Source organism: Equus caballus, chromosome 16, assembly GCF_041296265.1.
Source record: "Equus caballus isolate H_3958 breed thoroughbred chromosome 16, TB-T2T, whole genome shotgun sequence".
In the NCBI taxonomy this organism is placed as follows: domain Eukaryota; kingdom Metazoa; phylum Chordata; class Mammalia; order Perissodactyla; family Equidae; genus Equus; species Equus caballus.
Window position 1 is genome coordinate 76087593 of NC_091699.1, and position 288358 is coordinate 76375950.

Sequence of the window (288358 nt, forward strand, 5' to 3'; positions counted from 1 at the left end):
TTCTTCGTTGTGGATTCTTCCAGTTGTGGTATGTGGGACGCTGCCTCAGCGTGGTTTTGATGAGCAGTGCCATGTCCGTGCCCAGGATTCGAACCAACGAAACACTGGGCCGCCTGCAGTGGAGCGCGCGAACTTAACCACTCGGCCACGGGGCCAGCCCCCATTATGTTTTCTTTTATCTATTGTCCTTTATCCATGATTTTTATTATATTGTTTGCTTTATAACTATTGAGTTGGATGAGTTCTTTATATATTCTGGAAACAAGTCCTTTGTCAAATATAGTGTTGCAAATATTTTATCCCAGTCTGTGGCTTGACTTTTAATTCTCTTAACAGTGTCTTTTGAAGAGCAAAAGTTTATTTTAAACTCAAATTTATGGAATTTTTGTATTTATCTTGCCAGTTGTTTTCTATTTGCCCATCTATTTATTCTTTGTTCCTTTTCCCCTATTTTTCTTCTTTCTTCTGAGCATGTTTTATTGTTGTATTTCACCTCATTTATTGGCTTATTAGCTTTAACTCTTTGTTTTCTTATTCTAGTGGTTTCCTACTGCCTATATTTACATCAATAACTTATAACAGCCTACTTTTAAATGCTATTATACCCCTTCACATAAAGCATAAGAACCTCATAATAATATGCTTCCATTTCTCACTTCTAGGATTTTATGCTATTGTTGTCATACATTTTACTTTTACTTAGGCTATAAACCCCACACCGGATTATTATTTTTGAAACAACTATTTTCTTAAAGAGATTTAAATAAGAAAAAATCCTATATATTTATATACATAGTTATCATTTCCAGGACTCTTCATTCCTTGGTGCAGATCCATATTTCTATCTGGTATTATTTTCTTCTTCCTAAGGACTTCTTAAAAAACTGTGTCTTGTAGGGTGGGCCTGTTGGTAATGAATTGTTTTAGCATTGGTACGTATGAAAACTTTTTTTTTTTTTAAAGATTTTATTTTTTCCTTTTTCTCCCCAAAGCCCCCCGGTACATAGTTGTGTATTCTTCGTTGTGGGTCCTTCTAGTTGTGGCGTGTGGGACGCTGCCTCATCATGGTTTGATGAGCAGTGCCATGTCCGCGCCCAGGATTCGAACTAACGAAACACTGGGCCGCCTGCAGCGGAGCGCGCGAACTCAACCACTCGGCCACGGGGCCAGCCCCTGAAAACATTTTTTATTTTGGCCTTTTTGAAATATATTTTTGCTGGGTACAGAAATCTAGGGAGACTGTTTTTCTTCTAGTCAGTACCCTAAAGATGTTGCTCCACTGACTTCTCACTTGCATTGCTGTCCTCTGCAAAATCCGCTCTCAGCCTTTTATTTGTTCTTCTGTATAAAATGTCTTTTTCTTTCTCTCTGCTTTTAAGAGTTTTCTCTTTCTCACTGTCGTTTTTGAGCAGTCTGATCACGATGTACCATGGCATAGTTTTCTTCATGTGTCTCATGCTTCGGATTTGTTGAGATTCCTGGATCTGTGGGTTTATAGTGCTCATCACCTGTGAAAAATGCTTGAATCTTACTTTTCCAAATATTTCTTCTGTCCCTCCCACTCTCTCCTCTCCTTTGGGTGCTCCAATTATGCGTGTATTAGACCGTTTGAAGCTGTCAGATAGCTCACCCTTTTCTCTCTGTGTTTTATTTTGGAGAGTTTCTGTTATTGCTGTATCTTCAAGTGCACTAATTTTTTCTTCTGCAAAGTCTAATCTGCCATGAAATCACATTCCTTGTATTTTTCATTTTGCTCTAGAAACTCAATTTTGGCCTTTTGTATGTCATCTGTGTAACTACTTAACTTTTTGAACATAAGGAATAGAGTTTTGTAGTAAGCAGTGTAATACTCTTGTCTGCTAATTCTAACATCTGTGTCAGTTCTGGGTTGATTTTGATTCATGGATTTTTTCTCCTCATTATTGGTCATATTTTTCTGCTTCTTTGTATGACAGGTGATTCTTTTTTTGGATACCAGATGTTGTAAATTTTACCTTTTTTGGGCCCTGGATCTTTTTATATTCTATAAACATTCTGGAGCTTTGTTCCGGGATGCAGTTCAGTTACTGGAAAAATTTGATCTTTTCAGGTCTTGCTTTTAATATTTTTAGGTGGGACCAGAGCAGCGTACAGCCTGGGGCTAATTCCTCCCCAGGGTCCTTCTGAGTACTCTCACCAACGTCCTGTGAATTAAGTGGATTTCCGGCCTGGCTGGTGGCAAGCAGCACTATTGCTGGCCCTGTGAACACCACACACTGTTCTCTCTAACCCACACATTCTCAGTGGGGGGATGGTGCCCCCAAAGGGGCAACATTTAGCTTTGGGAGAATACTTTTTATGTTTACCTGTTTTTAGAGAAAGCAGAGATAGACATAAATTTATATATACATATGTATACATACAGACAATACAAAGCTATACAAATGTACATTAGTACCTGTGGTATTAAAATTTCATGAGAGCACGTGATCATGAAAAAAAAGGCTCACCTGACTCCATAGGGGGCTGACAATCTTAAAAAGGTTGAGAAATGCAGTTCTAATGATTCTGAGTGGTTTTTTTCCCCCGCCTCAGGCAGTTTCCTCACACAGCTGATCGGTACTCTGCTGAATGATGGAGGGTGACCCTCTGCAGATCTCTGTTCTTTCTCCGTGTAGCGCTCTCCCCTCCGGTACCCCATCCTGCAGTCTGTTGCCACCTTGGTCTTCCAGGTCTCAGCTCCGTTTCCTTGACTCAGAGTGTCTGAGCTCTGCCTGACTTTTCTGTCCTTGCACCACGGCCTGGAAACTCTCAAGGCAATCAGCTGACGCAATCACAGGGCTCGCCTCGTTTGTTTCCCTTCTCTATGGCTGATGTCCAGGGTCTTGAAAACCATTGTTTCATACATATTTTCTGGCTTTGGGTTGTTTTATGCAGGAAGGCAAATCTGTTCCCCATTAGTGTATCTTGGCTGGAAGTGGAAGTTAGCGATATTCACCTTTGAATGACACAAGTTTGGTGGCACAGGATCACACGTCTCCTGCTAAGCAGGTTTAGTCACACTATTTCTGTAACGAATTTAATTCTTATGCAACTATAGTATTATAAAGGCTGGTTACTACTTTTTAATTTTAGAACTATCTTAGCCAAAGCATGGGAAATTTATAGTTACAGGACAGAATATCAATGCTATCCAGAGACCTTGCCAAAGCGACAAGTAGTGGTGTGGAGGTTGGGAGTGGCAAGTGGAGAAGTTGTGGAGGGCAACAATGGAGAGCGTTAATTTTCTAATCTAACGTGGTGGATCGAAGTAGCATAGTCAACAATTGATGTATCAAGAAACAGTTTAAATGTTTTACTAACAGCTATAAAGGTAAACTAACAGAACTAACATTAAAATGTTCCTAGTGGGGCTTACAAATGGAGGGAGGGCAAAGAGAAGGAGCAGTGAAACGAGCCGTGTTCTTCATCTTTCCCAGTGTGCAGTCACAGACCTTTTTAAATTTGATAAAGCAGAAGCAGAGGGATCAGCATATTCTCTCTAGCTGCACTGTCCTTTCTGGTAGCCACTAGCCACATGTGGCAACTCAGATATTGAAATGTGGCTGGTGTGACTGAGGAACCCCAATTTTTACTTTATTAAATTTTTATTAATTAAAATTTAAGTTTATAGCCACTTGTAGCTGGTGGCTATCACATTATATAGTACATATATAGCTGTTTCTATCGTTCATAGAAAGTTCTGCTGGACAGCACTGGTCTTGAGTTTGGAAGACAACTATCAGAAGATTCAAAACCAGAAATGATTAAGCATGCTAAGTTCTTGGTCGTGAGGCTGGGGGAAAGGGGAGGAGGGCCTTACTTCTCATATCATACCTCCTCTTGCCTTGGATATTTATCTATATCCTATTTTCTTGTATGTCCAGAATGCTCACCTCAACCTGTCATCTCAATGGCCATAACACTTCATTCCCAAAGAATTTTTATGATTTTTGGCTTAGAGTAAAAAATATTTTTAGAGGAGAAATATTTGTTCTTATGAATTCTAATAGTCATATTGAAACATATGTTGTTAAGTTGTTAATCTCTATTTTCTACTTAACATCTGTGGCTTTGAGAAAACATAAAATTACTCTTTTTCATAGAATGGAATGGGTATTCATCACCTTCCAGGCCACAGAGCTTTACTTCTTGAATACTCAGTTCTTGGATTTCTGCGATCCTTAAAGAGAGTCACACCTCTTCTTGGCAGTAAGTCAGAACTTCTCAGAGAGTGGCGAAGGGCATTTGTTGGTGGCATCTGAGCATCTCACGTAAGGAGGAGCTGCCGCACCGTCTCCCACTGGGAGCAGGAGACGGGCAGTGAGTGGCACATGCACTTTTTAATTGACATTCTTTAGTATCTTACCTTTTTGGTAACAACGAGCATGTATTTCTTTTGGTTAAGTAAAACCCATTCAAGGTGGATTAAAAACAATAAAACCAAATGTTTGGCACTAAGGTTTAGGAAAACACACCAAAATCCTTGACGAGGTGTACAGAAGCCTTCACAATGGGCTCCACACCCTCTCCCTTCATTCTCTGCATTCTGCTCTCACTGTCCTTCTTTGAGGTCCTCAGGTATGCCACCCTCCCTCCCACCACTGGCTTTTGCAACATGCTAGGTTCTCTGACTAAATTGCCTGCATCGCTTCACTCTCCCCTGCCCATTTTTGCCTTTGGGTCTTAGCTCAAATACTAGTTTCTCAGGGAAACTTCTGTGGAAGCTTGTAGTTTCCAAAGACAGTCTTAGCAATATCTCCTATCCCATCTCCTCTTCTGCAATGTGACCTTGCTACTCCCCCACCAAGAGGAGGAGTTGATTTCCCCATCCCCCTGAATCTGGACAGACTTTGCGTCTTGCTGGGATAATAGAATGCAGCAAAAGCGACGTTATGGGACTCCAAGGATAAGCTCAAGAAGCCTCAAGCAGACTTGCAGCTTCCATATGGGGCTTCTGGAATGCTCACACTTGGGATGACCCCTCTTGGAACCCAGTGCCCTGCTATAAGAAGTCCAAGCCACATGGAGAGACCAGGTGCAGACGCTCTGGTCAACAGCCCAACTGAGCCCGCTGCCAACAGCAATGTGACTGAGCCATCTTACATGTCCAGCCCAGCCAGATGACCGCAGCAGCCTCAGCCGACATCTGCCAGTAACTGCACAATAGACCCCAAGCAAGAACGATGAAGTGAGCCCAACCGACCCATAGAACCACGAGAGATAACAGATAACCGTTTCAAGTTCTGGGGGTTGTATTTCAGAGCAGTAGATGCTTAGTCCATCTTCCCAGGAGGGTGAGGCCCCCATTACACTCTCACAGCCCCACCTTTCAAGAACTAATGGTAGTAATACAATAAGTCCCCTGTAAGCCAGGCTCTGGTCCTAGTGCCTTACAAACACCATCTTATCCAGTCTTCACAAGAATCCTGTGAGGGGAAGCACCTTCACTTTTTTAATCCTCCTTAAGTTCCAGAGGCAAGGTAGGTTAAGAACACCTCCCGTCTTCCCATGGTTTGTACCCATGCCTGTATCGTTGTAATTGTGTGGATTAACATCTCCCCCTTTCCCCCAACTAGGCTGTGAGCTCCATGGGGGTTGGGACCATGTCTGTTTTTGTTTGTGGTAAATCCCGGAGCCTAAAATGTGCTCAATAAAATTAGAGTGAGTAAATCTCAGTGGCTTCTAGGGAGCTCACATTCAGCATGAAAGAATAAAATGCCAATTACCTCATTATTCTTTACGCCACGTAGTTTAGAGATGAAACGTGTATTTGGAATTCAGAAGAGTATCTAGATACAGAGTTTGGGCACACAGGCTTTGGAGGAAAGATCTGGGTTCAAATCCTGGCTTGAGTGCTCTGTGACCTTGGCTAAAGTCATCATTTCTTCACCTGTAATAGTGGATAAATATCTTGCTGGCTGTTGACAGGATGAAATGACATATGCAAAGTACCTTGAACAGAGTCCTCAGCATGCATCCCCGACAAAGAGTTCCACAGTCAAGCATAACGAGTAGAAAATTCTTCCAACTTATGGCAAATGTCTGCTCACATCAAACATTAGCTCAGACACGAGCACCCACTGAAAATCGTGGAGAGACATGTCCAGCTTGGGCATTCTCACTCACTGGGTGCAGCAGAGCTACGCTGTGACCGCACTAAAATTTGCATTTATCAATTTTTTTAACCCTTGATTAAAGATTCAACAAAGTCAAAAGATTCCATATGCTAAATGAGGCCACATGATGAAGACCACAAGCTGGAGGAGTTCCCCCTTCCACTGCTTGACAAGCCCTACTCCATGCAGGTGGATAGCATCCTCCCCAGCGTGTGGGACACCCAGCCTGAGAGGAACCCTACCCCCAGCCCTGGCTCCAGGGCCACCGCCTCCCCAAGATGGAGGAGATAGGCATTGCGGGTTTAGAGGCGTGCCTCCCCTCTTCAGAAGCCATAGCTGCTAAAAGCATAGACCAACACCTGCAACGGCTTAAGTAGCTGAGAGGATCGATATAACAAGCAGGTGCAAAGAGGAGGCAGAAGGTCCTTAGTGTGTCAGAGATGCCTGGGGTCTACTCCGTGGACAGGACAACACTTGTCAGGACATTAACACGAGTGCTGGAAAGCTGACACACTGACCAGCTGTCTGCCATAGTCACTGTGCACTTTTCTCCAGCTTTTGATTGTCCTCCGCTGAGCTTTAGCAGCCGTTAGCATATACTTCATATACAGACATGTCCCCTAATTAGAAGTGATGCACAGTGTGACTAACAGACACGTTAATCAAGTTAGCAAGGCATTTTTTATATTTACAATGAGTACGTTAACTGGATGCTGCCCCCATTTGAGGAATGTAGGCGACGGCAGGAAGCCAGCATGTTGCCCTCACTGTCACCACGCCCTATGAACCCAGGAGCAGCTCTCTCACTTTGATGTGGTAGCAGGGGTTATAACGAGGCCTTCACAGGTTCGATCCAGGGTGGGCCAGTTAGTCCTTTGCAAGAGAAAACTGTTCACAAAGGTCATAAATCATAATCCTGGCCCCAGCCTGTTTGATAAATGTTTTCCGTTTCCATTTGAATGTGGAAAAGCGAAGAGAATAGCTCAACCAGCCGCGAAGGTGTGCTGTGCTGATCTGGGTCCTCACCTTAATCGAAGGAAGGGGCGCCCACTGAAGGGTGATTTTTTAGCAAGGAAATGTGGAGCGAACCCTGGGCTGGGCCAGTGCCAACACTACCCCTGACAGACTTTGTGACATCGGACAACGCATGTTATTGTTCGTGTCTGCAACTTCTGCCTCTAGAAAAGAAGGTGTCAGACAGAATGATGTCACAGACTCCTCCAGTTCTAACGTCGCCGATGCCAACCCACTGTGAACAACAACAAATTACATGCACCTTGCTCTCATCATTCAAGTCACATATTAGATGACGCCTGCCATTATTATAAATGTAGCAATTTTTTCAATTTCATTATATTCTAAAAGTTATTTTTCATGATTTCTGGATTCTCACTTTAAACTGAATATGGCTATTTACTTGCCAGCTAAGTTCAAAGAACGCTAACAGTAATCTAAATTACACATCACTTTATTTCTCGTTCTACAAATCTACTTTTAATTCTTTGCTATTTTCTATTCTTTTTCTTTTCCACGTAGAGTTCATTTCAGAGCTAAGAGCCTAAGCTACGGGCTGGCTGTTCGGGGCTGTGTGTTAGGGAACCGTACTGTGTTCAAGTAAGAGATGGGTTTCATCTTCTAACTGGAATCACACCCAGCAAACAGCCAGGGGAGATGCATACCTTAACTCAAGCACACTATCAGAATGCAAACGACAAGAAATGAACAAAGGAATTGTTTTTTAAGAGGATATTTAGGAGTCTGACCAGAGATAACTATATCAACTATGAGCACTCTTTAACTGTAAGGAAATAATTAATGAGATACCAAGTTGAAGATTAAATGCTGTCAAGTCAATTCCGACTCCCAGCACCCTGTGTCCCGCAGAGTGAACCCTGCCCGGGCTTATTTCGCCATCCTCTTATTTATTGGCCCTATATCAGACATATGCTCCGCTGCGATTCACAGGGTTTTATGGCCAATGTTTTCAGAAGTGGGTGGCCAAGTCCTTCTTCCTGGTCTATCTTAGTCTGGAAGCTCCACTGAAACCTGTCCACCATCGGTGAGCCTACTGGTATTTGAAATACCAGTGGCACAGCTTTCCACATCACAGCAATTCGAAGCTGCCATAGTATGACGACCAACAGATGGGTGATGTGGTTCCCTAACTGGGAGAAGAACCCCGGCCACGGCAGTGAGAGCTGGACTACCAGGGCAGGCTAAGTTGAAGATTACGCATATTTATCTGGCTCACATACCTGGATCAATGGGAAGAAAATGGACAAATCAAAAAGAGGTTGTTGAAGATTTAGACAGCTTTCACTCTTCCAAAATTTGAAAGTGATTTTGGTTTGGGAGAAGCAGTAATTAGGCTGCAGTGTCCGGTATCTTTTCAAAAATACCATGAGGTTACGCTGATTTGGAAAATGAAAGCCTGGATTAAAAATGCAGCTGGCAATAGAAAGCTACATCTGCTTCAGCCCCTCCAGCTGCCTCTGACTCAGCGTGTGCCCTGTCTGAAGGCGCACCGCCACAGGGCGAGCCGAGAAGCAGAAAGGCGTGTCTGGGTTCGCGTTACCATCAGCTGCCATTATGTAAAGGTGTGGACACTTACCAAAAGCAAAACTGTAAAGCTGGACAAGCAACTTAATTTTGACTAAGCTGTTCAACAAATAATTGGCTATTCTTAAGGGTAGAATATTTTGAAGTAGAAATTTTAAGTTAAACTTTCATTAAATGCATGTACTGCTATTGGAGAAATATCATAAAACATCTTTTTAATGTGAACACTACTTCATACAATGAAAAATTATTTACAATGTGTTGCTTCCAGATTGGCTGCTTTTACATCGTGTGTAGACCCAGTGTATGTCCTCGGCTGGGCGCTTCAGTCCAATTGCACGTTCCTCTTGTATGCGATGGCTCTCCAAGGTCCCTGGGGATTCAGGGAGTCTGTCCACGCACATTCTCCTTAGAAATTATGGCTCAGCAGGCATGCCACCAAAATCATCTATAACCCAGAGACTCTGGCAATCACACATTAAGTAAAATGCGTAGATTAGGTTTTTCTCCAATAAATACTAATTTGACAATACAATCCATTTCCATCTTAACAAGTTGTTTTCAGCCAGGAAAACGTTTGTTTTTCAATGGAACTAGAGTGAATAGTCTCTTGTTCACGCTGGAACTGAGTTATGATGTCTTTGTATACAAATATAGCATATTTTGGCCAGGAATATAATTTCTTGTTAAAGAGTTTATTTGCCTTCACACGTAGGATTGCTACATACATTCACAGTTTTAATAGACTGTAATTAGCTATTCCAGTTGTGCTTTAAAATCCCAAATATTATTTTCAATAGTGAGTGCAAAGCAAATGTCCCATTTGACTACAATTGGTCCTAGAGTTATAAACTCCATAATGATTTCTAGAAAGTTCCCTCATTCTCCAGTTTCGTCGTTTGCTTTTTCGGGGATGACTTCCAGGCTCCGGCGTGGCTTCTGACCGTCGGCATTTTCTGTGCCTGGTTTATTCAGCCCGCATGAAACAGCAGCAAAGTGGATTTGTTTCAAGTTCTCCAAAGTCTCGTTCTTAGCATATTTCAAAAGATCCGCTTGTCCCTGTAACAAAACATGCAATTAAACAGTGTTAGATTCGACATGACTTATTGTGACAGTTTGACAATATAGGTCTTCCACTGAAATGGAAATATTTTGATGCTGCAAGAGGGCATATGTATTTCTTATTGGCACTGCATCCAAATAGGTCAATTTTAATAAAAACCGTGTTTGGCTTCCCAGTTTTCAACCCCATACTGCAAGAGTGTGTTGCCTTTTCAGTTCTTTCCATTTATAAATCTGAATAGAGTTCTGCGTGTGTGGACCATTCCTGTCAATCCTGTTTAAAATTACACCTTTCGCTAATTGTTTGCCCAATCTTGTTTTTTTCTTTTAAGATTTGCTTTTTTTTAAACTTTTTATTCTGAAATAAGTATAAATTCACAGAAGGATGCGACTATAGTGCAGAGAGGTCTCGTGTGCCCTTTCCCAAATGTTCCCCAGCAGTTATATCTTACACAACTCTAGTACAATATCCGAACCAGGAAACCGATGGTGGGACTGTGTGTGTACAGCTCTGTCACTTCACCCCATGTGGAGATTCCTGTAACCACCACTGCAATCCTCACAAAGGGCTAGTCTACCATCACAAAGATCTCTGGTACTGACTCCAAAGTCACACACATCCCTTACCCCTCCACCACCATGAGCCCCTGACAACCCCGATTTGTTCTCTGTCTCTAATGAAGCAAGGTTTGGCATCACAGGCACACAGCAGGTCCTCACTGAGCACCTGCTAAAAGAAGGAATAAAGGAAAGGATTCTCTACTCTGGATGAACTCTCTTAGCCAAATTCTAATTTCTTTTATGGGGTGTGACCATCAACTTGACATGTATGCAACCTAACACGTATAAAGCGTCAGACAACAGTGGGACGGACTGCAGCACAGTCATCGGGAGTCTGGAATTTGAGCTGATGATGGGCCAATGCAGAGTGTGTCAACCTCATCATTCTTGACACTTTGTCCAGAGAACTCTTTTGGTGGGGGGTGGGCAGTCTGTCTTGTGCATCTTAGGGTATATAGGAGTATCCCTGGCCTTTACCCACTAGATACCAGTACCACCCTGAGTTGTAACAACCAAAGTCTGCAGACATTGCCAAACATGCCCTGGGGGTGAAACCGGCCCTGCTTGAGAAGCACGGGGCTAACAGATCAGCCAACGATTTCAAGCTTACTGGGTAGATGAGGTGCCGTGCCGCTTCACTGTCACAAATTCCAACATCCCTACTTTGCTTTTTGTTCTATTTTTCCTTCCAATAATTAACCTGCTTTCTACTGATGGATCGGTCTACTTAGACTTCTTCTGGCTACTTAAGACCTTTCTTTCTTTCTTATTCTCCTATTATTTTTTTTCCTTCCCTCAGGCTCTCAATTTACTCTCTTATTCTCTTTAAGTCTCCTTCATGGTTTGGCTTTTCCTTGCCATATTTACATTCTTTTTTTTATTTTTTGAAGTGCCTCCCAATGTGCATCCCCTTTAAGTACACCTGCACAACAAAAGCTTGGGGCCAGCTGCAGAGGCTAACGGGCAGGGACTTACCTCAGCAGGCGACTGGACTATAATCCAAGCCCAGCAGCTGCTGAGACCAAATTGTAATGCAATTTTAAGCCACCACGAGGCCTGAATCCACAGAATGGTCTGCAGCTTACCACTTACCGCTTATGATTTTCCTTCTGTACAGAGACCTTGAATTAGTAAGTATAAATAGATATCCCACTGCTTAGTTTAACTGCAGGAGTTTCATTTTTATTCATTCTTACTAGTCACTGAACTCATATATTGAAATTTTACAAGTTGTGAGGTCTTTGTATATAAATACAGCATATTGTGCCAGGAATATAATTTCTTGTTAAAGAGTTTATTTGCCCTCGCATGTAAAATGACTACATACATTCATGGTTAATACACTGTAACTAGATATTCCATGTGAGCTTTAAAATTCCAAATAGTATTTTTTTAATTAATCAAATTTATTTTTTAGAGCAGTTTTAGGTTCACAGCAAAAGTGTGCAAAAAAATACAGCAAGTTCCCCATAACCTGTTCTCACACAGGCACAAGCTCCTCCACTGTTGACATCCTGACCCGTGGTGGTACATTTGTTACAACTGATGAACTTACACGGACACATCATTATCACCCAAAGTCCACAGTTCACATTAGGGTTTACTCTTGGTTTAGTACATTCTATGGGTTTGGACAAATGTATAGTGACAAGCATCCACCATTATAGTATCATATAGAATAGTTACACTGCCCTAAAAATCCTCTGTGCTCCACCATTTCCTCCTTTCCTTCCTTCTAATCTCTGACAACTACTGATCTTTTTATTGACTCCATAGTTTCGCCCTTTCCAGAATGTCATATCACTGGAATTATACAGTATGCGGCCTTTTCAGATTGGCTTCTTTCATTAGCATTTAAGGTTTCTCCACGTCTTCTATGACTTGATAGCTTATTTCCTTTTAGCACTGAATAATCATTGTGTGGATGCACCACAGTTCATTTATCCATCACCTACTGAAGGACGTCTTGGTTACTTCCAAGTTTGGGCAATTGTGAATAAAGCTGCTATAAACACCCATATGCAGGATTTTGTGTGGACGTGAGTTTTCGATTCATTTAGTAGATTCAGTTCAGTTCATTTGGTAGGAGCACGATTGGCATATCATATGATTTAAGAGCATGTTTAGTTTTGTAAGAAACTGCTAAACTGTCTTCTGAAGTGACTACCATTTTGCATTCCCACCAGCAATGAATGAGAGTTCCTATTGTTCCACATTCTCAGTGTCGACAGTGTTCCAGGTTTTGGACGTTTCAACAGGTGCGTACTGGTATCTACTTGTTGTTGTAATTTGCACTTCTCTAATGACATTTGATGTTGAACGTCTTTTCATGTTTACTTGAAATCTGCATAACTTCTTTGGTGAAATGTCTGCTCAGATCTTTTGTCCCTTTTCTTGGGGTGGGGGGGGGGGTGAGGAAGGGTGGCCCTGAGCTAACATCTTCCTCTACTTTGTATCTGGGACACTGTCACAGCTTGGCCTGATGCGTGGTGTGTAGGTCCACGCCCAGGATCTGAACTTGCGAACCCCGGGCTGAAGAAGGAGAGCACATGAACTTAACCACTACACCTCTGGGCTGGCCCCTCTTTAATCAGGTTGTTCATGTTCTTATTGTTGAGTTTTAAGAGTTCTTTGTATATTTGAGATAACAGCCCATTATCAGATGTGCCTTTTGCAGAAATTTCCTCTCAGTGTGTGGCTTGTCTTCTTATTCTCTTGCTTTGTCCTTTGCAGAGCAAAAGTTTTTAATTGTATTGAAGTCCAACTTATGAATTCTTTCTTTCATGAATCATGTGCCTTTGGTGCTGTATCTAAAAAGTCACTGCCATACCCAAGGTCATCTAGGTTTTCTCCTATGTCATCTTCTAGGAGTTCCATGGTTTTGCATTTTACATTTAGGTCTATGATCTGTTTTTTGTTTGTTTTTTCGTTTTTAAAGATTGGCACCCAAGCTAACAACTGTGGCCAATCTTTTTTTTTTTTCTTTCTGATTTTTCTCCGCAAATCCCCTCAGTACATAGTTGTATATTTTAGTTGTAGCATGTGGGACACTGCCTCGGCATGGCCTAATGAACAGTGCCATGTCTGCACCCAGGATCTGAACCAGCCTAACCCTGGGCGCCAAAGTGGAGCACGTGAACTTAACCAGTGGGCCACGGGGCTGGCCCCTATGATCTGTTTTGAGTTAATTTTTACGAAGGGTGGAGGTTCTGTGTCTAGATTCATTTTTTTGCATGTAGAGGTCCAGTTGTTCCAGCTCAGTTTGTTGAAAAAGCTCCATTGTATTTGCTCCATTGTATTGGTTTTGCTCCTTTGTCGAAGATCAGTTGACCTGTGGATGTATTTCTGGGCTCTCGATTCTGTTCCGTTGATCTATTTACCTGTTCTTTCCTCAATACCACACTGTCTTGATTGCTGTAGCTTTACAGTAAATCTTGAAGGCAGGTGGTGTCAGTTCTCTGACTTTGCTCTCCTTCAATCTTGCGGTGGCTGTTCCGGGTCTTTTGCATCTCCCTCGGAGCTTTAGAATCAGTTTGTCAATATGACTTGCTGGGATTTTGATTGGGGTTTCATCAAATCTACATATCAAATTGGAAAGAAATGATATTTTGAAAATATTGAGTTTTCCTATTCATGAACATGAAATATTCCCCCATTTATTTAGTTCTTTGGCATCTTTCCTCACAGTTTCATAGTTTTCCTCATATAGATCTTGTACACATTTTGTTGGATTCATATCTAAGTACTTCATTTTTGGGAGTGCTAACATAAATGGTATTGTGTTGTTAATTTCAAATTCCACTTGTTCATTGCTGGTGTATAGGAAAGCAATTGACTTTTGTATATTAACCTTGTATCCTGCAAACTGGCTATGATTGCATATTAGCTCTGGGAGTTTTTTGCTAATTCTTTTGGAATTTCTATATAGTTGATCATGTCCATCTGTGAACAAAGACAGTTTTATTTCTTTCTTCCCATCTGTAAACTTTTTATTTCCTTTTCCTCTCCTATTGCATTAGCGAGGACTTCCAGTACAGTTTGAAAAGCGTGTTGACAGGAGACATCCTTGCCTTCTTCCAGATCCTAGCAGGAAAGCTTTGAGTTTTTCACCACAAGTCTGATGTTAGCTGTAGTTTTCTGTAGATGTTCTCTATCAAGTTGAAGAAGTTCTTCTCTATTCCTAGTTTGCTGAGAGTTTTCATCATGAATGGTTGTTGGATTTTGTCAAGTGCTTTTTCTACGTCCACTGAGATGACAGATAACAGAGTTCTTTACCTGATTGAATCTCACGTTTCCCAAGTCAGACAAGTCATATGGCATCTTGCACAGACCAGGCCTTCAGCCATCATGCAGGTGACACACAAAGAACCAAACTTTGGGGAGCGGCCACACTTTGTCCACGTCACTTTAATTTTGTTTTATGTATTTAAAACTACATGTCTGCCACGTCTTGGAGTTCTGGCATTTAGCGTGAGTGAAGAACAATTCTGAAAGGGGTGATGGTGTTGGCTGTAGCAGTGTTCACATCTCATTGCTTCAAAAGACTTCAAAAGAGCAAAGGCTATTTAAGATGCTGCCGCCCACTGACACAGGGTGTCTGGTTTTGAAGACTCCCACGAAATGGGCTTTGCAACGTTCAGTTGAGAAACTCAAACCCTATTTGGTTTCACATATTTTGTTTTGAATTTCATAACTTAGCCTATTTGATTTTTATCTTGAAAGATTTATAACAATCTTAGGTCAAAATATTTAAGGTTCTTACTTAGACTCAGAAAATAATCTTTAAAAGATGTCGCTCCGGGCCGGGCTGGATGCCAGTGGCTCTTGCTGAGAGTCTGGCAGGATGTACTCCTCTGGCTCTGCCTGCGGCTTACCTGGGATTGGATCAGAGGCTGGAGCAGCTGGGAACGGAGTGATGGCAGGGCCAAATGCAGAGCCAGAACCCCAGCCACACTCAACACTTGGCTAATCACTGAACTTTCTGTCTGACCACAAAAGACATCCTAGTTTTTAATATATTAAAAATATTTCAAGGCACACCTGTTAGTGCTACATAGTTTTTGAAACCAAAATTAGCAGTCACAATTCACTGCTTTTATTTAGACCTACAGCTAAAACAATAGGGATTCTATACTTTAGTTAATCTTTTCAAAGCTTTCTCATCAAAGTGAAAAACAGAGAAAAACAGAGTTGCCTTACTTCTGAGGTGAGTGACCCAGTGTGGCCACAAAGACTGCCCCGACCTTTGCCACCAACCTGTGCAGTGGCTGCATGGCTGAGAGCCAGAGAGCAAATACAGCCACCTGCTGTTCCCTGGGGGCCAGCAGACACTTTTCTTCCAAGTTACATGCAGTGGGAAGGAGAAGAAAGAGGAGGATACTCACACCATTTTGAGATTCTGAAGGAGGCACAGAAGTAGTCAAATACTTTTTGTTTTAGTGCAAACAGGAATGTAAATTACCTGTTTGTGGTTTGACGTCAGCATGTCTGGGGCCCATACTGACTTTTGGGTTTTTCTGGGGCCAAAGATCCCAACTCGAAAAGGTTCACTTGGAGGGGTGTGGACTAGGCTGCCTCCTTCCTGGCTTCCTTATCTACTCGGGACAATAGAGAGGAACACAGCAGACTTTAGGCACCTTTCTGATACCTTCTGCTCCCCCAGGAGATGAGACTGACTCTGGGATACAGGAAAGGTAGCAGATGCCTGGAGAGCACCCAGGCCCAGCAGGAAGATAAACTGTTGCCCTGAGTGAGCCTAACACCAACCCACAAGCATGTGTCCTCATCTTTCCTGTCACCTGCAAGTCTCCAAGAGGCCTCAGGTACCCTCAGTGTCACTCTGAGATGACGGCACTGGGTCTAGGGTTCCTCTGCTATCTGAGCGTTTTCTGCAATGAAAACCAGAGACTTGAACCTGTAAAACCCTAACATAATCTCATGACTACGAAACAAAAGCCAAGTAGACAGGAAGTTAGTTTCTTCACTGGTTATTTATCAGGCATATTAATAGTATGTGGTCATAAACATGGTACCTTTAAGTAAATATTTTGTGGTTAGTCACTGTTTTGGGTGATGCGAGACTCATATAGAAACTAAATATATTTCAACCTAATATTCCGTAAGTACTCAGAATCACAGGCCAAATGCACAAACCTCCTTTAAGACTGCTATGGAAACTACTTAATATGTCCTATTTCTTACAATCACAATTCAAATTGGCACAGAAGGACTGCAAATGTAATTATAGTCCTAAATTTGAAAACACAGAGCCTACAATATGTCCAAAATTAGATGTGTAAGAAGGTGAACCAGCAAAGACTTCTGGGAACAGTGGTCACCATTTACTGAGTGACTAGTATGTGTCGTGCTGCATTAAGCCCTTTACAAAGATGGTCTCTTGAGAGTCTCTCAAGTTTGTGAGAAAGGTGAGATTACTATCCCCATTTTATAGACGAGGAAACTGAGTCTAGAGGACTAAGGGCCTCTCCCGAGGCAGAGGCTGCACAGGAAATTAGCCTTAATCCCCACGGCTTGCTTTCTGTGTGTGGGTTTTGTTTTCTTCTTGGATCAACTAAACCATAGGGCCCACACTATAGAGAGTGGAGCCCCACATGTTACATGAAACACTTTAAAGCAAAGTGCCCTCAGCATATTACCAATGTGCGTTCACAGGTTTGAAGGGAGTGGAGTGTGAGGTGCAAACATGCTCGTCTCCTGGCAGCAGGAGGACTGCTCCCCTCTCCTCCGCCTCCCCCGCAGTGGGTTCAGGGGCGCTGACCAGGTGGCTTCTGGGGTCTGTGAGAGTGGGAAGAGCACTGTGAACACGGCTCCTAACCCTTGATTCTTCTCTTAATCCAAAGAGACATCTCAGTTGTACCATGTGGTGTCTTTGTTAGGCAAGGACGGTGGACTGACCTGAGGACTACCCTCGAGTCTTGATCCCCCCAACTTTTTGCCTCTATTTTGGCTATTGCATCACATTTACAGTTATTCTCCAATTTAACAATGGTTTTACTTAAAGGTTTGTACAAAAGTTAATAATTTAAAAATTTAAACATAAGATTCAATTTAATTTAAATTCAGAACGAATGTCTTTCATCTCAGAAATAATTTTATGCTTCATTCAACAAAGATGGAGAGGGTGGGGGACTCCTGGGCAGCCCCATGGAGGAGCTGGTTTCTGAGCTGGGCCTTGACCAGAAGATCAGGGACGGATGTCAGCCGGCCCAGGGGCTGTGGAGGACGCCGCCTTCCACACATGACGCCACGGCGCCAACAGATGACACCTTAGGGTCCTCACCACGGGTTAGTAGTGTAGTTTCTACATCACAAACACTTCTAAGTTCTGACTGTGACTACATCTTCCTCCGTTACAGACCTGGCCGTGAGAAGGGCTAAATTTCACCCTGGGGGTGAGAGCCGGCCCCTGCAGTGGGAGAGAGGGCTCACCAGAGGTGCGGTGAGGGTTTTAGGAGCAGCCATCAGCATCCCCAGCCTGGAAGTGAGCCAGACCTAAGCACAGATGGTAGGAGGTCAAGAGAGGGAGAGGGAGCAGGGCCTGAGGGGAGGAGAGTGTGGCCCCACTGCACGGAGAGGAAGTGGAGAGCTGGGGGCTGCTGAGAGACAGGCAGGCCAAGATCACGATTTGAAAGCTCCTGAAAACAGTACATGCATCAGCACTTCCTTCATATTACTGATCTTTTAAGCACGCCTTTTGCATAACTATATGTTAGCTGAGTAATCACAAATTCCACGTTAGTGGGACCCAAATGTCTGAAGTTTTACTGTGTTTTAAATGGATCAGAAAGCACAGCCAGCCTAATGACAAACACTATTGCAGTTTGATTTTCTGAGCCATTCTGAGTTTTCACACACAAAACGGAGAAATGGCTTTCAGTCAATTACAGCTTTTCAGGAAAACAGGCAAAATAATACATTCATCTATAATAAATAAAATAACTAAAGGATATTAGCATCAACAAAGAAACTGAGCTACACATAGACTACTATAGCAATTCTTGGAAGGAAACAAATGCTAGCCTTCAGGTCTTCCAGACAAGCACTTCACCTCAGGCGAAAACAAAGAAAATCAAGATTAATATCTTACGAGGTGCAAAAACTATCTGGCTTAATTATTTACTTTTGGCAGAAGTCTTATGTTCCTAAAGAGAACAAATCTCTAATTCCTTTCAGGTTTTAGCTTTTAGCCTTATTTCTGAGGGAGGAGTGGCACAGAAGGGGAGAGCTGGTTGGGCAGCAATTCATCTGGAAAACATCTTGGGTTGTAATAAGCTTCATTTAAGTCTATGATATGACACAGGTGCTATAAAATCCAACATAATTTTGGTCTATTAACAGGAAGATAAATTCAAGTCTATGAGCAAAGTCAGACCAACAGGTCTCACTCTGCGTCTGAAGTGTGGGATAATTCTGGTCATTCCATCTTATGAAGGACACTGTCAAACTAGAGCCTTCAGAAGAGCGAGGGACCAGATGGGGAGGTGGCCAGGAGCCATCTCATCCTAGAGTCTGCAGAAGGGGCTGAGTGAGCCTGATCTGAATCGGGGATGTCTGGGAGAAGATACAATGGTGCCCAAGCATAGGAACGGCTGTTGACAGAGATGGAACAGAACGATTCTGCGCTGCTTTGAGGGCATTACTGTAACCAGAGGGTAGAAGTGAAGGTACAGAGAGGTCAAACAATATGTGTTGTACGACAGAACATAACACAACTGCATGACAATGGAGTGGGCTGGCAACCCAGCAGAAGCAGCAGGAAGTTGGACTTGATGACTTTGCTGACTTGTGAAGCCAAGCCTCACAATGCCCCACATCCCTCTGGGGGAAACTGCTTCATTCACAGATTCTGCCACTGTGGTAGATTATCTGCAAAGATGGCCACCAACAATTCCTTCATCCCTGTCCAGACACGCTGCCCCATCCATTAAGAGGTGGGGTCCATTTTCCCTTCCCTGGAATCTGGACTGGCCTTGATTTGCTTTGATCAACTAAACTTGGAGGAAGTGACGCTGTGCTAATTCTAGCTCTAGGCCTTAAGAAACCTGGCAGCTTCTGCTTTTGCTTTCTTAGGATCCAGCAGCCATATAAAGAAGCTTGGACTGGACTACTGAATGATGATGCACTATGTTGGGGGAGGGAGGGAGGAAGAGAAAGGAGAGAGAGGGGGGAGAGAGAGAGAAAGAGAGAGAGAGAAGAGAGAGTCCCAGCCATTCCAGCCGCCCCAGATGAGATGCTAGTCATGTGAGTGAAGCCTTCTTGGATGTTACAGGCCAAGCTGAGCTCCCAGCTGAACTGAGCCTTAGGAATGATCCTAGTCAACACCACATGGAGTGGAAAACCATCTGGCCAAGCCCAGCTAGCCCACAGTATTATAAGAAATAAGAAGTCATTGTTTCAAGCCACTAGTTTTGGCGCAGTTTCTTATACAGCACTAGATAACTGAAACAGCCAGTTAAGCTGGCAATATTTTGTGCTGTGTGACAGTACCTTCCTGGACACAGTGGACTGAAGCAGGGAGAGAATCCAACCCAAGGAGACTCAACACAAGAGAAGGCTTATAACGTCACGATCGCTGGTCTGAGCTAACAGGAACGGCTGAGCCAATCAGATTTCCCCTCTTTGGAATTTGAACTAGGAAATACGAATAGATTGAGCACTGGTGATAAAACCTTTAAGATACAGCCAGGGTCAGACCAAGGTAAGACCAGGTTAAAAAGCAGCAGAAACTATGGGTGAGCGGGAGGAGCCACTGGCAGAGGGTGAAGAATGGAGCCAATGACCACGGGCCCACAGAGAGAAGAGCTACCTGGGGTGCTGCTGGGCTCCTGCCGGCTTCCCAATCTGTGAGACTGGATTGCAGTTCCTAGTCTCTGAGTTCCCCAAGACCCCTGCCCCCCGACAATCCCTGTGTAAGCTGGCATCTCTCGCCCCCCAGCCTGTCAGCTAGCCTGAGTTCGTGTTCCGTATAACCAAAACAGACCAATTAAAACAGGACTCTGCTACTATGAAATTCTACCATTTTAGGAATGGTAATAAAGAGAAACAGTGAAAATTATCAGCAGCACAGTGAATATTTTAGCAAATGGAAAACAAAGGGAGAGTAACTTCTTGATTAAGCTGGTGGGTTGAAAATGCGTTACAGAATGTCCTTCCCACATTCCTGACGAAATGAGCAAAAAGAGTAAAATTGGCAAAAACAAAAACAAAAACCCACAAACAGCAGCCAAACAAAGAAAAGAGTACAACATAATTTAACAAACTTCTAAAACACACAGAATTCATACTAGCAATTCATACAAATCCTGAAAATGCTAAGAGCCAACCCAACTGAAGAGATGCAAACTAAGTGAGCGCCTTTCTCTCTTTCCCTGTTTGATGGAGCAGAGAGGTTATGGGAGAGAGTGTGGGAAGAGAGAGGTAACACAGGAAAGGTAGGAATGGGGCTGACACACAACTAGAAAACCAGACACAATATGTAAAACAATGACCTTCAGACAGGGCAAGACAGATCCCTGAGAGAAGGGAGGCACCACGAGGTCCAACTCACTGCCTGGAGAGACTGCAGGCTGCAGTGCAGGGCGGTGGAACCCAAGCAGAGCCCAAGGGCCCCACCGAGCTGAGGAGACAAGAGTTTGGAGTTGAGGGAGGCCAGGGTGGCTAGAATGTGAGGGGTGGAGTGGTGGGGCAGGGAGCTCTGAAACAGCTATTGTAAATGTGTTAGGTATGTTCAAGAAGGGAAAGGATATGATGAGCACAAAGAGGAGAAGAGTGGGAAATTGGAAATAAAAAATACACTGCATAGGATTAATGGTAGATTAGATGCTGTGGAAGATATAGCAACATTGCTTGAAGACACAACAATGGAAAGTATGAAAAATTTTAAAAATGACATAGAAAAAGGACCTAAAAACAAAGGAGTAGTGCATCTGTGACTTGTGGAATAATATCCAGCAGTATGTATGTATAATTGGAGTTGCAGAAGGGGAGGAGAGAAAGGGTAAGACAGAGAATTGCTTAACAGAAATAATGGCAGAAAATTTTGCAAATTTGATGAAAACTATAAACCTACATATCCAAGAATTTCAACAAATGGTAAGCAGAAGAAACATGAAGAAAACTACACCAAGGCCCATCGTAATTTTTTTAAAAAGCCAAACAAAAAGAAAAAACAAAAAAACTCCAAAACAAAAAGATACTCAACCTCTATACACTTACTACACTTGCTAAACGGACAATAGCAAATGTTGACAAGGTTGTGGAATAACTGGAACTCTTATAATGCCACTGGGGGCGGGGGGATGTGAAATAGTTTGTAAAGCAGTTCAGCAATTTCTTATCAAGGCTGACACTCTTACCCTATGACCCAGCAATTCCACTCATAGGTATTTACCCAAGAAAAAGACACACGTATGTTCACACAAAGACTCACATGTATGTGATGGTTCACTGCAGTGTTACTCATAATTTCTAAAAACTGGAAACAATCCAAATGTCCATCAACTGGTGAATGTACCAACAAAGTGTGGTACATCCATGAAATAGAGTACTATTCATCACAAAAAGGAATGGATCACTGAAACACATCGACCAGATGAATCTCAAAAGCAGTATGGTAAAGGAAAGAGGCCAGGCACAAAGACCATGTACTATACATACAGTCCATTTATATGACATTCTGGAACACGTGAAACTGCAGAGATAGAAACCACCTCAGTGGTCGGCAAGGTGGGGGAGTTCACTACAAAGGGGCACGAGGGAACTTCTGGGGTGAGGGAAATGCTCTATCAGCATTGTGGAGGGGTTGCATGACTGTATACATTTGTCAAATTTCATTGAATTGTGCAGTTAAAACTGGTGAATTTTATTTTATGTAAATTATACCTCAATAAAGTTGACCAAAAGAAAAGAGAGAATGATGCTGTCTAATGGGAATGAGGTCTTGAGGGTTGGCTTCTGAATTAAAGCAGCAATCAGAAGCCTGCGGGAAAGGGTTACACTCTCTCCCCAGTTACGCAACAGAAACCCTAGAATAGGTCATTGACAGATGCTGAGAAAGCTGGGTCCAAGTATCCAAACAAAGGCTCCTACAACCCCAGTGGATATTTCTCTTCTCTCTGCCATTCCCTCAGCCTACAGAAAAGTGTGGGTGACTTCTTGGACTGGTAGTAACAGTGAACCAATTTAAATATTGAACTTATACCAAGCAATATGGGAATTATAGTCTTGGGACCAAATGGGACTATTTAAGACAATGGAAAAAATAACAATATGCCTAACTCCCCATCCAGCAATATTAGAGAGTGCTAACATTCTCAACTTTCATAGCATAAGGGCAACCAACAAAGCTTCTAATTGAAATGTGTAGCTTTAAAAACAAAACCCAACAAAATGACTCCTACTAACATTTTCCATAATCTCTTTTCTTAACCTCAGAGAGATTTTATAGGAAATACTGCTTACAGTAAAAATTGTTCAGCAATTTAAATGAATTGCTAAATAGCTTCTTTATGGTTTACTTTTCTTCTGTTAAGTAAAGTGAAATTGAGTACTTTTTAAAAAATTAAAAAGAACAATTATAGTAGGATTCTATCTATTGACATACGTTATTTCATATCTGAGACACTAAAGCTTGTGAGATGTACCACTATTTTATATACAACTAAGAGAGAAAAATCACTGCCAATTTAACCAGGATACTATGCAAAGATGCCATTAATTATAAGATAGATACCAATTTCAAAAATACGAAAAAACGGAATGACTCAGAATCAATAAAATGTACCTCCATCCATCCATCCATCCATCCATCCATCCATCCATCCATATGCATATAGAAGGTTTCTGGAATAAGGTCACCTACATTTATTAACAGTAATTTCTCAGAGGGAGGATCCAAGGTCATTTACAAACTTTTATCTTTTCTACATTAAAAAAGTTCTTTATAATGAAGATGCATTTACAAAAACAAATGAATGGTTTTTATTCACAGAAAAAAAAAGACTGGAAGCAAATATGCCAAGATGTTAGCAGTGAATCATTCTGGGTGTGGTGATCACGGATGACATTTCTTCTTTGTTCAGTTCTGCATTTTACAGCAAGTCTTAAAAATTGAAAAACCAAACAAAGCAAGAAAAGACTCAGAAAAACTGGATGCACATCCTTAGATTAAAGGAGTTTATGGCAGGGTCCCTCCTCTGGGGATGGCCAGTCATCCCTGGTTTGCTTGGGACTGTCCCAGTTCTCACACTGAAAGCCCCACGTCCTGGGGTGACTGGTCACCCTGCCTCCTTTCTCGTTCACATGAGTGGGGTGATACATAAGGAATGATATCTTTGATTTGATTCCAGAGCGGTGGTACTCGATTTTTTAGGGTGCCTCAGAATCCCCTGAGGAACGAGTTAAGCAGATTCTCGTGTTCCACCCCTGGAGCAGGAGGTCTGGGGTGGGGCTCAGGAGACTGTATTTTAAGCACCTGGGGTGCTCCAGAAGCTCAGCTCCAGGGCTCCCTCGGCACGCATTCCTGTCCTCTGCCTCCTCTCTCCATACCAAGCGTCGTCTGAAACCTCCCCAAGCCTCTGTGCCCACTAGCAGGGCACCTGCTGCCTGCCCCACACCACACACAGCCTTGCCCCGCTCCAAGCTCCACAAAGAAGCAGTGGTGAGAAGACTCAAGGATCCCATGCCGTCAGGAAAAGGCTGGGGGCTCGACTCAGACCCACGCTCACGTCCAAGACTCGGGGGGCACTGATTCTTCTAAAGGAAGTTTAAACCTGTGAAATACACAGTAGTGAAAAAAGCCCTTCTTGTATACAGAAGTGGCACACACATCTCTCCAACTCTTCCCTGTTCCTCGCTCAGGTTCTACCATACTCAAACACCATCTGAGGCAAATGTTACCCTGGAAATTTTAAAAAGATCGATTATCCTGTCCTATACATTTGTTTCCATATGGACATAAGTCTGAGGTGTTAATTCTCTCTCCTGGACGTAATTCAAAAGAAAATAGGTCTCCTAAGTGTAGCTATTTGGTTCAATTACTTATTTCTAAAATCTGGTCCATCACTTTATGTCAGCTGGTTTTCATCAATACGTGCGCCAGGCTCCCATTTTCATGGCTTTTGGCCCAGTGCTTCTCAAACTTCCATGTGCATAAGAATCCCCTGGGATCTTGTAAAAAATGCAGGTTCTGATTCAGCAGGTCTGGGGTGGGGCCTGGGAGTCTGCATTTCAAACAAGCTTCCAGGTGATGTCCAGGCTGCTGGTTCCCAGACCACAATGAGTAGCAAGGAGAGCTGACAGATCAAAGTTTGGTCCCTAAGTCCATTTTTGTCTATAATAAAATAAAAGCCAAACGAACATTTGTTCCTATCACAGGGACAAAAACTATAGCACTATTCTTTCCTGAGGTTTGCAGGAAATTTGTAGCGTCCCTTCCACCTCTGGTCGGGAGGGAGTCAGCAAGTTGTAAAGCCAAATTCTTCTTTCATTGTAAATTCTTATATCTGCTGTTTAGTGAACTGCAAACAATCTGAGCTAAATACCAAGCAGGAGATCTAGAGATTACAAAAAGTACATGTGTAGGAAGGGAAGTGTTTGAAGAAGTTAAGAAAATGATTTTAATTCTAAAAATGAGTAGGGGTTTAACATGAGAAAACACAAGCTGGCTAGCTTTGGAAGGGTGACTTTTATTAAATCGAATCAGAAAACTGTTGTCAGCTGTGGGGATGGGACTCTGAACTTGAAGGGGAACAGAGAAATTAAAAGAGGCAGCTGTGATTTTGTCTTCACAGTTTTGAACTCACCCGAGGAGAAAGTCTGGAGGGTGAATACGAGAGAGCAATTTTACATTTTGCTGTCCAAGATCCGGAGTGAAATAATGTTTCTCTGTTATTATTATTCAACTTCCCAAACACCGAGATGAAGAAAAGTAAGGATCATTGAGACGCAACTCAAGACAGTTTCAAAGTACATATGTAGCACTATTTTAAAACCCAGCATAGGGGCCGGCTCTGTGGCCAAGTGGTTAAGTTCGCGCGCTCCGCTGCGGCGGCCCAGGGTTCGGATCCTGGGTGCGGACATGGCACTGCTCGTCAGGCCACGTTGAGGTGGCGTCCCACATCCCACACTAGAAGGACCTGCAACTAAGATATACAACTATGTACGGGGTGGGGGTTTGGGGAGATAAAGCAGGAAAAAAAAAAAAAACAAAGATTGGCAACAGTTGTTAGCCTAGGTGGCAATCTTTAAAGAGAAAAAAATAAAATAAAAAAAACCAAAACCCAGCATAGAGAAGAAGACAGGGAGAAAGCACAGCAAAAGGTCAACAGTGGTTGTCTCTGGAGGGTGGGACTAGGGTTACCTTTAGTTATGCTATTTTGACATTTTCCACAAGGAAAATATTACTTTTATAATAAAAGTTAATTTTTTTAAGTGGTCATGCTGAGATAGATAGATAGATGGAAAGAAAGGAGAGAAGACGGGAAGGAGGGAGGCGGCGGGGCGGTAGTGGGAGAGAGAGAGAGCGCGCACAAGCAAGCGCGAGAGCAACAGAGAAACAAAGAAACAGATAGGTACAGATGACTTTTCCCTTGAAGGAAAATTTCTTTCAAATGGGAATTCCTTTACCTATTTCTTTTGATTATGTCCCACACAATTCTTTCCTATTTTATCCTGGGATCCTATTAATCATTCTACTTTAAAGTGTTAAATGAAATCTGAGTAACTAGAATCTTTAAATTCCCAATCATTCCCCTGTAATCAATATTTTCTATTTCACTTATAGCAGCCGGCATTTATGAACTCTACAATGCTTCAAGGAGGGAATGCAAGGTCGTTTCCCATCCCACCAGAATCTACCATGTGCCAACCATCAGAGTCCCCTGTTCTCCCTCCAAGCCCCCCACCCAGCTATCCCCACCCCCTGCCACCCAGTTATCCCCCCACCCAGCTATTGTGCCTGCAGACTCTGGAGGGCAGAGTTCTCACAGATTTCTGTGACCACTCTCTAACCTCAAGAGCTGATGATGTACACTGCAGGATATGTTATCCCGACAGGAAGAAACAGGCTGAAAAAGACGGCAAAATCGCTAGCACGGGAAGCAGTTCGGCAGGATACCTTTAGGATGGTGATATTCCAGGTAAAGCTCTCCACTGCTTTCTGTAGCTTCCGCTCCTTCAGACCTTCTTTGGTGCCTATGCTGTGCAAGTGTTCATGGAATTCCATGGCTGAAAGAAACAGAAAGACAAAGCCTTTTACTTCCCCATCCAATCTGTGGTAATGAACTGGCAATATTTATTTTTCTAGGTATAGCTAAAACGATTCCAATCTCCAATGGAATTTTGTAAACATGCCTATTTAAGAATGTATTAATGGGGGAAACACTGAAAATCCACTGTCTCAACAGGCAGAAGTCATCTCAGAGGCCAGCGATGGTTCGTCATGGTTTTGAAGGGCGAACAGGGATCGTTCTCCTCGTTTGAGAGCTGAGGAATATGAGGCACAGAGAGCAACAGAGACTGAAGGCTGTGGAGAGAGCAGGAGGAAGAGCTCAGACTAGAACCCGGGTCTTTGGACTCCCAGCAGGCAGATTTCAGCTCTGCTGAGGACATGATGCTGGTAAATAGGGATGAAAAGAATGCATTTCGTGTCACAGTAAGAGTCAATCTGAGGTCAGACTCCAGGCCATTGTAAAGGCGAGAGGATGGGGAGAAAGACCATGAACTCTAAATGGCATTTGTATCCTGACTCTTTGCTATAATTTACATAATCAAATGAATATTCTCTACTGTGATTCAAAATAGTCTTTAATACGTTCCTCTGGCAGCAACACAGCAACAAAGCAGGAGTGAGATGATGGCCCTTTTACTGGTTTAATATCATTATAACTCATGGATTTCTTGCATATTCATTGTAGTCAATTATCTCGTCTCTGGCCAACGGGAACCCTTAAGCCAGGTTCCTACGTCCTTTTGAAATGACCAGATAGCCTTTGATATGTCCCTGGCTTTCCGGCACGAGATCCTCTAGACTCACCAAGTACGTTTCCCATCCCAGACATGGAACCAGGCATTTCTCCAAGGACCTCTGGATTCTGTGAGTGGGAACGACGTTTAAAGGCCAATATCCGGGTGCTAGGAGTGCTCACTATTACTGAGTTTTCACTGGACAGACCTCGGACACATGTATTTTTTTTAAAAAGGGAAGAATAAGATCTTGTTAATACTTCTAATTCAAATTTAAGTGTACAGGGTTTTTACATAATTCGAAAAAATTTTATGCTTATTTCTTATCTCTTAGGTAGAAAATCTTAATTCCTAACCATATCAACATCACTATCAATAGTAAGACTGCTGAATCCAACTTAAACTCTTTGCATTTTTTTTTTGGCCTTAGAGTATATCTCATTGAGAATATACAGTAAAAATACTGTGTTCTAAGGTCAGTGAGAAGAACTCTTTTCTCTGCTTGGTTATGTCACTAACAAAGTACAATCAGGTTCATTTGCTTCTTTCAATTTTTCATGCGGTGTGTGGGGTGAGGGGAGTGACTTCTGGATGTAATTTGTTTTATGATTATGACAAAACTTTACATGATTCCCAAGTCAAACCACATCTCAAGGTGCAGTCAGGTAAGTCTTGCTTCCTTCCTCTACCCTGATCCCTCCCTCCCCCTACAGATTTTTATCAGTTTTTAATTTATCTTTTTCTTTCTTTTTTATTGAGGAAGACTAGCCCTGAGCTAACATCTGCTGCCAATCCTCCTCTTTTTGCTGAGGAAGACTGGCCCTTAGCTAACACCCATGCCCATCTTCCTTTACTTTATATGTGGGAGGTCTGCCACAGCATGCCTTCACAAGCAGTGTGTAGGTCCCCACCTGGGATCCAGGCCGGGGAACCCTGGGCCGCCGAAGCAGAACATGTGAACTTAACTGCTGCACCACCAGGCTGGCCCCTTCTTTCTTTCCATTGTATTGTTTCCCCTTGAAAATATAAGCAAATGTATACACACATCCAGAATCCTCCTCTCCTCGCACAAAAAGTAGCACACTGTGGACACTGTTTTGTACCTTGGTTTTTATTTTTTTCCTCTTGTAACTACAACATCACTCCACGTCAGTGTGTAGAGCTCTTCCTGACTCTTTTTTTGACAGCCACACAGACTCCACTGTGTGGATGAACCAGCGTTCATTTAACCAGTCCCCAGCTGAGGGACATCGGGTTGTTTCAAATCTTTTGCTATTACAAAGAAGGTGGAACAGTTGTAACTTTTACAAGACATTTCTTGTGTTCTTCTGTACACTTCTACTGTTCAGTTGGGCATTCCAGTTTCCAACTCCACTTCTGTGCAACACCATTTCAAAGCAACTCTTTACACAGTGATTGACAGCAACTTCATTCCATCGTGTCTTTAAACAGTAAGCAAAAGCTGACACACATATGATAAATATAGCAAGCTGCCAACTTAGTCTTTTTTCTTTTCTCTGTATTTTTTTCCTCACTGAATAGAACTATGGTCCTAATTCCTGTCACACTAATAAGGCTTAAGAACCTCACTGGTTTCAAGGAAGAACAGTAATTAGTAAAATTCATTACATTGTCTAGGAAACTACTACACCGACCACTCTACTTTTCTCCAACCTCTCTTTTGCCAGTGATGGTACCTAGAACATCTCAACTTGATTAACGAACCCCTCCCCTCCAGTGCTGGTGACCTGCCTCTAACAGTGAGCTGCATCCCCTGTTTCTAGTTCTGACTTTCACTGAATGTGCTAGAGCATTAAACCACACCCACACCCACACCCACACCCACCCACACACACAGTGCCCCTGCTCATATCTGGGAAACTCTGCAGCGTGACGCGATTACTCAGACCCACTTCCTAGAAGATGGCCCAGTGAGGCCCCAGTGGTAAGACCCTGATGTGCTGCCCTTTCTGTTAGGATTTAATACTGGACTTCAACAAGATCTGATTTCAGGACATGAATCATTAACACTCAGACTGTTTATACCTCTGGCAGTCAGGAGGTGCTATAGTCTTAGAAGTATCACCAAGGCTTGGGAGATGGAATTCATGACTGGAAAATGGGAAAGAAAAGAGACACAAGAGAAGTGGTAGGGGAGCAGCTCTCTGTCAACAAGAAGGTATACAACGATATGGTCTTCCAGGTGCATAGGAAAAGAAATTGGGAAGGGAAATGGAAGCAATATTAACGTGGGACCACACACTCCAACTGCTTGAGCAGACGCAGGCTATTCATGATGCTTTTTTTATTACAAATTTAAAAACTGACACAACACTGCTGGGGGGATTTTTCACCACCCAGGCGTCAGCTTGGAAGCCTCACTCCACTAGAGGCAGACTGTTTCTCCTGCCTTGCTGAACGTTTGATCACCTTACTAGCTGATTACCTTACTAGGTAATGAGGCAATGACAGGATCTGCTTGCCTGGGCTTCATTCCAACTCACAAGTAAGAACCTTCAGGTCAGACAAGCATGCAAGAGCAGAAGAAGGGAGTGCTGAGCTTGGATGAATATCTATCCCAGATTTTAAGAAAGGAGCTTTCAGAAAGTTCAGAAGCCAGGGCCAGAGCCGGTGAAAGATAGGCTGCCTTGAGAAAGATTGAGGACTCGAGGGAAAAACAGTCAAGATGATAAAAAATGACATTGGTAAGGATGAATCAGGGAAACATTTAAAGAAACAAGTATAGCTGTCTAAAAAGATCATATTTTACATGTCTATTAAAAAGTGAGACTAGACAATTCTCTCTTATCTTCCCCCTCTTAAAATATCTGTAGTCCAATAAAAGTCCAAGGGGAAGTACAAAATGTATTATTAACGAAGTGCTTTAAAAAATGAGTACAAAAACGGTGGTAAGTTGAAAACTGGAAAAATTATGTTAAAAATATAAAACTCAAAATTTTAAAAAGTGACTAAGACTATCAGCCCCATTGTTATTGATTTCACTATATGGTTTGCTGCATAACACATCTGTTTCTTTAAAAAGATTTTTATATTATTAACTTACAGACTAATCTTTGCAAACATTCTGCTAATCCACTGATTCAAAGCATATGTTGATATTATTTTTCTGTGGTTTTCTTTGGTGAGGAACATTGGCCCTGAGCTAACATCTGCACCAATCTTCCTTTATTTTCTATGTGGGATGCTGTCACAGCATGGCTTGGTGAGTGGTGTGTAGGTCCATGCCCAGGATCTGAAACCGTGAAACCCAGGCCGACAAAGCAGAGTGCACAAACTTAACCACTACACCACTGGGCCAGCCACTGTTGATTTTGCATTTAAGGAAATAAAAGGATTTCCACCTTGGCCTGTACAGCATGGCTGTACTGTTCACTGCTCCCCTGTGACATGCAAAGTCCAGGGCAAGGACTAGGCGCACACAACCAAGAGGAGCACAGGCAACCTGCTAGACACTTTATGTTATTACACAAGAAACTTGGAGAGGCTACATAACTTTCCCACAGAAATGTTAAAGAAGGACTTGAATATTGGTTTGCCTGAGCCCCATGTCCCAAGGTTTCCCAACTACCATGCATTAGTCCCAGCCCCTAACACGAGCTCATGACAGGATTCTGTGTATCAAACAGTTATGCTGTGAGGTCGAACACTGTAAGGTCTCTGGGATAGGCCCTGAGCCAGTCCTAAGGGAAGACAGAGGAGAGAGAAGACTACGCATTTGAACTGGGTCAGTCCATACATAACAAGGAAATCTAATTATATATCTAAGATGCAAATTGCATTATTCTCTTGCTATTACATTACCAGGAAATCTACTGAAACGTGTCACAGAAGGTCTTTTCAGTTCTTTACATGAACAGTCAGTATAAAGAATTTGTCTGGGTTAGATGTTAAGTAACTTTCTCCCTATTTTCCAAATTATTTCAGTAAAGAAATATTAGCCCAAGGAAAAGGTCCTTATCTTATTAAGAAACTTAAAAACAGTATCTCTGTAAGTCATACCATTCTGTCTAAAGAGCAGAATGAGTTTTAAAGTAGCTGGTGAAAATTAGATAAGCAAAAATTTTAAGACTAAGTCACTACCTCCATTCACCCTCTACGAAGAAGTCAAGTTGTTTTTGTTTTAAAACCTCTTGTTCTTTCATTTCTGTTGGGGGGGGGGGGCGTTTAGGAGCTAGAGGAAGGTGAAAAGATTGGGAGCTCCCACTGTGGGGGTGAGGATGGGGCGTTAGCCGGTGCTGGGAAGAGCCCTGGGTGGGCAAGGTGTGAATCTGTGACTGCGGAGGAACAGGCAGATGTGGTGGAGCCCGGGAGACCAGTCAGGAGTCTAGGAGGCTGTTACAGTACTCAAGAGAATTTTAAGAGCACGTGGTCTTGACTGTTAGAGAGTGTGTTAGAATGGTAACGTGACAAGGGATTTGGGGGAGCTTGTAAGAGGATCATGGGGACAGGTTCACAGAGAAGTCAAGAGGAGACAGGAGCGTGGATCTCGAACCTGTGTGCAACAGAATCACTGGAGGTGCACGTTTAAAATGCAGATTCCCTGCCTCTCCCCTGGGACTCTGATCCACAAGGTCTGGCACGGTCCCAGACATGGATATTTTTAGCAAGCACTCCAGAAGATTTCCATGCAAGAGGGCTACTAGGGGTCACTCAGGAACGCCAGACTCGGAGGATGGGGAGACAGCACCGAGAGACCGAAAGTCATGATGTCGAGCAGTGCTAGAGGGCATTTCAGAAAATCTAAGAATTATGATACTGCCAACTCTGTCTAACCTAAAAAAAGGCAGGATGAAAGGAGGGGAGCAGGCGAGAGAGACAGAGAGAGCAAGAGAAAGGCAGGGAGGCAAGAAAGTCAAGACTCTACTTTTTTTTTTGACAACTGGCCTAGCTCACATATACAAATATTTATTTATTTTGTTCATCTTGGACAAGATTTTTTTCCCATGTTTTCTAGTTTCACTTTCATTTAAAAGGATCTAACATGAAACTTAGCCAGGAATATTTACTTGAAGAAGTAATACTGAACTATTACCGAAGATTTCTTTAACATGCGGATTTTTCAGAATAATTTTATTTCTGTAATTAATAGTCAATATACATAATATTGAGATACCAAAAGTCTCATCATTTTGGATAATGAAAGTAATTCCTGATTCTTGAAGTTAACAACACTGATTAGTCAGTCAATAACATTTATTGACCACACATAGATAGCTGTGTTGAGACCCATTAAAACCCATTACTTAACTATGCTGAACATTCTGTAAAAAGCTACAGATTTCTAGAAGCATGGGGAGCTAAGTATGGGAACTAGTGCTTATATTATCAGCTCACTGACAACTCTTTCATAAAAAAATCTTTATAATTTTGTTCTGGAACACAATGGCTGAGTGGAGAGCTGTTAGTATAGAAAACAGGGCAACAGTATTAAAATGATGATGTGAGAATACACAGCAGATGCTGCTTTTTAAAATTTGATGTCAAAACAAATTCTGTAGGTGCAATATCAAATTAGGACTTTTGTTCCAGCAAACGCATTATATATGGGAGAATTAGTAAGCACAGAAGGACTTATATTCTAATGTAAAACTTGACAGAATAAATTACGAACAACTGGTAATTTAAGATTAGATTATTTAATCTTACAAAATAAACTAAAAATAATAAATCAGACAAGTTTAAATTTCTGAAAACCTGAGGAAACCCATCCTGTGTTTTCACTTAAGTGACTAGATAGAAAATGAGAAGACAGTAAACGCCTCCTATGATGGAGTTGATTGCCCCTGCACCTACTGTAAAATTGAAAGCAATTATATTAGAAAGTTACATAACAGGAAGACAGGAGTCCTCTACCGCTTCCTGTGATTGACCTTTGCCGTCCTCGGTGTCCTCACTGGAGTGACAGGAAAGCTGAACTCTATTAAAGAAAGGCTGTGTGCTTAGCTCCCGTCCTCAGCAGACGTGGACCACACAGAGCCTGGGATGCAGGGCAGCTGAGCAGCCAGCACGGCCCATCGTGACCTTGGGATGCAGGCGGGGCTCAGGACGCCTGCGCCCCCTACCACTGGGTTCAGAAACAAAACCTGGCCGCTTCTGGTGGCTATTGTTCTGGTCAGCTTACAGAGGGTAGTTCTAGCTCCCACCTTCTTATTAACTACACACCATTAACCCCGCTGACATGCGATTATCCCTTTGTAAATATTACACAAAGTATCTGACTTTTTCGCATGTTCCTAGTTTACTAATTATCAATGTGTCTTTTATCTCCCTATCTTGCCAATATATCCACTGGGAAGGGGACTGTTCATTTACAGGGGTGCAGTGCCTAGAAGCAGCCCTCACAACAGGCTTTTAATAATGCCTGTTAAGGGGAGGCTTTATATTCTCAAAAGAACAAGAAGATGCAGGAGAACTACGGAAATCAGCATCTCCTGGGCAGGTAAACAGAACAGAACACTGCTGCTCTTACCCCTCAGCGAGCGGACACCAGTGAGGGCGGCCCCACGCAGGGCGCTTGGGCACTGTGGGAAGATGCGTACCGCTGCAGCTTGCTGTGGAACCTCCGTTTCTTCAGCTGTGGCATTAGGGGCTGACACGGAGGGTTTCCCAGCTCTAAAATACAACTATTTTTTGTTGATGAATTAAAGGTAAGAAAAACCTACATACTTCTGAAAATAATTAGAATTTTGCTGATCCTGAGAAAATTTCCTTTGGAGGACCATCTGCAGAATCAATATTCAGAAGTTTCTGAATTACAGATTTGAGCTAAGAGAACACGGCTCACGTGGCCCGGGCACTGCCTAGTGGACTCAGGGAGCGGCACCAGGCAGATGCTGGGAGATGCGAGAGGGAGGGGGGTTCTTGATTGTGTTGCTGCTGCTGCTGCTGCTGCTGCTTAGTGACAGAACCCCCACTGCGAAACAATCCTCAGGTTCAGAAATAGAAACCGGGCCGATAACAATGAGGGACTAGAAGCAGGATTGTTTTTCTTTCAAGAACAAGTTCCATTTCCCTGTATGTTTCCAGTATCTTCCAAACACTATGCTAACACACATTCATCATAAATTTGCATATTTTAGAGCCACATGTAGTTTTTTTACATCTTATTGAAGTTAGTTGTTTAACAAAAATAATTGTATTTTTTCTATTAGTCAGTGTCCCTGATACTAGTCTGATCTAAAGTAAACGGCATTTAACAGCCTCACATACAGCGTGGCCTTGCCCGTGTTTTCTCTAAAGGCGAAATGTCACATTTTGGGGCCACTACTAATGAGGCAGCGGAAGAAAGTAGGATTCCTTGATTGTACTATGACATTGCCACTCAAGTAAGATGAGGTGACAGTTAATTCTGGCCAACGAAATTGAAATCTTTCTAAGTTTTGGTAAATTTCATTTGAAAACCAATACTTAATAGTCCTCTGAGAAGTGTGACATGCTATATAACTGCAAAGCGCTGTAATATTTAACAGTCAAAATACAAAGTGTTTAAAGGCATGCAAGTTTGCAGTCTGTGAACATATTACACGAATCCAATGAAATGCACAGGAAGATGGATTAGAGCTCGGGGTGAATGGTGTCCAGAAGGCGGTGCACGGCCACGTCTCTTACTAGAGCTGGCTGGGCCTGCTGTGGTTGCTCTTTTGCCAAAAGGACTGTCTTTGAGCCTTGGCTGCTCTGGGCCAAAGAACTACAATTAGGTTCCTCCAACTCCATGGTCTCGAGTTCTGTTACCAGGGAAAAGCTGCGGCTTATTTTTCTCTTGGAACATTCACTAAGGAAAAAATTTGCTCAAATTCCTTTGCGGTAATGAACTTGAGAACTAAGGAAATAAATAGCAGGTCATCAAACAGTACAGAAAGGACAAATGGAAAACCTCTCCTAGGTGATTTCTACAAGAGTTTGGTTCTGTTCTGGTCTAAAGGGAATGGAAGACACAGGCCATGGGTCCATGGTGGGGACAGCACAAATCATTTAGCCTTTCAATTTACAGCTATAATGTTAAATTTTAAAAGTTGGTATGGCCACACAAAAGCGTATTATTTTATTTTTATGTCAAGAACTGTATTTTAAGAAGTTATTGCTTCTTTTGATGTCATCTCTCAAAAATCTAAACAGCTCAGATTTTTTATATTGGTAGGCGTTGGTTTCACATAATTTTCCAATTATTATTTCAAAATACTTTATAACAAATATTTTAAAGGTTTTTTTTTGAGAGGATTAAAGCTTTATAACAAAACAATGAAACGTAATGCTAATAGATTAAGTATCATGTTTTATTAAATTAACATAGGAGTGTACATTTTCCAAGATGCTATAACTCAATTAACTAAGGACATTAGTAAAACGGCATATAATGGAGTGTAGTGAAGAGAAATTTCTAATTCTATCAAGTTTCCTGCTTCCCATCACAGATAAGCTTAGAGGAAAACCAAACAGTCATAAAAATTAAATAAAAATTTAAAAATATGTGATACATACAATACTAAGATATGAAAATGAGGCTTTTGCTTCGAAGGAAAGGAGGGCTCAGTCAGAAACATGGCACCATTGCCTCTTCGATTAAAATGAATGCCATTTATTCTTGCCAAACGTAAAGCAGATGACTTTTCAAACATTCTGGTTGAGATTTTCTCTACCAATCTAAACGATATGAATCTAAAATATACCATGCAGTGCACGGCCAAAACTTTTTAGAAGCAAAAATAATTTTAAAAAGTACTCATAAGAGAGACATATTGATCTTAAACTGATATACTTAAAGATTAGGTTTTCAAATGAAAATTTACTTTGCTGTCTAAAAAGTTCTTTTACCACAAACACATCCAGTGCAAAAATATTTTTGTGTTCGCTGAAAACAGAAAACAAAAGCACAGGGTAAAATCTTTCAAATGGTGACAAAACAAATATATATTTATAATTTTAATTTATTTCAAATTTCCCAAATTAGGTGCAGTGAGTATTTCCTGAAAGACGGAATTCCATATAACACAGGTCTATGTGGGACCTCATTCAAGAGGTCAGTTTATCATTAGTATGAAAAGTACCTCAATACAACATGGCCTGTGTGTATCTTGTGGCATAACCTCAAAGTACCCTGAGAACAAAATATGGATATTTGATCATTTTTACAACTAATTTACCTATAGCACCTGTTAAAACATACAGTCTTTGTAAACTATACACTCTGCCCCAAAACTCCAAGGGTCTGAAGTTTGGGTTTGCCGCTGACACGTGGGTGTTGACACCATAATCCCCATGGAGACATGGAAATGCCTAATTACTTCCATAAAGTTCCAGTTGGTAGTCTCTTTTTCTTGGCCTTCTTCCCAAATAGTCTTGGCATTAACAAGAGCCAAATTATTTTAAGATGGATTTTGAGCTGTTAAGTCCCATTCCACATGAGGTGGAACAGATAAACCAGGTCTCTTAAATATATCCATGAAAGCCAGATGGATGACAAGATCCCTGAGATGCCAAATCCACAGCAGCATGGTTTGTGAATGAATGATATGAAGGAGGTTTTCCCTCCTCTGCCAACATGCTCCATCTGGGTGAATCCAGGTGAGCTGAAGTTGCATAACTCAAAGTCTTCTGTGGAATCTAATTACCATGCCACCATTCTAAACACTGGCCACGGGACTCACTTGGGGTGGGATCCTATGGGGAATAATGCATTTAGCAAGACCCTCCTTACTTCATTTCACTAAAAAATAAAGAGGCCTTCTTCACCTGACTATACTCAAAGATTAGTTTTTATACCCAGGACATCTTTGTTTGGATTGCTACTCTTCAGTCGGGTCTTTCCTCTCCACCTCAGTTTGGCATGATCACCGTAACACACCAGGCCCTCATGACCGGCCTGTCCACGTCTTTCTTCCTTTTTACAGCTCTTCTTATTTTCATTTTTGAATAGATAATACGTCATATGGCTTAACAATTTAAAAAGTAGAAATTGGTATAGAGAAATTATCTTTCCCTTCCCCATCTCCCCTCCCATCAGGCAACTGCTGTTACTCCCTCTTAGGCCTCCTTCCAGAGACAGTGCCCCGCTCACAAGCACACAGGGCTCTATTCTCCTGCTCCACCTTGTAAAATAAATATTAGCAAATAGCATACACTGTTTGCTTTGCCTTTTAAAACTATATACATATTTTTTTACCTATATCTATATATGAGATCTTCCTTATATATGTGTATATATGGTGTGTGTGTGTGCGCAGGTGAATATACATACACATATATACATTTCTTTATTCTTTTTTATGGCAGCATAATGTTCCATTATTTGGATCTACCATAATGTATTTATCAAGGGCCCTCCTATTGAACATTTAGGTCGTAACATTTAGGCTGTTCTCAATGGTACAAAGAGAATTCCATAAATACGCCTTTCCCCAAGTATGTGGTCATATCTGTAGAATAAACTCTGAAAAAACGGAATTGCAGGTCAAAGTGCATATAGTTTTAATTCTGAAATTTACTGCCATTTGGCCTTCCCTAGGTGTGGACCCAATTTACATCCCCCAATAGTGTGACAGTTACCAGTTTCCCCTATATGATCACCAATCTATCATGACCTGCGTGTGATAGAACTGTGGCGTCTTTGATACAAATGTTTGGATCTGATGGTTGAAAAATGGCCTCTCCTTGAAATACCTCATTCACTCAACTTCCAGAAGATGAGCGTTCTCCTTCCACCCGTCCGGCTGCATCTTCACCCCCGTGCTTGTTCTTTCCCATCTCCCTGACACCTAAACACGAGAGGGCAGGGCTCCGTCTCCTCTACACGGTCTCTTCTTAGATGATCTGTCTCCAACCTTAAGAGACCACCTCTGCGCCTATGGATTCCAAATTCATTACCTCCAGTCTGGACCTCTCTCCTCAACTTTAGACTTGGAAGTCAGCAAGGCACGTCAAACTGACCATGCCCCAAACCAAACCCCTGATCCTCCCTCTCAAAGCCTCTCCTTCGCAGTCCTCCCCACCTCGTAAACAGCAGCGTCACCTTTCCAGCCACAAATCCTGCAGTCATACTAACTCCCCTCTTCCTTCCCTCCGACCCTGCATCCAATCTGTCAATAAATCCCAATAGCATGACCTTCAGAATATCCAGACTGTAACCCTTTCACATCACTTCCACCCAACCAGGCCAGACCAAGACACAGCCATTGATTGGGCTGGACTGTCGCAAAAGCCTCCTTCTGAACGGTCTTCCAGCATCCGCTCCTGCCCCGTCCCTCTCCGCAGGCTCTCTGACGTAGCCACTCCAGCTCAGACCCCCAGAAAGACCTCCCATCTCACTGAGAGCAGAACTACATCCTCACCATGTCTGGCCGGCCCCTTGTTAACTCTGGCTCCCCTCCTGTTGCTCACGGCACGGCAGCCATCCTGGCCTGCCAGTTCCTCTTCTGACGCAGCAAAGGCTCTCACCTCAAGGCCTCTGCCTCGGTGGCCCTCGTCCTGGGAGAATCCTTTCCCAGATATCTGAAAAGCTTGCTCTCCATCTCCAAACACGTCTGCACAAAGGTCACCCGTTCACCGAGGTCTTTGCTGAGCACTTTATTTAAAAGTGCCACCCTCCACTCCCACCCGGGCGCCCCATCCCCTTCTCTGCCTCATTGTTTCCAAAACACTCATCACTGTCTGATGCACTGTTTTATTTATTTGTTCTTTTGTTCCTTTTCGGTCTCCCACAGCTAGATTTCAGCTTCATGAAGGCAGGGACGTTGACTTTGTGTTCGTAACTGTATTCCTTGTAACCGGAACAGGTTTGCATCTTTTATAATCCAGGCTGAACATCTTTTCATTTCACTGTAGACTCTTTTGAAGCTCCCTTATTGTGAACTGTGTTCATATTCTTTGTAAAGACTACAAACGTTGCAGTTGCTGGCCTTCTCCTTCCTGATTGTAGGAGTTCCTTACATGTTACGGATATTAGCCCTTTCTGATATGCATTGCTAACATTTTTTTTCAGTTTGTAGTGGTTTTCTTTTAAAGATTTTATTTTTTCCTTTTTCTCCTAAAGCCCCCCGGTACATAGTTGTATATTTTTAGTTGTGGGTCCTTCTAGTTGTGGCATGTGGGACGCCGCCTCAGCATGGCCTGATGAGTGGTGGTGCAGTGCCATGTCCCTGCCCAGGATTCAAACCGGCGAAACCCCCGGCCAGCAAAGTGGAGCATGCAAACTTAACCACTCAGCCACGGGGCCGGCCCCTCAGTTTGTAGTTTTTGTTGAGGCTTTGCTTCTGATAGTTTTTGCCACACAGAATTCTTTTCATGCAGTCTAATACGTCAAGGTTTTTGGTTTAAGGCTGTATGAAAGCACCTGGGTTTGTGCTGTTTCTGTGCCTGCCTCCCCAGCCCCATGTGCTGCTTCCCCCATCTCCGTCTGAACGTCTTTGTCATAGCCACGGTTAGCATCGACCTTACTGCCCTGTGTGGGCTCTTCTCTCTGCCCAGAATTCCGGTCCCCACTTGCCTTGCTCCCTGACAAACCACTTTCTTGACTCAGTTCCTGTTCTAAAATTTGGTTCAACCACCACCCCGGACAGAGTCCATCACAGGGTGTGCTGTCATGGCCACATGGCAGGGCCCTCTCGCTACTGGGTGGAGTACCCCGGGCAGGGGGATCTCCTCATCTGCCTGTCTCCAACCCTTGACCTGGAGCCCAACAGGGCAGAAAATGAAGTCCCCAGCTTCTGTCAAACTGAGAGTAAGGACCTAATCAACGTCTAGTGAATAAATGAACAAATAAACGCAGCACTCCACGTTCAGTTCAATTCAACACATATTTACTGGGTGCCAGCTTTGCGCCAGGCACTGCTCTTGGCGTTTGGATGTGTTGTGAATAAACAGAGATCCCTGTCCTCAAGGAGTTTGCATTCTAGTTGGGAGAAGACACACAACAAGTGGGAACACAGTAAACTATGTGGTAGGTTAGAAGATGATGACTGCCGTGGGAAAAAGAAAAAGCAGAGCAGGGCCGGGGATCGGGGGAGCCGGGGTGCTTTCACGCTTAGAGGTTGAAGTAAAACATTCAGTTCTGAACTACAGACTCATAATCACATCCCAGCATTTTCTGTATTTCCTCCCAACCCGTTCTCCTTAGAGAACTCATCCACCCAAGGGACTCTTCCATTTGGGTGACACCAGTTCCACCTGTAGGCCTGACTCCATCCCAGCTTGACTACAGTTGCTTCAACAACTCACCAGTTATTTCCCTTTGACCTTCTGCCATGGTCGGAATGTTTGCATCCTCCCCAAATTCCTGTGTTGCAATCCTAATGCTAATGTGATGGTATAAGGAGGGGGCCTTGGGAGGTACTTAGATCATGAGGGGGGGGACTTCACAAATGGGATTAGTGTTCTTGTAGAAGAGACCCCAGAGAGCTCCCCAGCCCCTTCCAGCATGTGAGGACACAGCGAGAAAGCGGTGTCTGTGAACCAGGAAGTGGGCCCTCAGCGGCCACCACACTGAATCTGCCGGCACCATAATCTCAGACTTCCCAGCCTCCAGAACAGTGAGTGATAAATTTTTGCTGTTTATAAGATGTCCAGTCTGTAGTATCTTGTTAAAGCAGCCTGAATGGACTAAGACAGCATCCTACTGTGATCTCACGCTTCCACACCTGAAACAGCCCTTCACGAAAATCAACTTCCTCCTATTCTAAGTGTCAGGCGTCCACATTCCGTTGCTGGGAGTAGTATGTGAACATGGAGGGCAAAGGAGAGAGATGAGTCAATCAGTGAGTCCCAGGCCTGTTCTGAACTATTTAGTGACCCCACTGCCTATAGTAGTTTCCTAAAGTGTTCACGACGTTGACAGATAAAACCTGAAACAGGGGCTTTCTAACCAAACATTTTTGGGAAATGCTGCCTTAAACTGGGGGATATTTAGCAAGCTAATGTGGACTGAGAATCTCTAAAGTGGAATAAATTGTGTCATAAAGATTTGGTGAAGAAATCCTTTGCCCCATGGAGCAGGACTAGCATTTCTTGACTCAGGCTTTGGGCAATGTTGGCCTAGAAAATCAACCCCAAATAGTTTACCCTTGAATTAAAAGGCTTCCATCATTTGACCCAACCTGTATTTCCAACCCTATCTTCTGCTGCTTCCTGAAACAGACATTTCCTTTTAGCAGGACAACATACCTCATGGGCATGGAAAGCACACCTTGAGAATGAGGCTTCTACGCCCGGCCCGCCTAAAAAGCCCTTCCCTTCTGCTCTGCTCACAGGGAGCCTGCCCGACCTGCAGCCCCAGCTCAGGGCCCACCTCCTTCCCTACAGGCAGAACCCTCCAGGCTTGCTCCTTTCTTCAAACTTCATTTGTACCTACTACCTGCACCACATGCTTGGTGGGGTTTTATAATTTTCAGTGACAGCAGAGATCTTTCATTATTTTTTTACATCTCCAATAAGCAATTAGTACAACATCTTGCCATTGAACACATTCCACAAACGCATGACTGTGTTTTTCCTCTAATATGTTAACATGTGTAATGACATGTTTTTGACATGCCACTGACTATAATGAAAGAAGGCAGGTTAAAGTTGTTTTAAATTCCTTATTCCTAGAAGAAGATTTATCTCTAAATATTGTTAAAACATTCTTAGAATGCATTTATTCACTTTACCCACTAGAATCCCTTATTCCTATTATATTACAGGATTCGTAGAGCACAGAATTTGAGAGCTGGAAAAGCCTTAGAGATCATCTAGGCTATTCACTTCATTTTAGGATATTTATTAGGTTATATATAGAGAGATATAAAAAACCTTCTGGTATTTGTCTGAGAAAGATGATTTAATTTATTTGAGGACTTGACTTGAATTGTAGTTCTTCTCAGCTTTAATAAACAAGTATAATAGATTAATAATCAGAAAAATTTTTATGGGCAAGCCAGAGTTGAAAGCAGCCCAATTCCTCCCCAGCAGAGCACCTGCCGAGAGGACCCTGAGAGTTGCTATTTAAGAGAAAAGTGATGCTTTCAGAGACTCTGTGGGTTTACAAAGGAAAGAGGGAGGAAGAAGGGACAAAAAAACACAGCTCTGGGACTTGCTCACAGGGTAAGTACCCCAGGAAGCTCAAGCATCCCCCCCGAATTTCCCTCCCCTTCATTCGCGGCCCTGGGGAAATTTCACCAGTGAAAGCTATATTAGGAAGAAGGAACACACTCCTTGAGAAAGACAACTTGGCTGCCCATTAATCCCTCAAGCCAGCACTCCCTGGAGTCTGAACGGGTCACCTGTCCCTCTGAGGGACAGAGGAAAGAGGCTCAGAGGTGAGCATGAACCCAGGAGGGGCCTTCTCTGCTCCACCCTCTAAAGAGAGGTTCACAAAACCTGACTGTGCTCACTCAAGTGCAAATTCCCGAGCCCCAGCCCCAAAGATGCAAGACTGGGGGTGAAGCAAAGAAAGTGCATTTTAAACAAGCGGCCGCAGGAGGTTCTGACCACACTTAGGAGAAACACTGTTAGGATGACAGTCGATGTGGGCATCTTAAAGCCAGAGGGGTGCCAGATACAGGAGATGTGGGTTGTGGTGAGACAGCGGGTTTCTGGAGACCTGCTGCTTGTTTTGAAGCTTTTGACCTGAGTTGGCCTAGTTGTCACCTTTGTGATCCTTCCCTCCAACCTCCCTTATCAGCCATGGATCCTCAGGGGGAATTAAAGGGAGGAGGGCAAGTTGCCGGCCATTGAAGACCTTGCTACTTCTTGGCTTCCCTTGGCTTCACTAACTGTTACTTAATTAAAGTGCGCAGGAGAGGATCTGGTGATTCAACACCCGTTCTTTAAGGAGAGGAAAGACGTCGAGGGTTCCAAAGGAGTTACGGGAGTGCAACTCAGGTTCGGAGGTCTCACCTTCAGCGGTCACTCTTCACCTTCAAAGTTAGGCATTCACTCTCCCCCTTGAAACCCATGCTGATGGGCTGCATTTTAGGTGTCCTGGACCACTCGATGGGATTACTCAGTTCATCTTGGAATCTTTTTAAGTAACTGCAATCAAGCCATTCCAAAATGGCTGCTTAGGCAACTGATCCTAGGTCACTGCATTTTAGAACCCATGGGGCCAGCAGAGAGTCATACCATCTAACGTGACTTACAAGAAGGAAGATGAGGCAGGGAGGGGTCAAGAGACTAACCTAACATCACACAGCAAGACATGGTACCGGTGGCACAGAATATGGGTCTCTGGATCCCCACGGAAGAACCTCTTACTGTTCTGTAAAACAGAGCCGAGAAAACATCTTGACACAAATAGACAAACGTCACAGGCTCCCAGGTTTCCTTTTGCAAATATTTTCACACAGCACACTTGGAAAGGAAGTGCTTTCAGGATGAATCCTACAGATGATTTAATGTTTAATGTGTTGGGTAAGACAAGGATGTGAGCAAACCAAGTGATGGATGGTGGCACATTACTTATCTGGTAACCTCGGCTCCTAAGAACGCACCGAGATGCGAGGAGTTTGTAAAATAAGAAAGGTCTCTGAGCAAGCAAATCCAGGCCTTGTAGGTCTGGCCTGGCATTCTGCTTCTTCTCCCCATATGGGAGTGCATCAGGCTCTCATCTGCTGTGAGGTAGCATACATCTACCAATCTCGGTTACAGGGGAGATGCCAACTGCCCAGCAGACTCAAAGCAGCATGTCAGAAAGGAAAAAAACAGAGTGGTGTACAAATAGATGGCCGGGAAATACAGCACAAATTAGCAGTAGGAAGTGAAGGAATGAGAGGAGATGGAATTAAACTATTAAGTCTGATCTGAACAGGCAAAGCAAGGCCATCGAGAGTGCAGGTCAAGGATCCTCCAAAACGTAAAGGCTCCTGGAGGAATTGCTGCATTAAACCACAGAATAATAATAATGCCTCTCAAGATGACCCTGAGTCATCAGAATTTCCATTTACTTTTGGCAAACTAAATTTAAGAAAGCAGGGATGTATAGAATCCATCATAGAAAGTTTTCCATTAGGCTGATTAAAATGAAGGGTAATTAAAGCTTTCATTATCTGGACAGTTACCTAATATCCCAGTGTCCTCAGTAACTATACAAGCCTGCCATGCGTGAGAATCCTCAGAGCTTTTAGAAAGAAGCTGCTATTTAAATAGGCCTGGGGTGGGCTGGGTTTTCTCTCATTTAGAGCTTGATCTTCCCTCGTCATTCTGAGACTGCAAAAGCAATTCTCCTGCCAGAAGAGGAACCAGGCTCTTGCCCACCCAGGCACAGACATCATCTCTGCACTGGGCCTGCCCGCAAAGCCAGGGAGGCCGGCAGGGGGCCCGGCAGACCTCAGCTAACTCACCTAACACTGTCCCCAACCTTGTGGGTATGGCTCACGTCTTCTCAGGAAACATCCACAGTCAGGGATTCCCCAAGCAGCTTCCCATCCTTGATTCCTTCCTTCCTTTTTTTTTTTTAATTTAGTAATTTAAATTAAATTTAGTAGTAATTTAACTTTTATCAGAATTATGTATGCACACAGTTGAAAGAGCCAAATAGTTGTCACCAATTCCCCCTCTCCAGAAGCAGCTACATTCAAACCCTTTAGCTGAGTTTGTTTCCTTTTTTAGTATTTATGTCCATATTTCTAAGTAACATGCTTATATTGTTTAGTTAGATTTTTTTTTCAAGCGTTATCTACTGAATTCCCCATATGGGATGAGAATATTGCTATTTTTAACCTCCCCACTGTCAGGACACAAGCAGGTTCTCGGCCATCTGGGGTCTAATTGCTTCTTAATCCAGGTTTCGGGCAGTTCTTCTCTTTTATCCCCACCTTTACGCCAACTTCCAGAGGCACCAGGTGCCACCATGTTCTGAGCTGGTCGGGGGTGGTCTGCAGCGCAAATCAGATGCCCGTCAGCCCCCCGCCCCCGCCGCCAGCTCCAGCTCTCCTCACTCAGCTAAGTCAATTAGCACTTATTCAGCTGGGTTTCAGTTTCCAAAATTTTGTTGCTCCCATTTTCTTTGTCCTTATGGGTTCATGCCTTAAAAAAACAACAGCAACCCTTACTGTCATTTCAATGAGGCTCAGAAGGGAGTGGAGATTAAGTGCAGGTGTTAATTCACCATCTTTGACAGGAAGTATGTCATTGATTTCTTTTTTCCTTTCCAGAGAACAAATTATTTTCCATTTAAAGTCCCCTGATGAAAACACCCAACTCACTGAAGCAGAGCAGCATGGTTTCCTTCCAGGTCCTCCTCCTCGCCTTTAGGAAGCAGATCAATTCAGTGACTAAAAAAGCAATTCAAATGCAAAGACAGGCTGCTGATTTTGGCCATTGAAAGAGAGAAAGAGATAGATATTAGAAAGTGGAAAAGACTGTTTTCCCCTGAAAGAATCTGGCTAATTTTTTATCAACTTTTTAAAAAAGAACTTCTATGAACTTTTATGATGCTTTTCCCTCTGCAGATTCCGTTTCAGCTCCCTTACAAGTACTCCTTACCAATCACCTCCTTCACTATATCTTGGAAGAACAAGCATTCGTTAGATTCAGGAGCATGTGTGCGTGTCAGCGTATTCGCCTGTGCTCAGCGATTTAACACACTCATTCGTGGATGGCCCTGCCATTTATCACTTATCTTTCTCATTCACATGGCAGCCCAGACCCACTCATCCCACATCACTCCTGCACCACCTCACATCCAATCAGTCCCTTCCGCTGGCACTACTGACCTCTGACTGCGAACAAACGCTCCCATACGCCGGCCGGTCCTTCGGCTCCTCTTCCACTTCCTCATCCCAAAGCTGCTGCTGTTCTCCTATGGCACTACTTCCTTGTCTAGCTTCTAATGGAAAACACTCCTTTCTTTCTCAGAATTTCTCTGAACGTCACAGTTTTCTGTATTAACTGGGAAGAAGAGGGGTCCTTCCCCCTTTCCAAGGTCAAGTGTTTCACAACTGTACTTGATTCCTGCCCTCCTCACTTCCTCCAGCCTCAGTCCCTGTCTTATCTGTTAAGGTCTCCTCTTCACCTCTTCACTGGATCTTTCATATTCCTAGGAACACGGTTTTCCTATTAAGATTTCCCTTTAACCCTTCAACCTTCTGTGCTGCCATATTCTCTTCTTAAGAGTGCGCTATGCAGGCTGCCCGAACTGCCCATCGCCTGGTTGTTCCCACTGGCCCCCAGATGCCTCTGGGTCATCTGCCGACTGGGTGGGGCCTCAGGTTCCCAGCCTACCTTGGCTGGCGGTCTTCACTTCTCAGCACTCCTCTCCTGCCTCACTCCCTCTTTCCAATAACAGTGGCATACACATTTCTACGGCAAAAAAATCAATTACATAGCCAGGAGTCCAAACCTGTCCGCACTGGGCGCACTTGTTAACGTGGGCCTGGAGGTGGGAGCATAACTCTTTATTTTCACTTGTTTACATTAAGGTTTATCTAAGAAGAATATAAATTTGTGTTTAAAAGCTTGAAATACATCTAAAATAGTGCTCTCTCGCAGCACTTTGGTGACCTATATCTTCATTTTGTCACTGCAAGATTAAAGTTCTACAAGCAGCATAACAATTACTTATCAAAGCTAAAATCTTATGCAAACGTTTTTGAGCCCAATACAAATTAGCAATTCTTCCTGTGACTAATGACTATATGCTCTTACGATAACTGTAAACATGAGAAACAAAAGATCAAAGGACTCTAAAATAAGCACTCAGGATAACAGAGAGCTGTGTAGGCGCTCAGCTAACTGTGAAACCAAAAGATGATCGTTACATGCTTTTAAAGGTCTTTAAAACCAGAGCAACACGAACCCGGGGTTATTCTTTTTCCTCCTCCCAGCAAAATCCTTTATAGACAAGGCTCTTCAGCTTTTTAAATACAAGCAAAAACATCCCTTATTGAAATCAAAACAGAACAAGATAAAGCTGCACTATGCTAGAAATTACCAAATTTCATAAACCAATGAAGTTGCAAAGAATTGACAGTAACTCAAATTGTTAAATTAATCAACAGTTCTTTTTTTCCTGATAAATGTAGTTTCAAATTCTAATAGTCCCTAATTCTCATAGCAATACATGCATTTAATAGAACCGAATACTTAAAGGTCAGATCACATTTAGTCAGGTAATATTTGAGTGACTGCTTTGTGCAGAGTGTTAGAACAGATGTCAGAGGTAAAATACAGAGAGTAACTCAATATGCAATCCTGGTGCCATAGGATGTTACTATCCTGTCTGGAAGATGGAATACATTAATAAAATACACAGTAACTGAAGAAGCTCTATCAGTTGACCAAACACACGTGCGAAGGGCTAAATAAAATGGTTAGGTAACACAAATCCTGGAATCATAAAGGTCTCCTGGAAGACTGTTGAGACAAAAAGAAGAAAAGTACAGATTGGCAGAGAGGAGCGAGAGAGACGAGAGCGACGGCTTGTGAAAATCTAAGTAGGAACACTCAGGAACTCCGGAAGGGCAGTCCAAGGCCAGGCTGCATGGACACCATCACTTCCTTTCCTTCCTCAGTGCTCTCAGCAGCCTCCCAATCCAGTTCAGCCCATGACAACCCTCTGTACACAGCTATTACGATCATCACCTTAAAGCTCAATCTCTTTGCCATTCTGCTCAAAAACCAATGGCTCCCCTCTGCCTCCCAGGTGAGTTCAGCCTCCTGAGTAACACTCAGTAAGGACTCAGTACATGTGATTGTGTGTGATTACTTTCACATCTCCTGTTTGACTGGAACGTTCTACGAGGCAAAAACCAATCTTGCTTACTTTTTAACATTTTGGTCTGTAACAGCTCTTAAAAGTACCTTATGCATAGTATAAGTTCAAAACGTATTTATTAAATGAACAGATGAGTTAATTAATAAATTTTATAAAGTACTGGCAAGATGAGGGGAGCAGTTGGTAGATGACCTTGCACGGGAATTTAGAAGGTTATCTTTGACTCCACAGACTCTAGTAAGCTACTGATGTTGTACAGGGTGGAGACATGATAAAATGGTGTTTGAAGTAACTTGTTTTAGTTGTGGTTGTAGGGAATATTAGCCCAGAGAGGACTAGACATAGAAAAATCACTTCGCTAATAATATTTTGCTAACAAGATGAGGACTTTTTTCTGATTAGTCACTAATGTGCACATTCCTGCAATAAACACCAAAAAAGAAAATTGTCGCACGTATCCTTGTCTTTAATCTATTTTAAACAAGTTCATTTCTGAGATAAGAGATGATTGTTTTTTCAGGCTAGGTAATAGTTATTAGTCTCTTGATTTTAAAGAACAGAAACCTAAGACTTAGAAATGAAGGACAGGTACTCTTATTTATGAATTACAAATATTCTCCATATTAGAATCTTCCAAATTGACACAAACGAAGTTTAAAAATTGAAAGAACTCCATTTCATCTATTCTAATTACAATGCAGAACACGTGATTTTGTGGTTTTATCACTGCTAACGTTAGTTAGATGGTTGTGTATGTAAGCAGAATTTCATAATCTAGTATAACAATTGGATGTTCAATTAATGAATTCATCAGCATTTGAAAATGCCAGTGCATTTTGAAGTGTCAAGAGGTTGTAACTGATGCCCATTTTCCTTTCTAAGAACTCATTCATTCTCGGCTCAAGCCTCCCTTTTCCTACCATGAGCTGAGAGTCACGGGCGACGAGGGGAGTTTGGCGGCACAGGAAACACCGAGGAAAGAGATGGGTGCAGAGGTTCTCAGTCTTGCTGCCCATCAGAAACACCTGGGACATCAATTCTTAGGCCACACCCCAGACCGATGTCAATATATTTTAAATGCTCCCCCGAGCTGAGTTTGTTATTCAGGCTTGAGAACCAGTGAACTGGCATTTTCTTTAGCCATGGAAAAATAATTTTTATATCTGATTTTCTTGATATAGTATCAAAAAGATGAAATATTTAGAGGCAAAATATATGATGCTACTAATTTTAAAGAAAAGAAACAAGCTCGCACTTACCTGCCTTCTGACAATGTACAATCTTTTCGTACACAGCATCTGCATTTTCAATCAACGCCTTGAGGGACTGGATCATCTGCAAAGGGAACATCCAGACACGAGATGACACCTGACAACTGGACACCAGCCTACACACGTGCACCGGGCTCTTCCCCTAAAAACAGGCTGAGGTGATGAGGCAAAACGCTCTTTTATCTGACTTTCCACTACTTAAGTTCAAAAGTATATGTGAAAAATGATAAAATCATGCATCTCCCTGTAATGGTTTACACAAGGCTGTGAGTATGCTGTTTCCAGTGGAGTCAGGCTTGTACAACACTGAATTTGAACCTTGAACCAGCACCGAACTGAGTTCGTTTCAGTGTGAAAACCTTCAAATAAATATGTGTACACATCTGGTCTGTGTTTTAAATCATAAACACATTATGACATTTCGGTCATTCATTTTAACAAAATCTTGAACTTCTTCCTCTGATAGAAAGCTCCAACATCTACACACCTTACCATTTCAGCCGAAATGCCTTCATGTGAAAATTGGTTTAAAACTTACAATGAGGATTAAAAAACAGCATTTATTTGATACATCACTAAGGATAACACTCAAACTAGCATTTTTAATGTTCCTATCAAGGATTTTAAAACATTCTATTTTGAGTTCTTGTTCTAAATTGCACGTGCTTGTTTTAAGAGCCAAGCTTGAACAAGAAAAAGGATCAGGGCACAGCTGATCAATTATTTTACTCACCAAAATGTCAGGAAAAGATCTATCTGAAGTAATATTTTTGGCTCTAAAATCACTATGAAAATGGGATAACCAGATTCAGCTCTCATGACTCATATGGTACATTATGATGCTTGTCCTAAATGTAGATTCTAACTTTCTGTATTTAAACATCCAAATATTTTGCATTATGATATTACTCATCTATTTTACATGACCCTTCTATTTTAAATAACACCAATCTATCATTCTCCATTCCTTTAAATTCCGCTTTGTTTTTCTTTACAGCATTTATCACTAACTGTCATGGTAATTATTTTATAAAAACTAAATATACGTAGGTTGAATTTTTTTATATAACTCAAAGAACACCATATTTTGATCAGTTATATTAACTAAAGCCTAATCAACATGCCTCTTAAGAAGTGCACCAGTCTTAAAGTGAGTCTCACAGCATTTATCACCTTCCACTGTTCTCAGAAGAGTATAGTAAACACCGAGAGGTTTGAAGGCCAAAGCAGGTGTTCACTGAAGTCTTCATTCATGATTCATGGCAGGTCTACCATAGGCAGACCCTGAGGAGGAACTGGGGACACAGTGACCTACAGAATACAGCCCTTCTCTTCAAGAAGTCCATAGCCTAGCGGCAGAGCTTGCACAACGAAATTCAGTATTTGCACATTCATTCTTCAAGATCTGAGTCATTCCTGTAGATTAAAATACTCTATTTTACAGCTTGACATATTGAACAGGCAGTGATAAAAATGAATCGTTAAGAACTCGATTATACTGATATAAAGTCATTTGTACCATTACATAATTTGCATACTAAAAAGGTTCATAGCGTCATCAGTAACCTTTTTCAGTTTTGATGTCAAGCCAAATGAGAGATATGAAGCAAGGACTTATTCAAGCAAGGATGGTGGTTGTCACAGCTCAGTATCAAAGAATTGGCCAACAGTGCCTCCATCATTCAAACAGCAAAAAGGAAAAAAAAAACCACACAGGCAATGAAATGAACCTGGTCACGAAGCAAATGGGCAGGACAGGGGCAATACCAGAAGGCATGTAGGAGAACAAAACAGTGGCATTGAGCACAAGCTCACACACATAGACAACCAGCAGGGGAGAGGAAAGGCGGTCAAACAGATTCACACTAGGGGTGGTGTGGGGGAGAAAAAGCACAGATTTCCATGGGTTCAAATCCTGGCTCTGCTGTTCATTAGCTTTCTCATCTAGGACAAGATATTAAATGTCATGGAGTCATAACTTCCTACCTGTACAATGAGTTTAATAAAAGACAGTACCCTCGTAATGTTGTGCAGATTAAATGAAAGGATACTTGTGACTGTCACAATGAAAACACTTGCAAATGGACGGTGTCACAGCTCACTCCCCAGTTATTCAGGGGGCCTGGCAGAGCATTTTCTGGTAGCCCAAAATAAGCTGAATGAGTATGGTTTCCTTTCATATGTTCACTGGCAATGTTTCAAACACCCAGTACTAATTTTAGTCTTACTTGGAAAGCCTGGTGTGATGAAGATCAGAGAAACAACAAAATGCATTGCTATTCTTAGAAGCATCTTCCAGCTTAAAAGTGTCAACAAAGGTTAGTTATGCACCTTCCAGCTGTAAAATACATGCAAGGCTTAAGAAATGCATATCCACCCCCAGGGTCTGGAGAGGGACACTCCCCTGCCTCCTGTGCTCTGTAATCCTGGGAGGATCAACCCTGTGTTCTTGGGACAATCATCTACTGAGAACCCCCTAATTGTGGGACCCTGAGCTAAGTGCTGAGAGGGAATAAAGAACAGTTGCTGACCCAGGACCATGAGTAAACAATAATCACAATAAAACATGGCTTTGCCATTATAGCCCACATGCTATCAGGTGTGACCAAGTTAAATACTCCTAAGCCATGGCAGGTTGGTGGGATATTTAATGGTGGGGTACTGGTGGTGTCACGGCATCCACGTCGATGCTCCATTTGTGGCTTGGGCTTTGATATGAAAGTTCTTCTCCCAACAATGGGAGTGAATACACACCCCCTCGCTTATGAGCAGTGGATAAAATATGAAGGTGGCTAATACACCAGGGTGGAGAACACAAACAGAGTGACAGCCATTCCCAGCAGGTGTGGAGGTACACAGCAGCAGGTATTTGCAGACTGTAGCAGAGGGGAGTTCGGAGGGCACCAGCCTAGGAGAAGGTAGGCACACAGTAAACAACCAGCAGAACAGAGACAAGGCAGGAAAAAAACACATCTAGACCTGAGTAGAGAGGATTCACTTCACCACACCTGTTACTAAATGTGTTCACCACCTCCTTTGGGAGGACCTGCCAGTTTATAGTTCATATCTTTTTATAGTTTTAGGGTATATATTTATAGTTTGGGTATGTATTTATAATTAAATTAATGTATGGTAAACAGTTTATAGTTCTTGTCCATAGCATGAGTTCATTAATCCTCAACTCTTGCAGTAATTACCTAAATCCTCCCTGAGTGAGAGAAGAGCCCCTCCCGGGGTTATTAAGGAAGCTCCCAGGAGAGCACTAGGTTAGGGGCCCAGCAACCTGAGACGCAGGGCCAGGCAATGCGCGTTCCATCTGCCTACCCAGCTGGCTGATGTCTTGCTTTCATTCATTCAGCTGACACCATGATTGAACGGAGAGAACACGGCACTGAGGATATAGCAGGGACAAAATGGGGGCGCCACTGGATCTAGTGGGAACCAATCTCTGTCTAGCTCTGCCACTTGATAACAAGCTGTGAGTATAAATAGTACAAGTGTTGGCTGAATGAATCAAAATGAAAGTAATTCAACGCCTCCTCTGCATCAGGTACGTACTTGGCGCTTTCTATTTCATTTAATGCTCAAAAAACCCACATAAGATGGGTACTTACGGTTTTAGCTTTACAGATGTGAACACTGAAGACCTGAGTTAAGCAACTTTCCCAAGGTCATCTGCTATTATGGACAAAGGAGGGGCTGTAACTAATAAAACAATGGAATTGGGGTTGTGTTTGAGCTCAAAGCCCCTGCTTTTTCCACAATACCACAATAGGTCTTGACATGAGTAGCAGTTGCCCAGACAAAGAACAAGAAAGGGCATTCCAACCAGAAAGATGTACAAGAGCAGAAGGGACTTAGGAACTCCCGGCAGGTACTACACACGGTACAGTAACATCACCTCAACTACTGACACTGAGCCAGAACTGTTTTTTAAATAATGTTTCTTTATAAAGCACTCGGGGAAAACATTTTTAAAAAATGACAACAAACAATTTACTTGGTTCCACTTAACAATTCATTATTATAAAAGATAAATCATTTATATTTAATAAGAAACTACTAGAATAAGCATCTCAGACTACGTGGGGCGCAAGTGCAAGAGATGAGTCAAAGGGAAAAACTGCCTTCAGTTATTTTCTCTGTATCTGTTACGTTAATATGTCAATATAATGCAAGGCCGGGTAGAGTGGTTGGTTTCATAAGCATTATTTGCATTAATGCAAATGCATTAATTTCATCGATCCCTTTTAAATGCATAGGTGTAAGTCTTGGCACAGCAATCAGACATCCTCCTGCCAGACCTAGTAACTTACCACGTGGACACCCATATTGTGTATGAAGTATAAGATGATTTTACATAGTTGTCGCTAATGGGTTTCATATTAGTGTCCAGTTACCAGTACCTCCTAAATTTCTGGAACCAATGCATTAGAAGAATCTCTGGATTTAACATAGCCCGGAAATCCATTTCATAAATTTGATCAACTCTAATAGAAGGTTTTAATACAGGGCTCAAGCAGATGTAAAGCAGGAAGCCTCAAATAAAGGCAAAATAAAAATTAAAATTCATATTTTATTAAGCTGGAAAGAAACCAGAAACGCCTTTCATAAGAATGCTCTGTTTTGAAAGTAACTCCTCATGTTAGTATAAGGCAAACTTCTCTGTTTATGGGTATGGTTATGAAGGACTATTACTATACTAATATATTTTATATTACTAGATTTCTATAGATTGCTTCTTTATTTTCTGCTCTGAAATTTGCATATCAAGTCAGAAAATTCTGTTTTCAGAATAAGCCAGTCTACGGTTTTATGTAAGGATCTCATGTCTGATTTCGAACAATACACTGAATCTCCTTTCATCCTAGGAGCACAGATTTTGATAATTATGAAAGTAATTTGCCAATAATCTTAAGTCCTTGGGTGAAAGAAGTTTAACCATAACAGTAATAACATCTTCCGAGTTCCAGATTTTTTCCCTTCATCTTGCTTTGGCCCTCAGTTTCAGATAGAAAATGCCCTGCTGTTAACTCCTTCCTTAAAACATGGCTGCTGCCTGTGCTTCATTGTAGCTGTTTCTAATGAAGGTATACAGTCTGAGAAGGGCTGAAGTTGTTAGAGAAGAGAATGGCTAGATAGCAAAAACGCCTTGTTCTTTTACATGGATTCTGTGACTATGTGATGCATACAAGCAAATACCTTCTCAAACTCAAACAATTGAGCATCATTCTCACACTTGCCAATGGACTTATAAAACTGATGCACCTGGCCCCCACCACTGAACACCCCCAGAGTTCTGAGGCCGTCTTGGAGATCCATGGCTGGCCTTGGTGGACAGTGAATGCCCAAGTGGCAGGTGTGGCTTCAGGTACCACCGGGCTCAGGAAAGACCCTGGGAGGATCGGACCAGAGCAGGACTTGCTCCTCAGGACTCCAGGATGAGTAATGAAACAGCAGACGTGAACCAAGGATCGAGGTCTTGAGAAGACAAACTAATTCAATCCAAAGGAGTCCTCTCCTCTAATCAGAATGATCTGTATGCAGCCTCTAAAGCTCAGCGTCAGTGGAGGACTGTCCCCCTCATGCTACACGGGCATACAGAGCAAGCTGATTCACTCTGCTGAGAATGAGACAGAAAATAAGAACGAAATTCCCTCAGGAAGCAGTAACCTTTGGTGCTTTTTTTCTGTGCTCTTGAAAGTGACAGCTCTCTGACTTGACAGCACTATCTTTCTTGTTAACACTTTACAATAAGCATTACTACTATGTGGGTGAAGAATTTTAGAATCAAATGCAGGATCCAGGACTTCTAAACTGAAATTCAGAGCTAACATTTTCTTTCACTAAAGCTTCCAAGTATAGCAAAATGTCACAAAGTTGAAAGAAGGGAAGAGAAACCATTTACAAGGTTATTGTTGGAAAATGCAACATGGCTTTTAATACTTTAAAATAATATAAAAATCACACATTTGAACTGGGGTGCATAAGTTACATCTCTGTGGGGGTCTTTGCCCAGCTGCATGCTACAATTAAACCTAGCCCTCCTCTCCATCTCCCACAGGTGAGGGCTGTGGCCACACTCTACTGCGTGGGGGAGGGCAGGGACCTGGTTACTATCCAGGGGCCGCAGTGTGCCATGTCATTAGTGGCTGCGCTCACCCTCCCTTCCAGCGAGGTCACTATGAAAACATTTTCTGAATAACAAATCGTTTCCAGAGTAACTTGTCCTCATTTCCTCACGAAACCTCGCTTCCACTTCCACATTTTCCACTATGAAAACTACAGAAAAACATATATAATGCAAAAATTAAAGAAAGAACCTAAAGCTCTGCCAGATAAAAAGCAATACTGAATTATTAACAAACACGTAGGGAGGGGCATATTTGGGTGCTAGTGCATGGGGGACCCCATTGCAGGCTTGATGGGGAGGGGACAGAATACAAATCAATGTGAAATATGGTTACACTCTCTAGGCATTTCCATTCACCTTAGAGGAAAGAGGGAAATGTGGTTAGAGGAGTGAGGGGCCAAATTGGATGGGGTACAGAATTAGGATTTTAAGGAGAGACGCACTGTGATCAAAGTGGAATTTCAGAATTACGGGCAAAGTGTGAAGGAAGAAATGGAGGTGGGGGGCGGTGCTGGGCGTGAAAGTGGGTCGGTAAGCAGGCAAGGAGCCACTGCTATAGCAGAGATAAGGGAGGCCGCAGAGGGGCTGAGAAAAAGAGGATGGAATTGAGAGATGATGTGGGGAAGGACAGGGCAAGACTGACTGATTTGCTGTGGGCACAGAAGCAAGGGCCAAAGACACAGCGGGTGAACTGGGTAGATAAATCTGGAACACACCCTACAGTTATAAAGCATGTCACAGTTTACAAAGTGACTTCAATATGTTCACTCATTCAGGACGCGGAGTCCCACCTCAGCTGAGCTGAATCGGTGCTTACAACAGGGCAGTCTTGAGCAAATCTGCAGCAGCAACCAGAAACTGTACGAAAACTTGGTTCTGGCATTGAAAATTGGAAACGTTCTGCACAGAGGTAGTAGCTGAGATGAAAGAATGTTCATATCTCCAAGGGAGGAATTTTAAAGTTAAATCAGACCAAAACATCATAGTGATGCTCCAGGATCACTCAAATTAATGAGCAGAGAGAGCTAGTCTGAAAGACACAGAAGGAGAGGTCAAGGGGAAGGAACAGACAAGGATATTAGACATTTACAGATGTGTGAGGAGAATTTCTGGAAGGACGGTGGGTCTATGGTACGAGGAGCCCCGGATTCGGTCACCTGGTCATTGTGGAGAATACAATCGCAGTACTGACAGTTCTGCTAGAACGCGACACACGTGTCCCTAAAATCACTGCACTGTACAAAACTGTGCAACAAAAACCACGAGGGCTGCGGGAAAAATAAGGCTAGGGGCACAACATTCAAAAATTTTGCAGTGACATATTTAAAAAAGACAGGAACCGAATAAAAGTGATTGCACAGTTCTGCATATGTTAAATAGCTAAGGAACGCCAAACACCACAGTGAATGCGGCACTGGACCTTGAGAAAGATCCGAAGTTTGCTTGTGGAGGTGGGTATCGGAAGGGGTGCAGCTTGTGTGTGACTGTGAAGGGGCGGAAGGAGAGGGATCTGAACTCTGAGGACAGGCCGTAACACACGATGAGGATGGGCAGAGCTCCTAGCACTCTCAGGGAAGCGAGGGGGCTGGCAGGTGCTGAGGTGTGCATGTGCGCGTTCAGTTCACAGGTGCAGTCTTCTGCGCTCACTAGTGTTTCTTGTGGTCAAAACTGTGCACAAGAAAACACAAAATTCCCATGAGGTTAAAATTATTCCCTAACACATCAATCACACTCAAAGAAATCAGCATTTTCAAAACAAGTGTTATAGCAGAACTGACTATAAAAGGGAGAGTATATCAAAATCTTTCTGAAATTCTTTTTCAAGGTCTCCTGTGCAATTTTATTGTGAAGTATAGTGAAACTCTCAGTTTCTATCATATTCAGCCTAAGTATGGTTTTGGCATCATATAAGCCTGACACTGTACTCAAACTATTTTAATAATCATTTCTGGCCAGAGAAAAGATGCCAAGTACTATAGAAATCTGGAGCGAATTATGAGTTACGAGTGACCCAGGGTCCACGTGCAGGAAGCCAAGAATTCTCTAGCTTTTCAGTATGCTCGAACTTTTCATAAAGTTCCCTTCAGAGCTCGGGTGGAATGGACCTAAGGATGAACGTGGCTCTCCTATTACATAACTTTTATCTAAACACTGGTACAATTGGCATCTCTTATGCACTGAATTTCAGATCAAATCCTGTAAAGTGACATGCCATCTCATCTGTAGGTAGCCGGCTGAATTTTCACAAGACAAAACGCCTCCTCTACCACAATCAACGTCTCCATCTATCGCTTCTCACTCTAAATTAATATATCATCAAATCTGCACACTTAGAAGGGCCTGCATTTCACAGACTAAACTTCAAGTTTAAATTAAACTGCAGTTTCTGACGTGAATCACCATGTAAACATAAGATAAAGACATTATGCTCATTATACACAGCATAATACGGGTTTCTCTTTTACTCACCTAAATACCATTTGGATTCAGTATAAAATTCATGAAAATAAATAGTGTCATGTAGTCAAAACAACCAATTTATTGCCCTAGGTTCTGTGGAGGGGTTTCCTCCTGTCAAAGCCAGGCCCCCCATGTTGTCATAGCAACAGCCCTTCTAAGCTGGGCAGCTCATGAGCCCGAGGAGCAGGGGACTGTCCCTTGTGCTGGGTGGCAGCTTGCCTCCAAAGCTTGCCATCGATCCCTGCCCTTTTTGAACGTGCCTATCATGGCCCTATGGAGATGGGGAGTCCATTCCTCCTCACTGTCTCCCAGGTGCTGTAGTGCTCAGTGCGCACGGCATGGACCAAATGTTTGCCCTCGTGGGTATTTCTGAGAGGCACTTCCAGCGTCAGCCACTAGAAGTCCTTAGTAACACACATTTCTTAGGCTGGAGGAGAGGAGAAAGGAGCAAAGACAAGAGAAAACACCACGAAGAGGAAATTGGGGGGCGGAGTGGGGAAGGAAGCACTATGTAGAGGAATAAAAGAAAGAAAAAGACAAAATCACAGAGGCAGAGCTTAGAGCAATTAAAACAGTATATGCACCGGGATGATGTATCTTATCGAAAACTGTATTTTTAAATCAGATAAGAAGTTTTTATTTTACGCAGACAACTGGATAAACTATAAAGCCACAACCAAACTTTCATTTGAAAGGAATTCACTCCTATTTCTCGATTGGGATTTAGCATTACCAGAAATCTCCCTATGTCTCCACACATATTTAAATAGACCAGGGGCTGGAGGAGCTCCACTGTGCAAAAGAGCTCAGGGGCAATAGCTGAGGGCTCTGGAAAAACAGCAGTTCCAACACACTAATGGGTTAGTTAGGAAGGCATTGTGCAGATTTTAAATGTTTATCCTACTACAAATTGTTGGCAAAGTTTTAAAACTTCTGAATAGTTTTAGTTTCAAGAAGTACACAGAATTTCAAAAAGTTGGAAAGATTTTGGTTTTCATCTTATACTGTTTCTGGTCCTGTACAACAAAATATTCGGAGAAAACAGAAATTGTTGAAAACTGAGTAATAAAACAGAACCTAAACTACCCTAAAAAGGAACGCCACTGCAATAATAAAACTATCCAGAAAAACTAAATACGAATTCCTGCCAGTTCCTGTGATGATGTATCATGCTGTGCTTCTGTGTGGAGAGCATGTATATAGTATGTTCACAGGCACTTACACTACAATAATCCTCTTACTTCTCCATTTATGATCAACCTTATGTGATCAGAAGCCTCGTTACGGAAGAACTCGGTGTGTTACACACCATCTTGTACATGATCACTGTGGGAAGACTTCTGCAACAGTCTCACACCAAACAGGCTCCTTACAGCACAAGATGAATCGCTGTGCACCACGGTGACCTCAAGGACACACCCCCCCCCCCCATCCTCTCCGGGGCCTTCGGTCATGCCAGCTTCTCAACACTGTCAAATGCTTCTCCGCTTTCCCAAACTATAACAACAATGTGCTTACACGACACTCTCACACCATCTCAGATGGCACGAAATTTAAGCACAGCTTGTGCTCAAGTGTCCTCTATGGTTACGAGAGTAGAAAGGGGTATGAGTAAGGGAGGGCCTCAGCAACCTGGAAAGGAACTTTTTACCAGGCCTGTGGTCAGCCAGACGCAGTCCAGCAGGGATGTAATCTACAGGCAACCACTCACTCCTGCCTCCAGTAAACGCCTGGAAAGAGGGAAAGAAGGGCCAAGGTACCCCGGGAGTGTCTCCAAAGAGCTGATGAGAATGGCCTCAAACCTGGCCTGAACCATCCCTGCAGGAGGAAAGGGGAACTTGAGCTCATTAAACCCAATTATTCAATGAGCGAGCTATTTCCAGAGAACAGATTAGGAACTTCCGGATGCTACATTAACTCTTTCAAGTCACCAAGGACCATTTAGAGTTCTGACATGCTCGTTTAAAACTATTATTACTAAATTAATTAAATTTCAAAAGATACAATTTGAATTAAACATAGTACCGCTTTTATTACTGCCTACTTATATCCAGCCTTTTCTCCAAGGGGAGCAAGGTGATTTAGAAACTCCTAATTAACAGAAGGTAATTCAATCATAAAGTATCATTAGTTTCTCTCAGGCCTGTGGTAACTAAGTATAGATGTTAGTTAAGAGAGAAAAGCAGTGGGAGACTTCTCCGTAATAAAAAGCAGTATTTTTGAGCACAGTGAAGTGTCCACAGTATTCCAGGAATGGCAGAGCTAGAAGGAAGATGAGGATGCATTCGACCAGCTCCAGTGTTCACTGTAAAACCCAGGCATTCTTCCTGCTGTCGACCGCAGAACTCACGTGTTCCTGTCTCTTCCCCTTTCAGAGTAAGAGACCACTCACCTAGCAAGGCAGTGGGAAACCTTACCTTCTCCTTTCACTCTGTAGTTTTGAACCTGCCTTTATGAAATGGAGGAAGCACGCTGCTGCTCTGAAGTTTGGGGTGAGGTTAAAGTATACTCATACCAAGGTCTTAAAGCTCCAAGAGCTGTGTGTCTCTAGCTTTTGAAAACTCATAATGACATGATAATGACCACTATTTATTGAGAACTTACTATATTCTGGGCTATTTACACGTAAAGTCATACCCTTTGAGGTGATGATACTATGCCCATTTTACAGACAAAGACATGGAGCTGCCCACAGTCACAGAGCAAGCGCCTGAGCAGGGACCACCTTGTCACCGAGGCTCATGTTCTTTGCTAGCACTGCCTCCTGAAAAAAATCTCATCTGCTTCCTAGGGTACAGCCAGGTTCCTCCTTCAGCCCCTGAATTCTAGTCACAGTGTCTCTGCATGAGAACAATTCTGCGCACATGTATTCACCTTTCCATGCATACCCGCATGCATCGTCTCTGGGAATTCACAACTGTACTTACTGAGATGTGCCCTTGGCAAGATACACCGTGACACAGTTCTGTTGGGCGCCTGTTGCCCTGGGAGTCAGTTCACGACGGCAGGTGAGATAAAGACAAAGACAAGGATTTCCCAAGGTGGGATCAGAGCTGGTGGATATTATGTGTGTGTGTGTGGGGGGGGGCTCCAGGTTTCTTCCCCCAGGAGCAGAGGAGTGTGGTACCGCTCACTTAACAGGGCCAGTGAATGTTGGAGATGAGATGGATGGGACAACTGAGAGAAGGTGGCTGTCTGGTCGGCCCACTAGGGCCCCTGCCCACCTACTAGTTCATAGACCATCCATCTATGAGCATGCTTAGGAAAATCATAAAGCACATATACAGTGATGCTTCCATCTCAGCGTGGCTTCAGTAAATCAAGCTGCTCTCCTGTCTGGCCACGTAAACAACTAGGAGCCCTTACTTCTTCCTTCTCTCCCCTCCACTCCTCAACTCTGCCATATTTTCTTCTTAGGGTCTACGAATCTAAGTAAGCAATTTCAGACAGAGCAAAGAATCCTTTGGCAAAGGATAAGGGAGACTTTGAGAGTCTGAACAAGAGGTAAATGATCTGGGGGAGCTGGGACTCTCATACCTTCCTCCAGCCTGTTCTAGTCCCAACCCCTCCTGCCTCGGGCCCCACCCTTCCCACAAGCATCTGGAGCTGTCCAAGTACCCCAGGCATCCTCCTCCTCCTGGACCAGCAAAGGCGCCATTCCCTGCCTTAGGACATGGGTGCTACCATCTAGTACTAATACTGGAGGGCAGCCGCTCCACCCTCCAGCCCCTCGCCAGCCCCCAAACCTAACCCTTTCAAGGAAGGCTACTTGTGATGAAATAAATCAGTCAAGTTTGGGGAATGTAGGCTCTGTTGTGAGAACACAGCGGTGAACAGGACATGCACTGTCCCTGGCATCCTGGAGCTCAGATTTGGGGCTGGGGGAGACATATACCTTAAGAAAAGGAATCAAACCAGTGAACGTATAATTACAAGCTGCAATGAGTGTAAGAAGGCAATGAACAGCATAAAGAGCAGCAGGGTGGGGGGATCCACATAGGGGCTTGGGAGCAGCTTCCCACTACCCCTGGTGGGGGGGGGGGGTGGGGGGGTGGGGCAGGGGGGAGAGAGTTCACAGGTTTGATCTCCGCCCCCAGTCCCCTTTATAATCCCTGCCCTTCTGAGCCAGCTTTAAATAGAATGTGGTAGAATGTGGTTAGCACAGGCCAGAGTTTATGATTTGAGAGAAGGCCCTCCTCCCTGCTAGGGGAGGGTGAAAGGAAACAAGGGGTTTTCAGAGAAGATGCAGAGCCTGCCTACTAACTCCACCCAATTCCCCTTTCTCCACCCAGCCCTTCCTCCTCCCTAACAAGAAATGCTCGAGCTGACTGAGAAAAGGAGAACAGCGGCATTAACTCAGTTCTTTGGCTCATTTTTAACGCCTTGTTACCAAGCAGCACAAGCATGATCTCACTGAATATGTGGGAAGTTAAGTTAGTTCTACACTTAATTGGATTATAACACAAAACTCTGGTTGATTGTCACCATCTTCTCCTGACATAGCACACCTGCCCAATGAGGACTATGAGAAATCAGAGTAAACTTCGATTTTCATTGCCTTTCCTCTGCTATTTCCGCCTCTTGTGTCTTTAGGTTCCTGACCGTGGATACTAACAAAATGCTAACAATTAACAAAATGTAACAGTTGGGGCCCACTGCTTTTTCCAAGACAGGAGGACTCAAGGATTACCGCACTGTCCTCCTACTGGGTTAACAAGTAGAATGATGTTCTTATGGATCAAAATACAAAAGGCACTGAGTACAATAGTTAAAGGAAGAAAGAAGAACCTTTAAGGTCATAATGTAAGCTGGCAAAAGTGAATTGCATCAAAATACTCTAAGGACTTTTTTTCCTGATCCTCTTTTCGAGGGTTGGCAAACCTTTCTGTAAAGGAGCAGGCCATTCCTAGTTTAAACTTTTAGGCTTAGTTTCTGTTGCAGCTGCTCAGCTCTGCCGCTGTAGCGGGAAAGCAGTCACAGAGAATATATAACGGATGGGGCTGTGCTCCACTAAAGCTTCGTTTATGGATGCTGAGATTTGGATTTCTTATGATTTGCACGTCATGAAATATTATAATTACTATAATTTTCAATTATTTAACCTGTAAATGACATTCTTAGCTTGCAGACCATACAAAAACAGGTGGTGCCAAATTGGCCCACGGGCCACTGTTTCTCTGCTCCTATCTAACATGTCACATGATGCACCATTTGGTAACATTGGATTAAAAGTATTCAAGAGAATATAGCCTGATATGCTGCATGCACATGTAGAAAAGAACATGAAAAATCAAGCGCAGTTATTAGTATTTTAAAATGATGAACATATGTTATGATATATGTAGGCAAAGGAAAAATTTGGTTATAGAGAATCCTAACATTAATCAAAGACTTTCACAGACTCACAACAAAAATGGGGCTGAGTTTTAGGAAAATCAACTAAAAATTAGTAAGTACCATCTCAATTACATTTAGCTAAATATTCAAACAGCCATTTCTATTCACAAAGATAGATTTTTCTTTTTTTTTGCTTTTGGCACCAGATAAGTGATTTAAAAGCTAAAATTATTTTGTGTCATATAATGACATAAATGATGGTATAACTGCATTTGGTGACTCTCCAGTGTAGGAGTGCAACAATCATAAAGAAGACTAGAATGATCAACACCAATCTCAAAGAAAACACTTGCACGAAAGATTTCTATAAGTAGATAAAGGATCTCCTATATAAAATCTTCATATAAAAATCTATAACATTTAGCCCTAAAGATTTGGCTAATACTAAACATAGTACGGAAACAAATATTTTAAACTACTTAACGTGTTTTTTTAAGTTAATTGGTAATTAAGCTTGCACAGTTAAACTTAACTCTTAACACATCAGATTGTCCACCCACTCAGTTTACTGTGAGCGTAGTTTTCTTATGGTTCAGAATTTAAAATGCCTTAATTAAGTTAGAAAAGACTTTAAAACCATTATTAAGTGCTATTTTCATTCCTGACAAATTCATGTGGTAGTAAAATCAGATTTCTTGTATTAAAGGTGGTTATTTTAGCGGGGTGAGTGACATTAATTATTTCTCAGCAATCTGGGGGAATATAAGAGAACAGAATGAAAAACAGGAGCTGTTAAGTGTTATTTATAGGAATACGTCTAGCTGTGGAGAAAAATCACTACCTCCTTATTCAAACGGCTGTGGAAAAACACCTTGAAAATTTTTTTTTCCAGCTCATGACTAAAGACATAACATACAGGAAAAAAGGTCAGAAACGAGTACATCCTACCGTCCAAGAAAAGACGCCAGTGGGCGGCTCAAGTAAGTGTATACAATTACATTTTCTCCAAAACATCTGAAATACATGATTTTTCATATAAGCTGGTTATTTCAATAGCTTCATTTTTATGGAGTTGATTCCATCCAAATTATCCCATTTCTTAGAGAGTTATCTTCTAGAATGTGATTGTACTTCCCAATAGTCCGTGTCCACAAAAACAGAGGAGCTCATCATTGCATTTACAAACAAATTTGTATATCACCACTAACAATTTTATACAAGTATCTGACGCAATTTCAATCTTTTCAACTCAACTCCAAATTGGACTTGCAACACTGCCGAATTTGTAAATGGAAAAGTACACGCTGTTCTAAACCACACAAGAATGGGCAGCCATACATCAAGCTAATCCATGACGGATGGGTCCTGCATTTACAAAGTCAGGGCGAGACATCCAGAACATCAAGATTCTAAACAATAACATTATTTCACTGTAACTTACATGCTTTCTACGCTCTAATCTGAACATAAACAAGGAGACATAACGAAATATTAAAGGATTCATCCTTTTGATGAATCTTTGACAAAAACTACTTCTGAAAAGAAATCCACATGTGTGAGTCTTACTGGTTAATTGCAGCCAGCACTTTGAAGCCAGCACTGTTAAAATGATCACTCAGGCCAAAAAGCTCCATTTAACTGTCTGGAGAACATTCTGAACCCTACGTGGAGCCAGACACCAGGGTGAACCGCAGGCTCAGATAGCAAAGGCAGCCATCTTCCCAGGTGGAATAAAGAACCACCACAGGCTTCACATCCCCAACTCCCCACCTGGTCAGAAATTGCCACTAACAGGAAAACTACGTTAAACAGTGCGGGTGCGTTTCCTGGGTCCTCCAGGGGGGTGTGGCCCGGAGAGTGCTGGTGTTTCAGCGTGAAGCCTATACTTGGGGAGCTGTGAGGTTTTTATCCCAGGTCTCAGCAAGCTTACAGTGATGAAGATGAACAGGTTCGTTTCTCTTTCAGAGTAGCCAGCACACGCTGGCACGGCCCCTCTACGGGTCAAGGAGACAGACAGCTCTCCTCTGGGTCCCAGGGAAGAGCGAAGCCAGAGGGCTCCCAACGCAAGAGGAGAAGCAGGCTGCATGCACTAGTGGCGATGAAGTGCACGTTCTAGGTCAGCCAATCTTCATTCTTGTGAATCTGGAAGGATTTGGCACTCACAAGCTGCATAAAGACAGACACATTATCATACACTGAAAGCCAATTAGGCTCTTTGTTTCTTTGATCATTGCTTTTCTGTTTGAAAAGGATTTCCACAAAAGAGGACAATTGCATCCACAAAACTAGATGTAGGGATGATACTACTTTGTGGACACTACAAAAATAATAACAAACTTGAAGATGTCAAACTGGTTCTGGATGCTGTAAAAAATCTTTTTGTAAAGGGCTGTGTAGTTTTGATAGTGTTTGATGCATGTTTCAACATCAAATAAAAAATTTCCATTCTGGAAAACTTCAATTACTAGAGGAACACATGGAGGAGGTACACGTCATTAAAGTTATTTCTCCCCCTTTTTTCTCTCTTAGCAATCATGAGGCTTAACATACATCCTTCATCACTGCAAACACACGAAAGGGATGCCCCTGTTCCAAGAGGCTCCAGGAAGAACGTTATTCACTTAGCAATAATAGTCAAGGTACCAGAGAGCAATTTGGCTCTATTTCTCTTGATGCTTCTCATATAATCACTTTAGCCAGTCTAGCTCTTAGAGCTGTCACATCATACTACTGACTCTACCTTCTCGCTCTTCTCTCAAACACGCAGGTCTTTCCCAAGGTAGTATTTCAGGAAGTCTGTCTTCACAGCAGTCCAGAGATGAATTGCGGTGGGGAAGGAATGCTGCAGGCTGAGTGGCTACAGCAGTAACAGAGGTGTAATGCGGATGGTGTAAGGCTATCTTTTTCCCACATATGTTGCCATGTTTTATAAACCATTTTGCCCTGGGGGCTTTCCACCTATTCAAACAGCAAGTTTCAGAGCCTGGGTGAAGAGCAGCTATCTTGTAAAAACAAAGACACTTCTCAGTTTTAAAGGTCAAATTAATTTTGGGGGGGGGGGGGGGTTCCCACTAAAACGAAAGGCTCGAAAGTCAGGATTTGTCAAGGAGAAACTATTTTTTTAAATTATTTTAACATATCAAGAAACAACCTGTAGATCAGAGAGCTCCGTCCCTTAGGGTGGAGGAGACTGCCCTTCCACCTACCAGGCTGGGCCAAGGTTTCCAGCTCTGGGACAGGAGGAGGGAGGGAGCAGGGGAGGAAACGTCGGAAGTCCACCTCTTGCCGTCCTGAGTGGCTGGAGACGGAGCTGGGAAATTCCTCCATGGCCCAGACCAACCTCAAGGTGAATGGGAAGTGAAGGGGGGAGAATGGTGAGGTTTAGAAAGACGTTCGTCAGCAGGGACACAGAAGGAAGACTTCTGCAACCACTCCCCTCTAGGCAACCAGTAGCCACTCTGCAGAGGAGCAGAAGGAAGGAGAGGAAGTCTGAGAGACCGAGCAATTTACCTAAAGAGCTGAGCATTTAAAGTCCAAAATGGATAACGTAAATTAAAGCGGTAGATCAAGTTTACCAAACTGAACTAAAATTTAGTACTACCCACCTCCCCCCAAGAGAGATAGGAAAGCTACATTTTCTTTACCATCTAAGTTGAGTGCGAAGTCTGAACTCAACTCTTTCACAGAGGCATAAAGTGAGGAGGGGCTGAACGCAAATGACAGCCATGGAAATGGAAAGACAGCCAGCACTGCCTCCTCCTCTCAATTAAAGTTTATTCATTCAAAGTCTACTGGAGACAAAAAGTTTACTGAAAAAACTAGGATAAGGAAGCTAAACACTTCCTCACAGCTTTGAAAAGCCGCCAGCACACATCGTGACTGACCAACAGAACTGCGTATGTTATTTATAGAACAAGTACAGAATTTCAAAGATGTATACAGTCCTTTTGTTTTTAATTTGCTGTAGAGGTCTTTGACAGAAAGAACTTAGCAAACGCCTTTTAGCCACTGCAGAAACATAAACAAAATACTTCCGGTAAGGAAGTGAATGTATCAAAAATAAACTTAGAAGGAATTTACAAAAGCAAAATCCAATATTCAATGTGGAATTTGGTGGGAACATAAGAAGTAATCCCTGTGCTCTTGCATAAGATGAAAAAAGACTATAATACTTCAATGATCTTAGTTTCATCAAAAATGCAATAGTGTTCTTTTGCATAAAGCACAGGTTTAGAAAGAAGTTCCCTAACTTTTCTGGAGCTTTAGGTTTCAGATATAGTTTAAACATATTTTCCATCAAATTCGGTGAAATCAAGGGTTTGAAAAATAAGCAATCTTGCTCTTCCCCTTTAAAAAGCAATAAAAAGGCTCTAAGCAGAGAGGTCAAACAGCTGAGACGCCACCAGATGCCTGGTCCCAACCACTGTACCATCAGTTCCCCGGGTGGTTTGGTTCAAGTGACATCTATCCAGGAATAGAAGAGATGCCCACAGCAGGCTCCCATTTCTCATTGACCAGTATGGTTGGACAGCATCCTAGTAATTGTTTCCTGGCTTACTTAGAAGTTTCAAATCTGACTGTTAGTCTATCAGATGATAGAGTGGCTTGCTTAATATCATCTTATCATTCTTTGTCTGAAGACACCACCTGACAACATGCTGAACTCCATTAAGGTTCTCATCTCTCTCCTCCCAGAGACTCTGGAGCTGGGTATGAAATTTAACTGATAAAAACCGCTGTATGATGAAGTCTCTTTCAAGGGGATTGCCAGCCACCAGAATGCTACTCTTTCCCCAAGTGTTCATTGCTTAGTATCTGGTATGTGTGTGTACGTGTGTAAGAAGACTTCCAAATATGTGTTCCTCGACGGTTTCTGTGGAGCATGTGAAACTAGAAAACTGGATTAGAAATAGTCTTATAACCACCACCATGTGCACACCCTGCAGCGCTATCTTCCAGAGTTTCCAAACCTCCCTGCATCTGATGGCTGAGTGGCAGCTGCTACATCTGATCTGATAATACACGTCACTCTGTCATGCGCTGTATCTTTTAAACATTTCTTTTCCCCTTCATTGGCAGCTTGAACCATTTTGGCTCCGCCGTATGGTTCTGATGACTCCAGAGAAATCGTTTTAGGGAACGTCACTGGCTGGACCTCCCCCATCACCGAATTAGCCACAGCCTTTGCGTTTCTGATCTTCCCTCTGCAGCAGGACGACACCCACCTTTCCCCAATCTTTTTTCTCTTTTTTTTAGCTCAGTCTTATCTCAAAGCATAATATTCTATCTGCCCTTTTTTTATAGTTATAAAAGTTGAGAAAGATGACACCTCCAATTAAAAGAAACTTTTAATGTCACGTTCTGAGGCAGTAGAGGGATAAAAGGAGCCACAAAGGAGAAGGGGATCAATAGTAACCTTATTACAGATCATCTCTGGCTCGGTCCAGACTGGCAGACTCCATTAATTACAAAGTGTGATTTATCTCTTCATGGCATTAAGCAGTGGCAAGACAAAGCACATGAAGCCATACCAACAACATACAGCAGAGCGCTCCTGATGCCATGCTGACTGCCCACCTGTCTGTGGGAGAAAAAAAACTTGATTTCACACATTTTATCTAAAGAAGCTTGTGTGGTTTTTTTGAGAAATATTTAAAGTAATGAGTTAGAAGGGACTACTCAGTAACTTATATAAAAACATTCACAGAGAGCAAATAACATCTTCTTAGACAAGCATCTTGTTCCTCCCTTTTAACACTAAAAAATACTTTTCTCTACTGGATAAGTGGATTCCCCAGAGTATGCTTTCTTAATTAAAAGGGAAGGCAATTAAAATCAAGATTTTTGCAAAGCTGTAAAAGATCAAAACAAATTAGTTTCAAATAGAAAGTAGAGTAAAGGAACTGCAATGCTAAGAATGAATCATGTGTCATCTCCTCTGAACAGACGGGGGCTGTCTGAGAGTCCACCGCTGTGCAGGTGAACAGCCAAACTGCCGGGAACAGAGTCGGGCATCATTCCTTTACTTTTACAAAACTCTTCTCTCCTTTCCCTTCCCTACGACTTCATCTTCAATTTAATTACAACTGAAGCATATTCCATAGAAGAGAAAAATTGTAGCAAAATCAAGGAAAAAACATTTGTTGCTTTTAAAAAATTTTTATCATGGGGCCAGCCTGGTGGCTTAGCGGTTAAGCTTGCATGCTCCGTTTTGGCGGCCCAAGGTTCGGCGGTTTGGATCCCAGGCGCGGACCTACGCACCGCTTATCAAGCCATGCTGTGGCAGGCGTCCCACATATAAAACAGAGGAGGATAGGCACAGATGTTAGCTCGGGGCCAGTCTTCCTCAGCAAAAAGAGAAGGATTGGAGGTGGATGTTGGCTCAGGGCCAACCTTCCTCAAAAACAAAATTTATTGTGATAAAAACACAACATGAGAGCTACCCTCTTAATGAATTTTAAGCATTGAATACATTCCTGTTGACTAACGGCACAATGCTGTACACAGATCTCTAGAGCTTACTCATCTTACTTAACAGAAACTTTATACCTGTTGATTAATAAACCCCATCTCCCCCTCCTCTAACCCTGTAACTACCATTCCAGTCTTTGATTTTATGAATTTGACTATTTTAGAACCTCATATAAGTGAAAGCATGTAGTACTTGTCTTTCTGTGTTTAGCTTATTTCACTTATAATACTGTCCTCTAAGTTCAATGAAAAAACGTTTAAAGAGAACTTTCTTTTTATGCAATACTACACAAAATAATAAAATTCCCAATGTTTTTTCTCAGAGGAAGAATGTTGACTCCTTGCTCTCCATATGTTAGCAGAGATTTCATAAAAATTTTAAAAATTCAATTCTAGAACAGATGGTCAATCTGAAACTAATAAAGATATCTAGAGAGCTGAATTATTACTTTTACCAACTCTAAAAGGATGGTGAAAATCAATTTAGTTTAAAAGGATGATGAATTAGTTTGCTTACACTGACAGGAGAGGGGGGATACAGTACTGAAATGCCAGCGCACTTAAGAGTGCTGCGTATTACAAAGAGCATCCAGTTAATCACTGGAATCTCGCAAACTCAGCTTACGTAATCCTTATTTTCTCCCGCCAGCCTTTAATTATATGAGAGAACAAGCTCAATTTTGATCTCTGATTGTGAACAGTGGATGCATTCAAGTTCACTTACGTAAATTTTAAGTAAAAACTTTAAATTTCCTGTTTTCTGAAGTAATAACATAAAAGATATGTTCAGATACTTATAATCAGATTTCGTTGAGTGGAATTTGATCTATGATTATAATCTCCCTTATTTTAAGATCATTGAAACTGCCTTTTAATAGACACCAAAGTATGCAAAATGAATTGTTTTCCACCTTCATGGGAAGCAAGAATCAGAAACAAGGTACCTATGATTTCAAGAGCCCCACACAAACAACTTTAGATTATCATTATTGAAGATATCCAGGCTTCAGCCGTATATCAACATCATTCATTATTCATCAGCATCATATCATTCATCAACATGAACCATATATTGATCATTCATCGACAACCACACACAGCTAATTTTCCTGATCTGGATTGCAGAAAAAAACTGCACAGAGAGTCTACTTGGGATCTAACCCTGGTTCTGCCATTAATCTGATGTACCACAGGGCTTCCATTTTCTTATCTGCAAAATGAAGGTGCTCCACAGGTGGTGCCCGAGCTCGCCTTCACTCCATCCCTCCCATGGCCCATAATGCCTAATTCTGAGCACGACCCTTTATCGCTCAAAAATGTGCAAGAACTCCCACAATCCAAACTTGGACTTCCCAGAATATGTGCTTCCCATTTCTGAGTGTGTTTCACACTGTGAATTCAGCCTGCAACAGCACCCTTCTTACCTTTACCTGTTGAAGTCTGACTCATTCTTAAAGGTCTAGCTCAAAGGCCAAAGATTCCTTGAAGTCTTCCTAATTTCTAAACCTGAAACTGACCATTCTCTCCCATGAACATCCAAATAGTTTGTTTACATGTTTTTAAAAATCTGTCTATCTATTAATAATCCAGTATCTTACTATCTATGGATACATTTCATCTCTTCTATTAAATTGTAAACTCCTCAATGGAAGAAAAGTCTTATTTGTCTGACAATATGTGGTCATTCCCACTCTCTATACCAGTCCCGTTCTCATTTTTAACAGCCCCCTGCCCCCAATCTGCCTAATCTAAGAAGATGTCTGTACTTCTCTTCTTCCTCTATTCCTGAACGGCTCTGATACCTACTTTCCTGAGTTAGGTCCCAGGCTCGAACCTCACCACTTTCAGGACCCAAGTGGGTACCACAAATAGCGTAAAACCACAAGTGGGCAGCTTTAAAGATGTGTTTGCTGGGTGGGAATCACAGGAGCCATCAGAACAACCTAGGGGCCATGGGCAGGGTGACCATATAACTAATTACCTGAACAGAGACACTTTTAAGGGTTAAAGGGAGAATTAATAATTACGCTGGGACAACAAGTGTATCAATAGGGTCTGTGCCAGGAAAGTTGGGATGTGCAGCCATCCCACGCATGAGCACCCTTTTCCAGCCTCCATACTAGATTAAGTGTTCGCATCCCCATCATCAATTCCTTCTCTGCACTCTCCCTTCTCACAAAGAAACTGGCATATTTCTGACATACCAGTTTATTAATAAGAACGTAGACACTGAAAAGTAATCACAATCTTGATAGCATAAGTATCTACCTGTAGACTTAGGAAATATCACGGTCCTGCCCTCACCGGAGGGAAAGCTTCAGCAGTGTGGACAGGCAGCGACACGGGAGTTCTGGAGGAGAGTTCTCAAACTACCCTTACTTCTCATTTGGAGTCTTCAAGTCATAAGTGGGAAGTCAACAAAGTGAAATAAGATCTTATTTCTAAGGTTAGTCTTGGGTTAAGCTCAACATAACATTACAAAAATAAAGAGCTATATTTAAAGTTACAGGCTGTCCAAGACCTCAGTACATTTCCCATAAATATTTAACCTACTCCTTTAGCTAGCTTTAGTAAATTAATTGTCACAGGTGAGAAACCATTAGGTCACTAAAAAAAGGACTGAAAATATTACAAGAGTTATAATATTGCTGTAGCAAAGGGATAACTTTAAAAATTCAAATTATAATAATTTAATTTTAAATATTTTATAGCTTAGTTTATCAGAAGGAATTAGAAACAGAACAAATCAATAAAGCTAGCAGTATAATGCAGCACAGTTATTTCAATTGAACATTAGTAAGAGTAATTTCACAATTTAAAAAATTTAAACAAGCTAATACATTCTGTCTTATGACTTCCACAACAACACACATTGTTAAGTTATATGCAAACAAGAGTTACATATAAAGTTATATACAAATAAGAGGTACGTAATAAGTGTCACCATCTACCAGTCCAGGAAGAGGAAGGGGCAGGGAACCAAGCAACACTGAGCGATTCCTGTGTCAAATACTGTGGCGGGTGACGTGGAGGCTGTTGGTATCCATGAGGCTCTCTAACGCAGACCCTGGGAACCTAGCCACGATCACACTCCTGCTCTGGATTGGCTCTCAGCCCCCGAGCTAGGTCCTGGGTACTAACCCTTGTCCAGACTATTCTGTTATCACCTACATGGGGCACCACCACCCCTCTCTCAGGAAGTTCTTGTTTCCATGAAGAAATGTCACTGAGTAAGTGCTACACAATCAGTGCAACACTGAAGAGGGTAGGTCATGTTAGATTTTGGTCAATAAAATAGGTCTGCAAAATGATTTTCTTTGTGGCTTAAGCTTAAAAAGCGTTTACAAATATCAGCTAGTTACTCTGGCTTCCCTCATAAAACTTAAAGAACTGGGAACTAACTAGGTGGCCTGGGTCACAGAACGCAAGAGCTCTTCAAACTTTTTTGTTTTTGCCTCCTTTTCCTATCTTTCCCTCTTTTTCCCCAAAGGAATCTCACTGTAAGCTTCCTGTTGATTTAACTCCCTAGCTGCCTCCAGTAACTTCTAGTCGACTGGACGGCTCCCTGAGGTCAGGGGCCATTCACGCTCATCTCTGCGGCCCCTCAGCACCCAGCACGGTGCTTCCCCCAGTGGGTATCAGATATATTTGCCCCTGCTCTTCCTTCTTTCTGCAGGTTGACTGTTGCTCTCTGTAGTCTGCCCACAGTGTCCTGATTAATTTTGTTCAAACCAGTATTTCCCCAAATTATTTCACCATGGAACCATGTGACATTTACCAACATCCTAAGAAACCAAGGTTCCTCAGAACAGACTGTGGGAGATGCTGACCTAAAGCGCCTCTTCTTTTCCTTGAATTGCACAAATCCTCTGAAGTGCAGCTTTCCGAGCAAGTTACAAAACAGCCAAAAATATTTCTAAGGCGTAGGATGCAATCCCATTTTGTCTTTGACCACGGCAGGCTACACCAGAAGAAGCCTAGTGTTTTGCGGTCTTAGCTCGTGCTGTTAGTGTGGAGGAGGTGGTGGGTGAGGCCTCTTACCCCTGAGCACCCGAGCGGTCACAGTCGATGGCCTGGCCCATCTGGGAGGGGTGTGCCCAACACCTCCCTTAACCCTGACAGGCTGGAGGGTAACCGCCAGCGCTCACACCGAGTTCTGACAGCTTTATCTACGTTGTGAGCTTGAAATGGGTGTTGTTCATCCACTAAACGCTCCCTTGCAGTTATAATAAATCAAAAGGTACAATAAGAGCAGGATGCGATTAAGAAAATGCAAGATACACCTTAAGTACAAATATGTAATATTCTAGGTGTCCTGAGGATACCTCATGATTGTTAAGATGATTACAAACTGAGGTGCCTCAAAGCAGCTGCCGTTAGGAAGGAAATCATGGCACAGTAGAGAATCACATGATGGAAGCATCTGCCCCTTATAGTACTTGAATTTATTTTTTTAAAAAAATCAAATTTCTCATCTTTACCAGTTTCAAAAATGAAAAAAAATAAAAATGAGTGAATCAATGGTTGGTTGCAGGGGAAGATAAAAACTCTTTGCTACATATATGTGGAAAGTAGTGTATCCTTTAGAAATCAATTCAGATATAGTTCTTGAAAAGCTAACTACTGTTTAATCCAGCTGAGGCACGCGTCTCTGAATCCTGGTTTCTAAAACAACAACAAACACTAAACTCTTTCAAATGCAGCAAGGTTGGGGGATAATTTCCCCAGCACAGGTGAATGAAGGATGAAGGGGGAAAGCACACTCTGCAAGAGCTCCTGAGGACGCCCAGTGGATGGTCCTCGGATGCCTCTCTCGCTCGCTACATCAAAGTACAAAGAACTACTCACCATGTCGTAAGTTGTCACAATCTTCTTCAGAACCTCAGGCACGATGCCCTGCAGCTCCATGGTGGGATACTGCTCGCTGAGATTCAGGACCACGAGGGGTGTGTTATCAGGCCCCAGAAAGCGGGGAGACACCGCCAACATGCACTGCATGAGATTGGCCACGGAGGAGAGGCCACACAGCTCCTTGAATGACACCACTGCATTCTGTTAAAGGGCAAGAAAGGAGACACTCTGTAATTAACTGGGGGCTCTAATTTCTCATGGGTGTGATATTTAATATACTCGGCTATACCTGAACCGCCTGGTACAACAGTTGTTAGCAATGTTATGACAGAACTGGCTAATGATTATTTCATCCTAGGAAAAACGGCTATTCTCCAAAGTCAATATAGTTATAGATATTTGTAATACCAATTTATCAAAAGTGCAGAAAATGCAAATAAGTTAAATTCTTCCAAAGGGCAAAGCCTCTTTTCAAAGTTCACAGCAAGTGCTAATGCTGATATGCAATTATGAGCAAACGGAAAAGAATGGCTTCTGTATTCAAGAAAGGTAAAGATGAAGAAAAAAAATCAAACCAGGTTTAAAATAAGTCTCAAATATGCCAGCCATCCAAAAGGGAAAAGAATATTTGTGAGGCAGAAACTTGAATCTCTCTCACCTGGATGCCTGCTGGTTCCAAATCTAGAGGAATTCTGAGGAGGCTGTGCGTTACCGGGGCCGTCTGCCCAGTGGAGACCAGGGTTCCCACGGTCTCCCTATGAGTGTCTCCACTGATTTCAACGTTTCTCCCCCTTTCTTTTTCCCTAGTCACCAGAGGTATGCCATCAAACATCCATTAAAGACAACACTTCACCCGGTGAACGGCCAGAGCTAGCATTCTTTCAGCACGGCCTGATGCTGAGCTCCGGCTGGCGTATGCATCAGACCTAACCTCATCTAACCTGCTCAGCCAGCCCGGCACAGGTGAGGAAACCGAGCCTCGCTACGACCTCTGTGTGTCACTCGTCTAAGGTCACACAGCTGCTAAGTGAAGGAGTCAAAATTTTACCTGAAATCTGTTGATGTTGAGACCTAGGCTTTTAACCATTATGCTATAATAACAGGTAAATTCTCGTTAAAATAGGAGCCAGGCGTATTATTCCAGGCACACAGGTCCAACCTGGGCTGAGCCAGGCGGCGAGAGTGGAGGGATTCAGGCCCTCCAAGCCCTGTGCCTTCTGCTGTCAGATACCCTGGTTGTGGGAAATGAGTAGCACTTTAGGTTTAAAGTTAAACATTTTCTTTTTATTAATATTGCTTTAAACATGGACATCAAACTGTAAGTCATTTTGCTCAAAATCACTTCGATGCTGACTGCTTATAAAAGTAAGTCACTGCCGTGATGTCTAAAGAGGGGTCTCGCATGCACTCCATCACACCTCCGTTTGATTTTCTTCACAGCACCTGCTTGCATCTGCAGTCGTCCTATTTGTTTATTCATCTGCTTAGGCTCTGTTTCTCCTCCCCACTGCTCACCCCCAACCAGAGTCATCTGTTGGTTCACTGCTGCATCCTCACAGCCCAGACCGCCTGTGCATGGCACGGCAGGTGCTCATTAACAGAGCCACCAACCCCTCTGTTGGGTTCAGCGCAGACACGAGGCTCTGGAAAGATGATGCTCAAGTTCCGGAGGATCCTCAAGGGAACTCTGTGTCACATGCACACAGCAGCCGCTGGGCACAGGACAACGTGGCCTGCTCAGAGCTGAGGGTTTACCAAACCATTCTCACCCTCAGAACAGGAAAAGCCCTTCCCGTTTCTGTTATGCATTTACTATGAGAGAAAGAGAATAAAATATCTCTGTTGTGGGAAGGTCTTCTTATTAACGGAGTATCCATCGAACCCGCAGAGGAATGAGCTATGTTGAATTCTCTGAGTCAGATTTTTACTCGCTGGTGGCAGTCCTCTCATAATATTTATGTGTTTTTACATATATAATCAGCTAACGTTATATGATTATATATATATATTTTTAATAAACTCACACTGAGCAGCTGTCACTCCGACAGCACTTCTCACACTGGGACAGGCTAGGGCCGGTATCTCTGGGGGGTGGGCCCTTGATGCCTAGGTCTGTATCACTTGTGGGCTGTCGAATACTGCTAGACATGTGGATGATGCTTAATTACACACATAATTCCTAACGGATTGCTTTAAGCCATTATACAGTTCAGAGGTAATTATTATCTTAGACCTCTAATAAATACTGACACCACATCTTTTACTTAAACAATTAAATAGCTGTCTTCTAAAGCCAAGAGGAGGCTCCATGTAAACACGCTGGCTCCTTTAAGGGCTTGCTATTTTCCCAGCATTGTAGCTCCCTGAGAAAGGACTAAAATATGCCCCTTTTATTTTGATAGGCCATTAATTTGTGTTCCAGCTGAGGAATATTCAGAAATACCAGAGATTCCCCTGTACATTATTAGAGAAAATGAGGAACTGTTAAGCAGTCATTAACAAGCACCAGGATGTGGCATGTGAGACAGCAGCAAGACTGGTTTAGTATAACACATTATCAGCATTTTTGTATTTATCAATACCAACTGTGGTTTTGGAAATTTAAATGATAAAAAAAAGAGAGACGACTAGTAAAATTCTAATAACCAATTGGAATGTACAAATTATTTAAAATCAAATATACTATTGTAAAAAAAAAAACCCCTCCAATATATTCATAAACTATGCACATGCACTAAGAAGGAAAACCGCTGAGTAAATACTTAACCACAAGAACGTACCTGCATGTTCTCTCTCAGATCTGTGGCATCGCGTATAGGGGGCTGGGCATTCTTGAACACCTCATCTACAGTTTTAATCCACAATGTTCTCAAAGATGCATATTCCCTGGATTTCTTCCCTTTTCTCACAGAGAGCCCCCTTTTATGAGGTTTCCCTCCTCCTCTTCGGTTAGTAATAGCCACATGGACAAACAGAGAAGCGTGTGCTAGGACCTCTCCAGTCAATGACTGGAGGGGGACGTGGCGGTAGCCCGTTTGTAAACACTCAAAGGGAATGGTGTACTGACCAATAAATTCGTCCCCAATGTAGTCATCATCTAGTACTACAAAGCGCACCATGGCCAGTTCAGGCAGGTTGATCTGAAATTCAAAGCTTTCATCAAAAATGGGAGCGTCTCCATTCTGGTGCACTGTTTTTGTCCTTTGTTCTGCACAGTCGGCAGGGATCCCGTGAATTTCAACATAGACATAAGGATCCACCACGTCCCCTTTGGCACCGGACCCTTTGGGTTTGGGAAAGTTCTGCCCGCTGATGATTTTAATGTGAAGAAGTTGAGGCGAGACTCCTGGGACAGAGTCCTTCGTATTGGCGCTGAAGAAAGAAACTTCCTCCCTCATGATAGCTGGCCGAAGGACATAGCCACAGTTTCCATTCTGCCTAAACCAGCCAATATTCAGGTCCATCATCAGGCCCGGGGTCTGAAAATTCATGGCTACGATCTGACAGCCACATTTCCAAAAATCTTGAGGGTTCATATTACTAGAGTCAATTCTCATTGGACTGGGAAAAACCCTAGCAAGAAAACGTTTGTTGTAATTCACAAAGTCCCCTGGATTTTCATTGGCGTATTTGCTGGCAAGCACTTCATTAAATGAACAGACTTCCCAGTACTTCTGAACCTGAAATGACACCTGAAATTCTTTGAACTGAACGGACTTGCAGATGCTCACCAGTTCAGACAGTTCTTTACAGAGCTGAAGCCGCTTCACAGGCACGTTGTTGGGCTGCTCCACGTTCTCTTTGCCCACCCTCTGAGACATTTCAGCTCCTTCGTCTTCATCAGTAACATCTCCTTCGACTCCAGAGCAATTTGAGGACAGCTTTTTTGCTTTAATTAGTATCTTCCCTTTCAGGACATCTGGGGATGGCAGATAAGATTCCTCAACATTAGGTGATGTTGTATAGAGCTTGTCACCTAAAATTTTCTTCATGTGTTGAACCATTACCTTTTGTTGTTTAATAGAACAGTGATTTTCTAAACACAAGATAAGAGGATACTCTGAAGCAAAGAATGCATACTTGTTAATAATATCAATGACACTGCGGAAGACTATCTGAGACGTCATGGTGTGGCCCGTGTAAATCACAGGTTCGTTATCTGGCCCATCCCATACATCTAATTCAACACTCCGGCAACCCATTTTAAGAGCTCGAATGTATCCTGTGATATCAGAGGGACCTCGGAACTGATCCTCTATTAAGTATGTATTATGAGATGAGTTTATAAAGTAATGAGACAAAGGTTGCTTCATATCCTGACAGACCTTCTTATGTTCCGGATCAAATATATAACAGTCAGGTGACATAAGGTAATTAGTGAACCCGTCTATGGAGAGCCAGCCCTTTTCCTGACCCTCTTTGGATGGCTCATATTTGTGAATAATTTCAAGGCTTATTTCCTCATTTATATGTGCCACACCCTGTTCTGCCTCAAGAAACATCATAAGGTCCTTGGTATCAAGGAATTCTTTATTGCTTGAAAACTGAACTAAAAGGAAATAAATTTCAGGTCTGGTACAAAGCTCATGGAAAACCTCGACAAATTCTTCCTTTGTGACTTCAGTACCAGCTTTGTCCTTGGATTTGTGCAATTCTTTGAACTTAAGCTCGATTTTGCTGGTTTTTAAGCCTGGATTGAGGTTTCTGATACACTGCACAGCATTACACAGAGTTATATGTCCAAGGTTATCTACATCAATTTCACTAAACATTTGTGAAACCCAAGAAGTCCTCATGTTGTCTTGGCTACTTTCTAACATATCAAGTGTATGTTTTCCATAAGAAATTAGGTACCGCAGTCCCGTAACCCAGATGTTCGCAACGTCTGCAGAGTTGGCAACCAAATCAAGTGACTCATAATTCTCTCCGTATATGACCGAAAACGCACAATCTTCAGATATCTGGTCAGAAATGCCATTGCTGCGGAAAATGTCTGTATTTTTTCCTGTTCTCACTTCCTTGATGGATTTAATATCAATCTTGGCTTTCTCAGAATCCTTTTTAGATGGTTCCCACCTCAGGCTCTGCATGTCGGCATCCAGTAAAAAATACCTATGGTAAATTCTAGAGTTGGAGCGAACCTTTTTGAGTTCTGAACCCTCAACCATTGAGTTGATGCAATCACTTGCACTGCTGATTTTCTTCTCCGTTGGCATGCTGCTGAAAGAGACTGTCTTCTTCCGTTCTCTTTTCTGTTTTGTACCATCCTAGGAGAAAAAAATTAGTGTATTAGAATAACATGAACATTGGTTTCTATGTTCAAGATGAGAAATCAAAATTTAACTTCCTTGAAAAAAAATCATACTATTAGGATTTCCTATTGTATGTCCTATAACGAATGATACTCATTCGCTTCTAAAGCTAAGTAGCTTAGAATTTATAGCTTAATACAAACAGGTAAAAAAATCATTATTGAATAACTGTAAGCCATGAGTGTCAGGAGACACAATTTCAGTAACATTCAATAAAATCTTGTATAGAGAACAGGCTACACAATTTGCAGGGCTCAGGGAAAAATGAAAATGCAGGACTCCTTGTTCAAAAGTTATTAAGAATTTCAAGGGGCCGGCCCGGTGGCCGAGTGGTTAAGTTCTCGCGCTCCGCTGCGGTGGCCCAGGGTTTCACTGGTTCGGATCCTGGGCGCGGACATGGCACTGCTCATCAGGTCATGTTGAGGCAGTGTCCCACATGCCACAACTAGAAGGACCCACAACTAAAAATATACAACTATCTACTGGCGGAATTTGGGGAGAAAAAGAAAAACAAAACAGATTGGCGAGTTGTTAGCTCAGGAGCCAATATTTAAAAAAAAAAAACACGGGAATTTCAAGAAGGTGACAGAAGAACCTTAAGCCAAGTGCGGGGCCCTTCTGAATGTTGGGCCTGTATAACCGCACAGGTCATACACCCACGAAGCAGGCCCTGCCTGCAAACACAGCTCCTACACAAGTGTTTCTCCAAGGATTGTCACTCAACCACTTGCCTCAGAATCACCTGGGTTACCTGGCTAAAGCACAGACTCCTGGGCTCATGGAATCAGAGCTTTAGTGGGTGGTGACCAGGAATTTGCATTCTAGGCAACACTCCAGGTGATGTGGATGTACAGTAGTTTGAAAACCACTTCCTGACCACTTGGACTCACTAAGATGCCTGGGCTATTTCTGGAAACTATATACATATACCAAATGACCAGAAACAGCTAAGTACGAACCATTAAATTGTGTGTTCAGTGAGTAGAGACTGGAATTCCAGCAGAAATTCCTGGCTCTTAGTCATGGTCCTAAATACTTCAGACAGATACCATTGTACTGTTGACCATTGCAGTTGTATGAAGTCTAGGTGGGAGGCCTAGATTCCAGCTGAAGGTGCTTCTAAAATCTCAGAGTTGGATTTCTTAAAGCCTGCTACCAGCCACCAAGTCCATGCTTAGAACAGTGTCACCAGGTCCTTCCAATATTGACAGATGACTAACACCAAGTGAAAACCTTCAGGCAGCATCTATTTCTAAAGAAGTCTGCATCACCAATAACGCAGTCCTCAACTTTGCTGCACAACATAGCAGGTGCCCACCTTAAGGAGCTGACGCCACATCTGTGCACGGATTTAGGTTCTTTCCCGGCACAGATGTCTTTATTATTACAAAAGAAACTGCTCAAATATCTCACAATATCTTTCACAATTTTAACCTAAAACATGATATTGCCTTTCGGGAGGAGTGTGAAATTTGTGATAAATTTTCAGTAAGTCATTATATTCATAAATTAGGGATAGAGATGGAGTTTGGGATTCTATAACTTTCATGGCAATAAAGAAAAGAGCATGCAAAATATTATACAAAGGTGATTCTAACTTTCCTGCTCTGGAGAGAATCTATTTTGAATAAAATCTCTATACTTTAAAAGGCGATTATGCTGCTCTCTATGTACGAAATTTAAAACCACTTTTACTTTTTGACTACCTATACTTCCAAAGCAATTTGCAGAAGGTAATTAAACTTAAACTTTAAATCATGTGGGTATCATTTCCCTGAAAGTTTCAAAATGAACCACAGAGACTTTCGTGATCTGAATGCCAAGATAAAACACAAAAGCCACCAGCCAGAGTATTTCTTTACAACCATATCCTCAAAACAATAAGATGCAAAAGATGTAAAAACTGTGGTAATTGTATCCATAAGATATACTGCATTGTAGCTGTCCCAAGTCCCTAAAGCATAGATCGTATTCCTTCTATCCAAGCGAGTCGGCATGAAATTAAACGTCAGCCATGCACAAGGGCACGAAACAAATGTATAAATTCCCTGTTTTTCAGAATGAAGGTTGTCTTTACCTTTAAAAACACATATTTACCTTTAATAATGACAACATACTAATTAAGGGAATTTTATAATCTTTATAAATTATATCTCAAAGTGCCCCTAGTGAAAATAAGTCACAAAGGTAAATGGACGTGCCTACCCATTAAAAAAATGTATAGCATTTTCTCAACACTGTAATCTTTTATTCTGTCACTTTTAACGTATTGATTAATATTCGACTACCACTTTCTAATTTATTATACCTGATATGTTTCAAATTCATAGATCTCTTTGTTATTGAGAGGGAAAAGCCGAATCGAAAGCAGGTTAATAACACACATATGTGCTCACACACCCACATCTGTGGGACAGGCGGCAGCTTAAATATCATACTTGTGGCTTTTTAAACATCGTTAAACATTGCCTTGCTTTTCACGAGCCAGTCCAGGCTTTGATTGGTGACTTCTGATCACTGACTGCAGACACATGAACATGACAGTCACCCAAGCACAGGCTGCTGTAAAGACAGCAGGGACTCTCCTTACCAGAGACTTCCCGTCTCTTCTTCCCCCTCTTCGGCTGTTGCCTAGAACCATCTGTCCTCTCATAGTACACCGAGGCCTGAATGAAAAGGTCTGTTTCTCCTTCCTCACTAGCAGATAAAGCTATTAGAAAACATTGATAGAGGAGTGTGCTTGCTTAGAGACCACAAAGGAGGACAGGTGTGAGCTTCCACTAATCCCTGGATGGACCAGAATCACTGGCTGGAAGCAACAGTGGATGTAAAGGCAAGCTGGTCCCCTGCAGCCAAGAGGCAAGGAACAGGAGGCCAGAAGCACTTGTGTGGAGGGAAGGAGAACTGAGGTTCAATAGCAGGAGCTCCAGGACCCCAACTTGCCTGACTCCCGGAATCTTTATCCCCCTCCTGTTCATTTCTACCTGTCTTTCTCTTTTTAGCCCAGTAGTGATCAAGTACTTGCATAAGCTAAGACGCTGGTCAGTAGCAGAGTTGGAATCTATTTAACTGTATTGCCCTTAGTGTCAATTACTTTAAATTTAATAACGAAAACTGTGATCAAACTATTTGTGTTATACATATAGTTTTTTTAACTAAAAGAAAACTAAATGCATATAACTTACATGCACCAATCACCTAAAACCAGAGGAAAAAACACAAGTTTCTGCTGAGATAGAGGTGCCTCAAAATATTTTTAAAAATAATATAAATTATGTTTCAGAGCTGGCTCTTAAACTGTAAGTACTCATCACCTAAAGCTTCTGAGTGGTGAAAACAACAAAATGCAAGCTTGCTCCACTGCGCATTTCTGCTACTCCCTTAGCTCTTATTAACATCCAAGCAGGAACACAAAACGAAAGTCCAGTCTGGAAGGAAACCAGCTTCCAAAAGAACCCACCTCCATATCAAGCCTGAAATTGTGAATTCTAGATAAAAAAAATTATAAAATTTTGAACTGGAAAAAAGCTTAAAGATTCATTTATACATTTAACCAAGATTTATTTACAGATGAACAATTTTGTACCAGGAATGATTTAAGAAAGCAATGAACTAGAAAGAGGCTAAGCAAACTTTTTTGCACCACAGCAAATTCAGGAAGAATAAAAATGTTTATAGAACTTACATGTAACATTAAAAATGGACATAGCCATATTGAGCCCCATGGAAAGACATACATATTTCTAACAGACTGCTTACTTTATTTAACAGAAGCTTGCCACTACCTTTTGGCTAACAAAATATCTGGGATATTTAAGAGGTAATAGCAATTTCATAAATGGGCGTGGGCAGTTTCATAAATGCTCATCCTGAAATGAGGTAACGAATAGGTGGCCTCATTTCTTCTGCTGGCAAAGTGCTTGGTATTGATCCACTCAATCGAGCTCACATGGAGAAGAGGAAGCCAATCTGAGGGGTTGGAGCCTCGTCTCAGGGCACACGGTTAGCATCCTGCTGGAGGAGAATGGCCTCCAGTGTCCTAATGCATTCCTCTCGTATTTCAAATTTGATTGGCTTCCATTTTATGTTAGATTATTTCTCAACAAAAACCAGGAGAAAATGATGACCCAGTATCCAGATTCCAGACACTGGCAACACTAGTGAAGGCGTCGAGGCAGTGATGCTGGGGCGGGGGGAGCATCGCAGATGGGGAAGAGGATGTGCTGTGAGAACAAAGCAGCTGTTTATCCTTCTGGATTATTTTGAGTCAAGTTATTTAATTTGACTTATAAATAACATTAAAGTAGGGTATGAGATCTTTATGTTTATTGAAGGGGGTCTATGATTAAAGAGAGCCGAGAAACACTGAGTTAAAGAAATTTCTATCCTTAACAAAACAACATCAAACAAAACACCCCCAGAAAGGACCTGAGGCCGTTGGAGCGAACACCGCAAGGCCTGCCCTTTCTTCAGCTTAGTGCCAACAACTCTGAATGGCAAGAAGTCATGCCGGGCACATCGGGGTCACCTTGCAAGAGCTGTCATACATCTTTACAACTTTGATGTGCTCTCCAAGATGAGCAAAAAGGAAAAAAAAATGGATCTGGAGCAAAAACGGTCACTGTGAAGGTCGTTTTATAAAATTAGATGAATAGAAAAAGAATCAAATAAGTTGGAGAAAATCGAGGTATGGTCAAATGCTGCCTCCCACTCACAAGGCACAGCCCTTTATTACAAGTAACAGAAAGCTCCTTGGCCCGTGGATGCCTCTCCTCATGCGCCTCCTCCTCCATGACGCCCACTACTGTATTCTAAAAGCTCGCCCAGCCCAAGTTTGGCAAGACTCTATGAGGGCACAGATCTGCTAACGGCTTCAGAACCTGTGGGTGACTTGAAAGTCACAAATGTGGGCCCGTACAGTTCAGATGATAGCTTAGAACGCAGAAATCCAAAAAAGAATGTCACTCCCACTCTAACAAGAAAAAGCCAGACTATAAAATCATATCTTTTCTTGTATCCATCAGAGAACTGTGGTCACAAGGTAACCAAGGGAACTGAATTCCAAGAGTGACAAGCCCTTCCAGGGAAAGACAGGACGTAGAAACTGTTCCATGTCTGGCAGACCATGGGAGGAAGAGGCCACCATGGAAGCAGGTAAGAAGAAATCAGCCAAAATTTTAAGGAGTTCTGGAAGCCGAGTGTGGGCTAGCACATCAGTTTAGAGTAACTGGGAGCCCCGGATGCAGGCAGAGTTTGTACTCACTTGTAGCCTTCTTCATGAGTGCGCCTGAGAAAGACTGGGGACAGAGCAGGAGAAAGGGTCCTTCTCCAGGGCACAGGCCTGCAGCAGGTGACAGCTGCCACTGGGGAGAGCATCAAACTCTGCCTACTTCCCCAACCACTCTCTCACATGAAGCAAACACCTTAAGCCACTGGGGGAAGGGTAGAAGCAAAATCCATCTACCTCTACAGCCAGGCAAAGATCTACTGCCCCAAGAGATGGAAGAACCTCTTAGACTCAGGAGCCTGCACCATGCAAAGCAGAACTGTGCTACCACCAGGAGAGAGGCAGAAAACTATCTCCTGCCCAAACTCACCACAGATCCAGGCAGAGTTTGGCTGCCTTGGGGAGCAGGGCAGAAATGCTGGGAAGGTCCCGCCCCCGAGACCCAGGTGCAGAGGGCTGCCTAAGATTGAAACTAGACCAGGAGGACTAAGAATTCCCCGACTCTACCAGAAGCCTAGCACCAAGTAGCAAGCCGTGTACCACGGAGGAGGGGCAAGACCATGGAAAGAGACCCATTTCTAACACAGGCATTCGCAGATGAAAGCTAAGGGTAGAACAGGAACAATGGGTAAACACTCCAGGACCCTAGCCCCCACCCAAACACAAGGTTATGGTGGCCCTCTGGTTGAGGAATCTGAAGTCAGTGGTATACTGAAAGTAACAATAGTAATTCAAAACACAAACCCAGCTCAGTTATTGACTAGACTGACTCAACTTCCTCAACACCAATGACTTGGAAGAAGAAGAGGCGTGTTCATGTCTGAGCATAAATATTACTTACCTTAGCCTCTATTAAATATGATGTCTAGCATTCAACGAAAATTACAGGACACACACACACACACACACACACACACACACACATGCACACAAACACACACAACATAAGGAAAAAAACCATCATCATGAGATAAAGCAATCAACAGAGCCAGACTCTGAAGTGACCTAGATGTTGGAACTATTGGACAGGGACTTTAAAACAACTATTATTGGGGGCTGGCTCAGTGGTGTAGTGCTTAAGTTCACACACTCTGCTTTGGTGGCCCAGAGTTTGTAGGTTCCAATCCTGGGCACAGACCTAGCACTGCTCATCAAGCCACACTGTGGCAGCATCCCACACAAACCAGAGGAAGAATTGGCACAGATATTAGCTCACTGACAATCTTCCTCAAGAAAAAGGAGGAAGGTTGGCAACAAATGTTAGCTCAGCAGCAATCTTCCTCAAGCAAGAAGAGGAAGATTGGCAACAGATGTTAGCTCAAGGGAAATCTTCCTCACAAAAAAACACACTACAAAAAACAAAAAAACAACTATTATTAATATATAAAAAAAGGTCTAGTGAGGAAAGTGGACAATATTCATGACCAAATGGCCTATTTCAGCAGACAGATGGAAAGTACAAAAAACAGTCCAGTGGAAATGCTATTTAAAAACCCCACATATCAGAGATAACGAATTCCTGTGATAGGCTTATAAGCAGACGGAACACAGCCAAAGAAAGACTCAGTGAACTTGAAGAGAGGTCAACAGAAATTATCTGAACTAAAACACAAAGAGATAAAAGAGTGAAAAAACACAAAACAGGGCATCCCACAGCTGTTGTGTAACATACAGGAAAATAGAGTCCCAGTAGGAAAAGAGGGAGAGAGAATATGGCAGAAGAAGTATTTAAAGAAATAATGTCCTAGAATTTTCCAAAATTAGACTCAAGAAACTCAAGCAGGATCACACACACACATACACCCCTACATGTATCATAGTCAAACTGCTGAAAAACAAACACAAGGAGAAAAGCTTTAAGGTAGCCAGACTAAAACAGAAAGTTACATGCAGAGGAACACGGATAAGAACTATAGTCCAGATGGATTATAGGTGATGCACCTACATCTAACCACCGGTTGTCTACTTGACCCAGCTTGCAAATGTACTACATATAATAAATAGTTTTATGGGAAAAGTTATTCCCTTTTTAACAGACGATTCCTTTTTCCCCTGTTCCTAAATTTCCCCATGCTTCCACAGACAAAGGTGCCCCTAATCTAGATGTAAGTCTTCAAGGGGTCACAGCTGGGTTTCAGAGGCCCCACAAGACTGTGATTGGATTCTGAAAGTAATTTGCAAACCCATCCCTCTTGCTTTAAAAGTCATGAATCATGGCCTTATTAACTCAACTTTAGAAGGCAAAGAAAAAGATTATCATTTCCTAAGAAAGAATGTCAGCCTTAAATGTTAAAGGCAAAGGATAAATGTTTTACAGGGTCATAAAGGAAATTTTAAGGCAATCCTAACGAGAAATGACAAAGTGACAGACAGGACAGAGAAAGGAAACTATATAATTTATGGATATAGGTAATAGAATTTTACTAATAAAAACAGCAAAATCAATCAATCATAGAAAGAGCTCTTATTTACAGCTGTGAAATGGTTTTCTTTATTCCAAGGTAGAACAAAATAATCCAATAGTTTATAAACTTTCTAGCTTAGAAATCACCCACAGAAATACTATGGGCCACAGGATGTGAGCTAGCACTGCATAACTATGCCTCAGTCTTTCCACCTGTAAAATACAGATCAAAAAAATTCCTACACCCTCCAGACGCTATGTACAGTTCCTACTTCATAGGGTTGTTATAATGATAAGTTGAGTTTGTATTTGGCAAGTGCTCTAAATGCTGCCTGAAATTTTGTACATTAGACCCTGTTCAGTAAACACATTTCAGGCTGAAATTATTTCTCCATGAACGAAAAGTAAAAGGAAATACTATTATAAAGGTCTAAGTGCAATACTCTGATCACTTAGGGTTTGTTGAAAGTCAGTCCCATCCCAGAAGAAACGGAATGAACGTCACTCTCTGTGGGTCTTGTTTAACTGCGGCCCTTACTTAATACTACCAGAGAACTCTGGAGCACAACCAAACAGATGTGACGCCCAAGATATACCGGGAAACTGTCAAAGATGGCCTGATGCCCTCTCAAAATAAAGCTTCATAAGGGTGTTTCCTCACATCTATAGGGAACAAGTAAGTAAAGCATTTCTTAAAGTCTTTGTTAATTTTATATCCCATCAATTTAGTTAAAATTACAATTTAACTCATGTATAAGTATCCATATATAAAAATAAAAATTTAAAGCAATGATCTCCATAGTATTTTTGTCTAAAAAATAACCAAATGACTTCACTCAAAGCACTTTCTGATCAGAATTATTCAGATGATTCCTTCTACTTCATACTACCATGCTATTTCTCACAGTGTTCAAAACAACTATACATAAGGAAAACAAATTTCCAATTCCTGTAAAATGAAGTTTTCAAGGCCAGGTTAAAGCTTCCAAATCATTTGATGTAATGGGTTACACCTGCTTTTAAAACAATGGGATCTTTAATTATGAAATTTGAGGACTGTAATGGAACATAATATATTCATGACAACACTCTTTTGGCGAAACATTTTCACTACTACTGAAATATGTACTCAGAGTAAATTTACAAAACCATAACGTACATCTGTGTCCAATGTCAAGTGCAATAAAATTCGTTGGTTTTCTTCAGTAATGAAAAACTTAATGGTGAGCACTGAGCTCCTATAAACTACACTAGCACTACTTTATATTCCAGTGAAAATATTGATGCTAATGAACTGTAATTTATGATCTATAATAATGGTACTTAAGTGGCCCACTTTGGTGTGAAAACTGTCAGTGTTTCTCACCTGTGTGTATGGTAACTCCTTATTCAGCACATTATAAAGCCTGTTGACTTCCTATACTACAGAGCTATTGCAAGATGTGGTTACATAACTTTAATTGTTAATAATTGTCTGGTAAATCATACTGAATTTTAAAAGCTATGCAAGTCACATCACATACTATGAATTCTTACCTATAAATATGAACAACTCTAAGAGTAACTTCTCAATCATAACTTTTCCCCCTAAATTGTGCTCTTTCTTCACTATTTCAGGATATCTTAGGAGGAAGAATTTACTTTTCTCGTTTTTTTAATCCTTAAATCTGTCATCGCATGGCATTGAGGGAAAAATGATGACAATCCAGGGGTAGTCAGAAGTCAGAATGAAGCTTCCATAGAGATCCAGATGCTGGCAAAGCCGCTGCCTTGGGCCACAGACACCAAAGAAAAGGAAGAATACTAGCTCTTTCAGTCAGAAATTTTAACATTTCCACAATTATTTTAAAATTAAAAATTTTTAAGGAAAAATGCTTCACTGACAATTTATTATGCAATCATATTATTATTATTGTCTTTCTATCTTGTCCTGCAGGGAAAACAACTTCTTCCTGGGGCATTTTTTAATGCAATGGTTTATTTGCATATGAAATTAGTATGCGTGTATAAGAACAATTAGACCAGGAAAACGAAAAAAAAAACCACAAAATAATGAATCATAAAAAAGGGAACAGCTTTATACAAAATATTCTTTTAAGTTTCAAGCCATTCATGAGGCTGTACTAGTCCAGCCCTCAATGTTGTCTCTTCTCCTACTAATACATATTTATAGTCTCTACCCTATAATTTAACACTTAATTATAGTCTTATTCAGTTCTTTAATTGTTTCATGTGGGTTAGCCTTATCTCCTCAAGTAGAAAGTGAACTTTCTGAGGAGATGGGCCATGTCTTACATTCTACAACCCCTGGCTGGACCGATGCTGGCAGTCAGAACAGTAACCCCTTTTGATGAAGTGATAATTTAAATGATAAAGGAGTCAATCCAACAGGAGAATATAACATTTGTAAATATTTATGTACCCAACATAGGAGCACCTAAATACATAAAGCACATATTAACAGACCTAAAGGGAGAAATAGCAATATAATAATTGTAGGGGACTTTAACACCCCACTTTCATCAATGGATTGATCATCCAGATAGAAAATCAGTAAGGAAACACTAGCCTTAAACAATGTTAGACCAGATGGACTTAACAGACATATATACAATATTCTGTCCAAAAGCCAACAGAATACACATTTTTCTGAAGTGCACATGGAACGTTCTCCAGGACAGATCATATGTTAGGCCACAGGACAAATCTTACTAAATTTAAGAAGACCGAAATCACATCAAGCACCATTTCCAACCACAGTAGTATGAACAAGAAGAAACCTGGAAATTCACAATTGTGTGGAGACTAAACAATGCAGTATTAAACAACCAATGGGTCAAAGAAGAAATAAAAAAATACCTTGAGACAAACGAAAATGGAAATACAACATACCAAAAGATATGGGATGCAGCAAAAGCAGTTTTAACAGTTCATAGCGATAAATGCCTACATGAAGAAATAAGAAAGACCTCAAATACACAACCTAATTTTACAGCTCAAGAAACTAGAAAAAGAACAAACTAAAGCCCAAAGTTAGAAGGAAGGAAACAGCAAAGATTAGAGTGGAAAGAAACGAAATAGAGACTAAAAAGACAATAGAAAAGATCAATGAAACTAAAAGCTAGCTTTTTGAAAAGATAAACAAAACAGACAACCCTTTAGCTAGACTCACCAAGAAAAAAAGAGAGAGGACTCTAATAAACAAAAGCAGAAATCAAAGAGGAGACATTACAACTGGTACTAGAGAAATACAAAGGAAGAGTCTGAGGAGGACTGATGTTAATTCTTCTTTAAGTGTTTGGTAGAATTCACCAGTGAAGCTGTCTGCTTCCAGGCTTTTCTTTGTTGAGAGGTTTTCACAACAATTTTAAAGCACTTACTTTTTAGCAAAGTGCTTTCCATACACATCACATGCTGCTATTATTGAGATGCCTCTAAAATGTGTTATTTACTTATTATACATTATATACATGTGCTAGCTACTAACAGATTGTGTACACAGGAAAACATCCACAAAACTAAACTGAAGGTCTAGTATTTTCTTCCAGCCTCATCCAGCACGGCAACTACAGCTCTCAACCATGAGCCCCACGCTCAATGCTATGGCCCAGAGGGCTTCACAGGCCCCTCCTTGGCTTGGAGCTCTCAGTCAAAAAAACCTTGCAGGTCTTCTCCACGGATCCTGAGTCTCCACCTCAGAGAGCTGGTCCCAGCTGGGGTGGATGCTCCATGCCATCCCTTTCTTCTTGTTCTTCACCCAAACAGCCCTCTGGCCAGGTCCCTCAGACCCCCTAACTCCTGGTGCACTCTACCACTCACTCTGCTCTGCCTTCCAGGAAGAAGGAATAACAAGAGCAAAGACCCCGAGGCTCAAGCGAACTTGAGTACTCCAGTGCTAAATGGAGACCAGGGTGGCTGAAGGGTAGTTAGCTGGGTGAGACTGGAAGGAGAGGAAACCACAGAGAGAGGCAGAGACCAGATCCTGCAGAATCTTATGGGAAGGCATTTGGATTTCATTCTAAGGGCAACTCCATGAAGGACAGTGTCGTGATCTGATTTACCCTTTTAATACAGTGCCAAGTGGAGAGTGGATTAGAAGGGGGTAAGAGTGGAGGCAGGGAGATAGTTAAGAGAAAACTACAGTACCCCAAACATGGGATGATGATAGTTGGGACCACAGTCGTGACAGCCAAGGTGATGAGAGGTGGATGGCTTCAACATAATTTAAATGATAGAGCTGACAATATTTGCTGATGGACTGGATGCAGCACATGAGAGAAATGGAGAAATTAAGATAATTGTCAAGTTTCTGGCTTGATTAAATGGTGCCAGTTATTTAGATGGGGAAGGTTAAGGAATAGATTTTTGGGGGGAAATCAGTACTTTTGTTTTGAATGCGGTAATTTGGAGATGCCTCTAGACATTCAATTGGGGATGTCAAGTAGGCAGTTAAATTTACGAATCTGGAAATCAGGAGAGAGGTCAAGTCTACAGATATAAATTTCGAAGCCATGGTACATTGGTGGCGACATGAGCTTACCTAGTGAAGGAGGAGAGAGGGAAAGAGAAGACGGGCTGGGCTTGAATCTGGTGCTTCCAATATTTTAGGCTGGGTAGAGAAAGAAAGACCAGCAAAAGAAGCAAGAAAGTAGAAGCCAGAGATGTAATAGTGACTCCAGAAGATTGTGGTGTTACAGCAGCCAAGAATAAAGTGTTTACATAATAATAGAGTAGTCAAGAATGCCTCTGAGAGGTCAGGTCAGAAAAGTGAAGTATGCTTAATATTAGCATAGTCTCTCCAGCCTTCTTATGGTTGCTGTTTGCATGATACATCTTTTCCCGTCCTTTTGCTCTCAACCTATTTGCATCTTTGAATCAAAGTGTAGACAGCATACAGTTGGATCTTTTAAAAAGAAATACAGTCTGACAATCTCTGTCTTCGATTGGATTATTTAATCCTTTCACATTTAATGTTATTGTTGATATAGCTGGATTCACATCTGCTACTTTACTTTTTCTTTTCTATATGTCTCACGTCTTTTCGTTCCCTTATTCCTTCTTTAATGTATCCTTTGATGTTAAGTTAGTGAGGTATGTTTGAGATGTGGCAGGACAGAGTTCTTTGGTGACCCTGGCAGGAGCAGTCTCCGGGTAGTAAAAACTGCCAAAAGGCCTTCTGGAGCGAGCTGGAGACTAAAAGGGAAATGAGGAATGGAGACAGTGGGCGTAGTTAACTCTCTGGAGAAGGAGCCAGGGAAAGGAATTGGTAGGTAGTGGGAGAGAGAGAGTGTTTTTCTGTTTATTCAGATTAAAGATATCAGAGCAGGTTTCTACGCTGAAGGAATCTGTCCAGTAAAGAACGGGAAATTAATGATACAGGAGAAAAGGAACAGATCTCTGAAAGAACAAAATCCTTGGGAAAGCACGAGGAAATGGGATCGTCATTCGCTTTCCCCAAGGCGTGACTTTTGAGCTGGATCCTGATGGAAAATGAAAGGGAAGGGAAGGCTAATCAGAGGGAACAGCATATGCAAAGACATGAGAGAGGAAAGAGCCTACACTGTTTGAAGCAGCTCCTGGGGCCCAGGGGCAGGGAAAGGGGAGGCTGGATATGAACCCTGCGGGCCACACTGCGGAGTGAGGCCACCAGCCTCTGTGGGAGAGGAGTCAGTATCTCCTCTGAGAGTCCTCTGCAGCCTTGGGAGGGGATGTTCCTGAGCCATAGACAGAAAAAATCAAATATATACACAACTGATAATCATGTGCATTTTTCCTGTGTGCAAATACAACTCACCACTTGTTTTAAAAGGTCAACAAATGAAAAAGGCCTCATTTGTTTTACCACTTTAGGAATCACCAGCCCATTCATGTAGGTATTTATTTTGTTTCTGCCTTAACTGTCTAATGAAACTGAGCTATATAATGTTTAAATGTTATACAGTTTATCGACCCTCTGAATGAATGAATGAACTCAAAGATTACCACTTGAAGGATTACCATTTTAAACACTAGAGAGAAACCTGTATACTTTTTCTGTGTGTGCGTGTGTGTGAGGAAGATTGACCCTAAGCTAACATCCGTTACCAATCTTCCTCTTTTTGCTGAGGAAGATTAGCCTTGAGATAACATCTGTGTCAATATTCCTCTACTTTTTGTATGTGGGATGCCGCTACAGTATGGCTTGATGAGCGGTGCATAGGTCCACGCCCGGTATCCAAACCCATGAACCCCACGCTGCTGAAGCAGAGTGCATGAACTACACCACCAGGCTGGCCCCGAAACCTGTATATTTTTAAAATAACTTTTCAAAACAGTTACAATTATCTCAAAGCATTTAGCACACATTTTTACAATCCAATTTTTTTTAATTATTGAAAAATTTAAAAAATTATAGTCAGTTCCAAACCTACTGCTTTTCTACTTAGAAGTGTTATGTGCAAATAAAGATTTTCTAAAACAAACATCTGCTGAAGGGGCACAGATATTCACAATCTTTGTATCTACTCGACTTACAGCAACAACATACACACACTTTGTCACGCCCACAGTAAGCCCCTTTTTCTTTTTTAAAGCCACATTTGTGTTAAGAAATCAATAAAAAGGCCAATGCCTACGTGGCAGGAATCCGTAAAACCTGAGCAACTGATCTAGAGCCTTTGCAAAATAGAGCAATGCCAACTTGGATGCAGCAGGTCCGGTTGTGCCATTTTCCTGAATCATTGTATACCCTTTGAAAACCACAAGTCCCTTCCAAATTAATTAGCTCATCAAACTGAAATGAAAAGCAGTTTTAAAACCAGCGAAATCTCATCATTAATGCATTTTTAAACTGTCTATGCTGACGGTGACTAAAGCAATTTAACTGCTTCGATGAAATGTTGTGTCACCATTTCCAGCCCTCATTGCTCTAAGTCCTAACTATAGAGAGAAAACTACAAGCACCAAATGTGCAATTAATTCCATGCAGCAGGTACAAAACTCATTCTAAACACAGCTTCCTGAACCTAGCTCATGTTTGAAATAATACAACACAGAACACATTATTAATAGGGGTCTCTAGCCATTTGGTGTAGAATAAAAACCAAGCAGCTCAGGCAATCCTACAAAGTACACACTGTAAACTTCAGTTTTGAGAGTTGGAACTAGAAGTGCTTTTTATTAATATGCTTCAGGATCCTGGTGTGAGAATGAAATATAGGCACTTACAAGGCATGCTTAGATTTCATCTAAAGGTATTAAAATGTAAGCTTAAAATGCCACATTTAATTATACTGTATTTTATTTCATTAAGCTTATCCAGGAGTAAAAACAAGGACTAATTCTGAGTCTACTTGCCAACTAATCACCAAAAGCCCTTACTAAGCAGGATGCCGTCCTCATTCCAAGAATCAGGCTGCTATACCAACTACCACTTCTAACCAGCACTTTGATCTCTGAGAGTTTCGAAGCTGACCTTTCGGTCCATTATGCAACTCTGCAGTGACTCGCTAAGGCCCCAGCTTCTCGTGAAGGGCAGAGGAGCCCTTCGGAGAGAGAGAGCACTGGGGAATGAAGTGGTGCCCCAGCAGAAGGCTCTAAGGAGAGCAGGCAAGACACAAGGCCCCTGGCACCCAGAGACTACAGGGATGTCTGGAACTACCAGCAACTGGTGGACTGCATTCCCCCAATGTAGAGTGACATCTAAACTGGGACACTTCTGGAAATGAAAGTGGGAACTACTAACAAATACGCCACGATAACAGGGACTGTCCTGGGCAAACTGAAATGTATGGTCACCCTACTTGAAAGTGACCTTATTAATAACGTGTTAAGTCCTGGCAAGGGGAAGACACTGGAGATTCAGGTACAACCAAAGTCTAATCTCAGCTAATTCCCACTCTGACTGGCAGGCAGGCAGGCTGCCAGTTTGGTCTGTCCAGACACTTCCAAATTGCAGGCCTCACAGTGTCCAGTCTGAGAGCCCATGCTACCCAGGCTGGGAACCCATCTCTACCTGTTGGCGAGGTCTGGCTTAGTCTTGCTGCCTTGACCCAGGGGACAGGTGTACCTTGGAGCACAGTACCTTGGAGTACCTAGGGCCTAGTGCTTATGGTTGCTCCTTATTTATTTCCTGAAGCTGCTGTAGTTCTCCCCACCCTCTGTCCCTTTGCGGGGATAGACCCTTAGCCCAATCTCCAGCCTGCCTGGCTAGAACTGAGTCCTTGCCCAGCTCGCAGCTGGAGCTCCCCTTTCATCCACATGGACCTTCTTGGGATCCCAATGAGACCACTTGCTTGGCTGTGTAGAATCCTGCTCTCCCACAACTCCCATGAGGTGGAGCCCTGCAGGCACTGGCCTGGGCTCACCACACACCCTTGGACATTGCCATTCAGATTCCCATTCTCAACTCATGCCTCTCCCACAGTCTCGCCTTCCTGCAAATCTCGAGGCAATGCCTATGCAGCCCAGAAGAGGGGAAGTGATACCCAGATGGGGGTTATGATCTGCGGATGTGATTAACAGACATGTAGGTGAGCACCATGGAGAGCAGGCAATGGTAGGGAGCCCCTCACAAAGGGGATACAGTTGTCAGAAGGGATACTGGAGGCAGAGTGTGCATTCTCAGAGCTGGAGCAAGGAAGCGAGGTGCGAGGCAGGGCAAAGGTGTGATAGCTGGGCTATTCCAATTGACCATCTTAACAGCCCATGGACGACTTCTTCTGGGGATCAAATCATTTCCCCCTCCCTCCCAAAATATGCTTGTGTATTGTAGCTCTCATTTTATCAAAACATGAATGTATTACACACATATAACATTATCGCTGTCATATGAGTCACCTTTGACAATATAGGACTCTCTATCCCACAGTCACCTCAAAACTCAACTCTCCAAGTTCAGAAATCCTTTGTAAGGTTGCTGAGATGAGTCTGTGGCTCATGGCATTTAAGAAATGCATCTAAAAATTAGATTAGCAAAAAGTTTATCTTTTAATCTGATTTGATGCATCTCCCTTCCTCCCCTAACCCAAATATGATATAAAATTCACTTGGGTTTACTGGAAATCATAACGGCAACACAGAAATCACATTTTGTCCTTTGGAAAGAGCTGGAGTTTTAGCTGAACCATGTTTATTTCAATTATAAATTTGTTTTTCAAGTAATTTAGTTGTCTTTTTAAAAGCATTACTGTAGAGCAGTTTTTAATTTAATAAGACTAAAACTTGAGACCAAAGGCTTTTCAAAATTAGATGGGACTAGGAATATGGGAAAACCAACTGTCTACATGGCCTGCATCAGCTCCCTCTGAGCAGTCTTGGCTCCTGTGGTCCACTACCACGAGACAAAACAGGAAGTGCCCTTGATTTAGACAATGTAATGGATTTTCTCTATGAATTAATTTTATGAATTAAGGGAGAAAGAAGAAAACTTCAAAAAGAATGAAGAGAATGAAGTGTGGAGCATAACTAGAATAATCCACGATTGCTCGCAGTGCTCAGGAAGACTATCAGGATCTCATTCATTCTCACTTGTCACGTACCTAAGCTTTAGGCCACATGGTAACTACAACCCACCTCGCCTGAAGTGGTTCCCATGGAAAGGGGAGGTGGGCTGACCTTTCCTGAGCTACTCTTACACACAGGCACTTTATAAACGTTATGTCTGGATCCTCACCTCTGGGAGGCAGGACCTATCATCTCCACTTCAGAGGTTACACGGTTTGCCCAAGCATATCGGGTCCTTCTCCAAATCTGCTCTGCCCTGCATGGCCAGAGAGCTGGCCCTTGAGGCAGATTTCCTCAGATCCCAAGTCAGCTGGAGGCTCTGGCAGAGGACTGGCGGCTGGCCAGGAGGAAGGGCGAAGCCCGGTGGTGTTCCCTCCTCCCCTCTCTGCAGGGGCGAGGATGGCGAGGCTGCATCCCCTCTGAGGTTCCCATGGCCCCTGGGCTCTGGGACCAATCTGCTCCCCGTCTCTCCATCCTGCAGGTAGGGATGGTATTCCGCTGTTGCCAGTTTCTGGGCGGCTTTACCAATCCCCCGTTTGGCTCAGGGTTCTTTCAGCACCTGTAACAATTCCCTAGATTAAATTCTAAAAAAAAATACTGCTTTTCGGATTGGACCCTGAGTGATTCATGGCTTAAAGATGTAGCTGCTAAGTGCACAGCCAGGTCCTGAAGGTGGCTTGGCCTGGTCCTTGCACTGCCTTGGCTGGCCCACTCTGCCAGTCAGAGCTGAGTTCTCCCAGATCCCCCGTTACTGGCTGTGTGACCTTGGGAAAGTCAATAAACCTCCTGAAACCTCAGCTGCTAACTTTATAAAATGAGGAAAGTAATTACTTGCCCTTAATTACTTTCAAGGGCTTAGTAAGGCACGGATGAGGTAACAAACGTGAAAGCACTGTGGGCTGACTTAACCAAGACTTTGACGTTACAAGTCCTCAAGTCTTACTTACTGGGACTACTGGACAGTGAAAAAGGAGTTCACCTGAAATTAAGCCCCAAATTAACCTCATGGATCTAAATGGTTAAAAGTTACATAAAGCTGCCTTCTAAGTGCTCACTGCGAGCTTACAAACACTTCCCTCTCTTAGAACAAAAGGGAAGTCGGTTGGCCATGATCTCTAAGGCTTCCACAGGTACCTGTCTGAGCTCCACGGCTGAGGGCTGACTTCTGCACCACCGCTTCCGGCGTACCTAACCCCGGACTATGAGGACTGTGCCTGCTTCCTAGGATTGTTGCTGAGTGTTAAACAAGATAATGCAGAAATGCCTACTGAAGTTCTTGATGCTCTCAATAAACGTCAGATGCAGTTAATGTGGTTGATCTTATCACCACTATTAGTATTAGCTGCAGCATCATTCTCTCCTATAACGAGCATTTTACAAGGGTTTGATCAGAGCTTTCTCTTCTGCCTATATCATTCGCAGACAAGCGGCAACCTCAGTGACGCTCCCGGACATCTTTATGTACTTAAAGCAGTCATCACTACACGTTTATGGCTTCCCCCACCTTTCCTTTCTTTTATTTCTGTTCTAAGCACCTGGGAAGTTTGTTTTCAGTATTATAATTTTTTTTTATCATACTGTGAAAGAAGAAACTGTGCTATCTAGCCACGTATTTACATAACAATGGACCAATTAAAGGGCTAATAAGAAATCACATACTCAGATTTCCTATCCTGCTATAATTTGATTGCTATTGTTTGTTGCATTATAACCATGAGTATTTATGGGGAAAACACTGCATTATCTTTGGGTAGATGGATACTTTCCCTTAGTGATAGCATTGGAGGGAAGCAGAGACAGTGTCTAGATCAGTGGTGCCCAAAAAGTAGGAGAGTCACATACGTAACTGAAAATTTTCTAGTAGCCACCTTGAAAAATGTAAAAAGAAACAGATGAAATGAACTTTAATAATTTATTTAACCCAAAATACTAGCATTTCAACATGCACTTAGTATAAAAATTAAGCTATTTTGCCTTCTTTTTTCATACTAAGTCTTTGAAATCCAGCATAGTGTACACTGACAGCACATCTCAATTCTGACAAACCACACCGTGGGGCTCAGTAACTACAGGGCTAACATATCAGACAGCGCAGGTCTAGACGACAAGCTCCGTAAGGGTAGCGACTTGTCATATTTTATTTCCAGATCCCCCCTGACATTTCTAGTGTGGCGCTTTGCCCAAAGCAAGAACTTAGCAAATTTCATCTTTGAACTTGGGAATGAAGGGCTGTCACTCAGAAATGTAAGCACGGCCAATATAAGTTTTTTGGAAGAAACAACATTTTGTGGGTCTTATACTTTAAAAATTACAAAGGAACACCATTGCTAAAAAATCCCACAACGTTCACTCACCCTCATATCACCCCAAAAGTCACACTATATATAAAAAGAAAGAAAGGTTAACTGTCCTCCAAAAAACAAAAAAAAAGGAAGGAAGAGAGAGAGAAATCAAAAAGGGCCCCAATTAGATCCCCGTAATAAATGACCATAATGAATCATCCAATACTATTTAAATGACCTCATATGTCTGATATCATGTTAGAAGCTGGAATGTATGCTAGGACACAGGCATAACTTGAAAAAGAATTAAAAACTAATATTGCAACCAGGTAATCTATGAAAATGATGAGTATCTTTTTTTTTTCTCAGTATTACCAAAAGCATATTTTACTTGAAAGTTTAGAGGCTGAATAAATGTAAACTACAGCTGGCTTCCACCTAGTTGATACAAATCAACTTGCTCAGTGAGGATAACCACTGAAAAATAATCTGTAGTTCCTGAAGGCCGCAAAATTAGACTGTTTATAGAACAATATATAGACATAGTCAAAGGAAAGATGAAGTTCCTTTCAACCTGTGGTAGAGAAATTATCAATGTCAAGTTCCTTTTGACTCCCAATGCTGTTGTCTGCTGAAAGACGACCCAGGCTGCGGCCACTCGTGGTCAGCAACGGCTCTTCACAAAACTCAAGAGGCATGCTGTTCCCCTCAAGAAAGGAAAAGGTCAGTCTCGACAAAAGTTGTATGAAATTGCAAAATACTTGGTGTACCTTCACTAAGACTGTGAAACGAATTTCTAAGGAAAAGTCAACTCGCACAAGGCACTTACTTGGAAGGGCGCTTTCTCCCTTACGGTGATAGAGTTGGTTTGTGCTAGTTCTGAATACACTTGAACCAAATGGATTCAAAGGAAAAGGCATCTCAATGTATCTGGCTCTCTGTTAATGGTCCTGTCTACCGGGGAAGGCGGAACTGAGGTGAGTTGACCAAAGGCAATACAACCATGTGGAGGAGAAGCTCCATGGCTGCAGGAGTTGCCTTTTTTACCATTAGCGAAAAATCCTCCTTTAACTAAAACTTGATTTATTCAACTTAGTAGAATTTCTATCAGGTTCCAGGCTTGACAAATCCATGGTTCTATGGTTTCTAGTAAAATATCCATGTTCAGCTAGTCCTTTCCACTTTCATCACCAAAGTTCTTACAAAACATACAGCTAATAGCTTCATTTATTTGGCTAAGAACTGGTATAGCATATTTACTTCTTAAATTATTACATTTACTTTTAATTTTCAATCTGATTGAAAGTTATTTGTGCTGTCCTTACTTGAAAATAAACAGTGTTTTTTAAAATTTTCATAATGGCAACTTTGGAACATTTAAACTTTAAGGGAAAAGAAGTGGAGAACACACCAATAAAAATTTATATCATTACTTTTTAAAAGATATTTTTAGGCTTATCAGTTTACTTTCTTCCAGAGGCAGCATGTGCCTTTTTAGTCATTTAAAAAATTGCTGACATCTTTGAATGCTATTTTGCGTCAATTTTTCACATATTGTCCAATTATAAACACAGATCTTTAAATTGCTGGATGGCCACTTGAGTGGAGCCTGTGTTAATAAATGTCACATATTTTTCAGTTATTTGATAATGTTGATGACAAATTTCATATTGCTGACAACCTGTTACTTGCTGAAATAATTAGTTTTCTACCTTAACTTCTGACTTCCACTCACTCAGTAAATATTTACTGACGGTCTGCCATGTGCCAGACATTGCTGGGCCCTGGGTTTACCAGGCAGACACAGCAGTCCTGGCCTTCCAGGGGCTCACAGAGCGGAGGGGCTGCTGTGTCTGTCTTTGAAACCTTTCCTGCCAGCTGGCCTTTCTAGATTTCAGCAAATGTGGGAGGATGAAGAACACTGGCATTAACACCTGACAGACCTGGGTCTGAATTTTGGCTCTGCCTGCTAGTCGCTGATGACCTTAGGCTACTAAATTCGTCCTCTCTTAGCCTCAATTTTCTCACCCATTACAGAAGGATAATAATTTATTCTATAGGGTTGTGAGAGTCATATGAAATAATGGAGGTAAAGGGAAAGAATCTGGCACTCAGAGGCCCCATAAATGTCAGACTCCCTCCTCTCATTCCCCTTAAAAACACACAGCTTTCATACTAAATGGGCACTCTATTTTTAAAGCAAAGAGACAGATGAACTGTAAATCTTAAACATGTATTGGTATATCAAACATTCGGGAGTTACACGTAATAAGGGCTCTTGGTAACCTGAGGGTCTCTCACCAGCTTGATCCCCAATCCGGAGCTGCTCTGACAGGTGACCCCTTTTTGCTCAATTGATAGGTTATCATTTGCTCTTCCTCCATTAGAGCTTTAAAAACAGTTCTATCATGTCCATAATGGGAGCTAAAGAAGCCCCAGGGGTGTGCTCCTTCCATCTGTGGGGTGATTCACACTAGAAGAAGAACTGTAGGGTCAGGAAGGAACTGAACAATTACCGTGTGCCAGGCCCAGTGCTAGGTGAATCACATGCATTATCTCATATAAACCTCACAACCCCTCCAAGATGCAGACATTATTATCTTCTACCTTCCATGAAGAAACCCAGTACTCAAGGAGGCTAACAAAGCTGTCCACAGTGACACAGATACAAGTAGCCCAACACCATTTCTCATAACCTCTGGTGTGCAGGGTCATTACACTCCTCGGCTTGGTGGAATGGCTGGCTGCTCCCTACAGCCTCCTCTGCTTGTTCCTGTTGGCTGGACAAGATCTCCATCCTGCAGATTGGAATTCCCTATGTCTGGGCTCCACTGGCTGCTCCTATCAAATCTCCAAGGTCATTCAGACTCATGGACAGCTCATGATGTCATGGTTCCATGGATCATCTCATTTTTTTGTTCTCCTTCTCCTGGTACCTCCTTGGGGCTGCCAGGAATGTTGAACTGTCCCTCAATGTGGATGACCAACTTTGTCTCTTTTGCAAAGCCCTCAGAAGTTGCCACTGGAAACAAGCATACACTCCCCATGCCTAAGTCTCATCTCTTCCTACTAGGAGTCAGGGTAGCCCAGCTACGCCCCCCGACTCAGCGTGAGTCAACAGAAAGCGAGAGGTGGCCTTCCAGGGCTCTGTAGAACAGCTGTTATCACTCCTCTGGGCAGTGCCCAAGCACAGGTAACCGAGAGGCAACAACCTAAATCCTTTCATATATCCCCTTTGTGGAGCCAGAAGCACATGGAGGACACAAATGAAGCGCAGACAAAGCCATATGACTCTCAGTTCCCTAAGAAAATAAACTAAAAGTGACACTGGATTAGAGTAATAAGCCAAAAGTCTCCCTTACCTTTACCCTTTGATATTTCGATGTGTGTAATAATGGAATATTACACTCATTAAGTATATTAACTTCAGGCATAAGACAGCCCATTTTTATGCTTTCTATTTTGGCTTCTAGTTTAGCTCAATTCAATAACCAATTATTGAGCATCATCAGCCAGGTACTGTGGAAGTGCTAAAAAGGCTTACAGTCGAGAGGAGATGGCAGAAATAACCATTTCAAAAGTACGTGATTAGAAGCTAATATAGAAGCATGCTCAGGGAGCCACCATTCCCAGCCAAAAGGTTCAGAGAAGGCTTCCTAGGGACTCCTGAGCCTTAAAATAACTGAGACACACAAAGATCAAGTTACTGCATCCTCCACTGAAGAGAAAAAGTAATTAAAGGAATTCCATGAAAAGTTCTTTGCAAATGATACAATCCTACAACCAAAAATCAGGAATGAACCTACTTAAATTTGTACTTCCCCAAAGCAATCAATTTTAGTTTCTTTAAATATTCTATTTATGCCTGAAATTGCTAGGGATGGGTCTGATTCTTAAACCACAACCCTTAACTCATAACCCTTTTTTTTTTTTCCCTACTGGTGACATCCTCTTCTGACTTCCCATGTCAGTTATGAGTTATCATTACTCTCATTTTCTAACTTATGGAGATCAGAAGTTGAAAAGATTATCCAAAGAGGTGAACCCTAAAAAGATTCACACAGAAACCACAAACTCTAACACTCCTGTTCACAGAGAAATCCTAATGGTCAAAGAACTAGGAAAATAATTTATTATTTAATAAAACTTTATTTTCCTCAAATTTCAGAACTTTACAACCAATTACAAGTCTACTAAACAAAATCAATAGGTGGAATAGAAAGGAAGCACCAGCGAAAACAACTTGTGGTAAGTTACTTTTATTCTTAGAATTATTTGGCCCTTATTTCTTCTTTAAAAAAAATCGTAATCTTAAAAAACAAATTCGCTCTGTTTATATAATTTCCCATTTCTTTTAAAAATAAATATCAACACCTGTCAACGGGGGCTTACTATTTAAACTTTTGCATATTAGAAAAGAAATACCCTTCATACATTCAAGAATGAAAAGACATAATAACATGTCTTTTGGTAGAAACCGTAGAATTATCCCATTTCCTGTCTTGGTTGTAAATAACAATTTACCTAAATGGCTGAAAGTAAATAGCTTTCATATTTTGACTAAGTGTCTTCGCAATACGTAGTTTGCTACTGACCTACAATGAGGTATAAAATCATTACATTTGACAATAAGACTCTGAAGCACAATGGAAGCCTTAAACACATTCCACATTCATTAAGGAACAAGAATTTGCTCAAATGGTATCTTATATATGTTTTGGAATACTTTTCCAGATAAAGTAGAAAAAGTCTTTACAATGAGAATTTCTTTGCCCCTATTAAAATCACCTCAGTTTAAATTAGTCATTAGTAGCAGTACAAAACGAATGAGTCAGTGGGGGACAGTTCTGGCCACCTCGTGTGGGAGGAGCATACAGACACTGAAGCCCTTATCCCATATGCGCCATTTTATTCCCACAGGACTCGTTTAGCTCTGCTTTGAACCATGGCCACAAATCACAGACTTTTAAACTTGGTTGGGCATTTTATAAACCCAAAGGAGAGCGGATTAGAGACTGTGTCTGAATCGTGTCAAGTCAAACCCCGACCAAACCAAGAAGCATCCTTCAACAGCAGCTGTGCTAGATGTGTGCACCACTGGAAGGCAATACGCCCTCTCGAGATAGCTGTGTGGGAGGGAGGAGAGCTAAGGGACTTTTCCCCCCAAACATTCTCTAATATATGCTTTATGTCACCCTTAAATTAAGACAAAAAAATTAAAGACACTAAAAAATATGCCACTGCCATGGAAAAACAACTCAAAGCAAAGGCCCACTAATGGTAGATTAACAGATTAGTATTTACACAGAAGGCAAAAATGTATGTAGATATGGGTGAAGACAATTATACAGAAATAAAAATATGCGCAGGGATTAAAGTAAGTTTATTTTTGTCCTTAACTAGGGAGGAATAGATTTCATCTTTAGAAATCTCCTCTATGGCTTTCTTCTTTTTGCTTTTTAATGTTCTGGTAAGAAAACACACAGCTGTAGGACAGCTTCTGTCCTTTGAGTAAAGGAAAGAGAAGAAAACCTGGTAACGGAGCAGGGGTGGTCAACGCTGTTAATAAAGGGAGTCACTTCCCCTGCGCCAAGGGGCTCATGGGTAAGAGGGGGAAGAGAGGACACGATTGCTAGACCCTCAACACTGGATTAAACCAGGCAGGTCCAGGCAACATCCCGTCCCAGGCTCTGCTTCTGACACTTGCTTTTCAATTCAAAATGGCTGGAAAACCCTCTGCCCAGAAGTGTGCATTTCTGTCTTGGCTTTGGGCCACATTCCTGGGTTTTGATAAATGTGGTAGGTGCCAACTGCTGCATTTCTGATGATAAACAACATCCCCTCCACCCAGAAACACATACACTCCAAAGCAGGAAAAGAAAACAAAAGTGGTAAACCGTGCAAATACTGCAGCTCAGGAGCCCTCATGCAGTCCTCAGGGGGACAAACAATAGCTCCTAAAACTTGCAAACGCCTAAACAAACTGGTAAAACGAAAAAGAGGATAGAGGCCAGATGAAGAAAAAGAGGCACCAATGGAGAAGTGGTCTTAATTTTACAGTTAGGGGAATGATACACGTGGTAGATCCACTTCAATCTGACAGATTCAAGAAGCACCTCCCAGGGGCCGGGCACTTTTCTCGTGTACTCTAGGTTTTTGGACATGAAGCAAATGCATTCTCTGCCTCAGATGTCCCTCTTCATAGGGATGAAACTATTAACCAGAAAACATACTTTAAGAAGTGCAATCCTTGCCTACTTCACAGAATCTGAAAAGGCATGTGGTTATACCATAAGATAAAGGAGGATAACTTGGGGTGAAGAAAATAGAACATCTAAAGGAAGCTTTAAGATAAGATGTCACCACACACCTGAGGTGAATAAACTGCTTTAGTCAGCTATTAAATTTTTGTGACAGAAAAGTCACAAATGGCAAGACACAGGGTTACACATCTTTTACTGTCCAACAAAATTAAGCAAAGTCCCTGCTGAGACCAACTTTCAGAAACTAAATTCAAGATGCAGCTCACCACATGGTTCACGTACACAGAGCACTATGAGATACAGTGGACAGCAATTACTTCTCTACCTAGGAAAGAGAATCCCAAAGGAGTGAAAGCTAACATTAAATTCACCTTTAAGTACAGTCTCTGGACAGACTGCAAACAAAATATAAAGCTTTCAGAAGATGTACCTACATTTGAACCAAATGACCAAATCACAGAAAACTTCATTACTGTTTGGAACCTCATATAGTGCCCCAAAGATATATATATTTCAATATAATACAGAACCTACTCATTTCTCATAGACCATGAAAATGAAGATGGATTCACAATTTTAGTTACGAGATTACTACTGGCTTTCTTTTTCCAAACCCTCAATATAAAACTTTAAAGTATGTTATTATTTTTAAAAATCTGATACAAAATTTGCTTAAATTAAAATAGAAAGTGAACTGGAGGGGAAACATGCTTTTTTTTCACTTTGGCTACTTGATCAGTATATTATCAATATAATATATATTATTCAAATAAACATATTTCCAACAAATTATGACAATTATAGTTGAGTGGTTTGATAAATTCTACTTTTTCAAAGTTGTAGCTCAAATTAAACCAAATTGCAAACAGAGTTCACATATGCAAAACACCCTGGAGGGAAAGGGGAACATATCCATAGGAACTAACAGAACCAAGAGTTCACGGCTTAGACTTAATTGAGGCTTTTAATCACAAAAGAAACGTGGCTTGTGCCTCCTATAACATATAAGTCACATGATAAGGTGATTTTGAAATATTAGTCAAATTCAGAGATTCCTAGTTGGCTCATGATGGTCCAGAGGCAGTCCATCCCAAAGTAAACAAGGCAACCGCCAAAACAAATTGCTGATGCTGTGAAAGAGCAAACATTCCAAAAACACGACTGCACCATTCCCTAGAATTGTCTTTTCTGGACAATTACTCTCTTTGGGTGAGTATCTCTGCATCAGCTAAACATTCTAACAGAACAGCAACACTGACCAAAAGAAAATTACACACAAATTTTCCTCTGCTTTGGCAAAGGGCAAGATGTGCTTTCCTCTCTGCCAGCAAAACTTCCTAATGCGAAAAGAGTCATTTTCAATAAGTTTCCAACATTTAAAATTGTTGCTAGGATTCTGGGCTTGTTGCATTGACACAATGTCGTCTGGCATCTGAGCGTGCCAATGCCTCTATGGCGAGAAAACTAATGAGCTTGTAAGAATGTCCTTACATCATTACATCCCCAAGAACACTGGCTGCCAGTGCTTCTCCACAGTTAGAACATTTTCCTCCCTTTTAGTGGTGATATCTAGGCCAGATCCAAACTCACTGAACTGCAAAAGAAATGAAGGCAGGCTCCTGCCCACCCACTTTTCTACAACCCATTATACCATTTTCCTTTCTCTCTCCTCTCTCATCTTACTGGACTAAGAGTTCCTAAGTGGCAGCTAACTGTGAGTAATAAGAAAAACGACGTTTCAGGCTGCTGTCACTGGCCCCCAGAGCAAAGCAGCATTAACCAATCCGTGAGTGTTGATGAGATGAGGCTCACTGATAAAGAAGTCACAAATAATTTTCAATCTGTTTTGTGGCCATTCATTTTAAACCATCAAATGTTTGTAGCCTTTTTTTTGGTTAACTACCCTCTTATCAATAATAAAAGAGGTAGGAAGGATTTTCACTTATTTTTCTGTCCTCTAACCACATTCCAAATACAAAAAGAAAAGCAAAGTTTCAGACTGTCCAGAAACTGGATAATCAGCTCAAAACAATAATGTAGTGGCTGAATAGATTCCGAACATATATATCAAACATAGTGCAAGGACTGCTGGAGGCTCCAGTGAGTTCTACTCCATTAACACTGCAAAGTGCAGGGTACTGAGGGGGATACAATACAGAACATGACACAGGCCCTGTCCTCCAGAAGCTTTCAATACAGGGACTGGAAGAAAGATATAAGTGGTGAGTATCATAAGAGACGTTTATGAAAGGGCTGTGATGTTCTGAATACAGGGAGCATAGGGTCCTGGGGAGGCAACTGAGCTTGTTGTCTATTGGATAATGGATCTGAATGGGGAAAAATGGAAGGAATTGGCAAGAGAGGACATCTCAGGTGAAAGGAACATCCTAAGAGCGGAAATGCTCTCGGGGTGTCTGTGAAGGGCAGCTAGCTTGGAGTGGCCTGAGTGCAGGCTGTGGGAGGGGAACAGTGAGAGCTGAGGCTACAGAGGTGAGCTGAGGCAAACCACAGGAAACGTGGATGCCAGCCAAGGAGTAAGTACTTACAGCACTATGTTCTAGGATACACTAGTTTGAAGTCATTCCCCTCTAATCAGAGGGAAAAGGAAATACAAATCATAATGTAAAGTGATGTGAAATAAATCACTCAATAAATACATTCAATGGCTATTCCATTGCCCTAGCACAGTGCCTTGAACGTGGATGACTTCAATATTTTTTAAATGAATAATGGCCATTATGTATGAGGATCAGTACTAAGATACTAAACACTATGGGGCTACCAAGATGAACAAATGTGGATTCTGCCCTTAAGGTGTTTCCATATCTCTCTCTCTCTCTATATATATATGGGCCCCAGTTGAGGACCAGGAGTCTGGGACTCTGGCTGGTACCAAGGAGGGTAACCTTCTAGAAGGGAGTAATCTATGGTAAGCCCCCTCCCCCAAGTGCTACCCCAGTGTGGACCAATGGAAGACTCAAAGTTCAAGAAGTAGCTGAAGACTGAAAGAAATAAGCCCCACAAATAAGGACAACATTCTCCTCTCTCTCCCCTCTTCTTCCACTCTCTCTTGAGGGAGAAAGGCTTACCTAATGACTGTCCTTCCTTTAAGAGATGACAATGTTCCATGAGAATTGTGGTGATGGTTAATTTTATGTGGCAACTTCGGTAGACTATGGTGTACAGCTGTTTGGTCAGACACGAGTCTAGATGTGGTTGTAGAGGTATTTTTTAGATGTGATTAACATTTACAATCCATTGACTTTAAGTAAAGCGGATTAGCTTGCATCATGTGGCTAGGCCCCATCCAATCACTGAAAGCCTTAAGAGCAAAGACTGAGGTTTCTGGAGAAGAAAGGATTCTGCCTCCAGAAGGCAGCACAGAAAATCTGCCTGAGTCTCCAGCTTTCAGGCTCAAGGCTTCAACACCAGCTCGCCTGACTCTCCAGCCTGTTGTTGGCTTGCTCTATGGATTGAAAACATGCCAGCCCTGACAATCACTGGAATCAATTCCTTAAAATCAATCTCTCATTTTCTCTCTCTCTAAATACACACACACACATACATATACACATATACATATGCACACACACCCAAACCCTATTACACACTCATACTCTGTTGATTCTGTTTCTCTGACTCATACAATTGTGATCTGGACCATGGCCTCTTTTATAACCATCCCCCTTTTCCTCAATAGCTGTTTGAGATATCCACTGTGTTCCCTTGCCCATTTCTTTCTCAGAGCTAAGCACCAGGCTGAGCAAGCTTCAACTCTTTCTTCTCCTGTCAGTTCATTCTAAAATGGGACTTGAGGCACTGTCAGGTACTGTCTGTTCCAGCCAACCTAATACAGTCTCCCACCAGCAGCTCAGCTACACCAGACTTGAGCCAAGGAGAGCCAGGCCTCCTGAAAGACTGGCAGCAGCCTTCTGACTGGCAAGTGGGGTTTTGAAGAGGCTAGCTGCCTCAAGGCTAGAGAATGGTGCCCTGGACAAACTTTGCCCCAACCACTCAGAGCACCTCAGTTCAACAGCTTCCTTTTCCCAATTCAGCCATCCTGAACTTCTGCCCAACCAGTCTCTACCTGTTCAGTTAAGGGCACATCCTCCCAGCCTACTCCTACCCCCAGCCACCTGGAGGAACCTCCATGGTATGACTCCAGGGTGTGCCTGTGTCCGATCATCACATGGCCTAGAAGCCCTGTCAACAAGGCCTCCCAACCTGGGCCTCTCAGACGTTTCTGCCAGTGTGAATATTCAAGAGAGCTACATCCTCTGGACTGTATAATTTGGAAGTCTGGTCCTTCACAGGAGTCCAAAACTATTATAATGAAAGCTCCCGATAAGCTGCTATTGTGCTCCACACCAGGTATTTCAAAGCAGCCGAACCCACCACCTAGAAGAGCATGGGCCTGAACTCAGAGCGATTCTATGCTTCACTGAGCTCTGCCTTGAATAAGTGAGTGAGGAACAAAATCTTAGCCTCAATCTCTCCTGATTACTCAGGAAAGGCCGCTGGGACTTCGCTGGGGAGCTGGCCTCAAACAGGCCCTGTGAAAAGTCTGTGTTTATCCAGAGTCCGTCTTTCTACCTCTGCCCTAGTGTAATCTGAGGCTCGGGGGAAGGACAAGTCTTGTTCTTTGAGACCTTTCAGAGGAAGGCAGGACTCTAGGAGCCCAGGCTGGGACTCTCCATGCCTCACTGCCCATTCTGGATGAGCCAGACCTGAAGCAAGCACCTTTCTTCCACTGGAGCAGACCTCCTCACGTCAGAAATCTGTAATCGAGGAAAAAGGGCCAGCACCGGAAGTGGAACCAGATGGAAGCAGAAGCCTCTGGAGGAACTCTAAGTGCCTCAGCCTCAGACTTCAGCCCTTTCCCTCTCCAGACACTTAAGAGTTTCGTGAGGACAATTTTCGAGACTATTCAATAAGCACCTATTCTGCAAAGTGAGACATAACTGCATTTTCAGAGGTTATTAAACCTCTGGGCTATTGGGCCAAGACTCTAGACTTAGATTTCACTTAGCAGATGGTACAAGGCACAGAGAGATAACCGCGACCCAAAACAGGAACTCTTAATAGTAGCAGCAGGAGAGGAACAAAGTACTGTGGGAACTCAGGGGCAGGAGGGGTCAGGTCCATCCGGGTGACAACAGTCTGGAGCTCTCAAGAGCACCTGACCTGCATGTCCAGCTGCCTCCCAGACATTTCTTCTCGGTGATCTCAAAGGCACCTCAATCTCAGCATGCAGCAAACTGGACCAAGCTGGTCCTCTGGTGATGTTCCCACCTCAGCAAGGGTTTCACCATCCACAGGCCAGGAGCCCAGGAGCACCTGCGGCAAAACTCCCTTCTGTTCTTCCTGTTTACGTTCTCTCCTAAATCCGGATCAAACCCGTTGACTTGTTTCCTCTCCACCACCATTACTGTGTCTCCAGCTTCCCCCAATGGCCTCCTAGCATGCTACTGCACTGAGTCCTGCCCTCTAACCCATTGTCCACTGCAGCCATGGGATATGATCTAGATGCCCGCCTGCTTAAAACTCTTCCACGTTTTCCCTTCCCTGTCTGGATAGAGACAACACTGCTTAAGGTGGCCCACAAGGCCCTGCAAGGACTGGCCCCTACCTCCCAAGTCCCAGCTCATGTTGTGTCTCCCTCTCCCCACCACTCTCTGGGATACTTTCCGAGCTCCATCATTTACTGGGCCTCTGCCTATGCTGTTCCATTTGCCTAGAATGCTCTTTCCTCTTCTCCCTTCTTTGCTTAGTTTAACTTCTATTCAGTTTTCAGATTTCAGAACAATTGTTCTTCCTACATCTTAGTAATTATGTCTAATTCTCCTGTTAGAAGTTCCCTCATTTCCATGTACCTCTCCCATCCAACACTTGTCATTGACTCTCCCACCAGACTCCAAGCTCCTTGCAAGCAGAGACCTAACTGTTGCTACTCCCTAGTGGCTAGCACAGGGTTGGAATTTGGCAGACCCTAAAGAAAAATTTGCTGAATGAATGAGTATACAAAACTTACAAGCCCAACGTCACAAGAGAACAGTGACAGCAGCAGCAGCTGAGCTGAGACTCTTGTCACTCCCACGTGACTCTTCCTGACCACACAGTAGGGCTCTCAGTGTTTTCAGAAAGAATACCCTTTAAAACTCATGTTTTTCTTTTCACCATCTTAAGCATAATTTTAAAATGCTTAAGGGATACAGAAATTCCTGGTAATTTACATAGTTAAAAAAAATTCAGTAAATCTGGGTAACTTTCAATATTATAACTTTTTTGTTCTTTATTTCAAACATTTTCATTGACTAACTACAATGTTTGAGCACAGTGCTAGGTATTAAGAATATAAAAATGAACATAACACATTTCCTGCCCTTCGGAGCCCTGGTATCCAGGTTCAAATTCCTGACCAGCCACTTAGGAGCGTCACATTAAAAAAAACTGTTTAAACTTCTCAGGCTTCAGTTAACTCACTTGCAGCATGGGGATACAATAATACTACGCCATAGGTTATTGCAAGGCTTGATGTTCTGTGTGTCAATATTATTGTCAGAGGGCCTTCTGAGTACTTTTGTGGGCATCTGCTGGAGATGCAAAGTTAAATAAGACTGCTCTCTGCTTTCAAAGAATTCACAGTCAAAAGGGCAAGTAAATGATTAGTAAACTAATAATTTTAACATAGAGTCATAAATGCTGTACCCAGGGATGTACAAGTTGCTGGCATAGGCTCAGAACATGCAATTTTATTATCTGATTTTATTATCTATCCATGAATTAATTCAGGAATTACTAATACACAATTTACTCTTCTCTCAGGATGAGCTATTTTTTCATCTTCATGATTATGATGGTCTGTTACTTTTTCAAAGTTTGATAAGATACATTGCCTTGAACACTTATTTATGTGTATATGTATACACACGTATGTGTGCGTATAAAGACACATATTCTTTACTTTTTACGGCTGGATCCAATTATCTTTAGAAGTCAAGAAGAGGGAGATTTCTCTCATTCGCTAAATTTTTTTCCGTTTAGAAAGGCCCTAGTAATTCCTTTTCGTGTCAGTTGCTCTTGGTTTTATTTTTCAAAGCAATTTTAATTGCTCTTGTTCTCTTGATATTTGAGTTTCATTGCACAAAATTTTTACAATATCAAGTTTCATCAGTAGTAGGCACTGCCACAGTGCAGGGTAAGGATTATGAAAATATCAACGAGTATATCCATTCCTCTAATTCGCTTCACTAATTATTTATAGTTAGGTTATTAAAAATAATTGACTCTGAATTATTAGTATTGAAGAAATATAATAGCACAATAATCAAACATGAAAGGTCCTTGGGGAAACAAGAAGATCCAAGATGGGGCTCCTCCTGATGGCAGAGAATCCAGAGGACTTAACATTTGGGTCGTGAGGCACGCCAGTAGCTAAGGTCTACCATCAGTCAAGGATGGAGACGCCTCATGTGGGCCACACTGATCAGTGTGTCTATACTAGCTTAGCTCTCCATTTCAAGATGAAATGAACCTACCATAAAATTTTGAAACAAAAGTCTTTTAAAATAATCTCCTCTCTAACATCCCTTCCCCTTCTTCCTTCACTCGATGTTCTACTCCCTATACATCATCTGCTGCAAAAGCAAAGTGTCTACTTATCCCTGTGGTCAGAGCCACTCTTGCCTGTCCCTGGGCTTCCACGCTCCCTGAGCTGACCCATGAACACACAGATCTCGGACCCTTCCTGCAGAACTGCCACTCACCTCACTCATCAGTGCCAGATTCCTCCTGACAGGAGCTGAGACACTGGGCACCCTGGAGCACTACAAACATCAGAGGGCTTGGCTCCTGCCAAGCAGACCCCTTATTCACTTGGTGGTGGCCCTCTGCTGGGTCTCTACAAAGGCTGTCTCAGGCCTTTTCCCCTCACCTTTTCCCCTCACCATCTTTACCCATCTTGGGCAATGGATGACTCTGCTCCCTACATTCCTGAGAAGGTCAAGACTCTTGTATTTCCTACAGGGAGGTTTCAGACACTCTTTATTCTCCTCCTCCTCCCTCCATATTCCACTACCCTCAGTCTCATCCAATTTGTCCCCTACTTCATCTGGAAAACAGAAGGCATCAGATGGGAATGCTTCCTCAGCTTCTGGTGCTCCTTCTTCAGTTCCTTCTGGTTGGAAACTATCCCTCTCTGGGCTCAGGCTAATGCCCCCATCTGCACTCTGGACCCTCTTTCTTTCACACAGCCTTCAAAGGGACATCACTCCACCAGTTACCCTCCAGCCAAATCTTCAGCCTTTGCCCTGCTGTTGGCATTTTCCCTCAGCATTAAACTTCGTCAAATCCTTTTCATATTAAAACAAAGCAACATAGAACAAAAAACTTTTCCCCTACCTCATGTCCCACTACATTTCCACTTTACGTTGACTTGTCTATCTCCTCCAGTAGATGACGCTCTTTGAGGGCAGGGACCATGTCTTATTCTTCGTTATATTTCATTGCCCAGCATGGCCTGGCACATGGTAGGTGCTGGCACAAGTATGTGCTGAATGAAAACATGAGTGAATGGAATATAGGGACATACGCAGTGGAAAGGTCTTTGGATTTGATGCAAGAACACCAGCCTCTAGTCCCAGCCTCAGCATTTGCTAGTGCGTAACCAGTCCCTAAATTTCCAATGGCTTCAAGTGTGCAGAGAGAAAGTTCTGCCAAGACCATCTCTAAGGCCCCTTCTAGTATTAACCTTCTATGACTCTAGTACCTTAAAGCATGAGATGATTTCATGTTTTAAACGTTAGAAGGCTATCCTAAGGAAAGTGGCAGGCTTTCCATCTCCACTGAAACAAGAGGACATACACTTTAATAGCGAGTATTCCACTTAGAAAACATTGTTTTTTTAATTCCAAGAATGTTAGACCCTGGCATATGTTACTAACAGAAACTTTTGTATTTCACTGAATATAGATGATTGGACTGTTTGAAATCTTATTTAATTTTCTTAGCCTGTTAAGTACTCAAACTGTGATGTCCAACAATGAATCAGTAAGTAGTTACTGAAATTATCCTCCACATAATGATGGTCACCAGAGGAGACAGAGAAGGGGATGAGATAAGGAGCTTAAAGTGCAGTTAGGAAAATAAGACTAAAATATGTTTTGTTTTTTAAAGATTGGCACCTGAGCTAACATCTGTTGCCAATCTTCTTTTTCTTCTTCTTCTTCTCCACAAAGCCCCCCAGTACCTAGTTGTATGTTCTCGTTGTAGGTCCTTCTGGTTGTGCTATATGGGATGCTGCCTCAGCACAGCTTGATAAGCGGTGCTAGGTCCACGCCCAGGATCTGACTGGCGGAACCCTGGGCCACCAAAGTGGAGCATGTGAACTTAACCACTCGGCCACAGGGCTGGCCCCTAAAATATGTTTTAAGAAATGGTAGAATATGGAAATGCTTCAGCAAAGGTTTCTGAGAGAAGGTGAGGTTTATGCCCAGGGGACTGTTTATCTATCCATATTTAAGACATATATGAGTACTATTCGATTAAAGTATAGGGTACTGACTTTAGATGTTGTAGATTCAGAGAGATTTTGGTGGTCCTTGAAAGCAAGGTAGGACTTTGAATGGAGTGAAGCAGCCAGTTCCCATAAGGAGGACAATGCAACTAAAGGCGTGAATAAGAGAATGTAACTGAACAAATGTCAAGTGGGAGGAAGCAAGGAAGCGGAAGACAGAGGGGGAGGCAAATGCTGAGGGTCCTGAGAGTCAGGTTAAGGAGCCAAAACCAATGTCAAAGTAAATAAGGAATGGCTGGATGATTAGCACCTTGATTAAAGCAGAGTTTAGAAAGCGCCATCAGGCAGCGATGACCCGGAGGAGGAATTAACGGTCAGAAGGCCAGGCAAGGTGAGACAGAGCAGGTTGGTGGCACCGTGCTGGGAGAACTGACATAAATCAGCACATGACTCCAAAAAGGGTAATGGAGTGGGTTAACTTAAGAGAGACTTCCAGATTTTTCAGCTAAATCACTGGTAAAGGTGGTGCCATTTACAGAGATCTGAATAATGATGGTGATTTGTTGAAACAAAGAATTTTTATGAATTAACTAGTTTTATGGAGAAGATGACTTTCTTTTCATCCAAAGAATCACAGGTTCTCAAGTCGGAAAGGACATTATAGTGGGACATCTAATTGAAAAAGTTCTGAACACAGATGGGATACAGTACTGACGGTCAGGTAAGGGTTCAAGGAGAGGACTATGCTGAAGAAGCCGTTAGTATAGAGGTGATATCTACCGCTTATGAGAGCTCTCTGAGGGAGAAAATATTGCTAGCGGGGAGTATGGCCCTGAGGGCAGAGCCGTGATGAATGTCCACTGTCAGACAGCAGAAGGAAAAGGAACCAGCAAAGCAAGCTGAGAAGAACTGGCTATAAAGGTAGGAGAAGAATTGTGATGGATAATGTGAGAAAAATCAGGAGGGAAAAAAATCCTTGTGAAGAGCAGAGTCAGAAACATGAGTGCTGTGGAAAGGCCAAAGCGAGAAATAATGAACAAGAGATCTTTGGATTTTGCAATATAAAGATCAAGGGCAGCACTAAAGAAAGTTGTTCAGTAGATTGGTGGAAATGAAAATCAGTTTGGAGAGGCTAGGGGATAGTGGGTATGAACCACTTGTTCAATATGTTTCATAGTAAAAAGGAGCAAAAGAGAATAGGAGTCAAAAGGCACATAATACTACGATAGACAGGCTAGGCGTGTGGTTGAATTCAGAAGGATGGATGGAAGATCCTAGACAGACTGAGGATAAACGTGGGAGCAAGAGCTGAGGAAGGTAAGAGTGATGCCATCAGGCCCCAGGTGCAGGGGCTGGCCACGGAGCAGAGCTGGGGAGCCCCTTTCTCTGCATTTGGATGGGAAGCTGGAAGGACACATATAAAGCCAAAGATGGGCTGAGGTGCTGAGGAGGCCAAATGTAGAAGGTAAGCTTTGGTAGTGGAAAACAGACTGCAAAGACATCCAATGCCACTAAGGGGGAAGGGAGTGGGGGTGAAAGGCCTACAGTAGTCATAGTATCTACCCATGGGGGCAAAGCTAACAGGAACCAGAAGCCTCATCTGGCGGCGCCTTCAAAAACCTAGCTTTCATCACTGTCCCCAACAACACAGGTGTGCACTCTGAAGAGTTTATTGAACAAATACTTATTGGAAACAAATCACCAGCTTAGAGGTTAGAGGCGTGGAACAGAGTAAGACAAAAACTAATGCATTAGTTTAAAAGTAATTCAAAGGGGAAGTCTTGGCAAAGTTACCCACAGTGACCTTACTTTCATAATTACCTACAATTTTAATGGTTTATTGTTCACCCTTTTCTAAGGTTGGTTTTTAGTTCAAGTTTTATGGTCGCTGGGCATTTAAAGAAAGGATGACAGAACCACTCAATAAACATAAATGCCACTGAATGAAAATTATAGCTTAATATTATGTGAATTAAGAGGTATTTTAAAATTCATCAGGTACATTAAACGAAAATGAGAAGTCAACTCAAAACTCAAATACCTGCACTGGGCTTTTTAACTTTATATGATACATATGACCCATCATAAATGACAGATTCTCCTAAGCCTTACTTCTGTGTCTACTATTTAAGACACAATGGTGTAAACATTACAATTTGTATTATGTTTCCTAAGAACTCTTAAAGGTTTTTCTAAAGTTTGCACTAATGTTATTAATTTTACTCAACGAATTCCTTTCTTAGACAAGTTAAACATCCACCTTGGGATGATCTGACCTGCATAGGACAAACGTCTGTGGATTTAGCACTACCTCACTGAGGTAAAAAATGGCCAAATTCTAATTATTTGGACTTCTAGCAAATTAATTATCATGCTACCACCTATTAAAATAACAACATGAATGTTGTGTACCTGCAAAAAAGACAATTTCAGAGGACAAGCTCTTCAGGGGCAGCGAAGCTGTCTATTTTACATGCTTACTACACTGCGAGGCATACGACCACACACAGAAAGGAAATACATAAGTAGTATCTGATGACAGTGATATCATTTTCTACCTTTTAAATTTTATTTTTATTAAGATTTGTTTAAAGTAATTCATGTTTATTGAAAAAGTTCAAAATTATAGTAATACATTAAGCGAAGTCATCGTGTTCTGCCCCTCGCTCACAGACAGGCAATAACTATTTCATCTGTTATTTCTCCAAAGAATTTTTAATGCAGGTGTGTGTGTGTGTGTGTGAATGTGTACACACACATCCCATTTTTTTCCAAAAATGGGATCATGATATACATAGTATTTTGCAACTTGTTTCATTCACTTAACAATATATCTTGGAAATTTTTTCATGTCATTATACATAAAGTTCCCCTTTCTTATTTTTTATTTATTAATTTAATTTTTTTTTTGATGAGGAAGATTGGCCCTGGGCTAACATCTGCTGCCAATCTTACTCTTTTCGCTTAAGGAAGATTGTCCCTAAGCTAACGTCTGTGCCAATCTTCCCCTATTTTGTATGTGGGACACTGCCAGAGCATGGTTTGATGAGCAGTGCATAGGTCTGTGCTCAGGATGTGAACCCACGAACCCCAGGCCACCGAAGCAGAGTGCACAAACTTAATCACCACACCACTGGGCCAGCTCCATCCCTTTCTTTTTAAGGATTGTATAATATTCCCTTTTTTAGGTATTACACAATTTATTTGACCAATTCCATACTGATGGATATTAGGATTTTTTTTTCAACTTTTTTACTATTATAAACAATACTCACTAAAATCCTTCTGTACTTTTATAGGAATTGCCACAGGATTAATTCATAGCAGAGAACTTTTTGGGTCAAAGAACATTAAGACTCAAAATTTTTACACATAGCTAGATGGCTCATCACAAGTTGCCTAACACAACTGCCAGAGATAAGAATGCCTACCTCCCCCATGCACTCTCCAACACAAAATGCGTCTGTCTTTTTACTCTTTATCCATTGATACCAGTTTAAGTTAACCTTCATTGAGTATACTTTAGATTAAATCACCATAATCATTTAAAGTGCTTCTGCTTTTATAATTAGATACTATTCCAATATTAAATTTTAGCATTCACCTGATTTTAGGTTACATACATTCGAGAAAAAAGAAGTTATCTGGCTAAAGATGCTTCCAAAGACATACATTTTATTATTAAATAAATCATCATCATAAAAATTTAGAAAAAATAGCCAAATATAAAGAATAAAGTGAGATTATCTATACTATCATTCAAGAGATAACTGTTAAAAAATAACCTTTGGGGCCAGCCTGGTGGCGCAGCAGGTAAGTTCGTACGTTATGCTTTGGTGACTTGGGGTTCACTGGTTTGGATCCCAGGTGCGGACCTACACACCGCTCATCAAGCCATGCTGTGGCAGGCGTCCCACATATAAAATAGAGGAAGATGGGCACAGATGTTAGCTCAGGGCCAGTCTTCCTCAGCAAAAAGAGGAGGTTTGGCAGCAGATGTTAGCTCAGGGCTACTCTTGCTCAAAAAAAAAATAATAATAACCTTTTATTCTATGCATATATTTAAAGTACATATATTATTTTTCTCAAAGTGTAATCATACCATATGCTATTTTATATCCTGCTTTATTAAATAAAGATATCAGCAATAATTCTCCCCATAATCTTAGATATTCTTTTAACAACATGATTTTTAAAGCCCACATAATATCTCTTCATTTATTTAACTGTTACTACCGGAGATTTACTTCTGATTTTTCAATATTACAAATTATGCAGAAAAGCATTTTTGACTGCATCTCTGAGTATTCCACTAGCTTAGAAAGATTCCTAAAAGTGGTTAGACCAGGCTCTTTATTGTAAAATAATGAACACTATCTTTGCAATATCAAGTCCTTAGGTTTCTGTTATCTGTTAGTTACAGCCTCATCTGCATAGCTGACTCGTCACTTCCTAGGATATGACAGGTACCATGATTGGACTGAACTTTATATTTGTAAAACCAGAAATGTGTCCTTTCTTATTTTTTGCAAAATCGTTCATGACTTTGAGTAGCAGCATATTTGACTGACAAAGCAGTAATCATGGAAAGAGACTTTACCACACTTCTCAGAAATCATCAAATTAAGGACGTTATTAGCAAGGATGTCAAACACAAGATCAAAACCAGAAATTATTAGTTTTTATACACATCAGTAATAAGCAAATAGAAAAACTTAAATAGAAATAAATCCCATTCAAAATAATAATTAAGAATGCCTGTTATGCAAGACTGTTATAAAAAAATATAAAACTTTACTGAAGGATATAAATTAATTAAAGAAGAGACACATCTTGTCCCTGGATGGGAAGACTCCATATGACAACAATGTCATTTTTCCTTAAATTAGTTTATAAATTCAATTCTCTTACAAATATCAAATGGAATTTGCAAGGAATTTGACATGCTGATACAAAACACTAAAGCAAATGAATAAGCATACAAGAGAGTTGAGGCAATCCTAAAAAAAGAAAGAACAAAGGACTTGCCTCACCAGACATCAAAATAACACTGCGAAGAGACAGTAATTAAAACAGCAGGACACCAGCTCGGGAATAGATGGCCAGACTAACAGAACAGAACACAAGCTGCACAACAGTCCACCGAATATGAGGGAATTCAAAATATAACAAAAGTGGCGTTCCAAATCATGGGAAGAGGACTAACTGCTCAACAAACGGTGTTGAAACAACTGGCTGTTCATTTGCAAAAAAGCACAAAATAAAAAATAACAAAATCTCTTCTTCACACAAGTCACACACACACACACACACACACACACACATAAATGTTACAGAGTAATTAAAAACCTAAACCAAAAGTAACATATAAGCAGGATCGACTATGTAATTTACGGGGCCCAGCGCAAAATGAAAGTGCAGGACTTTCAAGATGGCAACAGCAGGGAGTTAAACAAGTGTAACTCTCCACTTTGGGGAGGGAGATGAAGGGGCTTCTGAGTACAAAGAGAGAGAAATTTGACTACATCTAAATTTAAAACTCCTGCTTCAGGGGCCGGCCCGGTGGCACAGTGGTGAAGTTTGGGCTCTCCGCTCCAGCGGCCCAGGGCTTGCAGGCCCAGATCCTGGGCACAGACCTAGCATTGCTCGTCAAGCCACACTGCGGCAGCGTCCCACATAAAGTAGAGGAAGATTGGCACAGATGTTAGCTCAGCAGCAATTTTCCTCAGGAAAACAAAAAACAAAATCTTCTGCTGGACAAAAGATACCATACACAAAGTTTAAAGACGCGCCACAGAGAAAGAAAACATTTACAACACATATGAGACAGAAGATTAATATCCAAAGTATTTAAAGAATGCCCACCAATCAGTAAGAAAAAGATAAATTAACCAATATTTTTAAAATGGAAAAAAGATATGCAAGAATTTGCAGAAGAGGAAATTAAAGTACAATAAAACATGAAAATCTGTTCAGCCTCTAGAATACTCACACAAATGCAAATTAAAACAAGGAGTTTGATTGAACCACAAATAAAGTTTGATGATATCAAGTGTTGGCCAGTGGACAAGGAACCTGCTGACAAGAGAGTTCACCGGCACCTTTGAGGCGCAATTTGCAGTAACAAAATGGCAAACAAGGGCCGGCCCGGTGGCGCAGCGTAAGTGTGTACGTTCCACTTCTCGGTGGCCCCGGGTTTGCCAGTTCGTCCCGGGTGCAGACGTGGCACCGCTTGGCACACCATGCTGTGGTAGGTGTCCCACATATAAAATATAGGAAGATGAGCATGGATGTTAGCTCAGGGCCAGTCTTCCTCAGCAAAAAGAGGAGGATTGGCACCAGATGTTAGCTCAGGGCTAATCTTCCTCAAAAAAAAAAGGCAAACAGGCGCACCTTCTACCTAGCAATCCTCTCTCTTGTTTACTACCCTAGAGGAGAGCTTCCCACATGTATGTTCACAAGATGTCATATCCTGGGATTTTACTGCTGAACCATTCATAACAGCAAAAATTAGGAAAAACTTAAATGACCATCAGAGGAATGGTTAAATAGACTATGATGTATATGTTATTTATTATACACGCATAGGATAAATGCTCTGCAGCAGTTCAAAAGAAAGGTGTAGAACCCTATGCATACAGACATAAAACGCGCTCCAACATAGATATTTTTTTAAGGGAAAAAAATTAAGTTACAGAAAAATAAACATAGTATGCTACTATTACGTTGCTAGATTTTTTTTTTTTTTAAGAAACCACACATCCAAACTATATATATATATATATATATACACACACACACTATATATATCCTTTTATTTCGAATAGGAACATACAAGAATATACAAAATACACAGAAGACCTAGAAAGCCCGGAACAATACCCACCCAATCAGTAACAGCAGCTTCCTCTCTAGGGTGGTGATCAAAGGAAATTTTAGCCAAACCTATAGTGTGTGAGGTATTTTTTTTACAATGACATATATTCACCAATTATTTAATAATTACCAATAACTTTTATAACATGTAAGGATAAATACTGCCTACTTTGAAGATGGGTTTTACCCTACAACGCTCCACTTGGACAGCACGAAACAGTTTCAAAGCTCCCATGCTAAGAAAGTTTCTTCCATCTTAGAGCAGAAGAAAGGAAACCCAAATATTTTCCTGAGACTTCTCTACAGCACACTGATTTCTCGTTTCCCCCTACATATTAGCAGAATTACTTATGAAGTGACTTTAACTTCCCAATTCCACACAACAATTTGCACTGCCTGAACTGCCTTTTATGGTTTATGGCAAACTATGATATTCCAATTGGCCTAAAGACACCACGGAGCAAGGCCATCTCTACAGCAAACACAGAAATTATTTATGTGTCTTCATGAAACAGTAGATTATTTCAAATAATCATTCAGACTTTAAATGAAAATTTCAGTATGTGCAAACTCTGAGATCTGCAACCCGGTACCTAAGCACGATGATATTTTCAAGTTCACGGAACAGGGAATTTGTTCTTTATTCATTCTCAACTGAATAGAGTTTCAAAGCGATGTTGAGAATTTTCCTCAGTAGATATCAAATTCATTGACTCACTATACATTACGTGTAACTCTAACTGAATGTGTCATGTCCCTCTAAAGTCCCTTCCATTACACCATATGAAATCAGTGAATGAATTACTAACAAGATCTTTTTTTAATAGTAGCCTTGTTGAGATATAATTCACATACCATACAATTTATCTATGCGAAGTGTATAATCCAATGACTTTTAGGACACTCAGAGTTATGCAACCATCACCATAATCAATTTCAGAACATTTTCATCATCCTAAAAATAAATCCTGCACCCATCAGCAGTCACTCTTCTTGCCCTCCAAGCCCCTAATCTTCTTTATGTCTCCATAGATTTGCCCCCTGGACATCTCATATAAATGGAATCATAAATACGTGGCCTTTTGAAACTGGCTGCTTTTACTTAGCATAATGTTTTCAAGGTTCATGCATGTTATAGCATATATCAGTACTTCATTTCTTTTTATTGCCAAACAATATTTCATGGTACAGATGTATCACATTTTATTTATGCATTCACCAGTTGATGGATATTTGGATTGTTTCCACTTTTTGGGTATTATGAATAATGCTGCTATGAACATTCATGTGTAAGTCAAAATACTCTTTTTAAAAAGCTGAACAATTCTAAGTAAATGTGTGCTGGATGATTTGGAAAGTAGAACAATTAAAATACATGTTTTTCTTTATTCATCCCTAATAAGTAATTTTTAATGAATCAAAAAGAGACATTTTATAAACAAATGGGACTTCATCAGACTAAAGAGCTTCTGCAGGGTAAAGGAAACAAGGAAGAAAAAATGACAACCCACCAACTGGGAGAAAATATTTGCAAATCATATATCAACAAGGGGTTAATTTCCAAAATATATAAAGAACTCATACAACTCAACAACAAAAAAATAAACCACCTGATCGAAAAATAGGCAGAGAATGTGAACAGACATTTTTCCAAAGAAGATATACAGATAGCCAATAGGCACATGAAAAGATGTTCAACATTACTAATCATCAGGGAAACACAAATCGAAACTACAATGAGATATCGTCTTACACCTGTTAGAACAGCTATAATCACCAAGACAAAAAACAACAAATGCTGGAGAAGATGTGGAGAAAAGGGAACCCTCATACACTGCTGGTGGGAATGCAAACTGGTGCAGCCACTATGGAAAACAGTATGGAGATTTCTCAAAAAATTAAAAATATAAGTACCATACGACCCAGCTATCCCACTAGTGGGTATTTACTGAAAGAAGTTGAAATCAACAATTCAAAGAGACTTTTGTACCCCTATGTTCATTGCAGCATTGTTCACTATAACCAAGACATGAAAGCAACCCAAGTGCCCACTGACTGATAAATGGATAAAGAAGATGTGGTATATATTAACAATGGAATACTACTCAGCCATAAAAAAGACAAAATCGTCCCATTTGCAACAACATGGATGGAACTTGAGGGTATTATGTTAAGTGAAATAAGCCAGACAGAGAAAGGCAAACACTGTATGATTTCACTCATATGTGGAAGATAAACAACACAAGGATAAAGAGAACAGACTAGTGGTTACCAGAGGGGAAGCAGATTGGGGGGTGGGCATAAGGGGTAAAGGGGCACATATATACGGTGACTGACAAATAATAATGTACAACTGAAATTTGACAATGTTATAAACCACTATGATCTCAATTTAAAAAAATACAAAAAAATTAGTAGCCATTTTAGGGCCAGCCCTGGTGGCCTTGGTTAAGTTTGGAGCACTCCACTTTGGCGGCCAGGGTTCAGTTCCTGGGCATGGACCTACACCACTCATCTGTCAGTGGCCATGCTGTGGCAGCGGCTCACATATAAAAAGAGGAAGATTGGCAGCAGATGTTAGCTTGGGGCAAATCTTCCTCAGCAAAAAAAAAAAAAAAGTCAGAGTCACTTTATAAAAATAATGAACAGGAAATAATTATTGATATCATACTAACTATAATTAACTTCCAAATTAACCTTCTCTTAAATGCTAAATTTTAAGAAATGAGTTTTTGTAACTGGAGAAATACTCTTGATCAGTAATTAATTTATTAATTAGAATTTCCTGAAGAGAAAGGAATGAAAGAGCTGTCTGGAAAGGCGTGGGGGGCAGGGGGAGGAGGCTTTAAATCTTGCCAGTCACTGGGGTAACTGAATATTTTCATGGCAAAGTATTTTGCACTCTGACTTGGAGTGAATTTTTATAATTACATAGCATGACAAAATAATTGAAGACAAAACTATTGAAAATCAGAGGATATTCTGGTTTTAAAACAGTTCTTCCCCATGGATGTAACGAATTGCCTTTCAAAAGTACAAAATACCAAACAGCTCAGACATATCCATCCAAAGGCTTTGCAGATGGGCCTTGATTTCTGACTGTCTCAATAAACATGGTTACTTCCTCAATCCCCTTTACTGAGTGTGGTTCTAGGCACGGAGGCACCCTCCCTTCTCCTGAGGAACTCACATCTTAATCCCACAAAGGTGAGAGTTTGAGAAAGTCTTTAATTTACGGCTCTTTTAGCAATTTTGTTTGCGCTCCCATACAAAATAATGATGACTCATAGGAATAAATCTTTACTCTTAAATTCATTCACTTACTCTTCTTACTTGGGAAAATTAATATAAAAGAAAGGCTCTACCTGATTATTATCTGATTCAAAGGCAAAAGAAAAAACTACTAATCACTTAAAAATATTTGAAATAAAATTGTTTATGACAGGACTTACACCTTGTTCTACATTTCTGACGAGCTGCATAGAGTCCCTACGGAAGCAGAGGGAAGAGCCACACTGGATCCCATGTACAGACCAGAGAGGCAAAACGCAACCCCAAAATCAAAACCAAAACCAGCGAAAATCAGTCCACCATTAAGTCTATTCCAGAAGTTTCTATGTAAGTCAGTTGTCTGCAACTCTAAATTCCTCCTCTCATAAAAATTATAATGTGAATATTGCTTATAATCTCAGATCTAGTCAGAAAAGCTCTTTGAATACATGTAGCTGAAATAATGTACACAGACAACATAAAAAGGGGAAATAACTGTTGAAATACTAGAAATTAAGCCAAACAGAAAATAATTTAAATTCAATAAGAAATAATTTTAAACCCTGATTTTGATCCTCTTACTCAATATCACACACAAAGAAAAGCAGTGTTAACTGAAGGAAAAGCTGGCGAACAGGAGGCGAGCTCCCTGCCTCCTCCTCTTTGCTTCTTATTCCCTCTACTTCAACCACCTTTCCCCTTCTTCTCTTCTCTCCAAATCCTGCCAGTTTTCAATCTCCAGGTTAATCTCCCTATTTCGACGAAGGCCATCTCAGTCTGAAAGGATCTTGACGGAGACGAGAAGCCTGCTGCTCCTACCCGTTTACTCCCTTCCTCTGGTGAATAACATTTACGGACCAGCACGGCTTCTGCTCTTGCTCATCAGTAAAAGCTATCTGTTGGCTAACAAAGGGATCCCACGTGAGGGGGGAAGAAAGGAAAGGACCTGAAGCTCTTCTGAGGTAACTGGAGAAGAGCTCTAAGAGAAAGAGAAAGGAGGGGAATGTAGAAAAGATGTGCATCGTCAGCCTGTAGGGGATGCAGGGAAGTGATGGGTAAACAGCGATGGGTCAGAAGATGCCCACTCCTTTCATGAAGTGGAACCGCAGGCTCAGGGTCTACCAGTTTGCTCTGGATGGGTGGCTATATGAATGCTGCTGATGTCAGTACCTATGCATACTCATTAACTGTTTACTGAGCATCTACTATACGGAGGGTACCACTGGATACCCTAATCCAAAATTGAGGAATTTTTCCTGCTCAGAGTTTACAGTCTATGGTGGGGAGAGAAAGGACACAAACTGTAGTAAATCCAGAATATATTAAGAACCACAGGAAACACGTTGCTATAGGAACACAAAGGAAGAGAGGGAGACTGGAAGAGAGCCAAAAAAAACATCCATTCATTCAAAAAACATTTATGGAGTGCCTAACATGCACCAGGCAATGTCCATAGTGCTCTAGATATATAGCGAATAAAAGAGACAAAAACTTTAGCCCTTGTGGCACTTATAATAAACAACAACACAATACTTAAAAATACAAGTAAAGTATATGACATGTAAGATGATGGTAAGTACTATGGAGAAAAATAAATAAAGCAAGAAAGAGGAAAACAAGTGCCAGTGTGTGTGTGTGTGTGTGTGTGTGTGTGTGTGAGAGAGACAGAGAGAGAGAGAGAGACAGAGACAGAGAGAGAGAGAGGCAGAGAGAGAGATTGGATAAAGCCTCACTGAGAATATGACATCTGAGAAAAGACCCTGAAGGAGGTGGGACCGAGCACACAAACATCTGCAAGAAGAGAGTCCCAGGCGAAAGGCATCTGTAAGCACAGCAACGCGCCTGGTACAGGAACAGCAAGAAGGCGGGGTGCTGAGCAGATGGCGATGAGGAGAACAGTGGTGGCCGATCACGTAATAACTCATGGGCCAGAGTATGGGCTTACGCTTTGATTCTACATGAGCTGGGTTTTAGGGAAAAGAGTAACATGATCTGACTTACACCACAACATCTGGCGCTGTAATAATCCAGGCTAAAGATGACGTTGGCTTGGACCAAGGTGACAGCAGTGGAGGGTGATAAGAAGTAGTCAGATGCCGGACATGTTCTGAGGGGGAGCTGATAGGACTTTCTAATGGACTAGACGCAAGATGCAGGCGGAAAAGAGGTGCTGTGCTAGTCTGCTAGGGCCGTAACAAATCCTACAGACTGGTGGCTTAACCGACAGAAATTCCTGTCTCACGGTTCCGGGAGCTGGAAGGCTGAGATCAAGGTGCTGACAGGGTTGTTTCTTCTCGGGCTTCCCTCCTTACCTTGTAGAGAGCCGTCTTCTCCGTCTGCCTTCACGTGGTCTTCTTAAATTTCCTCTTCTTATAAAGACACCAGTCCTACAGGATTAGGGCCCATCCCAATGACCCCATTTAACCTGAATTCCCTCTCTAAAGACCCTGTCCCCAAATACAGTCACAGGGTAGTCGAGACTTCAATAGATGAATTTTGAGCACACAATTCATCCCGTAACAGGTTTCAAGGATGACTACAAGGTTTTTGGCCTGACCAAGTAGAAAGATAGAGAGCCATCTGAGCTCACCGTTGAACGATGGGTAGGCTTCTGACGCTTGGAGAAGGGCATTAGAAGTACAAATTATTATGGTAAAAAGATCAACTGGCATGTATTGAGTGCTTATTACGTGTAAGGCACCACACCAAGCACATACTTCATCTAATCCTTACAACAACACTACACTGTCAGGATTACCATCGCCATTGACAAATCAGGAAGCCTAGGCTTAAGAAGGTTACACCGCATGCCCAAAGTCACACAGCTAGAAAGTGGAATAAAAGAGGTTTGGATCCAGGTACTCTGACTGCAGCAGTCACGCCCTTAACCACTGTCCACGGCTCCTCTGCCACAGAAGCCACGAGTTGAAGGCATGAAATCATAAACACAATCAAAACTAATCTTAAGCATGATACCCAAGTGATCATCAAGTTCAACTCTATCCTTTTACAGAAGTAAGCACGGATCCAAAAAGTGAGTAAATTATCTGTCCAATTCAAGCTACCTAGAACAGATCTTAATTAGAATATTCTTTATTTTATAATACTAAAAAGATAGAAACAACCTAAATGTAATTGGTTAGAAAATGACGGAATAACCTTACAATAAAACACCATGCAACCATTAAAACAATGATGTCGAGCTACCCTGATTACATGGATAGGGATCTGTGTTATAGCAAGTTTTTTTAAAGGCAAGTAATAAAATAATATTTTGGAATAATCTTTTTAAGATATATATATTATATGTATATGAAAAAGTCTAGATGAATATACACTAAAAAGGGGAGACAGTAAGAAAGTGGATAATTTTCACTTTCTTTTTTAAACCTTTATACTATGTCTGATTTTTTCTATAGTAAATATGCACTGTTTATAAAATCAGAAAAACAATAATGCTGTTGCCAATCTAGAAAGATTTTTTTTTTAAGCTATTTCCTTTATACTTTGCTGCCCAAACCCCTCCCCAGCTCCGGCCCTCAGGACAGGCTGCATTCGAGCTTCTGGGCGCTCCTTCCTGTGGGGGCTCTGACTGCACCCAAAGCTTCCAATTGGGCAACAGAAGCGCTGGGGAGCGGGGGCAGAGGGTGAGTGTCCTCACAGCTGATAACTCACTTAGACTCAGAGAATCCACTTTTCACAAATGAAGTGTCTCATCTCAAGAAGTGCAAGCATATTATTCAGCTGGTATTTTTAATAATACCAAATCTGTCAAGATTGTCATATATGTCAAGTCATTTATGTCAGGATTTTAAAATAAGGTGCTGATAATAATGTTGGAAAGGAGGAGGCAGACAAGGGCATGAAAGAGAGAGCAAGGGAAATGCTCACGGGCAAGCCAACCAAAAAGCAGCGGTAACATCATATTTACTCCTTATTAATTCAAGCTAGCTGGACAGCAAACTATTACTGAGCTCGTTGTCCTTTGCCTGGCACCATGCTCTGCCCTACAGTGATAAAGAGAAGGAAGCCATGGCCCCTCAAAGACCACTCCAGTTTTCTAACACGTGGTTGGCAACCCCATAACGAACTCCTGTCCCCTTCTAAGAGGAGGTGCCCAAATGAAGGTGAAGTCATCTGGGAACACTGCTCTTTTACCGGTTTTGTTTACAGTTTCTTTTATTCTTTGCTATTGAGGTGGTGGAGAGGAGGGATGGGATAAAATGAGGAAGAAAAAGGCACAGTGAGAAGACAGGTGGCAAAAAGATGCAAGGAAGCAGCAGAAGTACTGAGAAGAAATACTGAATTTAGAAGAAGAGTTGTCCGAAAAAGAGGATAGAATGACCCAGAAGAAGGGGAAAGTGGCATGTGTAATAGAGCCAGGTTGACTCGAAAGGCAAGGAGGGAAGACAAGGAGGGAAGCGCAAGCACTCCAGGAACAGCACCCCGAGGCTCGGCTGTGTCTGGGTCCTGAGAATGACGTCAGTGCGCCCCAGGGAGGGAAGGATGACTCCTCTCCCTCCGGGCGTGTTTTCTGGCCTGCCAGAGGGACAATGTGCGGGAAAGACCCTATGGAACCCTTCACCTGACCACCTTCCTTCCCTCCCTCCGCTACCCTGGCTGCAGGAAAGCTGGTTCAGCCTGACAGGGTAGGAGCTCAGCTTCTCTAAAGAAACCAAAGAGCTGCTTTCCCCTAAATACTCACAGAATCTGCTCACATGCATTTGCACAAGAGAACAAGGTACTCTGCCCGGCAGATTCTCACCTGAGATTCCTAGAGAGACTGAACTGGCCCACAGGACAAGCAGGCTTCCGTCCGGGGCCAAAGCTATTAACTCATCTAGACTCAGAGCAACTTCTCCACGATCGTTTCACGCAGTCACTTACTTCCTCCTCCAATCCATGTACTCCACTCTTTGCCCTGGCCTTCGCTTCTTTGAGAACGAGCAGATTCCATTTAACAAGCTTTTTACTTGACTACATACTTTGCTAAACATTAGGGCTAATAAGATAAGGACGGTCCTTGCTCTTAAGAGGTTTACAATCCATGGGGGACACACAAACAGATACTTTCAGTGGAGCACGGCAAATCTGTGTTTTTCAAACTTTTTTATTGGGACCCTGAATAAAATGTACAGTTTACCCTGCAACCCTATGTACACTTACACACAAACATGTGAAATAGTATTTTTCTCTTCTAGTCTATTCTCATCAGTTTTATTTAATTTTTTTAAAAAATGGGTCACAGTTATAGCTTGAGAAACAGAGAGGGTGCTGTGGGAGGACAGAGGGGCCCTCAGCCCAGCCAGGGTAGAGAAGCCCTTATGGAGATGAAGTCTGTGCTGGGGACAATCGAAGCGAGCTAAGCAAAGACAGGAAGATATTCTGGGCAGAGGAAACGTCCTGAAACGCGGAAGCAAAATATGCACAGTGAGTTCGTGGACTTCCTAGCATCAGATGTTGTCAGAGCATAGCCTGTGACGGGGGAGGGACAATGGACAGGGTGCTGAGCAGACAAGAGCCAGGAGAAGAGGGGTCTTGAGTGTCACGGTGAAGTGCTGTAGACCGTGCTGCCGGGGCCCGGGGCTTGGTTGAGGGGTTTTTAACAGGGAATAATCTGATTTGCCTTTTCCAGAAATCACTCTGCCTATGAGACAACTAAATTTAAGGAAGGTAAAAACAAAAGAAAAAGGAATAGTTAAGAGGCTAATGCAACAGTGGAATTGAGAGGTAATGGGGTTTTTAACAGGTTACGAGTGAAGGGGACGTAGCACATCCCAGTGATAAAGTCAGCAGGCAAGAGAGAGAAACACGCGACCACGAGCAGGCTGCAAGGAGCTACGACTATGAGTGTGGCCAGCACAGTGGAGAGAGGAGCAGGAGGTCGGGTGCAAAACCCTGGGCAGCCCCCTCCTCTCAGCCCTGGGAAAAGGCCGGGGAGGCCACAAAGGAGACTCAAAGCTGCAGGAAGGTCAGAAGCAAACCTACAGGGCACCCACACAGGAGCCAAGGGACAGGAGTGTGAAGAGGACTGTGGGCCCACAAAAGCAAAGGCAGCCGCAGTATTTGCACCAGCTCTGTTGCAGCGGCTATCTCTCACCAAGCATTGCCCGTGGGCTGGCACGGTGCGTTGCAGACTTTATTATATACATTATATTCTTTATCACATTTGATTTTATTTTTTTGAGGAAGATTAGCCCTGAGCTAACATCTGCCACCAATCCTCCTCTTTTTTTTTTATTGAGGAAAATTGGGCCTGAGCTAACATCTGTGCCCATCTTCCTCTACTTTATAAGTGGGACGCCTGCCACAGCATGGTTTAACAAGTGGTGCCATGTCTGCACCCAGGATCCGAACCGGCGAACCCTGGGCTGCTGAAGTGGAGTGAGCAAACTTGACCACTATGCCACGGGGCTGGCCCCTTGATCTTTGTAATAAAAGAAGCTATTATCATCCCATTTTATAACGTAAGGCTCAGAGGGGTTAAGTAACTTGTCTGATGTCACTCGATTAGTTTGTAGCAGAGCCAAGATTCAAATCCCCACCCACGTCATGCCAAAGCCTATTGTAAAAGGACTAAACTTTACAATATAGAACTTAGCTGTGGCCTTTGCAAAGGTAAACACAAGATTACATTGTTGTGGGAACACAGGGACAGACAGAGTAAGAAGAGACAGCTGGCTCCTCTTGCAATAAAATTGACAAGGAGAGAAACTAAACCGAGCATGTGGTCCCTAAAAGAGGACTGGATAGTTTAGGATGTGAGAGAGGCGACCATGTTCAGAAGCTGCAAGAAAAGCTACTTAAGAGAAAGCATTTGAAGATGAGGCAAGGGACCAGAGGGACAGTGGCACAGGAGGTGCTGGCCCACTGGAGGGACATCTCAACCCTGAGGCTGGAGGGAGGGCAGGGAAGGAGGGTTCAGCTGAGGTGCTTTGCATATGAAAGTAATCCAGAAGTTCCCTGTCTTCCTGTCATTTAATGAGTCCTTCCCTTATCCACTACAGTTTCCCTCAAGCACACTCATTTGGGTGGGGTTTTTTTGTTTTTGAGGGTTTTTTTGGTGAGGAAGATTGGCCCTCAACCGACATCTGTTGCCAATCCTCCTCTTTTTGCTTGAGGAAGATTACCACTGAGCTAACATATGTGTCAATCTTCCTCTATTTTATGTGGGACGCTGCCACAACATGGCTTGATGAACTGTGTGTAGGTCCACACCCGGGATCCGAACCTGTGAACCCTGGGCCACCAAAGCATAGCCCATGAACTTAATCACCTCACCACTGGGCTGGCCCCTCATTTTGGGTTTTGAATGCCACTCTCAATTATGGAATATTTTGTTTTTATAGTATGAATCTCTTTCTTTAGACCTGAAGGCCTCAGGTACCACCCACCACCCACATGCTTGGGTATTCCCCCCCTCTGCTCCCCGACTGTCCTGCAGAATGGGAACCACCTCTCAGTTTCTTCTCCTTCTATAATGTCTGGAAGCAAACATTTTTCTGAGGTTTTCTAAAATATGTTATTTGCAGGGAAACAGATGGGGTGAAAATAACAAAAGTATCACCCCAACCAAAGCTGCCCCCAATATTCTGTATAATATAAACAGAACAAGACCCTGGACTTTCATATTCAGAAACTCTACAATTCTATCACCATTTTTGTCCCACCAAGGTCTAATCCATCTTTATCTGTTTTATTCTAGAAATAACTAGGTTTTGATGATTTCACCCAGTTTTAATAATCTGCATGCACTTATCTGGTAATTTTCTCATTTATTTTTATTTATTTTTTTACTTCTTTTTTTTTTTTAAGGTATGCGTTTTTTTGGTGAGGAAGAATGGCCCTGAGCTAACATGGGTTGCCAATCTTCCTCTTTTGTTTTTTCTCCCCGAAGCCCCAGTATACAGTTGTATATCCTAGTTGTATGTCCTTCTACTTCCTCTATGTGGGATGCCACCACAGCATGGCTTGATAAGCGGTGCATAGGTCCACACCCAAGATCTGAACTGGCAAACCCCAGGCCGCCGAAGCAGAGCACGCAAACTTAACCACTTAGCCACAGGGCCAGCCCCTTTTCTCATTTTTGTGGTCTGCCTTGTTTACTGATGTGTGTCTAGCATAACAGACACCCACAAACATCTGTGGAATGAAAGGATGCTCTCGTTGGACCTAGTCTCTGAAGATCACCTCTTTAGAGGCAGGACAATATAATCGTGCACTCTGGCAAAGCTAAGTGCTAGAAACAGATCTCAAACCCATGATTTAGCCTCATTAGTTCCATGTCCCAATAAACTCAACCAACAGACTTTTCTAAAATAAGCATTTAAAAAAAAAATCCAGTCTAAAGACTTGTGTTTGTTTCTAAATCAACAGACCTAGAAACTCTGGAAGACTAAACACTAGTAGTTTGGATCTATCCAAATTCCAAGAGCTATTAGACTGTTGCTCTACAAGAAAGCGCGACAAGAAAGAGCACGTGGACCACTCTCTCTGGGTGCTATCTTCCGCGAAAACTTTATTTTCAACATTTGCACAAGCACGTGTGGGCCTTGGCTGATTTTCAGGAAGCCAAAACATAAAGCTTGGATTCACAGTATTCCTAGAAATGTCTATATTTAGACAGAGACACGGTTAGATGATTCAAACTATACAGCTAGCTGTTAGAAGCTTTTTAATTGGATAAAAGTTAGATACGGGACTGATATCCTCCCTCAAAGACTTGAATAAATTTTCCTCACATTTCTGAATTCTTTTGCTCTAATTTTTAGAGCGACAGTGGGCTGCCTCTCTTTGTTTCAGGCACAAATATGGAAGCAGTAAACTGCACGTAATTCCTTGATCTAAAGAACTCATGCCGGGGTGGGGTATTAACAAAAGGAGAAGAGGTACGGGGAGAAGAGGCCATGAAGACATCTTTTGTTTCAGGCGTTTCCAAGGAGGCATCCAGCTACTACCGTTCCTGGCATCAGTCTTGTTAAAATGCTTCTAAATGCTACCTTTGCACCACATATGCAACAAAAAATGGGTTACTATTTCCTGGTTTCACATAGAAATGTGCTCAGACAAGGGCCAATCAAAACCGGTGAGGATAAAGACCGTTACGGGCTCTTCCGCAAGTGGACAGCTTTCTCTGAGGCTGTGGCTCCCCCTTCTACCGGTCAGTCAACTCCGCCTGCAGATGAAACATTAGCTGGACAGAGTCTGAGGGTGGCTAGGCTTCTTGTATTTCTTTCCAAAAGCTTTTTTTGTTTTCTAGAATACCTCTTCTTCCCTCTATTAGCAATGATCATTTAAATGATCATTGAATGTTGACTCCAATTCTAAGGTCTAATTACTATTTTATAGTCCTTTAAAAACGCATTAAAGGGTATTTTATATAGTGCAGAAACAGTTCATCTAAGTCTAATTAACCAAAGCTTTATAAAATCATCAAACCTTTTTTAAAAAACAGATCCAAACATGATTAATTGCTTGCCCAGGATAAGCAAAACAATGTTTTTGGCAGGAGATTTATAATTCGCTCCAGTCAAGTAATTAATAAAAATTTATTTAACAGTGAATTAACACAACTACATTATATAGGCAGTTATGCTTGAAAGCAGTACTAAAAATGATGTAAGACAAGTAAATTTTAATATGGAACATCAAAGTACACATCAATTGCCACCTTTCAGGCCAATTTTTCACAAAGTAATTTCTATCGCATTATCAAAAAAATCCGATATAAAACTGAAACCTGTTACCCAAAGTTAATGCAAGTACAACATTCTCTGCTCCAGCCTGAGTCTGTGACATGGCTCTGTGGTCTTTTGCTTGATCCGTACTGTCAGTGTTAATAAAAAAGGAAGTAACTTTAAAAATCAGCAATGTGAGAGGGAAACTGAACCACACGGGAGGAAAACACACGCCACTAATTTCTAGCCGAGTGTATAACCTGTAGTCATTAAAACACGTAGTCAAGTAAGGGTTTTGCAACAGGCTTTGTCGATTTTCCACAGCAGGGGGGTGTTTCCTGTGAACAGGTCAACTGTCCACTGAAGGCCACAACCTGCAAATCTTGCATAGCCAGGCCAGCCTAGAGGGGCAGGTGGAGATTTTAGGAAAGAAACATCCTGTTCTTTGATTTACGCCATTAGCACTGCAAATAACTAAATTTAACAACCGTTACTGCTTCGCCATAGAAGTACTATATGATTCCTGCCATTCGCCGGGAACCAGTGGAGAGCCACTGCAGATCAGAAACACCCACCCAGATCCTCAAGCCTATCCTCAGGTCTCAGTTCACTGATTACGTTTTCAATATAACCAATCTAGTTAGTGACTTTCAGTGCTGTGAAATTTATGAAATTGTATTTCCACTGAAATTTACGTAAAGGGTTCCTTCCAGTAGCCTATTACTGCCCTGAAGACAACTATCTGAGCTGAAAGTAGACTATAGAAAAGTCACACATAAATCCTGATCTGACCAATCTTACCTTGTCTGCATTGATGACACCAGTGGTTCTCAACCAGCGACTATATATATGCCCCCGAGGGGACACTTTGCAGCGTCTGAGAGGACATTTTTTAATTGTCATGACTTGAGGGGACTGGGGGAGGGGTACAACTGTCATCTAGTCATTAGAGACCAGGGATGTTGCTGAACATCCTATAATACAAAGGCCAGCCCCTCACAACAAAGAATGATCCAGCCCAAAATGTCAGTAGTGCTGAGGCTGGAAACCCTGAACTATAAAGATAAGATTTAAGGGTTAATACCGACACCTGGACAACACCAGAAAATCTGTGCCATAATAAAAAACAGTATGTTTTCCAATGCTCATTCTTTTCCTGATCTCTGATATGCAAAGAGTAGTCAATTAAAGCCTTGCTTTTTGAAAAAACATTGCATAGTCTGCTGATAAAAATGCATTTACAAAGTCATATACTCAACATAATTAATATTCATAGCTTTTAAAAAGAAAGACCCAATCACCTCAAAAATAACTCTCCAGGGATCAACTTTCTGTTCTTTCAGAAATGCAATTACACTTATATTTTTCATAAATTCATGTAAAATGATAGACACAACATATGCTTGCCTGCTCACTTTTCTTTCTTTCTTTTTTGTTTAAACAAGTTGGCAAAAACACAGAGAACAGACAAACCACAGAGTTTATCAAACAGATACACATGGAACTCTGGGTGGCCTGAAAGCCACTGAACCCCACCTAAGTAACGCAAACAGCATTTACTGGGAAGCCAGGCGTCACTGGAGAGCCAATGGTACAGGCTGAAGTGGACAATACAGCCCCTGGGAGCCAAGCACACACAAGCAGTCCCGTCGCCAGACTCGACTCTACATTTCTCCTAAACATGCAGAACAGGGCAGCGCTTTCTCAGGAGAAATCAATCAAGCTCCAGAATGTAAATTAAAAAAATTTATACTTCCATTAAGAACCCAAATTATTTCTAAAAGTTTAGGAAATGTTTATCTTGCTGCCAAAACGATAAATGTCAGGGACTGTGGCATTTCATTTCCTAAGATTCCTTGAGTCATTGCTTTAGTGCTGTGTGTGGGTCAAGACTCTACAATCTTTCATCTTGCTCTGATTTTCCTCCACCATAGTCAAGAAAATGGGTTGTCTTGAACGTTCTGCGTATAAAGGAACCTAAGAACACACAAAAATTAGAGCCACCATCCACCTGAAAAGTCATTCTGATGTTAATTAGCATTTCAAAGAGGAAGGATAAATTTGAGCTTTAAGTGAAACGCAGGTTGCAACCATGTAAACCATGGGCAATATTTCATGACTTGAACTTTCTCAAACACTCCCAATTTCAAACATTCTATTCTTTTGACCATGTATAACATCAAAGGGCTCAGAAATCTCAATATTTCTACATCTAACCTCTGAGACTGCCTCCCCACACAAATTGCATGAACATTCTTTGTTAGACGAGGTGTCCCGATTTTTGGTTTCAGAAAAAAAATTTTCTTTAATTAGTGGGAACCAAAAAGGTAGATTTCTACAACACACCTTACACCAGAAAAATCCTGATTAATTAAACATTTAAGGTAGAAAATAAGTGTGAATATTTATACAAATCCCAATATTTATATAACCCAGGGTTGAAGGACTTTCTCAACACTAAAATAAAGGCAGACAGCACAAACAAAACATTCTTCAGGGCTCAGATGAGCAGCCGCTTCCTCCAGGAAAGCTCTCCCGCCTCTTCCCGCCTCTCTCCCTTGGACTGAGAGGGAGCTCCTGAGCACGCCCTGCCTCAGCAATCACAGCACCGCAGCACTCTACTGGAGTGATGGGGTTAACAGTGGGTCACCCGTTAGCAGGCATCTCAAGCCACCTTTATCACTGCTCCACCTTTTCAGAGGCCCAAAATTCTGTGCACACCCAACAGCTCCCTCCCTTATTCACACACCAGGTCCTTCGAGGTCCACAACACCAACACTTCTTTTACACACGCTCAGCTACTCCATGATACAAACACCTGGGGGCAGTTGCCTGGGAGCACAAGATACTGGGCAGATGCACCGAAGCTGCACATTTTATAGACAATTTTTGTGGTTCTTGGGTCTTTATTGTTTCTCTTCAAGCCTTATCAAATGGGGTTTTTGTTGTTGTTGTTTTGGAAATAGAGATCCTACTTAGTTCCTTCTATTCTTTTTTCTAGGACAAATTATTAATCATATCAACAGAACACATTATAATAGGACAGCTCTCACACACTGAGAAGAGAATTTAAAAAATCGTTCCTTCATTCTAGCACCTTTCATGGGTAATAATCAATAGATGAAAAGCAACCTAAACATCCCTTATGAAGAAACTGATTAAATAAATTATACATCAATACAATGGAGTACTGTGTGGCCGTAAGAACGAGAAAGTCTTTATATACCGACTTGGAAAAGGTCAGGAAATAGTGTAAAGTGAAAAGAAGCAAAGTGATGAACACTACGATAATGCTGTGTGTGTAACAGAAGCGGGCACATGCATCTGTGTGCTGGCTCATGCACCACGCGTCTCTGCGAGAAGACACTTAAGGGAGGGAAACTGAGTGGCCAGGGCCGGGGTGGAGAGAAGGAGTTTTCCCTGGATAAGCTTTTACCATTCAGCCTTGTAAGTATATGACATATTTCAATGACAGCTTAACTTCGGATTTTTATGTAACTAAGTAGTATGTTTGACGAAATTCTGCATATGAGATGCACAAAGCTAATTTTAATAGCTCCCTTTTCCCTCAGGAAAACCTTACGATTTCCAGTGCTCTTGAACAAGGCTGCCAAGTGGCAGGAGTAGCACCGCCGTCCTTGCCAGGCCATTTAAGGTCTGTCTCGGGGAGGGCTGCTGCCTTCTCTCTTCCGTCTGCTCCGCTCCTCTTCCTCAGTCCTTCACCCTAGAACGTCCTCAGCAGCAGCCACTGCAAAACGCGCCCGCTCTCTAACAATACTTAGATTAGATACTTTCAACCGCCATTTTCTCGGAGGCAGTGTGAAACGAGGATGGTTTCTTCCCAGCAAGCGGTGCTGAAATGAGCCTTAAAGGAAAAGCAAAACTAGGAATTTGTACAGCCAAACAGCATTAACTACAAATTCTGCTTTTGTGGCCCACACTACTATAAAAAATGAAAGACTAAACTAAAGAAAAGATAAATGGATAGACTAAAGAAAACAAGAAAAGGAAAAAAAAGAGAGGAAACACTTCACTCCAGTGGGTTTTTCCTTTCCCTCCGACTGGGCACGGCCCACGTGGCAGTATGAACTGAGTGGGCTGACTTCCTCTGGATGAGTACTGGCTTACAAACTCTGTCTACAGCTAAGAAGTTGTAACTCATGCCTTACATTTGTTTTTCCTACATCTTAAAGATATGTGCAAGAGAGTAATATGTCCTAGAGCTCCTCTATTTCCCAGTGCCGACCAGGAATCATGCTCTCCTCACATGACCCAGCATATGGTTATGCAGAGAAGGCCCTTTCCCAAAGGAGAATTGCAATGGAGAGAAAATTCAGTAGAAATTCCAAAGTAATGATAACCACTAGACATCTTACTTCCTGTCTTCATACCAATAAGAAAATAAGTACCTCCAAAACAAAGCTGCTAAATGTAATTACCAAGTTTTTAAAAAAGACACCATTAATTCAACATCATCCAAAATATGGGAGAGAAATAACAAATATTCCAAAAATTTTTAAATGAGAAGAAAAAGTTCAGTCCAGTTGTCTTATGAAACCATTAACTAAAATAATATTCATAAGTTGTTATTACCAAAAAAAGGATGCTACTAACATGACAGAAAGCTAGAGTTTGAAGACTTAGTCCTTGAGATATCACACACACTCACAGCTGATACTACACAAACCATAGAGGAGAAGGATTATCAAATCTAGACCTGACAAAGATATATATAAAAATCCAGATTCAACTAAAAATTAAGTGAGAGCTTATTCTATTTCAGAACTTACTCTATGTCTTGCACCTTACAAAGCTCTTTCATGTCCAATATCTCATCGAATCCTTAAAATAGCTTTGTCAGGTAGGTATTACCATTATTCTCATTTTGCAAAGGGAGAAACTGAACTTTAACACCAGAGACTTGCCTGGGGTCACTCAGGTAATCAGTGGCAGCAACAGGCCTGGAAGCTGGACTCTCAGACTCTGAGAGCAATGCCTTTCCTGTATAAATATCATTTGTGAGGTTTTCTTTTCTATTCCTGAATGTCAACAGATGCTAATTGAACTGCATTTTGACAGAACACTGATAATGCAATCAGGTTATTTTATCTGCTGATACAGAAAGCCTGTATTTAAATTGTTTTTATCGGAACAGACTTTTATGTGCTTTTTTCTAAGGGAGAGAAGCAAATGAGGAGGGAAGAGAAAGAAAAACTAAAAAGAGCTCAAGTAAGAAATAATAAGTATCGTTTAATGGTTCTTCTTCTATTTCATATATCTTTTTCTAAAGTCAAGTCAATTAAATTTAGCCACTAGTTTTTGCGATGACATAGCCAGGCATGGATCTAAGTACAAAGTAGGTCCCTATCCTCAAAAATTTCATAATCTAGTAGAAGACCCAGACCTGCACGTAAAAATTACCAAATAATTTCATGAGTATTAGAGTAAAAAAAAGAAAAGGCAATACAGAGGAAGATGGGAATGCATCCTCCTGGGGCTTGGGGAGCAAGCGCTCTGCTGAGGTCGTGACATCCTGTGGAGGAATGAGAACTGGCAGGATGGAGAGAATTTGAAGCTCAAGCATTAATGTCAAGATATGGGCCCTACCCTACCTCCTGCATTTATAGAGGAAAAAGTACAGACTGACTTGACTAGAATATACATCTCAGAAAATGGGGTAATCAACTGTTCAATGGAGGTGGGCAAAAAGGGGATAAAGATGACTCCAAGCTTTCATGGTCAGGTCATAAAAACACTGCCATTAATGACATAGGAGCTATTAGGGAAGAAGCAGACTTAGGGAGAAAATCATGAATAAATTTGGGACACGCTGGACTTCAGGCGCTATAAGACAGTTCCATGAGGCATAAGAAAGCAAGGGACTCAGGTTTAGGAGAAAGAATGGGGTTCAGAGACCTGAGAAGCGGCCCCTCAGGGAGTTTATGCAAGTATCACTTGCTTACTACTCTAGGCTCAATTTCTTAGAAATGTCCAGAAGCTGAAGAAGGCTGTGTCCAAAGGAAAAAAAACACTGAATTGTGGTAAAGGTTCTAGGAGTTTAAGAAAACACTACACTATAGCTCTTTTATTTATAGCAGCTCTGATCAAAACAAAGAGAGATGATGAGCAAAGGTCCTATTCATATGTTTGTTGGACTATAGATCCACAGATAGAATAAATAACAATTAGGGGACTTTCAAACACAGCTGTTCCCAACACTGGCTCTGCACGAGTGGAGGACGGGCTATTGTCTTCTCTCAGCCACAAGTATTCATGCACTTGGAGCGCTCCCTCAAATCTGGGTGTTGTTCCATCTACTCTTGAAATCTTGCCCGTCTTCAGAATGAGAGAAACAAAAATAGGAACCCATGAGGTTACTTCCTCAAGTTAAATGGAGAAATAATCAAAAGCATACTCTAACCCACATTACACATTTTTTAGACTAAAAGAAAAGGGAAGAAACTAGGCGCCTTTATCACAGAAGAGCACTGTTCTGGGTTCTGAGAGTGAAGGGACACCAGGCACATTCCGGCTGGAAGAAGACTCTAAACTAAGAGCCATGTGACTCTTCTGCATCCTTGAGCAAGTCACCTCCCACCATATTTCTCCATCTGTAGAGAGGGCCTCCGCCTTCCTGGGAGTTGCTGAGAGTCTGTGTGAGGTGCCGTGCAGGCCTTACTCAGGGAGTCTAGGGAAAAGCCTGGAACCAAAGCCCAGGACGTCGGGTTGCTTGTTAAGCATCACACAGCAGCCAACATGTGCAGGCGCGGTCCGCTTGCTCCTTTTGCATTCCAGCATGGTGGACTCGCCCTACACTCCAGTAGTTCCTATGTCAGCAAGTAGCCAGCATTCTCCTCTTTCAGTTTGGGGAGAACTAGGCTTCCCCAGTCCTCCAAGACTTGGGGACTTCCTCCTGCCTAGTACAGGAGACTGGTGGGGGGAGGAAGGGTTTGCTATCTTTGGTCAGAAAAACAACACATCAGTGGCCCCCAGAGAAGGAGAAAATGCTGGCAGATGTGTCTGAGCACAGAGAAATCAGAAGCACAAGAGCCAAGGCTGCAGGTCAATAGGGTGAGATTTGAGAGGCCTTTTTCAAAAGTTGAGACTGACTACAAAGTGAGTCTGCGTCCCAACGTGACTACCAGGGTGTCTGATGACTTTCCCAGGATGCTCCGATTCTTGCCTGTCTTCTCAGGAGCCTTTTCAGGATTTGAAAACATGGTATCTTTAGGGAGATAATGCCACAACAGTACAGGAGCCTTTTCAGGATTTGAAAACACGGTATCTTTAGGGAGATAACGCCACAACGGTACACTAAACCTTGATTTGCGGGAACCTACAAATCTCAATTCCAGCAGTATCTAGATGCCTCGAGGCAAGTCTTGGTGAAGGCAGTTTCTCTCCTGCTCCCGTGGTCCCATCCCCTCTGTCTTCTTAAGCTCCTTGCTTTCCTAGGTGTCCTCCCCCACGCCCTTGCTTAGCAGCACCATCTCCACCTCTCCTGGCTCCTTACCCTCGGCATTTAGTGCTCAAACCTCTCCCATCTTTTCATTTTAAACCTGTGCTCAAAATCCAACTCTCTCCAGCAACAATCCCCCCAAACCATTCACAGCTAACCTTGAGGCAACTTCTAAACTCCAGCCTCTACGTTTTCACCTTCTGCTCACTCCTCAAACTGTTACTCCACTGAAACGGATTTTTGCCCAGATCACCCACAACCTCCAAGATACAAAATGCGATGCTTGTTTCTGGGTCTTCACCTTATTTGGTGATAGTAATGACGATGTCACCCACTGTTTACTGAACATTTCTTATATGCCCGGTATGATACTCCCTCCTGTCGTACTTTATCTAGTCTTCACTACAAGTTGATGTAGTAGGTTTGACAATTGTACCCCTTTTATAAATTGCACCTTTGAGAAGTAAAGCAACATGAACCCAATGTCACACAACCTGAGAGCAAGGCAGTTAGGACTCCAACCAGACAAGCTTAGCTCCAGAGTCCAGCCCCTCAGCCACTACAGCTTGCTCCTTCCTCTCTGCAGCATCGGACTGCAGCCATTCGCCTAGCTCCAAGCTCTCTCCTACCTCCTTCTCGGTCTCCATTTTGGAGTTGCTCTTTGTCTACATACCCTGAAACACTGATGTCCCCAGGGTTCTTTCCTTGGCTCCTATCCCTGAGGTGCTCTCATCCAGTTCCCGGCCTCAGTTATTATGCACAGGAATCAAAATCTGTCTCTCCAGCCAATCTACGGACTGGTCACTCCAACTGGTCCATTGTCACCTCCACAGATGCCTCAGGTTTCAACGTGTCCAGCAGGACTTCAGCTCCTTTACCATATTTGAGTTAAACGCACTTCCTGTTGCTCTCTCAGCATCCCATACAGCCTCTCTCCTTGCACTAACCACCCTGTGTTGTAGTCACGGGGTCTCTGTCTACCTATCCCGTGTATTGTCCTTGTCTCCCCAGTGCCTAACACTGGGGCTAAGATGTTGTACGTGCTCATTCAGGAACTATGAAATTAATTAATGTAGAGTGTTTGGCTGGTCAGATGACCTCCCTAGACCTCAGTTTCCTCACCTGGAAAATGACGGAGTTGGATCAGAGGAAGGGAGGTGTGTTACATCCCGCAAGCTGCCCTTCGACAAAAGGTCTGCAGTCAAATAAGTGGAGACACACTGCATGTTCTCCTCTTGGCAATTCACATTAGATAGCATATTAAAAGCTCTCACAATCTTTTATTGTTGTTTAAATAAGGATCTCCCAAACTTATTTGACCACAGAATCTTCTCTCCTGGAGTTTCTCAGACCCTCCAGAGTGAATGGTGCTCCATGGGGTGCATGCTTTGGTGAACAGTAGCCAGTGACTCTCAATGGGGGACAATTTTTTCTTTGTTTTTAGGAAGATTGGCCCTGAGCTAACATCTGTTGCTAACATCTCTTTTTTTTTCCTCCCCAAAGCCCCAGTATATAGTTGTATATCCTAGTTGTAGGTCATTCTAGCTCTTGTATGTGAGATGCCACCATAGCATGGCTTGATGAGCAGTGTGTAGGTCCACGCCCAGAATCTGAACTGGTGAACCCTAGGTGGCTGAAGCAAAGAGTGCAAACTTAACCACTCACCCACGAGGCCAGCTTCAATGGGGGGCAATTTTGCTGCCAAAGGATATATGGCAAAATCTGGAGACATTTTTAGTTGTTACAAAGGGGCAGAAGGAAGGGGAGGAGGTGCTATTGACATCCAATGTGTAGAGATCAGGAATGCTGTTCAACATCCTGCAATGTACAAGACAGCCCCCACAACAAAGAATTATCATCCCAAAATGTCAATATGCCCCAAATGTGGCCAAGATGAGAAACTCTGAACTAGACTGATCTTTATTATCAAGGTCCCTTCCAGCTCCAAAACTGCTGATGCTAGCAAGCCACAAAAACTTATCAAGATGCTCCAGATGTAGATAATGGGATATCCCAGTGAGAACAGAGACTGAGAAAAGATGTATTCCTTTTAACTTCCAAAGAGGGTTTGACCAGAATGTTCACTAACCACTCTTGGCCGTTTTCATTTTGTCTTCAATTGTTTATTTTCTAAGTTTATTTTTAATTTTTTCATTTTATCAATATTTCATTTGTATTATATTTGTCATATTACATTATGGGGCAATAACTGGAAAAAATTCACTTTGTTTGATTACTACTAAACAAATAAAGCAAAATTAAAGGGAAATGTGATAGCTGACACCTTATTGCATAATCAAATGTCTTGCAAACATTCTGTGAAGGGTTTACGCCATTCTTTCTTAAAGAATAACTTTAAAGTGCTAAAAGGGATAATGACTTTAACATTTCATTTTAGCTAAAAAAAAAAAAAAATTGTGTCCAAATTTCATTTGTTTCAGAAAAGAAGGAAAAGAAAAATGAATTGCTTTAATTTTACATACCTCAAGAAATGTACAATAACTACCGAAGAGGAATTGCAAATTGATTTTCTTCAGCTGTTCTCCCCATTCTTCCCTCACCTTAAAAAGTTTTTGATTATAAATTATTTTATTTGCTAGTACGAAAATCTGATCACTATAGTAAAAATAGTTTCATCTCTAAGCAGTTTCAGAGAGCATTTTTTTAAAACATTCTTTAATTTGTTCTTCCAAAGAACATCTTTGCAGTTAAGTAATGATATCACAGTAATAATAAAGTTAACAACAGCTAACATTTGCTGAGCACTTGGGAAGTGCCAGGCAAGTGTTTTTCATACATGATCTCATTCGAACACTTAGAGGAACACCTAGAAGTAGATACTACTATTAATCCCATTTTACAGAGGAGGAAACTGGAGTCCAAGAAAGGGAATTATTCCCCAAAGTGCCACCGCTAGAAACCTAGTAGCAGAGAAGGCCCTCACATTTGGGTGATTCTGGAGTATCTGATATTATGAATAATGGGCCATTTTTTGTTTGTGAGCAATTTAAAGCTACTTAAACCGAAACGCCAGCTATCATGAAGAATTAGCAAAAGACTTAATTCTGATGAGCACGCCCCTCACATGGAGAAGTCCTCGGGAGGGTAATCTAAAGAAAATAACTTTCATTGTTTTCATGCAGACACTCTCCCTGCAAATCGTTAGCATTTGAGACATTTAGTTTATAGAAGTGTGAGTCAATGTGGCCCACTCCTTTGTTCTGTGAACAGTCCCCCAGGAAGCAGACTGGGCTGCTTTAGATAACATCTGGTGGTTCCTCAAAAAATTAAACACAGTTACCATATGACTTATCAATCCCCATCTAAGTATACGGCCAAAGAGAAATGAAAACATGCCCACACAAAAACTTGTACACAAATGTTCAAAGCAGTATTATTCATAATAGCCAAAAGGTGAAAAACCCACATGTCCACCAGCTGATGAGTGGACAAACAAAATGTGGGAGATCTATACAACGGAATATTATTCAGCCGTAAAAAAGAATGAAGTACTGATACTACATATTATAACATAGAGGAACCTTGAAAACATCCTGCTGAGTAAAATACAGCCAATTGCAAAAGAACACATACTGCATGATTTCATTTATATGAACTGTTCAGAATGGGCAATTCAAAGAGAGAGAAAGCAAATTAGTGGTGACCAGGGGCTGGGAGTGACTGCTAATGGGCATGCTGTCTCTTTCTGGGGAGATTAAAATGTTGTGGAATTAGATAGTGGTGATGGTTGGACAACTGTGAACATACTCATTTATATATACACTAATATATATGTACACTTTAAAAGGGTGAATTTTATGGTATGTGAATTACATCTCAATAAAAAAAGCACATTGGACAACTGCAATAAAAAAATGAACAATAAAGTTCATGTTTATAACTTGAATTGGCTAAGATAAATACGTGTGCCCATAGATTCCGGAACTTTAAGTAGACATGCTGATTAGTCATAATGACTTAGGTCACTCACATTAAAAAAAAAAACCTGTGTTCTGTAAATTTAAATTCCATATATACCTGAAGTAAAGCTAAATAAAATCTGAAATTCTGACCTGGAAGTATCTTCTAACACCTAGTATCATGGTTACTCCCAAGCACTGACTTACACTGAAAAACGCTGACAAACTACACTCCACCTGACTGCCGGAAACAGTGGCCCTTGAACAGGTGAGGAGGAAATCTATCGTCCTCCATTTTCCGGGCCAATGCGTCTGAACTGGCACAATCAGAGGTTGACTGTAGGCTGTGGAAAAGTGAGTTTGCTGACACAGCTGACAGTTCCAATGCCTAGAATGCGAAAATCCTAGACTTCTAATTTAGATCCTACTGTTTGTGTTAAAGATGATATAGCCATGTGCCACTTAATGACGGGCACACGTTCTGAGAAATGCGTTGCTAGGCAATTTCATGGCTGTGTGAACATCATAGAGTGCACTTACACAAACCTAGATGGTATAGCCTACTACACGCCTAGGCTATATGGTACTAATCTTATCGGACCACCATCATATATGCAGTCTGTGACTGACAGAAACATTGTTATGTGGCATGTGACTGTATATGACCTAAGAGCATTCTGTATTCATTTAAATACTAGGGAAAAAATTTGTTCTGACAGGTCCAACTGGAAGCCACTGAAAGAGGGTCCTAAAGGATACGGTTTTTAGTACTTGTGAAGTAAGCCAAAATAACTAAGGATAAAACCCAGAAAGCTTTCCTGTAACTCCATTATTTCACTTAACTCAATTTAAAGGTCTAGATAATTCAAGTCATATACTTCTTCACTCCATAGTCTTCTTCTAAAAGCCCCTGTGTTTATTCATTCATTCTACACATGTTTCTTGAGCACCTGGTGCTAGGGGTAGTCAATAAAAACAGAGATTTTCCCTGCATCAGAAAGTTCTCAGACCAGTGGGCAACACAATCATCAAGCAAAGGATAACACATATAAATGTGTGTAATGATTACTATTTATTTAGAAGTTAGATGAATTCTGGGAAAGTTGAATTTTATAGTAACTGTTAGGATTCTCCAAGCTTTATCTTATTTATTATCAGGCAAGGGATTCTTATTTTATTAAAATAAGATATTAGATTTTAAAGTTTTATTACATTAACTTGGGAAAATCAATAAAATTGCTCTAGATATGTCTACAGATTCTAGAAGGTTCTAGTATAGTATTAAGAAAGTATAGTATTAAGAAAAGCAAACGTTGGAGCCAGCCCTGATGGCCTAATAGTTAAAGTTTGGCACACTCCTCTTTGGCGGCCCAGGTCCAGTTCCCAGGTGTGGAACCACATCACGCATCTGTCAGTGGCCAAGCTGTGGCAGTGGCTCACATAGAAGAACTAGAAGGACCTACAACTAGAATATACAACTATGTACTGGGGCTTTGGGAGGAAAAAAAAGAAAGAGAGAGAGAGAGAGGAAGATTGGCAATAGATGTTAGCTCAGGGGGAATCTTTCCTTGCAAAGAAAAGAAAACATTGAAATATCAAATGCATAAGTAATAAAGAATTTATCTGTTTATATATTTCAGTAAAAAAAATTCATCAAGAAAGGCTGAGAGGGGCTGACCCAGTGGCATAGTGGTTAAAGTTCGCACACTCCTTTTGGCGGCCCAAGGTTCGCAGGTTTGGATTCCAGGTGTGGACCTACACACTGCTCATCAAGCCACGCTGTGGTGGTGTCCCACATACAAAATAGAGGAAGACTGGCACAGATATCAGCTCAGGGCTAATCTTCCTCAAGCAAAAAGAGCAAGATTGGCAATGGATGTTAGCTCAGGGCCAATCTTCCTCACCAAAAAAATAATTAATTAATTAATTAATTAATTAATAAAAGAAAAAGAAAGGTTGAGAGTTAGATGTTAAATTAACCAGTTACAGTTTGACATTAATGGCAGCCTATAAAGCCAAAGGCAGCTGGTTAAGTGACATTAGTGAAAATGGCAGAGTAGAGAACTCCAAAAGTACATTCTTCCACAAAAGCATTTTGTCAAAATCAACTTTTTTAGAATTATGGAAATAACCAAAAGGTTGCAGCAACCAGGGAACACATAATCAATAAAAAACAGCTGAATCTCAGTACAAACAGCCAACTTCACAGTATTATAACTCACCCTGATCCCATCCCCCACTCCCCAGCTCAGTGGGGGGCCTTGAAGACAATTTCCCACATTCCCAGATATCAATACAGATCCCATTACCAGAGGGAGCTAGAACACAGCTTATTCTGAAAGAAATGAGGTTGTTTGTTTTGATCTGTCTAGCAGCTCAGCTCAAAGGGCTTAGCTTAATCTCTCCTAACTTGGAACTCTACCTGCGTTGAGGTGGCTATCCAGGGGGCTTTTGTTAAAAACACTTAAAAGCAAATAAATTAGTTGCTGCTGCCTGGGGCAATGGATAACAGTTGAGGTAAATAATAAACTAACCAAAAGGCTTGGGAAGAAAGGCTGGGGAATGAGATGCTTTGGCAAATAAGGACTTTGAAAAGAGCAGATATATTCCTGGGGATCTAGACAATCACATGCATGCATGGGGCTAAGTACATGGTCAGGAAGGCCCTGAGAGAGCCCCACACTCTCACTTCTGGCTGACCTTCAGATTCTGAGCAAGCAGGAAGTGAAGGCTAAGGCAGAGTTGTAAATTTCTGTCCAATCACTAGTTGATCACTAAACTAACAGAGTAGAGACATCAGTGGCCACACATAACAAGAATACAGACTTGACAAAATTGGTACAGAAAAGTCACTAAACAAACAACAACTAGTAAAACAAGCAGCAGCAAACCCTGGGGAGTGGAAAGAACCTGATTTCCAGAGTTGCCACATTATAATATCAAAAATGTCCAGTTTTCTACAAAAAATTACACAGCATGTAAAGAAACAAGAAAGTATGGCCCATATACATGAAAAAAAAGCAATTAATAGAAACCGTCTCTGAGGAAGCCGTCCCACTGGACTTACTAGACAAAAACTTTAAAACAACTATTTTAAATACGCTCAAAGAGCTAAAGGGAACCAGGTACAAAGAACTAAAGGAAGTCATGAGAGTGATGTCTCATCAAGTAGAGATTATCAATAAATACATAGAAATGATTTCTTTTTTAAAAAGGAGCCAAATAGAAATTCTGGATTTCAGAGCTACGATAACCGAAATGAAATTTTCACCAGAGACGCTCAATGGCAGATTTAAGCAGGCAGAAGAAAGAATCAGCAAACTTGAAGATAGGTCAATGGATATTATCTAGTCTGAGGAGCAGAAAGGAAAAAAGAATGAAAAAAATTGAAGGTCTCAGAGACCTCTGGGTCACCATCAATCATACCAGCATATGCATAATGGGAATCCCAGAACAAGAGCAAAGAGAGGAAGGAGCAGAAAGAATATTTGATGAAATAATGGCTGAAAACTCTCCCAAATTTGATGATAAATAAGAACTGACATTTACTTAAGGGCAAAACTAACAGAAGTGGTTGAGTGAGGCAACTAAATTTAACCCCATGCCACTGGGTGCTTCTGACACAGGAAGAGAGACAGTTGAACAGAACAGAATTCCTTGTGAACTGTGGTGGGCTCTAACAGCACTATAGGCTTAAGAAATAAGAGGACGCAGGAGACACAAACCCAGGCCTCCATCCAGGCAGCCATGGGCACCCTCACCAGCCTTTAGACTTCTCTCTTGCTGTGCTCCCGTTCCTTTCACAGCTGTGAGATGCTAACTCCCTGGTTTTCCCCACTCCTCGCTGCCAGATCACCAGATGTGACACCCTCTCCTGCAGACCAGCTGCCTGCCTCTACCCCCAACTCCAAATCACCAGGTGGTGAGCAGCCACTGTGATGGACCGAGGTCTGCAAGGAGCAAGGGGCTGAGAGGCCCACCCGAGATATGCAGGGAGTCTGACTGCCCTGATGGTCAGAGAGTCCAACACAAATCACCTTTCAATCACTTGCTGGAGGAAGGGGATGGGAGCTGAGCTTATTTTGAGCACTTACAATATTTTATTATACTTAGTGATCTTTGAAATTCATTCTTAGAGATTGCTATATTTTAAATATTTATTATAGACAGGTTACTGTTTTCTTCAACGAATCCTTTTTCACTTTGTCCAACAGGTATCAATAGGGAAATTAGGGTTCCATTTTGCAAAATTTTGCCTCCAGAAGCTCTGTTTGTTGACAGTATTAATGGATGCCTTGACGGAGGGGGGATGCGGGAGAGGGTGTCTTAAATTAAACCCCATAACTTTGATGCTCCCTTCTGAGGCAGCACATTTAGCTGTCTCTAAAAGATTTTTTTTTTCTAAAATCTAATATTTTCATTTTAATTATTGTGAGCTAAGAAAGGATTCTGTGTCCGTTCACAGATGGAATGTTTCATTTGCCTGTTGCCAATTATGATTTTTCTATTGACAGAAATATACCTGCAGGATATATTTCAATAGCACCTAATATCATAGTTTCTAAACCCTCTGTTAAACATAATAGACTGTTAACAAATACGTGCATAGGAAGATTAATTTCTCAAATTTGGGCTCCTTCATAGCTATATTTGGTGGAATTATAAGATCTTAGGAAGTAGTATTTTATGAGAGTTAAGAGACAATGCATTATTAAAGAAAGTTCCAACCAGTTAGAAAAACACGAAGAAATTTCAAATCTTTGACGTTACCATTTTTAGACCTTCATAAAATTTCAGAATTATTTTAAAGTTTTGAAGGGGGTTATATGCTTAAAATAGGTTTGACTTAGCATTTCTATTACAAATTCTAAATCGCAGTGCTGAATTCTGAATAGTAAAATTCTGCCTAAGTTTTAATATAACAAAAACTGCAGAGCCAAATTCTTCTAGCAGAAAAGTTCTCCTTTGCAGGAATTAATTTTAAAAGTTCATAACTATTAAAAAGCATAAATTTTCCTCCACCCCACCACAGATTAAAAATAGTTTTTGTTGTATCACATTCTTTTTAAATAAGTGCAAGCAACTCTCCCTCTCTTTTTTTGTCCTGCTAAAAATACATATAATTCAACCAACCCACTAAAATCAAAAGCATCTTCAACTTTCTTTTTCCCATAGCTACCAAACAGCTTCTCAGATGAGGTTCTTCCACACAGCGACCTTAATATTTCCTGTGTCCTCACTAAAAACAACAATGCTTCTATTTGGATCTTTCTTAATCAAATTCTTTCTTGATGAATTCCTAATTCATAGAAAGGGGCAGTGGTAAAGATCATGCTAAAATGATTTGCACCTGTCTTTAGAAAACATTTTTGCACTTGCATATTAAAATGAATAGTGATGTTCTGGGAATTCAGAACCTTGTTCTCTCAAAGTCTGCCATATTTTTATTGCACATTTTTCTAAAACACAGCCTGCAACACATCTCCTGTTTTTCTCATCCACATCCTCACCCAGCCTTTGAAGAATCCTGAAAGGCTGGTGAAATTGGATCTCCTCTTAGGGAAATCCAGATGCCGTTTTCCTCAAAAGATTGTTCTCAGCTCATGCGTTCGATGATCTTACCACTCACTAGATATCTCATCAGCTTGCCAAGGATGGGTGTGAGAGTCACCAATTCGCACTTCTCCATCAAGCACGCAAATCACACTGCCAATATATAAGTCCCTTCACCCCTGTGGTCACTATATGTAAAGCTTTCTTATATGATAAAGACAGATGATTAAATTAAAACTAAGACAAACTACTTAGCACTAATTATTTAAAAGGGAGACTCTCTACAAAGGCAACTTTATTCTGGAATAGTCCATTTTAAAAGACATGATGAAAATAGCTGACTAGCATCTCTCTACCTACCAGGGAGCAGTTACCTGTTGCTATAGACACACACACTTAGAAGAAGCCGAGCTTCTGGTCCTCTGACCTTGGAAAAACTTAACCATACGGGCCAGATCCACAAATAGGATAAAACATGTAATGCTTAAAGACGCTTCTAAGTCAAAAGGTTAGGGACCTTTTTTTTATGGCTTTGATCTATTCTGTACTTCTGTATGAAATTCCTAATTCAAAGTTTAATTGAAGGTGAGATATAATTTTAATGGCAGTTACCATACTAAATTTCTTCCAAATGGAAGAACTATAAAAACTATAAATGTGGAATAACCAAAACATGTTTATAGATTATGATTTTGGCTGAGGAATTACTATTTAAAATGTTTTATTGTATTCTCATTTAGTAGCGGTTATAACACAGTGGTTATCAATACAGTAAACCTCTACTTATTCATAATATTTGAGGAACTGGGTGACCTCCAAATGAGAAGTAAATAAAAACACCACACAGGCACTTCCAGTCCTGCATTCTGTGAGCATGTGCTCCCTGGAAGGCTGGCCCTCTCTACCCCCACCGATGGCCAGGCCAGCATGCCAGAGCCACCTAAAGGGCTCAGAGCTTGCTTTCTTCCTTTCTCTCTCTCTAATTTACATATGGGCTTTCTAATTTTTTGGTAATCTTTTGAGTTGTTCAGACTCTCAAAAATTAGAAGTTTATCATACAATCATATGAAATAATAAAATTAACTTATATTTATGTGAACTACCCTAGGAATTAAAACAACGCTAGTTTCATATCCTCTATAAAAAAAAGAAAAGCATACAAGGATTAACTCTTTATCTAATAAATGCAGTTTTAAAAAGTTAAATGCTCTTATAAAGCCAAGCAGTAACCTCCTCACTAGCCTTCTAAACAATAAGCCTTTCTGCAATCTGGACTCCATAAGCAAGTGGCTCAAATATCTGTTGTCACATTTACGTGCTACAATATGGAAGATTTTTTACTGACAATAAAGTAACTAAACTACAAAGAGTACCAATAACAGAACAGTATGGACAAATTTCAATCTGCTGAAAAACACATAGGCTCTGTGTCTCCTTGATTTTTCACCCTCAGAGGCATTGAGGAAAAAAGCTGGGTTGACAAGAGCATCCACTGGTGATTAAGTTTTACATAGATGCTCTATATGTGGTACATAGCAGGGTACGAGCTATTTTATAATTTGCCTGAATGAATTTTCAATTGCGTTGCTCATTCTTATGCCACAGCTTCCAGAAACACTAGTTCGAAGTCCATGTTCGTAGCATCTTTGCGATGAGGATCCTCAGGAAAGTGCACTTATTCATGGGCTGCCACCTGAGGTGACCCTTCCTCACTCTGATGGAAGCACTTTCAGGAAAAGAGGTGCCCCCTCAAAGAGACTCCAAAAAAGGGCAGTCATAAGAAGTACGTATTTTCTGTAAGCCAACTACACAAACCACAGAACCAGTACCCTAAAGGAAGGCTAAATATTAAGAGCTAAGCATCTAACTCAAAAAGTCAGAAAAATAGCAAAAGAAACGCAAAGAAAGAATTACAAGGATACAGGAAATAATAAAGATAAAAGTAGAAATTAATGAAACAGAAAAGGGACACAACAGAGCAATAGAGAAGATCAACAAAACCACAAGTTGGTTTTTTAAGAAAGATCGCGAAACTGATAAACCACTGGCAAGCCTGATCAAGAAAAAAGAAAGAACAAACAAGCAATACTAGTGAGAAAGAGGATACAACTACACATGCAGTGGATGGTAAAAAGCCGAGAGGATATGATGCACATTATGTCAATAAATTTGAAAACTTAGGCAAAGTAGACAAAGTCCTAAAACTTACAACCAAACAGTGTAAAAATAATGCAGTGCCTGCACTCCAAACTTAGTATATAAAGGCACTGTGAAAGCTCAGGAAAACAAAACAGAAGAAAACACGCCACAGAACCTCGACTGCACTATTTCCTATTACATTGTTATTTAGTAACTTAAATCTGGCTCCAAATGAGTGAATTCAGGTTTTTTGTTCAAAGGAGTAAGACTAAAAATTTTAACTATTTCATATCTAAGTATCATGATTTGTAAGTGCTCTAAATTTAAGAATGATGTCCGTATCTTTTAAAATGATTTCCTTAATCCAGAGTTTTCCAATAGTATTGCTGTTTAACTTTGGGGATTAGTTAATACAAGTTTACATATGTTGCCAAGTGGGAAGTGATTAGGATTTAATAACTTTCTGAAAGTTAACTGAATGACCCTTGTACTTCTATATTTAATATTAACTTTGAGCTGCCATATAACTGCCTTCTTCCAGTACTGCATAAGAACAAGAACAATAAAGTCAAAGCATGGCATAGCTAGACAAGAGTTCAACCCCTCAGTTTACAGATGAGAAAACTGAGACCCAACGAGGGGAAGTAACTTGCCCAGGTTGTTAGCTTAGCTTAGTCTTTTTGCTCCAGCACAGAAAGTTGTGATAATTCTGTACTCTGTGGAACATAATTCCGCCCCATTCCTTCACCATAAGGATAATACAAAGCTATTGCTAAAAGCCCAATGTGCATTTCTCTGTGGAATACTGTTTAGAATCTGTATAGCTATTAGTGTTAAGGGGAGTTTTCATGCATTATCTAAAAAGACTATTTTCTGAACAAAAATATTCTATTGTTTTAACATTTCTCTCCTTTCATCTTCCTCGTTTAAATTCCTTGTTGACTGTGAAGTTCATGGTGACAATCTGCTCTTCCTTATAATAACCTAGCACAGTCTCATGGCCCTATTTTAGTTTCTCAGATTAGGAGTACAAACAAAGACTTGCAGAACAGTCCTCCTGAGATTGCGCAGCTATACAAAAGATATATGTCAGACAGCAACACATACAGGCACAAAAAGACTATTCAGGTAAGCATCCACATTTTTTTCTACATAATAGTCAATGTTCAAATTATGAGATACTGGAATGATTCACATAAGACAATAGAAATTTGGCATTATAGAATCAAATTATCAACATGCAATTTCCTCTTGTGCATAAATTCCCAAGATGACTACTACAGTGTCCCTCACAATACATTCTCTTCTTCAGTGTGACCCTGCCACTCTCCCACCAAGAAGTAGAGTCCCACTCCCCTCTCCTTGAACCTGGGCTGGCCTATGATTCGAGTGTAACACAAGAAAGCAGCAGAATTGACTCAGTGTGACGTCTGAGGCTAGGTTGGAAGAGGCCATGCAGCTTCCACCCGGTTCTTTTGAGAGGCTTGCTCTGGGGGACATTCAACTACCTGAGACCATCATGTTGGAATGGCCACATGTAGGCACTCAGCTGAGCCCAACCTTCCCATTATCCCTACAGAGGTGCTCAACATGGGAGTGAGGAAGCCATACAGGAAGTCGACTGTCCAGCCTCAGCCCCAGTTGTTTGAGTCGCCCAGTCATTCGAGTTTTCCCAGGTGAGGCCATGGACATGGGGAGCAAAGGCTAGCCAACTCTGATGTGTCCAGTCCAAACTACTAACCCAAAGAATCTATGATCATAATAAAATGCTTATTGTTCCATGCTGCTAAGTTTAAGTTTGTTATAAAGTCATAGATAACCAGAAGGGCATGTTTTGGCTACAAAAAAAGAAAAAAAACCTAAAAATGCTACATTAATGCTGAGCCTTGTTATAGGACCAATTCTTAATTTATTAGCTAGGTAGTCAGATAGACCAGAAGGCTAAAAAGACCCTTGAGACCTGACACTGCTGGAAGGAAGATCAATCCACTGGCACACAGAGGATGTATGTCCTTAACAAAATGGGACTGAGCCTGTGCACATCCGGATTGTGAAGGACAGAAAAGGGCTAAGTACCAGGAAAAGGCAGGCCAGGGAAGGAAAAGCCTTTTATAGCATAGCTATCTCATTCTCCAGTCACTGCCGGGCAACCTACTAAGGAAACTATGAGTCTCCAAGGGGCTCATAAGACAAAGAACACAGGCAAGGGGAGGGGAGAGAGAAAGAACACACAAGTTGTTACTTCACCCTTTGAGGTACAGGATGACACACAGCTAATCCACGACCACAAAAGAGAGAAGAGAGCCTAAATATAATTTACCAAATAGACTACAACACTAAAGAGGAAAAATCAAGTATTTGAATTATCTTTACCTTTTATTCTTCAAAAGTTTGTTGATAACATATTTATATTTTAAGTCTCTTTAAGTAATTTGTGTCAAAATAATTCCAAACCTTCGTCGTCAACTATTTGGATTTTTCCTCTAAATAAAAAGATTAGAGTTATCTGAGCACATTCATTTGATGCCACAATACCACTGACTCTCTATACGGATGGTATTAACTTTCTTCTTTTAGACTGTTCTCTTTAACGTACTGGATGCTCTTGGCAGTAAGTTATTCCTGGAGTTTTGGCAGGAACAAATTCGAATGCCAAGCTGCAGAATATAGTTTTCCATCAGAAATAGTTCCGGGAGAGACTACTTCCCTCTTGACCATTGCTCCACCCTATGGACCATTTTCTTATGTCAATGCTTCAGGAAAGACACTTTCAGTAGATGCATGAATTACTCACTACGGAAACCCATCAGCTGCAGCAAAACCGAGAACCCAACAAGGGATAGTACATTTTCTTGATCAAAACAAGTGAGAAACAACTAGCTTAAAAGCAAAACATTTGGTTATTCATTGTTTTTAAAAGCTGAGTAATCTTTTATTCTATATTCCTCATCCTTCCTCAAATTTGTCTTTTCCCTAGGATGGCAGGTTTGCTGGGTCAATTGAACCTCTGTTAATTGTGGTGCTATAATATTAAAGTGGGCTACAGTCAAAAAACAAACGAGCCAAAACTTTCAGTCAGATCAAAACATGGAATGCTTTTCAAGATTAGGCCCTTATGAAGCATGCTTTGATTTAATTAATTAAAAATAACAGAAACTTGAGCAGAGCATTTTAGACACTCATGAATCACTTCCTGAGGTATAAGCCAGTGGGGGCTGGATTTTCTTCACGATATTTACTCCATCCCATGCTTCTAAATGGAAACGGAATGGGGTGTCCCTCTTTTTCTCTCTGTTCCTCTTGCCTCTCCTCTCTCCCTTTTGCAAAGCTGTGAGTGGTAGATGGGTGGGCACAGGACAAGCATCACTCTTTCCCCTGAGTGAAACCTGGCTTGACCAAATAATGTCAAAATAACCTTTTCAGAAATAATCCGTTTTCCATAATTCAAATGATGAATTTAAAAGGAAACACTGCATAAACAGACTAAATCAATGAGAAGCAATTTCCTAATGACAGAGATGAAACACTATCTGAATAAAAAGAGGAAAATCATAAAATTAAAGGAAAAATATTAGTCAGTGAAGCAAAGAAATGTGCCTATACAACCAGAGAATAAATCTAAACCACAGGGAAGTAACTTTCCAGCGCCATAAAAACCCATGAATTGTGGAGCATGGATAATTCTAAGGAAGGAAATATGTACTAAAAAATTCAGAGATACAGGTTGACTTTCTCTATGTCAGGTTTGGGCTATCTATTAGCATAAAGCTAATGTGTGGACATTATTACTCCGAACGCTCACTTTAAAAATAAGAAAAACAAGGTGAGAATAAATGTGAAGATTTCAATGAAGTCTAACGCAAACCTCTAGGCCTAGAATCAAAAGCACTAACCTCTGCGAGGGAAGAATGCGCACTAACGTTATGCATTGTTTGGTTTATGTTAATTTCCTTCACCACAATGTAAAAGATGTGTTTTTGTTGATTTATTCTAAGATTCTCTACTGCAGCTTTATAAGCAGATAAAAACTTTTGTTCCCCTAAATTGAAAATACTGTTCTACAATTTTTTCTTAAAGATTTTATTTTTTTCCTGTTTCTCCCCAAAGCCCCCCAGTACATAGTTGCATATTCTTCGTTGTGGGTCCTTCTAGCTGCGGCATGTGGGACGCTGCCTCCGCGTGGTTTGACAAGCAGTGCCATGTCCGCGCCCAGGATTCGAACCAATGAAACACTGGGCCGCCTGCAGCGGAGCGCACGAACTTAACCACTCGGCCACAGGGCCGGTCCCTTGTTCTACAATTTTAAGTGATATTTTATTAATTTATCTTTACATCTTTAAACCTCACGTATCCTCTAAATCCTGTAACAGGAAGACTCTAACAAACTCCTTAAGAATTTTTAATCATTCATTTCTACTTTAGTGTAATTTCATGAAAAGTAAGAGTTATGAAACTCTATTCAAAAAAATAAAGATACATATTTTAATCCAGTAAAATTGGACCACCGAGGGAAAAATATTTGAAAATTCTAATTTAATTTATTGTGGAAGTACACTAATATTTTAATTAATAAGCTCATAATTAAATTCAACATATTAATTTTAATGATGGGGCAACTCAAGGAATATAGTTCTTGAAAACTCATCTTTCTCCTAGATATTAGTGTTTAAGAAAATTAAATTGAATTAGTATGCTTCTCCCTAACTCCACCTCTCACTGTTATATATATTTCTCCACGTACAATGCACTTTATTATCCTCATGAAAACTTGATAGACTATATTAAGATCTGTGTTATAAAGTTACCTTAATTTTCTCTCCAACAACTTCCTCCCCTCCTCAGAACTAAAACAATTTCTTAAAAGGAATGGCATATAGCAAAAGCTACACATTAAACAAGAAGAAAGAAAAAGATGAACATCGATGAAATACAGTTGAATTGCATTTTGTAGTTGCCAAACTTAAAAGATTATAACAATACATACCATGGTTGCTAAAGATTCCTAGTATCAGAGGAATCTGGTAAGTCATACATCATACAGTATCGAAGAAAATATTTTAAGAAGAAAAACACTATGGAGGGGTTAGGTTAACACTTTACTCTCTGTATTTGAATAATCTGAGACAAGAGTCTTCTTTTACTTTTTTTACAACAGGAACAAAATTTACAAGCAGATGTTTTCTACTTTCACAAAATCATGAATCTCTAAATCTAGCACCTCGAGCATCCTATTCAAAATGATTCTGAGTTTTGTTTGTTTCTTTAGCAACATGCTGTCATAAACATGACTTCATGAAAGCTAAGTTTTATATATAAATATATTTATATATTCAAACTCTATTAGGTAACTGGATTTAATTTCCTTTTCTCAAAACAAGGTCATTTCACATTTCACAAAGTCTCTGACTAAATTTAAACATTTGTTTTCCTTACAGCCAAATTTAAAATGATATTACTTCAAGTAAATGTATTAGAAAGCAGTAAACCATTAAAATATTAATTTATTTTTTTTACCAGTCATAACAGAATCCCAGCAATAATCTGACAACATAATTAAGAAAAGTTTTACACCACATCCCATACTAGGCAGTGATCCTACACTCTAAGTGGTAGACATTAGTAAGCCCCCAAGAAGAGTCTTAGAGGCTAAGGGATTTGCACACCCTACTACCAAAATTTCACCTAATGAGTAAGAAGTGCCTCAGTAGGGAGAGAAGGGCTGGGCTTTCTAATTAAAAGGAAGAGGAGGGGACTTCTGGAACAGAGCACAGAATACAAAACTAAAGGGATGGTAAAGTGACCGCAGTCCACGAAGCCCAGTCTGGCTAGAACACGGGCTGGTGAGAAGCAGGAAAGGATCCTGGAGAAACACCAAGGACAGATGGGGAGTGTCCTGGAAACCAAGATGAAGGTCAGGGCTCCTGCCTAAAAGCAAAGGCCATCACAGAACTGTTGAGCAAAAAATTTTACAAAGTAGTGTTAAAGGAGTATTAATCTGGAAACTATGTGGAAAAGGATTTGGAGAAAAAGGAGAGGAACAAGGAGGAAAGGAGGTTAAGTCTTGTAATGACCTAAGGACATGGAGACAAGAGCCTGGTACCAGCATCAGAAACGCTGGGACAGATGTGGGGGACGAGGAGAACATGCTCAGGTGGTAGGAGGAGGCCATCATCCAACACCAATGCCTCAAAAAGGGTTTGTTTGCTTGGACAGTTGATTTGGTTTGGTTAGGAAGCACATTTTTATAGCTCTAAGATTCATCCCACAGCATTAGTTATTTAGCATTATGTATTAATATTTTTTAAAGCAAAGAAAGCAGAATAACTCAAAGAAAGCTGAATAACTAAGAAAGCAGAATAACCCAGAGGAGAGCACCTGGTCTCACAGGCAGGAGCCCACAAAGCTATTTTTGGCTTTTTGAGCAACGTGGCTCATCACCTCATACAACCAAATAGGTCTCGGTTCCCTTCAAAGAAAAAGGGTCGAGCAAACTATACAACTCACGGAGTGTTCCGGGCGGGGGGAGACAAACTCAGTCTGTGAAATAAAGCGTTCAGAGTAAAACTACCATACAAATGTTAACTACTAACAAGTAATATTTTCTAAATGACACCAAGGGGACCTTCAATTTTACCAGACTGGAGGCATTTATTGTTTTGATGAGGGTGCCAATGTCCAAACACATCAATACCAAAATTCACCACTTTACCTACTTGCGATCATCCTCCTGTATCTGTTTTTAGCTTCTAAGGTTGAAGATCAGTTACAATTGTGATACGATGTTGAAACACTATATGGCTATTTAAAAAAATCGACAACCAAAATATCTCCATAAATTCAAATCCAAACCAAATATTTAAAACAAAAATAATTCAATAGTCACATTAAACCAGTGGGCTCATTTTGAGGTCATTTTGCATGAAAATTGATCAGAAGGAATACCTAACAGTTATGGAGACAGTTCAGGTTTCCTCTTGTCCACCCAAGTCGCGATCCCACAAACTCTGAGAGTCCAGCACTGACAAATAACAGAAGTGAAGTTTACAGGTTATTAGCTACTTGGGGAAGGAGGTTCTCAACTTGCGGTTCTTGAAGACCAGGGTTTGTTCAGAAGAAAACATAGTCTAATATATGAGTTAGAGTTAAATTTCCTAGAACTAGGGAGACAAATTAAGTGAATTCTGAAGATATTCTGGAATATTCTTTTTCTGCTCCGTAGTTCTGAATGGTCTCCCTACTCTCCCATTAAGCTATGACATTTTTAAAAATTATGTGAATATAAAATAAAAAATGTATTAATGCAAAATAATAGTGAAGACTTTGGAGCCTGACAGATGTGTGTTCAAATCAGAGTTGTGCCTATTCTAACTAATAATGGGGATAATACCTCCATCACCCTCTCGGATTCTTTATATATTTTGAAGATAGAGCCAAAAGGATTTGTTGCTAGATTGAATGTGGTGTATGAGAGAAAGAGAAGAGTCGGAGACTCCAAGGCCTGAACAGCAAGAAGGCTGCCCTCAAACTGAGACAGGGAAGGCCACAGATGGAAAGGGAAAAGGAGAGTTGTGTTTGAGACATGATGAGTAGAGAGATCTAGCAGGCAGTTGGATATTGGAGCCTGGATATAGAGAAGAGATACTGGGCTGGGTATATATTTGGGAGTGGTTGACATATAGATGGCACTTAAAGCCATGAGATAGGATGAGATCATCAAAGGAGTGTGAACAGACCAAAAAGAACAGATAGCAAAAGCCTGAGATCACATTTTGAGGTCAAAGAGAAGAGAAAGAATCAGCAAAGGGGACTGAAAAGATTGATTATTGAGGTAGGTAAACCAGGAGAGTAGGGAGCCCCGGAAACCAAGTGAAGTAAGTGTATCAAGATGAGGAATGATCAACCACGTCAAATGCTACTGATGGGTAAAGGCAAGCAAGGACTGAGAACTGACTGAGGGATTTAAGAACCTGCTGACCTTGACAAGAGGCAGCTCTGGTGAATAGTGATGGTAAGAACCTGAACGGTGTGGGTTTAAGAAAAAATGGGAGCAAGGAATTGGAAAGAGTGAACATAGACAATTCTTCAAGAAGTTTTGCAGCCAAGGGAGGGAAAGAAATTGGCCGGTAGCCAGCGGAGAAGTTCTCATAAAGAGAACACAGAAGAAATATCAGAACATTTGACGCTGATGGGAACGATCTGGCAGATAGTGAAACTGACTCTATAGGATGGGAGAAGAACTGCTGTGTGAATGAACTGAGTACGAAAGACGGGTTGAGATCTTCCGCCTCAACGAAGAGACAGGCTCTGAGTAGGACCCGGGCTAATTCATCTTGGTAACACTACGGAAAGCACAGTATGTGGGCACAAGGCTGATAAATGGGTAGATACCATAGTGGGCCGTGACCAAACAACAATAATGCTAATCAGTCAGACCAATCCTACTGTTTCCTAGGGATGGGGGGGAAGACCCCTCAAAGAGGAAAGAAAGCACCCTGAACTCTAAATTTCCTAATCATCTCGAAGAGACGGCGTTTAACCCAAGATAGGCTGTTTTAAACCAGAAAAAGGAGAGTTATTTTTGACATATTCCTGCTTTTTGCTGAACAGGAATGGGAACTCCAGAGCCATATTAAATCAGATAGAGAATATAAAGGAAGTTACAGAACATGACAGAAGCACATCTGAGTTGTAGTGTGCAAATTTCAACCCCAGGACACATAAAAGTTAATATCCTTCTTCCTAATCTTCCTCATAGTCATTTTCTGCCTAGTGCACCTTAACTCAACGATCCCAAAAGATATTTAATAAGAAAATAGTAGCAGTAAGAATAACAATAATGACATATAAAACCAAACTCTGTGCTAAACGCTGTAATGCACTCATTCTCATTAAATTAGGACAGCAGCCCTCTGAAGGAAGCACAACTATTATCATCCCTTTCACAGATGAGAAAGCTACACATAGAGCGGTTATGTTACTCGCCCAACAGAGTAAGTGGCAGAGTTAGAATTCAAACCCAGGTCCTTGCTATCAAGAAACAGCAAAAACCTATATCTTGATAGTATACATTTTAAGTTATCACATCAAGAACTCAGCCCAAGAACATCAACGTGGGTAACAATTGTTTAAATGTATTAAACAAAAACATAAAAATAATGATCTCTTCAGCTGGCAAAATACTTCGACTTTTACCCAAGTTCTTTTACCCAAGTTTTACCCAAGCAAGTAGATAACACAAGCCTTTCTAGATTGCTCCTGGGACTCAGTGATAAACATGGTCTGCCCTCTGGGATGTCATCATATACTAATGTTACTTTTACAATAAAAGGAAAGCTGCAGAGAAGGCTGAAGCATACTTTGTTCCAAAGACCTAGTTGACTTAGATGTGACAATGCTTATCACACATCACTATAATTTTCTAATTTAGGTATAATCAGAAAACAAACACTAAGTTGATATACTATATATTTCCCATAGTCTCTGCTACCATCACATTTTTATTAATTTCATTTTCATCTGAAAAAACAAGCGATTTTTAAGCCCAATATCAAAAATGCCTAATGGACCACAACCTAGGACGCAGCCTCAGTCCCCAATACCTCCTCCCTGAGGCTGCCCACTTCCGAGACAGCCGACGTTCATCACGCCACCAGACATGCTGTGCTGTGCCATTCACGGGTCTTTGCTCATGAGGTTCCAGGTTCCCTGGAAGTTCTCCACCAAGCAGTAGATACCACTGGTGTCCTGGCCAAATTCCCAACCGCTCTGAGTGTTGGTTGCTAACATCTCTCAGCTAACCCTGGGATGTTATGTCCCCCTGCCCACAGGCAACGACTAACTGACATGGGGAAGATTACAACAGACTTAAGAGACACATCAGCCAATTGCAATATGTGGGACCTGATCTGGACCCTAAATCAAACAAGCCATATTTCTTGAGAGCTATGAGTTTTAAAGGCAATTGCATAACTGAACACTGATTGGATATTTGATGATATTACAGAATTATTGTTAATTTTTAGGTATAATAAAGATATTATGGTTTGTATGAATATATTTATGGATAATATGGTATCTCAGACTTGCTTTAAAATAATACAGGATGGGGATAAGTGGGTAGGAGTACAGAGGAAACAAGACTGGCCATGAGCTGGTAACTGCTGAAGCTGGATGATGAGTATATGAGCGTTCACTATACCATTCGCTCTATTTGCGTCTACTTTCCATAGAAAATAGAGAGAACCCACGAAAAGGAGACGGGGAGTTAAATATACAATAGGAATGTCAACCTGATAGTGCCAAATCAGCCCACAAAACTAAGTTTTCACCTATATTTTGCTTAAACATTATTTGGAATAAAATATTGGAATTAATAGATATCATCAGAATAAAAAATGTAGTGAAGATTCACTAAATGTGTCATGAAATAAACTGAACTGAGATACACTGAAGGGAATTCATACTCATTTCTTTCACGTAGTCACTACGAAGGTAGGTAAAGAAAACAGCCAATTCCATCTGAAGGGCACGACTCCTGAAATGCTAAGTTTAGACTTCTGATATTCTGTAAGTCAGTACAAAAGCTGTCACTAATCCTTCCTCAACGCTGTGCTTTACATGTATGACCTCGATCAATTCTCACAAAAATCCAGTGACGTCGATCCCGTTATTACACCTATTTTAGAGATGAGGAAACTATGGCTAGTAGATGATCCCAGCCTGGATTCACACCCAAGCCAGCTGACCCCAAAGCCTAAGCAATAAGCTCCTCGTTCCCAAGCAGCTCTGGGGAACCAGCACCATCAACGCCCTAAGGCCTTGCTGTAGAGTTAACTAAGCAACAACACGTCGGCAAAAAGTCCCAATAGTGGTAGACGCTTCAAGCACCAGCCGAAAAAAATATATGGATGATGCACCACTGGCATCTCTGGGCTGGCTTTCTGGTAGTCACAGCTTTGCGGTAAGCTGTGCACTTCTTCTCCAGGGTTCTCATGACCCACAACACACATGACAGGCTTGTCTGGTTAACAGTCAGTCCTGTGAGGCTGTGTCTTTCCTAGGTGACAAGCCTACCCAAGAACTAAACTCATCATCTAGGCCCTTTTTAACATAATCACCAAATAAGTAGCCATCTTTTCAGACTATCATGAAAACCACATAAAAATTTAAAATTATAAACTGACAAGCTTTTAAAGTATAATCATTAGTAAAACCCACAATTTCAAAATTTCCTTTCAAGGGACAAGAGCTTAGATTAAATACAGAAATAGCAAGGAAGATAAGGAACCAAAAACTAAACTTGCGTGGTCAAACTCATTTTCAGACAACAGCATGTGAAAATAATTCATGTGAGTTGCCAAAGAAAGGAAACAGGATCCAGAAGTTAAAAGGATGGTCTCTTCCTTCAAGTCTGCAACAGAAGTAAGAAAGAAAAAAACACCCGCAGCTTTCTCCAAGCCTGCAACCACATGGCTGTGTTTTAGACTGGGTGGAGCAGGGAGTAAATAAACACAGTTTCTATTTTTACTTGCTTTTCCTGGCCACTCTGAAATTTCCAAGTCACAAATTATTGCCTGTTATCTTTTAAAGTAGATTGTTACTCAAAGAATTCATAGAAAACTTCTCAGAATCAGGAGGAGACATACAAGTTCCTATATAAAGCTAATTTATTTTAGAAAATAATTTACGTTAAAAGTATGATGTATTCATAAAATAAACTAGAAAGAATGCTTAAATATTTTCCATTGCATATACTCAAAATAGTAAATCTTCTCAAACTCTATAGAATGTTAATTACTGATGTTACTACAGTATATTGCTAATTTTAAAAATAAATTTTATTAAAATTTTGAAAATGAACTTCTTTGCAAAAATTAACAATACAATAAATCTAAATTGAAGATACAAGTTACATATTAACTAAGGCAGAATTCTCTCCAAAATTTAAATTCACAATATGCTCAATGACTTCTCTTAACTTTACTGGAGAATAATAGATTGGAAGAAAAAGAACATATTTCTTTGTAGATTCCACTTCTTTCTCATACATTTTAGAAAGAAAATCAGGGGATGGTCTGCACACCTCAGGGCCAACCTATCCACTGGACAGCAGGCACAATGCTTAAGGCCCACCGTATTTTTAAAGGCCCACAAAAATGTTTTAATTTCTCGTAAAATCAGAAAAAAATAAAAGAACTTTTAGGTTGAATAAAATGTTTTATATGTAATATTAACAGACTTGTCTTTATACCAATACAGTTGTAAAATACAATTTCTTGGTTTTTTTAAATAGAGGAAGGGGCCTATAAAGAGAAAAAGGCCCAGGTTCATGGAAGTCAATACGCAGCCCTGAGGCATCTCAGTGCTTCCTGTCCCAGAGGCCTCTCGGGAGATCCGGATCCTGCTTCTCAAAGCAGAAGATGGTTAGTGGAGCCTTGGCTGGGCCCTCGGAGTGATGGGCACCTGTCAGAAACTACTCCATCTGCAGAGGCTCCCTCCCGGCCCGCCTTCCTCCCTGCAGTCTCCCCTTGAGACAGGGGCACAGAACTAACAGGCCCCCTGTATGTTCCCAACATTCTAAGGAGCCTTTAAGAGTAAGCTGGAGCTCCTGCAACAGCACAGGATTGCTCTGAATCAACTGTTCAGTTGCTTTTTTTATTTTAGATGCCTCTGGAAATCTGACGAGACCGTCTCAGAAACATATGCACAACCCACAAAATTTTGCATACAATGAATTTCATCACTGGAAATTCACTTCCTTCACATAGAAGATTTTAAAATTTTGTAAATAATACTCCTCTCATTTTAAATGCAAAAATTAACTGGCTGCTTCCAAAAATTTTTAAAATAAACCTGAACAGTGTAGATAAAACAGAAAGTACACTACACACCAAAAGAAAATGTCAGTTAGAAGGCAGCAACTTTGGTTTGATACAGAAGTTGAAATTGGTCCTGGTCTTGGACAGTCAGTCAGCTTCGACTTCTGGCTTTTGTTTTAATGATAAAAGGCCTAGAGTGCCAAGTGAAATCACAGCCCACTTTGCCACCAGGCAAGGACAGGCATGTGCGAAGGAGTGTGAAAATCCCCCAAACCTCTTCCAGTTCCATTCACTTCAGATCACTCCCTGTGCCCACACACCCCGGGGCCTTCTGTGGCAAGGAGAGCACCACCGATGCTGTGCATGTCCTGAAGGAAAGCATTCAGCCCATTTCAATGTAAGGCTGTCAGGACGAAAATAACCTTCAAAAGCATTCTGTCGTTTTTGCTAGAGTCTATGGGCTTCCGCCTGCAGGAGACTGCCACAGCTGTGTCACTGACTCTGGCCAGCAGATGTACTTGGTTATCCGCTTCCAGGACAGCAACTGGGCAAAAGGGCTCCTGGTTTTTCAGCAGCATCCATCATAAGGATGGCAAAGCCTCGAGCTGAAAGACGGACTCACTCAAGGGGCCAGACAGCCACCAAATAAGCCAACCCATCAGTAAACTCCTCCCCTTGAAAACAGGGTTCTCCCTTCGTTAAAATGCACATGTGCGAGCCCACACACACACTTTGCTCACATTTGTCCTCGGTGTTAACCAAATGAATTCCACAGTCTGCTCCCATTTTTCTGTCAAGATCTCTGAAAAAGGTCAAGGAGTCACAGTCACAGCCCTGGCTCTGGCCAACCTGACAACTTCACAGGCAGTCAGTGTGTCAAATGTTCTTCAGAATTACTGGCCGGAAGGTTTGACAAAACTGAGCGGGGACACAGAAAGCTACAAGTCTCACGACATGTGGGCCTTTTATCACCAAAGCAGCAAAGCCAGACTAGCTGCCGCACATCCAGATGCTCCCTCTTTCACAGCATCAAGGTGTTCTTACCATCACAGTTCTACAATTCAAAGACATCTGTGGCCACTGCACTTTCCAAAAACAGATCACTAAAGACAAATTCTTTGAAATGCCACACACACATAACAGATGAAAACCATCAGCTGGTTGTAATGAAGAATGCCCACGGGCTCATCCAAGTGCAGACTGAAGGGACCTTTCCTGCCAAAATCTGCTTTCAAATATTAGAAGAAATGTCAGCAACCTTGAGTGTGTGGGGCCACGTTAAAGAAACTGCTTCAATTCCTTTCTTCTAGACTCAGCCACAAACCAACCTGAGCGCTTCCCAGAAATAAAGCTTCCCCAGGCCTCTCCCACCAGGTGTGGCTTCTCCCACCCGGCCACATGATACACAAGCTTGCTGAACTTCCCCAGCTCCGTCCTCTCACACGTGAGCGCCCACGGCCGGGCAAACCAGAACTCCTACCAATTCTACACTTGCATTGGCAAGGCCCTTGCTGGACAACCAGCAGAGGGGTTTCGTGTCTCACCATATTCGGGGATGAAAGTAAAATTAAAGGGTTGAAGCTCCAACGTACTGTGCTGTTTAGCATTTTCCAGTATAAGAAGAGACAGATGTCCACGATCATGTGGCAGGACAGGCCTGCTTTAGTGCCATCAAAGGGGGACTACACAAGTTCCATTACACTAAGGTCACTCCAATGGTGACTTCCAGACCACGCAGAGTATCATTCCAGCCCACCACATACTCACCTGTAGCAAATGCCTAAGTAATACCGTCAACACAACAAAAACTATCTTTTCAGAGAAACAAACTTTAAAGTAACAGGATAGAAATGGGGAAAAAACGGTAAATCCTGGATCTCAGAATAAGAACTACTGTCTTTGTTTAAAGATGATTAGACTCCAAACTGAAACCTTAAAAGAAAATGAATTCTTCACATGGATACTCCTTTTCAAAATGCTTAAAAATTGTCCCCTTTTGGCTCACGAATATGGCCATTCCTAATTTATAACACCTTTCCTCTAAGAAACGAATGTTTCTGAGCTAGATACCAATTAAATTTTGCTTTGCCATATTAAGTGAACCGAGGCATGGCAAAGAATGCTAGGAGACTCTCAAAGATTAATGGAGGCTGAGGGTAGAGGCAGATGAATACCTAGATACTTGTATGATTCCCTCCAGACCACTTCAGAATGAAAATTAGAGAGAAAGTTACACTTAAGAGTTGAATCATTTTTAATTCAATTCAGCCCATGTTCTTGCGATGGAAACTATGTACTTACTTAATTTTAATAGCAACATATATCTGAACTGATCATTACTTTTTTTTAAAAAAAAAGATAAATGCAAGCATTTTTCTTATGAAAGAGCTTGCTATAATTTCTTAAGTTTTCCAACTCCATTAAAAAAAAATAAATATTCTGTTTTTCATGCAGACTGATCTTAGACCATAAAGAAAGGAGAATGGATGGTGGTGCCATTTGCCAAACTAAATAGCTCCAGAAAAGGACCAGATAGGAGGCTGGGAGGAGGATAAGAAAGGGAAGGTTGGCTCTGAACATGCTGCAGTGAGACGTCTGGGTGACATGCTAGAGGGATGCTGAGTGGACATCAGAGAGCAAATCTGAGCTAGAGACATCTACTCGAGAGCCACCAGTGAATACCTAGTTGATTGCAACTATGGCTGTAGAAAAGCTGTCCAGGATGACGCCTGGAATAAGCGTGGTATGGTGAGTCCCAAAGACCCTCGCTAGTGAGAGAGGGAGGAGGAGTAATGGAAGAGAAGGAAATGGAGCCAGAGATCACAGACACGCTTTAAAGATACCGCCAAAGAGAGAAATAAAGAGGGAGGAGGGAAGGTTCGTGCTATCTTTCCTGTTTTCTAAGAACCTGAGCATATTTACATGCTGATCGGGGAGACATAAGCACAGAAGTTAAAGATACAGGAAAGAGAGGATGGGATCCGGAGCACAGGAACAATGGGAAAGAGAGACAGCCCCCTATGGTAACAGAAGGAGGACCAGTGTACAAGTCTCAAGGCAAAGGCTGAGAAGTTTCCCTAAGAAGCAGCAGATGAGATCATGTGCTAAGGATGGTGGGGAGGAGGTGACAGGATGGACATCCACTTATTTCCTTGCCAACAGTCACCCATCCGTGTGGGCACTGCCCCGAGTCAGGAATGCAGGCTTGGACCGTGGAAGGGACGCTTTCCCTCTGCGAAGGTCCCTGGCCCAGAGGTCAGCCTGTGACCCTGTCCTCATCAGCACCAGCTCCACCCTGGGTCGCATGACCATGGGAAAAGGACGGCCCCAGCACAGCTGGCATGACACAGCCTCCACATTCTGAAGGTCTTCAGTCCCCCAGGAGCAGCACCTTCCACGTAGCTCTTGAAAGCAACAGGTGGCCTCCAGAATGACCAGGCACGATGCTGTTGCTTTCTTGGAATGACAAATAGGTCTGATTTGCTAAATAAATTTAGTGCATAAGCATAGTAGGGTTTTTTTATCTTCAAGGACGTACAGATGCTCTGCCTTACCAGAACAAGCAGTGCAGCAGTTAATTTTCCTACATAATAGTGGCCCAGAGACACATGATCAAGGCGTTAAAACTTCAGTTCCTTTCACAGCAGCAAAACAACTCTTTGGTTTCTCAACCAGCCACACAGTGCACCACCTCAAATGCGAGCTGCCCTGAGATTACATTTTGATGATACTGGATTCCTATTTTTGTGTCTTGTTAATTAAGTGGGCGAGGAATGAAATGCCACTTTCCCAATTTACACGTATAAAATGTGTGAAGGTACCTGAGTAGCATGCAGAGTGAAAGGCGGACTGGACGACAGGGCAAGAGACGTGGGCCCAAAGCTCAATCTTGCTAACCTTTTGTGCGACCAGGTGTAATTTTGCATGCATGGGCCTCAACTTTTCTGCCTAGAAATGGGGGCTACCGATGATGTCTACGGCACAAGATAGTTGTGAGGGTAAACTGAGTTGATATTGTTAAAAGTGCTTGGTAGAGATTAAAGAACTACGCAAATATGAAGTGTTAGTGGCTTACGAATGAACTTTCCCAGATTTTCTGGAGTTACGAAGTATTATTACCACCATCATTTTATGTTTTCATAACATCTTGTTTTAAGAGTTTTAAACCTCTTTCAAATCATTAGGATAATCAGCCTAATAAAATAAGCAGATCAACCTATAGCTTTATTTCAATTTATAGAGAATACAGTGAGATAGAGAGTTTAACTGATTTTCCTAAAAGTGAATATACAAACTAGATATAAAGTTCAGATATTCTGTCTTCAATTGGACACTCTCAAAGAGAAAAAAAAAGTGTAATTCATAATTTCATTAATTAAAAATTTTATCATCTTTTCAACTCCACCGAAAAATATTAAAAATACAGAAAGAACTGTATTTAAATTATTATTATTATTGCTTTAATAATTCCTGAATTCTTCTCTGAATTTTTACCTTTGTCCAGAAAAAAATGAAGGTTTTTTTCTTTAGTATCAGAGTCACTGCTACCTCATAACAGCACCTTTCAAGACTCTGAGATTAAGACCTCACTGGCTCGGTTCTGGTAGTGACTAAAACAATCATCCAAACCACCAGTTCACGGTGCTGAAAAATAATAAAAATGATGAATTGAGGGAGAAGGCACAGGGCTGAGGTTGTTTCAGTTTGAAACGGTAAGTAAACCAAAGGCAGAGTGAACCAAATTAAAAATATGAAACCAAAACATGATATTCAAATAAGGTGGAGCAGGGAGTACTGAAAACAACATTTTAAAGTATGGACGATAAGAGAGGGGGAAAAGATTAAATGTGACCTTTAAGATAGGATAGAGTTGTTTGTCAGGGTTTTTTGGGGAGAAAAAGAGGTAGTTTAATAGATTTATTAGCAAGCTTTCAGGAACAGCACAGAAGTGACCCATGTAAAGGATCGAATCCACAGTAAAATAGCAAAAACTGAATCACTCAGACAAATTGATGCTCCCAAGGTTTTCCTTACCACATCAGTCACGCAAACAGACTTACCCAGGAGCCCAAAAGACATATACGAAGTCTGGCAGACAAGAATTCATGCACCTCTTACAGCAAAAAGAGGAGGAAGCAGAGTCCTCCCGATACACTTAACATTTCAACCAAGCAGAGGTACAAACCCTAAATCAGAGCCCGCAAGGCTCAACCTGCAGCTCCTGGTCTCCACGGGCCAGCTCCCGGACCGCTGGCTCTGGAGTCCAGGTCTCGGGTTTGAACTCTGCAGAGGACCCAGGGAACTCAGGGTCCCTGCCTGATTGAGGCTCTTTTGTTGTTGGTTTTAAACATGACCCCAATGGTCTGTTCTGTTCAGATACAGCAGAAAAGCCTAAGGCTAAATCAACAGTCCTCTCTACATATGAAATTGGTCCTCCCGTGAATGCAAATGATTGACTGCTCCTCTTCACTCTTGAGATGTCGCATCCAGTTCCGTTCTCACATCCATAAGCCAGGCTAACCTGTCTGCTGCTGCTATTGTTTGCAGAGTGGCCACAGCTCCACAGCATGTCTGGGGCCAAGCTCCAATCCACGACTGACGTGAATTAGCCCCTGGAGCCGTGTTATGGAGGGCATCCTTCGGAAAGTGACATCCACGGCTCACTACACCTTTCCTTATACCTCTGTTCTCCTCTCCACCACCTTTAAAGCCTGATAAATGTGCCCCAGTGTCCCTGGCACACTACAGTGTGCCCCCAGTGGATTACAGGCCTGCCAAGATATTGATCTCTGTAACCCCCTACCTTCCATCCCTACCCTGGCGAGAGTGGGGCTGGACCTCTAGCCACAAGCAATTTCTTCAAACTTAGCTGTACAACTGCATCATTTTCTATCTGGAGCTGGGTGTGGAAAAGGTTGAAAGCACTCTTTTGGAGCATAATTTATGGATCTAATGGCTCCTAGAGTGTTCCTAGGAATGGATGGTGGGCTGGAGAGTTGCCAAATCCTACCTGGGGACACGAGCTTCATCACGCCCTGTTATTCCGGTGACATCTTCTAAGCCACCTTCCTCCTTGTTTTACCTTGCTGTCTGGCAACCAGTAATGGAAAGAAGCACTGAGGTCAGGGCGCGGCCAGAGAGAGGACACTTCTCCTGGCCTGTGAAGCCCGGCGCCCAGCAGAGCCCGATTTGCCCTGTTTCTCCTACTTTGTTTCACTTTCTTGCTTCCAGGCCCCTCAGGGCAGATTCATCAAATGGCAGCTATTCTTTGGGACAAAAGTGCTGTTTAACTATTTAAAAATATTCTTCAACAATATTTCCTTCTCTAACAAGGAAGATGGGTGAGCAGATCCGGCTACTTACACTGCAGGAAAGGGAACCTCTCTGATTCTTCACTTGGTAAATATTACAGAGCACTGAATTTTCACAAAAAGATTGGAGACTTTCTCCCCCAAAGAATGCTAAACTTCATTTCTACTATGCCTCCCACTCACAAATAAGTAGATTAAACTACCTATTAAAGATATATGTATTAATAAGTGGTCCCAATCACTATCAGGAAAACTAGGGAACACTTTTCTCCTGCCAAACTGTGGGTACTCCTCCAGCCTCTAGAGACCAGAGTTTCCAAAGCCTCGGCCTCCCAACCAGAGCACGTCTTTTCCTGGGTGCCCACGAGCTTCTCTGCTGGAAGATCCACTCATCTTAATTTGGAAGAGAAAAAAACTGACCTAAAAGAATAAACACAAATAGTGATGATCTGGTAAGAGAGCAACCACATTGAGGGGGAAAAGAGAACACACCAAGTAACTAAGACTATGAATATGCAACACTGGTATTTTCGTGTTACTGCTTTGCAGACAATAAAATATACTTTATAGATGCTTTGGGAGTTCAATGGTCATTCCTCCTGACCACAAGGGTCTGTGTGGTGGGAGGAAAATGCTATAGTGTTCAGAAAGTAGATGTTCACCCAAAGGTCATGACATACCAACCCAGTCTGTCAGCCCACCATAATGAGGTGCACTGAAGCATCACTAGGATGGGTCTCTCCCTCCCCACATAAATTACCTGTACAAACAGATACCTGTCTGGCAAGTGTCAATTTACAATCTTCTAGGAGTAAACAGCATTTTTACTACACGCTGCCACCTGAGCACAAGATGAGGTGGTTAAAGGAAACGTGAGGACACATTTCAGCAAAGTTTGAAATGGACAATGAAAAGTATAAAAGTTTGTACAATGTACAAAACCTCTCTCTAGAAACAGTGCTCATGCCTCAAATTAGTTCTTTCTAAAAAATATTCTTCCTGGGGCGGTTCTTCCTCCATGATACAGAATGTCATGTGTACACAGATGTCTTTTCTCTTGTGAGGGATGGAAAACAGCTGAGATGGAGCCAGAAACAGTGGCTGCACAGTGATGATTAATCCAGGTAGAAGAAAGCTCCAGTAACGAACCCAGAGCCTTTCTGATAACTGACACAACATATTCTTTTACTTGGGTCAAAAATACATCCTAATGGTGCAACATTAGTACACAGGGCAGACCGTCATTTTCACATATAAACCTGTTTCTCCCACTCTGACTAAGGAATTGTTCTCCTTCATCAGTATTTTTCATCCTTTCAGAAAAAGGGCAGGAAGGAAAGCTCCACTGAGGTAGCTGAAAGTTTAACCCTATCCCCTGCACCCCACCGGCCACAGGATCACCAATGGTCACTTTCAGGATTCTGGAGCTGCTCGTTCTCTCCTATCTAACAGAGCTATCTGGGCAAAGACCCGATATACGAGAAATGTTTCACAGATGTTCTTAACCCCAGCTACACCTTAAAATTTCCCAAGGCGCTTTAGGAAATCCCCAGAAATTCTGATTTAATTGGACTGGAGTGGATCTGCACATTAGTACGGTTTAGAGTTCAGTGTGTCCTACAAAGACTCATCTGAAGATCCGGTGTTTTCCCCCCCGAAGGAATATTTCGATGGGACAAGATAAGTGATCAGTAGAGCTAAACCTCTGTGCTGACCACCTGGGACCCTAGGTATACTGCTACCCAGCAGTAATCAAATGACTCTCACTTTTGTCCACAGACCTGGATAACTGGTTTCTGTTCGTTAACTACTTCTGAGACCAAAAGGCGCTATCTAGAAAACTGTCATGCAGAGAACAGGTGCTCCACAAATGAGTGGTTCTCAAAGTGTTGTATGAGCAGCACACTTTTGAAGATTAAACCTTTTGAGCATGCTCGAAGGAATTAAAATGCTCAAAACTACACTAAACAAAGCATAAAAACTCCCAACAATCACAACAACGGTGTAAGACGACTCCAGTGACCAACACACCCTTCACTCCTGTGTCAACTTCCCACCCGGACCCAGCCCCTCACGTGTTCTCAATCAAGTCCAGGAAAGGTAGTCTTCGTGCTACTCCAGCCAGTGGGCCCTCTCTCCACCCACACTCCACACAGTCGCTCAGCTGATGACTCTATCGGGTCTCATCACGGCACAGGCACGCCACGGCAGCAGAAAGTCATTTCACAGGTTGATGGACCTACAGCAGCAAACTGTGAAAGGCACTGTCCTAAATGGTGCAGGGTGAAGTAGCCAATTGCTATCTGCATTTGATTGATTTTCACAATTTAATTGTTTAAATCAACTTATTTATGAAAATATGACATACCTCCAGAAAGATCATGAGTATAGACAGCTCACTGGATTTTTACAAAGTTCCCACTCATAGAACCACCCCAGATCCAGCAACCAAAAATTACTGGCACCCAGCAGGCCCCGTGGTTCCACCTTCCAGTCCTTAGCCTCAGATGTCCACTATCCTGACTTCTTTCACCACAACTTAGTTTGCCTGTTTCTGAACTTTATATGAATGGAATCATATAACATGTTTTCTTTTGTGTCTGGTTTCCTTCCCTCAACATTATGCTCCAGAGATTGGAGTGGTGCATGCAGCAGTCATGCGCTCTTTTTCTTCGACTGTCTGTCTGTCTTTTTTCTTCATGGCATTCCATTATACGATATGCTATTTCATAAGACAGGCGTTTGCAGTGTTTCCAGTTTGGAACCGTTATAGTTAATGCTACTACGAACATTCTCGTATGTACCTTTTGATACGCAAAGGTACTAATATCTGTTGAGTATATAGCTAGTAAGAAAGACAGTGTGGTATCAACACAAGGACAAGCAAATAGACAGATGTAACAAGAGACCCCAGAAACAGACCCACACAATACTGTCACTTGATTTACGACAAAGGGCCAAGGCAGTGTAGTGGGGACAAACGGTATTTTCAAATAAATGGTGCTGAATTAATTAATTCGATATTTATATGGAAAGAAAATTATGACCCCTACCTCACACCATACACAAAAAATAAATTCCAGGTAGACTGTAGCTCTAAATGTGAAAAAATAAAGGTTGTAGAAGTTAAATAAATACATATCTTCATGGTCTTAAGCTAAGTAAAGACTTCTTAAACAGGACACAAAAATAAAGACAGTGAAAAGACAAGTCACATACTAGAAGACATTTTCAATATAGATATCACACAAAAGACATATCCAGAAAATGTAAAGAAGTCCCACAAATAAATTTTTAAAAAATAAAAACCCAATTTTTTAAAATGGGCAAAAGACTTGAACAGGCATTTTACAAAGAATATCCAAATGGCCAAGAAAACATATGAAAAGGTGCCGAACATCAGTTGCCAGGGAAATGCAACCTAGAAGCCCCAGCAAGGTATCATTACATAACCATCACCAAGGGCTACAATTAAAAAACAAAAAAACACTGACAATACCAAGTGATAGAAAGCATTTCGAGGAACTAGAACATGGTGGGTGTGTAAATTGGTTTAACCAGTTAGAAAAACCACATGATAATATCTACCAAAGCTGAAGATATACATATCCTCCGTCATAGCAATTCTACTTCTATCATTATTTTTAACGTATAGAAAAACATTTACAAGAATATACATAAACCAGAGGAAGCCTTGAAAGAGGAGACATCTCTTTCAACAAACCGTCAAACACTCCAAAGATAAACACATCCTTAAAACCGGTATTACATCAGGAATTCTGTTAGTTCCAACATGAAAACATCTGAATAATTCTATTGGTATTTAATATAATCTATTAGCATGGATTGACAGAAATAAAAATCTAAGCCACTGGCTGCATTTCCTTCAAGAATAAACATTAAACCATATTAACTATTTGAAAAATTACATCTACTATGCCCACAGGATATCAGAGCTCAGGGAAGATGAAAAATAAAAGGTAGCGGGCAACCATATGGAAAGAGTCAAATGGCTTACGAGTCTAACGGTAGCTGCAAACAAGGTTACTTATCCCTCTGTGGCCATACTAATTGGTCAAGAGCAACAGAGGCTTCATCAGCAAAGCTCATAAAAAACAGCCAAGCCCTTCCCGGGCGTTTTCAATTTAGAGAGCGGACACCTGCTGTCCATCAGCCTGTCTCTCATGAGACAGGAATCGTGTCAACCCACCACTATACTATTTGATTTCCTCTTCATCTTTACTATTTATAAACAGTCTTCAGAGTATACGCATGCACATGTATAGCATGCGTACACATGCAGCTATCTATAGCAAAAAACAAATTCTCAAAAATAGCTGTTTGGAAGACCACATCTTGTTCTATTAATACTCACTTACTGCAGTATTACATAACAATTTTTTTCCAATTCTGTTATGTTAATATGCAAATAAATGAACTCAACCATAGCTGGGAGCTAAATGTACTAATCAGTATGGCTTTGTATATCTCTAACTACAAAAGAATTTTACATGATCTCTTTCTATTCTAAAAGTCCCACGAATCTACATTGTTAATCACTTTTAAATTTAGCTGTTCGGTTTCTGGGATGTTAATATCTGCTACTTTCAAATCAGTATATTTTAGCATACTCCAAGAAGATACCTGAATACTGATTTCAGAGTAATGTATTCTAAGTATTAACATATTCTGAAATTTTATAATTATTTGATAATTCCAAAACAATAACAGAGATAGATACTATCAGAAGAAGCTCACCTGAAAACAAACTGTTACCTGCTTTACCTTCCAGGACCCTAAAAATTATGTAACTATAAATCAGCTTTTTATTAAAAAAGAAACAAAAGTGGAAAATGACCCCCTTCCTAGGGAGTTTTGAAATCCATTAAAGGATAGCGGAGAGGAAAAGGAGAAAATTCTAGTTTGTGGATCAGACAGAAACCAAAGGCACAGACGGTGAACAGGACTTCGGCCATGGCTTTCTGTTGCTTAGGTATATGTTGACTTCATCCCAACATTCAGCCACAAAAGACCAAACTTTCCTAATTAAAAATCAGTCGTCTATTTTAGGACTGGTAGAAACCGCTAAGACCAAAGAGCCAGAATGGGTTGGGCAAGTAGGAAAAAAAAGGAAACAGTCAAAGACTCATTTCAGAAGGTGAAGTGGAAAGAGGGTGACGGAGCAGTTCAAAGCGTGGGCTTCCAACTCACTCCAGCCTGGTCTGAATGCTGGCTTTGCCTCTTACGAACTCTGTGTCCTTGTCGGAAATGCCTGAACCTTGAGGAATGGGTTTCCCTATCTATAACACAGGAATGATAATGTCTCCTTATAGGCCGTGGGGAGACGTGTGAGATCATGCATACAAAGCATTTCTGAGTACCTCTTCTACACTCAATTCTTGAGTTGTAAGGAAAGGTAGAATTTCTAACATCACAGGACAAAATATGCTGAGGGATTAAAGAACCTCTTCGACGACTCTGCCTATTAGTACTCTATAGTCCTTACATATTTTCTTTTTTATTAATCCTACAGCTCTCCCAATGAATATCTTTTGACAATCCAATATTGATGATGATAAAAGTTTAAGTAACTTAGTTCCTTAAAAATAAAGAAAAATTAAGCAAAAACTATAGATATCACTTAAAGAAACGGAATACCAGAAAAGAGATTAAATGCTTTAATAAACAGTGAAGCTCTCTTGCCATGCTTTTCAAATTTTGATAGCAGAACACAAATCAAAAGAAATTTTCAAAGGTCTATTCTTATTTCAGAGGCAAAAAGGGGACAGATCATTTATATCAGCATCCTGCAGAACAATTCTAGAACCAACCAAATTCTTCGATCCAACTTTAAATGAAGGCTTTTTCTTCCGTTTGATTGTTTCCAAAATTATGTACATGAAATAAATTTCTTCTTTGAAGTACACAACCCATTGAGTTTTATATTTCAACCAAAACCTAAGACGTCACATCACTCATGTCCACTTATTCATCCATTCGCATATTTATTCAACAAATACATACTTAAATACGTGCTTTCCACAAGACATTGAACGACGTGTTTTCATAAATTCAAGGTGAATAAGACGAAGTTGCCTATGAGGCAGAAGAAACGAGGCTGTATAGAGATAAGAGGCAGACCAGTGGCTGGAAGGCAGAGAAAGAAGCAATTCAGACTGAGAGGTGATGAACTGAGGCAGACCCTGGAGATGCCTGAGAGGAGGGAGGCATTCCAAGCTGAGAAGAGAGAGATGTACACGTAAAGCCTAAGTTCAGGCATAGACAGCAGTCCCATGGGCTCCAGCATGGGTCGTAACAAAGACTCTGTGAAAAGCAGGTAAGGAAGGTGACCGTATTATTTATCATCCAAACCAGGATGCCTTTGAGAGTGAAAAGAGGCACTATTAATAATTTTGTCAGGTCAAAAGGTATAAATCTGGACTGTCCTGGGCAAATCAAGACATGGGTGCTTGGCTCAATGAAACTGATGCTCAATACGCTCTGATCAGTTAGCTGGGGCTATTTAGATACGTGCCCAGTCGTACCGAGGCATCAGATTTAGAAGGGCACCAAAACAAATCATTCTTGAAAGCATCTTTAGACTACATCTGAAAAATGTCTCTGGGTTCATTCTGCATATTTCAAAAGAAAAAACTACCCAAATGGGCATGGCAGTGTTAGTGATCTCCAACTCAAATGGAGCTAAATGACTTTGCTCATCTTAGGATAAAGTCTAAATAAGAGAAACTAAAAAGCAGAAAACCAAACATACTAGGTACCACTTACTGAGTGCTTATTATATGCCACACACTGCTCTGAATATTCCACACAAATCAGCTCATTTAATCTTCACAACAACACTGTGAGGGGTGATTTTATTCTTTCCATTTCAGAGATGGGGTAACTAGACACACACACTTAAATATCTTGCCCAAGGCCCACAGAAAGGAAGAGAGGGAGCCAGAATCTGATGCAAGCACCTAACTCCATGCCCTCAATTTTTCCCACTACTGTTCTGCCTGCTGAATAATCCAGACATGCAACATGTGGCCTGAGTGCAGCCTGAGACCCCAGGGTACAGCCCAGCTGAGATTATTAGCTAGAACACACTCTACATAATTACCCCTGCTATATGACCAAGCACTAGTGGCCAGCAGGGCCTAGTCACCTGCCCTCCTCTGCCACTTGGAAATAGGCAGGTGCCAAGTGTCCTGCCAGTAGGCTGGACCATTTGCATAATAGTCGCTAAAGCTCAATGTAATTAATTATATACTGTGAGCACCCTAAAGCTATGGAATTATTCTAACACAGAAAAATAGGTACTACTGAAACCTCCCTGGTGGTTCTGACTTGTTTGAATCACTGCTAACACTCTTATGCCAAGCACAACCGTCTCGAGTCACCATTATTATCAGTAGAAAAAAATTGGTCGGGCAGCTTGCAAACACACAGTTTCAGATCTTATGGCCCACTAGTAAAAATATTTGAATATTCCCTGCACTACAGAATCCCATTAATATAAAATAAAAAGATAGTAAATTAATCCAGAGGTCTGGTAGATGAGTAGGTAACGAAAGCCAAAACTTAGTATTAATCAAGAGTAGAGCAACTATTCTCGGACGTATATGTATAGAACAAAGGCTTAAGAGAAAATAGGAATGTTCGCACCACATTTATATCTGCTTTTAGGCTGTAAATAACATTGCCCTATTTTGTTGCATACTGAGGCACAGGGAACTTAAGCATTAAAAGAAAAAGAGAACAGTCTAGTTTAGACCCCTCGCAGAGCACACGGAACCATAAAAGGAACTGAACAGATTCTGGGAGAGAGTATTCTAAGAAAATAACTCAAGTGGCCAAAATCAGCAATTAAAAAAATAAACAATTTCCTGTCAGTTGTCTATTTGGATTTGGCAAAAAAAACAACTCAAATCAAACATAAGGAGGAGAGGTTGGAAGACAGGGAAGGGAAAAAGCAAGAGGGGGCAAGTAATTTTTAGGGTTTGAACATTAATACCCTCTGATCACTTTTGAAAAGTGAACTCTGAATTGTGACAAAAGCTCTTTGAGTGGCTGAGACAAGTCACCGTGCCCCAGCCTTTCAACAGTTACCCCGTGTGGCCTAAAATGCATTAGCACAAAGTGAAGCGGAGAGTCACGGATTGGCCATTAGATTTTCCTGACCTAAATGATCTAGGCTGCCTATCTACCCAGACAAATTCACTCTGTGATCCAGCTGCTGTTTGTTTAATATTTATGCCATGCCCACAAGTTTGCTGGAATGCAGTTGTCTTCCTCCCCCATTCAAAAAAAAAAGTCTAGAGTCAAATGCAGATATTATTTTTAAGATCCAATTCAAAAAATGGTTATTGAGAGCTAGTTATCTGTGCAGAACTGCCAATCACAGCCCAGCGCTTGCCTGCAAGGAGTCTAGTTTATTTAAACCACAGGCCAATATCCATACTTACGTTTTTATTATTTTGTTTAAATACGTACAATAGATGTGAAAGGCCTGCTTGCTCCCACCTTGGGGTGGACAGCATCAAGACATAGGGATATATGTTGGTGTAAAGATAGTAAAAGTGTTTCTCTTACACACCATGATACTGTGATAATGACAATAATGATATTAAGAAAAATAAGGGGGGCCAGCCTGGTGGCGCAGGGGTTAAGTTCGCACATCCTGCTTCTCGGCGGCCCGGGATTCGCCAGTTCGGATCCCGGGTGCGGACACGGCACCGCTTGGCACGCCATGCTGTGGTAGGCGTCCCACATATAAAGTAGAGGAAGATGGACATAGATGTTAGCTCTGGGTCAGTCTTCCTCAGCAAAAAGAGGAGGACTGGCAGTAGTTAGCTCAGGGCTAATCTTCCTCAAAAAAAAAAAGAAAGAAAGAAAAATAAGGGCTGCCACCTTGGGTAAGGTCCAACCACTGGTCCCAGTGAAGCTAGAGGCTCTGGTCAAGCGGTCACAACAGGTGACTAGACAGCTGCCTGGCAGAATTCTCTGTCAACTTCTTCTGCCAGCAGAAATAGAGATTCTTTCCCCCTCCGATATCCCCTACATTTAAAGGGGAAAATCAAATCCAGTGTTCCAAACCACTAAGGGTGCCTTAACTGTATAGAAAATTTTAACCTGCCAGTGTAATTCGGGGGGCAGTGGAGCGCAGCCATACCCACGTGGGATACAACAACCAGCCCCAGCACCCTGAGCAAGTAGTTAACCTCTCTGAACTCTGGTTTTCTTCAGCCTCCTTGGTTGGGACACGACCAAGTCAGAGAATTATGTTAAGCACTTTTCATGTGTTTTACACATAGCAAATGATTAATAAATGGTGGCTGCTGTAATTACTTTTAAATACCAAAATAATACAATGGCTATATTTCCTACTTATTAAAAAAGTACCCAAGATCAATGGTTGCCATGGTCCGGCGATGGGGGAGGGGAGACTACAAAGGGACTAGGGGAATTTTTTGAGGTGATGCAACTGTCCTATATCTCGATGGCGGTGATGGTGACATGACTGAGTGTCTTTGTCAAATGTCATGGAACTGGACACCAGCAAGAGAGAATGTTAATTTATGCAAATTATACCACATTTTTAAAAGTACCAACCACAATACTCAATTAGTTTTGATTAAAATAAACCATCCCAACTAATAGACATTTTAACTTCATTTATTTCTAAAATTAAAACGAAATCTGAGGCCTAAAATAGTACTTCATCCTTTTAGACTCAGCTCTTGAATTAAAGGATCGAGCTATCTGTAAAAAATGGATGCCATGTGAACAATTAACCAAACTGCTTCAAAATAAAGTATGGATTGTATTGAACGGTGTGATGAAATGAAATATGGAAAGAGAAAATGAAAGTGATGTTTTCGTTTACTAGATTACTTAAGATGACAAGCATAACGGTTCCTTCCCCAAAAATCTAGTAATAGGCCTTTATAAATAATCTACAAAGTGTAACATATTTTCAATTGGTTAAGGAAAGGGAGAAAAGTCTGGTGATGAGTTCCCTGCTTTATTATCTTCTCAATGTATCTGTAAAAGATTCTACAAGGCTGCTCACTCTGAATTTTCACCAACACTGTTACCCTAACCAAGGAGCTCTTTTAATACAGATCTGTGCATCTATTCTGGCAGAAAATGTAGTTTTACAACAATTTCTTAGTCAACACCATATTTACAAAACAGATGGAGTTCCCAAGAAATGATTTTAAATGAGAATCATAATTCTGGTCAGCCTACAGCGCATTTCTGTGTATGTCCTGGACCTCAGCAATGGTCCTCTTTCTTTGCCCACCGTGTATCACAGGGAGGCTGCTATTTCTCCCTCTGATTTGCGGATCCCCACCTAAGAGGGATGTCAAGACTATAACAAAGATGGAAGCTAAGAAACAGGCATAGCTCAGGAGCCCAACTTTTTCAACAAATGCACCCCATGAATACTGGCCCCAGTTCCTTAGCCAGCCTTTACTCCCTACCAACCCCTCAAGTCCACAATGATCACCTTGCTTACTGATCTATTCCTGCCTCTACCTGAGATCGCCTGCTGCCTTCATCCCTGATATTCAAAGAGAACATGAAGAAATCAAAGAACGACATCAGGATGGCTTTTTCACATGGGCTTCTGCTAAGCTGTTTATTATTTTTTAACAAAAGTGAAATTTAATTTCTGCCATTCATGTGATAAAAATGTCTGTGCGCTATTCACTGCTTTACGAAATTTGATGTTCAAGTAAAAGATCTCTTTCTTCTATTAGGATATTGTCTTGATGCTGTTATGTCTTTGGGAAATACCACGCTAAATTTCTAAAATCTTGATCCTTCAAGGCACGAATTCAAGGGGAAACATACCAAGTAGTTAGCTATTTCATACTGCATACCCACTTCCTATAATCCAGGCTTGATCAATTTCAACACTATTTCCCTAGTTTTAAAGGGTGTTTAAGAAAAGGCAAATTGAACATAGAGACTAGAAAATGAAGTCTGTCAAGTCATCTGAGGAGGTACAAAACAATGAACAAGATATTAGACTGGTAAATCCAAAACCACCCGTTTTAGAAATTAACAGAACAGTAATGAGAAAACATGTACTTTCTTATCATTTCTTCATTCATTCAGGAAGTAATCTATTGAGCCCCGACTACGTTCCTGGCAATGTGCACGAAGGGATACAATTGTGAACAAGAAGTCAACTGCCCTCATTAGACAGGAGGAGCCAGCCCTGGTGGCCTAGTGGTTATGTTCAGTGCGCTCCCCTGCAGCGACCCGGGTTTGGTTCCCAGGCAGAAACCTACACCACTTGCCAGTGGCCATGAAAATAGAGGAAGATTGGCAACAGATGTTAGCTCAGGGCAAATCTTCCTCAGCAAAAAAAAGAAAGAAAGAAAGAAAAGTGACAAAGATACCTTTGAAAGTTTCAAAATTCAAAAATCAGCAATATCTGAGTAATTAATCATTTCCCTATGTGCTTCCAGAATCTTCAATGAAGAAATGATATCTACCAGCAAGTTCTCAATTCCACATGTCAGAAATATTGGCAAATCACCCTTCTTCCTAATCTTCCATGAATGTAAAATTAAAACAGATGCTGTTGTAATTAAGTAAAGTTACACTGTGAATTCCACTATGGACACGAAAAAGTTTGAATTGCTTTTTAAATGGTGCAAAACAGGCCCTCCAAAAAATTGGGGGAAAGGAGTTAAAATGAGGTAGGCTGGTATCTTCTTTGGAACTTTTACATCAAATTTCATTAACACCACAATGCAAAATCACCACAAATATCTAGTAACCAATGAAAATGATATGACACATAATTCTGTCAAAAGGACTGAATACCATGCACAGTTGAAAGCAACTTCCATGGAAACATAAGCTACAGAGTAAAAGAAAATATAAGTCACTAGGAGTTAGGTATGCAGCAAAAATAGACTACTTTCCTTAGACAGACTCTAAACGCTGGTGCAGGTAGTTAACGTACTTGATCTCTAAGATCTTCAATTGTCCCCTTGCCCAGACATAAACTGTGCAAACAGATGACAAAGCGAAAAGCAGTTTCACAACTGCCTGTTACACAGAGTAACAAGGTGGTATATTTCGTGAGATTACTGCAGAAGTTGGTAACACCATGAGACACTTACACAGTACTTGGAAGATTTCTCTAGGTCTAATCGAATTTCAAATACCACCAGTGCCAGCTCTCTTCGCTGTGGCCCATTCTGCCCTCTCTCCCACCAGTTATCAGCCACAGGAAGGGTGGGTGCAGCCCCATCAATGTGCTTTGCTGCTCACTGTCCCGGTAACTCCTTGATTTTCAGAACACAACATTTTCATATTTGCTCCAAACTTGAGCAGAATGAGCTAGTCTTACCTAAGGCTCTGCTCTTCTTAGCTCATCAACTATTTTTTCACTTCATGTCACGCGAAATATTTTTACACTGCAGACCAAAACGTAATATTAGAATGAAATCACCACAAACTCAGGAGTTCCTAATATTACTTCTTGAGTTTATAATGCACAAAACCATGGCTGACTTTCTTCTGCTAAATAACACCATGCAAAAGATACCAAAATCAAGCAAACTGCCCAAAAGAACTTCCACAGAACTGGAGGCCTGCCTACTGCAGCAAGCCAAAGATTAAATCGTGCAGAACTGTAATCTCTCAGCGCTTTTGCGTCTAAGAAAGCGGAAATCTGCATTTACGGTCAGAAACCTACTCCATTTCTCCGTGTGACTTGAGTGACCAGAGACTTTGCACCCTGGAAGTATAACCGTTTGCAAGAGGCAAGTATATACACATCAGAAGAAACCTATTAAATAATCTCTGTTCACCACCGGGGATTTTCACATAATCACTAACTGTCTTTAACATACAACAGAAACCTTACAGGGAGTCTGTCACCAGCCTAGGCTACCACAGAAGAGCTTGCCATGCCCAGGCAGGTACAGGCCATAATTCCAGGACAATCCTGGGAGATGTGACAGCCCCAAGTTCAACTGGGGATGCCTGAGCACAGCTCCCCCTGCACATTAAAGATCACCTCTCCATTCTTTCCAAATGCCATTTGCATCCAGTCCCTGCTCAACCACCCCAAGCACCCGTGCACCAGTGGTTCCCGTTAGCCTTGGGCTCCTCTTGCAACCCCCTCCTTCCACCACCACTCCCCTCTTGGGGAAAGAGACCCCAAGGACGGCTTGGGGTGGGTGATGAGCGCCCTTCTCCCACCTACCTTGATGATGCTGCTCCGGCGGGGCAGGCCGCCCGGTTTGCTCTCCCGGGGGAGGGGGCAGGCGGCCGGGCTGGGGGTCGGGGCGAGCGCAGCGCCGTGAGGTCCCCTGGCTGGGCTGGCCCGGGCTTCGTCCCCGGACACGCCGAGGCTGCAGTCTCCGTTGGAAACCCCGCCGCTGTCATAGCGCGCCCGCCCGTGGCCGAGGCGACCTCCCCCGCCGCCGCTGCCGCCGCCGCCTTCCCCGGCTCCGGCTTTCAGGGCGCTCTTGGCGCCAACGGCCGGGCCGGGGGAGGTGGGCAGGGCCCCGCCGGCGGCGCCCCCCCGGTCACACTCCGCCATGGGCGCCCCGCGACCCGCCTGCACAAAGCCGCGTCCCCGCGTCCCCGCGTCCCCGCCGCCGCCTCGGGCCGCCGCGCGGCCCCTCCTCCTCCTCTCCTCCTCCCGCCGCCGCCGCCTCGGCCGCTTCTTCCGCTTTTTTTTTTTTTTTTTTTTAATTTAGATGTGATGTTTGTTTCGAGCTCGCCTCGCGCACGGTTGAAGTCGTGGCGGCAGAATTATCGGCAGATTCCTGCAGGGGAGACAAGAGAGAGGCACGAGTCACTCGGGCGGCAGCGGAGCCGGGCTCCCGGCACCTGGGGAAGGAAAACACGCCCCGACACACGCGCCGCTGCGGGCGCCAAAAATAACCGCGCGGCCCGGCGCCCACCGGGGCCACGGGCGCCACCTCCGGGGCTGCAGGCACCCACCCCGAGGTAACGGGGCGCCCCCTCAGAGGCTCGGGGCGCCCACCCCGGTGGCTCGGGGCGCCCACCCCGGAGATTGGAGCACCCAGCACGCGCGAACCGGGCGCCCAGCCCCGGGGCCGCTGCCCACCTCGGGCTCAGGGCGAGGGCGAGCGGCCGGCGCCCCGAGGCTCTCTGGCCTCGCGGAGGCGCCTCCCGAGGGTCTCGCGGTCCCGGGCGGACGGGAGGCGACGCTGGGGTCTCCCCAGCCCCAACTCCCCCGAGGTCGTCGCGTGCCGGGCCCCGCCACGTCCTCGCAGGGTCCCGGCTGAGGCCTGCGGCGCCGGGAGGAAGCGCACGGCGGGCAGGGGCGGCCGGGCCGTGACAGCCGCCGTGCGGCCCGGGGCAGCTCCTGAAGGGGGCAGCCCAGACTCACCACCCTCGCCCGCGGCTGCCTCCTCCCGGGCTCGGCGCTGCCCCCTACAGGCCGCGGGGACCCTCCCCGGCCGCCCCCCGACCCACCGCGAGCCGCCCGGGCGTCCGCTCCAGGTCGCCGCCGTCGCGGCTGCTCTCGCCGAGGCCGGGTCATCGGGCCGCGGAACCTCGCTGCGGAGCGGACGGCGACGGGCGGCGGCCGCCGGTCCTGGATACCCGCCACCCTCCAGAGCTGCGGCAACTGCCAATCACCCGCCCGGCGCCCCGAGGGGCAACTACCAAGCAGGCCGTGGGGCCCGGAGTGAAGGTCCCGGGGCTCGGCCGCTGCGCCTGCCTCCGAACCCCCGCCTGGTTCGCGGGACTCGCTCCCCTCCCACACAGCTCGGGGAAAGGCCATTCGGACGTTCCCCTCTGGGCTTCCCCAGGGGGCCAGACCCATGTCACGTACAGAAACCAATTCCGTTCCCTTGGGCTCCTGAACTGGGTGAACTGATTCAACTGGTAGCAAGGATGCTGGGACAGGGTGGGGGGGTGAGGAGCAGAGGATCTCGGCAGAGCCTATTTTGTGCCCTCTGAGTCGTCCTCCAGGGATTTATCACTGTCGTCCCTCCTTCCTGCTGTCCTTCCCGATCCCGTCGCCAGGGATGCCGGCTGGTCCAGCCTTCTGTGGGCCCCGCCCTAGGTCACACTCATCTTTGGGTGCAGGATACTACTTGGATCACTGCAGCTGGTCCCTGCCCTCTCTGGTCCTCCCCCTCCACCCACTGCTTCAAGTAGAAGGACCGACCTAAAAATCAACCCTGATCATGGCGCTCCCCGGCGCAAATACTTCGCGCGGTCTCCATCCGTCGAGCCAGAGAGGGCCCACACTCCGCAGCCTGGTAGCCGAGGCCCCACCCAGCCTGGCCCCACCCACCTCTCCATCCCGGGTTTCCTGGCTCCAGCCTGCAGCCCTTCTCTAGCACCCCAGCTCTTCTCCCACTAGTGTGTTTCCTTTTCCAGGAATGCTCTTCCCGCAGGGTGCTAAGAAGAAACTGATAGTCCGCTGGGGGTGAATTTAAAGACCTTGCTTTCATTAGCATGATGTTGTAGCAAACTGCCCAGTAGCCTCTGAGAAGAGGGCCTTTACACGCATATACATACCCGCTCTTGCCTCTGAAGCAACTTCAAATACCTTCATGTTATTCTTGGGGGCGTTTTAATTCTTCTGATCCACTGGATTCTTGTTTTTGTAACCCATTAGATAAGCTTTTATCCATCTCTTGCCAACCTGGGCCTACATGCTAACAGAAATATTTTCACATCGGATGGACAACAATGTTTTAATATTTTATTCACTCCCATCCCTATTCTTTCTTTCTTGGTTCAAAAATTTTTTCTGTCTCGTGATAGTTTTGCAGAAAAATATATTCAAATAATTCAAATCAGGTTCTTAACCTGCCTGATGGAATTTGTAGTCATAGTAGCCTGTGGATATGCTGTGGAGGAGGAAAGGAAGAATTCTCGGCCTTTATTCTTAAAGTTCTCTAATTTTAATATTTTGAATAAACGCCTGGAGGTATTTCTGCCCTTTCCCACATTTACCAATCACTGGTAAAATGCTGTGAGACTCATTTATCCTGCAACTCGTACCATGAGTTTTCCGGGGTGAGTGGCGATATATAGAGATTTAAATCTCCAGGATGCTTTTCATAAAACCACCATCCAATTCGCCTAATGCTCTCCAAAATGAGCACCTATCCATCTCACTCTGGACTCCCAACAGGTCAAACCAGGGAGACTTCGTTGAAATAGACTTGGCATTTAAATTAAAACGTTTCCCAGAGCATCTTGGCAGACCTGTAACTAATGATGCCAGAAGCCCAAGGCCTGTGCCAGGTTCCTTTTTATCCCCCTAAGTGCTTGTCTCCCACAAGCCGCTGGTCACACGCCTGGGGATGATATAGCTGTACTTCTGCATCACACAAACAGCCAGACTGAAGGTACCATTTCTCCTATCTGGTGATGGGAAGTAGCATGTTCCTCTGACATGTGCAATTCTCAGCTCCCAAAGGCTTTGTAATAGCTAAACTCAGATTTTTTCCATCACAGACAGCATAGTAAGCAATTGTTTCTCCTCCTTCCTGCTTGTCTCTCTGCAGTTACTAAGTGATTGCTTTCCATTTCTCCTTTTCTGTGAGCAACGTTATTGAAGAAATTGTAAATATTTTGCCAAAATTCTTGCTGAAGTGTTTTCATGGCATTGTAAAATTCATAGAAGTTAGAGTCAGAAAAAGAGCCAAAATCTCATAGTCATTCCTCAGCAAGTACTGTCTAGTGGTTCCTTCAGACTCGTTTTCAGAGCAGAGCAATAGAGATAGACACAACATTAATAAAATGCTCATTGTGGATAACTCCACGGTGCTTATGCCAATTTATTATATCTATATACTAACGGTTAGATGCCGATGAATAATTTGTTCATAATGTTTAAAGTCAGTAGATAGCTTTAAAATCTCATCATCTTGTCATGCGAGCAATGCATAGCTTTATCTCTTTTAAGTTTTCTTCATATTTCAATCCGTCTCAGTTTCTAATCCTCGTTGTCACCCTTCACCAAACTGTCTTTATTTGTTTGTGTCTTTAATTCAATACCTAGAACATGAGCTATGCTGGCTCCCTGGTCCATAATAACCTTCCTTCGGCCTCCCAAAATAACACTGACAGACACTGTTTACTGACTTCTTGCTGTCATTTATACCCTTGTAGATTATGAATTCATATCTAGTTTCCCATTTGCAGGCTCTAACATTACAATTCTCTAAATTTTTCTGACTCACTGCGCACTTGGCCTGCAGATTATTTTTTCCCTCAATGTATTATGACAATTTTCGTTTCCCAAATCTCAATCTCATTTTATTTCCTGTATTTCTCTAAAGATGCAGTTCAACCTCTGAGCCTTCATATTCGACTGCTCCCCATATACTTAATGTGAGAGCTAACTAGAGCAGAAAGCAGACCAAAACGCGTTAAGGAAATATAGATTATATCAAGGTATGGGTCCACACTGGCAAACCATTTGCTTTCTGGGTTAATCCAACATGTTGATTTTAATCTATAATGCTCCTAAGGCTTGGATTCTGTTTATTTTATCATGATACTCAACAGGAAATATGTAGTGATTGCCTTTCTTCCTGGGCATCAATGAGGCAAGTTAGACCTGCCAAAAGCTTTCATTTTCATATTCTTCCTCTCCTCTGACACTAAAGATCCTTCGCCCATTTTCCTTAGAACCATCTTCTACAAGTGTATATGGCTGCCAAGAAGTTAGGCACTCAGGGAATTACATTGACGCCTTCCAACCACTGAGGAACCACTGCATGGATTCGTTAAATTGTTCTCAGTGACTATTGAGTTAGGTAGCACTTTAAGGGAATCTATTGATTACCAGGGATTCAATAAGATTATTCTATCAGCAAAGACAACAATATGATTTGCTCTAAAAATTAGTTACCACACTACTTCTGCAAACTCTCATGTGTTTGATTGTATTTCTACTATTATTTTATTACAAGAGTCCTTGCATACTCAAATGCCTCTAGGAGCCAGGTAGGTAATGTAACGAGTAAAGCTGGAAGGATTTGTTTTATAATAGTATCATAATTTATAGTTTTTCAACAGTGATATACTTGCATATCAAATACAGAGGAATACTCTTTCTAATTCATCTTTGGTCTTCCAATTTTGAAAGAGCCTTAGATATAAGAAATATTTCACTTTCCTCTTAACTCTAAGAAAGACAGTGTGAACATAGTGATAAATAGCAATTGACACTTAGCCAAGTGGGGGGCAGCAATATGGGGTGGTAGGGACTCAGATAAGCTGGTGAGGACTCTTACTGCAGCCCTGAGGGAATCCTGGCCCAATGCTGCCTGGATCATCCTCTTTTTCCAGAGAAGCCAAAACTCTGGACTATAAAACTTGCTGTTGTTCTAGTTCACTCTCTTAAGAGAAGGACACCCGTGAAGTGAGGTCTCCACATAGTGTTCTTTACCAGGTCTACAGGCCTATTTCTTCCTATCCTACCTCCTGAGTGCATGATAAGGAAAGCACAGCAAATGCCTTCCAAATTTTACATTTATTTGGGCTCATCAATCTTATTTTCAAGGACAGATTTATTTTAATGAGTTGAAGAAGTCTGGTGATCATATCATTTACCATCCCAATGTGTGATGTATGGCTCCAGACCTACTTCCCTTATCTACCCCCTCCCACCTCCCAACCCCAGAACTATTTCATCTCTGAAATCTGAAACTCAAAAACCCATTGTCTAAGCAAAAACTCTGCCCTTTCATCAGTCCCATTCCCTTACTTCCTCCAAACCCACCTGCCAGCCTTAGCAAGGCCGGTACTTCCCCCGCCCCATTCCACACTCTCTGTCCATCAGCTCTCCCGGCTATACATTTTTTCCTTACCCAACCAGTCATGACCAAGACTTTCAACCACATTCTCACCAGCACCCTAGACCTTTCACATCATTCTCCTTCAGTTGTTCCCACCTTGCCAATCTACTGCTTTGCGTAAATCCAACCATGACTTTCTCCATACGTGCCCCCAGGCTGCCACTCTGCTGGAGAAAAAAAATTCATATAGCCATGCTGATCAGACAAATACATGATTTCTGTGTTCAGTGGGGACTTGGGTGCTCTTAGGCAATATTTTATCATTTGCTAATTGTCTCTAATTTCCATTCTCAAAACTATTCCTCTCTAAATCCGAAGTGACCCACTTCCCTTCCATCTCAGTAGTAGTCCCACAATTCTACTTCACACAGACAATAAAATACGTCAGGAAATAAGTGGCTTTAACTCTTCCTCAATCCCATTTATCCTTACCTTGCCCACCACTCCTGCGTCTTAGGCCAACCCCAAATCAGAAACCATCTGTGAATGTCTTCCGTGATTATTGGACTCTTCCGTTCCGATGTGATTGTTGTTTTGGGGGGACCTCCTTTGGTTAGAAGGTGGAGTGGGGTGTTCTCTGAAGGAGTGGCCAATCTCAACGTCAATCATACAAGGAAAAGAATCTGTGATTTGGAAGGCAGCCAAGACCAAAGAGGGAGGAAATGCTTTCCTCCTTCTGGGCCACCTTCTCTTGGGCCTGGCGTCTAAGGTCTTCGTGCTTGCTCCAGGGCAGTGAGGAGGAGAATAAGGCCAACAAGAGCCAGGAGCGGAAGGAGCTGTCTTCCTCAGAAACCCCATAAGGCTGGGCCTGTAGGTTCTGAAGGGAGGGACATTGTGTTGCCAATTTACAGTTGCTTCTTGTAGCGTGATTCTCCCAAGCTGTTAGTAAAGAGGCGTTAGGTATTAGAGCTCCTCCCAGCTGTACCATTGTGGATAAAGGGATGGATGGTCTGTGAAAGAAAGAGACCTCCTTTCCCCACCACCAAAGCCAGTGTGATGACTGCAGCAGCCATTAGTGAGCTTCCAGGAAGAAAAGTAAATCCTTTAGGTGAAGAGACAGGTGGTGCCACCGAGAGCTTCTCTCTCCTTTGCAAATCTGGCAGAACTGGGCTGTTCTTCTGCCTCTCCCGCTTGCTTACTCACATCTCTTTATCCTTTTCTCTCTCCATTAGCTGCTTTCCTTTCACATACAGATACATTCTGGACACGCCTTCCTAAAAATTTTTCAGTTACCAGCCTATTGTAACTGGCTTCCTTCCTCTTCTACTGAGACTGCCCTCCCAAATGTCATGGCTGACATCGTAATTAACAAACCCTATGGCTACTTTTTAATCTCTGTCTTTCTTGACCTTTGTGGAACATTTGATATTGCTACCTCTCCTTATATCATTGGAACTCATTCTTCCCCTGCTGAGCTTCTTGGCCTGATTGTGCCACAGGAATCTCGAACTCAACACGCCTTAGGTTTGATTCGCTGAATCTGTACTCTGTACATCTATTCTCCTAGACTCCATATTTCTTTTTGTGGTACTCTACCCACACAGTAGCCTTACCGAAGCACTCAACATCAGCCTCAACTCCCTGCACTCCCTTTTCTATTAAGGCATCGTTAACCACGTAAATCAACCTAGAAATGTCTCTCAAAGCCACTCCCTCCAGAGTGGCCTGGTTTACTGTCTTGTCATACTTGGCTTGGACTTTGGCAGTGGCCTCCTAACCCTGCCTGACTCCAGTCCCTCTCATCTTTAATCTATTTCTCAAACCACCGTCAGAATTATCCTGGGGATCATTTCTCAATCTAAGAGTCTCCAACAGTTCCACTTCAAGACAGACTTCAGGGGCCGGCCCGGTGGCACAGCAGTCAAGCTCACACGTTCCGCTTTGGAGGCTTGGGGTTTGCCGGTTCGGATCCCGGGTACGGACAGGGCACTGCTTGGCAAGCCATGCTGTGGGAGGCATCCCACATATAAAGTAGAGGAAGATGGGCATGGATGTTAGCTCAGGGGCCAGTCTTCCTCAGCAAAAAGAGGAGGATTGGCAGCAGATGTTAGCTCAGGGCTAATCTTCCTCAAAAGAAAAAAAAAAAAGAGACAGACTTCATTCTCCTTAGCAGATACACACAGCTGATCATAACCTGGTCCCCAGCTTCCCTTCTAACCCATCTCCTACCCAGATACATTCCCTATGTGCTAGTCACACTGACCAACTTCCCTGAAAGGCTGTGCATTCTCACCCTCTGTGTGTTTGCTCACGGTGTTTGCTAGGTTTAGAGTTCCTCTTTCTCTCTCTCCATTGGAAGAACTTAAAGGCATCCTTCAAGAAAACACAAATGTTTCTTCCTTTGATAAGATGTTCCTGACTCCAGAAGACATACTGAGTTGATCCTCTAGGCTCTTAAAGCACTTAGTACATACCTCTACTCCAGCCTGCATTTTACTATATTATAATTATTTATGAATCTTTTCCCCTTATGAGTTTGAGTTCAACAGAGTACAACTTACAAGTCTTTTCTCCATACTAACTGAGCTCATTGGAAATGACAATACTTAGGATTCACCTTCAAACTCCCTACACCAGCCCAGGACCTGACATATAATAGATCCTCAAAAAATTTGTTGCTTTTAGTAGCCTTTTTCAAAAATTCATCTTTGTCCCTCATATGCTTACAAAATCCTTTGTTATTTCATAAGGCTTCTTTCTCTGGATATGCTGAGTATGTTTTATTCTATGCCTTCCAACTTTTCTTCCTATTTTTCCTTATTATCGGATACAAATAAATTCATTCATGTAGCTAGCCTCTGTTAAGTACGTATCTACTTTGTGTAAAGGACTGTATTTGATGCTATGGGGGAAGATGACTGGGAGTTTGGGATAGGAGCAAGATTTATTTTCCATTGTGTGTACATTACAGTTCCAATTTTAAAAGTAGTTAAAAATAATAAATGAAAGGAATAGTCCCAGCCCTGCCGTGGGTCGGGAAAAGTTGTGACCTAGCTCTGAGAGGTAGGATGTAGCAAAATCTGACCAGACCAGAAACATTACCCTTTCACCTTGGCTTGCCACACAACTCCTTTCTTAATTAGTTAGAGATTCCCACCATTAGCAGTACACAACACAAGAGAGGACAAAAATCTCCAGACGGCTCCTGCTAAACCGTACAAATTACCTGGCAAGAGGAAGCTTCCCTAGACAGCTCCCGCTTATGCACATTAGCAAAAAATTAGCCAAATGTCACCTTGTCCTTTTTGGCAGAGGCATATGGAGGCCACATAAGAGAGAAAAGACAGGTTAATCTTGTACCCAGAAGATGGAGGACAAGGCTCAGGACACTAGCCACCCCCTCCCCAAGCCACCACCTTCACCCCTGGCCCTAACCACTACAAAAAAAAAAAACACAACCCAACAAATAAGCAAAACAGAGAGAGGGGGCTTATGGCAAGTGAAGACAGACTGGGAGCCACGTGTTGTGGTTTTATAATCTGGCTTGGTGGCTGCCTGGGTACAGAGTAGCACCTAAGAGAGGGGTTGGGATGGGAGTAACACTTGAGTGAACCTAGCCCTTGAAGGCAATGATGTAGCTGGCTTGCTGAACAGGGGTCGGAAGGTCATTCTGGGGGAAGCCAGAAAGCACAAACTAAGACACATTCAAGTTCCTCTCCTCATCACCAGTCCCTTTGCAAACACTTCTGGCATTATCAAACCTTAGTTAAGACACATTGTGGAGGGAGCCTTAAATGATCTTTTAAAATCGTGTGATCATGCAGAGGATCTTGAGCTCAACTGGGACTAGCACAAGCACAAGAGGAAGTGGATAAGCTGCAGCCACAAGAATTAGAGGTCCCACGGAGAGGAAATCTTCCTTGGGCTGCCATCAGGCACTGGTTTGCATTAGCAATGGAGCCTTGGAATTTCCTTTTCACAAGAACCGTTGAGAGCAGGGTAGGCAATTATCCACCAGGATGGTATGGGCCCCTCCAGCCTGAAGGCAAAAGGTCAGGATGAATGATTCTTTTGACCTGCTGATTCTGGGTATTTAATCACATATTTTTTTTAACTTTCTTTAAAGTCAAATTAGATGTTGTGATTTTTCTTTGGTTGGTTGGTTGGTTTTTGCTTTTTGTTGGTGTTTTTTTCCAGTTCTCGGTACTCTTGTTTCAGTGGAATCACTATTTGGTGTGATGTCATGAAATGTTTCAGTCCTCTTCCAACCACATGTATCTCTCACTGGAGTGTCCATTCCTCTATCATTTGCTGTCTTGAATTTGAATACCTTTGTAATCACATATTCCCGTAGTCTGAGTTCAAGTGTTTAACATAATCGATCCATTTTTCCTACCTTCTAAATTCGGTTTCCTGGTTTCTCTTTATCACCGAGCCAAAGATCCCAGGACAATCTCTCCTCTGGGTAGAGTCTCTACTTGGTGAATTACAAAATGGCCCTTTTCCTAACATAGTAACTTCTTTGATGCAGAGGACTTGCTGTGTTTGTAACAGGGGCAATTAAAGTGCCTAATGGAGTGCAATGTTAATGCCATTAGAGTATGTGGAGTAATTTTAAATCACCCTCAATCTCCACTTCCGATAATGGGTCCCTTGGTTTTTAACTCTATGTTGTGTCCACAATAAAATTTTTTTATCACCATGTTCTCCGGTGTCAAAACAGCCTTATTGCTTCCATAAACACTGCACATTGAACCATCTCTATGTTCTTTAATCCATCTGTCTCCCTACGAAGGCTGTATTAGTCTACACTGACTTTTCAGCCATAAAAATGATCCCAACCATCTCTGCTCTGCCTCTCTTTTCTTTTTAAACACACAGCTTAAATTTTAAGTCTTTCATAAGCCCTTTTCTCTGCAGTGGTGTGTAAACACTTCATTCCAACAGTCTACTGTTCTCACTCTTACTGGTAGGGAGATTCAAACCTTCTGTCTAATCTGGGATGTTAGGGAGCAGCCCGGCCGTGTGACCCAGCCCCCAGCCCCGACATGCTGTGGCTGGACGCTCTGATAAGAACCGTTGCCATTTGGTCTCTGCTTGAAATAAGACAAATCCTTTAAACCTTGGGGATTTCATTTTCCTCCTTGGTCACACAGGGATAAAAACACTGACCTACCTCGGGACCTGCCTCCCGGGGTGGATGCAGACCAGCATTTGCAAGCGTTAAAGAATGGTATGAATGCTGATTGAAAAGGCAGCAATTTGAGCTCACAAATAATTTCCCCAAAAGGTCAATTAGACCCACAAGATTTCTCTGGTACACACAGGAAGTCTCAGCCTCATCTACATTTAATGTACTTTCCTTCTCACTGGTCCCCATAAAGGTGAGTTTGGGGTGCAATAAATATTTCACAGTAAAAATTTCCACGCCCCCAAATTCCAAAGCCTCCATCAGTGGCTCCTTTATTTTCATTTTGAATATAGTGAAATGCCTGCACAATCACAAAATATGGATATTTGTTGGGACATACAGACTACATTACCATTGTAGTGTTATTGACAACTGATTCCTGTACAGTATGTTGACTCGGGGACTGTGTGACTGCCCGCTAATTCAGCCATCAGCACACAGCGTGCTGTAATAACATTTCAGTTTCTCTAGTGCGTCTCACTAACTAATAATTCTGAAGAGAAAGAAATATAAAACAACGAGGGGACAGAAATTGTGTCCTTCTAAATTGTGATCTCATCAAGAAAAAAGAGAGGGGGCCAGCCCAGTGGCGTAGTGGTTAAGTTCACATGCTCCACTTTGGCTGCCCAGTGTTTGTGGGTTCAGATCCCAGGCACAGACTTACACACGGCTCATTAAGCCATGCTGTGGCATCGTCCCATATACAAAGTAGAGGAAGATAGGCATGGATGTTAGCTCAGGGACCATCTTCCTCACAAAAAAAAAGAAAAGAAAAGAAAAAGAAAAAAGAGAGAAGCTAGCCCAGCAGTCAGAGACTGTAATGGAAAACCATCCATCAATCCAGAAAGGTAGACGAGTAATGGGGCTCATAGGTTTGGAATAGGATTATTCCCATGTATCAGAATGAAAGAAAGCAGTAGGAAAATTAGGGTGTTCCTCGTGTGGCTGGCTGAGTCCTACCTGTTTCTGGCATGAGTGGGTGGAGGGCAGGAACCAAATACTTATCAGTTCATTTCCCTGGGCAAGTCCATATCATTTCAGGCCTCAGAGTGGGGCATGAGGGCATCTTGGGATAAACAGCACATCCGAGAAGTGGCCCCACATCCCTGTCCAGACTTGAACACAGGCCCTTCAGGGGCAAGTAAACAGGGGCTCTGGGGTGGGCCTACTTTGAGATTCAAGCTTCATGGATTTATTTCATCAAGACTCCATCTCCAGGATCTGGAGATAGGATTTCTGTGGGTGTAGTTTCAGCCTGCGGCAGCAGCTACACTAAAAAACAAATGAGGTCAATTTGAGGAATGAGAGGAATGAGGCAAAGAGAAGCAAGATGCACAGAGCCTGCCTATCTCCTTCTGAGCCAACAGCTTCCCTCAATGGGTGAGAGGGAAGGAGGAGGGCCATGGTGAGACCAGGAAGAGGGGCAGGTTGGACATATTCATTCCCACTCTACAGATGAGGCTAGAGGCACATCCAAAGTTAGGTAACTTGCCCAGGACCAAGTATGGCTCCAAAGTCCATTAATTAACCACTATGCAATTCTGAGGGGGGAAAAAGCCAGGATGCCCTCCTTGAAAGTCCACCCCAAGAGGAATGGGTAGCTATGGGGACACATCTATATTTCTGTATTATTTTTAGCAGATTGAGACCCAATTCAGTCATCCCGGTTGGCTATTCCTTTGCCAAGGTCACATAGACCTGGAGAGTTCACCAAGCATCCCCTTCCGAGTTCACTGTACAAAGAGACAGAGAACACTTCGCAGTGTTCAACCAGCCCTGCCATCTTGGTGTAGCCTTGAGGGTTGACCGTGCAGCTCACTGGTGAATCAGTGAGCACTAATTATGCACCAGGCACTATTTCAAGGGCTTCTCATGCCTCACTTCACTTAGCCCCCACAGAAACTCTGATAAATAGCTACTGTTGTTTTCTCCACTCTACAGCTGAGAGAACTAAGAAGGCTCAGAAAGGTGAAGCCACTTGCCTAAGGTCAAACCAGAGGTAAGAGACAAGGCAATCTCAAGGTCAAATCTTCAGGATGCTCCCGTGGATTTTAACCGTGTCCTGCCCTGTGACAGCTCTACGTCCCAGGATTTATTCAGAGGGTTAAACTACCTCCTTCACTCCTCAAGAGAAGGGCTGTTTTTGAAGGTAACTGAATTTTGCATCTCCAGGATAAAGAGTGCCTGGCTAAGACAGAGAGAGCATGGCAGAAAGAATCAGAAACCTAAAATCCCAGATGTGTGGGAGCGAGCCCTGTCCTTTGTGTGTTAAGAGGTTGGGGAAGATTAGGATTTGGGGGTTGTGTGGGAGGAAGGGATGGTAGGGGCAGCGCTTACTTTTGCTCCTGCTGCTGCTCCAGGCAAAAGTCCTGGTGGGGCCTGAGCTGAGTCCCATCTGTTGGACACCTGACCACAAGCTCCACTGGAAGTAATAAAAGAACACTTGACATTAAGTGAAGTAGATGTGAGAAGAGAACTTTGAGCAGTGATTTCACCCTGGGGGTGGGGAAGAGCTAACCAGAGGACTTCCCCAAAGCTGCCTGGCTTGGAAGTGGAGCTCATTTAGATGATGGAATGGCTTTTCTAGAAAGTCCCACAAATCATTTCCAGTCAGCTTGTGATAAAAAAAAAAAAAAGTGAGTTCAGCAAAGTCACAGAATATAAGGAACAAGCAGGACCCACTACATAATTTGTGGCAGCCCACTGCAAAATGAAAATGTAGGACATTTGTTCAGAAATCATTAAGAATTTTTAAGACAGTGACCACAGAGCATGAAACCAAGTACAGGGCCCCTCTGAGAGCAGGACCCTGTGCTACCGCCTGGGTTGAAATATCCTTGAAGCCTGTCCCTGATGAAAGCATATATAAGAGAAGCTGGCCACGTGCAAGAAGAAACTCATAGAAATATAACTATAAATGTGGATCTCAGGACTAAAGGAATATGGCAGGATCTGTGGACAAATAGAAGAGAACTTGTATAGCTGAAAAATGTAAGGATTAAAGCAGAGCTAAAAGACATACGGAAAATATTGAATCATTGGGCAAAGGATTGTAAAGATTCTTCCTAGCTATACAAATTAATCATATTTTGGAACAGAAAAGTCCACTTAGTTAACGCAAAAAATAATAGCATGAAATCTATGAAACCATATTCTCACACCCAACATAACAATACAGTTATAATTAAGTAGGGAAAATAGAATTCTACAGAAACAAATCATATGGAAATTAAAGTTCAAAATACCATATTAACTTAAACAGAGGAAAGCTAAAGTAATAAAAATATTTTTTTAAGTAGCAAGCATATAAGTACAACACATCATAATTAATGAGATGCTGGCAGAAGTGTACTAAGAAAAAAACATATCTTTCTAAATGTATGCTAATAATGAAATGAGAATAGAAACATCATAAATTAATTCTGTGCCTAAAGAACTTTAAAATGGAATAATGTAATGAACCAAAACAAAGTAGGAAAACAAAAGCATAAAAGAAATTTTAAAAATAAACGAGGGATAATAGAAATAAACCAACACAACAGTGGTTTGCATTTTGTTAAAACAGACAAAACTGATAAACCATTGGCCCAATGAAAAGGAGACATTACAAATTAATACAATCAGGTAACAGACAAAATAGCATAGATTTTATTAAATGTTAAAGAGCATTGTTCTTAACTATACATGTACAGCTAATTGCTTTAATAATCATGCTCAAATATTTCTCACAAACATCTAATAAAAAATATATGCAGGTGCCCACCCGGTGGCATAGCGGTTAAGTTCGCACCTTCCGCTTTGGTGGCCCAGGGTTTGCCAGTTCGTATCCCGGGTGTGGACATGGCACCATGTTGTGGTAGGTAGCTCATATATAAAAAAAGTAGAGGAAGATGGGCAGGGATGTTAGCTCAGGGCCAGTCTTCCTCAGAAAAAAGAGGAGGATTAGCCACAGATGTTAGCTCAGGGCTAATCTTCCTCAAAAAAAAAAAAAAAATATATATATATATATGTGCAATAAGAAATAGCAAAACATTATTAATTCATGATATATAAATGGGAAAAGTTAGTCGTTATGACCCTGATGCCTTAACTGGAGAATTTTCTAACCTTTTAAAGAATAAATAATCCCTTATACTACTTAAATTACTGCAATATATATTTTTTTATAGGATGATATGTTTCCTTTGGGAACAATATTTCCTAAGTAAATTTGTTGACCTTTGTCAGGGCTAGGTAATCTCATTAATGAAACAAAGATGGAAAGATAACCTTAAGCAAAATCTTAGCAAGCAAAATATAATAGATTAAAAAATTATCCAATATGAAAAAAGCAGGATTCATTCCAAGAATGTAAAGTTGGTATATTATAGCAAAATATTTAACAAAATTAATCCTTAAAAAATAAGCACAGTGGATTACTGCCTGACTGTAATAAAGCATAGATACTTTAATAGTAAAAGCCAAATACAAATGCTAGCGCAATGTTGAACAAGAAAAAAAAAGGTTTATAAATACAGAGAGGAATGACATTTAAATTTCTGTTTTTGCAAATTAAGCTATATCTAAAAAGTAGAAATGAACAACGCTTAAGCATATAAAAGATAAGAGAAGATCAGAGGAATTGAGAAGAAAGTCACAAAATTCAATGGCATTCCTTTATACTGATGTCACATGAGTAGAAAATACAAAAAGAATGCCCATTAAAACAGTGAGAAAAGGTTAACGATGTCAACTCAGAAAAAATTGGTTAAAAAAAATTGTGAAACGCAGATGGAAAAAGTAAAGGAATATATAATAAATAAAGCAGAAATCAGGTATTCAGGAAGCATAAAATTAGAAAAGATGACAATATTTTTAAGTTAATAAAAAGATCTAATGCTCTACAAAGTCAAAGTTCCCGTAATATAATATGCAGAGCTCTCTAAACGGATGGTGCACACCATCTGATACACAAAAAATCAGTATACCAAATACTATTTTAAAGGTATGATTGCACTAATGTTAAATTTCCAGTATATTTTAAATTATTAAAATAATTATAAAAAACACAGGAATTAGGTATAAACAATTAGGAAAAATTAATCAATCTAATTGAAAATCCAGAAATAAATTCAAGGCGTTAAATCAGTGCCGTCCAAAAGAAATAGAATGTGAGCCATATACGTAATTTAAAATTTCCTAATAGCCACATTTTTAAAGTACAGAGACAGATGAAATTAATTTTAATAATGTTTTATTTAATCCAATATATCAAAAATATCATTTCAACATGTAATCAACATAAAAATTATTAATGATATATATTACATTCTTATGTTCATATTAATCTGCGAGATCCCGTGTGTATTTTACACCTACGGCACATAGCAATTCGGACCTTCCACATTTCATGTGGCCACTGGCTACTGGATTGAACAAGACAACATAGATAACGATAATGTTTGACAAATTATATATATAAATACATATATTTTTATGTATACATATAAATGACTCTAAAGACAAAAATGATTTATATAATGTTATAAACCAATGTTACTGCAATAAAAAAATTAATTAAAAAAAGAAAAAAGATGAATACACGTTTCTTAGTTCTTTCAGGCTGCTATTACAAAAGGCCACAGATTGGGTTGCTTATATATAACGGAAATTTGTTTCTCACAGTTCTGGAGGCAGGGAAGTTCAAGATCAAGGTGCCAGCAAGGTCACCTTCTGATGAGAACCCTCTTCCTGATTCCCAGCAGTGCTTTCTCGCTGTGTCCTCACGTGGTGGAAGGGTCGAGGGAGCTCTGTGGGACCTCTTTTATAAGAGCACTAATCCTGTTCATGAGGGCTCCACCCTCATGATTTAAGCATCGCCCAAAGGGCCTGCCTACTAACACTATCACATCGGGCGTCACGATTCCCACCTGTGAATTTGGTGGGGAAACAAAACTTTCAGACCTAAGCAACAAGTATTATCATGGTAGCACTACTTTCATATCAGTACATTGGAAGCATCCAATTAGCACTAAGCAGGGACCAGGCTAAGAAGATGGTGTGAAATCAATAAAATAAAATGTTCTGTAACAAGTCTATAGATACCATCAATGCACAAAAAAGTGAAACTGTAAAATTGCATAAAGTGAACAGAGGCCAAACAAAACAATATGTAATGTTCTTTACAACTATGTTAAAAAGCATTTTTGTGCAACAATAAAGAAAATACCTGAATTGTCAGGAAGGCAATATTAATATTGTCATAATAGTATAATGTGTGACCATGTTCAAAGTGGTTTTGCATTAATCATATTTCAACGGATGTAAGGTCTCTTTTCTTATAAAGATACTTCTGTTTATGAAGGAAGGAAAGGAAATTCTACGCTATATTGCAACATGACCACAATAGTTGCCAAATTTTGGTTATATAGTGCAATTGTACCACATGTTTGACTTGGGGACATTCAGATATACTTACTTACATCTCTCTTTGATGTAATGTTAAATGCTGTCCTGGGCTTCCAGGAGAGAACTAAGCCCCAATGTCCTAAGACATTCATTCACAGTAGTAATGGATTCGCTTCCATCTGGAATTATTAGTTATGTAGCATCCTCGGGAGAACTGAGAAAATAGTCACTCCAATCATTTTTATGTCTGTGCTTCAGAAAAGGAATCCTGGTAAATTTACCAAAAATCACTGATTGTACACTTAAAATGGGTGAATTATAGAGTGTGTAAATTATACTTCAATAAAGTTGTTTTTTAAAAAAAATCATTAGGCTATTGAAAGAGCAAGTGGTTTCCTTTGAAAGAAAACCAGACATCTAGACCACGGAACAGCATTATCTTATAGAACTTTCTGCAGTGATGGAAATGTTCTATGTCTGCACTGTCCAATACAGTAGCCATTGGCCATGTGTAGCTATTCACCACTTGAAATTTGCCTAGTTTGATGGAGGAGCTGAATTTTTAATTTTATTTAATTTTAACAAATTTAAATAGCCACCTGTGGCTAGGGGCTACCATATTGGACAGTGGGGACACAGTTAATGTAAGGACTACACCTAAACTAGGCTCACCAAGAAAAGAGCTGACCTCTGGGAATGTTTTCAGGAAAACATTGACTATAGCAGAGTCCTAGAGTCGTTTTCACCAAAGGCAAATTCTGTACCCCTGACCCTTCCTCAGAAGACATAATTCCAACTCAACTCATTCCTACCTCCACCCACCCCTCACCAAGAGCCCTTGATAGAGAATTTAAATCCCAACAAAACTGCTTTATATTTCAGTTTGGAAAACACTTCCTTCATAGATGAGAAATTAAGATCGAAAAACCTTCACAACTGGGCTGTTTCATTTCTTAGACTCCAGAGGCTCAATGCCCAAACTCTATGGGCCTTTCAAAGGCTACAGAAAATGGCTCAGATTCAAATTAAGTGAATTAGTGGCTCAAAAATATGAAAAGAGAAAAACAAACACAAAGGTAATGTTCACAGCAAAATTGTTGAAATCCTCTTAAATTTCAACAGAAAAATGGTCATCCATTGGAGGTCTCAAATGACAACATAAGAGGCCTCTCAGCTTCTTCTTATTCTTTTTAGGACACTTTCCACATTTTACTTACATTTTATTACTAATTTTAATCTCAAAGTTATATATCCATTCACCATTTCTTTGTGTTGGTTTTACTTAAACTTGAATGCACAGTGAACAAAGACTGTGCACAAATATTTAACACGTCTGGAATATATAACACATAAAAGCTGCTTTTAACAGAAATCCAGCTCCCCTCCACCTTTTGTTTTATAAATACAGATATCAAAACAATCCTGAGCATATTTTTAATTCTACCTGCGACTCTTCAAAGATTAACGCAGTTAGTAGCAGTATGCATCATACCTACTATTTTTTTTTTTACCATTTAAACTGTAGATCTCTCGCTAAGCAAGGAAGGATTACACAAAAGTCCATCCTTCTTGGGTCTAATTTTTGGAGATGTGTATTTTCTGACACTTCTTACCATATTTATGTCTTGTAAGCCCAAACATTCTGAGTACTCTGGGTTTATGCTTAAATTCTGCCTTGATAAGGGGGAAACTGCGCTTCATTTTCTCCCCTTTGTCTGAAAACATAATGGGTGTACACATATCAGATAGATTCTTATGACTGTCCAGGTCACGTTTACCGGCTGGGATTCATTTACTGCCTGGGTCAGCAGTTTGTGCCATGACTCTGAATCCCACCATTAACACACATAGAAGGTATGTTGATTTAAGCAAATTTGTGACACACTAAAATTAATCATTGTATATTTGTCATTCTGGTAGCTATAAAATGTCATATTTCCTTTGGATGTCATTATATTTCTTACCTTTTAAAGTCTATCTTTAATACTACCTAAATCTGGCCATTTTTCCGACATTAGTAGGCTTCATGCATCTAACATTCCACTGGAATTATTTATTCAATTCATATTTTGTTACAAAAAAACTAGTAGAGGAGCTTCTGAGTATTTAGGTACATATTCGGCTTTGTGGCTATTGTCAGAATTGTCAGTGGAGGCTTCTGGACTTGTGGTTGATGGAGCCAGTCCTATGGCTCCATCTCCATGTCAAATGTTCCCCTTGATGCATTATTTTGTCACTCCTACAGATTTTTATTAACTTTTCAAAGCACATACAGGGTTTAATATGTCCTAGACATGTATTAATTCATATAATTCCCCACAACAACCTTGTGAATTAAACGCTATTATTATCATTCTCATTTTACAGATGTGGAAATTAAGGCACAGAGAGGTTAAGTGACTTGTCCAAGATCACACAGCTAGCAAGTGGCAGAGCCGGGATTTGAACCTGCCTCCAGAGTATGTCCACTTACCCATTGTGCTATGCTATTCCCTACCACTCAGTGTACAGGGATCCCACTAATCAGTTCCAGATTCCCAGTGTGACTCTAGGTCTGACGAGATGTAAGAGTCCACAGGGGAGAAGCCTGGAGATGGCAGAGGCACCTATAAGGTTCTGGTGTCCACATACCGACAGACTGGTGGGCCTACAGGTTGTGAGGGACTTGCTGGACGTAGAGCAATTCCAATGCCCTCTGTGAAGCATCTTTCTCCAGCCTGGGTCAGGAGCTGCCAATAAACCTGAGCTCAGCACCCTCTGCCATCTCACCCACAAACCAGCTGTAGCCCCAGTTACACCCCTTTGGTAAAACTCAAACAATTATGCCTTTGCCCTCTAAAATTCTTTTTCTCTGTCTAAATACCGCACATCTGGGGACTTGAACAGGATAAAGGTTGCCAGAGAGGAGATGATACATGAACTTCTGAATAATTTTGCTTATATCAGTGAACAGGCCAGGGCATCATCAGACCCTGGAGCCTTTCCCAAGGAAATTAATGATCACCCGGAATCAAACGGAAACAAACCAAGGCCAAAGAGCAGTAAATCAAGCCCCAGATGAACACACACTCCGAAAGTTCAGCCTTGGATCCTACATCAAACGATAGTCAGTGTTTTGAAAAACAGGAGAAAACTGGAGGTGGGGTGGAGTGGGGGAGGGGGTTGATAGCATGACTTCATGAAAAGGATTTCATTCACATCAACTCAAATACAAATAAAAGGCCCCCTGTGAAGAAGTTGAGTGCAGAAGTATTTATCAAAACTGTTGACAGCCAAGGACCCCTCATTCTGTGTTCTACAAAATTCTGTCAAAAATTGAATGGCTTCTCATTCATATGGTCATTCCCTAGCGTTTATTCCCCGGGAAACTGACTCTAAGATGGAGACAAACGTGTAGAAGTTTTGTTAGGAATATTGTCAGGATCGGTACCTGCACAAAGGAAGGGAAAGAAGCAGGGTTGGGCAGAGGGAGATGTTGGGTTGTGCTGTAGTCACAATTAGAGGCCTCAGCCAGCCCCATGGGGAGTTCTGGATCTGGGACGGCCCTTCAGAGTTCTCCCAGGTTGGGGCAAGCAAGGAGGCCAAGATTTGGACTCTCCCACTGATCAGTTCTTAGATGTCGGCTACCCTGGAAAGATGGTATGACCTTCGGTGAAGCAGCTCTTTGCACCCACGGGCAATTCTGAAGAGGGTTGAGGGCCATCTGCTAACAGCACTCCAGCATCAGGGAAATAGGTCCCTCAGTCCCAAAGGCAGATCTGGATGATGTATGGCAGTATCCACCACCTTTGTTTAACAAGTACTTGGTGAACATCAGCTATGTGCCAGGCGCTAGGCTTGGGTTTGGGGGGACATGACGATGAACAAGAAATATATGATTCTTTTCCTTGAGGATTTCCCAGTGTCCAAAATAAGAAAGCTTCATTCTGTCATGAGGGCACATTGAAAACTTTTGACTTAAAAAGAACTAAGAGCCAGTCTGCTCTTGTTTGACATCAAAACCAATTTGTTTCCCCTTTCTCCATTTTGGAGTGGAGCCTTGAGAGTTCTTTTAAAAAGGATACTAGTCTGTGTCTTTTGAAGCTCATTTGGATGGCTTGACTTTTTATTGGGATCAAAGAATCATGGAATTTTAGACCTAGAAGACACATTAGAGATCATCTGGTGTAACCCATCTCCCAAAGTTGGAGACATCCTTTTCTACAGCATCTCAGACACATGGTGATTCAGCTTCACTTGCATACCACCAAGGATAGAGAACTCACCATCCAGAGAGGAAGCCCATTCCGTTGTTGGATAACTTCAGTCGTTACTAATGACCTCCATCCATTAATCCTAGTTCTGCTATCTTGAGAAATACCAAATATCAGTAGTCCTTTAGGTATCAGAAGACACCCACTCATCCTAGTCTTCTCTACTCCAGGTTAAATACGCCCATTTCCTCTGACCGTATCTCATAGGGTTCTATCTTTTCGGTATCTTCCTAGTCTTTGCCCCATGTCCATCTCCCTATCACTGCTTGACTTAGTTCAGCTCTTAGCCTCACACTGTTGTTCCCAACTTGCTCTAAACTGCCCTCCCAGAATCTATTATATTATAGGCCAGAATCGTCTTTTTAAAATACAGAGCTGCTAGCCACTCCCCCTCCCACACACACTACAGTCTGTCTGAATCCAAGATCTCCATCTCTAACATGGCACGAAGGCCCTTCAAGATGGGCTCTTACCTATGGGTTGGGCCTCAATTTCCACCACATCCAGTGTGCCCCCTATGATCAAAACACCCTCTTTTCTTTGTGCATGTTCTTCTCCCTTCCTGCTGTGCCTGTTCTCTTTTGTCTTTCTAGTGAACTCTTAATTGATCCACAAAACCCAGTTCAAAGTCAGGTTATCCTAAAGCAGTTCCCTTCTCTGTGCTTCTACAGAACTGTTCAACCCTCTCTTTTACCATTTATCACATTGCTCAGTAATTATCAGGTGTGAGTCTACCTTCCCAATTAGAATGTAAGCCTTTGAGAGCAAGAAATTCTAGTCTATTCTTGGCATACTATAATTGAGTACATGAGTGAATGAATGAATGAATAAGCAAATGGATATAAAATACTTTTCAAAACTTTCATCAGCATAATAATCTCCCTCTGAGTTGTTAATATTTCTCTTAACCACCCCAGGATGTCTTCACCCTTTGACTATGCCATTAAGTTTTTGAAACTGAGAACAAAAATTTGTATTTTTCCCTGTAAAGTTCTATCGGTAGATTTCGCCTGTCACAATAAAGCCCAATTTTAATTCTGTTACTTGTTATGTTAGCTAGTCCTGTCTCATTTTTGTACCATTTGTACCACTTTTATACCAGAGAAGGAGTAATTTTATGTCTTCAAATGTCTTTCCTCTACCAGCCTCTTTCCAGATGCCAACACAATGAGTTATATCCCCATGGTGCTGCTAGAGAAAGTCCAGTCATCTCATCTTGGCATCAGTGAAGACTAGGAAATCCATGCATCCTTTCTTCATGATAGGACAGTGGGTCTATCACTAAAGGTCTGTATTTGTTTTAAAGAAGAAGTTCTAATGTGACTAGGGATGTAAATTAGTGACAACTTGCTTGATTTTCAAAACACAGATTTCAAAATCTTATCTTTATTCTTGAGCCCACGCTCAAAAAAGTGGGTGACATACACACTGGTGACATGAGTCATATCTTGAACTAATGAAGGAAAGAGAAAAATATAGCTCATTATTGTATTACTGAATTCTTAATAAGTATTGTATTCTTCCCTAAAACCATAATGCAGTCGCTGTCCCACTTTAGTTTTACAAGCTATGTATTCGGAGAGAAAATGTTTTGCTCTTAACATTACTCTAAAAAGACAGGTCTTGGGCAAGCCCCCGTGGCCTAGTGGTTCAGTTCAGCACACTCCATTTCAGCAGCCTAGGTTTGGTTTCTTGGTGCAGATCTATACCACTCTCTTAGCAGCCATGTTGTGCTGGTGGCCCACATACTAAAAAATAGAGGAAGATTGGCACAGATGTTAGCTTAGGGTGAATCTTCCTCAGGAAGAAAAAAAAAAAAAAAGGTCTGTGTTATTTAGTCCCTCCCTATGAAAAAATGATAGAGTTAAGTTATAGATTAAATCTTTCCCCCTTATGCAGTTTAGGTTATATCTCTTAGTTTAACATGGAAAACCTTATTCTCTTTTAGCAGCTTAAAAGTGAGGTCCGTCTGAAAAGATTCTGATCATTCTTTCCATTGTTAAGTGCATGCCAGGATCACTATACTAAAGTCTGGGTATGTGAAATGGGAAAATGAGGCTCATTTGTAAGATCTAAGAGGATCTTCAAAGGGGAAAAAAACAGATGATTTCTCCTCACTTTTCCAATTCCAGTGCTGAAACCACAGTTGATGTTCAAAAAGAAGTGGCCACCTGAGGAATTCAAGCAGCCTGGCCCTGCTGGCTTAAAACATGGAGCCGCAACCCAATCCTGCATCTTCCCAAAAATTCCTTTACCCGTTCATAATGAGAATCAAAAATGTTATACTCAATGGGAAAAATCTGGGAATGAGGATACACAGAGGAATGAAATTTTAAAACTTCCAAATCCAATTGGAATGTACAGATTAAAAGACATAAAATTCATCCCCATCATGGGCCTCACGAATATTTTTCATTGACCTTTTCATCATGATAGACTTTTAAAATCCCCAAAGAAAGTTGAAAGGTCAACATACCGTCTAGTATATCTTCATGCATATTCTGACTTTGAATGAGTCAATTTAACCTTGTTTTCTACTTGCTAAAGAATCTTGTTGACCTAGTCTAAGGTTATTGTAACCCTCAGCCCCCAGTAGTCATTTCCACTCAGGTAAAAAGTGAGATTAAAGTACTGCTCACTGAATTAGAACGCTTTAAGAAAGCTTAGTGCTAAATTCAGAAGATGTCAGTAACCTGGTTGTTCAAATTATATTCAAGGTTTTCCAAATAAGCTGGTTAAGAACCTGAGGATGAGGCAGCAACTCACCGCCTTACTGAAAAAACTAGATGATGGCCCTTCAGCAGTGAGACATTCATAAAGTCCAAAGCAAGTATTACTCATTCCCCACTTCTGACTCATGCACGTTTTCAGAAATAATCCTTCTTTAAATGTTGCTGCAATGGGAAATATGAAGAGCAAAGTTGCTTTGGCACAATTTCACTCTTGTTTTGTTGAGTTATGGACTGTTTAGTTTCACGCTTTTGATCTTGTACATTCTGGATGATATATTTGCACACATAACATCTCTATATACATTAGAAATAGACCTGCTGTGACAGCTCCTATGACTTAAAAATTCTTTACACAGCTACTCACAGGAATTTCTTTTATAGTAATGTATTACTTTCCACCGTGCAAATACTTAATGTTATCAAAGTAAAATAAATTTTGTATAATATACATAGTAATATCGTTTGTGTGAGAGTATGACATTGCAGTTATGCATAAGGAAAAGTTGATAAGAAGTAAACGTTTTCATATAGTTAATTTTACTTTTGTAAATAAAAAGAGAAATGGATTTATAAATGTTAGTACTTTTAGGACATATCTTCCCAACAATAGTAAAAGAGAGAAGACTGTTGCTGTCAGTCTAGCTCAAGGGTATTCATTTCTGGGAAATGTTTCCAAACCATTTCGGTCTGCCACAATTGTTCCCTCCTCTGAAGTTCAATGGAAATTTACTGTTGTTTCACTCATCTTGGCCCTTAACTATATCCTGTCTTGTATTTTTAAATATGGACTTTACAGTCAGTCAGAGATGGGCTTGAGTCCCATCTTGGTCTTCATCAATAAAATGGAGCAATCATACTTTCCACCAAGGGTTGTTGTGAGGATTAATATGCATGCAAAGCATTTAATGCAGGGCCAGGCACATGATAAGAGATATAAAACCAACAGCTATTATTACGATTTGACAGTTATATGTGTTATACACCTGCTGAACTATATAGAGATGAAGCATAATGATACTCGCAACTTACTTACAAATGGTTCAAGGAAAGAAAAAGATATACATAGAGAGAGAGAACAAAATCTTAACAACTAGTGATATTGAAGAGTATACAGATGCTCATTGTACTATTTTTTTCCAAATTTTCCATAGATTTGAATTTTTTAAAAGAAAAAACAAGAGAGGAAAATGTAAATTAGTTTGTATCCTATCCTTGCTTAAATGCTGAAAAGAAGTTACTTGTGCACATTCATGTTTTCAGTCTTGCAATGACCGTTTAATCACGTGGACACACCACACTTCATGGTGAACATAAAAGCTCATTGTCACAGATGGGTCCCCAGTCAATCTTTCCATTTGTCTGTTTTATTCATCATTTCATGCTCTCACCTCATCAGCTCTCCAATCTTATCCATCCTCCAGCTCTTAAACATTTGCTTCTGACATGACTCCTGTTTTGATAACCCATTTAGTTTCTCTTTCTGGCTTGTTGAGATCCTATTTCATGATTTTGTTGAGTCTTTAATTATTCTTAACTTAAAATGCACCTAAAGACTCCAAGAAAAAACTGTTAAAACTAGTGAATGAATTCAGTAAAGCATCAGGATTCAAAATCAATTTGCAGAAATTTAGTGCATTTCTATACACTAGTAACGAACTATCAGAAAGAGAAATTAAGAAAGCTATCCCATTTACAATTGCACCAGAAAGAATAAAATAAATTTAACCAAAGAGGTGAAAAACTTATATCTCAAAAACTAAAAGACATTGTTGAAAAATATTGAAGAAGACACAAATAAACCCGTGCTCATGGATTGGAAGAATTAATACTGTTAAAAATGTCCATACTACCCAAAGCAGTCTCCAGACTAAATGTAATCCCTATCAAAAGTCCAATGGCATTTGTCACACAAATTAAAAAAACTCTAAAATTTGTATGGAACCACAAAAGAACCTGAATAACCAAAGCAATCTTGAGAAAGAAGAGCAAAGCTGGAGGCAACACACCTCCTGATTTCAAATATGTTACAAAGCTATAGTAATCAAAACAGTACAGTGCCAGCATAAAAACAGACACATAGATGAATGGAAAAGAATAGAAAGCCCAGAAATAAACCCATACATACATGGTCAATTAATTTGTGACAAAGAAGCCAAGAATATACAATGGGGAATGGATAGTCTCTTCAATAAATGGTGCTTGGAAAACTGGACAGCCACATGCAAAAGGATGAAACTGGACTACTGCCTTACACCATACACAAAAATTAAAGCAAAATAGATTAAAGACTTGAATGTAACGCCTGAAACCATAAAACTCCCAGAAGAAAACATAGGTGGCAAGCCCCTTGATATCAGTCATGGTGATAATTTTTTGGATCTTACACCAAAAGCAAAGGCAACAAAAGCAAAAATAAACAAGTGGGACTAAATCAAAGGACAACAAAGGATACTATCAACAAAATTAAAAGGAAAGGTATTGAATGAGGGAAAATATTTTCAAATCATATATCTGATAAGGGGTTAATATCAAAAACATATAAAGAACTCATACAACTCAATATCAAAAAAGCAAACAATTTGATTTAAAAGTGGACAGAGGAACTGAATAGACATATTTCCAAAGAAAAATATACAGATGGCCAACAGATACATGAGAAGATGTGCAGTATCACTAACCCTCAGGGAAATGCGAATCAAAACTACAATGAGATATCACCTTACACCTGTTAGAATGGCTATTATCAAAAAGACAAGAGGGGCCGGCCCGGTGGCGCAGCAGTTAAGCTTGCATGTTCTGCTTCAGCAGCCCGGGGTTTGCTGGTTTGGATCCCGGGTGTGGACATGGCACCGCTTGGCACACCATGCTGTGGTAGGTGTCGCATGTATAAAGTGGAGGAAGATGGGCACAGATGTTAGCTCAGGGCCAGTCTTCTTTAGCAAAAAGAGGAGGATTGGCAGCAGATGTTAGCTCAGGGCTGATACTACTCAAAAAAAAAAAAAGACAAGAAATAACAAATGCTAAGTAGGATGTGGAGAAAAGGGAACCCTTTTGTGCTGATGGTGGGAATGTAAACTAGTGCAGGCACTATGGAAAACAGTATGGAGGTTCCTCAAAAATTTAAAATAGAACTACCATATGATCCAGCAATTCCACTTCTGGTATTTATCTGAAGAAAATGAAAGTATAAATTTGAAAAGATATATGCAACTGCATGTTAATTGCAGCATTATTTACAATAGTCAAGATATGGCAACAACCTAAATGTCCATCAATGGACAAATGCATGAAGAAAATGTGGTGTGGGTGTATATATATATATATATATATATATATATATATATATACACACAATGGAATATTATTCAGCCATAAAAAGAATGAAATCTTGCCATATGCAAACAACATGGATGGAACTTGAGGGCAATATGCTAAGTGAAATAAGTCAGAGAAAGACAAATACTGTATGATCTCACTTATATGTGGAATTTTAGAAAAAGCTCATAGATAAAGAGAACAGACTGGTGGTTGTCAGAGGTTGGGGGTAAGTGGGTGGGCAAAATGGGTGAAGGGGGTCAAATGGTACAAACTTCCAGTTATAAAATAAATAAGTCATAAGGATGTAATGTACAGCATGACGACTATAGTTAATAATATGTATTGTATATTGAAAGTTGCTAAGAGAGTAGATCTTAAAAGTTCTCATCACAAGAAAAAAATTGTTACTATATATGGTGATGGATGTTAACTAGACTTACTGTGGTGATTATTTCACAACATATACAAATATCAAATCATTATGTTGTATACCTGAAACTAATATAATGTTGTATGTTTTTACACTTTAATAAAAAAATTTTATGCAACAAATAAATGCATATTTGTGGTAAAATATAAAATTCAAGTTACACTGAAATGTAGAGAGGAAAACAAGTAAAAGTCAACTTCTTCTCCACTTCACGGTCCTACCTTTCAAAACAACCATTTTTAATAGTTTAGCATATATCCTCTCACATTCAAAGATATAGGTACAATTTCTATTTTTGTTAATTTTTGAAATTGTATTATATTATCTATTTTTTCATGTCTTATTACATTGGCTTGAACCTCTAGAACAACATAAATTAGCAATGATAACAAATATCCTTAAATTATTCCTGATTCTCCCCTTTTACACTCAAATTCTCAGATTTAAATTATATTTCTTTTGATAGTCTTTCCCAAAATAAACTCTTGTTAATGGGCCTAGCCTAACTTATCTACAGGTAAGAGAAATCAACCAATTAGATTCTTAATTCCTTAAAGGCAAGAACTATTTCTTACTCTCTGTATTTCCTTTTAGACGTATCCATGCATGTTTGCTGTTCCCTCTTGTTGGGTGAAAGGACTGAATAAAAAATACCTTTTTCTAGAAGTGGAGTCAGTTTTACCACAGATTAGCTCTGATGTACTAGGAACGTATCATGATTATTCTGCGAACATTATTGTTGGAGGCTGACAACTGAAATTGAACAACTTCCAGACAAACATACGTCAAGCAGGTCTTGTAATTTTAGGACTGCTGTGACTAACAATTAGGCAAATGCAAGCAATAATTTGTCTAAATAAATTTGGCAATTGAAAGCTAACAAGACTTGCTCTGCAGGTCTTTAATGTCATTTGTAAAATCCAATAAAACCTACTATGAAATACCCATTTCTGGGGCTGAAATTGAGGAGTGAGTTAATATTGGCAGAAAGAATGATTGATGAAAGTAGGACATCTTTACAGTAGGCCAGAATGCACCCATAACAATGTCTTCTCCTGGCAAATTTAGAAAAAGAGTGAGTTGACCACATGAGCATAATACTCAGTGTGTCAAATGACAGAGATATGATCTTCCTCAAGAGAAAACTGCAGTTATTGAATCTCCCTGTATTTCGCTATAAGGAGGATGACTGGATTGGAGCCATTGAACTTGCTTTCCTATAATCACTCAGCTCCCAAACACCTCCACAAATGGCTTCTTCTCTTACAGGTCTCTAATTTTCCATCAGATTTCATTTTAATCTGGTCTCTGAATCAAGAATGAATTCAATTATATGCTTGAAAGTCAGAGTTCATATCAACTCATCACCTTATTAAAAACCACTCATAGGGCCAATGCCAGATGATGAGAATATTCCTCAGCCAATTATTTCAATTAATTAATTGATTGGTTGTTTTATTCATCAAACATTTTCAAATGCCTTCTATGTACCAGTTCCTATGCTAGGGATGGCAATAAAAATTTAAGCAGGCCAGAGTCCTTGCTATCAAGAATTTCAGGGGCCAGCCCTGTGGTGTAGTGGTTAAGTTTGCATGCTCCACTTTGGTAGCCTGGGGTTCACAGGTTCAGATCCTGGGTGTGGACCTACACGCTGGTCATCAAGATATGCTGTGGCGGCATCCCACATACAAAACAGAGGAACATTGTCACACATGTTTGCTCAGGGCCAATCTTCCCCACCAAAAAAAAAAGAAAGAAAGAAAGAAAAAAGAAAAAGAATTTCATAATCTCTACTTCTTCTGTTGAGAAATTTAAAAAATTACATTTCAATCTAATTTTGTGACTTAGCTCATATTATGTATTTCCATAGTAATGATCACAATTAAAAGATATCAAGCAGTAACAGATTTAAGTCTGTTAAAATCCATTTAATCTAACCGTACCAATGGAAGTCAGCTCTTCTAAAGGGCTTCTTCCATATGTAGTCCCTGTTTTCCCATCCCCCCAAGAGATAAGTCCTGAAAATCATTACAAAGAATGCACTTAGGATATAACCTAAGTAATCAGTTACAGTAGTCTTCCCTGACAAATGTTCTTATGCTGACAACTAAGCATGACACAATAGCTAAGACATCAAAAAAGTTGAAAGTCTCTGGGCTCGCAGAAGCACAGAATGGATGCTTGTATATTATCTTCGTGGAGTTCCTCTGGAACAAAACTACATGACAATACTCAGAAAGCAGTTTCACTGGTTTATTAACTACATGTTTTTAGCAGCCCAGTAAACCTGACACTCACCGACAAAGCTGAATTTCTTTCAAAGCCAACATGGCCCTAGGATGCAGTCAGTAGGAGTATAAGTAATAGGAGCTAGAAGGTATTTAATCAAATGGTGTCAACATATGCCAGCTTGTTTGCAGAATAGTATGTCCAGGTCTGCACCAAAGTAAACCAAGTCCTTTATTTTTTTCTTTAAAGCATGCGTTTTAGAATACGAACTTACACTTATAACGTATAGTTAAAAGACTATGTCATTTTGTCAACTTAGATAAATTAAACTCTCTGCCTCTCTGGTATTGTTGATTAAGACCAATCCTTTTTTCTTTACATTTTATAAAGAATATATTTTCTTCAGTTTTTTCCAGTAAACTTCATAATTATGTTCTTCCATGATAGCCATGATTTCACAGTCATCAAGTTACAATTTTTAGTGTTTTGTTAATGACTTTCCTCCTATGATGACTCTTTAGTGACTTCCCTCTATGATGTCTGCCAGCATGCAAAAAGGGGGAATTTATAAGGAAAATGTTATGGAAGCTCATTGATCATTTCTTGTTACTAAGCCTGCAATCCCAGTGGCTGGCACACAATGAAAGAAATAGCATTTAAATGGGAGTCCAGACCCTAAATTTATACCATCAGATCTTCTAGTTGAACTACTAGGATGCATATATTACAATAAGAAGGGAAAGAAATAAAAATCTTAGATCCATTTATGGTTGAAAAAGAAAACCCTTATTAAATATAGACAAAGGGTACATTATGGAGTGTCTAAATACAGCGCTTTGTTGTTAGATTCAACTGGTTGAGAACTCTTCTCTCTCTCAAATACTCACAAGTCTCATCTCTCTCAGAAAAACACTTCATTTGCTGCCCTCTGGTCTTCCCTCTATTTTCTTTGCAACCTTCTCAAGGGAAGAGCCTCATTTCCCTCACTCAGTTCCCCATTTGGCTCCCCCACTGTATCAGTCAGGGCTCTAGCAGAGGAACAGACCCAGTAGGATATCGATAGATAGAGAGATAGATAAAATACATATGCACACATATATAATGAATGTATATATTATATATAATATGATATATACAAGGAGGTATATATTATGATATATTATATAGTATGATATATCCCATGTTTATATATATCCTACTATACAATAATATACATAATATAGTATATAATATATATAAAGAGAGAGATTATATATATATATATATATATAATCTCATAGATATGTAAGAGAGAGAGATTTCAAGGAATTGGCTTATGCAATTATGGGGACTGGCAAATCCAAAATCTGTAGGGCAACCTGGCTGGCTGGATTTCTTCTTTAGGGAAACCTCAGTTTTGTTCTTAAAGTCTTGACTGGATGAAGACCATCCAGATTATCAAAGATATTCTCTTTTACTTAAAGTCCATTGATCGTACATATACAAAATACCTTTAGATCAACACCTAGGTTACTGTTTAATTGAATAGCTTGGTACTATAGCCTAGCCAAGCTGACACATAAAACTAACCATCACACCCACCAGTTGTTGAGATTTCCCTCAAAGGTCAGCAATGCCTTTGATGCCCTGGCTGCTAAATCCAGAGGCCCTTTGCTGGAGCTCATTCTCTGTTGCACTTGACAGGGTTCACTACCCCCGCTTTTAAAATGGCCCCCTCACCAGAACACAGACCACCCTATTCCTAGTTAAATGTTCCTCTCCATTTCCAATCTAGTCCCTTTTAAAGAAACACCATGTTTCTTGAGAGCAATTTTAACCCTATGGGGATTTTATGACATGCTAATTATTTCAAGAGTGACAATATGTAGATGAGATGTTTGCTAAATCTGTATTAACCAGAGCCCCAGGAACATCAGGAAATCTAAGTCCAAATGTTACATTTCATAGATGGAGAAATAACAGCCAGAACACTCCATTCCCCTATCATTGAGCACAGTAAATTGTCTTCAATAAAAGATATGACTCCCAAACATTATCATTATGATAAATGGTATCACAAATAGAGAAAGCAAGGAAAAAGGGTGATAGAATTAAAAAAAGAAAGAATCTTAATCTGTTGATCAACCATCATTGCACCTTGATTCAAAACCCAAATCATTCGGCAAATGATGAGGTGATAACTACATATCCATATGTAAAACAATGAAGCAGAACCCTTACCTTACACCAAGTACAAAATTCACTCAAAATGGATCAAAGACCTAAATGTACGAGCAAAACTATAAAAGTATTAAGATAAAATTGAGTAAATATTTGTGACTTTGAATTTGGTAATGTTTTCTTAGATATGACACTAAAAGCACAAATGACAAAAGAAAAAAATACATAAATGGGACTTCATCAAAATTTAAAACTGTTGTTTTTCAAAGGACACTATCAAGAAAGTGAAAAGACAACCCAGGGAATGGGAGACAATATTTGCAAACTGTATGTCTGATAAGGGACTTGCATCCAGAATATAGAAAGTACTCTCACAACTCAACACGAAAAGACAAATAACCCAATTTAAAAAAGGGAAAAGGATTTGAATATGCATTTCTCCTGTGAAAGCCCAATCAGCACATGAAAAGATGCTCGAAATTATTATTCATTGGGGAAAGGAAAATCAAACCTTACTGAGATACTACTTTACCCCCACGAGGATGACTAAAATAAAAAAGATAGAAAATAACAAGTGTTGGCAAGGATGTGGAAAAATTGGAACCCTCACACGCTGCTAGTGGGATTGTAAAGTGGTGCAATTGATTTGGGAAACAGTTTGATAGTTTCCTGAAATGTTAATCATAGAGTTACCATATGACCCAGCAATTCCACTCCTATGCATGTACCCAAGAAGACTGAAGACATATGTCTACATGAAAATTTATAGACAAATGTTCATGGCAGCAGTATTCATAATAGCCAAAAGGTGGAAACAATCCAAATACCCCACTGATGGATGGATAAACAAAATATGGTATGTCCATGCAATGGAATGTTATTCAGCCATAAAGAAGAATAAAGCACTGATACATGCCCCTCTGTGGAAGAACCTTGAAAACATTACGCTAAGTGAAAGAAGCCAGTCACAAAGGGCAACATCTTGTATGATTCCGTTTATATAAAATGTCCAGAACAGGAAAGTCTGTAGAGATAGGAAGTAGATTAGTGGTTGCTGGGGCTGTGGGGAAAGAGGAGTGGGGAGTGACAGCTACTGGGTATGGAGTTTCTTCCTGGGGCAATGAAAAGGTTCTGAAATTAGATGGTGGCAATGACTGTATAACTCTGAAAATGTACTGAAAACCACTGTATGTTCTAGAAGGGTGTATATTCTAAAAGCATGAATTTTATGGTAAGTGAATTCTGTCTCAATAAAGCTGTTTTTTTTTTTTTTTTAATCTAGGTCAATGAGTCTTGCTAACATTTTTGTTCTTGTGGTGTCTTTTCAATTATTAGACTTGTGTATGAAATGAGAATTCACTCTCTGGAAAACCACTGAAGTTTGCCAAATTAAAATACAAAGAAAATAACTGATATTTTCTTTTAAGAGGTAAATGATTAATTCCAGGTTTTTAAGGTAGAAGAAATGAGTTTTCCCTTTGACAATGAACAGTTTTATAATACGGTGATACTACTTAGCATAATTGCAACATTTAGAATTTACAACTTCATTTAACTTGCATATTTTCTTTCCTCTGCCTCTTGGACTCAAAAAAATGAGAGCCTAATATCAGGTATAACTTAAAGTGTTACATCAGAAGATTGCATACGTTGGAGAGGAAACATTTCTTTGACGTGAACTTAGGTTTAAAGCGATTGAAATGTCCTGAAGGGTTTCAATTCTCTACCAGATAACTCAGCCTATTTTTCATTATCATCCTCTAAGAAACTTTTTTAGACTTTCTTTTCCCTAATTGCCAGTCTCCCTCATGAAATTTTAATCCTACAGATATACTATACAACTTCCAAACCAATTTTCACTCCCTTTGGAGCAATATCACCCCTGTTGAAAATGTGTAGTCGACCTTTAAAATTCTTGTGTGTACTTGAGTGTACATATTTTATTTTCCTTACTCTAAACAGAATTTAGAATTCTTTTGGCAACTCAAATTTAACATGTACAAATTTAAATAGATAAAATGTTATTTTTATAAATTCAACTGAATAAGAATAATTTGGAAAAAAACACATGTAAATTATTTTTGGATATGCTAAGTTCAGATAAAATATTAGGCAGCCTTCAAAATTATTTTTTCTGAGACTATCCACTGACATTGGAATCTACTTATGCTATTGAGTGGGGAAAAAAGCAGCATGCAGGACTATATTGAGAATACTTTATAAGTTTTCTAAAACGCATACATATGTGAATACAAATGACTGGAAAATATTCATTAAAATGCTAATGTTTGTCTCTGGGCGCATAGATTGTAGTTGACTTTTAGTTTCAACTTTATATATACCCAAAGTTTCCAAGTTTTCTATTAGAGATCGCATTAGTATTATAGTTGGGGGGAAAAGTGGTTAACAACAAAATATTTACTGAAAATAAATAAATAAATAAATTGGGGAAAATAAATAAATTGGGGAAAAGATGTAAGAAGGTCTATTTTATAATACTTGAAGTAAGGTATTTATGTAGCTTTTTGGCGGGAAAAGTTTTGTTTTTGTTTTTGTTTACATGCCATAGACAGAGGTACACTATTTCCAGCTCCTGGTCTTGCTAGCATTTTCAAAGCATTCTCAATGAAAGCATTAATCCTTAACAAAAGACATGTTGACAAGGGTCTAGGCTCCTAGCAACTGTCCTTCTGTAGAACCAACTCTAATGTATTGCAAGGTTACAGGGGAATCATTCAGCAATCAAATGTTTGCTGATGAGCTTTTTAAAGAGAGTGAATCCAGCAAACAACTAAAAGTCGTTATGCACTTGATTTCAACACAGGCTATTTAAGTAATGACTCACATTTGAATATCAGCAAGTTTGGGGGCTACTGAAGGAAAGATACTTTGAATATCATTTGGAAAAACAGTTTGCAGAGTGCTCTTATTTGATGTTCAAAACATCATCTGTGTGTCACTTGATATCATTCCTAGTCTTCATGGGTACACACGAGGCAGGCGAAAGAACTGGTACTCCAACCCAAGTCTTTGACTCCAAGCTTCTTTGTTTCTTTGGACCGTTCTTTCTTGCTGAATGACATCGGTGAGTATTTTAAGCATGAATAAAGTAAGTGAAGCAATTAACCATGACTTACAACTTTACCGACCACGGCTTGCTCAGAGTTCAAATGTACCCCACTCTCTCCTCTGCTCTCGTGGTCCCCTTTGGCCGCACAGAAAGGGCCACTGGTGGCACAGGGGGAGGTTTGCAGTTCTCTCAGGAAAGGTTCATCCAGAATACTATCACCAGTGTGGAGAGTTTGCCTCAAACCATTATGGGTCCTCTCCAACAGTACTTTCAGGATTTGGGGGCAGGGCAGAATGGAGTGAGGGGCAAGTGGATGAGACCACAGGGTTTCAAGAGGCTACTCTCAGACTGTGTTCTGGGTGTATATGCCGCTTGTGGAATCTCCACATGGAAGCATTGAAAAGCATCGCAGATGGAGGAAGGAACTTAGTAAGGAATGTGCTGCAACGCACACTACTTGACTATTATCTTCTAGGTCAGTTCCTTTCACCAACCCAAGCCTGAATATGCTCAGGACATAAGCCAAAACACAAAGAATCCCAATTTACATTTTTACTGATGGCTTGGCTAAATTTATATTTTAAGGAAAAAATAGCTTAAATTAAAAATTACATTCTCTGTTTTGGTTTTAAAAAGATATATTATTTAATAAAAATCCATAAAATTCATATGTAAGCATATAAATTAATCATATAAAACAATTCAATGAAACAATACAAATGTTGTGGGCTATATCTATTGTCCTTCTAACAGAGCAACAGATCTCACAAATATTCATGATCAGCCTGCTAAATTAGAGATGAGTCACTTCCAAAGTCTTCATCTCAATTCCTTTGCCTAGTAAAATAACAGATCATGATTTAGTGTTTTGATGTTGCTATAAATTTAGGTTAAAAAATACAAAAACATATCAGTGCTTAACTATACCTATATGTATACAACTGACATAAACAATCAATTTATTTTTGACAAAGGTGCCACAGTAATTCAATGGAGAAAGAATAGTTCTTTAAACAAGTGATGTTGGAACAACTGGTCATCCATATGGAAGAAGCTGAATTTCAACCATTATCTCACACCATAGACAAAAATTAACTCAAAATGGATTATAGACCTAAATGTAAAAGCTAAAACCATAAAATGTTTAGAAGAAGGATTCCAGGAGTTGGGGTGGGGAAAGATTTTTTAAGAAATAGATTTTAACCATAAAAGAAAAAAGTGAGAAACCATAGTCCATCAAAATTAAGAACTTCTGCTCCTCAAAAGACACCATTAAGGAAATGCAAAGATAAGATGCAGACTGAGAGATAACATTGGCATTACATATATCTAACAAATATCTTGTATCCAAAATATGTAAAGAACTCTTACAACTCAATAATAAGCAACCCAGTGGGAGTAAAGAAGGGAGTAAAGAAGACTAGAATAGCCATTTCAAAAAGAAGTAACACAAATGGCCAAAGAGCTCAGAAATAAAAGATACTCAACATCATTGGTCACCAAGGAAATGCAAATTGAAATCACAATGAGATACCACTACACCTTCACTAGAATTAGTGACAGTAAAAAGACTGACAATACCAAATGTTGGTGAGGATATAGAGAAACTGGAACCCTCATACTTTGTCAGTGGGTATGTAAAATGGTACAACCACCTTGGAAAGTAATTCAGTAGTTTCCTATAAAGTTAAATGTTTACCTACCCTATAACTCAGCAATTGCATTTCTAGGCATTTGTCTGAGAGCAATGAAAACATATATCCACAAAAAGAAATGTATGTGAATGTGTATGGCAGCTTTACTCATAATAGGCCAAACTGGAAGCAACCCAAATGTTCATCATAAATGAGAAGGTAAACAAATTGTGGTATCTTCATACAATGGAATAATATTCAGTAATTAAAAGAAACAAAATACACCACAACAACATGGATGACTCTCAAAACTATTATGCGAACAACACAAAAGACTGTACACTGTATAATCTATTCATATAAACTTCTAAACCTTCAAAACTTATCTATGGTGATAGAACAGTGGTTGCCAAGGGCAGAGATGGGGGAGAAGGGGAAGCTGTGCGTGACTGCAAAGAGGCAGGATGGAACTACACTGAGTATGGAAACATTCAAATCATGGCTGTGCTGTGAGGTGATACACACATGTATACATTTGTCAAAACCCCTCAAACAACATACTTTAAATCTGTGCATTTCAATGTAAGTTAATTATGCCTCAATAAGTTGAGTAATAACAAATTTTTAAAATACTTAGGTGCTTTCTAAAAATAAAACCTGTATCACTCCATCACTCAAAAACAAGAATATTCCTTTCGTTGAAGAAACTGGCTACAGTCTGTGAGTCTTTCTGTCAAGGCACATATGGGGATGTAGGATTTCACCTAGTCAAGACTGCATGGGTTTATATCAAACCCACCCTCTGAAGACTGTGGGAACCTATTCTCTCTCTCTCTGTCTCTCTCTCTGTCTCCCCATAAGTTTCCTTAAGCAACAAAGAGTCAAAGATGGGTTTATGGACAGTTCTACTGACATGGAGATAGACTGCAAGTTTTGAACTTTCAATTTACAGTTTTAAAATAATTTGATTTTGAGGCCTGTGTTTTGTCTGGATCATAATAGGTACTCCACAACTATTGTTGAATGAATGAGTAATTAAATAAATGAATGAGTGAATTCTCCTCCTTCACTTACTATAAAATAAACATTTTATCAGATGTGGTCCAAAATTTTATACCTGGCCTTAATATCCCTTGCCACATACTATATGGAACCATATGATAAACAGAAAACAAAAAAAAAAAACTGAGGGTGATCAAAAGGTAATGTATATGATTTGAGCAGGAAAAATCAGAGGCAGCCTGTAAGAGCATATTCTCTCTCCTTGGCCCTAACAGTTGTTTACTCTCAAATGCCTCTCGCTTAAAAAGAAAAAAAGGTTTAACTATTTTTTCTAATTAAAAAGTAATATAGTAGTACATGTAATTCTGGCTTTGCTCTCGGATGGGCAGGGGGGCATGATAGCTATAAAAATTTGAATATGGACCATGGATTAGATAACAGTTTTGTATCAATGTTAAACTTCTTGATTTCAATAATTTTACTGTAGTTATGTAAGAGGATGTCCTTGGTCTTAGAAAATAAATGCTGAAATACTTAAGGATAAAGAGAAAAAAATCTAACATGCTCATTGTAAACAATGTATAAAATATAGGAAAATATAAAGAATATAAAAGTCACCCACAATCCCAATACCCTGAAAAAAGACATGATCTTGGAGATATACATGTTTTCATTTTTCATTTAAGTATGTTCCTACATCATTAAATATTCATGATTCTCAACAGTTGCATAGTGCCATGGTCTGTTTTACCGACTACTTATTATTGCACATTTAGTTGTTTCAACTTCTTCACTATTGTAATTACACCACTATAACATGTTGTACTTTAGTTTGTCCTAAGAGATTATTATTTCTATAGGATGTCGAGTGTGAGGTGGTTAGTCCAAGAAGGAGTATCTCCTTTTTCCTGAATCACAGGTCTAATGAATGGACGGATTACATTGGTCAGAGACCGGTGGCAACTTGAAAGAGCCATTGGTCTGGTGTCTGCCTGAGGCCCCCAGAGAAACATGGTGGCTCTCCACTCAGGTCTCACACACCCCACCCCTTCCTTCCCAGGAATGAATCTGCCCTGCTAACCACAGAGAGGCACATGCTGCACTTCTGTCATCATCAGCTTTCTCTGTTCAAAACTCATTTTATGTCTGTGTGGAGGAGAATGGGTTCTCATTGGATTTTGTCATCCCTTTTTAACTCCACAGCAAGAGGTACATATGTATTAGCATTGGCTATGGAAAGCTCTAGCCCCATTCTGTCTAACAGAATTTTCTGTGGTAATGGAAGTGTTCTTTACCTGTGCTGTTCAATCCAGTAGCCAACAGCCATATACAGCTAGTGAGCATTCGAAATGTGGCTAGTGTGAGGGAGGAATCAAATTTTCCATTCCATTTAACTTTAAGAAATTTGAATTTAAATATCCATATGTGGTGAGTGGCTATTGTACTGGACAAGGAAGCAGTATAGCCCTTGTTACTTACAGTGTGGTCCCCGGACCAGCAGCATCAGCACCACCTGGAAGCCTGTTAGAAATGTGCAGCCTCCGGCCCCGCCTCAGACCTACTGAATGAGAAGCTGCATTTAACAAGATCCCAGGGGACTCCTGTGCACATTAAAGTTTGAGTAACGGATGCAGGCCAAAAAGCTACTAATGTTACCTTCTGAAGTGAGGCATGAGACTGGGGGCTGTGGAGGGTGGACTAGGGCAAGAAGACTTGGAGTTTGTCCTCTATACATCTGTACTGTTTGACTTTGAGCCAACAAACATGTACTACTTTTGAAATTTATAAAACAATAAGGATAAAAAGGATGGTGGAACTGTCATACAGGCTGTATATTCGTTAATTCCACTGTTTAGTGAAATAGTGCATATTAAGTAAATTGAATGCCTTCTCCTGACGGGCAGAACAGACTTGTGGTCAAGAAGGAAAATTTCTTGAAGGTAAGGCTTGGGTCCTTTCCACTCACCTCTCCTAGTCCCAGGCAAAGTCTGCCACATTTTATAAAAAATTAACTAATTACATGTCTCAACATCCCATTGCCTGCCATAAAAGCATCCAAGAGTGGTTAATGAAATTCTCCTTCTCTGAGCTAACAAGCTAACCACCAGAATTGGTTTGTATCCAGCAAATGGATATTGCCTACAGATTTAACAGAAGTCAGTATTTATGTAAACTCGGAGTTTACAAAGTTTTTCAGCTAGAGAACATATTTCCTTTCCATGTATGTAAATCCATTAGGAGAAAATATTCCAGGAAAAACTTATTTTAAAATCCAGGATTATTTTTGTTTGGGGTAGAAGTTGAGAGAAAAATATTAAAAATTTATCAATATGATCCTTTTAAAAATCCTCATCAGAAAAACATATTAGTTATATCAAATAATAAAGAGATTTCTTCAGTTGTAAATTATATCCCAATGGCCTTCAAACTCTTCTTGACCATAACCCACAGTATGAAAACAATTTTATGCAGACATTCATACCGACACACATAACAGAAACGAAAGTTCACTCCTACCCTAAGATGCACTCTGATGTTCTCTATTTTATTGTATATTATTTTATATATTCTATTCTATTTCAATATTTTGAAATTGTTTGTTATAACTCACAATACTGACTTCACAACATATTAATAGATCAAGACCTACAGCTTGAAAAATACTTTTCAGGTAGGAGAGGAAAAAGGGGCGAAGGGAGGGAGAGTGTCTGATTGAGGGAGACTGATCGATTGATTCGAGAAAGAGAAAAAGAAACATAAGATATCCAAGAGATAGGGGGAAATGATGGAAAACAGCAGAAGTTGGAGAGTGAGAGGAAAAGGGATCCCACTTCCTACAATCTGTCCTGTCCTGGTCAACACCTGCAGATTCTAATGTGCACCTCTCTCACCCCAAAGGCTTACCCAAATCCCCCTACTCAGGGCCGTTATCTCTTTCCAGCATCCCCCATTCCCTTATTCTGCTGCCTATTACCTTTTAATCATCTGAAAGCATGTTTTTTGCTCTAAGATCCCAAAGTCCTCTCATGGGGGTCCTGACTGGCTTCCTCCATTTCTGATCCTCTTTCTCCATCCTTCTACTGATGGCTCTTTCTCTATTTTTTCCCCTTCCCTTGGGCGTCTAACCCTCTCTTTTCCCTGATTTCTTCTTCTCCCTCTCTCCTGGTTGTGCCTCTCCCCTGTAACTGCCCAATACAAGATCAGCATAAAACACTATGAGTTTAAAAACTCAACTGCACAAGTACTATGGAAGGTCAACTGTTCAAATGAAAACTACCACAGTTTCTCAAACTGTGAGGGCTCCCAGACCCTGGAAAAACCTCTGAAGACCACCACGGTGGCTTGGCTCCCATTTTAAGACATACTAACCTGGGAGTTCTGTTGTCTATGATTATGAAAAGAGCTGACATGATCCTATGAAGCAATAGTGGACGAATGTGGTATTCAAGAGAAAGGACAAACGGGAGAAGATCCTGCGAACGACAGCTTATGGAAAGAAGGATGTGACGACACAGCGGGTAGACTGGGTGAGTGGGAGTCTGCCAGCAGTTAGGAGGCTGGACTGGTGCTCAGTCCCAGAACAGGAAGGATCTAAATTACCTATAGCAACAGAAAGGAAGAAAGGAGAGAAGAGTTTCCAAGGAACCACCTCAAGTTAGTGTCTTGGCATCCTGAGCCTGGGCCAGATTTTACAGATTTGCAAAGGCGTGAGAATCCTCTTAAAGCTTTTCTGAAGGTGTCCCTGAACCCACTCTCAATAGCTCTTGCAAACTCAGAGTAGGCAGATGAAAATTAAATTACTCAAAAGGAGAAAAAGGCATAGGAGAGTTTTTGATGATGCAGAGCTGAAGCCTGGTTCACATTCAGCCAGGAACAGCTTGCCAGCCTTGGCTGCTAATCCATTTTCTTCATCCCTAAGACAGGAAATTACATGAGGCCCAAAATACGCTTCCCTACAACTCTATGACTGAGCGCAGCTGTTCTGACAGAATTTCCTGTGTCCAGGCTCTGTGCATGAAGATCTGTGCATCGCCAACACGTTTGCTGAGCACCTACTCGGCACAAGGAGCATTGTTAGGTCTGTGTTCAGTCTTACGTGTGAGCAGGTGGCAAGCAGAGGACAGGTTGCCTCTGGGCCGCCGTACAAATGTAGTCGCCTCTGACCTCTTGCCAAATTCCCTGAGCATTGTTATTGCCTAGATCAGTTCTCGCTCTCCTCCTCAGGCCCTGGGAGGACTCCTTCTGCCCTCAACCCTATGCTACACCCTAAAACCGCACTCTTTCACTTTAGGCATTTGATATCGGCAGGAGTGCTGACTCATCAAAGTGTGTGTGTATGTATTTCAGGAGCTTAAGAACAGCAGGTAACAAATAAAGACTTTTAAACACATCTAGAAGATGTGTGAGGGTGTTTATGGTTCATAAAGTGCTCTCCTGGACTCTCTCTTTTTCCTGAGCTTTTTGATCACTTGCCTTGATCTTGGGTTAACACGCTGTAAATAATGTGTTTTCTTAACAACAAAAAGAAAGGAAGAAAGAAAGAAAGAAAGAAAGAAAGAAAAGGAAGATTGTAAAACATGAAGACAGAAACAGAACTTCCTTATTTCCCAGAGTGGAAAACACCTTTTTTAATTTTAAATGCCTGGCAGAGGAAGTATGGTTGCAAATGTTACCCGCACTAAACCAGATTAATTTTCCATTCAAGAAGAAAAGTAAGCAACTTGGGCTGAAGGAGGCAAATTGCATGGTCCTATTATTTAGCACGTTTGAAATGAAAGCCAATACCGCTATTGAAGTGCTGGCTGATGGAGCTTTCTCTTCCTCTCTCTAACGCCCGCCCACGGGTTGCCTGGCAACCAAATTACATTGCTGAGAACACTCCCCAGCAATAACTGACCCTGCATTTTAATTTTTGTGCTGACGCTTAAGTGGGGTAAATAAATAAATAATTGCGATCTCCCTGAAACAGTATTCATTTTTACCAACGGGCAGCATGCGTAGACGATTATAGGATGGCAAGAAGAGCGAAACAAAAAATTAATAAAGCCTTTCTCTTTTTAGGAAGATTTTGTTTAAAAAATACGAAAAATCTGGGTAGGCTAGTGGGAAAAAAATTAGTAAAAACGGTTGTAGGGAGGTAAGAACGGAAGATGAACTTAGCCAGAAAAAATCCTAACATCTATAGTAATATAAAGAATAACATGTTAATTTTTATTGTCCCTTAATTGGAATAGAGTTTCAAAAATAAGAAACAATACTAAATGTGGTATGCATCAAAGGATCTGGGATGGCCACACACAACCGTAGCATAGCCCTCCCTTTTCACACATAGTGGAAATAATAATTTACACGCATAGCAGGAAAGGGGGGCAGGTTTGAGTGGGAGGTTTCACATCAACACGTAGTTGCTGCTTTGTGTTTTGAATAAAAGAGTTTGAATCAAACTTGTTATAAGTAACTCCTCACAGTCTCTATTGTCCTTTGTTCACAACTTTTAAAAATGTGCCTTCATGTAGCTATTTAAGTGTTCCTAATTTTCGGGCTACCGATGATCATTTTTACCGTTTCTGAAAATCAACCTTTTTGCTCATCCTGAAGATGAAAGTGCAGCAGGCCTCTTATCACTTCGATATGTAGTAAGATTGTTGCTTGGAAACTTAAATTCTTACCTGAAAACACTCTTTTAAGTACTTAGCAAAACAAACAAAGGAAGAACTTAAGGTTCAAGTTTTGGCTTTCTTACTTATCAGTTGTGGGACCCAATTAGTGTCTGGTCTTATTTCTTCATTGGTCAATGGGACACCATTAATAATGATCTCATTGGGCAGCTGTGAGCTAGGCGAGATGCTGTCATATGTTAAGTACTCAATTTCAGCCATTGTTATTACTGGCCATGTAGTGTGGTATTATGAGTGTAGTGGAGGCTGTGATATGCTGCCAGATCCCCCTTTGGGAATGAAGAAGTTATTCTCCTAGCTTCCCAAGGGCTGAGTCCCATCCTCTACTTTACTTCCTCCAAGTATCTCAGCTTTCAGAGAGTCATGAATGAGACTGGGTCAATCTAGAACACTCCTCACCACCATAACTAGTCAGCTCCTTCCCATGTCTCCAATGGCTGGGATCTATAATCCTCAAGCTTTAACTAAGAAATCTTTTCTCCAAACACAAGCTTACTCAGATACTTGATGTATAAAGTATCCAAAATCAGGACTTCTCTGATTTTAGGAGCAGAAACTGGGAATAGGTGGGGAAAGGAGGGGAAAGTTGGAAGCTTCTGCCTCTTGGTCAAGTCTCTAAGACGTCTCTTTGAAAAACCTGAACCAGAGTTAAGATTTTTAAATGTCACACAGCCTTTACATTCAGTCTTGATGATGTGATTTGAAGGGTGAGAGGTAAACCCTGACTTTAATCAGGCTGGAAACAAGTAAGAAACAAGAGACAATTAGAGACGGGTAAATTTTTTGTCACTGTAAATAAATGCAGTAGGAATCCAGAAAAAGGTAACATGCCTACAGGCTGGAATAATCAGAAAGGGCTTCGAGGAGGAAGCAGATCTTGGCTGTATCTTGAAAAATGAGTAAAATTTAGCAAAGCAGAGGGCAACAGTGAGGTCATCCTGGATAACAGCAGTGGCCAAAGCTCAGAAGAGAAATGAGTATTGGCTCTTTTAGTCCAGTAAATAGTGCATTTCTTCCTTTAGGAGCTAAGGATGCACTTGGAAAATGAGAAAATAAGGTTGAAACAGTATGGTGGATGAGGTTTGTGGAGGGACACAAAGAAGTGGAGTTTGGACTTCTTGTTCCGGTGAAAGGGGGTTCCCTGAGCAGTCTTGTTAAGCTGAAGGAGGTCTATTTTGTCTGACTGCCACACCCAGGGTGAAGCACAGAAGGGAGAACTAGGTGGAAGGCACCCGGGCAAGAGGCTCTCGCCTTCACCTTTGGGCACCATGGCCCAGCCTGATGAGGGTCTGGCAGTAGTTGACATGCTGAATTTGAGTGCAATGACATTTTCTCGTGCTTGTGAAAATCAGTCAGATCACATACAAAGGGCTATGTCATTCCTTCCTGGAATTTTTTCTTTAATATTGTTATGTTTCTTACTCTCCAATGCTCTACTGACACAGGTCTCATTCCTACAGAGTTAAAGAGGCAGGAACAAGTGAGAGGTGAACTAGAAACCTGCATATATGGTTATCTCTGGGGCTGGGCCCTCCCTGGCTTCTGCCTCAGTGAGCGAAAAAGACCTTTAACGATTCTGCCCAAGTGATCTGGAATAACCCTAGAACTCCCCTCATTTTATGGCATCCAACAAATGAGTGCATGGAGAGATGTGGGTGCCATAAAACTATGTGTGGAGTTTTTCAATCCCGCATATGCTTGTTCAGTTCTTTAGATTAGAATTGAATGACATATACTGATGACTTACCACATGCTAGGTTGTTTGCATGGATCTCATTTAATCCTGTGAGGTAGGTATTTGCACGCCCATTTTGCAGACAACTGGCATTTTGTAGGTTTTATTCAACAAAATAATGGAATATTTCTCAGGATTTTTATTTTAAAACCAACAAGTAATTTCTTCTTTTCTTTACCTCAGTAAATGTTAACAGTAGGTTTAGACAAGAGGGCTTGACTTTACGCTTAATTGTAGAACAGCTGTTCAATAACTGGGCACTTTCTCCATGAACGGTACTAAACCAGGGACTCTGGGGAAAAAAGCAAAGCCTGGCGGATACAATCAGTGACCCCAAATTGCTTGCTCTGGAGTTAGACAAATATGCAATGCACGGAAGAACATTAAATAGCAGTTCAAGCAGGTGTGTGATAGAAACCAATGAAGCTACATCCAAAATTCCAAATTAACAAGTATTTCCTAAACCCCAAACATCTAAAGCAGGTAAGCCATCTTTGTCTACATTTCTGCCTTTTCTCTTACCTGGTGAGTCAAAACCTATTACGTTTTCCTTTTTATTGCCTCTCTTTCTATTTCCCCTTTCATTGACCTATTTCAGGTCCTTCTCATCTCGTGCATGGATTTTTCCCACAACCTCTGGGCTGGTATCCCAGCAAAGATGGCTGGTTCTTCCAGTCCAGCTTTCTAACCCCTGCCAGACTCACCTTGGTGAAATACTACTTGCATGATTGTGTTTCTCGGCTCATAATCCTTCTTCGCTTCCATTGTCTGCAGGATAAGGTCTAATCATCCTGGACTGGCATTCAAGTCCTTCCAAAAATCTGACCCCAGACCCATTTCCAATCTATCTGCCCACTAATATTTTTAGTTCATCTAGAGTACCTGCTCCCTGTTCTCCCGGCACACTGTACCCATTTTTGTCTCCTTGACTCAGTTCTTCTTGTGTCTCCTGTCATGTCAAGGTCAAGCATCACATCCTTTATCAAGCCCACTCTGGTCTCACAGAATATCACTGGGTTTTTCTCACATACCTCCATGGATTGCTATTTAGTGATCTTCTGTGTACTTAGTATCTATCCAACTCCATGGCAAGCAATTTTGGATCAGTGACTGCATCTGCCAGACTTTGCTCCCCCCCAGGACCCCCAGTTTAGCACTGCACATCAAGTAAGTGCCTAGTTATTTAACAGCTGTTTGACAAAAAAAAGTAGTCAAACTTTATTGTCTAAAAGTAAACTTACCCTTTACATTTCCTAATTTTTGTATTCAATTCTGCAACATCCTTATTGCATGAGTTCTGGATTTTGCCATCTCTAGGTATCTCAATTACAATCTGCAACTCTTAAAGTAAAAAACTTACACTGTAAGCCAGTGCTGTCCAATGGAATGTTCTGTATCTATATCTGTATCTGTGCTGTCCACTTGGTTAACCCCTAGCCACTTGTGGCTACTGAGCACTTGGAATGTGTCTAATACAATTGAATTTTTAATTTTATTTCATTTTCATGAATATAAATAGCTACATGGGGCTGGCGTAAATCGAATTAAACAGTATGGGTCTAAGTATTCCCAGAGAAAAGAAGATAGACGGTATTGGCCCCAGAGCTTTTCAACAACCACTCTAAACTGTAAATAATCCATAGGAGTATTGAGTGGTGATGTCACAAGGTTTCCAGCGCTTCTTACCCACATCACAGTTTCAGTTAAGTCTATACCTACTGGCTGTCTGTTGACCAAACATTCCTATTTTTATGGTCCATCTGGAATTCCAGAAGCACAGCTCAGGTGATCTCACAGAGAGACAGAATAAAAGTCTCCCACAAGACATCCCCTAATAAGCAGAGGTGGTCTCAGGAAACCAGCTCAAACCTAAGGGTCCCCCTTGAAGTATTCTGCCAACGCCCCTATCTCTGTCATTGTGTGTTTTCCTATTTTAGTTTTAAGGAAATATTTTATGAAAAAATAACACAATTACCTATCATTATGAATGTTAATGGAGGGCATACATGGCAAAAATAAATGAAGTTCACACATCAGCCCTATCTTAGATGAATACGCTCATCCTCATCAAACTATACCAGTCAATATGTGGTCAAGTTGGCTAATGTCAACCTCGGCCCTTAACAAAAACAACAGGTAACATTTATTGAATGTTGACAATCCCTGGAAGCAATTTATATGTATTACATTAGGTGACACACTTCTTTGAGGCAGGTGCTATTATCATCCCCATTTTACATTTTACAGAGGTGGAAATTGAGGCACAGAAAGCCCACAGGGTATGCCCACATTAATGCAGCTAGCACTTAGCAGAGCCAGGATCTGCACCCAGGTATTCTAACTCCAATGCCTATGCTCTTAACCACTCTGCTCTTCTCCTGCTGAGCCCAGAGTGAGGTATTCGTATTCATTCATTCAAACTCAATATATAATGACCACTGACTGCTTATGTGTGTCGGGCACTGTGCTAGCTGCAGAGCAGAAAAGCTGTGACCTCCCTCACGGAGCTATAGTCTACAACTCAAGAACTCAGTCCTAGTGCTTGGTCATCCACCACCCGGTTTGCTCCGAGGACATCATCACCTACCTGACAGGGAAAGATTACCAAGGAACAAGACCATTCAACAGAAGGACGCATGTCGGGTGAGAGTTAGAAATCTATTTCTCACGATATCGGACTTAGAGCTGAGTCTTAAAGAAAGAATTAAACCCCTAATATAATTAAAAGGCAAGCCCAGAGCCTTTTCAAGGCTATCCAACAAAACCACAACTTCTCTCAAGAGACAGCCCTCCCCAACCCTGGAGTGGCCCACCTGGGGTGTTCTCTCTCTTAGGAATATCCTCCCCCACTTCTCTACCTTGCTAGCTCCTTCTTAGCCATCACTCATAATTTTGCTACTCAAAGCGTAGCAGCAGCAGCATCACCTGGGAGCTTGTTGGAGATGCAGACTCTCAGGCCCCGCCCAGACCCGCTGAATCAGGACCCGCAGTTTAGCAAGATCTTCAGGTGATTCTTATGCCCATTTGCAGTCTGAGAGCAGCAAGGTAAGACACAGCTCGGCACTGGCACTGGCACTGGCACTGGCACTGGCACTTCCTTGAGCCCCTGGCTTCAGTGAGAGTCTTCTCCAGGGAGTGCCCACGATACCCTGGTCTTCAGTCCACCACTTGTTGACCCTCTGCCTCCTCCCTGGATTCCCGGAGGGCAGCTATGGTGTCTTATTTCCCTTGGTGTCTCCAGTGCATATAACAATGTCGAGTAAAGGTCAGTTGAACAAATGAATGAGTGGCTCTGAAGAAATGTGAAGGAACTCTGAAAAGTTAGCCTCATGTTGCCAGGAGCCTATCTGGAACCACATACTTGGCATTTCTCCCTCCCAGCTGCTTGGTTGCCCCCTGGATGGGAGAACGACTTCTCTGGGGGCACCTAACTTAGCCTTCAGGCCTGAGCCACAGCTGGGGGTTCTCTGAGCCTTCTGCTTTCAGCCACCTAGTCACAGGACCCAGCAGGAAAGCCCCGGCAAACAAGGGCGGGCCCTCTGCTGCTGAGCGCAGTCACCTCAACAAAAGCGGGGCACTTCCTGTGGGACCCAACCCAGTCTGGCATCCCGCCCCACAGTGGGTTCCCTGGGGCGTAGGACGCTAAGGCCTTTCCCCCCGTTGCTTGGGTTTCTGCAGGCGCTGAGGGCACGCCCTGCTCCCAGGGCAGTTCAGAACCTCAGAGTCAACAGATGTTGGGCCGCCTCAAAGTTAACTCCATTTTAGTCTTCAGAGATCCTGCAAACAGCAGAAGGGGGCTCTGTGTTTGCTTCTTGATTTTCTCAGAGACTGACTGCCCCCTAATTAGCCTTGTGTGCTGACTTGGGGAAGTGTCTTTATTCCCAGGGAACTTGGAAAAGGGGCTTTACCCCTTAATACTGTCTTTCTTTTGTAAGTAGTTTGTTTTGTTTTGTTTTGTTTTTTTAAAGCATTTTCGGTAGCTGCATGAGGTTGGGTAATGCCCAAGGCTTTGCCAACCTCATTGTGATATTTTTTGCACTTGTAACATATGCGACCACAGATGCTGCCACAAGCATCACGTGCCTCCCTCCCCCTAGCTGGGAGGGAGACACGCCTTTCGTTTTCCTCTGGCCACTGGGCTCTGCCTTTTCCTTTTCCTGCTTAAATTACTGAGCGCTCGGAACTAAAGGGAGCATAGGAAAGAAGAAGAAATCGCCTACTTATTAAAAAAACTTAGTAAAACACATTGCTTTTTCACTTTTTAAACTTTAAGAAGCACTTTAATTTTTATGTGATACTTTTACATGCTCATTGTAGAAAATTTGGAAAATAAAGAGAAGCATAAATTACCCATAATGCCACAATACAGGGAGAATCATTCTTAATATTTGGTAAATTTCTCAGTAAGCATCCACAGCCCTGGAATAATTAATGTCAGTTTAGATGGATGATGACTAGGGATTAGCTGTCATCCACCTTCCAGCCCCCAATTCTACTTCAGAAACTTTGTAACAATATAAACATACATTTTATGCAGTTTAGAATTTTGGTTGTTAGTCATAACACTACGGGTGGGTTTGTTGTATTTATATAGTTGAGCTAAAACTATATGCAATTTTGTATGCTAATTATTATTATTTTGCTCAAAAGAATACCAAGAGTGTTCTCCTATGTTAACGTTTTTTTCGATTTTCTACTTTGTCAACAGGTTTAAATGAGACGAGAAATTATTGGAAGTTAGAAGTTTACTAATCTGTTATAATAAGGTTTAAATGAGATAATATATATGCAAAGTGCTTGGAGGGGGGCCCAGCATATAGTAAACTCTGTGTAAATGGAAGGTATGGCCATAGATTATTACTAAAATCTCATTTTAATGCCAGTATAATATTTCATTCTAAGTAGTATATATAACCATCCTTTTATCGTCCTGAGCTTATTTCTAATTCCTCCCATTTAAAATGGCAGCACTACAGCAGACATTTTTGAATATAACTTCTTGCTCATTTTTAAAAATCTTATTTCTTTAAAATGGATGTCTACATTGGAGGATATGAACATTTTAATATATAGTAAAAAAAAAAGTAAAGTAAAAAAGAACATTTTAATATATAGTAAAAAAGCTTTTTACTATATATTGGCAAATGACTTCCCAGTGATTGTACTAAATTTCCCACCAGCCATGAGTGGGATTACCTGTCTTTCTACAGCCTCACTAGCAGTGAATTTTCTTGTTTTTAAATATGCCAATTTGGTAGGTGAAAAGTAGATTTTGTTATTCTTTCACTTTGCATTTTTAAAAATTACCATGAAATCGAAATATGTTTTCATATTCATTAACCACTTGTATTGCCTCTTCTATGAACTATCTCTTCAAAATCCTTACAGTAAAACATGTTTTATCAATCAAATACTCTAATGGTTTGGGTGTTCTTTGTGTGTGAGCTGTTTCTCATACCAAAACTCATCAGAAACACAATCACTTTCTATACATAACTGGAAAGGCTAGCAGTGCGACCATTTGGGATTTTATTAGAGATATATTTAAATTTAAACACACAACTAATAAATATTTGGCAAAGGCCCACTACATATACCCATACAGTGATCTTTAACACAGATTCTGTCCAGGATTAATTAGTGGGCGAGAAAGGGGTGGGCAATAGCCGGAGCCTAGGCAGCTGGATGCATCTGGCAGCCCTTCTTATCTGTGCTCGGCCCCAAGTTAGCATCTGGGCCCATGCCAGGCAGAGACACTCAGAACACAGCGGTAACACATGCAGCTCCCCCAGCTGGCATCCTGTGATTTGGCTCATCCACAAGAGTGGGAGATGATGGAGCATGTGGTATGGGCAGAGGCTGCCACTTCACACCCCCATCTCTCACCATCTCCATTTTACAGATGAGGAATTCAGGCCTTGAAGAGGTTAAGTAAGTTGCTGAAGGTCACAGAGTAAGTGGTAGAGCAAGGATTCAAGCGTGGGCCTAGAGGACCCCAAAGTGGATGCTGTCAGCCACCAAACCACAAAGCTTCCCTGAAAAACAGGGTCTTCAAACATGAGAATGTCAAAAGTTCATATTCTTAAATAAACTTTTATGAGCAAGGCAACTTACTAATTTTTATCCTCAGAGGAAAATAACCATCTCCAGGAAAGGAGCCCAATTTCCCTGTGAACTCCCCAAGGAAGGATGGAAGGATCCCTGGAGCATCACCTGCCTGGGTCCGTTATTTCCAAGAGAGAAACTGAGGTCAAGGGTCCTCCTGGCTCCCAGGGAGGAACTTAATCTCACTGTGACTCAGTTTCCTCTTCTGAAAAAGGGAACCACTCCAACCTCCCTCAGGGAGATTGTGAAGCTGCTGAGAGTTGTTATTCCTTGGGTAGGGAAAATAGCTATGGACTATCAGATCCCAAGAACTGGTTCCTAGATATGGTATAGCATCTGTCATTCACACAATGCCTGCTGATTAATGATGACTGAAATTATTGTGAAAGTCATTTGCAAGTACAAAACAGGATCTGCACAAGTCTTGCCAAAAGTTCCGCATATCAATTCCAGCAAAGTTATAACCACCAGAGTAGGCCTTTTTCCCACCAGCCCTTCAATCCGTGTGCAGTACAAGGGCATGAAATAGCATTACCTATAAGCCACCAGTTACAAACAATGACTTGTGCTCTACTGCCCCCATGAAAGGCATATTTAACTTATTCATAGCCTGATTTCTTTTAAGGCTGACCTAATTTCTGGAAGGTACCAATCCATGATGCCATGTTAATTCATATGATTGATGCAATATATCTCTCTCCTCTAGTACTTGGAGAACTATGAAAATAATCATACCTCTGAGCTACAGAAATGTTTTCTCAATATGTTCTGTAAAAGAACTCAATGCTATTTGTCAGAAAGCGGTTGAGATATACACATGAGTCTGTCTCTGAATCCTAAACAGGAGAGAAAGGCAAACTGTGTCATGGTGGACCCCACGACTTCAGACAGTGCTGTTTTTAATTTTCAACTTGCGTCTAAACTTGGGAGCCAATTTGACTACCTGGGGTGTCTAAAGCAGTTAGCCAGGTTTGCTTCTGCAAAGCAAGCTGAAGTTAACTGCTTTTGCTTGAATTAAATAAACGCTGGCAGTGCTATCAGGACCTGGCATGGCCAGATGGCAGTCACCACACCTTGCCAGTTACCAATCAGCATTCAACAGCTGAGCTTGATCAAACACCAAATGCCCTTGACCCTGCCTTCTGATCATCTGTTGGTTATAAATAGATGCTGGGTGTCAAGAAAAGAGAGCAAAGGACTTGATACCAGCAATTTAGGAAATCCATCTGACAGCAACATAACCTGCTTAATATATTGAGGTAGTTTCAGGAATCCTTGAGAATGGGAGAACATAAAGTCTAATAATTGATCGTTCCAATATTGAGGTCCCTGCAGCAAGAAATGATGGGTGCTTTTATGAAATGAAGGCTAGGGTATTTCCAGATACATATGTAGTCATATTGAAAACATGATGTATCAGTGTTTGAAGTCCCCTGGGTTTGACAGATATCAACTGTTAGGGTTTGCTTAAGAAATAGGAGAGCATATCCAAAATTCAGTGCCGTGCTCTTCTCATACCAAAAGATTTGCAGACGTGAAAATTGCAATGGCTCACCATTCTGCTTCACATAATGCATCTGAACCCATTTGTCAAATTTCGTAATAGAGCTAAAGACTGAGATAAGATCATTTTGTTGACTCAGATGTAGACTGGGCATTTCTAAAAAAAAGCATTGGGAAGAGACGTTACATGCCTCAATATCCATATTTTTCAAAGACAAAAGACAGGGGGTGGGGAAAAAAGCAGATAATGATGCTTTTAGAAACAAAATTGAGATTACCTTAGATCTGCTGGATGAGATGGGAACCAGAGATTCTGAAGGAAATGCAAACATAGCCCAGCAAGAAAGGAAAGAGCAAAAGGTGGGATAAAAAACAAGGCAAAAGAAAATAGCTGAGTCTAACCTCCAGAGAGATTTTCATTAAACCACCATGCTGTTACACAGGGCTTCGCTTTAAAGGTTAAGGCGCACACACCGGCAGGCCCAGGCGCCTCTTCTGCATTCGCTCTCATGCAGGACAGCTGGGTATGTCTTTCACTGGTGACAACTGGGGCGGGAGAGCGTGTGGAAAGAACCAGCAACTGTGGGCTTGGCGGGAGTCCACAAAGCCGAGGGCGGCCGGCTGGGCAGGGCCTAGCATTGCTGAGCCTCTTCTCCATCTGCCAAGAGAGTGCCACCTGAGCAGAGGCCTGCGGGGACCAGAGAAGTGGTTCCAGCCACGGAGCTCAGAGGACCCTCTTTCAAAGTCAAAATCAGTGCTGAGGACTCCCATATGCGAGTAGTCATTCTTTGAGTGGTCTGAGTGGTCAAAAGACTGAAAGCCACTAGGGGTTCACAAAGCTTTTAAAAATAGTTTGTATTTGGTTCTCACCACTCCATCTATATAGATTTGGGAACAAGTCATAAAACAATCTGTGAAACAAGTTATTTTTTCAGTCTACAGATGGACTGGAGGTCCCCTGGCCACGCTGAAGCACAGACAGAGACCATTTGATCATGTAATATGACTCCAGGGCTGACCACTTGATTAGAAATTGTATTATTTATGTTTCTCTGGGACTTCTGTGGCATTGGAGGTTTGAAACCACTTTCTACGGTGGCCAGTTCTGTGATTTTAAGTGCACTGATCTTCTTTTTCTATATGTGCCTCCATGGTGAGATTTGGAAAAAACTAGTTTATCAGTTTTCTTTTTTTTTTTTTCTGAGGAAGATTAGCCCTGAGCTAACATCCACCGCTGATCTTCCTGTTTTTGCTGAGGAAGATTGGCCCCAAGCTAACATCCGTGCCTATCTTCCTCTACTTTACATGTGGGACACCAGTCACAGCATGGCTAGATAAATGGTGCATAGGTTCATGCCCAGGATATAAATCAGCAAACCCCAGGCCACTGAAGCGAAGCAGAAAAACTTAGCCGCTATGCCACTGGGCCAGCCCCAGTTTATCAGTTTTATTGATTGCTTTTCATTACTCAATCAAACTAATCTCAGTCCAAATTTGGAAGATTCCTTTTTCCTTTCTCTCACACAGATCTTTCTTTTCTAGAAGGTTCTGTACATATTGACCCCAGGTCTCAGGTCACTGTTTACTCACTGAGAATGTGAGAAAACCAATGTTATCTCAGCAATGAAGGTATTTCTCTCACAATCTGGTGCTCGAAAAGCAAATCGAGAAACTGTGATAAACAGTAATTGGCAGAGTTTTCGGTTTCGGAAAAATTCCCATAATTGTGCAAACGTCTCTCAGAAGGTAGACTTGTGAAGTGTTGGGGGGCTACAGCCCCCACACACTGGGGTAGGCCTCCTGTTAAGGCTGGTTTTCCACAATTCAGATTCTCTGAGGAGAACCCACTCAAATCTATGACCAAACATTTTTTACTTTGAAGACCATTCTAATTCACAGTGCAAGCTGCTAGGCTATCAAAGAGAATAACAGAATGCTGGCGTTGGAAAGAACCTTGGGGAAGTCCACGCCTCATATTTTATTTTATTTCTTTATTTATTTTTAAAGATTGGCCCTGAGCTAACATCTGTTGCCAATCTTCTTTTTTTCTTTTTCCTCTTCTTCTCTCTAAAGCCCCCTAGTACACAGCTGTATATTCTAGTTGTAGGTCCTTCTGGCTTTGCTATGTGGGATGCCCCCTCAGCACAGCTTGATGAGAGGTACTAGGTCCGTGCTCAGGGTCCAAACTGGTGAAGCCCTGGGCAGACAAAGCGGAGCACACAAACGTAACCACTTAGCCATGGGGCTGGCCCCTGCACCTCATATTTTATACACCAGGGAACGGAAACCTGAGTTTTCAGAGCCCAGAACAGATACTGATCATACCATTTCTCAGCTGTTTTCCATGAAGGCCTTAATGGTATATGAGCCAGGTTCCACCTTTAATGTCTAAAATGGAGAAACCCTTGTTACCTAAAAGCCACTAAGATGGGCCTTCTTTGGTATAATCCACACTTTGTGCCACACACTTTGTGTTGTCGATGAGGAGTGATGACTTTGCCAGAACTGCTATTCAAGTCCCCAGGGCCTCTTGGTGGCTTATCAAACCAGGACCAGCAGTGGAATGGCATCTGATTTTTCCATTCTAAGTTCTATCCCCATTTTCTACCCATTCTCAAAAACTTTGAAGTCATCTAAAATGGAGACCCTTGGCTAAGATTTCACTGTGGGTGGGATCACCAATGAGGCCAACCAAGTCGCTTTGCTGATCTTGACATTCCTCTTGTCTTGCTCTGCAAACTGAAGGCTGACAAAACTGAGTGTGACTGAAACAGATTACTTCATGGGTATTAAGGAGTGTGTATCAGTCAGGTTAATCAGAAAATCAGAACTAGTAAGAGATAGATATTAAGAGATTTATTGCAAGGAATTGGCTCATGTCGTTGTGAGAGCTGGCTGGGCAAGTATGAAAGCCACAGGGTGGGCTGTCAGGAGGGGCTGGCGTGGGCTCGAGCTGCAGTTCACAGGTGACATTTCTTCTTGAGGGAAACCTCAGTGCTGCTTTTAAGGCTTTTTTATCGATTCAAGCCCACCCAGATTATTGAGGATATTCTTCTTACTTAAGGTCAACTGATTATCGTTTTTAATCACATCTACAAAATACCTTCATAGCAATATCTAGACTAGTGTGATTGAACAACGGGGGATTATGGCCTAGTTAAGCTGATATAACACTGACCTCAGAGAGGGCCACTGTTCTGTCTTCCCTATGGAATATTCCCGTATTGAAGGAGACTCACAGTGTCCCCAGCTGTTCTTACCACTGTGTCACGCACAAAGTTAACAACAAATAAGTATTTATTGAATGAATGAATGAATGAATGAATGAAGGGGTGAATGAGAGCATGATGTAGGGTTATGGCGTACAGGACCCAGGCATATTCTGGGGAGTGGAGAGGGAGGAGGGCAATAGGCCAAATCACACTGGCCCCAGGACTCAGGCAGAGCCCCAGGAGTGTCGGTGATTATCAAGTTTGAGGTTGGAGCACGTCACCTCCAACAATTTTATATGCGCAAAGGAAGTAAACTTTGCACCAAGGACCTCATCAAAAGGGAAAAATTCATAAAAGACAAACAAATACGCCTGTGGAGAAGGGTAGACGCTCTTCAGTCGATGGGAAGTCAGGGCAGGAGGGCAGCTGTGAGGAGGAACTGCCAAGGTTCTTCATCATCTCCTCTACCCAAGCTTTTCCCCTGCTGTCCCATGTCCTCTCCTGGCCAGAAAGCCCAAAGCAATGGAACTCGAGGCTGTGAACCCTACGGGCTGGGAGGAATCTCAGCTCTCCCACCCACTGGCTATCTGTAGGACTTGGGGAACGGTACTTTCTTCCATGATCCTTAGTTTCCTCGCCTGTAAAATGGTCAATGGTCTTAATAATGTCTAATTCTCTGGACCATGGAAGGATTATAGTATATGTTGAGAGCACTGGTGGATTTACCGTGAAGCTAATGAAGATTAAGCTTCAGGGCTCCTCACGTGCACACAGGCCCCTCCAAGGCTCAGTACATCCCCCAGGGATGTGAGAGGAAAGAGCAGCCCAGCAGGGTGCAGGAGTGTGAGGTGCCACCGAGGCTTGGAGTTACCCTCTGTGCCCTGGTGATAGACCTGGGGCTACCAGCACCACCTCCACGGCCAACTGACTGCAGCAACCACGTGCCCCTTGAGAACTAATTGAGTGAGTTACTTTGTGGGGAAGGGCAGGCACACAGTTTTCAAAAATGTTAACTCCTACTATTGTTAAGAAGCTTTACACATTATTTGAGTCAGTCCAGGGTAAATAGTAGATGCTAAGATTGACGTAAGGCTCTGTAGATGCTCTCAGGAGCTGAATTCTGTGCTGCCTGGGTATTCATTTTCCTATTAAAATGAGCTATTTTTATTGATCTTCAAAGTGTATTCTTTTAATCAGGATATAAGGGGTAAACATAATGAGTTTGTTGGCTTAGTGTTAAAAATAAAACGTGATCTTGATTATCCTAGCCATCTTTCTCCCCATTTTATTTCTAGATCCCACAGACTAGTTTGTGGACAGCAAGAAAGTGAGAGTGGAGTTGAGCGGGCAGGATAAATAGGCGAAGTGAACAAATCAAGCCAGGAGCATTTAAGACGAAGCTCAGTCAATGCTCATCTCTTCCAACAGCTAGCTGCCAACCCTTTTTCCCAGCTGAATGAAGATTTCAGATTTTTGCCTCCAATTACTGGAAAAATTATGGGAGAAGGTCTAGCCCCATTTATTAGAACTTGACTAGACTGCCCCCATTATTGTCAGCAAGGCCTATTGGTCCAACTACATTGAACGCCTTCCAGAAATTATGAAACATGCCACTCTTCCACTATTATGATTCCAAGTGCTATGGGAACATTTGAAAAAGCATAAGCTGTCTCAATCGGTGGGAGACAACAGCAAGGAAAATTAAAAGTTAAGGGGCAATGGTCAATTTCCAACTATCATAATCCAAAATGGTCTAACACTGTGGTGTGTATTGTGAAGCTCTGTACTTGTGGGCAATGGAAAAAACCATAATGGGTTAAAGTAATAATACTTGCTGTCGCAAAAGATAAATCTCATTAGCTTAACTCAACAAAGGTCTGTTTCTTTCTCTCAAGTCTTACGTAGGTCAGATGGTCCCATTCCAACTCGTAGCTCTGCCATCTGGAACCTGTGGTCTTCAAGAGCGTGGGGTTATTTGTCCACACTTTTTCCAGGCAATTCTGCTTTTAAATGGTCTGCTCCCACCATAGGTCCTGTCCCCTTAAGTACAAGAGAGAAACTAAAGCACAACATATAGATGCAAAGGCACCTCGCCTGGGCTGCATCAACGGCATCCTCCCTGACCTTGCTGCTTTCCTCACACTCTACCTCTTACAGCCTATTCATCACACAGCAGCCAGATGATCTTTGTAAAATGGAAGTCAGAGCACGCTGTCTGCTCAAAACCCTGCAATGACTCTATTTCACTCAGTAAAACTGCAAACTCCTCACTGTGGTGGTCTACAGGGCCCTGCATGCTCTGGCCCCTGTCTGCTCCTTAGACCTCTTCTCCTTGCTCCACCGCCAGCTCACTCACTCTGCTTCCGCCACTTGGAGCTCCCCGCTGCTCTTCAAATGCACCAGGCACACGCTTACCTGGGGACTTTCTACTACTCCTATTTCCTCTGCCTGGACTCTCTTTCTCCAGCCACCCATATGGTTCAATCCTTCTCTTCCTGAAGGTCTCGGCTGAGGTAAACGTCATTCTATTAGACAGGCCTTCAGGACGTTTCCCTCCTCCCCCCGCCCCCCACACACCTTATTAAATAGCCCCCTCTTCTCCCGCTTGGACTCTTTTTTTTTTTCCTTCCAAGCTACTCAAATTTTCTGCAAAGTTTGATGGTGGCTTGCTCTTTCCTTCCTTCCTTCCTTCCCTCCTTCCTTCCTTCCCTCCCTCTCCCCTGCCTTTCTTCCTTCCTTTATTTCTTTTTGCTCTCTTTCTCTGTGACAGCTCTGTTGATATATAATTCATATACCATACAATTCAGCCATTTGAAGTGCACAGTTCAATGGTGTTTTAGTATATTCAGAGCTGTGCAACTGTCGCCACAATCAATTATAGAACATTTTCATCATCTCAAATAGAAACCCTGTCCCCTTTAGTTAATACTCTCAAATCCTCCCAACCCCCTCCAGCCCTAAGCTCAGTCCTAAGCAACTACTAATCTACTTTATGTCTCTCTCCATTTGCTGATTCTGGACATTGCATATAAATGAAATCATATAATGTGTGGTCTTTGGTTTCTGGCTTCTTTCACTTAGCATAACGTTTTCAAGGTTCCTCCCCGTTGCCACATGTATCAGTACTTCATTCCTTTTTATACCTGAATAAATATTCCATTGTATGGATATACTACATTTTGTTTATCCATTCATCAGTTGATGGACATTTGGGTGTTTCCATCATTTGGCTCTTAAGAATAATACTCTTATGAATATTCATATATAAGTTTTTGTGTGGACATGTTTTCATTTCTCTTGGATATGTATATCTAGGAGTAGAATTGCTGGGTCAAAAGGTAACTCTATGTTTAATCATTTGAAGAACCACTAGACTCTTTTCCAAAGTGCCTACACCATTTTACATTCCCACGAGCAATGTACAAAGCTTCTGATTTTTCCACAACCTCTGATACATGTCATTGTCTGACTTTTGATTATAGCTATCCTGATGCATGTGAAGTGGCCTGTCTATGTGGTTTTAATTTGCATTTTCCTGATGGCTAATGACATTGAGCTTCTTTTCATGTACTTATCGTCCATTTGTAGATTTTTTTTTTTAGAAATGCCTATTCATATCCTTTATCCATTTTTAATTGGGTTATTTGTCTTATTATTCACTCATGAGAGTTCTTTATATATTCCAGAAGTAAGTCACTTATCAGGTATATGATTTGCAAATATTTTCTCTCATTCTGTGGGTGTCTTTTCACTTTCTTGATGGTGTCCTTTGAAGCCCAAAACTCTTAAATTTTAACAAAGTACAATTTATGCATTTTTTCTTTTGTTCCTTGTGCTTTTGGTGTGACATCCAAGAATCTATTTCCGTCGGCAAAACCAAGGTCAAGAAGATTATGTTGTTATGTGCCATCAAGTCAACTCCAACTCCTAGTGACTCGATGAACGAGTGATGTCCACAATATCCTAGCCTCAACAACCCTACTCAGCTCCTGTAAACCCATGTCTATGGCTCCCTTTATAGAATCAATCAATCTCATATTTGGTCTTCCAATTTTTCTACCGCCTTCTACTTTTCCCAGTATTATTGTCTTTTCCAAAGAATCCTACCTTCTTATGATGTGCACAAATTCGGACAGCCTCAGTTTTATCATTTTGCCTCCAGCGATAGCTCAGGCTTAATTTGCTCTAGGACCCACTGGTTCATCTCTCCGACAGTCCAGACTATTCATGGAGCTCTCCTCCAACACCATATTTTAAATGAATAAATTTTTTTCCTGTCAGCCTTCTTTACTGTCCAGCCTTTGCACCCAAACATAGTAGTTGGGAATACAAGGGTGTGGATAATCCCGGCCTTAGACGCTAATGACACTTTCTTACACTTGACCATCTTTCCTAATTCTTTCATTACTGCCCTTCCAAGTCTCAGTCTTCTCTTGATTTCTTGGCTGCAGTCTCCATTTAAATTGATGGCTGAACCAAGGTAAACAAAATCTTTGACAATTTCAGTGTTTTCATTATCTACATTAAAGCTGTGCGGTTCTTCTGCAGTCATGATTTTTGTCTTCTTGATGTTCAAGTGCGGTCCTGCTTTGGCACTTTATTCTTTAAAAAAATCTCGAAAGCTTTCCTTTAAATCTTCAAGAAGATTTACCCTTATGTTTTCTTCTAACAATTTTATAGTTTTGACTTTACATTTCAGTCTTTGATCTATTTTGAGTAAATTTTTGTATACAAGGGGAGTTAAAGATTCAGATTCACGGGCCAGCCCCATGGCTGAATGGTTAAGGTCATGCACCCCGCTTTGGCAGCCCAGGGTTTTGCTGGTCCGGATCCTGGGCGCAGACATGGTACCACTCATCAGGCTATGCTGAGGTGGTGTCCCACATAGCACAGCCAGAGGTGCTCACAACTAGAATATACAACTATGTACTGGGGGTGGTTTGGGGAGAAGAAGAAGAAAAAAAAGGGATTGGCAAGAGTCGTTAGTTCAGGTGCCAGTCTTTAAAAAAGATTCAGATTCAGTCTCTTGCATACGGCTATTCAGTTGACCTGTAAGTTTATCCTGTGCCAGTACCACACTGTCTGATTACGGTTGCTTTATAGAAAGTTTTGACATTGGGAAGTGAGTCTTCCAACTTTGTGCTTCTTTTTCTAGATTATTTTGACTATTCAGGGCCCTTGCATTTCCATATGAATTTTAGGATCAGCTTGCAAATTTCTCCAAAGAAGTCAGTTGGAATTCTGATAGGGAGTGCACTGAGTCTGTGGATTAATTTGGGGACTATTGCCATCTTCATAATATTAAGTCTCCCAATCCATGGACATGAGATGTCTTTCCATTTATTCAGATTTTCTCTAACTTCTTTCAACAATGTTTTGCAGTTTCCAGAGCTTATGTTTTGTAATTCTTTTGTTAAGTTTATTCATAAGTGTTTTATTCTGTTTGATGCTATTGTAAATGAAACGGTTTTCTTAATTTTTCAGGTTGTTCATTGCAAGTGTAGAGAAATACAATTGATTTTTGTATGTCTTGTATCCTGCAACCTTGCTAAACTCCTTTATTAGTTTGTATCAAGTTTTAGTGTATTCTTTAGGATTTTCTATATACAAGATCATATCATTTGCAAATAGTGATAGTTTTCTTTCTTTCTTTCCAATATGATGCCTTTTATTTCATTTTCTTGCTCCTGTTAGTGTCGACCTTTCTTACTTCACTTTATTTCTTCTCAGTAGAACTTACCATTACTAATCATATTGGATGCTTATCTGTTTATAACTGCCCTCACTAGTATGTAGGCTCCTAGAAGGCAGACCCTTTCTCTATTCTATTCACTGACTTCCCAGGCTTTCTGGAACAGAGCCTGACACATAGTAGATGCTCAATAAATACCTACATTCTCTATGAGCTTGTAGAGTGAATCCTCCAAAGGGACATCCTCCTTATTTCAGCATGCTCTCAACACTCATGACCCAGCACTGTCTGGAGATGAGGCCACAGGTAAGTGGGAGCAGTTCAGGGCATCCAGGGCCACTGTACCAAGATGCACACCTTTTCAGGAATCAGTACAAGACATTGCAAAAACCAAGCAACAAATACCAACAACAAAATCCCTTTCCAGCTTTAACTACTCACAGCAAATGAGCTGTATCTCAGGCTCCAAGATGGGGTCACCCAGATCCTTTACTGCTTCCCTGACCATGGTGGCTGTGTGTTTTCCGACCACATGACAACCTAAGGCAGAGGGAACTCTTGTGGCCACAAAGCAGTGGCAGGAGCTAAGGAGCCTTTTGAATATCACACATAGTAAGAGTCTCCAGGATGAGGACTCATTTAAGAGTTGCTACAGCTGCTGTATTGGACAGATCCCACCTGCACAAAGACCTGTCCACATGCCTCCCCATCATCTCTCCTGCCCTCAAACTCTCCTTGTCCAGTGTTTATATTATTTAACCTGAACAATCTTTTATCAGTTTTTAAAAAAGTTATTAGGTAGAGCAATGAATAGTGACAGGAGGAGGCTTCTGTAAGGCCAGAAAGAGGAACAGCTAGCCGGTAACAAAGAATGAGTGGCTTGGGCTCCGTGACACAAAGTAAGATATTTGGAATCAAGGCTGGCAGCCAGCGGCCACCCAGGGAGATGGGCCGTTGGTGAGACCACATCCCTCCTCTCCCAGCCACCCAAATCCAGGCAACTGGGGGAGAGGGCGGCGACAGGGATTCTTCTGACTCTGCTTCACTGATGAAAAGAAGATGACTCGTTTCAGGTAATCTGACAAAGCAAAGTCAAGATTATTAGACAAAGTTTTGGAGAGATTTGCAGATATTTAGGGTATGTAAATAATTGTTCTCTCAAAAGGTCTTCCCTGGGTTCTGGCTTCACTTGACTCAGAGTAAGTTCAGGAAAAGTAAGTGTAATTTCCATGCCAAATATGAGAAAAAAGAAAGGGAAATCAGAGTATTCCTAAGGAAATGGAGGAAGACAAGAATTGACAGAATACATGTGAGAAGGCCTTTCATGGGGTGGTTTTTGTATGTTGACGGGTTTTGTCTATTTTACCAATAGCTTGCAATTGAATTATAGAAAAAATATTGGGGTCTTAAAATCTTAAAATTGAACATATTATGTAAGCTATTATGCTTAAAATGTCAGGCTCGGGGCCGGCCTGGTGGCACAGCAGTTAAGTTCACACATTTCACTTCAGCGGCCTGGGATTTGCCAGTTCGGATCCCCAGTGCAGACCTACACACAGCATGTCAAGCCATGCTGTGGCAGGCATCCCGCATATAAAATAGAGGAAGATGAGCAAGGATGTTAGCTCAGGGCCAGTCTTCCTCAGAAAAAAGAGGAGGATTGGTGGCAGATGTTAGCTCAGGGCTGATCTTCCTCAAAATAATAAAAAAATAAAATTTAAAATGTCAGGCTCAAATTTTATGATTAAGAGAAGAGATCTAAAGTAATAACTAATGCACATGGCGCTTAATATGTGCCAGGTACTGTTGTTCAATTGGTCCTCCCAGTGACCCTCAGAGGCAGGTGCTATTTGTCAATCCCCTTTTCCAGATGAGGAAGTCGAGGCAAGCGATGGTTGAGCAAGTTGCCCAAGTCCTCACAGTCAGTCTGGCAGGGCCTAAATTTGGACTTAGGCCATCTAATTCTAAAATCTGGGCTATTGCTGCAATTTATTTCCTATGCCATTATAGTTTATGATAAGTATTGTGCCCAATCTAAAATCTCTTAGTATGCAGGCTATATCCATTTTCAGAGGGAGAAGTCTCAACCAAACAAATGTCTCAGCTCATGGGCTGCTGAGAATTTGCCCACAAGGTATACTTGTATGTAGACCAAAGACCAAGATATACGTAACAAATATGTTCATTATAGGATTTTTTTCTTTTTGGTAATAGCCAAAATCTCAGGAGAATCTAAGTATCCATTAATATAGAATTGGCTAAGTAAAGATAGAATATTCTACAGCCATGAATAAGAACAAGAAAGACTGGTCTACGGTGATGTAGACACTTTGGAAGATGTGGAAAAATGCATTTGTATAAATAATAAAGAATGTGCATATAATTGTATGAAAGGACATAGAAGAAAATAACTGCGGTGAATATTGGGATTATGATAAGGGAGAAAATAAAACAATGTGAATATACTTAATGCTATTGAACTGTACACTTAAAAGTGCTTATGGTAAATTTTATGTTTTGTGTATTTTACCACAATAAAAAATAAAATAAAAGAAGAATAGACATTTACTTCTCATCTCAGATCTTTCTACTCTATTTGATCTCTATACATATTACTTTTATTTCCACAAATAGTCCAGTAAATAAAAGGAAATGCATAAAAAAAAAGTTACGAGTAGTCAGAGGGACTTAAGGTCGCTTATCATCTGCAGCCAGCTATATTTGTATTAGGGTCCCACACGAGGAGCTCTAAGAGTCAATAATACTTCAATTTATGTGCAACTTCAAGGGACCATGTGGTCATCTGAAAGTTCCTAAATAAATTTCCCAGCTCCCTGGAAATGTCACATCCCACCAAAGAGAGTTTTATTGAATGTGGTCTGTGTGAAAACAACATCGGGCTCAGCACCCACCTGACATGTTTTCCTGCAATTTGTTTCAGATTATCTTGTTTTTAAGAACAGGTAGTTCCTCTGTAATTTCAGACTGTCCTTCTGAGAACACATTATCCTGGTGTCCTCTCTCTTCTTGACCATGCAATTTCTTCATAACCTTTTATGGCTTTTGTTTTGTCTCTGCTTACGCCTTCAAAAAGTGAGCCAGCATGTAAAAATGCACAGGGAGTATGCCGAACATTGTAAATTATATGTGTCAAGGTTAAAGATAAAACTTAGGCAAGTATCTAACAGAAAACAGTACCACTTAGTTTTACTTTGGTCGTCCCTATCTTTACATGAAAATATTGACTGAGCCTGAGTCTCTAAGACTCCATCCCTACCTCACAGGTTTTAAGATCCCAGGAGTAAAGAAATCTCAATTTCTGGAAGAGACTCTGAAGGTCTCCTGGTTTCCGGTCCCCACAGGGGCCAGACAAGTAAGTAAAGAGTGACACTGGCTGGGTAGGGGATGGGGAATCCTGGGGAGAGTGTGTCCCATCCAAAGAGAGCCCTGTCTCTCAACTCCAGCCCACAAGTACCTTATAAGACCCAGTATCGCAAGAACATCTCTTCTGATTTTTCAAGAGAAGCTGGAAATCTAGACTTGCATGTAAAAGGTTCCAATTTTTTAAATGTTGGCAATTAATTTAAAAAATTTGAAAGCACTGTGAGGGCCAAACAAAACATGTCTCTTGGCTGAACTGAGAGGGGACCTCAAATGGAATCCAACTCTCTCATTTTCTGGGAGAGGCCCAGGGGAAGTAAAGTCACTGGCCTAGAGTTCCAGGGCTGGTTTGGGGAAGAAACTGCGATGAGGTACAGTGTCTTCCAATCCCATCCTCTTTCCTCAGCATTTCAGTCTGTCTAATCAGGCAGCAGACTAATTTTGGACAAGCATATGACAAGTCTTCCACCCCAACACACGTGTCAGCAAACCTTCAACCTGATGGGCTGGACCTTAACCACAGGGAGAAGACCCAGCTGACAAACCATGCCCACTCTCTTCTTAATTCCGGCTATAGTCTAGCTCTCAACCTTTTTGGGTAGATATGGGGAAGAAAAGGCAAGGTTGACGATTTTACCCCCAGACAGTCTGTGGGAGGAATGGGAAAGTCTGCACTTTCTGGTAGAAATTTTTTAAAATCGCTAGTTACAAATGTGCATTGCTTGGGAAGCCCTTTTACTCGGCTTCCCAGAAAGCAGATAGAAGGTCTCTATCCCCTGCTCCATGGTGACTTTATAGTTCTCTGCCAAGAACTTGTGTTTCCCATGGCATGAGAGGAAATGAATCTGTTGGCTAAGAGCATGGACTCTGGAGCCACATGGCCTGGGTTCAAATCCACATCCTGGAAATGACCAGCCGTATGATCTTGGACAAAGCATGGGACTTCTCTGTGCCTCTATCCACTCATCTGTAAAACGGCAACAATGTCTGCACTTTCTTATCAGAGAGTTGCAAGGACTGAATGTATTGATATGCATAAAGCACGTGGCAAGCACAGCGTATGTCAGCTGAACCGTGGAGGCACCGGGGAGCTTTCAAAAAATACTGATGCTTGAGTCCAACCCCCAGGGATTCTGGTTGAACTGGTCGGAAGTGAGGCCTTGGCATCAGAGTTTTTAAGTCTCCCCAGGTGATTCCAATGGGCAGCCAAGATTGAGAACCTCTGACAGGAGTGCTTATTAAAGAAATGATGGTCCTCTGAGTGACTGATTTTTTTTTTTTGTCTTAAAACAATAGACATTTATTGTCTCACAGTTCTAGAGTCTAGAAGTCCAAAATCAAGTGTCAGCAGAATCGCGCTCCCTCCAAAACCTGTCAGGAAGAGCCCTTTTCTGCTTAATCCTAGCTTACAGTGGTGGCTTCGATCCTTACGGTTCCTTGGTTCGCAGCTGCATCTCTGAATAACTGATTGCTAAAGAAGTTAAGATCCTCTCTTCTTCATTTAAGCACGTATTTTGCAGCCTCTTTATGAAGTTCCTCTAGTGGGCATTTTTCAAGAGTATTCAGCATGGAAGGCCACAAGCTCCCGGGCAAATTTGAAAGAAGGTGAAATGCTCCTGTGAGCCTCTCCCCACCTCTGCTGCGCTCCTTCCACACCTCTGCCCCTGGCTTCAGGATACTCAGGCGGCCCCTGGAGGTTCTGATTCATCTGGCTGGTGAAAGATGCACCGGCGAGAATTCTCATAAGGCGAATAGGCATGCATGTTTAAGACAGGGATTGGCAAGTCCAGATAATCTTTCATGGTGGAATAAACCTGGAGAGGTGTGGGGTGTTGGGATGAATACTGGAGAGTTGAGGGGCACGTCTTCTCCATCTCCTTGAGAACCTTACTAACACCAATTCCCCAAGCCAACAGGAGAATAGGGGCTTCTACCGTGGCTCGCCAGCATCCAAAGATGGTGCCTCTGAAATTCATCTCATCTGAGATGCTGACAGACTGAGTAATAAATACTACGGATATGGTGAATTATTATCAATTGAGTGTGTTGCATCCTAAAGATGCAAAACAATATGCTCTCAAATAAAACTGGGATCATTTTCACTTCAGTCTATCACAGGAGGCTTGTTGGTAAGTTATCTTTCCCAACATCTTCAGTTTTGTTGATGATCAGAAACTCTAATGCCCCTGGGTTGGGGGATGGAGGGAGACAGGGAGGGCTAAGACTTCTGTGTGACAGAATGTCTGCCCTGAAAGGGGAAATTTAGGAGGAAGGCTTTTAAACCAACTGAAACCTTGATGAGGGGGTGGCAGCATCTGTGGTTTGAAGCACAGATTAACCAAGTTCCTCTGTGAGTGCGTCTGGTATTTTTTATAAGCCTCCACGTTTCCCGGGGGCTTCGGATCATATTAGTAAGCAATCTACCCAACACATTTGTTCTCACGATACGAATTTGAATCCAAAGGCTTCTGTGGTGATTCTGGAATTTGCCACTAGAAAAATGAGGAAGTTAGTTGATCGAAGGTAGGTTCGTTCTTTACACATCTCCAACTGGAAGCATCATAAAGGTCCCCGTACTCCAGCCACTGAGCTGTGGGGCTTGTTCTGAGAGGCCTAGACCACCGGTCACTACCATTCCCTTTCTCTGTCCTGAGCTGTCAAGATTTCTGGAAACGCAGGAAAAATAACAACAAAAAGTACAATAACTAATATTTGCATTTTGCTGACTATCCTAAGCCCTAAGCCCCTCCATAAACTAACAGGTCTAATCCTTACAACAACCCTATGAAGTAGGTAACCCTATTTTTCAAATGAGGAAGCAGACACAGAGAGGTTACTGACATAAGGAAAGTCACACAGCTAGGATCAGCAGAGCTTGGACTAAAATTCAGCCCGTCCAGTTCCAGCTACACTGCCCTCCCAGAGAGTGCCTAGCCTGGCATAAAAAACTTTTGTTAGATTGTACGGTTAGGGACACTGTTTCTAAATCCCACTTCCCCTTTCTAAGCTCCTAATAAGTCCCACCCTTCTGCCGCGTCCCTCTCAGCTCTTCCTCGAGGGAGAACATTTAAGCTGTTTCCCAGGAGATTCCTCAACCGCCCTCATCTCACATTGCCCCCTTCTACTCACAGTTCCTCTTTCTCTCGAGTTTCAGAGAACAAGGGTTTCCCCATTCCAAGACAAACACTCCTGCTGTGCTTTAAATCTCTGCTTCCATCGTTTCTTTTTTATTTTATTTTTTTTATATTCTGATTTCTGTGTAGACTACACATTGTCCACTACCCTAAGACTGATTACCATCCATCACTGTACACATGTGCCGTCTTACTCCTTTTGCCCTCCCCCTCTCTCCTCCCTCTCTGGTAACCACCAATCTAATCTTGATATCTATGTGTTTGTCGCTGTTGTTGTTGCTATCTTCCACTTATGAGTAGAATCATATGGTATTTGGCTTTCTTTGTCTGTCTTATTTCTCTTAGCGTAATACCCTCAAGGTCCATCCATGTTGTTGCAGATGACAAGATTTCATCTTTTTTATGGCTGAGTAGTATTCCATTGTGTATATATACTACATCTTCTTTATCCATTTGTCCCTTGATGGGCACCTAGGTTGCTTCCAAGTCTTGGCTATTATGACTAATGCTGCAATGAACATAGGGGTGCAAACATCTTTTTGGATTAGTGTTTTCATGTATTAATAAATACCCAGAAGTGGAAGAACTGGATCATATAGTAGTTCTATTCTTAATTTTTTGAGGAATCTCCATACTGTTTTCCATAGTGTCTGTACCAGTTTACATTCCCACCAGCAGTCTATGAGCATTCCCTTCTCTCTACATCCTCTCCAATACTTATTTCTTGTCTTGTTAATTATAGCCACTCTGACAGGCGTGAGGTGATATCTCGTTGTAGTTTTGATTTGCGCTTCCCTAATAATTAATCATGTTGAATGTCCTCTTATGTGCCTGTTGGCCATCCATATATCTTCTTTGGAAAAAATGTCTGTTCAGATCCTTTGCCCATTTCTTGATTGGGTTGTTTGTTTTTGGTTGTTAAGTTCTTTATATATTTTGGATATTAATCCCTTAGTAGATAAATGGTTTGCAAATATCTTCACCCATTTGTTAGATTGTCTTTTCATTTTGTTGATGGTTTCCTTTGCTGCACAGAAGCTTTTTAGTTTGATGTAGTCCCATTTGTTTATTTTTTCTTTTGTTTCCCTTGTCTGAGGAGACATGTTCAAAAAGATACTAAGACCAATGTTGAAGAGAGTACTGCCTATGTTTTCTTCTAGGTGTTTTATGGTTTCAAGTATTACTGTCAAGTATTTAACCATTTTGAGTTGATTTTTGTGTATGATGGAGGATGATGTTCTACTTTCATTCTTTTGTACATGGCTATCCAGTTTTCCCAACACGATTTATTGAAGAGATTTTCCTTTCTCCATTGTATGTTCTTGGCTCCCTTGTCAAAAATTAGCTGTTGGAGATGTGTGCGTTTATTTCTGGGCTCTTGATTCTGTCCCATTCATCTGTGTGTCTGTGCTTGTGCCAGTGCCATGCTGTTTGATTACTATAGCTTTGTCATTTCTTTTTGGAACAGCAACATTTCTCAAGTTCTGTATATTGTTTCTCCCTCTCCTTCCCTAATGCCTACAAAATGTAACCATCTGAAAAAGTGCAGGTGCACGGGCTCAGAGCCAGGTTATATGGGTTTGAATCTTGGACCTGGACTTTCTTTCTGTGTGATTTTGGGCAAGTGACTTAACCTCTCTGTGCCATCTGTAACTTGAGGATAACAGGAATACCCATCCAATGGGATTGCTAGGGAGATTAAAATGAATTAATCCAAACAAGTGCTTAGGACAGTGCCAGGCACATAGTAAGTGCTCTAAAGGTCACTATATTATTTTTATCTCCTAATTGGATATACCTTTTTGGCCCCTTTGCTCTGTGCAGTTACCTTCCCACTTCCTTCTTTGATCTCAGTGACCAGGTCGCTCTCCAACTCAAAATCCTTCCATGGCTCCCCATCGTCTACCCAATGAGATGAGATAGGTTGGTGCTCAAGTCCCATCCCTTCCTCCACCTGGAATGCTTCCTCCCACCTTCCCTGCCTGCCAATCCCTACTCATCCTTCAAGGCGCAGGTTCCATGATGCCTCCAACAAGAAATCTTGTGAGATCGCCCCCTCAGAAGACCTTGCTTCCTTTTGGGGCCGCTGGGTGTCTACCACGCTCCAGCACTTCTCAAGCACGACTGTCTACTACACACGTGTCTTCTCTCGTCTAGCATCCGCGGAGTTTCTTCTTTTCTCCCTATAATTACTTCTATAGCCAGGTTACACGGAGTGGTCACCAGGTGCTAAATGCTGATATACGCACATTGTCTTAGCTGAGCCCTCAGAAAACGGTGGGAGACAGCATCCTCGTTTACAGAGGAGGCCTGGAGAACTTCGTAACTTACCCAAAGTCACACAGCCAGTAAGCGGCAGAGCCCAGACTCCAAGTCAGGCCGCTGATTATCATGTTCTGCAGCTGCTTGACTCACTTTGTATCTCCCTCAGCCCTCACGCCAAAGAAGCGTGCTGCTCCACACTTCAGCAGGTGCTCAGTTATAACAGCAACTGGATAATCGTAACACGACAGCTCGTTTGAGTGCTGCCTCTGTGCCTGGCACCTCTCTAAGCACTTTATGTCTATCAACCAACGCAAGCTTCACAAGGACCATTTGAAGTAGGTACAATTTTTATCCCCATTTTATAGATGAGGAAACTGAGGCACAGAGGGTTAAATAACTTCTCCAGTGGCAGACCTGGAATGCAAACCCAGAACGTCTGGCCCCAGAGTCCATGCATTTAAGCCACATGCCGCCTCCTAGTGTGTTTATTTTGAATGAATGGATTTAAATGAGGAAAAAATAAAGAAAAAGCTATATCATGAAAATATAAGACTTAATAAACCTGCATTTTATAGACATCTCCTAAACCAGATGAGAGGAACTGAACTGTAACATTTAGCCACACATCTTATTCTGAGGACAGGCAGGTCAGCAGATGAGGGCATGGTGCCAACACCCACAGAGAACCTGGAAGAGAGCAAGAAGCATCAAGTGGTGCCTTCCAGCCACAGTTCCCTGCTTCTTCCACCTTTGCAGCCATGGAAACTCACTTGGGTGGCCCTGGGCTCTTGACTGGTCCGGTTTTACCGCCTCAGGGAGAAATCAAGACGGGCCTGCTGGCTCCCAGGCCTGCTACCCAGCTCAGGCTCTGTGCCGGGAATGCCAGCACTGAATGCCTTCGTGAATCCTGTGTGCACGTGCCAGTGTGCCCACATATGCAAACTCCCACGCAACCTCCAGCCACCTGCCCGAGAGATGTGGAGTCAAGGTCACCACTGGACAGGGCTAGCTAAACACCTCTCTTGGGCTTCCTTCAGGAATGAGCAAAGGTGCAAACGGAGGGGAAGCAAGAAACAGACAGGCCCTGGCTTTCCTTTCCTAGCACTTGCTCTGGACTCCTTGACCCAGTCAAATGCTCACAGCTCTAGTTATCTTATCCATATGCATGAAAACTGCTTGCTTTGCTGATACTGAAGCATCTTGTTCTTTCCTTATCAGAATACTTATCCCCCTTCACTGTAATTGCTCTTTTAATGGTAATTTACCAACAAATGTAAGTAAGCTCCATAAGGGCAAGAATCATGCCTGCTTGTTCATCTCTATAACCCGAGGTTCACTACCAATCCAGCAGATATTCAAATATCTGTTGAATAAATGCATGAGTAGGTAATGAATATGCGATCATGTCAATAGAACTAGTCAACAGACTTGCTTCCTCGTAGCCAGTTTTTCTCTCTGAAACTTGAGTTCCATAGTGGTTAGGTGGGATTACGTGACTTGTTCTGGCCAGTGAGTTATGAATGGAAATGGCATGTCATTTCTGGTCTGGGGCATTAATTGTTGGCACAAGACCCACAGAGCTCTCTTTTCTTCTGCCATGGCAATTGACAATTTTCCAGTTGGTGGGTTTTTTCTCAACCTGGACCCTGTGTCAGACACATAGTATGAGTAAGAAATAAACCCTTGTTGGGGCTGGTCCCATGGCCGAGTGGTTAAGTTCGCGCGCTCCGCTGCAGGCGGCCCAGTGTTTCGTTGGTTCGAATCCTGGCGCGGACATGGCACTGCTCATCAGACCACGCTGAGGCAGCATCCCACATGCCACAACTGGAAGAACCCACAACGAAGAATACACAACTATGTACCGGGGGGCTTTGGGGAGAAAATGGAAAAAATAAAATCTTTAAAAAAAAAAAAAAAAAAAAAGAAATAAACCCTTGTTGTTCAAAGCCATCAAGGCTCGGGGGTTATTTGTTATTGCAGCAAAGCAATCTGGATAGTCTCTTCATACGAGTTTGTCAGGGGCCTAAAGAGGACCTAAAAAGTCACAGGAAGCTATCCTCTAGAATAGCTCAGTAACACTTTCTGCAAAGACAGAAATGTTCTATATCTACTCAATACAATAGACACGAGCCACATGTGGTTGTTAAGCACTTGGAATGTAGCTAGTGTCATTGTGACTCTGAATTTTTAATTTTAATTAATTTAAATGTGACTAGTGGTTACTGTATTGGATAGCATTGTTCTCGAACGTACCATACTAGCCGACGCTGTAATGCAGCATGTCCAAGGCCCTCATTCCATCTGACTTCAGTGCAGCTGTGGGGGACAGTTCCATGCCCACAATCCCACATCAAGCGCACTTTACAGCGTCTCTCTGGTCTGCCTACTTTGAGGTCATGAAGTCCGTGCGGCCACACACAAAGTACCTGCACATGATGGAGAGTTGATAGCATCAGAGGCAGTCTTCAACAGTGGAGGACAGGAGTCAGTGGGGAAACGCTCCAGCCTCCCTGTTTCCTGGTGGGAAAATTGTAAGGTACGTTTGATACGGTTTCCTAGAGAGTTCCCGGAGAAAGGCGTACAGAAGCTGACTCACTCATTCACACATCTTTTATTGGCCTTCCTCACTTTCCCTGCTCCCTGAGTCCTGCTTCCTGGGATCGCCTCCCAAATAAGCCACCTGCATCCTACTCCTGGTGGCAGAATGCTTTAGAAGGAATCCAAACTAGGATGAAGGGGTTCTAACTTCCTAAGAACCCCACAATGAGAGCTGCTAATTCATTAGTTTTAAAAAATCTTCTGGACTTTGACTAACTATGCAATAGCGGTTTGTCTTTCCCTTTGTTAGCCTGCCTCTGTGATTGGGGAGGGTGATAGGGGCTGGCTGTCAAAGGCAGGCCACAAGGACACTCACAGACGGCACCACCTGCTTTTGGCTTTAAAATGTAAACAGAAGACAGAGTATCCTTATTAAACGCCATCTGAAACACGGATCTCAGTTTTTATCAGCTTTGGGGAAAAGAGACAGTTCAATCCCAATGTAACATTTAGAGACCAAGCTAAACATTTCAAAGCTCCAAACTGCATTCCTCCCAGGCTGCAATTTAAAAAATTTATCCTAATGATGATGCATTCACTCAGCCTGCTGTCTCCCAGGCCCCCGCAGGAGGTGGCTGTCTCTTGAACCCAGGAACTAATTTGCCATGTAAAAGTACAGTCTCTCCCTCCTCGCTAGCCTTGACTCTAACGGAGAGCAACTTGTGGTGAGGAGGAAGGCCTGCAGAAGTGACTGGCTCTATGGAAGAACCCTGGTCAGGAAACGCTTCCATGAATAGAATTATTATCCCATTCATATGTGCTATTTAAGGGCCCATGGTGTCCTGGCTGCTGCCATTGGGTAGAGACAAACACATATTCTTTTTTTTTTTTTTTTTTAGAAGATTAGCCCTGAGCTAACATCTGCCACCAATCCTCCTCTTTTTGCTGAGGAAGACTGGCCCTGAGTTAACATCTGTGCCCATCTTCCTCTACTTTATATGTGGGACACCTGCCACAGCATGGCTTGCCAAGCAGCACATATGTCTGCACCCGGGATCCGAACCGGGGAACCCCAGGCCGCTGAAGCGGAATGTGTGAACTTAACCACTGCACCACCAGGCCGGGCCCTGAGACAAACACATATTCTTATGCAAGGAAACTCAGTTATTAAGAGCCCACCATAGTCAGACTCTGTACTAGGTTTATACATAGGATCTCACTTAATCCTGAGAGACAAGGATTATTGGAGCCATTTTGTAGCTAAGCAAAAAGGAGGCCCAGAGACAACAAAGAAGTTGGGATTCAGACCCAACTTGATCCCAGATTTCATGTGTTCTCCTGCTGTCTTTGATACAATGTTTAGGACATGTGGCACTCCATAGCTCTTTGGACAAAATGGGGGAAAACAGAACAATGTCAGTAACCAGAGGGGCTTTTGTGTGAATCAGAAAGGTTTAGGAAGAAGCATGAGGGAGGAGAAGGAGCACGGAGTCAGGAAACAGATACGGGTTCCAGTTCAGTATTGGCAGGACCTGTGGTGAATGCCTTGTTCTCTCTGGGCCTCAGTTTCTTCATCTGTAAAATGAAATCGTTCAATGGAGTCATCTCTATGGTCTCCACCAGCTCAGTGTCTTTACTGGTCTGGCCATACAGCCCTAAAGACTGCTAACCTCAACCTCACTGGAAAATCACCCCAAGGCAGATTTTGTTTTGTTGTAGCTGCTCTTAGACTAATAAGGTTTAGGGTCGTTGTCTGGGGTGGTATAGTCACAACCAGTCTAAGTCAGGTGAGAATTTTATGGCTTCATTGGGGAAACGGTCCAATTCAAATATTTGCCATTTATTTTTTCTTAACGGACTTATTTTAGAATAGTGTTAGAGTTAAAGAAAATTTGCAAGGATAGTACAGAGTTCCCATATTGCCCAGACCCAGTTCCCTCTATCATTAGCATCTTATATTACTCTGGTACATTTGTCACAACTAATGAGCCAATAATGATTCATTATTATTAACTAAATCCCATACTTTATTTTTATTTCCTTCATGTTTACCTATGCCCTTTTCCTGTCCCAGGGTCCCATCCAGAATACACGTTACATTCAGCAATCGTGTTTCCTTAAGCTCCTCTAGACTGTGAGAGTTTCTCAGATTTTCTTGGGTTTTTTTTTTTTTCAGAGTTAAATGTTACATTTTATTTATTTACTTATATGATTTTTTTATTTGAGATCATAATAGTTTACATCATTGTGAAATTTTAGTTATACGTTATTTCTCGTCTGTCACCACATAGGTGTTCCCCTCCACCCGCTGTGCCCACCCCTCACCCTGCTTCCCCTGGTAACCACTGACCTGTTTTCTTTGTCCATGTGCTAATTTATATTCCACATATGAGTGAAATCATCTGGTGTTTGTCTTTCTCAGTCCAGCTTATTTCTCTTAGCATAATTCCCTTTCAGGTCTTTCCATGTTGTTGCAAATGGGATGAATTTTTCTTTTTTCTGGCTGAGTGGTATTCCATTAGATTTTCTTGTTTTTGATGCTCTTGATAGCTTTGAGGAGTACTGATCAGATATTTTGTAGGCTGTCCCTCAACTGGAGTTTGTCTGCTGTCATGGTTAGACTGTGGTTATCAGTTTGGGGAGGGAGACCACAGAAATAAAGTGCCATTCCCATCACAGCATATCAAGGGTGCGTACTATCCACATGACTTACCACTACTGATATAAGCCTTAATCGCATGGCTGAGGTAGTGATTCCCTTTCTCCAGAGAGAGTTCATTTCCCCCTTTTCCATACTGTACTCTTTGGAAGGAAATTGCTATGTGCAGCCCACATGTAAGAGATGGGGAGTCACGTTCCACCTCCAGCAGGAATTTTTGTAAAGTACAATCATGTGGGCAATTTCTGCTGGGGAACAGAGTCCAACTCTGAACCTTATTGCCCCAAAACAACTGAGCCAAGATGTTGGTGAAGTGTAATCACTGTATCCTAGTCTTTGAAAGGGGCGTTCCCTGACAATAAGGGCAAACTGCCCTGTGAAAGTAGCAGACATAAAGCAACTTACACAAAAGATACTGCTTAGCTGAGAGTTTATTCCTATTTCTATTCACACAAAACTTGTTTACTGTGTACAACATTCAGTCTCACTCTCACGTACAAATCTAACGTGGTTAAGAATTATACATAAAGAGCTCTTAGAAATCAACAAGAAAAAAGTACCATTTACTTTTTCAAATGAGCAAAGGAGATGAATAAATTCCCATAAGAAACACAAATGGATAATAAATATGCATATGCATATATGCCAAGGAGTCTAAAGTGGTTATCTCTGAGGGGGTAGGGGACTGGAGAAATTATAGAGTACTCTCACTCTTTACTTTATGATTTCAGAATATTAAACAAGGAACTTTTTGCAATCATTTTCTAAAAGCAATAAAATAATTTTAAAGTAATAAAATTACATCCATTAAAATATATATGGTATGGTTTTTAATCCAATACTGGCTATAAAACCCAAAATTTGCTTTAGACTCTCTCTTTCACTTAATTGTTTCTTTCAGTAAAGGATGACCTGCAGGCATTGGGAACAGATGGCTGGTATTGTGAAACATGATGTGACTATTTATTTGCATCTCTTAATTGGAAATTTAGCATGCAAGGTCACTCCACCTTATATGTTTATAATAAGAAATTACAGCTATTTTTCTTTGCTAGGTTTTTAAGATTTGGCAATTAAGACTATGACGGAGAAAAACCATTGTTCACTAGGCAATTTTAGTTCTACTTGCCATTAATTAGAAAATAGTCACGCAATTTCTGAGGAAGCATTATTATTATTATTATTATTCTGCATACTCTTGCTTTGGTTATATCAAATAAATATAGGTGTAGACATCCTTCTGGATGAAGAGGTTGTTAAACTAAGACCATTTTGATGATCCAAAGGAATCAAATCTGGCAACTCTATTTAACTTGATCAAGAATGAGAAAAATTAAGAATAACTGGATCCAAAATTTAAGTATAAGTTTATGTTCCTGAAAGACAATCCTTAAGTGAACACACTGATATTTGGAGGTGTTCAAGTAAGAGAAAAATAATGTGATATTAGAATTCAACTTATCACTACCGAGTAATAAGCATGTAATAAAATGTGATCCTGGCATGGGCTATTGAAATGTTATGAGAGAGAAGTCTGCTAGGGTTGCAGGCCAGGCAAGGGCAGCACTGGTTCTGCATGATCGCCAGAGAAAGAACCCAAGATAAATGCAGATGGGAGCAAGAGAAATCAATGCCCACTTATTTGAAGGTATGATTTTTACCTGCAGAAAAGATGTTCACAGAAGCACTGTGCGTCTGTTTGTCTGACAAAGGCTAGAGTCGTGGTCACAAGCCTTGACCTGTGAGGGATCGATTGAGCTTTGACGTTATTGTTCTGGGCCTCTGAACACCTTCTAGTCTGCCCTTCACTGAGTAGCTGAAGAAAATACTTCACACATACATAATGAAACCTCTTCTATCGTCAAGTTTTGCTATAACTGTCAGGGCTGAGCAGCTAAAATAGCTCGAGAAGCTGCTGAGACTGGGAGGGAAGTACATTAATCGAAGCTTAAGAGCAGCGTCTGACTTAAGCCATCTTGGATACATCGAGAGCTTTTGAAACGCTCCTTCAGGAAGTCCTCTTGGAAAATGGTTTGAGGTTTTTTGTTTTATTTTGTTCTTTGGACTTGCTGCTGACTCCATTTGGAACATTTCAATCTTTTGGATACTATTTTTGAACAAAAATTTTCTCCTACAAATTTCCCTCAGAATGAGTTGAGATGAAAGAAAGGAGTCCTAAAATTATTTTACCAATTCCAAACCTTCAAACAACATTGGAATATTTTAATTGGAGATCCACAGGGCAACATTACCCAATTTGGTTACAATCTTTCCACAAGAGTGGACTGCCAGGCTGAAAAACAACCAGAGTGGTGATGGGAATTTTTTTTTTTTAATCTAGCGGAGACTAAATACAAAATAAAATTCTGTAAAGTGTCTAAATTAGACCTGCATCTCTGAAGTTCTGATTCATCGTCCGAAGCTAGCCTAAGACAAAGTCTCTCTAATCGTTGGGCAGTCTGTTTTGGAAAACCATCTCCTCAGATGTACACTCTGTATAGCCAAGCATTCCAATGATTCATTTTCCAATTTCTTGCACCAACTCCTGCCAGAAAACGGTCTTGACATCCCACCAAGCTAATGGGGCTTCTGTTGCTATATCTGATAACATGGAAAATATTTTGATTGGGAATCAAAAATAATCAAAGACGTTCTCCCCGGGAAGATCAAAGCGCCTGCCAGCTGTCTCAGGTCTGATTTGCAGCAAACTTGGGAAGTTTGTGGTCCCTTGGGCCAAGGACATTTTGATGAATGAGTATGTTCAATAGGCACCTGACACACAGTAGCCCACATCAACAATTTTCCAAACCACTACCACCACCACCAACAAAACAAACTATCCAAATGAGAATCTTCCACGTTTGGGTCAAACAAAGATGTGACGAAATGAAAATCACCAGAAGATAAATACTTTAATTAAAAGCTATTTCCAAAACTTCAGTTATTTGCATATCACTATGGAAACCTTCGTCATATTCTAGGACTACTGTGCTATTAGGGTGAACCATATACAATTACCGATATTTGGATGTGATCTACAAAATTAGAAATTTCATATGGTTCCATCCAATATTATTTACTTAACGTTTCTCTTCAGATTGACTAACTTTAAAACCAAAAATTCCATTCAGCAATTGTGCTCCTTGATATTTACCCAAAGGAGCTAAAACTTCTGTCCACCCAAAAACCTACACACAGATGTTTACAGCAGCTTTCTTCACAATTGCCAAAACTTGGAAGCAACCAAGACGTCCTTCAGTAGGTGAATGGATAAACTGTGGTACATCCAGACAATGGAATACTATTCACTGCTAACAAGAAATGAGCTACCAAGCCATGAGAAGAGGTGGAGGAAACTTAAATGCATATTATTAAGTAAAAGAAGCCAGTCTTAAAAGGCTACATACTGTGTGATTCCAACTATATGACACTGTGGAAAGGGACAAACTCTGAAGACATTAAAGTGATTAGTGGTTGTGAAGGGTTGGGGCAGGGCGGAATGAATAGGCAGTGCATGAGGATTTATAGGGCAGTGAAAATATTCTGTATGGTACCTATAATGGTGGATATGTGTCATTATTCATTTGTCCAAACCCATAGAATGTACACCAAAAGTGAACACTAAGGTAAACTATGGTCTTTGGGTGATTGTGATGTGTCAGTGTAGGTTCATCAATTGTAACAAATGTACCACTCTGGTGGGGGATGTTGATAATGGGGGAGGATGTGAATTATTGGGGGCAGGAAATATATGGAAAATCTCTGTATGTTCCTCTCAATTTTTCTGTGAACCTAAAACTTCTCTAAAAAAATAGTCTACTTAAAAACAAAACCTTAAATTAGTGCTGAGTATTTTAGACTTTAAATATACTGTGGTAGAAAGTCTCCAAATATGGCCTCCAGCAGTTCCTTCTCTCACTGCACATTCATGGTGCTTACCTCGTCAAGAGGTAGAATCCATTTCTCCTTGCCTTGAATCTGGACTCGTCTTGTGACTTCCTTTGATCAATACAACGTGGCAGAGGTGAAGCAGTTTCGGTTCTGAGCCTAGCCTCTCAGAGGCCTGGCAGCTTCTACCTTACTCTCTGAAGAGAAGCCAGCAACTATGTAAGAAATCTGACTGCCCTGAGACCACCATGCTATGAAGAAGCCTAGAAGTTAGTCCCATGGGGAGGCCATCAGGGGGAGAACTGAGGGACCTAGCAGACAGTTAGAACCATGACCCCAGACATTTGCATCCAGTTGAACCATCTCAGCCAGCTCTCAGCAATTTGAGTCATCCCAGCAAGGCCTCAGACATGGTGAAGTACAGATGAGCTCCTCTTTGCTGTGACCTATCTGAAGTTATGGCCTACAAAATTAATGAACATAAGACGCTTGTTGCTTTAAGTCACTAAGGTCGGAGATAGATAATGGAAACGCTCTGCTTGAGGAGATCTGTCTGGTGGATAAGACCACAGATTCTGGAGCCCGACTGCTCCGGATTCCAGCTTAGTTATTTACTAGCTGTGAGGCCTTGGGTAACTATGACTGTGGAAGATTGCTACATTGGTGGTCCCCAATGGACCGTATCTTTCGGTATTCACAGTATTCACACCCTTGTGCCATCCCTCCCACACTGACTCTGGACTTGGCCATGTGACTTACTTTGGCCAATGGGACATTAGCAAGTATGATGCAAGCAGAGACTTGATAAGCACTTGTACAATGGGATTTGTCCTTTCGGAACACTTGCTCTTGGAGCCCTATCCTACTGGGTAAAGAACTCCAGCTGCCTGGCTGGAGAGATCATGTAGAAGGAGAGAGAGTCCCAGCTAGCCCCAACTGGTCCCAGCCATCTCAGTTCAGGTGCCAGACATGTGAGTGAAGAAAAGCAGAAGTGACCTACTGAGCCTAGCCCAGACCACAAAGCGCAAGAAGTAATAAATCATTGTTGTTTAAAGCCACTAAGTTTAGGGATGGTATGTTATGCAGCAATAAATAATTAAATAGAAATAATATCCATGAAATCATAAATGTGGTAAAATAGTATTTTTCCTAGCACACATTAAAATTTTTTAAAAGTCAATCAATGTACCACCTAAAATTATCTTATGTAACACTAAATAATCCACTTCTCAGACTTTGAGAAATACTGGTTTAATGGGACAATAACAATGATATTAAGTATAACAGCAATCATTAATTGAATATCTACTCTTTTCTAGATTCTGGGCTAAATGGTCTATATGCATCTAATTAAATCCTCCCAATAGCCCTATTAGGTAGGTGTTATTATTCCCATTTTATAGATGAGGAAATTGAGCTCAGAAATGTTAAGTAATTTGCTAAAGCTCACCTGAGGGTTACCTTTGATGATTCTTAAGACGTTTTTATGGAATAGAAACTTTCCTTGATCTAGAAGCAAATGAATGGGATCTCCTGTTTATATAAATATATTTTCTACCTTTAAGTTATGAATTGCTGATATCTTCACTTGTATTGTATTCCGGGTCTGCTTCAGGGATCCAGCTGCTCTACTGACCAGAAGCCTGGGCTACAGAGAGGCTCCTCACCCTCCCACCACCCACCCCTCTCCACTCCTCCTGGGGGTGTCAGGACCAGTCCATTGACCTCATCAGAGCCATTTTGACTTTAATAACCAACAGCATTTATTAGACATTTAATATGTGCTCCGTTTTGTGCTGAGTGCTGGGGTGGGAATGGAAGGTAAAGAAGAGATTCAGGACAAGGGTAAAATATGACTCCAACCCTCAAAGAAGACAAGTTCACACACCCAAAATAGTCACTAGACAAAGTAGGGCCATTTAAAATTAAATGCTAAATTATATAGAACAGATGTGTCACAGAAATTTGGAGGAAAAGAGAAAACCAGGGGAGGCTGAATGGAAAAGGCAACTCGTGCATGCCTTGGAAGTAAACAAAGGTTTGGCAAAATTGGAGCTGAGAAGAGAGGGCACTCTAAGGAAAGAAAACACCCTAGGAAGAGATATGGTGGTGAGAATAATCATGGGACAGAGGGCCAGTTTGGGGGTAGGAAATAAGTTTGGATCCATGGACCAGAAGCACTGAGACCGTGTTGAATTCACCTTGTGTGCCCAGCCTAGCACAGGGCCTGGCACCTAGTAAGTACAGTCCTCATTGAATAAACATGAGTCAGGGTCCTCTCCACGGGTACAGGGAAAGAGCAACCCATGGATTGTCTGCGGGTGGAGGCCTGGATTTGAGAGGGGAGGGCTGGCAGGGAAGAAGGTATACTTCCAAGGACTATGGAGGAACAAGGTCAGAAGCCACGCCCATGACCTTTCAGGAGTGGTGCTGGGGGCAGTGCAAGGAGCCTAGGCAGATTAAAGGCCTAGGAGAGAGCACCCTCTCCTCCAGTGGGACCCTACTGGCCCAGGACAAGGGCTTCACTACCCTGTCCCAGCAGGTATTTGAAACACAGAGGCTCACTCCACCCACTGAAAGACATAGGAAGCTCTATGGCAGCTTCCTTGGCCTCCGACAGAGCTCAGTGACTGCCTCTCTCTGCAAAAGGTGACCTTGGCTTCACAATGACCCATTTCTTCCCTCCAGCAGTAACCACCTCCCTCATGCTCCCCATCTTCCTCCTGGGTCTGAGGAGCAGTCACTGTTCCTGCATCCAGCCTGAAGAGGGAAGGAGGTCCCGGGGCTGCCCCAGAGGGGGCTAAACACTCACTGCGCTCTAGAGGTCTCTAAGTCTCCATCAGCCCACGGGGTCTATGTGACTTCTTCAAAGTCCTTTGACTTGGCAAAGCCACTCGCCACCCTCAATGCCGGTCATGGTGAGACCCTTCTGGTGCAAAGTCAGCAAAATCCAAGCAGGCCTCCTGACTTGTGACCATCTGAGCGCTCCCAAGCACCCGCACAACGTTCTCACTCTCTCTTTGTTCTTCAGGGAACAGCGAGCTTTGGTTTGAGGTTACCTCAAAGGAAACACAATCTGATGTGTGATAAGCCTCTCTGGCCGCTGGCAGAACAAGGAGGGCCTATCAGACCCGGCCCAGCTCCAATCAAACAAAGCCAGGCTTTCGTGGTGGGTTAGGCTAAAGCAGCTTTTTGGTGAAAAGAAGCCAGCTGAAACTCCAGCCCAAGGCTGACACCTGGGAAACCTTCTAGGAGAGCTATAAATAAGCAAAAGAAGTCATTCTTGGGGATCTGTAGAACTAGCAAAGCAATTTCATAAGCATGTATATTTCCAACAGCACCTCTACAAAAACAGCTCAATTTGAAATATTCATTTGCATCAGAATAGTCATGAATATTCAAAAGTCAGCCAGTGTTTCAAAACCATTGTCTATTCCTGGCGCTTTCATCTCCCCGTTGAAAAGCAGATCATGGGTTTTCAAGAAAGGTGGACTTGGCTGGTCTTTGCACTGCCGTGCTTGGCAGGAAAGGGGATGATTATTTTCTGTTTCTTAATATTAAAATTTAAAAAGCCTCAGCTGGTGTTAAAATTTGCTCTTTGTTCTGGTCAGGATCTGAATCACGCTATAGACCTCAGATCTGGCCAAGGGGTGCATTTTCCAAACTTTGGGCAGAGCTTTCTGTTCAGAATCCTGGTCATATTTTCCTCCACGCAGGTTTCCTACAGAGGAAATCTCTCCGGGGTCATGATCCAAATCCATGGCATGTATACAGCCCTAATTTGGGAGACTTTTCTCATAGTGCTCAGAACTCTCCGGGTTCCTTTGACCAAGCCACTTATCTTCTGCCCTTTAATATCTCTGTCTGTCAAATACAGACTCATATGTGTCCACCCTCCCTCTCTTCTTTTGCCTCAGTTTTACAAAGCTAAACAAGACGATACTGCATAAGTGAAAGTGCTTTGAACTCCACGGAGGAAAACCAAGAGCTATGGCCAAGTCAGTGGTTATCTATCGAAGCTTTCATTGTCAGAAAGCAATACAACCTTATGATTCACAAGGGATTATCTTCAACAGTTTTAATGTTAAGAAAACAAGTGCCATTAAAAAAAGAGAGAGAGAGAGACTCACCAGTCTGTCATTTGCTGAGATGATTGGCAGCTATTTCTCTTTTAAGCTACAATTTGATTTTCCCAATGTCTTCCCTATGCTCCAAACTGATAAACGGTTCAATAACAGGTTTAAGGTGGGTTATGAGAGAAGGAGATGCAGGAAGGTTGAATTGGCGCAAATTTAATTTTCTGAGGATTTATCCCTCTGCCCCCACTACGTTCCAGTTGAAGTTCATTCTATTGTCACCTAAGCTCTGTCTAAATTGTTCAATTTATGTGACAGAGTCTTGATGGTATCTCTTTAAGGCTGTCAGAGAAGCCAAGGCAATGTCAGTTCAGAAGTGAAGTCATGGTTACAAAAGTGCCTTTAGTGAAAATTGACAATGTGGGAAGCCTCACCTGTTCTCTTGCAATTATTTCCGTATTCAATTTGCAAGATAAAGGATGAGTGCCTCTCCACCCACCCCACGCCTCTAGATCAGGCTGTGCTCCTTCTATTTATTCATCAGCCTCCCCAGCATTGGCCTCAGATCACCAGGTGGAGTCTTTGGATGTTGGTGCTGGGGAGGACTTCAGACATCTTCTAGCCTAGCTACAGTACAGAATCTGAACATTCAAAAGATAGAACTATTCAAAACAAATATTTTTCTCAACCAGGTATTTACAGAAAAAAAACAGGCTTGCATTGCTATCATAAGCCTAAAAAGGCTCTAAATCAAAGAAAAAAGTCTGAGGATGGGATAGTCAAGATAGGAGGTTGACATACTTCCCCATGGTTTGATGGAGGGTAAGGACTTTCAGCTGGGACAATTTTTAGGTGTATTTGGCATAGTTCCAGAGGTTTCCAGTGATGCTGGCCTCTTGCCACCCGCTGCTGTCACCTCCTCATTAGCAGCCCTTTATTCGAGTTGCCCCTTTCCCTGACTCATTTCCCACCACCTCACAAAGCTTCCCCAGATCATCTCCCAAAGAAACTACTTGCACCCAATTCTTTGTCTCAAGGACTGCTGTGAACAATGTGGAAGGCACTCCCCTTAGAGGAGAGTTCTTGACTGGGGCTGATTTTGTCCCCCAGAGGACATTTGGCAAAATCTGGAGACGTTTTTGGTTGTCACAATTAGGGGAGAGGCTGCTCTTGACATTGGGTAATGGGTAGAGGCCAGGGATGCTGCTAAATATCCTACAACACATAGGAAAGGCTCCCGCAACAAAGAATGATCCAGCCCAAAGTGTCGGTAGGATGGGAGACCCTGCCTCAGAAGACCTGTTCCACATGTTTCATCAGCTCAACTCACTACCTTAAAAATTGTATAAAGGTCCATTCTTGCAGGATGAGCTCACAGAGAGGAACCATCCGGGCCATTCAGCTCCTCCTCTGCTTGTCATGATAGAAGAGTGATTTCTGGGTGTAGTGATGGTGTGGATCCTGCAGCTGCACAGGTGAAAGGGATCGAGGCTGGCGGTCAGTTAGGGCAGCATGGACTGTGACTGGTAACTTCAGTGACACACTGAGGTCCTACAGGCAAGGCACTAACTGGGATGATTCTTTGTCATTCACATGTTTGGGCAGACAACCTCTCTTTAATCACTGCAGTGCAATTGAACATATGCATATTACATGCTAAAATCCTTCTGGGTTAATCGTGCTATTTTTGAACTAAATATATATAAACTACTAAAGTAGCATTAAATTTACCTAAATAGGTCCCAGACATTCTAGGTGAATATAGTCTTCTAGTGCAGCTCATTTTACAGATGAAGAAACTGAGGCTTGGATCGAGGAAGCCATTTTTCAACACCCAACCAGCTGGGTGCTGAATCAGGACTGGAACACAGAGATGAACTCCCAACCCATCACTCCTTCACCCAGGGGTGGAGAGGAACATATGGGAGACCCCAGGGTTTTATTGTTGGGTGGATTATATAAGCCCAGCAGATGGCTAACAATGAAGCCAGCAGTTTCTCAAAATTTCCAAATCCTAATAAGCATCACTTTCATTATGATGAACTGTGCCCATCTTCTCTTGTACCTTCCAAAGGATAACCACAACACAATACACACACACACACACACACACACACACACACATACACAGAGCCTATATTCCTTATCCTGGAAGACAATGTAGGAAATTCAGCTTTAAAAAAACTTTTAAAATTCCAGATGAAGATCAAGAGAGAAAAGTGAAATCAAGCTTATGCTAAGAAGACTGAGCAATTTTGTCTGCGATTTCTTTAAGATGCCATAGGTAGCTGGATAAAACAACCAATAACGAATAGGAGCTCTTTAAAGAACCACATAATTTTACCTCTGGGGAAGATTCCAGATATCATCTCATCCAATGACCTTACTTTACAGATAAGGAAACTGAGGCACAGAGAAGGCAAGGAACAAAGAAACATGTGTAAGGCTGCTCAGCAGGAGTGAGAACATCCCCTGCCCATTATCGTAGCACACTCCTTGACACCAATTGTCTAATATGGTTCTCATTTTAAAAGATGACAGGCATCAAAAATGGATATAGTTCTAAGCTAGAGTGTTTGTGTGTAATCCAAGAGGCCAAAAAAGAAGACATGGAGGGACATTTCTTGCCTTACAGGAACTTCTGAATTTTTTCTTCTAGAGTCATGTATAATTTGAATCTTTACGGTTCCACGAAGAAATAAATTCCTACAAAGTTCTGAATTATAAATTTAGGAGAGTAGTTAGCACTTACTGGAAAAGAAATAAACACGTGGTGTGTAACCATCTAGCCTTTGGTCATACAGGAGAATGGTGAGAACAACTTAATTTTTGCAGCTCTATTACTTTAACTAGAAAATCAATTCAAAGAAAGTTTTTTTCTAGATCATTAATATTTTTTCCTTAATTTTGGAAACATGACTAGAAAATTCACGTGTTGGGGTTTTGTTTAATTTTCCATTGTAACTAAATTACACAGCACTTGGATGTTAGAAACAGATCACATTTGTCTTCCTGGCACTTAGCACAATACTTGGCACTTAGTAATTACTCAGCATATTTGTGTTGAACGAATGAAGGTTGCTGATTGCTTCAGAAGCCATTCTGCCGTGATAGGAATTATCAGTAAGTGCAAGTCTGTTTATTTTTCACACGTATGTTTGAATTTTTGCATCCTTGTATGTCTTATAACCCAAGCCAGTCTCAGAACATCCATCTTTTTTACAATAATAATTCAAGCAAGGAATGATTGAAACAGAAGCCTGAATAGGAATATAGGTCATCATTTCAAAAATCCTTCTTCTCTTCTAGCAGAAAGTCATCTGTAGTTAGGAAATCAACATAGAAAGCAAGAGTGGTGACGCTGGAGTGCTATTTCCCTGACTGCATTTATTCTTTATTATTTTGGATTGGCTCATTGGAAGTGCCAGCGGCAGTGGAGCACTGTGGTCATGAGCAATGACTTTGGAATCAAGAAGACACAATGTCAAGTCTCACATCTGCCACTTACCAGCCCTGTGACCTTGGGCAAGTTGTTTCACCACTGTGTGCCTCGGTTTCCCCATCTATATAGCAGTACCTATCTCATAAGGCAGTTAGGAGATTAAATGAATTCTACTCATAGTGCCCGGCATATACTAGGTGCCTGCTAAATGTTAGAAAAATAAACTGGCTATCTACTTGTAATTACAGTGTTTTTCTACCATCAGGGTGCATTCAAGACCTTGACTATACCTACTCCAGTTGTCTATTGCAGCTTAAAAAACTACCCCAAAACTTAAGAGCTCAAAACAATAAGAATTTCATTTTTTTTAAATGATTCTTGGAGTTGACTGGGTGGTTCTTCTGTCGGTCTTACCTGGGCTCACTCATAGAAGGTCAGCTGGGGACTAGACCCACTGGGAACAGCTGGGCTGCTGGCCTCCCTCTCCACATGGTCTTTCTTCTGCGATTCTTCATGACATAGCGGACACAGGGCAGGGCTCCAAATGCACAAAGGCAGAAGCTGCAACCCTCCCTGAGGTCTAGGCTCTGGAGTTTGTACAACATCACTTCCACTACATTCCATTGGTCAAAGCAAGTCACAGGGTCAGCCCAGTTTTAAGAAGGTGTAGATTCCACCTTTGGTTGAAGGAGCAGCATGTCACATTGCAAAGGGCCATACACACTGGGATGGAATCACTTTGTGCTTATAACACAATCTACCACAATATCCCTTCAACTTGCCTTCTCCTTACACCTCTTCTTGGACTATAATTTCTCAACCTTCCACTTCTACTTCACACATCTTCCAGCCATTGCATGAAGTAAAAATAACTTTGTCACATAGCCAGTGACTGCTGGAGAATCATGCTGTAGGTCAGTGAGCAAAGAGTTGTGCCCCAAAGTAAGGTAGACACTCAAATCTAGGGACAAACTCAGAAAGAGCCACTTTCCAAGAAAGAAGCTAGTAAGAACCCATCTGCCATGATTGGTCCCATCTATTTTCCCTGAAATAATTCAAACTTAGGACTTTGGAGTTGTTTTACTTATGGAGTTATACAGTCTTATTGGTATGAAAAGTAGCCAGCATAAAACGTAATTATTAAAAAATATTCCACAAATTTCGAGATTTAATCTGGCATGAAATAAAATCTTTAGAAACAAAAAAGGAGTGATGAAGTGGTGACAAATAAGGCAGAAATTGCCTTCCCAGCCTCCCTTTGAGCTAGGCCCAGGCAGGTGGCCCACGCTTCCCCAGTTAGAGGCTCTCCCATCCGAGACTTCAAGTTGTAAGCTAGTGACTCGAGGGAGGCAGAATCACACAGAAGACTTTTTGGTGGAGACAGAGATGTCCAGCTGCCAGAACCTGCCTGGGTGGAAATTCTAGAAATCAGTGGTATGGTCTGTGGTATCTGTGCCCACAGTCATTTCTACTGGAGCAATGCTGAGGGGTCATTTGGGGATTGTTCAGGCTGCATGCCCCCTGTGTTAGACTCTACTGCTCCTAGAGATTCTGTGAGCTATCTAAATCTCCTTGAATAAATTCCATTCTTCTTAACTAGGTAAAGAGGGCTCTGTAGTTTACGATGAAAACTCTCCCCAGTACTTTTGCACAACTGGGTAGTTTGGTCAGTAGAGTGGTGTACTGGACTGTTTACCAGACTTTATCAGAGTTCAGAGGAGGAAAACAGGTTATCTCGGTCCCGGGATGTGGCAGCCCTGGGAACATGTCACTCAGATCTCCCCACAGAGAGAGTCTATTGGAATGAACCTACCATGCGCACGTGAGATTCACCACAGTGTTCCTGCTGAGGCTGCCCTCCCCGCGGGCTGCCTCCAGGCAATGACTGAGCGCGGTGGCATGGTGGGAGTGCCAGAGCCAGGACAGTTCTGTTCCGGGGTTTCCCACCCGCCTGGCTGAGGTTTTCTCAGACCTGCACTTTTCATGTCTTATTTAAGAAATCCTTTCTTTCCCTGAAGGTCAGAAAAATATTAACCTATATTTCTTACTAATAACTTTAAAGATGTGCTTTTTATAACTAAAGACTTTAATTCATCTGGAGGTATTTTGAGATACGGTGTGAGGTAGAGGTTCCAGTTTCCTTTTTATCCATATGGTTAAGTGTATTTTTAGCCCCACTTATTACAGAGTCCCTCCTTTCCCCACTGCCCAGCTGCTCCTGTCATGTGTCAAAGTTCCATACACACATGGATCAGCTTCGGAGCTCTCTATCATAGTCCACTGGTCAGTTTACTGCAGAGCCAGTCCCACATTGTCTCAATTACAACAGCTTCATAATAAGGCCGGTTATCTGTAAGGAAGTCTCCCCTTCTTGTTCTCCTTCTTCAGAAATGCGTTGACTATCTTTGGCCCCTTACTCTTCCAGATAAATTTTAGAATTTACCTGCTAATGCCATGGAAAACTCCACTGAGGTTTAGCTTGGAATTGCATTGAATCCACAGATCAACTTGGGAAGATCTGACTTTTTCTTTTCTGTTCTTTTCTCTTTTTGGGGGGGAGCAGGGAGGGTCCTGGGGTTAAATGCCTGGCTGTCTGCTGTTTTGCATCCAGAGGTGGGGGAATCAAACACAGACCTCAATTAATTTCCGTTCCTAGCCTCCTTTCTCACTCCCAGGTCATCTGAATGTCAGCTTGGAGACTCAGTTCCAGAGATCAGTCCTCTTCTTCACTGTACCTTAGAGGTAGTTTTTATTTTCTCGTTTATATCTTTAGAATTTTTATACAATGAATATGATTATTCTTGCAATAAAACAAACAAACAAAATGGCTGCCGTGTTCCCTGGGTGCCAACTCCCAATCCAGCAGTCAGCTTTCTCAGTTACCTCAGTGCCCACACCATCAGCATCCTTATGGCCAGCATGCTTTTCAAGGCCAATGGCAGACATTAATAATCAATTGCACACATTTGCGTGATGTACCTCGTCATCAGAATCCTTCTCAACACGGCCCCACAGGCAGCCACTGCTAATTTATCAAAGTTGTGAGAGAAGACCTGTTTGCTGTTCCAGGATGTGCTGATGATTTACTCTTCCTTCTAGATCTATATTCTGTGAAGAATCCTGAAGGAGACAGTCCAGAGTGGTGGAAAGAGCACTGTACATGGAGCCATATGCTGCAGTGCGTATGTCTGACTCTGGCTCCCTCTAACAGAGGATTTTTTTCCTTGGAAGAGCCATTTTCCTCATGCTCAAGTTTCCTCTTGTGTGAAATTGGGAGATTGACCTAAGTGCTGGCTAAGGCCCCTATCTGTTATAACACACTGTGATTCTAAATTCCATCTTTTCCCCAGGCACTTGACACAGGAGAGGAAAATAACAATAATGGTAGCAGTATCGCATATCAAGGGCCTCCTGTGTACTAAGCATGTGCTAAGCACTTTACATGTATATTAGTATCTCATTTACTATTCACAATATCTCATGATGCTATTGTTCTCCATTTTACAGTTGAAGGACCCAAGGATTAGAGAAGGAGAGTAACTTGTCTGAGCTCATCCAGCTAGCCAATGGATACAAATTTGAACCCAAATCTGACCATAGCAAATGCTGCTCTGCTCTGCCCATATCCCCCACAGCACTCATTGTCCCAGTGCATTCTCCTGCGAGACTCAGTCACTCTCCACTTGAGGGCTTTCTCCTGCCCCATGGGGCAGACCAGAAATTCCAGAAGTATGGGGAGTTAATGCCCCTGGAAGCAGCTCTCATATAATGACAGATCAGAGTTGGAGGATACATACCCCAGCTCCCACACCTCTTGGCTGAGATAGTCTGAGGCTGTTTTTTCCCTTTCTGGTCTCACTTCCTCTCTCCTCTATCTTTGCTTCCTGGGATCGTCTCCCAAGAAAAGTTCTTACACTAAGATTCTTGTCTCAGGGTCTGTTTACTACAACATAAACCAAGAGAACCTTGTACCACGCTATACTGCCACGAAGAACTGGACAGGAGCGGTGTGGAAAAACACATTTAAAAATTGTTGTTCCGGTCTTACTGAATTTCCTTTGAGTTTGAAGCATCTAAGTCAGTTATTTCACGGTCTATACCCTTGAGAGAGGTGAGTTAGGGGCACTTGAGGTTTGCAGAGCTGTGAAGGCCGTGTGGCTTCATGGAGTAGACCTCTGGGTTTTTGTTTTGTCTTCTGCCACTTCTGCGTTGAGGACAAGTGTGGAACCTCCAAAGGCCTACTCCTTCATCGGTAAACAGAAAGCTCTGTGATTCTGACTCTGAGGTTTTCAGATCTTGGACTCAAAGTAATCCAGCAGGGATTGGCCGATCCATAGTTAAGGCTGGAATGCATCACATCATGCAGCTGATAATCTTGCATAAAGGAAATAAAGGCCTAGGATACCAGCAGGCAGGAAAAGGTGAAAGCATAATCCCAAACAAGGAAATAAGATGGATAGAGATAAAGGGCCGTGCAGTCAGTCCCAGATGAAAATGTTAATTATAATGCAGCCTCTTGGAGCAAGATGGAATGTAAATCCCACAAACTAAATGTGCCTGGGGCTAAATATACAGCTGGTGTGATGATTTTTTCAAAGACCCATCATTCTCAATTATAGCTCCGAGATGTTTCTTTTCATCAATATAATACTTTTACACATTTAATAACCTCTTTTTAGAATCAATCTCACTATTTAGCGGCAGTGACGTTACCGAATGCCATGTCTTCCAGCCCTGTCTTGGTGGTGGTTGTTTGTAGGATCAGCAGAAATAATTCTTGCCATTTTATTCGAGGGATTTATAAAGAGGACAAGATCCCCAGTAGAACTTGAAAACAAAGCAAAGAAAGCATCCCATGTGACTTTTCTCCCCTGAAGTTCTCTGTGACTCCCTGCCTGCCATCAGGCTTGGGCTGTGATGTTAATTTTTCCATCTGCTTTGGCTGCAGGTAATTTGGAGACACCGACGTCATCAGACCATCTGTTCAGTGAAACCGCAGCAATGCTTTCCTCCTGAGTTGTTTATGCCTTGACAGCTCCTTTGGGCTATTTTCAAGATAGGCTGGGCAGAGATTAAACGGTGTTCCGAGCAGTCCTTTAGCATTGCATCAAAGGGTAAGCACTGAAGATTAATTTTGTTTGTTATTATAAAAAAAAATGCAAGTGTAAACAGAGTTACTAAAACTCATGGTTAATCCCAAACTGAGGGAAAGCAGACAGTTTCCAAATGAGTGGTCATACAACAATTTTTTCCTTACTGATGGTTTCCTAACAGACTCAGTTTCTACAATCCGAGCATTCCAGCTATGCCCAGGGCCTTGTTGATTATTGAAAAGTTGTTCTCAAAATGACATTGTTCAATGCCAGGCATTTCTTTCCACTTTCCATAGTGCCTTTGAATCTTCTGAATAATCCGATTCGAGTGACATTTGTCGAGGCCCCACTACATGCTAGTCGGTGTGTTGGATGTGAGTGTGCAAAGAGCAAGAACACAAAGGCTGTGCCCTTCAGGTGCTCAGTCTGGAAGCAGAAACAGGCACATAAACACAAAAATAGTTCATCTCTCTGTGCCTCCGTTTTTTCATTATTAAATGGGAATAATTACAGTATTACTCTGGTTGAGTTATTGCAAGGGTTGAATGTAAACCAGAAATATAAAATGTGCTTAATATGTGCTAGAAAAACAGACAAATATGGAGCACTTAGGGCTATTCTGAAGGAATCCATAAAGGGTCCTGTGGACCCTGGTACAGGAGGAATTAGCTAGGAGATGTCAGGTGTAGCAGGCACTGCACATCCCGTCTGCCCCGTATTCCATCTGTCCATCTTGAGTCCCCTCGAAGACATGGTGGACATTTCCTATGCATGCTGACAGCTTCCCTCCTTGAGCCCTGAGCCTTTCTGGTTCTGTGCCTGAGGAAGGGATTTCTGTGGCACCAGTGTGGGTCTTACTCAACCTGTGCTTGGAGATGCTGGGGATTTATCAACCCCAGGGGCAACCCTCAGCCAGTGAGGGATAGAGTTGGCAGATAAATATCCAGCTTCCCTAAGCCATGGGGGACCAATTCCAGGGCACATTCTACACAGCTCCTCAGAGGAATAACCCACTGACTGACTGAGAGATACTTCATTGGTTTTTCTCCCTTCCCCATCTCATGTTCTCCACTCCTTTACTTATAAAAAAAACTATCTGTGCCCAAGTCCTCATCACAAGTTTTGTTTTTGAGGACATTCAAACTTTAATAAATTGGAGATGAGGAAGAATAAATGGGAGAAGGAAGTTTTGGAAAAGAAGTGACATTTGAGATAGGCCTTGAAAGACAAGAGTTCAGCAAGTGGAGAGATGGAAAGGCCTTAACCAGGAACACAAGGAGGTAAAGGCATGGAGGCCTGAAGGACATCTGGAGTCTGGAATACGCCAGAGTCGCCGGAGCACAGGGTTCTCCGAGGCGGAGGCAGCCATCAGCTCCAGTAGAGCCCTGCATGCCGAGTGAGTCAAAGATAAAAAACGTTCCCTTCTTGCACAATGAGGTCTATTCAAGAAACACAGAACCCCTTATCAAATCTGTCCTCTCGAGTCCTGCTCTCCTCTGGAGTAATCAAAGGCGCGGAGTCATTAAACAGGGTATGCGCTGGGACCAGGCCAATTTAGTTTAATGATCCCAGGATTCCAGAGCCTCCTTGCCTCTCTTAGCGGCTTGAGCGAGTCAGCCAGATGGTAGCACAAAGCTTCTGGCTTTTTAGACAGCAGCTGTCGTCTTCTGTAGCATCACCAGAAATGAAGAAGCGTTTATTTAGGGCAGATTAAACATGAGTGCTCTTTACCTTAGCTGGATTCACGATTCTCATCTGATTCCGTGAGTAGGTCTTCGTGCCGGGCACTCCCTGGCCTGGTGTCCTAACCGTGGGGAGTGTTGGACAATATCCTTCTCTACTCTTGAGGTCTTATGAATGAAGATCCCAAAGTAGCAGCCAAGGCTCAACGATTCTGTTTCCCGATTATTCAAGTTCTTCTGCTCTTCCACTCCTTGTGGTAGCTGCTCAGGCTTTTACTACCATCTCCAGTGAGCGATGGGATTGGAGAAGTATGAAACAGTACACCTACAGCAGCTGCCGTCGACGTCCTGCCCAGATACCCTTGGCATTACAATCATAGAGCACAACTGCCTGACTTGCAACTCCCCAGGGGCTTACCCGGGTGGTTGGAGCCCAATCTGCCCAAACCTGGGAGGCCGTAAGTGCCAGAGAATTAATGCTCAAGCCCCTGCAGCAGCCCTCAGCCAACAACAAAAGATGAAGGATAAATGCCCCAGTTCCCTCTCCCTTCGGGTGTGACAACTCTGAGGTGCGTGATTTACACGGCCCCTAGGGGTCTCCCCAGCGGGATTAAGCTCTGGTTGCCCAGAATGATAACTGGCCTCATAGGGCAGCTTTCATCAGAGACTTCCCTTCCCTGTCCGACTTTCCCACTCCCCCACGATGTTTTCTGAGATCATCACCCGAATAAACTACATGCGCTCAATTCCTGGTCAGGGTCTCCTGGGGAACCCAAGCTTGGACAATATTCACCAGTCAGGCTTTGTCTTTTAGTGCCAACTCTGACGATGCTTTGTTTTGTGAGGGGGAAAATTTGGTTTTATTTTATGATTTTGATGTTTATTGGTTACATTTGAGTCTCTCTTTTGCCCCTACTACTATAGGAAATCGAGAGAGTTACCTGTGTAACGAGAATGTGCTGAATAGGTGGATCTGAGCGAGGGGGCCAGAGTTATTACATGACAGACTGGGAATAGAGTCCCCAAAAACGCATACTGGGAAGACATATCTCAGAGGAATTAGGAGTGGCTCACTGGCTAGCTAGAAAATGGCAGAAAAAAGAGGGTAACAGGCAGAGAGAAATGAAGATGATTTTGCACTGAGAAAAGAACAGTCTCTCACTTTGCCCTTCTCCAGAAGTATGGCAGAAATGTTAGTTACCTTTACTTGCTGACAAAACTTTACCTTTGTTAGAGTGGCTATGTGCCCAGCCACAAGTAACGAATCTTGATTAATTTAAGTCAACTGCGACAACCTTGTTTCTTTACTCCTCATCCGTTGCAGCTAAAAGATGCCATGTGACTAGTTCTAGCCATTGAGATGTAAGAAAAAGCTTACTGGAGAATTCCAGGAAGGCTTTTGCTTTCCTGATAAAAAGGGACATAAGAGGCTGTCACTTTTCTATCCTCTTTTTTTATGAGTTAAATGCAGATGTGATGCCTGGAACTGCAGCAGGCATCTTGCAACCATGAGGCAACAAACCAACATGCTAAGAATGATTGGGTGGATAGAAAAAGCCTGTCTGCACTAAGCATTATCCTGGGCTGCTGACATATGTGACATTTGTTACAGAGAAAAATAGATCTCTGTGTATTTAAACAACTTATAGTTGAGTTTTCTGTACTTACAGCCTAAAGCATTCTTAAATCCTAAAAATATTATCTGTCAGGTTAAATCCCCAAGTCCTATAAAAAATATTAGTACATGTGATTTTGTGACAGTGACAACTAATTAGAAGTATCATTAGATCAATACAATCTTGGTTAATTAGAATTTAACTAAGTTTTGAGAATACCCACAGATTAAATTTCAGTTAAGCTGCAGGAAGAATGGTAATTAATTGATTCATCAATTAGGAAGAACTAAATATTGAAGGACTGCTACTAGAAGTAGTTAGTAATCCAATATGAAAATAGTAAATTTTCAGGGAATATTCAAAGATTATACTGAATAAATGCATATGTAAGCATGTATGTATTTTTCCCAGATAACACATAGGATGTTTTGCACCTTGCTTTTCATTCTTTTTTTTTTTTTGGAGGAAGATTAGCCCTGAGCTAACATCTGTCACCAGTTCTTCTCTTTTTGCTGAGGAAGACTGGCCCTGAGCTAACATCCATGCCCATCTTCCTCTACTTTATTTGTGGGATGCCTACCACTGCATGGCTTGACAAGCAGTGCATAGGTCTGCACCTGGGATCCGAACTGGTGAACCCCGGGCCACCAAAGCAGAACGTGCAAACTTAACCTCTGCACCACGGAGCTGGCCCCTGCACCATGCTTTTTATCAGTTGAGAATACATCTTGGATATTGCCCCATTTCAGTTCAGAGAGAGTTTCCTCAGACTTTTCCTTTTTACAGCTGCATGGTACTCCATTGTGTGGGTGTCTCATGTTCTGTTCAACCATTCTCCAATGACTGGGTGTTATGGACTTAATTGTGTCTTCCCAAAATTCATATGTTGAAACCTTAACCCCCAGTACCTTAGAATGTGGCTGTATTTGGAGACGGGGCCCTTAAAGAGATAACTGAGGATAAACGAGGTCATAAGGGTGGGGCCCCAATCCAATAGGACTGGTGTCCTTAAAGAAGAGGAAGAGATACCAGAGATGTGAGCACACAGAGAAAAGCCATGTGACAACACAGCAAGGAGGTGAGAGTGGGAGCTGGCCACAACTGAGAACCCCCTCAAAATACCGGCCCTCGACTTATAAAGACAGCTCTTGTGACATCTCTGGCTGACAGTTCTCCGGGTTTGGCCTGGGGATGACCCCGTGGCTGCTAGCACTCCTGCAGCTCCGTGGGTGGGTGAGGGGAGAATTTATGCATGTGAGTGGTGGTGGTGGTGGAGGGGATTGGCTCAGCTTTGCCACAGACAGTCTTCCGATGAACACTTCTTCCACAGTTTACTATCCCACCTCCCACGCTAACTCTCTACCTGGCGACTCCAGGCTCCCAGCATTCCTGGGGCTCCTGGGGGAGATGGGCTCCAGGCCGAGCTGCAGTCTTCATTCCAGCAGTGGTGGGTTCCTCCATATGTTTACCTGTCAATGTGTTCTCGTTCGCCATCTGCCATCCAGACATTCATTAATAACTCTCATGCAATGATAAACCTGCTCCCACTCTCCACACTGCTGGGGGTTTATTTCCTCTGGGACATGTGTCACAATTTCAAAGGGATTTGGAGAGAAAATTGGGAGATAATTCCATGGAGTCCCCTCATCTTGACCTAAAAGCCTTCATTATTGTAACATAGTGTAGTGTCAAGGACACTTGACTGGGAAGTTGGAGACTAGAGTCCTTGTCCTAATTCCATCACCATCTATTTCACCATGCTCTTACACTCCTTTTCTTCATCAACCCCTTACAGCTCCAAAATTCTGAGATTCTTTAGGGGACATTTTTCCATATAGGTGACACCCACCAGCTGACTCTGTGAGCTTTATCCCTGATATTTCCTCCTGCCACTCCAGTGCACCACAAATGAATGTTTGTGTCACTTTCCTTTTCCCCATTGTCCAAGAACCTTCAAAAATTTCAAGTGGGAAGAAAATCAGAAGCAAATTATTCAGTGAGAACTAAGGGCTGAGGAATCTCAAAAGGATGCAGAATCCTTTGGCCCCTTTCCTATTTTAAAATTCCCTGCTGACAACATCAGGCTCTGCTCTTTCTTAAGATCTATCCTTCCTGGGACTGAGGAGACACTAAAAGGGCTTAAGAGAAAGGATTAGGCAAGGAAAGGAGCAGAAGCAAAGCTAACTGGCGCTGCCAGAGTGGTGAGAATGTATTCATTCATCCAAAGAGAAGTTGTTGGGACCCAAGAACACTTAAGACACAGCCCTAGCCCTCTAGGAATCTACAGTGTCATCAATCAGATTTTCAATCATGGAGCCAAATTTGAAAGGAGCAGTCAAGTGTTTGCTGCTCTAGATAAATGTGAGGCTGTGTGAGAATTCACTTAGTGGAGACTGTGGCCTACAGGGGTATATAGTCTGTTATTGCCAAAGAAATGCCAAAGACTGGAATGAAAGATGTAAATCTCATCAAGAAGGAGTCTTTGGAGCATATGGCACAGAGATAGGCCAGCTCATAGGGAAGGAAGTGTACCAATGTGGCATGCCAAGGTGATGCAGGAAGAATGGTGATAGGCAGTCAAAGCCAGCATCTCAGCTCACCTTGCATCATTTGCCCATCCAGAAGAGGCTTGCTGAGGTTAGGCAAGGATGACATAGATCTCACATAGAACATTTATTTGGAGATGGGCTACTGTTTATAGTGGTGAGTAAAAAGATTGGGTATGCTTTATTTAGGTCAGTTTTGGCTTTCACCTCAGATATCTCTAACCAGATAATGAACTACCCAAAAATGTAGCAGCTTAAGGAAGCAATCATTTCATTACTATATCTTCTGATTTTGTGGGATGGGAATTTGAATAAGACTCAGCTGGACAATTCTCCTACTCAATATGGCCTCAGCTGACATCACAGGATGGATCCAGAGGTGGTATTCAGTGCTGCGTGGGCTGATCTGAAAGGCCCAAGGCAGCTTCACTCATATGTCTGTGCCACGGTGATGGCTAGAGGACTGTGTCCGGCTGAGGCTGTTGACAGGAGTGCCCATGTGTGGCCTCTCCAGCATGGCAGTCTCAGAGAAATTGGACTTCTTACATGGTGGCTCAGGGCTCCAAAAGAAAGTGTTCTAAGAGATGGGAAGTGGAAGCTGCCAGTGTCTTAAGATATGAGCTGAGAAACTGGTACAGCATCACTTCCCTTGTATCCTATATGGTCACAGAACTGCCCAGATTCAAAGGGAGGGAATATAGACCCCATTTTTTTCCTTTTTGCTGAGGAAGGTTAGCCCTGAGCTAACATCTGCTGCCAATCTTCCTCTCTTTTTTCTTTTTTTTTTTGCTTTGAGGAACATTAGCCCTGAGCTAACATCTGTGCCAATCCTCCTCCACTTTATATGTGGGTCACTGCCACAGCATGGCTGATGAGTGGTGTAGGTCCACACCCAGGATCTGAACCTGTGAACTCTGGCCACCAAAGTGGAGCGTGCCGAACTTAACCACTACACCATGGGGCTGGCTCCTAGACCTCAATTTTCAATAGAAGGGACCTCAAAGAATCTGTGGCCATCTTTACTCTGTTGCAGCGTTAAAGAGAAGACTGGAGAACAGAATGCTGCACTGTCCTTCTCATAGGGTGATCAACGATCTGGTTTTCCCAGACTGAGGGATTTCCTGGGACTTTTAGGGCTAACACTGGGAGCATCCCAGGTAAATGCAGTCAGTTGGTCACCCTACCTACTCAGCTTATTCTTGATTCACTGAGACCTTAATAGACATAGTAGGTTCTTCCCATTTTTTGCATTCTAGTATCTTCTTGTAGGAGATTTGTGTTCATGTGGGTTGTAGTTCAAGGAAACAGCTCAGGAAACAGCTTTCTGAAGTTGAGATTGAAAAATATAAGTATTTTCAAGTAAGGAGAAAAAAAACGCACAATGGTAGAAAATGGAGATTTAAAAAGAAATATCCCATGCTGTCTTTCTCACAAGTCACTGTCAGAGTTCATCATTTTTATCATGCTAATTGTACTTAGTCATAGTTCACATTTTGTTTGCTCTTCCCCAACCCCTCTTTAGCCGAGTGTCCAGGGATATATGAATATCTCAATGTAGCAGAAAGAGCAGAAAACATAGGTTCAAGTTTCCCCTTTGTCACATCTACAGTCATACGCCACACAATGACGTTTTGGTCAACAATGGATCACACATTCGATGGTGGCCCCATAAGGCTGATATCATATAGCCTATGTGTATAGTAGGCTATACCATCTAGGTTTGTGTAAATACACTCTATGATGTTCACACAATGACAAAATTGCCTGATGATGCTTTTCTCAGAATGTGTCCCCATTGTTAAACAGCACATGACCGTATTAGTAACATGACTTTGAACATATCCCTGGACCTGTCTGAGTCCTAGTTCCCTCATCAAAGGCAAAGATCATTTTGCCTGATTTTCTGACAAGTGGCATACACATCAAACGAAAAATCATTTTTATCAATGACTTGGATGTGAGCCTTGACAGCATAACAGAATTTTTAGGCCATACGCGGCTTTGGAGGGAGAGTTAATATACCAGATAATGCTCAATATCCAAAAAGATTTAACATGCCAGAAGGATGGGATAAATTTAATGAGATAAAGTTTAATAGAGAAAATTAAAATTTTTGGACTTTGGCCTAAAAAAACCCAACTCAAGTACGGAATGAGAAACATGGATTAGTAGCAACATATATGAAATTATTTGGGAGTTTTAGTCAACTACAGGCTGAGTATACATCAACAGTATCATGTGACTACCAAAAACAAAAGCCTAAGAAGCCTTGGGCTGAATAAAGGGAGTCCAGGTCCAGGTCAAGAGGGATGCTCATCCTTTTCTAATGGAACAGAGGAAGCACATCTGGAATATGTATTCATTCAGTTGGAATCCCAACACTTCAAAGGGGTTAAAAAAACAACTAAAGCCTTTAGAGAAGAATGTACAAGATGGAATGAGAACCCAAAGCTTGGAATGGTTAGCTTAAGGGACCAAAAATCCCTAGAGTACTAGACAGATTTCCTCAAATGCACTAGAAGTGATAGACTGGTTCTATGTGGCCCTGAGTACAGAGAATTAAGGCCAAAGTGTAAGAGTCCCAGGGAAATAGATTTCAATTATAACAAAGGAATATTGACTACCACAGAACTGTAGCCATGATGGTTTCCATGTCATGGGGCTTTCCATGGGGCAGGGTGTAGAAGGAGAGTCACTGGGCACTAGGAGGATTTGGTAGCTTGTATTTTCCAAAGACAGTCTTGCCAATATATATCCCATCACACTCCATGCCAAGATCCCATCCCATCCTGTGTAAGAATATATATGTCTTTACAAAGTGATGTTGCCACTCCTCCACCCAGCGATGGGAACCTATATTCTCCCTCCTTGAATGTGGGCAGATCTTTGTAACTATTTTGACCAGTAGAGAAAATAAACCTATTGACTTTTTAAAAAACTGAGATCATAATAGTTATAACATCGTGAAATTTCAGTTGTACATTATTATTTGTCAGTCACCATATAAATGTGCCCCTTTATCCTTGATGCCCACCCCCCAATCCCCTTCCCCTCTGGTAACCAATAAACTGTTCTCTTTGTCCATGTGTTTGTTTACCTTCTACATATTAGTGAAATCATGCAGTATTTGTCTTTCTCTTTCTGGCTTATTTCACTTAACATAATATCCTCGTGGTCCATCCATGTAGTTGCAAATGGGATAATTTTGTCTTTTTTATGACTGAGTAGTATTCCATTATATATATATATATACCCCATCTTCTTTATCCAATCATTAGTCGATGGGCACTTGGGTTGCTTCCACATCTTGGCTATTGTGAATAATGCTGCAATGAACATAGTGGTGCATAAATCTCTTTGAATTGTTGATTTCAAGTTCTTTGGATAAATACTCAGTGGTGGGATAGCTGGGTCATATGGTATTTCTATTTTTAATTTTTTGAGAAGTCTCCATGCTGTTTTCCATAGTGGTTGAACCAGTTTACATTCCCATCAGCAGTGTAAAAGGGTTCTGTTTTCTTCACATCCTCTCCAACATTTGTTATTTTTTGTCTTGGTAATTATAGCCATTCTAACAGATGTAAGGCAATATCTCACTGTAGTTTTGATTTGTGTTTCCCTAATGATTAGCGATGTTGAACATCTTTTCATGAGTTTATTGGTGATCTGTATCTCTTCTTGGAAAAATGTCTGTTAATATCCTCTGCCCATTTTTTGATTGGGTTGTTTGGTTTTTATTGTTGAGTTGTATGAGTTCTGTATATATTTTGGAGATTAACCCCTTGTCAGATACACGATTTGACAGTATTTTCTCCAAGTTGGTAGGTTGTCTTTTCGTTTTGTTCCTGGTTTTCTTTTCTTTGCAGAAGTTCTTTAGTCTGACGAAGTCCCATT

The 288358-nt window shown here is 41.5% G+C and overlaps 1 protein-coding gene and 1 long non-coding RNA gene across 6 annotated transcripts; one reads left to right on the top strand and one right to left on the bottom strand.

The window, feature by feature from the left end:
• Positions 1-8894: 8894 nt before the first annotated feature.
• PLCL2 (phospholipase C like 2) lies at positions 8895-186867 on the bottom strand. 5 transcript variants are annotated; one of them, XR_011427353.1, is made up of 8 exons: positions 186275-186867; positions 77307-79793; positions 74524-74727; positions 49263-49338; positions 45494-45562; positions 43469-43548; positions 26455-26564; positions 8895-9755 (listed from the first exon to the last, which is right to left on the bottom strand). XR_011427353.1 is itself a non-coding variant. In XM_005600910.4 (7 exons), the coding sequence occupies exons 1-7, from the start codon at positions 186611-186613 to the stop codon at positions 9576-9578; spliced, it is 3465 nt and encodes a 1154-aa protein (XP_005600967.2). In that variant the 5' UTR covers positions 186614-186867; the 3' UTR covers positions 8895-9575. The 5 variants fall into 5 exon arrangements, 2 of the variants coding, with proteins under 2 accessions (XP_005600967.2, XP_070095165.1); XM_005600910.4 differs by lacking the exon at positions 43469-43548; XR_011427354.1 differs by lacking the exon at positions 43469-43548 and having other exon boundaries at positions 9373-9755; positions 46004-49338.
• Positions 84887-89341, top strand: LOC102147625 (uncharacterized). The gene is made up of 3 exons (XR_001378599.3): positions 84887-84992; positions 87926-88145; positions 89087-89341. It is a non-coding gene; the product is annotated as an uncharacterized lncRNA (long non-coding RNA).
• Positions 186868-288358: the final 101491 nt, after the last annotated feature.

Bases quoted from the DNA above. Each gene is read 5' to 3' on its own strand.
- PLCL2 (XM_005600910.4), bottom strand. From the start codon at position 186,613: ATGGCGGAGTGTGACCGGGGGGGCGCCGCCGGCGGGGCCCTGCCCACC. The intron at 74,728-77,306 runs GTACGTTCTTGT...GCCCTTTAACAG, and splicing joins ATCTGAGAGAGAACATGCAG to AATGCAGTGGTGTCATTCAA. The intron at 9,756-26,454 runs GTATCCTGCCGA...GTTTTGTTACAG, and splicing joins GGAATATCACCATCCTAAAG to GGACAAGCGGATCTTTTGAA.